The sequence below is a fragment of the Rhinichthys klamathensis genome, unplaced genomic scaffold (assembly GCF_029890125.1).
Source record: "Rhinichthys klamathensis goyatoka isolate OS25496 unplaced genomic scaffold, OSU_Roscu_1.1 h1tg000176l_1, whole genome shotgun sequence".
Taxonomy (NCBI): domain Eukaryota; kingdom Metazoa; phylum Chordata; class Actinopteri; order Cypriniformes; family Leuciscidae; genus Rhinichthys; species Rhinichthys klamathensis.
Window position 1 is genome coordinate 10031012 of NW_026606705.1, and position 263231 is coordinate 10294242.

At 38.9% G+C, this 263231-nt stretch overlaps 6 protein-coding genes across 11 annotated transcripts; 2 read left to right on the top strand and 4 right to left on the bottom strand.

Moving 5' to 3' along the window:
* The first annotated feature begins 268 nt into the window (after positions 1-268).
* On the top strand, positions 269-5891 carry srr (serine racemase). The gene is made up of 7 exons (XM_056260400.1): positions 269-404; positions 3017-3229; positions 3315-3496; positions 3586-3716; positions 5030-5178; positions 5410-5499; positions 5577-5891. Exons 2-7 carry the CDS (start codon positions 3052-3054, stop codon positions 5816-5818), a joined length of 972 nt encoding a protein of 323 aa, XP_056116375.1. The 5' UTR covers positions 269-404; positions 3017-3051; the 3' UTR covers positions 5819-5891.
* A 14898-nt stretch (positions 5892-20789) lies between these two features.
* Positions 20790-22318, bottom strand: tprkb (Tp53rk binding protein). Its single transcript, XM_056260191.1, has 4 exons — positions 22087-22318; positions 21341-21463; positions 21070-21246; positions 20790-20980 (listed from the first exon to the last, which is right to left on the bottom strand). Exons 1-4 carry the CDS (start codon positions 22225-22227, stop codon positions 20894-20896), a joined length of 528 nt encoding a protein of 175 aa, XP_056116166.1. The 5' UTR covers positions 22228-22318; the 3' UTR covers positions 20790-20893.
* Positions 22319-22853: 535 nt separating this feature from the next.
* On the top strand, positions 22854-27693 carry alg10 (ALG10 alpha-1,2-mannosyltransferase). Its single transcript, XM_056260401.1, has 3 exons — positions 22854-23223; positions 23309-23506; positions 26486-27693. Exons 1-3 carry the CDS (start codon positions 23059-23061, stop codon positions 27542-27544), a joined length of 1422 nt encoding a protein of 473 aa, XP_056116376.1. The 5' UTR covers positions 22854-23058; the 3' UTR covers positions 27545-27693.
* Positions 27694-63191: 35498 nt separating this feature from the next.
* On the bottom strand, positions 63192-180644 carry LOC130092518 (copine-8). 2 transcript variants are annotated; one of them, XM_056260403.1, is made up of 21 exons: positions 180346-180427; positions 150291-150331; positions 141143-141207; positions 139920-139966; positions 134672-134775; positions 125427-125466; positions 119175-119251; positions 108059-108122; positions 107073-107176; positions 97649-97753; positions 93275-93316; positions 92112-92187; positions 89734-89787; positions 88953-89014; positions 77461-77507; positions 76609-76790; positions 75709-75836; positions 67763-67865; positions 67365-67422; positions 66001-66074; positions 63192-63938 (listed from the first exon to the last, which is right to left on the bottom strand). In XM_056260403.1, exons 7-21 carry the CDS (start codon positions 119189-119191, stop codon positions 63750-63752), a joined length of 1305 nt encoding a protein of 434 aa, XP_056116378.1. In that variant the 5' UTR covers positions 119192-119251; positions 125427-125466; positions 134672-134775; positions 139920-139966; positions 141143-141207; positions 150291-150331; positions 180346-180427; the 3' UTR covers positions 63192-63749. The 2 variants fall into 2 exon arrangements, with proteins under 2 accessions (XP_056116378.1, XP_056116377.1); XM_056260402.1 differs by lacking the exon at positions 141143-141207 and having other exon boundaries at positions 180346-180644.
* An 8885-nt stretch (positions 180645-189529) lies between these two features.
* Positions 189530-234185, bottom strand: LOC130092519 (kinesin-like protein KIF21A). Of its 5 annotated transcripts, none has more exons than XM_056260405.1 (35): positions 233862-234185; positions 218247-218469; positions 213472-213657; positions 212971-213120; positions 211697-211828; positions 211353-211520; positions 210441-210556; positions 210125-210320; positions 209726-209915; positions 208109-208172; positions 207819-208022; positions 206963-207010; positions 205876-205951; positions 205643-205748; positions 204555-204743; positions 203903-204102; positions 203674-203781; positions 203502-203570; positions 202216-202361; positions 201990-202131; positions 201642-201836; positions 201334-201435; positions 200915-201080; positions 200788-200808; positions 199733-199790; positions 199398-199452; positions 198593-198795; positions 198149-198271; positions 196984-197120; positions 196663-196837; positions 196403-196558; positions 193928-194045; positions 193477-193647; positions 191949-192148; positions 189530-190284 (listed from the first exon to the last, which is right to left on the bottom strand). In XM_056260405.1, the coding sequence occupies exons 1-35, from the start codon at positions 233903-233905 to the stop codon at positions 190227-190229; spliced, it is 4695 nt and encodes a 1564-aa protein (XP_056116380.1). In that variant the 5' UTR covers positions 233906-234185; the 3' UTR covers positions 189530-190226. The 5 variants fall into 5 exon arrangements, with proteins under 5 accessions (XP_056116380.1, XP_056116379.1, XP_056116382.1 ...); XM_056260404.1 differs by having other exon boundaries at positions 201990-202134; XM_056260407.1 differs by lacking the exon at positions 206963-207010 and having other exon boundaries at positions 201990-202134.
* Positions 234186-241562: 7377 nt separating this feature from the next.
* LOC130092521 (ATP-binding cassette sub-family D member 2) lies at positions 241563-252685 on the bottom strand. Its single transcript, XM_056260409.1, has 10 exons — positions 251571-252685; positions 250691-250871; positions 250385-250506; positions 246277-246442; positions 245925-246019; positions 245054-245199; positions 243015-243160; positions 242709-242793; positions 242490-242615; positions 241563-242031 (listed from the first exon to the last, which is right to left on the bottom strand). Exons 1-10 carry the CDS (start codon positions 252519-252521, stop codon positions 241815-241817), a joined length of 2235 nt encoding a protein of 744 aa, XP_056116384.1. The 5' UTR covers positions 252522-252685; the 3' UTR covers positions 241563-241814.
* Positions 252686-263231: the final 10546 nt, after the last annotated feature.

Below are 263231 nucleotides of genomic sequence, written 5' to 3' on the forward strand. Positions count from 1 at the left end.
CCCTAAATTGAGCTGATGACATACAACAATTAAAGAATACTGTAATGTGCCTTTATATGTTAACAGTCAATTTTTGCTGATACATCAGTGTTATTTGCATTTAAAAATAGTGTATTATTCTTTTATTCTGAAAATAGACACAAAAGCAACACAATCAATCCCTTAAAAAACGTGAAACAAGAGAAAAACCGCACGGTCCCTAAGTTAAGAGTGAGCTAACAAACGCGGAAGTTCACGTCTTTTAAGGTGGAACGGATAGCGTCAATAAGAAGCTGCGAATAAGAAGCTGGATTCAGCCTCCTTGCTTTATTTAGTGTACACGGACGGGACCTATGAATATGTTAATTAGCCCCGCCTCCACTCACTCATGCCAGCTCACAGATTCACTCGGCCAACTTACTGAGGTAAGCTCTGCACAATGGTATGTCTTTGCAACGTCGGACAAATGGTAATTAATATGATTAGCCTTTTGCTTGACTATGTTATCAAACAGCTAATAGTGTGTTGCTTAGGCCTATGTTACACAAACCATGTTACCAGTGGTAGTTTGTGACGTCAGAAACACCAGGGATTTCAAGCCGCGTTTTTGAGACTGTCTTTAAATTAAATTAAATTTGCATATTGTATAGCGCTTTTCACAATACAAATCATTTCAAAGCTTTACAGAAAATGCATGAGTCCACATTACAATTTAGGGAGATCTGTTATCTGAGGTAACTGTCTAAGTTGTATTTCAGAGATGTACTTAGGCCTATACAAAATCACAGTCAGCGAAAAAATTATTAATTTAAACAATGTAGTAACTTAATGCAGAAACAATGAGCTCTTTGAAGTAATGAAATGCTCTTTGTCTGTTAACAAATGATTATGACATTTAGAAAAAAAATTAGCACTGCAGTTTTAAAGAGAAAATACTCAGCAATCGGTGTTGACTTATGAATTTGCACATGGTTTGTATAAAAGCATATTAAAAACACCACACAGACATTTAAACAACATTAAAAATTTAATTATCACCACAGGGGGACTTTAAAAGATGCGTAGGCATGCGACCTATTTACATTATTCCAACAACCAAATTAAGCCTTAAAGGACAACTCCGGCGTAAAATGAACCTCGGGTGTAATAACACATTGGTACAGACTAAATCGTTCCCTGAGATTTGTTTTCATGATAATCGAATATAAAGAGTTTTATCTCTAAAAACAGTTAAGCTTATAACGCTAGTATATTGGGCATCGAGTAAGCAAAAAGAGATCGCTAGTTAATACCATTAACAAGGCTCAAATTAGCCCCATAACACGGCAGCATAATGAGTGTCCTTACATGCAAACCGAAGCATTGAGAACTTTGTAAGTGTATAGACAGTTTAATAAGAAGATACTTTACACAGACAGTACAGTTAGCGCATACAGACAGCAGCCATCTTGGAAAGCAGCCTCGATCAATCGAACCACGAAGGTGAGCGAACAGTACGTGTAGATATTGAAGATAAGATAAATTATATTTATTTTTTTATTTTCTCTGTTGCGTTCAGTGCTTCTCTTATGCGCTCAGTGCTTTCTTCCGGAAACAACGGACCATATGAGATTCCAAGTCACAGTTCAGCTCACGTATCACCGTGTTCGTGGTTTGACTGATCGAGGCTGTTTTCCAAGATGGCTGCTGTCTGTATGCGCTAACTGTACTGTCTGTGTAAAGTATCTTCTTATTAAACTGTCTATACACTTACAAAGTTCTCAATGCTTCGGTTTGCATGTAAGGACACTCATTATGCTGCCGTGTTAGTGTGGGGCTAATTTGAGCCTTGTTAATGGTATTAACTAGCGATCTCTTTTTGTTTACTCGATGCCCAATATACTAGCGTTATAAGCTTAACTGTTTTTAGAGATAAAACTCTTTACATTCGATTATCATGAAAACAAATCTCAGGGAACGATTTAGTCTGTACCAATGTGTCATTACACCCGAGGTTCATTTTGCACCGGAGTTGTCCTTTAACTATGCCATGCAGTTTCAGAAAACGGCTTCACAAATAACAGAAGTGCATCAAAGTTTGTATAGCCTATTTTATTGTCATGTGTTGAAAACGCGAATTGGTCAAATCCAATAGGTCATTGCCAAAACGTGGCATTGGACCAATTTGTAGCAGGATTTCTTTAAAGGTGAACTAAGTAACTTTTTTACCTTAACCGAACAGCTTTGGAGTCATTGCAATGTTTATATTACTGATTTCGTGTTGAATGGTGGTCATCTCGCACCCCCCTGGTGCCTGTGACCCGCAAAACCACCCTTGCAACTTTGGGCCGGCGGGCCGCCGGCCTCAGTGTTGGGAAGTATCGTGTGATATCAGGTCTCGCGAGGTAACGAATTGCTTTATGGCAAAAAACAGATCTGATAAAATTCTGATAAAATGAGCATCAAACAGAAATAACCCGGCGCCATATACATGTGGTGTTCGAGGCGCACATACAATACAGACTGCCGACAGTTAAACAGGGCGCGCGCAGCTCTTAAATGGGCCATACCTTATTTCCACTCGTTACAGCGTCCATCCTTCTGAACCGGTACCGGTGTACAGGGGGAGGGGATCCGGCCGTGAGTGCGAGCCATCTCTGTGTGAGTGCTATTTACGACAGTACAAGTGCTCCACAGCGACTCTAGGGGTCGCTGTTTGACAAAAACGGAATTCCTACTTAGTGCTGCTTTAACTTCCTAATACATTTTTATACATTTAACATGGATATAGCAAGTTATTGATAACATTATCGTTATTATACTTAATTTTCTTGAACATATGTACATAGGTCATTTAAATATCTTTCAGTGGTGTATGAGATGGGGGATCCCCAAAATGAGGTGCCCGATCGGATTTGTTAATAAAATACAACAACAATAATCATAAGATATACAATAATTATTTTGAATAATAATAAAGTTTGTATGAATTATACAAAATAAATATAAATAATAAAAATATATATATTAATGATTTTGTACGTTATTTATCCATTAGCAATCTAGGAAGGTTTGACTGATCGCCGAAGAGCTATGGGAGAAGTGTCAGCAGACAGCATTACAGTAGAGATGCTCAGAGAGGCCTGTGGGACGGTGAGATTCAGCCCGCTGGATGTGATCAACACACCAATGATCCCATGGTGCCAAACCACTCTGCCGCTCAAAACATCCGGCGAAATTCACATCAAACTGGAGAACATGCAGAGGACGGGTTGGTTTGTGTCCGTTTGATTTGGTTATGGTAGCATACAGTATAGCATACAAAGTTTTTAAACTTGTCTTTCCTCGTCCCGCAGGTTCTTTTAAAATAAGAGGTGTTGCAAACCAGTTTGCCAGGAGACTCAAAGGGGATAATTTTGTGACCATGTCTGCTGGGAATTATGGGAAGTCTTTTGCGTATGCATGTAAGCATTATGGATCCAAAGGCAAAGTGGTGATGCCAGAAACCGCCCCCATCTCCAGATCTCTGCTGATACAAGTATTCCACTCTTCATTTATACACTTTGCAGATGCACTTCTTTTCTTTATTGAATCTTTAACGAAACAAAACGTGTCAAACATTTGTAGAGTTTGGGAGTTGAGGTTGAAAGAGCGCCAACTACTCGTCTCATGGATGTTGTTAACCGATGTGTTCAAGAGGACGGCATGACTTTCCTACATTCCTATGATGATCCGGACCTTATCGCTGGACATGCCAGGTTGAATACATGTCTGGGATTTAAAGAAATAGGTCGAATCCTGTCTTTATTTACTCACCCTCATGTCGTCCCAAACCTGCATGACTTTCTTTAGTTTTACACAACAGGAGGTATTTTGAGGAATGTTCAATGCTTTTTCCTCTATAGAGAAACTGAATGGTGACTGTGACCAGTGTTGGGGAAAGTTACTTCTAAAAGTAATGAGTTACAAATTACGTTACTCCCTAAAAAGTAACTAATTGTGATACTTTTTATGGTAAGTAATGTGCAATGTTACTTTTGCGTTACTTTTTCCCAGCTTGACTGGGCTTGCCTGTTTGTTTTTTTAATAACAACAGTTGTATTCTTGGCAAATGTAAAGGCACTTTCACACACTAAAAGTCGTTTGAATAAGCCTCAGGCTGAAGTACATGCAAATTCACGGTTGTATGGTAGAGCGCGCAGCTCAAACAAACCTTTCATCTGTGCCGCATTCTGCATTGCAGAAGAATAGGACACAAAAGAAGAAATTTCAGCACTTTTACAACAACAAATGTGGTTTATCTAAAGTCATTTTTGCTTATTGGTAGAGTTGAATTGGATCATCGAAGGTCAGCTGCAAAGACATTGCTTAAGATTAAATACATTTGTGTTATGTATTTATAAGTATATTTGGGTTATTTAACATTTAATTATTTTACTGAATCTGTTTTTGTGCAAGTGTAATGAGTAAATTCATGCTCACATTTAGTCTAGAGAACTACAATAAGCATCATGTTCACACACACACACACACACACACACACACAGCGCCTCTGCCCTTACTCACGATTCTCTCAAGATGGAGACTGGAGAGATGCCAGTCAATAAATGGGAAAACCAAGTAACTTGCGTTACTTATTTGAAAAAGTAATTCAGATATTTTGTAAATTAAAAAAGTAATGTGTTACTTTACTCGTTACTTGAAAAACGTAATCTGATTATGTAACTCATTCTACTTGTAATTCATTATACCCCCAACAGTAATCTGTGACTGCCAAGCTTCAAAAAGAACATTAAAGGTATCATAAATGTAGTCCAAGTTTAATCAGTATTAATGAAACTTGTATGGAAAAGAGCTGTGTGAACCTGTCCACAATCTACTTTTGGGTTGCAAAAACTAGAAAATAATGTCATACAGCTTTGAAAAGTCATCAGAGTTGGTAAATGATGATGGAATTTTAATTTTGCATCAAATAACCCCAAACTCCCCATCATGACGAATTGAACCCATGCATCAATAATGGAATGTATTATAATTGGTTCACTCATGCTAGTGTCTTTTCCAACGATAGCTTAGGTTTTGAGATCCTGGAGGTTGTGCCCTGTCCAGATGTGGTGGTGGTGTGCTGTGGTGGAGGAGGGTTACTTGCTGGTGTGGCAGCTGCCGTCAAACTAACTGGTTGTGAGAACACAAAGATCTATGGAGTGGAACCAGAAGGAGGTAAAAATGCCAATTCGGTTTTTAAAGTGATTTTTGAGAGTCGTGCTCAAGAAATGATGCCATCTAGTGAGGCTGTAGTAGAATTGTAGAGCTCCACAAACAAACAAAACAATGAGCTTATGCTGTGTTCACGCCATGCTGTAATTACCGTAATTACATGATAGCAACCCGTGACCTTCTTATCGGAGTTGTTCCAAGTGCACATTGTTAAACCTTCTTGATTTTCAACAGCGTGTACAATGTACAAGAGCTTCATTGAGAAGAAGCCTATTGGCATGGATGCTAAAAGCATCGCTTCAGGGCTAGCGCCACCATTTGCAGGTATGAAACTTATAATGAAACTTTACGGTAGTGTACTTTCTTATAACTTTACATTATTTAAGATACCTTAACCTCAGGTACCTTGCCGTATGAGCTTTGTCAGAAGCACGTGGAGGACATCGTGCTGGTGACCGACGAGGAGATCAAATCTGCCGTTTCCACGCTTTATAAGGCTGGTCTCGTTGTTGAACCTTCAGGTACTGCGGCGTTCGCTGCCGTCACCAATGACAAAATACCAGACATCAGGGACAAGAGTGTGGTGGTCATTCTCAGCGGAGGAAACATTGGCAAAGACGAGCTTAGCAACTTCCCGGACTAAGCTCAAGTCATTATTTACTCATCATGTCATTTGTGCTAAACTCTTTTTCACAGTGGGCTCCAGAAAATCATTGTATTTTAAAAAAAGCAGTTATACAAAATGTCTCCAGAAAAGTAATAAAATATTTCAGGACATGAGTGAGAAAAATGTGTTGAGTCGATGAATTTTCTTCTAGCCACAATCGCTTGTTTTATGATTAAATACATGAATAATAATTTAAAAGTGCAAAACACTAAAATTGTACAATAACCAATTATTGATATTAATTAGGGCTGCAACAAACGATTATTTTGATAATCGATTAATCTAACGATTATTAGAACGATTAATCGACTAATCGTCGATTATTTCGCAGACTAATCAGTAAGTTTGGAACGATTATTCAGCTTTTCCAATTAGTTAAAACATTGAGTTATACATATTCTAACTATAATATAAAAAAAGAAAATCACTTCAGCTTTTGAAATAGTTGTTTTAATGAACTTTGAGCCAACTAAACAGGTCATTCTCTTTAAGTTTTCAGATTTCGGTCCAACTCAAATCACACACAAATGCTCTCTAAGCATTGTTTAATAGGCCCACTGCTTTTCTTAGAACTGAAACAGAAAAAGGGACATTTACTTCAGGACACAAAGAATGGTAAAATATTAATCTGCAAACAATTATTATAATTATAAAATTACAATCTTTTTTTACATGACAATTGAGCTGACAGAGACGTTCTCATTCCCTTTTAATTTATAGTATGAAAAAGTAACTGCCATGATATTCTTCCTATATCATAGGAAGGATATAACATCTCGTTTTGTAAGTCTTCATGATTATTGAACAAAATACAGGCAAGTGATAAGACTATAATAATACCTAATATACTAATAGTGTTACAATAATAAAAAACAGCCCTGACTCCTAAGCTCGATCAAGCTTTATTCTATACAAAATAAGTCATCACATTACTGTAATTATATTACTATTGATAATATTATTACTATTATTAGTAGTAGTATTGCATTCTCTAATAAAGAGAGATTTACCGCTGGTTAGTAGGCTAAGCTCCAGCTGGAGAACACTAACTTCTCACCGGCTCCTCTTTTGCCGGGATGTTTCCTCTTGCACTCCAACATGCATGTTGTGCTCCCGTGAAAATTGCACACGACAGCATTCTTGATTTGAAGTTTTGTGAAACTTTCCCAAACCTAAACCTTGCTAGTTCGGATTCGTTTGCACTGTCATAATTCGCGCTGTTTTCTCTTCTACCGCAATAGCATTTGTAAGGGCTGCACTACACTCTAGCGCTGCAGCGCCGTAGCGGTCAAATCGCGATATTGCAGGCCCTTACATTAGGTCACGTGAGATCAAACGACTACTCGACAACAAAGATATTTGTCGACAAATTTTTATTGTCGACGTTGTCGACAACATCGACTAATCGTTGCAGCCCTAATATTAATAACTGCAGTGGTCATCATAAAACAAATCTATTATTTTCAAAGCAATAGCATACAATTTTAGGTTTTAAATCACTTCTCCTCTAGTTTCTTTTCTATTTTTAATTATTAGGTTTTTTTTTTTCATTGTAATTTGCTAACTTGCCTAATATGCAAATTGTGTTGTCTAATCTCTTTTTAACATTTGTAACATTATTAATAAACACGACTATGGCATCTTTTTGCATATTTCACATTCTGGAGGTATGAAATAAGTAATGTTTTATCAGAAAACACCTTGATGGAAAGTGAAAATTTGGCTTTTTCATTTAAAGCAAACATGCATATGATATATACATATGCTATTATAAAGGACTCGATTCCTGTTAAATGTACAGTTGATATATCAAGGTATAAATAAAATGTCGTCTCTGTGATGAATTGCTTGTGTAAGTCACTTTAGATAAAAGTATTTGCTAAATACATAAATCATACACTTCCCACTGAGCAAGCGACGTCTGTGGACATACAAAACAGGTTGATATCACGTCCGTCCGTCCAGGCCATAATCTGAACGTCCATTGACATCCAGAATTAGTTGATTAATGACAATGAGAAATTATGTCCAATCTGGCTATAATCTAAACGTCCACTGACAGCCAGAACTAGTTGAGAAAAGACGTTCATACTGGCTATAATCTGGACGTCCGGTGACATCCAGAATTAGTCGATGAATGACTTAAAAAAATATGTCCAATCTGGCCATAATCTAAACGTCCACTGACAGCCAGAACTAGTTGAGAAAAGACGTTCATACTGACTATAATCTGGACGTCCGTTGACATCCAGAAATAGTCCATAAATGACGTGAATAAAGATATCCAATCTGGCCATTATCTTAACGTCCACTGACAGCCAGAACTAGTTGAGAAAAGACGTTCATACTGACTATAATCTGGACGTCCGTTGACATCCAGAAATGGTCCATAAATGACGTGAATAAAGATGTCCAATCTGGCCATTATCTAAACGTCCACTGACAGCCAGAACTAGTTGAGAAAAGACGTTCATACTGACTATAATCTGGACGTCCGTTGACATCCAGAAATGGTCCATAAATGACGTGAATAAAGATGTCCAATCTGGCCATTATCTAAACGTCCACTGACAGCCAGAACTAGTTGAGAAAAGACGTTCATACTGACTATAATCTGGACGTCCGTTGACATCCAGAAATAGTCCATAAATGACGTGAATAAAGATGTCCAATCTGGCCATTATCTAAACGTCCACTGACAGCCAGAACTAGTTGAGAAAAGACGTTCATACTGACTATAATCTGGACGTCCGTTGACATCCAGAAATGGTCCATAAATGACGTGAATAAAGATGTCCAATCTGGCCATTATCTAAACGTCCACTGACAGCCAGAACTAGTTGAGAAAAGACGTTCATACTGACTATAATCTGGACGTCCGTTGACATCCAGAAACAGTCAATAAATTACGTAAATAAAAGATGTCCAATCTGGCCATTATCTAAACGTCCACTGACAGCCAGAACTAGTTCAGAACAGATGTTCATACTGCACTGTAAAAAAAATATCCTAATTTTACAGTAAATAACTTCCTATGTTCATCATTGTGGTTGCGTTCATGTGTGTTCAATTCGTAAATACGATCTTTATGACATGTCTTGAATGCATCAATAGCTCTATTTTAGGGACAATCCTTACAAACAATCATTGCTAAAATACATTACAGACTGTCACAGTGAGAAGATCTTTGTCCTTTATAAATGCTAAAGACCTAACCACTGCAGTCAACACCTTGGAGTATCCATGCTGTTAAATAAAAGTCTGTAGACAAGGGTTAAGGTTAGGGTTAACCCCTTAATTTCTAACCCCCGGTTTCACAGACAGGGTTTAGATATAAAGCCAGGATTAGGCCTTAGTTAAATTTGGGCATTCAATTATAGCTTTTAAAAATGTACCTTAGAAGAAAAAAACATTACTGGTGTGCATCTTGAGACAAAACAATGGCACTGACATAAGATATGTCAGTATAGCCTACAAGTTGCTTTCAGGTAATACAGCTCAAACGTGCATTTTAGTCTGGACTACAGGCTTAAAGGAGAACTCCGGCGCAAAATGAACCTCGGGTGTAATAACACATTGGTACAGACTAAATCGTTCCCTGAGATTTGTTTTCATGATAATCGAATGTAAAGAGTTTTATCTCTAAAAACAGTTTAGCTTATAACGCTAGTATATTGGGCATAGCGTAAGCAAAAAGAGATCGCTAGTTAATACCACCAACAAGGCTCAAATTAGCCCCACACTTACACGGCAGCATAATGAGGGTCCTTACATGCAAACCGAAGCATTGAGAACTTTGTAAGTGTATAGACAGTTTAATAAGAAGATACTTTACACAGACAGTACAGTTAGCGCATACAGACAGGAGCCATCTTGGAAAACAGTCTCGATCAGTCAAACCACGAACACGGTGATACGTGAGCTGAACTGTGACTTGGAATCTCATATGGTCCGTTGTTTCCGGAAGAAAGCACTGAGCGCGTAAGAGAAGCACTTAACGCAACAGAGAAAATAAAAAAATAAATATAATTTATCTTATCTTCAATATCTACACGTACTGTTCGCTCACCCTCGTGGTTCGATTGGTCGAGACTGTTTTCCAAGATGGCTCCTGTCTGTATGCGCTAACTGTACTGTCTGTGTAAAGTATCTTCTTATTAAACTGTCTATACACTTACAAAGTTCTCAATGCTTCAGTTTGCATGTAAGGACCCTCATTATGCTGCCGTGTTAGTGTGGGGCTAATTTGAGCCTTGTTAGTGGTATTAACTAGCGATCTCTTTTTGCTTACTCTATGCCAATATACTAGCGTTATAAGCTAAACTGTTTTTAGAGATAAAACTCTTTATATTCGATTATCATGAAAACAAATCTCAGGGAACGATTTAGTCTGTACCAATGTGTTATTACACCCGACCCGAGGTTCATTTTGCACCGGAGTTCTCCTTTAAGCCTTGCCTGTGAAACCCAGGGTATTATGTTGTAACTTAATTATACCAATGTTAGCAAGTGTTGCGTTGGACAGAGGGATTAACCCTAAACCAACATGTTGTGTAACAGTACCACAAAGCATGTTGACATTTATTAGGCATTAGAGTGTTTCTAAAGGAAAGGTCAAGAATTTGTGAAAGTGCAAAAGGGTCATTATGGGTCACATGAATGTAACTCTAATGTCACCACCATGATACCAATCCATTAGTTTTTCACATACGTCATACAGAATTGTATATGAATGGATATGCAGTGTTTGCTCTGTTTAATTATACTGTTTGCTCTATTAAATTGCTGTTTATCAGAACAGTGATAAATAAATGTTATTATATATGGTATACAAGTTACTGTTTAATCTTTCATTTTTTATCTTTCATTTTTTATCTTTCATTTTTAATCATACACTGCAATGAAAACACATTTAAACAATTGATTAAATATAACAGCCAGCCTACAAATACAACTAAATAGCACGTGTATATTTTTTTCCTATTCTTTCATTTAAAACATTTCATATTGTCCTGTTATTGCAATGTTTTCACACTATTGGCTGTCTCTCCGAGTTGTTTTGAGCATGATTGGTTATTCTGACTGTCATCCAGGAATCTGGCCAATGACAACTATGCGCGCCTTTACCAGTCAAGTTTGAATACGTCAGTTGAAGTGAGTGGGTGTGTGTGCTGCTGCTCGGGACCTACTTCGGTTTTGTGGCTTTTACATTGTTTAAAACATGGATTATTTTACATCGGACTGCTAAATGTTTATTTTGAGCGAGTTGCGGGATGTAAATGAAGAACAAACAAGGAATATGGACAACGAATAATGGACATATTGCAATCTACGGAAGGTAACGTAAATAACTTTTTATTTTATACAAATTCTAATACATCAAAATATAGTGTATTAAATGGAGAATCTAAACGCGATTAGAGAAATATTGATATTAGTACGGTATTCCAATGTATTAGGCTAATTATGTGCTGAGCTAGCATGTGTATTGTCAGCTAACTTAGTTTATGATAAAAAAATAAAATAAAACTCAGCATTGGAGCTTTACAATGAGTGAACTGAGAACATTGTCTCTTTAGACAGAAGAACTCGAACCACACTCCTTTACTCGAGTCTAGAAGAATCTGCAAACTAGGCTTTTAAATTGTTGATCGCGGATTTAACGTTAAAGTTAGGCCTAACGTTATTGTCTTGGAGCTGGTGAGTCAATTTTGCAAGCTTTTGCAAATGTCTCTGTTAGTAGCCTATGTAAAAACAAATAGCTAATATTGCTGTGTGTGTTTCCTTCATGATCCAGGCATTTTGGGAGTAACGTTAAATATTATCCAGCCACACGATCTTCAGATGGTGAGTATTGTCATAAAATACACGTGAAATAGAGGCAGAACATGGACACTCTGCTCAAAGGCACACTGGTTCAAACCCTCCAGACAATGTTTTATCTTCTATCTTCTTGAGTTTATACAGGCCTAGCTGACCCAAAAATAAATGTCTAACTTACTTTTGTGAAACACAAGAATGTTGGGAATAAAACAACTGTATGAGAAAAACAAAAACAAATAAGGCATTTCTCAAGATATCTTAATTATGGTTCTACATAAGAAACTCATACAGTTTCAACATGAGGGTGAGTAGGCTAAATAATGAGAGAACTTTTCTTTTTGTTTGGATGAGCTGTTCTTTTAAGGACATTTGCTAAATTAACCATGGTTTTTATTATAGTAAAGGTGTAGAAACCATGTTTTTTTATGGTGGATTGATTACAATATTTTATTACCATTTGGTTAGTGTCACAAAACATTGTTAATTTTAGTAAGGGTTCTCCAGATTTATATAACACATAACCTGTATAATTTATTTAAGGAACACATTCAAAATGGTCCTATGTCACCCAGATCAATAATCTATTAACGCACTTTTTAACTTTTTTTTTTTTTAGATCAAGCATTGGAACAATGTTTACGGAGCAGAACAGGCACCAACAGAGAAACAAGTCCATCACTAGTAAGTATCCATTGCAGTATCTAAAACCGTAGTCAATTTTAAAGGCACAGTGCACTCCAAAATAAAAAAAATATCTCTTTTTTCCCGTGCCATTCCAGATGTATATGACTTTCTTTCCACAAAGATTTTTTGAAAAATTATCCATTATTGTTAGCCAATATAATGCAAGTGCATGCACCAGAAACTTCATACAGTACAGCCTGCTGTGTTGTTCACACAAGATGTTTTCTGCATTTATCATGTGAGCTTTACAATGCTCTTGGACTTTTTCGACCTTCCGCATTTTGGTGTCTATTCACTTGCAGTATTTAACACAAACACAAGAGATGGATAATTTTTCTAAAAGTCTAGTTTATTTTTTCTAAAATGTGTTCATCTGAAGAAAGAAAATCACATACCCTTTCGGACGGCATAAGGTAGAGAAAATAAAGGGGGTATCAGTTTACTCTCCTTTAGCTACTATTTATAAACCTTACATGTGATTTAATAAATTTACAATTAAAGGGGTGTTCCAAGCAAACAGGTGTGTTTATATTAGGGGTGTACGATTCAGAAAATGTCACGATTCCGATTTTTAGGCTCAAGATTCGATTCAATAGCGATTTTCGATGCAAAAACGATTCTCGATTTAAAAAAACGATTCACAGTATGTAAATGTAGTTACTTTTCCTATGTAGGTATTAGGGATGTGCATCTCCATAACTGAGGCCGATGCGATACGCATGTCGATGCATAGCCAACGATACGATACATTAAAGATAGGCTACATATAAGCAGCTACCGATGCAATGCAATGCGATTCACTATTATTACGATGCGGTGCGATTTGATTTCAACTCAACGCGATGCGATTCAATGTAATACGATGCAATGGAGAAAAATATGATGCTATGCAATTCAATATTCAATTTTTTTTATTTATTTTGTTCATATTTTGTGCCATCTGACTTTTAACGCATGGCTCTTTCACATACAAAAGATTTGGTTTTCAAAACAAAAAAAAACATAGCGTTGCGACGTTCGTCTGTTATAGGACAACTTAGTTTGAATAAACGAGCAGACACTGCTACTTGCTCTACGTTTATTTAGAATTAACAGCCAGACAACTAGCAGTGACTTGAGCTTTCCATTAAATGAATCACACACAGTAAACAAATCCTTAAAGACCCACTCCGATGAAAATAATGTTTTTCTAGGTGTTAACATGTTCTTGTGGCATTTTTCTGATGTTAGAGGACATATCTTGAGAAAAATAAGCTCAAAGTTGTATTTCTGAGTATTTCTACATTCAAATGGCCGTGAATCAGTAGCAGACGCTAAAATGCCGGCTAAAATAGACTGGAGTTGTGACGTAGTAACTCCACTGGGCGTCTCCACACGCGATGTCTTGGAGTGAAATAATGATTGGTGATCGGTGATAACTTTGATTAACTTCGGATAATAATAATTAACGTGTATATAATACTGTTGCCCCACCGGTATTGGGGGTGTAAGCTAGCGGGAGAGACAGAGCTCTCAGCAACGGGCAGGGGGAGGGTCGTCTCCGTGCCAACGGCTCCGCCCACAACGCAGAGGCGAATTGCTAATGAGCTACTGCCGCTCTGCTGAAGCGAAGTCCCAGAATACGGCACAGGTTTTGTGATTTTGGCTAAAAATGGCATAATCATAATTTAAAGACCACTGGGAATGTTTAAAAATAGCTCAAAATATGATCGGAGTGGGACTTTAACAAAAAAAAATCAAACAGGCCTATTCTGGTGGGTGCGGTGATGCGGTGGTGTAACATGTAAGGCTGGTGCTGCCAATAAGCACCTAAAATCTGTCACAAAGAACCGGCAAAAGTAATGATTATGAATATGTAAAATATAGCAATGAGATATTTTAATTGTTTATTAATAAACAAGTGTTTTCTTTGCCAGTGTCGGCTGCAAAGATGAAGTTGACGATGCTGACTCACGATCTTCGCAGTAGTCAACGCGCCAGAGAGAAATACACAATTCATACGGATTATTACATAAGCAGAGAGCAGTCTGTAGTCTGTTTTCTTACGTTTTGAATTGTTCTGTTTAAAAGTAGACCTGTCTGTGAGGCAAGTAGGCTACCTTATATGCTGAGTTTCGGTTCATTTATGAGACGAGCTCCAGTTCACGCGCCGGCGCCTCCGTGTTTATCGTCTGCTATATTTACTTCTTATTTATTAAATCCAGGCAATTGGTTGATGAAACATTGATTAAAATTAAGATACAATTAATACAAAACTAAATGCACTTTAAAGAAAGGTTTTGTGCTTTCTGTTTGGTGTGTCTGTGAAATTTTTAAAGCATCTTTTAGTGCCGCGTTCAGAGCGCTCACGTCTGTAACATTGTTTTTTCCTCATAAATGCAAACACAATTTTTTTTTTTTACTTTTTTTTTTGTTCTGTGGAGTAGAGCCCGACCGATATGGATTTTTGGGGGCCGATGCCGATACCGATATTAGGGAGTAAAAAAAGGCCGATACCGATATATCGGCCGATATTATTTATGTGTATATTATAATACAGTAGCAATATTATTTATGTGTATTATAGTACAGTATACCAGTCAAAAGTTTGGACACTTTCCTATTGGTGTGTACAAACTTTTGATGGGTACTTTACACAGTATAAACAGAATAAATATATTTTATAAACACGTTTTGCAATGATCACTCAAATGTGGTGATCAAACACTTGTGTGACACAGATATGTAATGGATGCAGGGGGAATGATAGAATGAGAATTATACAGCTGAGCTGTAACCAAACTAGTTTGCATTGCATGTTATATTATATTATATTATATTCTAATACTGTTGCATAATCTTCACTAACGACTTTGTCTTTTAATTTAGTCATAACTTGTATCAATAAATATATAAAAAGTGTCACTGACAAAACCTTAATATCTTCTATTTTTACTCTTAATTCCTCTAATCTCTACCAGTGGAGGAAGAACTCAGATCTTTTTACTAAAGTAAAATTAATAATATCATAATGAAAACGTTTTTAATTACATATGTACAGTACTTTTATACTATTTTAAATAATTAGTAAGCAAAATGTACTAAACGTGAAACTAGGCTACTCTTAATGCAAAATGGCCCTATATAAAGTGTTATAATTATATAAATTATTGGAATATTGCTTGATGTTGTAACGTAGCGTTATCAGGCAGAATGAGCTTTAACACTGTCTACACCGGACGCGGCCGTTACTGCTTGCGTCGCAACAGCTGTTTACCCGAGACAAAGCAGAATCAGTTTACTGTCGGAGATCGCTCGCGCCACGCATTTTAATCAATGTTTCATCAACCAATTGCCTTAATAAATAAGAAGTAGGCCTAAATATAGCAGACAATATAATCAGGACTTCTCAGTTGCGCGCTTGCAATAGTCACAAGCTCACACAATACGTGACAGAGGCTGTAGCAGAGAAATCAATTCTGTGAATTACACTGCGCAAATCACAATTAGGCTACTACCCACCGGATGAAGAAGGGTTGGCTCTCAGTCTCCACAGGCTACATAAAATATTCATTTTATTTATTTTTCGTGTTCGCATTAAGGAAAAACAATGTTACAGACGCGACAGTTCAGCACTACGGACGTGAGCGCTCTGAAAGCGGCACTAAAATATGCTTTGAAACTTTTACATAGACATCAAACAGAAAGCACAAAACCTTTCGTTTCAAAGTGAATTTCGTTTTGTATTAATTGTATCTTAATTTTAATCAATGTTTCATCAACCATTTGTCTGGATTTAATTTATAAGAAGTAAATTTAGCAGACGATAGATAATCTCGACACGGAGGCGCCTGCGGGTGAACTGGAGCTCGTCTCATGAACCGAAACTCAGCGTATAGACCTGAGAATTGAAATATATCTATATTGAAATGTCTGCTTTTAAACAGAACAATTCAAAACGAAAGACAGACAGACTTATGTAATCGAATGAAATGTGCATTTCTCTCTGGCACGCGTTCACTAAAGATCGCAAGTCAGCTTCGTCAACTTCATCTTTGGCTGACACTGACTGAAAACACTTGTTTATTAATAAAAAATTAAAATGTCTCCTTGCTATATTTGTTGTATTCATAATCATTACTTTTGCCAGTTCTTGTGACAGCTTTTAGGTGCTTTATTGGCAGCGCCACCCTTACATGAATCACCGCACCCGCATTTTTTAAAATATTCATTTATCGGCCATTATAAATGCCGATACCGATAGTTAGGAAAATGCCTAAAATCGGCCGATAATATCGGCCCGCCGATATATCGGTCGGGCTCTACTGTGGAGATTACAGTTAGGCCTACTCATAATTTGTATTCTGAATACGTAACGCTGGTATATGTATTCCGTTACTCCCCAACACTGATATTAGTATAACCTTATCTGCAATATATTTTAATAACACGGTTTTGGCGGTTATAGAGTTCTAATGACGGTGTTCAACTATAACCATCGGTCTCACGGTTATATAATAACCGTCACACCCCTAGTTTTAACATAAACAATAATAAAAATAAAAAACCTTTCACAAACAGGTCTTTGATAACTGTATTCAAATGTAAATAAATATATATGTTAGGGGTGTGACGGTTCACAAAATTCACGGTTCGGTACGTTTTTGATACAGCAAAAAGAAAGAAAAGCCAGAGAAATTTCCTTGATTTAATTTTTTTAATAATTTTTCATCAAAGTATGATAATTTTTTACTTTGAGCAGTGATGGAGCTACACTTGACTCTTCTTAGGAGCATATAAAACAAAAACAGCTCCTTGCTCCTTGAAAAAAATTAATTGTAATATTGTAGTAGTTATAAACAAAGGTTTATTTTATTTCAGATTAACATTTGAGGGCAGCAATTTTATTCATAATGTCGAAATAAAACCGACGTAACGTTACTTGAACGCATTATAGCCTACTATTCCTGCCAAACTTCCATGGTTACAGTTAGTAGTGTTACTACAGTAAATCCATGGTGAATGTTGCTGATCTGTGGGCACTGGATAGTTCATTCATGGCACAAAGTTTATTCCTGTTTTCCACGTCAGCGCTGTTTGATCCGTTAATAACGAAGAAATGTGAATGTTTCTCACTAGATCTCGCTGCGATATTATTACTTCAGTGGCAAATTCAACTGCTTTCTTTACTGGATCTCTTAGTGCTGTGTAGTAACAGTGTCGCTTGATCAAGACGCTGGATTGGTCCAAACTGATAAACGATCCGTCAACCACACAATAACGAGTAGCGCAGCTGCAGTTTCGTTCCGCTTACATTACGTTTGCTATTTGATGTTGGGCAATGTTGTGGTCGCAGCAGCGTCTCTTACATTATGAGCACGCTTGCCACGCCCCTACATTTTAAATAACGAAATTTTGGTCAGCAGGAAAAATGGTCCAACAAACCGTTCGGTTTGTAATGCACACTGAACCGAAAGCCTCGTACCGAACGGTTCAATACGAATACGAATATATTAGGGATGCACGATGATATCGGGACAACATCGGTATCGGCCGATAAAAGCTTAAAATGACCATCATCGGCATCGGCCGATATGAATATTTCTGCCGATGAGCCTTGCCGATAGGGTGGCGTGTTTCCTATGCGCACGTGACGCGAACGAAGCATGAGCGCCAGCAAAACTTCCAACTAGGGGTGTGCGTCCCACGGTTTTTGATCGTGGACGATTAAAATGTCTCCACGATCTGCTTTTGAAGAAAAATCATAGTATCGTGCATTCTATCAGTTCAATTCTGGCGCCTTCATCTCAACATACTGTACAACGCGACGTACATTCACATCACATCACATGTAAACGCAGAGGTAGAGTTACACTCACGGTCACGGGACACCGCAATTCACAAAAGTTCATTATTTGCATGTGCGTCAAAGTCTTGCTAGGTAAACATATCATTCACGTGCTGATGCGCTGTTCTAACATCCGCTTTTCTGAGCGCGTTACACCCGACGCTCACAGGAACTAAAAGCCTGTCACAGAGTCTGCATACCGGACTAATCTTTCGAGTCTTATTGCGCTGATACTGTCAAATACACACACGGTTTACATAAACAAAGTTGGTTATGTCTAAAGTGAAAGCAAACAGAGAAAATCTGCTTGTCAAATGCGTGTATATTAGACGCGTCGCGTGCAGTTCTTAAAGAGACAGTAATAATATGCTGCCGCTTGTCCTTAAAGAGATACTGCACCCAGAAATAAAAATTCTGTCATTATTTACTCACTCTAATGTTGTTCCAAACCTGTATTCATTTCTTTCTTGTGCTTAAATATACTATGGAAGTCACTGAAGTACAGCAACTGTTTGGTTAGCCACATTCTTCCAAATAACTTTTATAATTTCAACAGAAGAAAGAAACTTGAGAGAGTAAATGATGACAATTTAAATTTTGGGGAGAACTATCTCGTTAATGTTAATAAAACAAAAAAACACAAAGAGGAAATCACTCACTGCTCTTGACTGAGAACTTTAATAGAAGCTTTAATAAGCTTTTTTTGCACTTAAAAAAACACACAAATATATCGGTATCGGCATCGGGCAAAATTAGTCTGAAAATATCGGCATATCGAATATCGGCCAAAATCCTATATCGTGCATCCCTAGAATATATATATGTGTATGTGTGTGTGGAATGCTTTATATCAGGCTTGATGTAATTTTACTTGATTTGTGATTTAATAACTGTTTCATTTCATTGATTCGAGTACTAACATTTTCTATGCATCTCTGCTGCAAGCTAAACCACAACAGTGGCGTTTGTATTTATTTATTTTACATGTGTATTTTTTTGCTTTGATTGTAGCTGCTGTCATGAAATGGGACCCAGCTGCAACAGAGGCCCAAATAAAGTCTGCAGCCGATCATCTGAAACATGCCCCCGGGAGAGTCGGGGCTTGCCGCTATAAATGAAGCTTGTGAAGCTTATAGCAGCCACATTTTGTTAATTGATATGTTATACTGTTTTAACAACATTTTATAGATTATTTAAAGGGAAATTGTGTTAATTTATAACTTTACTGTTCTGGCTTTTAAGTTTTGGTCCAGTAGAACAAAATAGTAATAAAATATATATTTTGAGATTTAAATAGTTGATTTCTTGGAGTGATCAGTTTGGTTTACAGGCAAATGGTAAGCAGTTTATTACAATTATATTGATAAGATATACAAATGCAAGACTCTACACAGTTCCCGTATTCAATTGAGTATTCAATATTATCAAAATTCTTTCAAATCTTATTTAGGTCTATGGTCTGTGTGTCTGCAGTTTCATGACACGACAACCATTAACAATGAGTAACTGGGTTTTTCTCAGTGAGAACTAACTCACTGCCACTGTTTTGAAGTAAAGATTTTTTAAAGTTGGATCCTTGCAAAATGCACAAATGGGATTTCCGTTTCAATATGGGTCTTTAACAGTCTTCTTTGACATTTCTACTACAGAAAACGTGACTAATACAACTTTTATTCTGGCTGCCTTTAGATGTCTAACAATTAACTCTGTAGCATGTCTTTAATTGACGTCTAAACAATGTCCAAAAAAAAATTATAAAAAACGTTCATTCTGGCTCCTGTGAGGACGTCTTCTGGATGTCTAACAATTACGTCTGTAGCACGTCTTTAATTTACGTCTATACAACGTCCAGAAAAGACGTATAAAAAACTTTCATTCTGGCTCCTGTGAGGACGTCTTCTGGATGTCTAACAATTACGTCTGTAGCACGTCTTTAATTTACGTCTATACAATGTCCAGCAAAGACGTATAAAAAAACTTTCATTCTGGCTCCTGTGAGGACGTCTTCTGGATGTCTAACAATTACGTCTGTAGCACGTCTTTAATTTACGTCTATACAACGTCCAGAAAAGACGTATAAAAAACGTTCATTCTGGCTCCTGTGAGGACGTCTTCTGGATGTCTAACAATTACGTCTGTAGCACGTCTTTAATTTACGTCTAAACAACGTCCAGAAAAGACGTATAAAAAACTTTCATTCTGGCTCCTGTGAGGATGTCTTCTGGATGTTTAAAAATTACGTCTGTAGCACGTCTTTAATTGACGTCTAAACAACGTCCTGAAAAGACGTATAAAAAACTTTCATTCTGGCTCCTGTGAGGACGTCTTTTGGATGTCTAACAATTACGTCTTTTAGACGTATTATAGACGACTCTTTGCTCGCTGGGTTTATATGAGCCTGTTTTCTTTTTCTCAAACCACTTTTTAGATAAATCTCACTAGTTAACGTTTTAACAGCTCTCACACACACACATACACACACACTCATATCTGCATTAAAGAAAGTTAACAATATATCACAAGGTGCTGTTTTTTCTATCATTAAGAAGTTCTAATTTTCCGATTTCTTCTGTGTAGAATATCTGAAAAATAGAGATACAGCAAAATAGCCAATGACCTTCAAGATGATTTATTTATTTAAAAATATATACATATAATAAAACCAAGGAATTTCAAATAAATAGGCTTTTGTTTACAGATCAACACCTATATATTCTCTATGCAACATCTTTAGTGGCCATCCTGCAAACAACAGCGTCCAAAAGGCTGCCGCACTTTTCCTCCTGCGGTGCGACTTTGTAAAGCTGTAATGAGAGACATGCATGTACTTTCAATAAACAAGATCCATCTGAAATTGTTCTACATCATCAGTACTGTCAAAAAGAAGACAAACCTTTTTAATTTTTGCAGCATCCATCAAATCGGACACTTGATCAACAGGAATCTGTTGTCCGTCCACCTTTGAGATGATGTCATCGACGTTCAGGTTCTCTTCTTTATCGTGTACTAACACAATGTGAACCGCACTGTCACTGTCTGAGACCCCGAACCTTTTGAACGCTTCGGATATCTGCGAGGTCCAATCAACTTAAATGTTAAAATTGCACCCTGTAAACCAAATACAGTTAGTGTCAGCCGTGTTCCTGTACTGGAACGTCACTTACGTTGTTTGTGGGTGAAAGATTAAAAATTATTTCAGAATAAAGGCTCCGGGTTTTCATTTTCCCAATTTTATGGAGGTGAACTGCTTTATTTGCTGCCACAAGGATCTGGAATGCATCCACGACCTTTACAGAGAACAAGAAATGAGTAAATATACAGCAAATCTCAAACTATGATAACAACAGAACAATAGGAGAAGAAGGTTACATCACTTACCATATCATAGTATAATAGTATCATATGAATGCACCAATGCTACGTTTTTCTAAATGTTATAATCATTTGTTAACAAACAAGTATTCATTATTGTTTTTGCATTAAATTTTTACATCGTTTATATTAATACCTTTTTCGCTAACTGTGATTTTGTATACATTTCTGAAATACATAACTTAGACAGTTAAGTTAACTCTGATAACAGATCACTAATTGTAATGTGGACTCCGCTTTGAAATGTGTATTGTGAAAAGCGCTATACAAATACATGTGAATTTAATTCAATTATAGTATACTATGGTAAATGTTCAAAAAAACTTCGATACAATCCGAAATATGTTGTGTCGTCTATCTATCTTCAACAGTGTTGCCATGATATGATACATCCAAAAAATGGTATCCCCATTGTACTTTTTGAGACATAGTATTTCGACAAGAACTATGGATACCATTGGTGATTTTCTGCAAAGTTTAGAATCATAAAAAAAAGAAGAAAAAAAGTCTGTAACGTTACATAATTGCGTGCTCTTACCATTGATGGATTGATCAAGGCGCCTTTTATTTCTCCATTCACTGCCATTTTCCTCAACTCCGTCGCATTTTTCACATCTTTGAAGAGAAGTTGAGTCACTGTGTATTCAGGAAACAGTTCCAAATCTTGTGTAAGCTGCATTATTAATATGCAAATGCCTTCAGTACATCAACTTTATCTAGACAGCACGCGCTACCCAGTGTCCACGGACGGAATGATAATAATGTGACACCATCCGACTCATTCCGTTGGTGATATTCCATATTCCATATATTTTAAAAAAGGTCTTCGTTAACTAGTCTACGCAAGTCTTAGTTTATAAAAGCATAAGACAGAAAAAAAAAAAAGAAAGAAAAAAAAAACACACACACACTAATTCAGTGCTTGGTATGAAACATTGTAAAATGTGCGGGGACTATCGGCCCGTTTCTAATTGGTCAACGTAAATAATAATAACACTTGTATTTTAACTCTTTATTGTGTATTTTTACAGATGGAATATGCAGTAAGTAGAATCAAATACTTCTACAGTAGAAAGCAGATTTCATGTTTGCAAGGCTTTTATTATTTTTATAAGCACTTGTCAAGATGACTTATTTAGATTTTTAATAAGAAAAGTAATAAGGAACAATACTATAGTATAGGTGATGTACATATTAAAATATATCAACATTAGTACGGACACAATATTTATTATTATTATTTTAATGATCAATGACAAAATCTGTGTGGGAACTAATTATCCACGCTTCCGGTTTCCACACGGACTCTAGTATGTGACGCACCACTAAGCTGTCAAAAACCAAAACTTAAAAATGCGGTTTTTGCATATATTTGCACATTTTTGAAACTCCAGAAGAAGCGCGATTACAAGGAACGAATGCATCGCATGCTATCTTAACCATCCTCACATACCACCCATTTCCATAAGCGTAATAACATCAAATATCGAGTTTGTTTGTTTGAATAAGGATGGAGAGATTTGAGGTTTATATCTTCACGGCTCTGTGCAGCATTAACTTTCTCATATCCTGCCTTCTTTTCTCCAAAATCACACGGGAACAGAGAGATCCGTACATGGATGAGATATTCCATGTCCCTCAAGCGCAGAAGTACTGTGATGGGAAGTTTAATGAGGTATGCTTGTAAATGATGCGTGAATCTCTCAGTATGTGTGTGTGTGTGTGTTTGGTCATTAATGGCCATGTGTGTTCTTCCACAGTGGGATCCGATGATCACCACTCTTCCTGGGCTGTATCTGGCATCAGTGGGTCTGATCAGGCCGGTGGTTTGGCTGGCAGATCTGAAGGGCAGGGTGGTTTGCTCTACTGCCATGCTGAGATTCATCAATCTGCTCTTTAATAGTGGCAATCTCTATATCATCTATCTGATCATCTGCAGGCTGCACATCAAAGACAAGGTGTATGATTTGATCTCATTTTTCCCCCCATATAAGTTTAGTGGTGATTCTTCAATTAGGTGCACGCAAGTTTATTAAATTAAAGTTAAATATTGGTAACACTTTAGAATAAGGTTACATTTGTTTTCATTAGTTAACATGAAATAACAATGAGAAATATTTCTTAAGCATTTATTAATCTTAGTTAATGCTACTTTAAACATTTAATAACACATTTATTAAAATCAAAAGATGTTAATATTTAATGGACCTGAGCTGACATGAACTTGTATTTTATTAGCTAATATTAAGAAAGATTAATGAATACTGTAACAAATGTATTTCTCTGGTTAGTTAACTAATGTAAACTAATCGGAATTGATTGTAAAGTGTTTGCCATATATATATATATATATATATATATATACACTCACCGGCCACTTTATTAGGTACCCCATGCTAGTAACGGGTTGGACCCCCTTTTGCCTTCAGAACTGCCTCAATTCTTCGTGGCATAGATTCAACAAGGTGCTGGAAGCATTCCTCAGGGAGTTTGGTCCATATTGACATGATGGCATCACACAGTTGCCGCAGATTTGTCGGCTGCACATCCATGATGCGAATCTCCCGTTCCACCACATCCCAAAGATGCTCTATTGGGTTGAGATCTGGTGACTGTGGAGGCCATTTTAGTACAGTGAACTCATTGTCATGTTCAAGAAACCAATTTGAAATGATTAGAGCTTTGTGACATGGTGGAAGTAGCCATCAGAGGATGGGTACATGGTGGCCATAAAGGGATGGACATGGTCAGAAACAATGCTCAGGTAGGCCGTGGCATTTAAACGATGCCCAATTGGCACTAAGGGGCCTAAAGTGTGCCAGGAAAACATCCCCCACACCATTACACCACCACCACCAGCCTGCACAGTGGTAACAAGGCATGATGGTTCCATGTTCTCATTCTGTTTAGGCCAAATTCTGACTCTAACATCTGAATGTCTCAACAGAAATCGAGACTCATCAGACCAGGCAACATTTTTCCAGTCTTCAACTGTTCAATTTTGGTGAGCTCTTGCAAATTGTAGCCTCTTTTTCCTATTTGTAGTGGAGATGAGTGGTACCCGGTGGAGTCTTCTGCTGTTGTAGCCCATCCGCCTCAAGGTTGTGCGTGTTGTGGCTTCACAAATGCTTTGCTGCATACCTCGGTTGTAACGAGTGGTTATTTCAGTCACTGTTGCCCTTCTATCAGCTCGAACCAGTCTGGCCATTCTCCTCTGACCTCTGGCATCAACAAGGCATTTCCGCCCACAGAACTGCCGCTCACTGGATGTTTTTTCTTTTTCGGACCATTCTCTGTAAACCCTAGAGATGGTTGTGCGTGAAAATCCCAGTAGATTAGCAGTTTCTGAAATACTCAGACCAGCCCTTCTGGCACCAACAATCATGCCACGTTCAAAGTCACTCAAATCACCTTTCTTCCCCATACTGATGCTCGGTTTGAACTGCAGGAGATTGTCTTGACCATGTCTACATGCCTAAATGCACTGAGTTGCCGCCATGTGATTGGCTGCTTAGAAATTAAGTGTTAACGAGCAGTTGGACAGGTGTACCTAATAAAGTGGCCGGTGAGTGTATATATATTATGGCCTTGCTCAACCTTTTAAAATGATGTGTATTTTTTTATTAGTTATGTTTTTTGTTCACAATTCTGTTATTCATATTTAAAATGCTCTGTGTAAAATAATATATCAGAAACATTATAATATTATTAAAAATATAATAAACTCTCCTGTTTAACCAAACCCATAACCCTAACCAAATATAAATGCTATTGGAAAATTCAGTTGTTTTCTAAAATGCTTGGCATCTTAACAGCAGACAGAAATTTTTTTTTTCCTAATAAAATAAGTATAATTTCCTTGAGTTTAAAACTGTTTATAAATGTATTATTGATTTATTATTGGTTAGGGGGCAAGCAAAAAATTTACTAATGCATTTGACTCTCTTATAAACATATAACATGATATTAAAATTATCTAAAAAAAAAAAAAAAAAAAAAAAAAATTATTTACTCCAAAATCATGCTAGAAGACAGAGGACAAAAGTTTCTATAAATTTAATAATTTATTAAATAGATGTTTCTTCATTATCTGATAAAACTGTGCCCGGCATGCAAAACTCGCAATTGTTGAATATTGCTATGCAGTTGCTAAGGTGCTAAATGTTTTTCAGTTTTTTATTTTCATCATGAAAAGTCTGTTATAAATGATAAAAATGATAAACCATAACCAATAACACTCAGTCTAAAAATCTGGTGCAATGACCGTAATATAGGGAACAGAGAGGCTTTGTTATTAAAAAAGAATAATACAAATTGTACGCATACATTTCATTGAACTGATGCTTTAAAAGTTTGAATAAAAATTATTAGAATATTTATTATTGATGGGGATGCATGGTTTGGAGATGAGCACAAAATAAAGAAATAGTGACAAATTAAATGTTTTGAGACACTTAAACATATTGTAATGTTCCCTCAAAATAATTTTTTGTCATTGTTTTTTTATTTTAAAAATATTTTTTTATCACCATAAGGGGGTGGGGACAGAATATTCAGTACAGGAGACAAGGAGTTTTCAAAAAATATAATAATAATTTCATTAATAGTGAATATAGGGTAACTAAACACATTATCCAAAGAAACTGTGCCTGATACTCGCAGATGCAAAACTCACAATTGAATTGTTGGGTGTTGCTATGCGGTTGCTAAGGTGTGTAGTGTCAGCAGTCTGTTGGTTTGCAGTCTATTTTCAGCCCGTTTCATTGTCAACCAAGCGAAAACAATAAATCCTATCGCTTAGAAAAGTAATAACCTCAACAAAGGCACCAAGGGACCACACAAACCACCTGAGCAACAACATAGCCTACGCCGAATGACGCCTCAAAAACAATTGAAGGTGTAATGCTATCATCATATTTCATTCTCTCTCTCTCTAGTCCCGTTCTGCCTCTCGTAGAATATTCTCTGCCCTGGCTCTGTCCACGTTCCCCGTGCTGTACTTCTTCACGTTCCTGTATTACACCGACGCCGGCTCCACGTTCTTCACCCTCTTCATGTACCTCATGACTCTGTACGGATGCCACAAAGCGGCGGCGTTCCTCGGCGTCTGCGCCGTCCTTTTCCGGCAGACCAACATCATCTGGGTGGCGTTCTGCGCCGGCGCCGTGGTGGCCCAAAAAATGGACGAGACCTGGCGAACCGAACAATCGAAGAAGCGGGAGGAAAAATCCCCCTCTCAAATCCCTCTAACCATCAATGGTGTGATGAGAGTGATGCGTTTCCTGTTGGATTTCCTGAAAACGCCCTCTAATATAAAAGCGGTGTTCTTGTCCACATGGCCGTACATTGCTGTAGCCGTTCTTTTCGTGGTTTTCACGGCGTTGAACGACGGAATCGTGGTCGGAGATCGCAGTAATCACGAAGCATGTCTGAACTTCCCTCAGATTTTCTATTTCCTGTCGTTTGCGCTCGTGTTTTCTCTTCCTACCTCAATGAGTTACCAAAGGGTCGTCCGGTTTCTGCAGTCTTTAAAAAAGCAACCCTTCATTTATGCCGTGCTGATGGCGTCCTCCTTGTTTCTGGTCTGGAAATTCACTTTTGTTCACAAGTATCTGCTCGCGGACAACCGACACTTTCCGTTCTATGTTTGGAAGAGGGTTTTTCAGAGACACGACCTTGTCCGTTTCCTTTTAGTCCCTGGATATGTGTTCGCAGTATGGAACTTTCTAGATACTTTGAGGGCCAAGTCTCTGTTTTGGTGTCTGGCGTTCTGTACGTGTCTCGTGGCGGCGACCGTTCCGCAGAAACTCTTGGAGTTTCGATATTTCATCCTCCCGTATCTGTTATATCGCGTTCACGTCCCTGTGCCGTCTTTACCCAGACTGCTTCTTGAGTTTAGCTTCTATACCGCAGTCAATGCTGCTACGGTGTATATATTCATCTATAAAACATTTCAGTGGCCCGACAGTACGGCTGCGCAAAGATTCATGTGGTGACTCGACCTGAATAATGAATTAAAGCTGAGCGTTTTCACATTTTCTATACGCGAAAGAAATGTTTTCATCATATATCAATAATAAAAATGAATTTTATGTGACATGATGCCATGACATTGCAATGCCGCTTCAAATGCTCCATTTGCGGTTGTTTTCATGTGCTTTTTTTTAAGCCACTGGTGATTGTTAATTTATTTGTACATGTATAATCAATTACTTTTAAAAATGTTGGATGAAACCATCTTATACCAACCCATTCAGAATTCAATTTTTGTTGTAATTTTACCTCACATTAAGCAGTGTTTACACCTGTCATTCATGTTGTGTTTTCAATCCTGTGTGAGTTCATTGAATTAGGATAATCATTTATTGGTGGCTGTTGTTAATTGTGGTCTTATTTTGTATTTCATTGTTAAACCTTTGTTTTTTATGGTAGACTTTAGTTTTCTCTTGTAATTTCAAATGCTAATTTCTCACTCTAATAGGTTGTTGTCTATGTTTTCCAAGTTCTCTTGTTGGTCTTTTATGTGTTTTTCATTGGTCTTTCCTCTCATTCTTTTTTATGGGGGAATTAAATTTGTTTTGATACAGAAACAGAAGTGAACATATTCATTATCTCTGTACCTTCAATTCTTTTACTGTCATGTTCTGAGTAGTTCAGTAAAGTTGAGCAGATGCCTTTGTTTATTCTACTTTACAAGCCTTGTGTTTTCCACAAGGTGGCAGTCTAAAATTTCTTCTGGAAACAAGGGCTAGAAATTTATGCATTTATGCATAATATATTCAGCCTCAGACTGTAGCGTCCATCATAGTAGTGGAGGTGAGCAAATAAAGAAACCCTGCCCTCTGTTTGCACCAGTCACCATAGAGTTCTTTAATTTTTTTATAAATATCACAGGGTTTCTGTGGGTCCTTAAAAGTCTTAATTCTCCCTTACAAAAATATAGGCCTTAAAACACTCCTAAATCAGAGCAAAAAGTTTTTAATTCAGAGTGTCATGAAATTAAATATTGCATCTTCCTCAGTATTTATGTCCTATTTTCTATTACAAATATCTAAACATCTTGTTACGACTGTCTAGGGGTCAGCCGCAACAAGAAAAAGGAAGGGAGTCACACTACCAGAGAGATAACATATGAAGAGCTTTATTAACCATGAAGGGTTTAGCGTCAGGGGTAGACAAGGCCAAAATAACAAACAAAACAATCTATTTAGAAACTAAATAACCTCAAACAAAAGAAAGAAAACAAAAATACAGTTCACTTACCTAACTCCCTTAAACATAAACAAGGGGAAAAAGAGATACAAATAAATTGGTGTCAAACCCCCTACATCCCTTAGTCTGGTAAAAAAAAAGTATATACCAGAATATTCACAGTTATTAATAAAATCTCAGGTCGACAAGTTAGAATTAGAATCCAAGCCGTAGTCAATCAGGCAATAGTCAGATAAAGGAGAATATTAGAAGTAGGATACACTCAACAAACACACACTCAAAGTTTCACTAAACACTAACAATCTCTCTGGCACGACACTCTTACTCAATTAAATAATGACGAAACGAACAAAGGTCACAAAGAGAAGCACAATCAAATAGAGACTACAAATGCGAAGCACAATGGCATAAAGCACAAAGTGTTTTGAGTGTTTGGGGCGGTCCTTATATCCGGGTCAAGTGTATAGCAGGACCAATCACAGTCTTCCACAGGTTAACAGGGTTAACGCCCACCTGAAACACAAACATGTCTACACAGAGATAGAGAGAGACTATATTCAAGGACAGTTGATATGAACAAAATATCTCAGGGTCCTAACAATCTTTAAATCAAGATACATTTACTTGAGATGCAAATATGAGGTCTTAAAATTTTTTAACAAAATTGAGTTTAAACATAAAACAAGAATAAATATCTTTTGTAATGAAAACATTTTCCGGTGGCCATTGGCAGATATTTGTTCTTGCTTTAATCATAAAAACGCTTAATTTAACAAAAAAAAACCTTGGTCTTAAAAATGTTTTTTGAAAAGTCTTACATTTACACCTTCACAAAACTGAAAATTCTACAGCAACAGAACATTCCCACTCAGCACAAGCATATACACCCCCTAGTGGTAAAACTGGAATTGCTAGAATTTTTTTTCTCTCTGGACTAAATACATGTCTGACCATTGGAACGAACCAAAATACTAGAAAATCGCATTCATGACGATTTATGGTGATTTTATTTCCGTTAGACCTTTGCCTACATTGACGCTTATGCATTAAAGAGGAGGGGCTCCCCTGTTCCATGATGGCGGCTCTATTGACACATTCATTCCAATGAACTGCCGTAGCCAAGGCGATTAGGAACACCATACTAATACTGTGTTTGACCCCCTTTCGCCTTCAGAACTGCCTTAATTCTACGTGGCATTGATTCAACAAGGTGCTGAAAGCATTCTTTAGAAATGTTGGCCCATATTGATAGGATAGCATCTTGCAGTTGATGGAGATTTGTGGGATGCACATCCAGAGCACGAAGCTCCCGTTCCACCACATCCCAAAGATGCTCTATTGGGTTGAGATCTGGTGACTGTGGGGGCCATTTTAGTACAGTGAACTCATTGTCATGTTCAAGAAACCAATTTGAAATGATTCGAGCTTTGTGACATGGTGCATTATCCTGCTTGAAGTAGCCATCAGAGGATGGGTACATGGTGGCCATAAAGGGATGGACATGGTCAGAAACAATGCTCAGGTAGGCCGTGGCCCAATTGGTACTAAGGGGCCTAAAGTGTGCCAAGAAAACATCCCCCACACCATTACACCCCCACCAGCCTGCACAGTGGTAACAATGCATGATGGATCCATGTTCTCATTCGGTTTACGCCAAATTCTGACTCTACCATCTGAATGTCTCAACAGAAATCGAGACTCATCAGACCAGGCAACATTTTTCCAGTCTTCAACTGTCCAATTTTGGTGAGCTCTTGCAAATTGTAGCCTCTTTTTCCTATTTGTAGTGGAGATGAGTGGTACCCGGTGGGGTCTTCTGCTGTTGTAGCCCATCTGCCTCAAGGTTGTGTGTGTTGTGGCTTCACAAATGCTTTGCTGCCTACCTCGGTTGTAACGAGTGGTTATTTCAGTCAAAGTTGCTCTTCTATCAGCTTGAATCAGTTGGCCCATTCTCCTCTGACCTCTAGCATCAACAAGGCATTTTCGCCCACAGGACTGCCGCATACTGGATGTTTTTCCCTTTTCACACCATTCTTTGTAAACCCTAGAAATGGTTGTGCGTGAAAATCCCAGTAACTGAGCAGATTGTGAAATACTCAGACCGACCCGTCTGGCACCAACAACCATGCCACGCTCAAAATTGCTTAAATCACCTTTCTTTCCCATTCTGACATTCAGTTTGGAGTTCAGGAGATTGTCTTGACCAGGACCACACCCCTAAATGCATTGAAGCAACTGCCATGTGATTGGTTGATTAGATAATTGCATTAATGAGAAATTGAACAGGTGTTCCTTATAATCCTTTAGGTGAGTGTATCTATGAAAAGCAACAACCAGAGTGACAGTGGCTACATTTACATGCACAACTTTTGTTTCAATCGGACTGAATTAATTCCGATAGATGAATCTGAATGAAGTGTTTACATGAAAGCTAAACGTGATCGGTTGATGTGCGCGTTTATATGTCACAAGCTTCAAATCGGAATAGATTTTTTGACATGCGCACACTGCACAGATATACAGAGTTTCCCGCTGTTTGCGCATAATAACCATTCTCATACATCGGCGATTTATGTTTTAAACAGCACACTTTATATTTATCCATTTCTGGTCGTAATTTGGAGATTATGACATATGAACCGTTGTCCCATGCTTATATTTATCATTCAGTAAATGCCCCTCCCCTAGCCCAAAACCAGTCGTCTGTGGATGAGAATCCGAAACAAGGACTGGTGGGACGTTTTCCTGCGCCACTTCACAGAAGCTGAGTGAAAGGAGAATTTAAGAATGATGGGACACTCATTTATATGACACTTTATTCAACAGGAAGAACAGCTCGATCCGCGCGGCTCGATCCGTCCTTTCAGGTTCGGTTTTCAATCCGAACAAAGTGTTTACATGTCCTCTCGATCGGAGTAGAAAAGGAATAAACCACCCCTTTCGAGCTCAATTGGGTCGATTAACGTGTTTACATGAAGGTTTTTCAGTCCGACTGAGCCGTCAATCCGATTACTAATGGATTATTTGGTTGCGTGTAAACGTTGCCAGTGTGACCTGCCTAATTCCACCCAAGCATTGGTGTTTTTAGCTATTTTCAAGAAACAGCTAAAGACTCTTTGGTGAACACTTGACCCGTTAACACTAGCATATATTACATATTTGAATGCTACCGATCCACGGTCTGATTTCTGATTTGTGATGCAGCTTGAATTATAATCATACCGTGTTCGTTCATTGGCCAGAAGTAGAACTGAGGGATCCGGGGAATGAGGCTGAGCCCAGGACTCCTCACACCAGCTGGGGACCGGAGGCTCCAAGGCGGATGCAGAGCCAAGGGAATGGCTGGCTTTGGTGGAGGGTGCAGAAGAGGAAGACTGGGTGTAGATGAAGGCTCAGTGATGGACAGGGATGGTGGTGACGACGACCTAGGGCTGGACAGGACCAGCGGCGATGAAGGCATCGAAGATTCCGGGCAGTGACGATGAAGACAGAGGTGAGGAACATACACTACCGTTAAAAAGTTTGGGGTCGGTACGATTTTAAATACTTTTAAAAGAATTCTCTTCTGCTAACCATGGCTGCGCTTATTTGATTAAAAATACAACAAAAATCAGTTTTAGTATTAAATATTATTCCAGTGTAAATCAGCTGTTTTCTGTGTGAATATATAGTAAAGTGTAATTTATTCCTGTGATCAAAGCTGAATTTTCAGCATCACCAGTGTCAGTGTCTTCAGTGTCAAATGATCCTTCACAAATCAGTATAATATGAGGATTTGATGCTCAAGAAACATTTATTATTATTATCAATGTTGAAACAGTTGTTGGTCTGTCAGTTTTACATTTTTTTTTACTTTATTTTTAGGATTCTTTGATGAATAGGAAGTTCAAAAGACTTTTGTAACATTATAAATGTCTTTACTGTCACTTTCGATCAAATTAATTATTCCTTGATAAATAAAAGTATTGATTTCTTTCCTCCAAAAAATAAAAATAAAATTCTCACTGACCCCAAACTTTTGAACGGTAGTGTATTTGTCCAGGAAGGGACCAGCGGCAGAGAAGGTTCGTCCCTGGGCAGGCTCAGTCGATCAGGCTGGGTCTCTAGGTCTGCGGTGGGCTCTGGCTCTGTATCCGCGGTGGGTGTGGGCATTGGGTCTGGCTCTGGGGCGGTGATGGATGGTGAATGGGACCGGATGCTGGTTGCATCACCGGCCGGATCTCGTCGTCGAGTCTGATCCAAAACCCCTCCATGAGCGTGATGTTGTTGTGGCAAAAATTCATCTCAAACAAACATCACTGCGTAAGAGACACTCATAGTCAAATTATATAAAATAGAAGTGTTTATTCTTGCAAGAATAGGAGCAGTCTAATACACAGTTGTTACCCTGTGCAGAAGAGTGACACACCCCCAGACAGACTGAACTAGCTTTTATCTTAGTTTCAAGGCCTTCTTCCCCCCAGAGCCTTCCTCCCAGTAGTTTTCCATAGACGTCACTAGTTGGCCCAATAAGCCCCCCTGCACTAAGTGGCCTTCTGACATCTAGGTCAGAGGTCCTTGTTCGTCTGTTCTCTGGAGTGTCTCCCTCTTCTGCCTCCCCAGGTACATAAACAGAATCTTCTCTCACTACAAGTGAGAGACACACATGTGACATTCTTTGAATCATCTATATTTGTCTAAAGATCAATGAATATCATTAAAATTGCCACTACAATGTCATCACAGTTGGCGAGGTGGCTGGCGCCAATGAACCCCTCCACATACTCCTCTCTCTTTGAAATATAAAAATCCCAACCCCAAGCTCCCCATAGGGGGAATGATAATGGAAGCAATTTCCATTTAATCACCTTCTTTGGTCCAGCATTCTGTAACATTGTCAGTCCAATGATGAAGGTGAAAGGCAGAGAAGATCAAATATAAGTTCTTTTCATTAAATAAAGTAAAACAAAGTAATCCGAAGGGTAGCAACAGCCACGAGACAGCGTGTAGCACACAAAAAATAACGGACACTAACGTGAGCACAAAGAGGAACTTAAATACACAGTGATGATGAGACAATGACGAACAGCTGGGATGATTAATGAGTGTCCATGACAACTAAAGATTTGCGAGAAACTCGGCACAAAGAAAACATAGGAAACAGGTGACTGACGAATGCAAACTAAAAGTCCATGAAAATGAAACTAAATACACAGATCGTGACAATTAGGGCATTTAAGTAGCTTTTATAAATGTGTCTTGAAGGATACATAAAACTATCTATCCCAACTTTGCTTGAAAAAAAAAACATCACTGAAACTTTCGGTAGCACACTTAAGCAGCATCCACTAGGGCTGGGCAATATGACCAAAAACATTTTCATAATATGAGAAATTTTATTTCATAAAAACAATATATAATAGTTTTACATTTCAGTTACCATCAAAATTATTCAACCCCCATTGCAAATCAGGTTTATTGGCAAAATGTACAGTCGTACAAAAAATCAAATAAAAGTAATGTAAATAGCTCAACACAACAAATGTTTCAAGTGGTTTCCCCAAATTTAACTTTAAAAAAAAAACAACTTTTAAGGACTTCTGCAGTTGCAAAATTATTCAAAAACAGCACAAATCTGCTAAAAAAAAAGGTGTTGCCTCAAGCACACCTGATGCAACTAATCAAGGGCTTCATTAGTTGCACCAGGTGTGCTTAATCTAGAACACATGAAATATCTGAACTGGCTAGGTTTGTTGAGTGTCAAGTTTGACTGCAAAAGTTAGAAATATGTCTAAATCAAAAGAATGGTCCAAAAAGTTAAGAGAAGATATCATCGCCCTTCACAAACAAGGAACAGGATACAAAAAGACAGTGAAGGCACTAAATGTTCCTAGAGACACAGTTGGAAGCATAGTTTGCCAGTTAATAGTTAACGGAACAGTGGTTACACAACCTGGACGGGGCAGAAAAAGGAGGCTATCAATGGCTGTAACCAGATTTCTGAGAAGGCAGGTTCAGAAAAACACTGAGGTTTCAGCCGCACAGTAAGGTGCGTACTAAAACCAAGCCAGAACTCCAAGATTGCTCAAAATCATATAAATAACTAAGCAACAGAAGTTTCGGGATTCTGTTCTGTGGAGCGATGAAACAAAACTGGAACTTTTCAGCCCTATGGATCAGCGGTATGTCTGAAAGAAGAACAATTAAGCATATGCTAAAATGTACACTCTGTCTACAGTTCAGCATGGTGGGGCTCGGTTATGCTCTGCGGCTGCTTTACATCCTCTAGCATTGGAAACCTGCAGCGTGTGGAAGGCAAGACGGATTTATTGAAGTATCAAGAAAACCTAGGAGAAAACGTCATGCCCTCAGTGAGGAAACTGAAGCTGGGGCGTCATTAGACCTTCCAACAGGACAATCATCCCAAGCATATCTCAAATTCCACCATGGCTTGGTTTCAGAAGAAGTCCTGAAAGATTCTAGTGGCCGATTACAGTCACCTGGCTTGAACCCCATAAAACATCTGGGATTTGAAGAAGGCGGTATATTACAGAACTGAAGGCCATTGCTTTTGAGAAATGGGCTCAGATTCCTCAGACACGCTGCCAGAAGCTGCTGTCTGGTTCCACATCTCATTTGCAGCAGGTCATACCAGCAAAAAGGGTGTTTTACCAAGTACTGAAGATGCTTGCCATTAAGGGGTTGAATAATTTTGAAACTGCAAAAGTAATTAAAAGTTGCATTTTCAGTTGGATTTGGGGAAACCACTTGAAACATTTGTTGTGTTGAGCTATTTAAATTACTTTTGTTGCAAACAGTGGAAAGTCTATAAATTTTGCCAAAAAAAACAAAAAAAACAGATTTGCAATGGGGGTTGAATAATTTCGATTGCAACTGTATACACACATATGTATGTATGTATATACATATACATATATATATATATGTGTGTGTGTGTGTGTATGTCTGTGCCCCGACAGTACGGCTGTGCAGAGATTCATGTGGTGAATAAAATAATCATTAATGTTGTTATTCTCACATTTTTTGAAAGAAAGGGAGTGATTTTTCACCATTAAAATTATAGCCATGTTTCAGCATTTATTTGTGGGTATTATCATGTTAATTTGTTTCTTTAAGCCACTGGGGATATAAAGTTATTTTACACAATGAATTTTGTTTTAGTTTACTTCGTAGACTTTAAATAATGCAGTTACCGTTAAATGAAAGTTTTCCTCTGACCGACCCAATCAGAATAAATTTTTGTTATAATTTTGCCTCATATTAAGTGCAGGCTTCAGTCATTCATGTTCTTTGTGTAATAAATCCTGTTCGAGTCCTTTGAATTAGGATAATTATGAGGGTGGTTGTTCATTGTGTTTTGTTTGTGTCATTTGTATTTCCTTTCCTTTTTTTATTGTCTCATTTTTTTTTGGTAGACATATCAGGTTTCTCATGTAATTTTAAATGTTAATTTCTCATTGTAATTGGTTTATGTCTGTGTTTTTCAAATTATTATTGGTCTTTCCTTTATTCTTTCTTTGGTACAAAAAATGTATAAATATTTTATTTAATAAAAAAAAATAAAAAAATGTTTTTATAAATAAACGTGCCTTCAAGTGTTTAAAGGGTTTCTGCTTTCGGTTTTCCCAGAACTATCAATGTCTAGATCAGTAAAGCCTGCAAATTATTAATTTATTCTACATTACAAGTCTTGTTTTTATCCCAGTCTTTAATTTCTTCTGGAAATGAGGACTATAAAGTATTTTTGCATATTGCACCGTCAAGCCGTATTTTGCCATTGTATGTAAAACATGTTAGAAATGTGTGAGAAACAGCTCCGAGTTGTTGTTTTTTTCTTTTAAAGAAACCCTGTCTTTGCGTCCAGCTACTAAACATAAATAGCTCTCACTTTAGATCAGGTCACGGAAAATTGTAAATTGTCATTAATGAAGTGCTTTGATCCAGCCTTTGTTGGACATTAATTACATTAGTATGTAAACATTTTAATGAACTCTTAATACTAATGCAATTAATGTCCAAATAAAGGTTGCTTTAAAGCACTTAATTAATGACAATTTACGATTTTCTGTGACCTGATCTAAAGTGAGAGCTATTTATGGTCAATAAGTTGGTCATATAATGGTACATGCACTTTTTCAAGTTGATTGTACTGAAATGTGTGTTGGCAGTGTCTGTACACAACCATCATATAATGATAAAAATCCATCCAGTGTTTTTTTTTTTAATCTCCTTATATGTTTTCCCCTGCCTCAAATTGAGCCGTTCGACCGTGTGACGTCACAAGCTCGCACGCCCCTCCCACGATTGTTGATTGACAGCAGCGTTTCAACACAGACCCGCCCTGAGCGAGCGTCATCATAGTCCGTCAATGTTGATACGCTGGAGCAGAATGGCGTCTAAGCGATTGTGGTGTTCTGTTCTTGGGTGTAATAACGAACACAGCAGTCATTTTAATGTTCCTAAATCCGAACCGCTGATGACGCAGTGGCTGAGTTTTGTTTACGAAGGGAATATTCCCCACGAGCAACGTCAATGCTTTCATGTTTGTGCGAATCATTTCTCAGCAGACTGCTTTATAAACGAGGGTCAGTATAAAGCTGGTTTTGCTAAGAAGCTGCTCCTGAAAAAAGGATCTGCTATTCGTGTTCCTGCTGCACCTCCAGAAGAAGTGAGTGTAAAGTTTTATTAACCTTTATATTAATCTTTGCAAATCGCGAAAAAAAGTTTTTCATGCCCATTAGTTGTAACGTCAATCTGTCAAGGAACTAACGTATACATCAGTAAACACATAGCGTTCGTATCTCACTACTCTACCCTGTCAGTGCATACAAAGATAGATCAAAGTGACATTACGTTAACCAACCGTTCAGAAACGTCCTGTTCGAGCCTTAATTGTCGAACTTCTTCGGGGCCGTCATCTTGTTCCGGGTTTGACTCGGTGTTCAAATGTCTAATAGGAGAGAACTGGCACTCTCTGGTTTCTTCCTGTTTCTGGACTGGCTGCAGTAACACGTCTCTGTCTATGCGGGGGCGCTCGCGGGCGAGTGCAGAATGAATGGGAGTCTATGGGGTTTCACCCCCAGAAATCCACTTTTCTCAGGATGTAATTTTTTGTCAAGTAATCTGAAAGTTGCATTCAAAAGGGGGGACTAAGATAATACACTCAGCTGAAAACTGCATTTTTAAGTTCACTTATCTGTTCTAAAAATCCGTTCAAAAATGTGATGACGCAGAATGCTAGCGTGTTCCGGCCAACAACGGCCTAACCTGTAAGAAATCGAAAGGACATAAGTACTCGTTCATTCGACTTTTGGTCTATAATCTATATTGAACTTGTGGAATCAACAATAAAATCTATGTTGATTCAACGACAAGCAGGAGAAAGAGATACATTTAGCCGTTTAGCTCCATAGACTCCCATTCATTCTGCACTCGCCCGCGATCACCTCCAGTGGAATTCTAATGGAACTGCAACCAAGATGATACACAATGGGGCTAATAGGAAGTGCCAAGGCTTTCCGTAGACGGGCTTTGGTTCAAACTGATACGGTTGCACAGATGTGTCCTCAGAGACTCCCGCTGCCATTCTTTCTCCAAAATATCCCCTCAACTGTTGTCAAGGCAACACTCCACGTGTGTTGTGTCAAAACGCCCCACACAACAGAGAGGCGTGTTGAGATAAGCTCATTATCATTTAAACACACATGCACTGAAACGGCGTGCTGAAAACAGAGCTGTTTTTGACCAGATAAAATGAGTGTTTTCTTACAATACTAATGAGAATTTTTAATTAAAGTATATTACAAACTTTTAATTTAGACCCTAAAGAATCAAATCAACTTGGATGAAAATGGCATTATATGACCCCTTTAACAAAGCATTATCTAAATCTTTATGTATTTAAAGGAACACTCCGACTTTTTGGGACTTTAGCCTATTCACCTTATCCCCCAGAGTTAGATAAGTCCATACATACCTTTTTCATCTCCGTGCGTGCTATAAGTCTGTTTGACGCACCCACCGCTAGCCTAGCTTAGCACAAAGACTGGATGTAAATGGTTGCAGCTAGCATACTAATCCAAATAAGTGACAAAATAACGCAAACATTTTCCTATTTACATGTTGTGATTTGTATAGTCACAGAGTGTACAAAAAACAAAGTCACATGAGACACAGACATATTTTAACCGTATAAATACTGGGAACTATATTCTCTGAAGGCGAAGCACTGCTACTTGGGCGGAGTGATAACCGCAGCACCTGAGACGTGCCGTGGTGAGGAGCAGAGAGTTCGTTCAGAGTTTGGGTACGGTACGTCTCAGGTGCTGCGGTTATCACTCCGCCCAAGTAGCAGTGCTTCGCCTTCAGAGAATATAGTTCCCAGTATTTATACGGGACCAAAACCAAAAACTTTTAACCAAAAAGTCGGAGTGTTCCTTTAAGCATTTATATATCTGATTCAATAATAAAATAGTTAATAACAGTGACAATGAATGACAGTAGCGCGGGAAGGGGGGTGCTGCGGTGGCTGCAGCCCCCCTCGTCATAGCCACAGCCCCCTTGGTGGGGGCTGTGGACTAACATAATATTGTACTAAAAAACGTGGGGGAAAATTGAAAATAGACATGCTGTGTTTGAGTGTTCAAGCTACGGAGAAAATGAAATAAAGTTTGAATTTGTCATGCTTAGTTTGTTCCGATCAGAGCATGTGAGCGGAGAGCGCATTTCTGAATCCCTCCGCTCGCTCATTCCGCTCAGGGTCGCGCGCTCAACCCAGAATGGCCTGCTGGTTCGAAAATATGTGGAATAAGGGCTGCCTCCGACTAAAGGTTTCTTCTAGTCGATTAGTAGTTGTTCATTTTAGCCACTGTGGACACATCGCCCCTTTATATTGATTTAATTACTTAAATAGGCTACAGGATGGGCGTTTACGTAGCCTAATATAGCCGCACTCAAGCGCACGCCCGCACTCATAAACCTTGCCACAAAGAACCGGCGAAAGTAATGATTATTAATGTGTCAAAAATAGCAAGGAGACATTTAATTGTTTATTAATAAACAGGTGTTTTCTGTGTCGCTGCAAAGATGAAGTTATGCGGACTCGCCATGAACGCCAGAGAGAAATGCACATTTGATTACATAATCAGAGAGTAGGCCTAGTCTATTTCTTTTCGTTTTGAATAGTTTCGTTTAAAAGAAGACATTTCAAGCTAATAGATATCCTATATTTATAAAATCTGTGAGGCACTAGCTGAGTTTCGGCGCCCTCCAGTTTACGTGCAATGCAAGTGATCGCCGGCGCCTTACATTGTCTGCTATATTTGCTTCTTATTTAGCTATTAAATACAGGCAATTGTTTGATAAAACATATCAAAATTAAGATACAATTTATACTAAACGAAAATATTTTTAAAAGAGTCTTTCTACAACAACAACAATAAAAAAACTTAGTGAAGGTAAAAATCATGTCTTACCCACTCCTCGTGACATGTCTCCAGACATTTTGGGTATTTCATGATCTCATGTATCATGTCTTTCTCACGCTGCGCGCTCACTTATATAATCAACATTGATTAAATAAAAAATAACATTAGCCTATAATATTTAAACATAAATATGAAACTAAATATGTTTTCTTTAATGGCTACAACATATACAGAGAAATGTCATGTCTTGACGTCAGCCATAACACAATGACGTCACATATTTTCCAACCCAGCCCTCAGCCCCCCTCGCATGAAACAGCTTCCAGCGCGCCTGATGAATGAAGAACTCACTGTTTGTAGCCTATATAGTCTATTAATGTATTAACTACAGATTAGAATTATCTATAAACTAATAGTTTGCAAATGATTTGTAAATACTTTATTACTGTATAGTTATTATAATTTGTTACCAGAATGTTTACATGTGAAATGCAATATGTTTCTTGCAGTGTTTGTTTCGGGGTAATTCATCTTAGACACTGAACAACTGAAACAAGTGAACAATACCATCTATGGTTAAAGAACTATGAATGAACTTTCTATAGCATTTAATGACGTGTCAGAGGAGGAGCACCTCTTCTATAAAAAGTCTAGCAGCTTCACCAGTATCATGACAACACACAACAACAAGGATAAAGTAAGCAAAACATTCATTTTTCTTTTTTATACGAGACAGCCATTAATGAAATTATAATTTCCCACTGTGTAATTCTTATACTACACGATATAGAAGCTTTTTGATCATTTATGTATATGTGAAAATGAGATACTTTTTAATACCAGCATATTTCACAGTTAGATTTTGGAGAACTCATAAGCTTAGGTAATCATATACTTTTACAACCTTGAATGTTTAAATAGTTTGTTTAATATAGCAGACTGTGTTTGTTAATAATTAAGTAATTGTTATTTTTATGGAAGTCCTTAAACATACTTTTACTATGTGTGTCATTTGGAAAATCAGGCCCTCCCTGTTACACTATTCATCTACTGATCATTCCAGTTATTTTACTTACATTTCCTCAGACCAAAATGTCTACGTCTGACAACAATTCACACAAAGAGGAGAAAACAGACCCCTCTGCTATGAAGAAACAATCTGAGATGGAGAATGTGGAGGAAGAGAGGGAGTCAGGAAATTCAGGACCTGACCTACCTGATTTGTTAAGAAATCTCAGCATTAAGGTAACAGAAGAACGATTATGTTAGATGCCATTCCCAAATGGGCCTATACTCTTTTTTTCTAGTAAATTACATGAAACAGTTCACCCTTATATGAAAATTCTGGCATTATTCACTCGCTCTTATTTCACTCTAAACCCATATTACGTCAAATAAGGTTAATAAATGAATGAACAATATTTTATTTATATATATATATAAATATGAACATATATTATTAATTCCTGTCAAATGTTTTTAGTTAGTTAGTTTATAAAAACTGGTTCTCTATGACCAGTTCTTGTTTGACATGTTATAAAGTATTTTGCATGTTTGGGTGACAGGTTACAAAAAAATGTACAGGGTGTGGATTAGGAACAAAAAAAAAAAAATCCAAGAAATGAAACAACCAAAATAAATATCCTCATCTAAACGGCACTTTTAATGGCAGTTTAATAGCAGAGAAAAGCATGGTTAGGTAGAAATAAAGATGCAAAAAGAACATGGGACTAAAATACAGTTCCGTTTTTATCAAATAAAAAAAAATACATTTGAATTGAGATGGAAGAAGAGATAGAGTTATGAAAATGGGAAAGTGATTTAAGTTCATCTTTTCATTTAAAAAAAACAATAACATTAGTTAACTAGTTAACATTAATGTAATATTTAACATACAATGAATAATACTTTAACAAAATTAATCTGTGATGTTATTTGTACATATACTGTGCATTGATACTGTTTACATTTCAACTTTTATTAATTAATGAACAATATATATTTAAGCTGTAAAATGCTGTGCATTGTTCATGATACCCACTAATGTTAATTAATTGAACATGTTATTAATATTTAAATGCATCATTTTGATATAAAGCACTTACTGTGTTATGACATAGTACTTATGTTTAAAAATACCTGCACTATTAATTTCTGTAATTACATCTATAATTACTCTAGGCTAACACTTTGGTTTAGGGTTAGTTGCTTGTAATTTACTGTTATTACTGTATAAGTACATGCGAAGTGTAACAAATTCACGGTAAAAACATTTTACTGTGTTTTTACAATACAGCATGAACACATTTTAAGCTTGTTTGACTGGTCACCTTTCACTTTCACTTGAATGGAAGAGAGCAGCTCGTATGACTATGGAGTCCTATCTTGCATCCAGCGCAATTGACTTTGTACACCGACGCATGTATCATTCATATTTTGCACCCGTGCAAATCAGACTTTTCCCTCCACAGACGCACGCCGGCAAACTAGGGAATGAACTTGCGCTCCCTGGGCGGTTCAGCGCAAAAGAGGAGGCGTGTTCCGGCGCAAACAATCCCTGGTGCTATTTTGCAGTTCCAGAAAACAATTGCGCCACTGACCAGAAAAAACCTAGTCTAAAGTCAGTGGCGCGTTGCGCGTACATTCAGATGCTATTTTAAGCGCGCATGCTTGGCCATAATACAGAGTGTGAACAACGTGCATACACTGTAGATGATGCTCTCATCTACACAGATGCATTTTACTTTTTGCAAATGATACATTATTATAAGGAAAAATATTAAAACACGAGGGAAATCATTGTTGTGTCCATGACGATGGGAAAAATAGGCATAAAGCTTACACATTTACCCAAATTATTATATGCATGTTTAACCGAAGTTAATTTGGGTGGGTTTGTCCCATCCCCAATGTCACTTCTCTTTCTTTTACGGCCCTGACGAGAACATCGATCTCCTGGGCTGTGAACCGATTCTGGTAAATACGCCGTTATAATAGTTTTGCGCCATGGAACAAGCGCACCTCGTTCATCATGCTCTTAAAGGGAATGTGAGATGACGCTCTGATTGGTTTGTTTCCCGTTATGCGCAAACCACACCTATGAATAATGAAGCTACTTCAGACCAACCTCTTTTAGATTTGCGCCAGGCGCAAGAGGCATTTATCCCGCCGGGAAAATAGCAACAGCGCCGAGATCCGCCCACAAAGTTACTTGCGCTTTGCGCTTTGACACTTGCGTTTCAGATCGTTAAAATAGGGCCCTATAACTTAGCTACTCTTATCATTCATGCAAAAAGTAACATTTCAGATTGGAATTGTTGAGAATTGATGAATGCAGTTGAATAAAGGTTGTATGAACTGTTGATTTCTCTCTCCATAGGAATCAACAGTGCCACCTGACAGAAAAGATATCAGAGTCAAATTTTTGATCAATGTCCCAATGGGGGTTACACGTAAAATGAGTACAAATGCTGAATCATATTGTCAGAAGTTTCTTGATCTTCTGAAAAGCACAGCTTTCAGGGAAGAGGACAAGATCCATTTTGAGGACATCGCTGTAGTTTTTGGCCTTAATGGACATAAATCATATAGACGTGCTGTAATAACTGAATTTGAGAAGAAGGTCGATTGTGAAGTTGCTTTTGAAAAATTCTGGTTTACATGGCCAGAAACAAATGACATCCCATATCGAAAAATAAGAGAAAAAATTAAAAAACATGATCATACCAAAGAATTAGTAAGACAGTTAAGGACCAAAGACCCTAAAGGTACAATCTATTTCTGCTTTTTTGACGCAGACACAGTTGATTTTAATCACGTGTTGAGCTCTTACAAAGATGTAATCAAAGAGCACAACTACCCAACAGTGATGTCCACTGGTTATGTGTTCCCTGAGAACAGTGACCCCAGAGAAAAGAGCGAACATGATCGACAGGTGCGCATAATAACAGCAGCGCACTTTCCTCTGGGAACTTACTACCCAGAGCCCAATTTATGTGTGCGTCTATCTGATGAATCGGACACTCTTCGTGAGAGTTTTGATTATGCGAGAGTGACTGAAAATAACATGGAATCTCCTATTTTGATTAGACAAGTAAAACTACGTGAGGGTTTCAAAGCTGTGTTTGCAGACAGAAACCCAATTATTATTCCTGTTTCAAAAAAAGAACAGCTTCACACCAATCCAAGAACCTGGGCAATCAGTGCTTATGCACACAAAACGTTAGAAATTACTGAAAAATATAAAATAAAAAAATTTGGAGAAGAATATAAAAAAGACAAGCGTAAAGCAAATTGTGCGCATATCCCTTTGTTAATGGATCTGCTAAAATCTGATAAAAAGGCTCATGAGATTGAGAAAGCAGGACCTTTTACGGGACCTGGTGCAGTTCAAGTATTCAAGGCAGCTAAAGCTGTTCGGGAGTATATCTTGGGAACATAAACCCAGAAGCATGATGCCAGATTGGAAATTGATACACATTTAATACGTGATGATTTTTGTGCGCGCTTTATTATTAAAACAATGACATGAGTCTGTGTTAATCATGTTATTTCTATGAGTCACCTCAATTTTAGAAAGAGAGACACCAAATAAATCTCACCTCCAGACCATCGTAAACGATTTCATTAGCAGCGTAGTAGTAGTAAGAATAGTGAGTATCAGTCCTGGAGAATTTACACTAGCTCTCATTCCTTCTCTTTCCACTGACTTTTTGTTTTGCATATAATTTCGGAACCAGGCACAACTTTGGATTTTAAATATGTGTATTTATCTTTTGTGTAATCATATGTAATCAATGTGTGTGTCATATGTATGTAATGTCTTTATAGACAGTTGATGAAATTAGCATGATAATTAAATAAAGAGAAACTTAGCACTATGTCTTTTTTGTTTTATGATGTGGTGTGCTTGTTTTTGTCATTTATTGTATTTTTTGCACAAGAAAATTAGATAGATAGATAGATAGATAGATAGATAGATAGATAGATAGATAGATAGATAGATAGATAGATAACACATTAGATAGATAGATAGATAGATAGATAGATAGATAGATAGATAGATAGATAGATAGATAGATAGATAGATAGATAGATAGATAGATAGATAGATAGATAGATAGATAATTATATAGCGGTGTCTAAATATAGCTATAAGAATAACTCTTCTTCCACCAGATGGCAGCCTCTGCTTTATTTTTGGTGTACTGTAATGGGTGGTCATTTAATTAAAAAACAATCATATTGTCACATGCTGTAATTTTGACACATTTATTCTTTGTATTTCTTCCCACACAATTGTAATGCAACTACAGTGTAAAAAATGATATCATCAATAAGTTATGACAACTGTTTTTTCTTTTTTTGTACATTGCTTTAACTCATCAAAATGAGATGAGCAGTTCTTACACTTTTATACGTTATACAAGATTCAACTTATTTTTTAAGTCAGTTTAATCAAATTTAAGTTGAAATGACTTAAACATCCAAGTTGATCATACTTAAAATTTAAGTCAGCAATTTTTTTTTTTTTTACAGTGTAGTGTAGAGCCACAAATCTGAATGAATGCAGGCGTGGTGTCTGCACAGAGATACATTGTATTCTAACACAAACCTTTCTGCATTTTTTTTAACATACTAAAATGGTATTTAAATGTCATTTTTCACGATTTTCAACTGTTAGGTTAAATATTTGTTACAGGTGAAACTGCAAAAGTTAATTTATTTCAGTAATTCAACTTAAAACGTGTTACTAATATATTATAGACTCATTACATGCAAAGTAAGATATTTCAAGCCTTTATTTGTTATAATTTTGATGATTATTGCTTACAGCTTATGAAAACCTCAAATTCAAAATTAGAATATTGTGAAAAGGTTTTCATATCTGTAAGCCATAATAATCAAAATTATAACCATAAAGGCTTGAAATATCTCACTTTGCATTTAATGAGTCTATATAATATATTAGTTCCACCCTTTAAGTTGAATTACTGAAATAAATGAACTTTTGCACCATATTCTAATTTTTCGAGTTTCACCTGTATTATCTGACAATTCAAACTACGCAATCTTCTAGAATCTGATGTAGTTCAGGAATCTCATTGACTCATTGGAAACTTGCCCAAGGCCACTCTTTGCCTTACAAACTGCCTTAATTCTTTGTGGCATTGAAACATTTCTCTGAGATTATGGCGCATGTTGACATAGCATCATGATTTGTGGGCTGCGCATTTTATTTGATTGAGATCTGCTGACTGTGGAGACCATTTGTGTACAGTGAACTCATTTTCACGAGCAAAAACCAATTAAATGATGCTTAGTTGGTATAAGAAGCCTAAAGAGTTACACTATTACACCATCACCTGTTGGATGGATCCATGCTTTTACACCAAATTTTGACCCTAAAATCTGAATGCTCAGAAAATGATACTAATCAGACCAGGCAACGACTTTCCGAAACATCTATTGTCCAAATTTGGTGAGAATTGTAGCCTCAGTATGTGCTTTTCTGAAAGTTTGGAATAGGTAAGACTTTTAAAAATGTTTTTTGAAACAAGTCTTTTATGCTCACTGAGGCAAGCTGCATTTATTGGATTAAAAATACAGTTAAAAAGAGTAATAATGTGAAATATTATTACAATTTAAAATAAAACAGAAAGCTTTTTATACGTTTTGTTCGGGTGAAAACGCGAACTGGCGTGAATAATACACCGTTTTTCGTCGTTTTCGCGGATCCGTGTGAACGGGGATCGTTCAGAAAAGTTTCCATTTGTCAAAGAAGAATGCTAAGAAAAAACTTTTCCAATTTTAGTACATCGTTGTCATGTAAACGTACGCACTAAGTTGTTAAACAACCGAGTTGAGTGAATAATTCAAAGACTTACTCATAAAGACAAATCACCGCCTAATAGTTACTAAAAATTCCCAAATCAAAAGAGCAAAGAGAGAAAAGTCCTAGGAATATATGTCAGCAATCTCAGCCAATAAAATTTGAGAACTAACTGCCTAACAGATATATGCCTGATAGATTAATACAGTTCAAATTAATTAGTCTATTGAATGCCTTTCATTATAAACAATACATTAAATTATTGGTACTTTACCACACTGCAGTGATTCTTGTGAATTCTTGGGCCCATAAAGATCTTAGTTAAGCCACTGAATTCTAGGTAACAGCTGAATTCAGTTTCACTTATTTTACACGGAAGATGACAACTCTTACATTTGAATAATTACCCCCTGTCAGTGTTAAAATGGGCGTTCCCCCTTTTTGTTGCTTTTTTTATTTTAGGAAATAATTACAGATATTTGGATGTAAAAGGAAAACTTGATCTACTTGGCGCACAACTGCAGTAAGCGAAGGGCGTGTGACATTTATGACATTTATGACGTTGCACCTCCCAGAAACTTCCCTTGCAAACCAATTAAATACAACCACACGAAATAAAGGCAGTGGGGTGCCTTCGTTTGTTACTTTGTATATTATTCATCCCATGTTGTTGTGGAAGTTTTGCGCAAAGCATGCTGGTACGGCTCTCTTTAACTAATAGAAACGACCGTTGTGTCTTAATCAGAGGCACAATATTTGTATCACACAATAAAGGTATTACAATGAAAAGATAATTACATCTAATGTAATGCAGAGAAATCTCACTGCATAAATGTCTCTTTGTTTTCAAAGAAGATTAGAGGTGTGAAAAGTGTGTTTGCAAATGCGTACCTGTATGAACGTGCACTTGAGGAGGCGAAGAAAGTTCATGTTATAGGTGTCTCTGTATGTGTGTTTTCAGATTGATTATTACCGTGTGATGTAATATTGGCCACATGACCTGTACGATGATGTAATGCATCCTTTCTATTAAAAGGGTGCATTTTCCATTTTAAAAGCATAATTTAACAATATTCTTTTTCGCAAGATTGTAAACATTCTCTTAGATAAAGAATGTTAATGGATAGAGTGCTGAAGGACATTTGGTACCATTCCCTCGAGAGAGAAAAAAGCCAATAGGATTTTGAATTATTGCAGGAATTAAGCCAACAAAACGTCTACGATTCGAATAACACGTTTTGTTCTTCAAGATAATCTTCACAAATTAACACAACTTTTATTGATTTTGAAGCCTATAACATTTGCCATATGAAAAAAAAGCTAAAGTTAGGCTATAAACAATATACAAATGGTTTGAGCTTGTCCACTTTTGACCACTTCCAGAGTTGAAAACGCATTCAATCTGATTGCTTTCGTAGTGTAAACGCTCACGTTGGTCGAAAAGTTGTGTTAATTGTGGTCTCCTGTGTCTGTTCGAACGCTTTCGACCACATGAGCGTTACACTACGAAAGATTGAATGCGTTTTTGACTACCCTCTGGAAGCGGTCAAAAGTGGACAAGCTCAAACCGTTTTAGATCCTGTTTACACCTATATTTCGCATAGTCCACTTGTGATCTGATTGATCAAAACGCATCTTAATAACAGATTTAAACAGGACCTAAGTTAAACCCCATCATATGAATAATGTGCCTTCTTTTCTAGGTAAAAGAATGTAGGAAACAATTCATTGATAATGTTCTAGATGGCTTTACTCTTTTTGAAATAATTAATTCTGGTAGATAAAAAGTCCACCCTGCAGTACAATGACAACGTTTCCAAAGAAAATCATTTCAAAACGTAATGAATATTTGATTTCCCTCCATAGATCATGATCTTTATGTCAGTGGTGGTGTGTGTGACTGCATGGAGCAGTGTGTGGACAGAGCACAGGGGATGTAAATTTAGCCCAGGGTGATATTAATAGATTCAGTGTCGGCCATGCCTGGCTGGTGCACACCTGCACACAGGCAAAATTACACACACACAGCAAACCATGCACAAGTATACACACAAACAGGCATACACACACCTTGCTGGTGACGGGGGATTTTGTGTCCTTGATCGGGGTTTGGACAGGGGGTGCTGGCGTCCTCTTGTCCTTCATTTGGAGGTTGGTCGGGTACAGTGCTTTCCAAATGTAGATAATGTTACATTCACTGCTGGTATTTATCTAGTGATGTGATCTTGACTTTCATCATTATCTGGTCCAACTTAAAAAAAAAACAAAAAAAAAAAAACAGTTTTTATGTTCTGTATCATATGCTTTTATTTTATATAATATGATGTAATGACAATATGGAGGGAAAAAAATAACTTTCATTCAGTTTTATTTCATTTTTACAAATACAAGATGTTATCTATATGGCTAAAGATAAGATTAAAAGTAAGTACCATTATATTCTGATAGCTTAAATGAGACGTTTATAACAGAAAGCACGTTTTTACTTGCTAAAAAAAATCAGATGGCAGAGGCATGTAGAACATCCTATTATTGCATTCGGACCAAATGCAATGATTGGACAAACATTTTTGTTTTGGTCCCGAGACATATTCCAGAGAAGATATATGTGCATGTTTTAATATTTAGACCACTTCTATTATTAAGAACTAAGAAGTGAATTAGAATTTGACTCAATATAACAAAAATAGTGTATATAAAAACATTGTCTACCTTGGAAGTGGAAGAAATAGCTCTTTATTTTACAGTGAATATGTGGTCTTAAATTACAATTAACATATCATTTAATACACAATTTATTACTAAACTCTGTTCTTATAGATTCAAGCGGGCAAATCATTAGTCTGATTCTGATCATTTGAAAATTGTGCATTTTTAGTCTGATTCTGTCACGGGTCTATGAAGGAGAACTCAAATGCAGAACGAGTGTTAACAGGTTTATTGACAAACAGATGACCAGATGTGGTGGGAGAGGTGAACAGTCTAGACAATTGGCAGGGATGAGACACAATGACAGCCGTAGAAACTAGCCGAGCAGCAGTTGTAACTAGCAAGATGACTGGAAGCTGGAGAGTAGAAATGGCAGAGCAGAATGAGCATAGATAGTAAAAGAAATGGACACAGCGACCCCGTTGATTTCAATGGAGAGAGTTGAAGCCCAACATGGGCACTCACTTCCTGATAGCCAAGCGTTCTGCGCAGGCTCAAACTGAGCTTGACGACGTAGTTGTCACATGAGCAACCGTTCTGACCTTCTAGTAGCTGTGCCGGGACAAATCTAAATTGAAATCTGAAACAAATCTGTTGTTGAAATATTTTGTCCCGTTGCTTTTATGAACTCTCTATCTATGGGCTTCTCCCTTGACTTTATGCCTCCATGTCCACCCGATTGCCTCATAGACTGTAAACGATTGCCTACGAGCTTCTCCTCCTGTCTATACGGTAATTTCTCTACTGTGCGACAGAGCGTCCCGTGGTTAAGACGCAATCGTTAGCCTATTTTTACAAGAATGGCTTCTACGGGGCCATAACGGAAGATACAAAGTAATGGAGCCTTTTATACATTGTCGTGTTTCTTTAGAAATAAATAATGGACAAATGGAGTCTTTGGACGCCCCAGATGTAAAGTTATTCGCTGTCAAAGTGACGCCAAAATGAATGGGAGTCAATGGGATGCTAACAGCAGGTGATAGCCAGCTACAATGGCGGCCCCCGGAGGCAGCTTCAACTTCCGGCTGATGGATTACCCCCTTGAGAATGAGACCTGAGAATACTAGCAGTAGCCAGACAGGGACTTCCAAGTAACGTTACTCCAGCAGCAAGGCACTCAGGGATCTCAGGCACAGCACCAGGCTTCCTCCAAAACCAAGAGTGTACGCAGTCAGGGACGCTCAGCTAGCAGGACTGGAACTAGAGACACAGAAGACAAGACAGACAGGACCGATGGCAGAACTAAAGCACAAAACACTTCTACAAATAAAACACTGTAGACTTTAGTAACAAGTAGGGATGGCTGCCGCGAAACAGTCGTTCCGAAGCTTTGCGAGATCCCGGAGCGCAGATGTTTCGAAACACTGATTCGAAGCGTGATTCAAAACACCCATGTCACGTGACTATGGCTAAACGAAGCCTCGAAGTGTTTCACTAAGGGTGTATTCACACCTGCCTTGTTTGGTTCGATTGAATCAAACTCTAGTTCGTTTCCCCCCTTGGTGCGGACCTTTTGGGCAGGTGTGAATACAGCAATCGAACTCGGGTGCGGACCAAACAACCGAACCGAGACCCAGCTGAAGCGGTGTGCTGCGTCCCAATTCGCCTACTTATACTACGCCCTAAAAGAATGTACTCTTTTTGTGAAGAAAAAGTACTTTTGAGTGTGTAGCAAAAGAGTAGGCAAGCTTTGGGACATACTACTTCGTCATCTTTAACGGACAGATCTGTCGCGTGCATCCTGTCACCGTAAACTGCTCTGTCAATCATCTCGTCACAGTTAAAATCCTCCATTCAATCTAATATAACTTCTTACCATTTCGGAGAGAATTGTTGTCGCACATTCATCTGCCAGTCATGGGTCTTTCATGCGGAGACTCTCCTCATGTGTTTGGAATTTGAATATAATAATGCATTTAAAAGTTAATGGCTAAACGTATCTTTGCAAAAGTTCACAATGCTGCTGCAGATGCAATATAATGTGGACAACATTGAATAAATACATTTTCGTCAGGTTAGATACTGATAATTAATCACTCAAACCCCTTTATCTAAACCTCTCTACATAACCGTCGGACTCGCGCGTCCTCCATGTCTGTAGTTTTTGAACACTTTTCATTCGTGTTTGTAGTTCCAACCGAATCCTCCCATAGACAGTAAAAGAAATGGACAGAGCGACCCTATTGATTTCAACGGAGAAGACTTGAAGCCCGATTATTGCACTTCCTGTCTGATGTCTGAGTGACTGCGCAGGCTCAAACTGAGCGTGACGACAGTCTGGCAGTTGAAAATCTTCTAGTAGCTGTGCCAAGCCAAACCTGAATCACCTAATTCCTCAAAACCGTTGTTGATATATTTTGTCCCATTGCTTTTATAGACTCTCTATTTATGGGCTTCTACCTTGACTTTGTGCCTCCATGTCCCCCCGATTGCCTCATAGACAGTTAAAGATTGCCTGCGAGCTTCTCCTCCTGTCTATACGGTAATGTCTCTATTGTGCGACAGAAAGTCCCGTGGTTATGACGCAATCTTTAGCCTATTTAAAAAAAAACGGCTTCTACGGGGGTATAACGTAAGATACAAAGTAATGGAACATTTTATACATTGTCGTGTTTCTTTAGAAATTAATAATGGACAAATGCAGTCTTTGAACGCCTTAGATGTAAAGTTATTCGCTGTCAAAGTGACGCCAAAATGAATGGGAGTCAATGGGATGCTAACAGCAGGTGATGGTCTGCTACAATGGCGGCTCCCGCGAGGCTTCAACTTCCGGCTGATGGATTACCCCCTTGAATCCTCGTCCAAGTAAAGCCAAAACGTCTCGATCGCCCCCCGGTGACCAGTCCTAGTATAGGTCATAAGCCCCGCCTCCCCATGTTATTCAACGGGACGTGAGACCGACTAAATAATTAAATTACACTTCACATATCTTTTTTCTAAAGATAGTTTCTGTCATTTACTGTAGTTTCTATCACGTTGATGTAATTTCAAGTGTTTGTTTTTAAAATAAGTTAGTTTTTAGTTAGTTATTTGATGCTATAAAAACGTTGCTGTGACATCATGATTGACAGCTGTGATTGACAGCTTCTCTGTGCGAAGTAGTCACTGAAGTACTAATGGACTTTTTTTCAAAATGTTGACTATGTGGTAAGTAGTTGTATTTACCTTATTTTAACGAGGTACTGCAATCAGCAGACATCATTGGAGAGGAACGGAGCAGACAAGGCCACTTAAGAAAAGTGCAGGGCGTGTGCTTACGGTTGATTCCGCGAGAGTGAGGGCGGGGCCTTGATTTTGCGGCTTTATTTCCTGCTCACGACTGCGCATGACTGGTCCCGAAAACGCTACTGCGCAGACTCAAGTTCCAATATGTCAGCGCCATATCGGGATACTGGCGGCTTCAGTTCTCTCCAATGGAAAAGAGCGAAGGGGCGTCGTCCATCTTTTTTTACAGTCTATGGTTGTGGGCAATATCAGCCGTTAGAGTGCGCATCGATCTGCACCAAGCTTGCCGCACAAGCCCTCAAAAGTGAAGCCAAAACGTCTCGATCGCCCCCCGGTGACCGGTCCTAGTATAGGTCATAAACCCCGCCTCCCCATGTTATTCAACGGGACGTGAGACCAACTAAATAATTAAATTACACTTCACATATCTTTTTTCTAAAGATAGTTTCTGTCATTTACTGTAGTTTCTATCACGTTGATGTAATTTCAATTTTTTGTTTTTAAAATAAGTTAGTTTTTAGTTAGTTATTTGATGCTATAAAAACGGTGCTGTGACATCATGATTGACAGCTGTGATTGACAGGTTCTCTGTGTGAAGTAGTCACTGAAGGGCACCAACGGACTTTTTTTTCATAATGTTGACTATGTGGTTAGTAGTTGTATTTACCTTATTTTAACGAAGTACTGCAATCAGCAGACATCATTGGAGAGGAACGGAGCAGACAAGGCCACTTAAGAAAAGTGCGGGGCGTGTGCTAGCGATTGATTCCGCGAGAGTGAGGGCGGGGCCTTGATTTCGCGGCTTTACTTCCTGCTCACGACTGCGCATGACTGGTCCCGAAAACGCTACAGCGCAGACTCAAGTTCCAATATGTCAGCGCCATATCGGGACACCGGCGGCTTCAGTTCTCTCCAATGGAAAAGAGCGAAGGGGCGTCGTCCATCTTTTTTTACAGTCTTTGATCTGCACTTCAGATTCTGACCGGATATAGTAGACCATCCGGGTCTCTTTGGGACACTCATTTCAACATACTACGATTTGGGACGTACTAATTCTATTTTCGAATACTATTTAGGACGGATAGTATGCGAATTGGGACGCAGCAGTGGTCTCGGTACGGTTCCAAACGAACTCTGGTACGGTTCGTTTACGGTGTGAACATGAACCGACCCAATTGCAAGAAAGCACTGCGCCTTTGAGATAAAAGGCTTCCGTAGTCGGAGATTTTGGCATAATGGTTTGTGTTATTGTTGTTCAAGTGCGAAAGAGAATTCCATTCCGGCGCGCTGTCTGGCCACACGATACTGTTGCGCGTCTTTTTGCGCGTCGTGTGTGCATCATTGGAATGGAATGAATGAATGAGTGTGTGCATTAGGACATTCACATACAGAGCGTTCTCTTTAGTCTAATCGCGCATAGATGCAAAAAAAAGCTTTTGCAGTTCATATAATGTAACGATAGTTACAATACAAGGATGACGCTGCATTAAACTGGACAAACTTAATCGCAAGCGTTAACATTGACAGCACTTGTTAGCAGTAGCCTATATACAATAAGATTCTCATTATTTGAATGTGTGAACATAGCCCCTCTCTATGAATCAAAACTTTATACCTTATCCGTCTTCTGCGCAGTTTCTTCATATTGCGTTTGTACAGAATAACACAAAATTAGTAAAATAACAAATACGAAATATCTCCATGCTGAGCCTTTTTTGCACTTCCTGATTTCCCTACTTGAGAATCCTTGTCCAATGAATGGACGACCTTAGCACACGTGTGGTTTTGTTGACAAATTTTGGTTCACTTGCAAAAAGAGCAGTGTGAAGCGAACCGTACCAAAAAAAAAAAAAAGATTTGGTCCGGACCAAAGCAAGTGAACTATCGGACTTTCCTGGTGTGAATACACCCTAAGTGTTTCATCAGGTGTGATCCGCCGAATCAGTGTTTGATTGACACGGTCGGGAACAACAGACCACACAATCGCAGATCTGTATAAAAGTGAAATCTGAGAGGAGTTTGATTTTGAGATAGCGGATTTTTGATGATATAGTGACATTTATAGTGCGATTTGTTTAGTTATATTTAGGCTTAAATGTACACAACACATTGACTGATAGGCTAGAGACACAGAGTATAGTGACACATTAATAGATACATAGATATAAATATATATAGACAGCTATAGCTGATAGATAGATAGATAGATAGATAGATAGATAGATAGATAGATAGATAGATAGATAGATAGATAGATAGATAGATAGATAGATAGATAGATAGATAGATAGATAGATAGATAGATAGATAGATACAGATAGCTTAAAGATAGGCTACATAATATAAATACATAGATTATAGATACATTTATAGATCCATATCTAAATACATAGATTATAGATACATATCTAAAAACATAGATTATAGATACTTATCTAAATACATAGATAGATTGTAGATACATATATCTAATTACATAGATAGATTAGAGATAGCTACATATCTAGATAGATTTGGATAGATAGATAAAATGGAGGCTCCCCAGAAGAGATGCTGTACATCTGTGGTGTGGGAGCATTTCCATTTAGAAACCCCAAATAAAGTGAGATGTGTGTATTGTGATCGGCAGCTCGCCTACTGCAACACTACATCATCCAGTAGAAACACAGGACAGTTTATGGGAACTTTTTGATACTCGTATCCATCAAACCCAGATGATACACAATGCTACAGCTGATGCCACAGTGGAAGTGAAAAAATACATCAACGATGCGTATTTGCCCAGAACTCATGATCCACTAACTTACTTGAAAGTGAGAGCAGTAATCTTTCCTCATTTGTATGTATTAGCTAAAAAATATCTTTGCATGCCTTAGCTAAAAAATATCTTTGCATGCCAGCAACAAGTGTCCCTTGTGAGAGGATTTTTTCAAAGGCTGGAGAAATTATCTGTAAAAAAAAGAAGTAGGCTAAGTCCTTCCACAGCAGAGAAATTAATATTTTTGAATACAAATATGTAAAAAAGTGAGACATTGTGGCTTGATTTATTTTAATAATATTTATTTTGCAGGACCAAAATAACATTATGCACAGTGAGGAGCCTATAGGTTGCAAGATTCACATATTAGAAAAGTACAATAATAAAAAAAAAAACATTTTTTAATGGCTCCTCAAGGTTGTTTCAGATCAACACCTGCAAGTGACCACTAGGTGTCACAGTGGAGACGGGTGTCGGATTGATTCGAAGCCTCAAAACAATATGGACCATTTGGTTCAACTGTTTCATTGCTTCAGGAAGCCTCGATCTGCCCATCACTAGTAACAAGAAACAAACTATGTAGCACAGAAGTACAACATCTAACGAACTGGCAACACATGAGGGAAAGAGCACACATATAAAGGGAGCTAAGAACAAGAGGCCATGCTGGAAGACCTTGACTTTGCAGATGACCTTGCCCTTCTATCTTCAACAATGGATCACATTCAGCACAAAACAACCAGATTAGAGGTCAATGCAGCCAAGGTTGGCCTAAAACTGAATGACAAGAAGTGCAAGATAATGAAGGTCAATAGCAAGAGCGACAACAAGCTGAAGGTTGGAGAAAGCGAGGTAGAGGAGGTGGAGAGCTTCACGTATCTGGGTGCAAACGTCACTAAGGATGGTGGAGGCACAGTGGATGTCAAGAAAAGAGTGGCACTGGCAAGCGCGCAGTTCAAAAGGCTATCAAACATATGGCAAGCCAGCGATATCAGCAGGAAGACCAAAACCTCCCTTTTCAAGAGCTTAGTACTTTCGGTTCTGCTTTATGGATGCGAGGCCTGGAAACTAACCAAAGGAGAGGAGAAGAAGCTAGACATATTCCAGACCAAATGCTTACGGAAGCTTTTCAAGATTCGATGGCAGCAACACGTCTCCAACAAGTCCGTTCTAGAGATGGCAGAAACAAAGAAAATCAGTGAGGAGGTGAGGAGACAGAAATGGAACTGGATCGGCCATGTGCTGAGGAAGGACAGAACGGACGACTGTGCTGTGGCCCTCGGGTGGACACCTGAAGGAAGAAGGAAAAGAGGCCGCCCAAAAACAACTTGGCGGAGAATGGTGGAACTGGAACGAAACGGTGCAGGCTGGAACACGTGAACACAGCACGACGTGCAGCTGCAACCCGAACCCAATGGAGGAGTGATGTCCAAGCCTTGTGTGCCTCCGGGCACGGAGAGAATTAAGGTAAGAACAAGAGGAACAGGTGAGCACACTCAGACAAGGAACAGGTGACCACACTCAGGTAAACGAGGACTGAAACAAGGGATCAGAGAACACGAGGAACAGGTGACAACACTCAGACAAACGAGGACTCAACTAGACAAGAGGGTGTGGTACAGGGAAACAAGGAGGCAGGAACAGAGGAGCACATGGCCAACACAAACAAAACCATACGTTCAAGCACAACACAAACATAGAGACATTAAACAAAGACAACACAGACAAAGCTGCCAGAGCAAGACCCTGACAGATTCAACAAAAGAATCTTTTCACAAGAGTCATTCATCCATTATTCAGACTAAACTGGCTGTGCTAACAATTATTTTCCCTGTCTATTTATTGTTGTTGACCTTTTTTTAATTCTCCATAGTATTTGACTGTAAAACTGGTGTTTTAAATAACACGTGATTGGCTTGAAATATAGCTTGAAATATGATTACAAAGGTTTTGTGTGCCTTGATTTATGAGTGGGAGAATTGGGAAATGTCAAGATGGGATTATCTGTAATTTAGAGTTGTGGAAATATTGCATTGTGTTTTGTAAATCAGTTCCATGTGGATATCCCGAGGGCACTGCAAATCCAAAACAACATTCCCCTTTGAGGAACAGGTTGGCACACACTTTCAGGACCAGTTTTTTCTTCTTTTTTTTTCTCAAAATCAAAACCTGAACTGCATTTATCAAGCTTTATGCAACATTTCCTTACAGACTATAACTTATAATAGATATGCACAGAGAATTAAGACACGAATAATTAACAATAGCAGCTTAATTATTCTTGCTTTTGCCTCCTAGTCACACAAATCTGTTTATAGAAAGTAAGAGGCGGCCACATGCGCTATTAAAATATGTATATAATGAGTTTTATGTAGGAGGTGGTGCACATGGCAAAATGTGAGATCTTTAAGTATTTCTAAAGATTTATGAGGAAATAACCATTTAATATGAGAGACGATGATAAATCGAGCAGCACAAATGTAAAAAGTTTTCAGTATCCCAATTTTTTATATAGTTTTATCTAGAGCATCAAACGTAGCATGCTATTTGGTGTAGATGTATGTAAGTATTTCATAAAAAAAAAAAAAACATAATATTGGTTGAAAATGAATGAAAATATTTCTTTGACTTGCCTAGAAAGTCAGTATATAATTCGTACACTGCTAATGTTCACCAGCAAGGTCTTTCCTTGTTGATCCAGAGAAAGTGTAGCTCTTTCGGCAGACGCTAAGTGCAACCAATCTATAAAAAGATGTTTTGTTTTTGCAAGTAGTTAAAAGACCATTATTCTTTTCCAAACATTAAAAGTTCATTTGCTTGCCAGTGACAGTTCTAAAGCCAATTAAATCTGTATAGGCGATACTGGAAAGCTGCCCACACTGTACAAGCAAGTAAGATGAAACTAATTGGCTGTTCTGTCAGAGAATAGAAATAGACTTAAAGGCCACTGCGTTACCCGGGTGTCATGTGAAATAATGCGACGATGGCTGGCTCACACTTTACACCTACATTAAGTGCAAGCTGTAAATATCTGTGTGCGAGGGTATTAGATAGAAAGGTAGATGTGTCGGTGCAAATCAAACATCAGTTGCACACTAAACCATCCACGTTAGGTTAATTATTCCAAGTATGAATTTAGAAGCAGGGACCAGTTCAAGGAATAAAAATAAAAAAATTGGAAATTAACTAGCCTACATTTTAACAGGAACATAAAAACAAAATCAAGTTAAATCGTTCTGAGCATTAGAAAGGTCGGATGTGAGACATATCGCATTATGTTTTTATCAACCTACACGTTATTGTAGCGATGTGAGCACTCAGTTTTTCCTGTCGTTTCATCCCCTTGTGTTATAAACAACCCGATCACACTAAATTCGTCTAGCACGCAGTGTGTTTATCGTGTAATTTATACGCGAAAATGACTTTTTACGTGCGTAGGATACGCATGGGTTGGTTAGGGTAGGTTTGTGGTGTGGGGTGCGTGTACGTTTGGGTAGAATTAGTGGTGTGGGGTGCGTGTGTATTACACGCAAATGAACTGCGTAGCCTATCAAATGCACGCGAAAACTGCGTATCATATGCACGTAAAAACTCATTTTCGCGTATAAATTGCACGATAATACACAATGCGTGCTATAGAGACGCATTTACGTGAGAACAGGCTGGTTATAAAAGATGAAGTGCTGCACGGGCTGTATTGGCTGTGACTACGGCAAATATCAGACTTCATATTCTCCTCAAATAAACATGAGCTTTTACAAACATCGTGTTTTTTGAGTAAAGAAAACGCTGTGCTTATTCAAAGAACCAGTTCTTTATTTACCCTTGCACTGCAAATAAGCGGAGACCTTCCAAAGTGCGTGCAGCTCTTCATTCACGGGGCTGGTGGAGCTATGAGGTTTCTTTTCAGTTTGAGGATCTATCCACTGGAGTTATGATGTTTAGTCGCATGCCATTTTTAGGATGAAGTTATGATATTATTAACTGTCTTTTTTTTTCTTTCTTCAAATCAAACCATTTCCGGAACGGTATGTTACAGCATGAAACGTTAAAATACTGAACCGAAATAATATTTTTTTTGTTTTTAAACCCCGTTTAGAAGGTGACCCTGTATCTTCTACAGGTCCTCATCTGATATAATTGGAGTTTACCAGCCAGATAATGTGCTCCTTCTGCAATTACAGTGTCACACCAATATGGAAAACAGTTATTATTCCTAATGGCTCTCTAGTCAGAGAAAGAATAGGGAATATAGGAACAATATTGGAACTCTGTTCTAAATTTAAACGCTTCCCAAGGGCATAAACTCTACATGCTACACAAATAGCACTCCTCACATTGAGGGCACAGGAGACTTGACTTAGAACTGATTCCAGTTTAATGTTAGCATGTTCCTAAGCTAACAGTGCAGTACCAAATACAGTAGGTCAGTGATTCTTAACCCTGGTCCTGGTCCTGTATCTAAAATGTATAGGAACAGGGTTGAGAACCATCCCAGACAGCAACATAGTGTCGGCCCAGATCTGAATTTGGATTTGGGCCGACACTATGTTGCTGTCTGGGATTGTAGGTGCCAATTAGCCTGGTTAAAACCAGACCATTCTCAGTTGAAACTGAGTTATGGTCTGGCAAAGCGTCATAGACAAATCATTTCCAGAGGGGCGTCACCAACGGACGTCGCGGATAGACCTAAACCCAATCAGAGCGATGAAGGAGATGACGTATGCAGAGCGGAGAAACATCTCTGATTGTTGTTCTTTGCTCGGTTTTTAACAAAAAGGAAACGTTCAAATCGCTTAAAACGGACGCGATAGCTGATTCGAACGAGTGATGTTGGATGGCGGCATCCATCTTTGTAATGTAGGCTACAAAATCTGCTTCAAAATCCCAGCGCTGTGGTCATCGTGTAAAGCCCGCCCCAACGTTTCTGATTGGTGCCTCGATTTCAACGGATTGGAAATGGGCTTGAATGAGCTCTTTGCCAGACTAACTTTCAGAGCAAATCTAAATTTGCCGGAAGTTGTCTGGGTTTTCACAGGCTAGGTGCCAATCCCAATTCACTTCCTTTAGGTGTGGTCACATTTACCGTTTTTTTGGTAATCCAGTCATTTTAAACGCAATCCATGCGATGGAGAAATTTGTATTTTTTTTTTTTTTTTATCTCTACACTGTTCGACAATAGACAATGGACCTTTTTTTGCCAGCGAAATTTTACAGAAATGTGACCTCACCTGCACTTAGTCAGGATTCATCTTACAACCAAAATAATCAGAAAATGCCATTTCAGACTCATAAAGCAATGTGTATATATTAAGAATGTTTATTCCAAAATTAGTACTTGATACAGAAATAATAATTTCATCATATGGACTTACTAGACAATCAGAACTTCAATCATGCTTTCTCTGATTAATCACCGATTCCAAAAATTACAATATAACTTTTTTTTCATACATGAGTTGTGCAAAGAAAATATACACTAGAAAGCAATTGTACACTGACACAAAATATATAACAATTCATCTGAAGGCGTCACACAATTCCAAGAATTCAGTATGAGATTAAGGCCATTTGTACAGTTATTTTCCTGTTTTTTTATTTTTATTTTTTTACTCAAAACACTAACAATAACAAAAGACCTGGTGAATCTCTTGTAAAACTGTACATGCAAACATAGTGCACGCAATATTAAGATATGAATAGCATACAATATAATATTTGGATATCTTCAGTAAACAAATTTCATGTGAGTCGAGTCACACATTTAAAAACACTTCGATGATGCTTGCCAAACTGACATCCACACGCTCTCTCTCACACACACACACACACACACACACACACACACACACACACACACACACACACACACACACACACACACACACACACACACACACACACACACAGGTGCATACGTGCATACTTACAGGTGAATGGGCTTGCCAAAGTGGCAGCTGCCGTGGAACCAGCAATGCAGAGAGGAACTAAACTGAGGGCAAGTAAAGGAATGTTGAGAGCCAACATTCCCAGAAGAGAGATATGATCGTCAACTAAATCCCAAGGTTGAAGTGCTGCTTTTTCACACACACATCATTCTTCAACTGTCACTCATGCATGCTAAAGTCAAGACGAATTTGTTCCTCAACGATCTTAAATCTTTTGATTTGAAGCATTACACTTACATGATGGAAAGTAGGTTTGTAGACAAATATAAATTGAGCCCACTTTCTTTATGAGTGAGTTGAGTTGATAGCGAAGGAAAAGCAGTCTACAAAGTATTTTTATAATAATATCATAAAATGATTGGAACACCAAACTAGCTTCACTTTTTTCAGCCAATTTCGCAATTATGTTTACGGTGATTTGTTACGATTATATTCAGTCAGTAATTGACATACTTTTTGGTTTTATTTTGTGACTTTTGTTTCATAATTTCAAACCTAAAATACATTTCTTTGGCAAATGTTATTTTTTGTAATAACATACATCATCATACATTTGCTCAGTATGTTTGGCACTAGTGTTTTAAAATACTTTTTGCAGCAACTTTATGTGTAATATTTTAATATTGCGTGTGACAAAGCAGCACAACTGGGGGAAAAAATCCTGAATTCCAGAACAGAAGTTAAACAGGGAATGTTCCCCCTCAACATGAGGCTGTCACCCAAAATAGTTCACTAGTGTGTGATGAAAAAATGAGTTGCTACATACTAGAAGATTCACATTTACTACGGTATATGTGAACGTTTTAGAACAAAACAAAAAAAAATGTCGTTTTAGTATTTTGCAATGGTAATAATCAAGAAAAAAAAAGGAACTCTGCTAAATGTTAATGTCAAAAGTTGTTTTTGGAAATAATTATTTTCCTGATACTAGCAGCACGTTTCTAAAATAATGGGATCACAAATATTTCTAGAAAAGACTTTTGTAAATTAGGTGTATAATTCTGCATCAGGTTTCAACACTTTAATATTCACAATGAAATCCAAGAAGGATTTCGTAATTCGCTTTGTGCTTTTTTTGATGCTATCTTTGGGCAAATCTACTAGGTACTTATTAAATATGATGAATGAATCTACATGTTATTGGAAAAAACATTACACAGCATCACCAAATCAACCAAAAAATGACAAAACATCCATACAAAGTTTTAAGACAGAAAATAATAATGGCATCTGTGTTTTTGACCACTGGGCTCTTATTTGAGAGCAGCTGCTCAGATATAAATGTTATGAAGCACGTTGCTATGAGGTTCTTTATGCACAATGAGGTGCCCGTAAAAAAAAAAAAAAAAAAAAAAAAAAGAGAAGAAGAAGAGTGCGAAAGAGAGAGAACAAGAAAAGGCCAAATTACATGAACGTTGCACGACATGCATCGCATGCCTGAGCACACCATTTCCATGCGAGAAATGTGGTTTTCCGCGACGACAACAGCCGCTGCGACCTGACGGGCTTGGCAAAGATAACATGCTGCGAGGATCATGTTGAAGATATACACTTATAAAAGTCAGATCCAACAGTAAGAAAATCATTAACATGTAAACATTGAGTGAGAGCTCAGAGAAGAAAGAAGAGGAAGAGATAAGAAATGACGGAATAAGTCAAATTTATGTACAACAGTCCATTTGAGACTGGTGATTTGTTAGCCTTTTCCCCAGTCTGAGGAAGAGGAAGCTGCTCTGCTGTTCTGAGACGTGGCGCAACATCGTCAGCTCGTTTCTTTAGTCATTCCGTCATACACCTTCATCCTTCTTTTCACGGTGAGCCAGAAACGTGAAGTTCATTCTATAACATGGCTCTCAGAAAACAAGCTAGCCAGGCATTGAGAGACAGAGAGAGAAACTGAGAGACATCCTGACAGAGAATGCCTGTAATGGAAGTAAACCTGTCCTCAGAACCCTGTCGAAGCATGGTGTCCATCTACAGCCCCCATAGTGCAAAGAGAAAGGGACAGAAAAAGCTGAGGAAACTTTCACCTCACTGAGTGATTTGAGAGATAGATGCTGAGATACTGCAAGGCTCGCTCCTGGGCCCATTTCAGATCTGAGTTTGCAGCGGGTGTCCTGGCGGTGTGTACGGAGGGGGAGCGGGAGATGGCTTGATGCCTCTGGTCTTCATATAGGATAGGAACTGGTCCGGGATCTCAGCAAGAACGTCTTTGGCCAGACGGGCCATGCTGAGGATGTGATTCCCAGTGCGATCGATGTAGTCTCTGAATGGAACAAACTGCAAAAGCAAAACAAATGACATTAAAATCGATATCTGATGTTCACAGACTGCGATTTCGAAGAATTTAGAATTATTGCTAAAGAGTTGGTTCCAATATAATATGTTACCATTCTTAATTCAACAATATAGTAGGTTAGCTAATGCTATTTAAAACAAAACAAAGTCACATAACACATTAACATAATTCAACACCCATGTCGAAAAGCGTACATATGATACGTCGCACGTCAGCACGCTAACATATTGTATAATTCAACATGTCTGTTAGCAGTAAACCAACATGCATGATATAATGGCAAAAATAATGGGGAAACCGACCAAATTCGGGGAATGTTTCAAAATACATTTCCACGTAGAGTAGATTTTATGGTATAAACACACTCTTTATGTTGACTTTCATCAGGTGAACATAATCTGAAGCAGATCTCGCATTCATCTGCATTTCTGTGAGAATTTGCAAAGCTGAAAAGAGCGATTAACCTGAAATGAGGGCACAGCCATCAAATGCTCAGCATGCCAATCAACTCAAAACGCCTCTGAGACTGAGAGCCAAATTATCCTAAGAGATACGGCTGTTTCTGAGAGCACTACACAGCCGATTAGTTAAGAAAAAATGGGCTTTTAAGTATGTGTTGGCCGCCGGGAAGCCAGATCCACTGGAATGTGTGTGTATGTGAGGGCGCATCTAATTGGACAAGCCTCCCTAGCCACCTATGATAGTCGATCATGCACACTGCCTGTTAACATATTCCTAACAAGCATGGAGCGACCCAGGAACATAATGATGACTGCCTCGGCTATAAGATGAGAGGGACGAGCACAGAAAGCATTAAGAAATACGATTTTGAGAGAGACTGAGAGAGCTCTGTTCTTAATTGTAAAAAGCCAACGGAGTTCAGTCAGAAGAACACAGAATGGCTAATGTATGTGTGTTTCATGTATGATGGTAATGGGTATAATGAACATAATTTGCATGGTTTTAAAACCTAGAAATTCACAACATATGTTATCCACCATGTAAAAGACAAATTTGAGCATTAGCATTTTAACATTAAATATGCAAAGCGGTGGGGCCCCAGGACCAGGATTTGAAAGGCTCTTTCACACCAAAAACAATAAATATAAAGGTAACACTTTATTTTAAGGTGGCGTAGTTACACATTACTACATGTACTTAACAGTACATTATGCATACTTACAAGTAACTAAACCGAACCCTACCCTGTTACCGATAATTATATTAGCATCCACACAATAAATTTCTGTTACTACATACAGTATACTTACTATAGTAATAACAGTAAATTATGAGTAATTATAAGTAACTAACCCTAAACCTAACCCTAACTCTACAGTAAGTACATATAGTTAATTAATATTACTCAGTATGATGTATCTACGTCACCTTAAAATAAAGTGTTACCGATAATTGTTAGCATCCACACAATAAAGTTCTGTTACTACATGTACTTACTATAGTAATCACGTACATTTTGCATAATTACAAGTAACTAACTCTAAACCAAACCCTAACAGTAACTCTATAATAAGTACATGTAGTTAATTAATAGTACTTAGTACCTATTTGAGTAAGCACAATGTCTCTACGTCACAAAATAAAGGGTAACCGATAATTATATTAGCATCCACACATTAAAGTTCTGTGCTTATTATAATAATCTGAGTAAATAGATGGATGTTGCATTGTTCCAAGAGTAGACAAAGTGCAATACAATTTTCAGTGATAAACCTACTTTTCTCAATAGCTGTTTTATTAATAACCCTCTGTTGATCTGACGGTCCATGCGCGAGAATACAAAATTGCGGAAGTACAATGTGTCATTTTTACTAAAGCCCTGGAGCTGACAAACAAAATGAAGAAAGAGACACGGACAACGAGTAAACGTAATTAATTTACATCTACCGACATAAGAGGGGGGTGGAAAATCTGTGAACTTACACATTAAGTAATATAATAAATAAACAGAAAATTGTAGTTTTTTTGTAATGTCCCTTTATTAATGATGATGGTTTAATGCTTGAAATACTTATACGATACCTGTACGATGTCTCTCTCAGCATATCTGCCCCTCGATGAGATTCTGACTTCATCACCATCCAACTCGATCATGGCTGAGGACACAGACAACAGATAAGAAACACGCATGACCGGAGATGTGGAAACGTGAGTTAGCTGTGTGTTTGAGTGCCCCGTGATTGTTGTGTGTTTTGAGTATGTTAGTCTTGTTTCATTATTACTAAACCCATCTGCATTACTGTCAGCGCACGCAACGAGGGAAACGGCTGTCACATTACGTGCTCCTTTACTCTGCAGTAGTACACAATCCTTTTATCCACTCAAGCTCAAGACCTGAGCATCACTATAAAGCACACAGCACATCTAGAGGGGAAGGGGATGTGTTGTATAGATACAATGAGCTGAATAAAAAAATGAGGATACAAAGAAAATAGGTAACACTTTAGTTTAGGGTCCAATTCTCACTATTAACTAGTTGCTTGATATGATTGATTACTAGGATATTGGCTGTTTATCAGTAGTTATAAAGCACATATTAATGCCTTATTCTGCATAACCATATTCTACATCCCTTAATCCTACCAATACCTAAACTTAACAACTACCTTATTAACTATTAAACAAGGCAAAAGTCATAGTTAATAGTTAGTTAAAGGGATAGTTCACTTTGAAATACATTTTTGATATGTTTTAGCTTACCTCAAGGGCATCCAAGATGTAGGTGTCTTTGTTTCCACAGTAGTTTAAATTTTGATATTTTTAGGTCAAACCGTTCTTGTCTGTCAGTCATATAATGCAGGTCTATGGTCACCACCTCAAAGAGCATGCACAGAGAAGTCCAAATTAAACATGATTTAATGACTCGTAAATGTAAGTACACATTGATGGCCTGAGACACGAAACGAGCGGTTTGTGTGAGAAAACGAACAGTATTTATATCGTTTTTACCTCTAGTAACGCACAGACCGAAGCGCCCGCGCCCTCAGATCACTTGGACGTGGCTGTGTTTACAAGAGGTAAAAACAATATAAATACTGTTCGTTTTCTCATACAAACCGCTCGTTTCGTGTCTTAGGCCATCAATGTGTACTTACATTTACGAGTCATTAAATCATGTTTAATTTGGACTTCTCTGTGCATGCTCTTTGAGGTGGTGACCATAGACCTGCATTATATGACTGACAGACAAGAACGGTTTGACCTAAAAATATCAAAATTGAAACTACTACGGAAACAAAGACACCTACATTTTGGATGCCCTTGAGGTAAGCTAAAACATATACAAAATTTATTTCAAAGTGAACTATCCCTTTAATAATGAGAATTGGACCGTAATCTAAAGTGTGACCAGAAAATATAAGCAAAATTAAATCTAATCTTCTTACCGTCAAACTCGGCTGGTCCAACTCCAACAATAATAATTGACATGGGAAGACATGCAGCCTGGAATGAAGAAGAAGAAGAAGCAAAAGAAAAGCAGATAAAATAAGAATTTACCATGACTAATGTCTTTTTTAATTATTTTAATATTTTAATATTAAAATGTAAATATATTTATTTATTTTTAGAATAAACTTATTTAAAACAGCACAAATACGTGCATTTGTTCTTCATTTTTAACTTCATCAAAATAAATATTCATGGTCCAAATACAATCTTCAAATCCTTTTTAAGTTCAATCAATATAGTAAAAAAGAAAACCCACTGCAGAACATTTATTTTAAGAGTGGGATTTCTAAGTTGATCAAGAGCTAAAGACTTGTGTAGTAGACCGAATACCCACATTAACAATGGACTCTTTTGTCTGGGCCATATCTGATATCACTCCATCCGTGATGATGAGCAGGATGAAGTACTGGGATCCGTCCTTTACTGAGGCAGCGTATCTGCACGAAAGAGCACATTTTTACATTCATTAAACATCTCATTACTGGGGGGATATGCAGCCAAAGCCTCTGGATTGTAATATTATTTCGCCGTATTACTACATTGCAGTCTGGCATCCCAATTATTTCCATCAGCTTATGAGGTAAATAATGTGCTCAGAAGCAATAAAAACGACACACAAGCAAATATATTCTACGCAGTTCATTTGTCTGTGGTTGTAACAAACCTTTTAACTAACTAATCTTTTTTTTTTTTTTTTATGACTTTGGCAGTCCGACTGTATACACGTTACATACATTTACAAACACGTTTAATAAAAAGGTTTTATCAGGGTTTATCAGCTCACTCCCTTTACTAGCATCCTTCAACTCTCTACTACAGACTTTCAGTGTGAGGAGAAAGGATGAAATGGTCTTGGCAAATGTTTACCAGCCCCTGCTTTTCTCAGATCGGCTTCGGTTGGATTAAAGCTTTGAAAAAACGTAATGTCCCATTGAGGATTTCGAATATGATGCACGCAGAAATGCTTAAAACATTTCTTCACCTGTCACTGAAAATGTGTGGCGATTTAAAAAATTCACTGGCATTTCATGAAACACACACATGACTGGAAACTACGAGCTGAATTATGTTTTTTAATCTTAGAAAACTCAAATTTTTGAGTTTACATTTTAAACCCTTGTGAAATGTGATTATTAGAATATTATGATATTAGTATGCATACTTAGAACTTCCAGCTACTATGGATACTAAATGTTCACGCTGCACAAACAAAACGGCAACAACCACCAGTTGTTGGGTCGGCAATTGTCAGTCTTGGAATGTGATGGAACGGAAACATTGACATAATCGGAATAAAACGAGAAATATTAGTTAATCTATTATAAACTATTGATTTACAGTGAACAACTGTGTCTTTATCATTAACATTAATACATGCTTGTTGTTCAGTGTTAGTTCATGATACCTAATGCATTAACTTGGCACAGTGTGAAGATTACAGTTATGAAAGTAATGCGTTACAATAAAGTTACTCCCTACAAAGTAACTAATTGCAATACTTAGTTACTTTTTATGGAAAGTAATGTGTTATGTTACTTTTGTGTTACTTTTTCTTATCTTGGCTGGGCTTGCTTGCTTGTTTGATTTTTCAATGACAACAACAAAAAAAGCTCTATTTTTGGCAAACGTAAAGGCCCTTTCACTCTGAAGTCAGCAGTAATAATAAAACTGAAACACAAATGTGATATTTAACTGAAGTCACTTATTATTATGGTTGAATTGGATCATAGAAGGTCAGCAGCAAAGACATTGGTTAATAAAGTGAGATTAAATACATAAAGTGTATTTGTATTATTTGACATTTGATTACTGCAGGTTTGCTTAATAATCTGAGTTCGCTTTTCATAGTATTTTCCCCATTTTGAGGAACACCGAATGTTTTTGTGCAAGTGCGAAGAGTAAATGCCTGTTCACATTTAGTCTAGAACTACAATAAGCTTCAAGTTCACACAGCGCACACAACACCTCTGCACTTACTCACGATTCTCTCAACATGGAGACAAGAGAGGTGTCAGTCAATAAATGGGAAAACAAAGAATTAAAAGATTAAACAAGTAATCTGATTACGTAACTTGTGTTACTTGTAAATGCGTAAACCCCCAACACTGGTTATGTCTCCCAATACTCTGAACACAACATCAAAATGTTGAATTGTTGGCATTTGTTGCCACAGTTTGAACCAGCCTTAATAAGTGTAAGATTTTGCAACTATTTTTCAATTTCTCCAGTAACAAAAATGAGCACAGTGGAATACCCAGGCAAGCAGCGCAATAGCTTTAAAAGAACAATTTAAAAGCAGTTTATTATTAAACTGCGTGGGCGCGACCTACGGCAAATACACACAGAGAGATTAGAGCGGTGCAGTGTGACAGATCTGTCTTCAGCACAGATGAGTGGACCCCGCAGTGACTATGTGTGTTTGGAACACACGGGTGATAATGACTTGATGGACTGTCCTTTACTTCACATCCTCAGCAAATCCATGGAATGGACATATAATTAGAAACACAGTGTGAGGACGTGTCAGTCCACTGACTGTTTGCTCCCTTTAAATCATTAATTAGTGTGGATTTAACATGGGATTTGTGAGCATAGAGGTCCGAAGTGCAATAACAAAACATAATGAGTTTTAGAAACATGTTCAAGTGTAAAAACAACCGCAAAATGCTGCAATAAATAAGAACCAATTTATTTATATCATAACACCTGTATTAAAGTGTCTCGAGTATGACCGTCTCACAGGGACATACCAGGTAACATGCACACAGCTACCCAGATGCATAAATTAATTCGTTTCAGAAATGATTCAGAAATAATAATTTTGGCCGCACAGCGATTGTTCACTTTTTAAGCAGTTTTAACACTAATTACTTAATTTTTTCACCATTACCATGACTTCGGTTTGTTGGGAGATGTTTTCAGTAAACAAATGAAATTAACAGAGTAAATTAAATACATAGAAAAGTAGTTCACCCCTAAAAAAAAACTTTCTGTTTGTGCTGGAACCACACTTTTTATGATACCTGAACCTGAACATTTCACTGTGATCTCTGTAATAACTAATATTTTGCAGCCAAGCATTTCTTAAAGGAATGAAAATTCTGTCATACCTTACTTACTCATTAGTTATTAATTCCATAATTAGTATTTCCATTACTGCTTGATATCTATATTGATATTCACCGAATATCTTGACATTCATTCTAGAGATGTCCGATTTGTTAACGAAATGCTCTTTTGAGTCAGATTTTCAAAAAAGCGATTGATCCAAAATTACTAAAATGATATAGTGGGGGAAATTGTGCCTCAACAATTTGCATTTCCATACCAAACAAAATAAAAGAGCCAGATAATGACATTCTCTTGACGACAAAGTGTTGATTCTCTGAGGAAAGAGCTAGAAAGAGAATGCCTTGCTCTCTCAATTTATTGTACACTGTAGCAGGCCTTGTTATTATATGGATGCTGACATGAGCTTAGACACTTTGCGCTGCAATTGATGCATAATGAATCCAGTCTTTTATTGCTGCTGATAGAGATGTGGAGGATCGGGTTCTCGCAGCCCCACAAGCTGTTAACAACATCCTTTAGACATTTGATTCTGACCTCTAACAGTGTGAAATACTAAGTAAAGCGTCTTTGGACATAGACATAGAGCTTGGATTTTAGGAACATGATAACATGAACTGGTCAAATTCTGCCCATAACAACTCATTTTTAAAAGGACATGGAGATTTCACAATAATATTTCTAAAATTCTTATTTTTATTCTACTTCTCGGTTCAGCATTTGGACAGTGCACATTTATTGATTTCTGAATACCGGTACACCTTTATGAATACACCTCCGTTAGTTACAATGACCTATATTTTCATATATATATATATATATATATATATACACTCACCGGCCACTTTATTAGGTACACCTGTCCAACTGCTCGTTAACACTTAATTTCTAAGCAGCCAATCACATGGCGGCAACTCAGTGCATTTAGGCATGTAGGCATGGTCAAGACAATCTCCTGCAGTTCAAACCGAGCATCAGTATGGGGAAGAAAGGTGATTTGAGTGACTTTGAACGTGGCATGATTGTTGGTGCCAGAAGGGCTGGTCTGAGTATTTCAGAAACTGCTAATCTACTGGGATTTTCACGCACAACCATCTCTAGGGTTTACAGAGAATGGTCCGAAAAAGAAAAAACATCCAGTGAGCGGCAGTTCTGTGGGCGGAAATGCCTTGTTGATGCCAGAGGTCAGAGGAGAATGGCCAGACTGGTTCGAGCTGATAGAAGGGCAACAGTGACTGAAATAACCACTCGTTACAACCGAGGTATGCAGCAAAGCATTTGTGAAGCCACAACACGCACAACCTTGAGGCGGATGGGCTACAACAGCAGAAGACTCCACCGGGTACCACTCATCTCCACTACAAATAGGAAAAAGAGGCTACAATTTGCAAGAGCTCACCAAAATTGAACAGTTGAAGACTGGAAAAATGTTGCCTGGTCTGATGAGTCTCGATTTCTGTTGAGACATTCAGATGTTAGAGTCAGAATTTGGCGTAAACAGAATGAGAACATGGAACCATCATGCCTTGTTACCACTGTGCAGGCTGGTGGTGGTGGTGTAATGGTGTGGGGGGTGTTTTCCTGGCACACTTTAGGCCCCTTAGTGCCAATTGGGCATCGTTTAAATGCCACGGCCTACCTGAGCATTGTTTCTGACCATGTCCATCCCTTTATGGCCACCATGTACCCATCCTCTGATGGCTACTTCCACCATGTCACAAAGCTCTAATCATTTCAAATTGGTTTCTTGAACATGACAATGAGTTCACTGTACTAAAATGGCCTCCACAGTCACCAGATCTCAACCCAATAGAGCATCTTTGGGATGTGGTGGAACGGGAGATTCGCATCATGGATGTGCAGCCGACAAATCTGCGGCAACTGTGTGATGCCATCATGTCAATATGGACCAAACTCCCTGAGGAATGCTTCCAGCACCTTGTTGAATCTATGCCACGAAGAATTGAGGCAGTTCTGAAGGCAAAAGGGGGTCCAACCCGTTACTAGCATGGGGTACCTAATAAAGTGGCCGGTGAGTGTATATATATTGTACAATTTTCAGTTAAGAAAAAAAAAGCTAAATATTACTGTCATTCAGCTTTTTAAAACCCATTCAGAAATCATGGGGATAATTGTGATTATTTTATATTGAGTTTTATACATACTTTATTCAACTCAATACAAAGTAAAAATTGACCACATAATATTTTCATAATTTATCTTGGTTTTATAACAATGCCAGTATAAAAACTGATTATTTCATTTTGAAAACAGCGTGTTGTTTTTATATTATAATGTTGTTGTTTTTTCACTTACGCAACGTGATTGTAAGGAGCGCACAACAAAGGAGAAATCCAAATCAAAGGGCCAGATTTACTAACAGCTTGCGCCAGGGCAAACCCTCTTTTGGCGTTAAAAAGCTACTGCCAGGATTTACTAAAAACGCGCAGTGAAACAATTGCGCTGAAAAAGAATGGACACAGTTATTTTTGCGGCTGACCTTATTGCACATGCATTTGTAGGAGTTTCCCTTTCAGGCGCAAAATTTATGGGAGGAGAGTATTTAAATAAATCACGCAAAGTGATTTACTAAGGTTTGCGCTCGTCAATGTACTGGTGTTTGCGCCTTTATTAACTGTGACGCAGCCGGCCACGGTGGAGACGCAGACGGAGCCGAGGAGACACCGAGCCAGGGTGACACTGCAGGTCCAGGGGGCTGACGGGGCTCATGGGGCCGAGGAGGAGGCGGGGATCTGGAAGACCGCAGTGGAGCCAGTGCGACGGAGGTCCGCGGTGGAGCCGGAGAGAAGGTGGAGCCCTGTGGAGCCGAAGGGATGGAGGGGAGACGTGTAACCAGCAGACCAGAATTCCACGGTAGAGCCAGGGTTACGTCTGACCAGGGCGGAGACGGTGGGACGAGGGTACCTGGTGGAGCTGGGGGAATTACGGACCATGATGGATCTGAGGGAGCATTGAGCCAAGTCGAAACCAATGGGTCGGAGGACCGAGGTGGCTCTGTGGATGGAGGCGGAGACGGGGGATCATCACACCAAGGAGAAACTGGGGACTGGAAGACCCAAGGCGAATCCGGCACACTGTGGATGAACTGAGGGACTGCCAAGAACCAGAGGAGGAAGAGCTGATGAACAGATTAGACTTGGTAGAGGAGGTGGGAGAGGGAGGCTGAGGAGGTGGGAGAGGGAGGCTGGGGGGGGGGGGGGGGACGGGGGGGATTCAGATTCAGGGCGGTGAGGAACCAGCGGGGTCTGGAGAGACACGGTTATTAAGTCCGGTATATTCCCAGTGGCCATGTTCAGCACATTCACAGCGGTGGGAGTGTGGGCAGGGCTTCCATCCGAGTCCTCAAGCTCCATTAACTCGGCTCAGTTTGGCTTACTGGCTCGTTCTCTGTGGCAGGCACTGGCTCCGTGTCTGCGGTGGAGATCTGCTGTAGGGCGGGGCGGCGAGCGGTTGGGATAGTGCGTTAGGCATGCGAACTCCAAAAAATCCCTGGTGTGCGACTCCAGGGATTCTCACTATGTTAAGCGGCCATAATGTTCTAAATTAAAGAACATTTAGACCGCTTAACGTAGTGATGGCGATCAGGATATGAGGAGACTTTCAACCAGCATAAAAAACAAACTATGTAGAGAGTCCAAGTCCATGCAGGAGAAAAACACATTCATTAAACACCAACGTAACACATAGACGAGATAGGACAAAGAACTGAAAGACACAGGGAGTATATATACTAAAACAAATGAGGGAGGTAAATGACATAATTGATTACGGAACAGACATGAAAACTAGGTCACAGGAACACAAAGCATAATCCTCACAAAATGATTCTTAATACATAATAATATAAATATATCTCCCTTTATATTTTAGGAAAGGTCTCGAATTAGGGGATTATCATATTTGGGTGTTCATGGCATCAAAAAGTTGAAAAACCCAAAATACAATTCGACAAAATGTTAACCCTCCATGTTTTATATTCCTATTGGGTACTTCAAATTCCAGATCTAATTTTCAGGTCATTGTGCCACATTTTTGATAGCCATTTAATGTTTTCCTCTCATCATTTGACTGATGATGCAGACCAGGGATGATCTTATTTGGGACAGCATAATATCCAATCTTGTTGTTTTACCTCTGCAACTCCACGGCTCATTTAAAGTGATTTAAAGGTCATATATCACACCTCCGAGGCCGTTTCAGATTGGATTATCTCTGTGTAAATGTGACACACTTTGTTTGGATGATGCACCTGGGGGTTAATGCACATTTTGAGAATATTTGGCTGTTGTCAATCTCTGAACATGTGCAAAATCTTTTTTTTTTTGTCACAGTCATAGTTGCTTTATTCAAGACGGCTCCAATCAACTTCTGCTGATATGAAAAGATAGATGGCGGAGTAATATGAGAGACATGAAAGTAGAACCAGTATGTCATGAACAATGGTGAAATATTTACTGTAATGGTCAATATACAAAAATAATCCAGTCGTCTTCAGCCGTCTCTTTCAGGATTAGAGCTGAGCAAGTTAGTTCAAAGTTAAAGCAGTTAAAAACTGTCACCATGTTTATTATTTGAAGGTAACCTGCCTACTTAAAGTTGGCACAAATCTGATATTTTGATCAACCATCCAACTTTTCGTTTCGATTGTGAGTAAAATGGCTTATCGAATGAGAACATACAGTATGTAAGGCATGACTGGATTTTGTCCATTGAGAATCGATTGGATCATAGAAAGTGTCAGTTGCAAACTAAGTGTACATTTACACGACAAAGATGTACTAAAAATGGATACGTTTTTCTTTTGAGTTTTTGAGAAGGTTCGCGTACAGACGACAACGTTTTCAAAACGATCCCCGTTCACACGGATCCACAAAAACGACTAAAAATGCTGTAAAGAAACTATACGCGCCTATAGGCACCCAAAACTCAGTTGTCGTGTAAACAAACGGCCAATAAAAAGTTTTCCGATTTTAGTTGAAAACGGTGTCATCTAAAGGCCATTCTTAATGGATGATTGCTGAAAGAAAAGGGATCGAAACTCATCTGGCCATTGGATAACATTGCTTAGTATTGGAATATACGTCATAGACAAGATGTCGCAGCGAGGAGTAGAGGACTCTTACCACCATAGTAATGCAACAATCTATAGATAAAAAGACAAAATTTGGTTCTGAAATGTTCTGAATGTACCTGGCTACATGGTTGATGACAGGCGAGAAGTTGGTAGGACCGAAGAGCTGAACGGACTTTAGACTCTGGTAATACGCTTCCATGACTCCATCAATGCCATTGCAATATGGATTCTGAGGGTTTCCATTCTTTAGGAACATAGAAAATAAAATATTGCAAAATCAAATAAGGGTAGACATGGCCTCGTTCAACATCTGCTGTAGATATGATAACTCACAATGGAAAGTCCACATTTTAGAGACATAAATAGATTCTTTGAAGAAAATGTAAGTGCCACTTGAATTGTTGCCAGGGTGTTATGTGGTTGTTATGAGATCTTCTGAGTGGTTTTTAGTGCATTGCAATTTGATTGGTGGGACGCTATAGGATGTCATAGGCGTTCGCTAAGTGGTTACTTTTTTAAAACTACCTCCTATTCTCTATAATATTCTGGTCTCTAGATATGCCTCAGGTTCATCTTTCAATGTAAGTCTACAGATTTTTTTCCCCCAGTTTCACCATTCATCAATTGTTCTATAACTTTGCTGACTGCACAAAAGCCTTCAGTTCACTCTCTCTAAAACAAAAATAACGAATGGTATCGTGTGACATATAACTCGTGTCATTCCGTGAGAGTTTTGTTTCTAGGATGGAGTAAAAACAAAGTACGGGAGATAAACTGAGATGGTTTGGATTTGCCAGTAGAGGCTTGTATTTACAAGGAGGGATCCGTCAAGTGTATATGTCTAAAACCCTGTTCTGAAATTGAAAGCTTTGTAAAAAACCTCTGTCTGCAGACAACACATAGTGAGAGAACATTCAGAAACATTGATATAAAAAACTTGTGTCTGCATATCAAACCTGCATATCTACAGTGCGTAAAGCTATCGCTGCAGGATAGGTGTTTTAAGAGTTGCTTACCAAGGCAAACTCATGGGATATTCTCCCATCAGGAGGCAGTTTGGCTCCGAACCCCAGTGCAGGGAACATCTTGTCGCTGTCATAGTCCTGTATGATCTCCCCCACAGCTTTAAGTGCCATGGCGTAGGCGTTGAGCTGATACGGACTCATGTAATGAAGGGAAGTGGGCTGGGCTGGGTTGCCTGGGAACCGTGTGAAAGAAAATGTGTACTTTTAGTGCAACTTAAGCATTTGACTGGGAAAGCTTGGCAAAACACATCATATAAAGCATATAATGGTATAAAACAATTCATTTTCAAATTTTTTTTTTTTAATATATAATAACCACGATTAACCACAATGAAAATACATACATATTCATAGCTACATTATTGAAGAGTATAATAAATTATAACCCAAATAATGAATGCATAATACTCTCTAAAAGCATAATTATGTATAGGTACAAATATGATGCCTTTTAACAATGTTTACAGTTATTTAACTAATTATAAGGTTTATTCAAAAACGTAATAAAACCATGAAATGTTTTGACTATTAAATGGTTCTTATATATATATATAAAAGTTGAGAGGCTGATATTATGAATCCAGAGGCAAAAAAAGCTAGTGATGTTTAAAAATAGATTTGCCAAGGATGGCCCTGTAATTCAGATGGTTTTGTGGTATTCCCTTTGAATCCGCAAATGAATTTAAAAGGCAGGCCTCTCTGTATAATCACACAGATCGGAGCTCTTATCGTATTAAACCTCAATCATTATGATAGAGGATGGCTATTACTGGCTCTTTTTCATGCCTCATCTGCATACATTTCAATAATTTCAAACAGCCTTCTGATGGAGACGGCACTCACCGTTAGAAGCTGTGAAATCAATCGCCACTGTGAAATTAATCTGAGTCCTGCACCACAAAGAGACAGAGAAAGGTAATGGTTATTTTAGTCATGCTTCAATCTTGTGAACATTAAGTAAATTAATTAAGAAGTGGATATGGTTATAAATACAGCCTCTTCAGGAGCTTATAAGGAAATGGATTAACTGAGCTGTCATTGAGAGGGTAAAAGATTGTTTAAATATGTTAATGTGAATCATAAAAATAATGTAAAAGGCCATGCTCTGATGTATATGGAAGCTTGTTTCCGCCACTGAATAAAAAAATAACATAAATAATTGCGACTTTTTATCTCACAATTGCGAGATATGAAGTCAGAATTGTGAGAAATAAAGTCGCAATTGCGAGATATAAAGTCGCAATTCTGAGAAATAAAGTCGCAATTGCGAGAAAAAAAGACAGAATTGCGACTTTTTATCTCACAATTCTGACTTTTTTTCTGACAATTGCGAGTTTACATCTGGGGGGGGCCCTTACCGCAGCCGCTAGCCTCAGTCACTAGCGTGCCTCTTGAGGCCAGGGGAGTGAGAGTTATACGCACAGCTCTTACTGGCCTACGTCCGTTACACTCACCCCATAAACCTCACTACAATCCGGGTCACGGCACCAAATGTAACCGGTCCTACTCGACCCGCTGCAAGCGGGATTCGAACCGGCATGGGAGGTGGGCGCGCTAACAAGGACACTAAAGACCGCAGCCACTAGCCAGGGGTGTAAGGTTTACATGCACAACTCTTACTGACCTACGTCCGTTGCACATGTATGTTTTCTCTTATTTGTTCTTTTAACGTTGCATCGGGAGAATAGATATGCAGGATACATTGAGCTGGGATGGGTGTATGTTTGCTGGGACATTGAGACAAGCAAACTAATGGCGTAAGTACAGATCTGTCTCCTCTCATTAGACTACTCTCATTACTGAGGTTACAGCTGCAGACAGACACACACACACCAAACTAGAAATACATTCTTAAAATGTATGTGCAAGAGAGTGTGGATCGTCCTATCCCCCTGATAATTAACCATCCCAGCATGCCTAAAACTAACTACAAACAACATTATTTTCATAAATATCAACAAAAATGGTCAAGTAAACATGAAGTACCCAGGCTGGAACTAGTTTGCCTGTAGAAGCTGTAGTAACATGTTTCTAAGACAGATATAATATGACTTTCATATAACAAAAAAAGTTAAAATCTGTTGGTTGTATGTATTACAGAACCAAATGCCCTTAGCTGAAGAAACACCCCCCTTAAATGTCTCTTGAGATGAACAGGCACATTTAGGAACATTTTTAGCTTATATATATATTTGAACTATTACTTTTAAGCGTTGCTGTCTATCGTGTTTCAAATCAGTCACTCGTGAGGGTACATAACTGGTAAGGATGCTGCCTTAAAAGGTAGCTGCCTAAGAAAGGAATTGGCCAGTGTTACCCAAGTGATTTCACAGATGAGATGAGCATGAGGCAGCTGAGTAAAGATGCCCCACCATTACTCACATTCAGTTGAGACTGAGCCAGTCATACCATCTGTTAGGATAATGCTTACAGCTCTCAGAAAACATGTTTGTGACACAAAACACACCCAGTGTGTCATACAGACATATTAATTGTTGCATAAAATGTTCATATTCATAAATGATTCCTGTTTCTCATGGGATTTTGATTGGTTGGCTACATTAATTCATACATTCATCCTGCCAATAATTTTCAAAGAAGAATCTTCATGTAAAGCCTCAAAAGGCCCCAAACTAGTACAGATGCTAATGGATATTACTAGCCACGACTCAACTTGTGAATGCCGAGAGGAAATAATCTATATTAGATACATAAGATCGAAAGCATCACTACCATCTGCAGGTAAAATTCATAGCTTCATCTATGTTTCCTATGTGGAGATTCTCCAAATATGACACAGAACCCTCTGACTGTATGTATGGAATCAAAGTGGTGTAGATGGGCAAGCCATGCAATGCCAGAATAAAGGCTAATAATGGCTGAATACATATACATATTGTTAATATTTTTATGTTTGAGATTATATATCTCCATATTAATAACAGTCTGAGTAATTCTGAGTGTTCGCTTTCTAAATATATGTTGGTTATTATGTGTCTATTCAGAATGACTTATGAGTAGCAAGCTTTTTATTTTGGGTATGTCATTTATGCCTTACTTGCCAAAAGTGGGGTGCTGGTGAAGGGGTTAACTTCATGGGACAGCATAGCTCATTATTCAGTAAATCAAAACTCACATTCCAGATAACAACAGCAAACAGAACCAGTTGAATAGAAAAAGGGGGGGGGGGGGGGGGGGGGGGGGGGGGGGGGGGGGGGGGGGTTGGCGATGTGACACAATTGAGCTTGAGAGTTCCATTGCAGGCAATAATCTTGATTGATTCTGGCAGAAACTGACAGCTAGTGAGGGCACTTGAGCAGAGGTGATCATGACAGTATTTCCAGAGGTTTTACACAAGCTGAACAGCTACATTCTTGAGGGGACATATGGTTTTAGTTATTAAATTACTAGAACTTAAACAAGGAGCTGAGCACAGTTGGGGTCCAGGAAATGGTCTGATTTTGCTTATGTTATGATGAATGACTTGAACAAGATAGTTTCTGCAATGTTGTCCACAAATGGTCTTCTAGGGTGGCTTCTACAGTTCTACAGGTGGCACGTTGTGGCTGGAAGGAGATACCAATTTTGTCATGACTGAGAATGAGGTGACCTCCTCAAGGTCTATACTGTATGTCAGAGAGGATGCAATGTTCTCTGAGAAAACAGATGTAGACAACAAAGTGTGATAAAATGTACACCTGTGTGTGATCAGCAATACAATAGGAAGAGTGAATTGATAAAAAAAAAAAAAAAGGGACCTAAAACTGAGCTCTGTGGGACACCAGCTCATTCCTGCTTTTGGAGATCTAGCTTCCTGCTGAGTTTAGAACTCTAATCAAACATGCATGAACCAGATAATCAAGGTTTTAGGGTTCATTAAAAAAGTACAGACAGGTGTCAGAGCAGGTTTCTGAAGGAAAATTGTCTGTAGATCTCACAGATCAGGATTGAACACCCCTGGTTAGGTACTTGATAAAGAGGGCGAATCAAATGAAGCCTGTGTGACAGGCTTTTAATGTTTGTTTGATATGTATTTATTGCTGTTTAAACAGTTACAGAATAAGCAGTCTTAATCGTTGTAACAGATTATATTGGGACACCTGACCTGGTCCTGTCAGTCTAGACTATAGATACAGACCAAAAGTTTCCTAATAGGGTGCTCCAAAATCAATCATCAAAACCTACCAAAAATACTTGTCAGAACAGTTCTGCAAATGTTTGTTATCTCTCAAATAGCCAGAGTTGATCAAGCTGCACTAGCCATATCAATGAGGCAGTCATTCACAGAACATATAAAATCATAACACCAGGCTTACTCATTCAAAACCTCATATTTCATTCTGCTGTAACCCCCTGGGATTTCTTGTCCCAATTTGCTTCCCGAAGAGAGCTGGAAACCAATCTGTATCTATGTCAGTGGTACCTGACCACCAATTCATAGTGAAATCAAAAGTCAGAAGAGAGAAAGGGATTCATCAGGAGGTTAAAGGGGCCATGCACTCCCATCCAATAGGGGATGACTTACAGTACGCTGCCACAAAGCTCTTAGTTATTACTAAGAGCTTTGTGGCAGCAGCATACTATTGTGGTACCTGCTATCTTAGTGTGTTTGCAATGGGGGCGGTTACTGTGAATGCAGATGCAAAACTCAGTGTCTGAGAAAATGAGAGTTGGAAGATGAGGGCTGCCAAATCTGGGACTCAGATGTTCAGAGAATATCCACAAGAATATCAGGTTTCATTATTTGACTAAATCCCCAAAACACCTGCTTCTAGGACTGTGGCTAAAGACGCACAGTATGGGTGTGAGTAAAAGTCTTATGGATATCAGCCACTTCATATGCTGCATTATTAAAATGTTTCCCTGATATAAACATAGGGAATCGTCAAAAGTAAAAACAGTACAGTGATATAACAGCTGGATTATTCAGCATTTTCATGTCCCTATGATATCCTCAACATTTAATCTTAATAAATCGGATTAAACAAACTATTGACATGATCTTGCCCTGTCCATGGTGTGCTTGAATTTGAAAAACTGTCCAAGAACCTCATCAATTTATTAAGACATATTCCAGGTGTTCCTTCATTTGGATTATTTGTAATTGGTAATCAGTTTATAGTTTTAATTTGTCTTCAATAAAATTTGTCCTTTATACATTGTTTAAAACATTGAATTGTCTAGTTGTGTGTTCTTGTTGTGATGTCTTAATGACATTATCTCAAAAAGGCATAATTTTGAAGAAACCATTGTAAAAAATTGAAACCTAATAAATTATGTTGCAAAACCTTTTTTTCCTGTGTAGAATTTTTTTGTTTTTTTTTGTTTTTTTTTCTTGTGGTAGGGCCAGAAAAAAAAGGTTAGAGATATGAATTATGAATTACTGGCCTGACCATGCCTGCAAAAAAACATTCTTGTTGTTGAGCCCTGACAAAGATGGATTAAAGTAGACAAAAGCCATCACATTGGGACAGCTTTCTATTGGTCTGATAGAATGATTAATAAAAGTTGAGTTTTCGTTCTTTTTTCAAGGTCTCATAAAAGCTGATGAGGTGCTCTGTATGCATGAGCCGGTGGCTGGAGAAATGTCTTGTGACATAAGCACGGGAGACGACAGATGTTGTTGACTAGAGGTGAGGGGACACTGTCCATCTGGAGACGAGGGACTTTAGGGGATGAAGCAATTTAGTCAATACTGCATTACCTAACTACAATATACATCTGACAAGTCACATATGCTAGATAAGCCCACTTATATGTGTCTGAATTAATTTTCTTTCATACCTTAGAATTAAACAGACTATTTAATACTATACCTTTTATGACTTCTATATGTAAACAACTTCTGGATTTTGAATAGATGTTGATATTTAAATGTGGGTGGTCATATGTTAATGAGCTCATTAGTGTTACATCTTTCTTAACTCTGACCTAAACCAGCTGCTGCAAAGGAATTAGCCAAAAATGTAAAAAAACAAAACAAATTATGAACTCTTGAATGAGATAATTCTCACAGATTCAAGATGTTTTAACCAACTGTTAAAGTCGGCATGAAATCAAAATTGAAAAACTGAAAAGATTCTTTCTTAATACACAAATCTGGCTTAATTGGAAACAAATTATGTTTGGACATTTCTAAAAATATTTGTGTTTGTACTCTTTTTCCATATTATAATACCTTAGTCTACTTATAAAACAATGTTCCTATTCCGCTGATGTCACCTAGGCCCTCGTTCCTTTGTATAGCAGCCATTAACCAATACCAAAATAACTATTTACGCATTGTTTTAGCAAGCTCACATTTGGCTCCATTCTCATAAGGAACGCCCACTTATCATAGATCCAATCAATTCCAAAGGGGCTTTTGCACAGGAGGAAACTTTTCATAGTTTCTAGAACCATTGGCGGAAGTACCCGGATTTTGGCGTGTTCGCACCGCAGGAACTAGGAACGATTTTAGTTCTAGAAACTCCTTTTGGAGGAACTAATTTAGCCCCTACTTCAGAGTCGGGTCTAAACCAGGACTATAGGAACTACCAGTGACGTTAGTGTACGCTGATTGGCCGAACGCACGTGAAACACCAGCACCCGCCATTTTAAAAAAAGCTGTGTAAAAGCACAGATTATAGCCTATATATTTACTCCAGAAACTAACTCTATGAACATGGAAAATCTACAGAGATGATTATGTATTTCTGCTCAGCTAGCAACACTGGACATCAACCACACGGCATACGCTAATGCCTTTTATACTATAATGTCTTTCTATGTATAACAGTTCTATCTAATAACGTATTAGACAGGACTGTTAGACAGATCGTAAACTAATGAACTCGGAGAATGCGAGCACTGTGAGCTCAGGCTATGACTGGCGTTCTCAGCGCCTTCAAAATAAAGGTCCGCCATGCCGTCAAAATAAAAGTCACAACAGCAAGCACGGCTTACGTCACTTCAGAGTTCCTACTGGCGGTGCGAACGCAACCAGGAAAATGTTTGAACCATTAGTTCTTGGGGAAACACCCTGGTGGCCAGTTCCTAGACCTAAGTTCCCGTGCGAAAGCACCTCAAATGAATAAAATCCAAGTCCAACTACATTTTTTTTTCTCACTGAATATCCTGATTCGCTCGCAAATATGAAAGTGAAATGGTTTGACATTCTCTTTGCTCTACATCATATATATTCTGGTTAGGTTAGTCTTATTTTGTAGCATGTGAGAGCTAATTAGTTGTTAAGCTAACAGACGGAATACTGATGACAGTAACATCGAATCCATTCTGCCAGTTGAAATCCCAATACATTAGATTCAAGTAAATAACAGCCAAGTTAACATGCAACAGCGTAAAATAATTAATGAATCGTAAATCCGTCGAGCTTTTCCCTCTGATGTAAAAAGACAGCTGTTAGCGTGGCTCAATCCAGGGAGCAAAATCGTCAACCAAACACACAAACGTAGCTGACAACAGCTGTCCTTTGAGATAACTCCACACACAGAGCTGTAATTTACGACTGCAGATGCTCGCAGAGTTCTTCTCCTTGAGGGCTCCCTAATACCAATTAACTGATTGGATTGTTCTTCATCACAGTGGCTGTCTCTCTAGAGCGCTGTGCTCTTCATCTCCTGCAGCTAATGAGGTGCACTCCAGACTAGTGTCAATCACTGCTCAGGGACGCCACAAACGGACAGATGACAGAGAGATGGCGATGAGAGAGATAAGAGTAGAAAAGAGAGAGAAGATAAGGGAGAAACACTTGGGGCCCTATCATACACCCGGCGGAATGCGGCGCCAGTGTTTTTTGCTAGTTTCAGCCTGACGCAGTTATCATTTTCCTGTCCTGTGCCACGTTGTTTAAATGGCAAATGCATACGTTACGCCCAAAACACACCCATTACTCATTAAGAGAATAGGGACAACCCTTTTAGACCATGCGCCGGGAGCGCCGACCATTTTTCCCGTCGTTAAACTAGCAAAAGTGGATACGGACACGCCCTAAGTGCACTTGCGCCGTGCGCTTTAGACCATGCGCTTATATCGTTAAAATAGGGCTCTAGCTGTTTATCACACTAAAGCATTCAGTAGGCCTAATAACAGGTCAAATAATGGCAATTAAATACAGTGGATATAAAAAGTCTACGTAAATAAATATTTAACTAAGCCATGAGTAACTTGAGTAATTGCATTTAAATGTAAAACTTTTTTTTTTTTTTTTAAAGTAATTTTCATTTTAAATGTAATATCCAATTTAATAAAAAAAGAGCTTCGATGTGGATTATGATTGGTAAAAAAAGACAAAAAGATCCATCCATTCATTCTCCAAACCGCTTTATCCTCAGCAGGGTTGCAGATAAATTTGATACATTTTAAATTTGATTTTGATATGATAAACAATATCACATAAGCAGGTTGTTAGGCATGACACAATGCCAAATAATTATAGCGCATTACTGTTTTTACAGGCAGTTTGCAGTTGCCAAGTAACTTTATTATATAGAATTCAGTTGATATACAGTACGGTCACAGGTGTGCACACTGTATATGAGTGTCTTTACAATGGTTTCAAACGTGTTTCTCACAACTAGATCAGAGAGTAATAAAAATATTTAAATATATAATATAATTCTTATAAAACTTCTCAAACTCCCTTTAAATCTCAACTTGGTATTGAGCAAGCAAGGTAGATGTACCAACTTTTTCAGTAAGTGTGCTCATTTAGTTAGAGTATTTTGCTGTGGGCTACAGCATAAACACTGTCATGCAGAATTACACTAACAGTGTTTCATACTGCAACAGCCAACAGGTGCAGAGAAGCTTTTATCACGGCAGAGGAAAAATGTGCATAAATAGGGGAACCGAAAACGTGGCTGCCATTACGTAATGCGCGAGAGTTCTCGACAAAATCCATTTACAGCCCACATAACTTTCCACTCTAGCCGTTCACACAATGACATGCACCGAAAAACAGCAGCCATTACCGCCAAGAAACACCGCTTTGGGAGTTGTCTTCTGAAAAATAAGATAAAATATCTAAATGCACATACTGTATGTGAGTTCGCATGTGCATGTCTTTCTATTTACTCGCTTAAAGGAATAGTTCAGCCAAAAAATGAATATTCTGCTATAGTTTATTCTTACATGTGGTTGTTCCTGGGAATGAAACACAAAATTTGATATTTTTGAAGAATCTTTACACAGTTGTGACCATGACAGAAAAACTCTAGAAGCACTATTAAAAGAATTATAACAGTTTGTGGCACACCACACTGGTCTCGAGTCCCACGGAAGAGCTCCGGAAGGATAAAAAGAGGGGTGACGACATGAGGCAGGACCAGGCCTGGACTTTATGTCATTGTTTTGTTTTATGGGCTGTTTACACAACAACGTTTTCAACTAAAAATGTAAAACGTTGTATGCGTTTTGTCCGTTTAATTACACGACAACGGCGTTTTTGGGTGAAAGCGCAAACTTTTGAAAATGAGTTTCAAAGTGCACGTTTTTTAAAACGGTCTCTGTGTAAACAATAAAACCGCTAATCTCGGTAGACGATGACGTCATGCACATGCGTATTACGTGTTCAGTCTATAGTGTTTCATCGCCATCTAATGGCCTGGCAGCAGAATACAGCGTTTTTAGTGGTTTTCGCAGATCCGGGTGAATGGGGAACGTTTTGGCAATGGTGTCGTCTGTACGCGGAAAACTTCTCCGTTTTAAGCATATCGTTATCGCGTAGACGTACCCTTAGTTTATGCGGAAGTCATCCGTGAGCTTTACTTTTGCTTTGTTTTTTATGTTTATATTTTTATTAGTGCTGTCAAACGATTAAAATATTTAATCGCGATTAATTGCATTAATGTCATAGTTAACTCGCGATTAATCGCAATTAATCGCACATTTTTATCTATTCTAAATGTCTCTTGATTTCTTTTTGTCCCATTATTTTTTCTAATTTTAATGCTCTTATCAACAGGAAAAAGTGGATCGGCTTGCTTTGTGCAAATGTTTTTTATTGAAAACAACATTGACAATACTGTGTTCAATTTCACACTAAAACATTTTCACTTGGAGCAAATAATCTCTCACACAATGTAACACTGTCCATCAATAAAAAGGTGAAAGAAATACTGACGAGGTCCTGATATTGACGAGGGGGCGGAGAATTCGCATCAGCTGTGTGTGTGTGCTTGGCCATCATCAAGTGTTTTTTCAGACTGGACGTGCTGCGATGATGATAGCTCAGTTCACAACGACAAAACACACAGATCACTTTGCTCTTGTCAATGGAACCATTTGGCAACTTTTTAAAAGTAAACTTTCCATTCAGAATCTTATTGGCATCCATTTCGGCGTCTCGCGCTCGTCATCCACTCAAAACGTAACGTTAACCAACTATTTGGCCGGCTCGCAACAAGTGTGTTTCCGATCTAGCTAGATCCGGTGCTTTCAGAAAGGACGCGGAATGCGCAGCGCTACGCCAGTTTTCAAAACTTTTTGGATGCCAAAACGTTTCTATTGGCCGCGCTGGTAATCGCCACAACGGCAAAAGTTGAACTATTTAGAATTTTGACCGCGGTGTGCACGCTGCTGCTCTTGCGCTTTGGTCGACGAAGCAACAAAACGTCCTCGCGCAGCGCAAGCCATTGAAATGAATGGGTTTCATAGCGCTGCGCATGCCGCGTCCGGTTGCAAAATTATGTGAAAAAAACAACAAAGTTTGCAAGGCCAAAAAGACCGTTAATCGCGCGATAAAAAAATTAATCGCGTTAAAATGGGTTTGCGTTAACGCCGTTAATAACGCGTTTAACTGACAGCCCTAATTTTTATTAAAGTTATGTTGAACTTTTGCCAATTCCTGCCTTGTTGCCTTTAACATCGTTACATAGTTCATTTACGAAGTCTTCTAAAATATATCAGAAAAAAGATCATCACACGAATATAGGCCAAAAAGCTCACCGGATTTTATTGTTGATTGTTTTATTGTTTATTGCTCACAGGATTTTATTTATTATATTATTACTCATCTGTTTGGGACTAGTGTTTGGCGCTACGCCTTTCTATCCCCTCGAGGTCTTCTGAAACCATACTTTGTGTGAAGAACAGATTGAAATGTAGGAGTCGACCGCATGACACTTATTTTTTTCCTATCTATTTATTTATTAAAAATGTAATTCAGACATAGCGTGACTTCAATACATCTCTTCTATGATACACGTTTTTTTAATAGTAATTTGATATTTTGGGGGGACATAAAGTAACAAAATGTCAGGGTGAAAGAACCAATATCAAAATAAAGGGGAAAAATAAGAATGAAATGACTTAAAAGTCAACCTTATTACGCCTTTTGGCATAGTCATTTATTGTTATCTCTTAAAAAAATATAGTTAAACAAAACTGCTCTTTTGCATATTAATATCTGAAAAATGTTTGTCAGACATTTTTCATCAAAACCTCATGGAACCAACACGAATACAAAGAGTACATTTCTAATCACTTGGCAAAAGGGTTTTCCCTCCTTTTAAAAAGTTTGTCTTTTTCTCTGTCATTGACACTGATGTCATTATTCCCTGATTCTCTTCACCTCTAATGAAGCTTGAGTGTGAAGAATAAAAAAAAAAAAAAAAGTGCATTGTGTTCGGTTACTACACCCAACATTTTACCAGCTTATGTCTTAGGAACATCATAATTAGAATTAATAACGCAATTCGATTAATAACACAATTAATAAACACGATCGAGTTTTGATTTCTGCTTTGAAATTGGATGAAATCAATAAATGATGAGCTGGACATTCCAGTACGGTTACAGCAAGTGTGAGAGACACATGCAGAGGAATTCATCTCGAGCGCACCGACCTTTCACCACAACATCTCAGACTAAAAGGAAGGAGTAGCCATTAAAATGGACGTCTGGTGGTGTCGTGTCAGAGCAGAGGTGACCGCAGCCACCATAATGAAAAGAGTCGCTCAGTGTGGGCGTGCGATCTGCCATGCATGGATGAACCCTGCCTACCCCTCGCATTTAATCGCACACACCTGCGCTAAGAATAGCAACCCAACCTCATCTATCATCTACCATGAATGGACCTGATCACTCATGGTGTCCGGCTTGAAGTCTGTCATCTGTATTGCCAGTTTAATTGCCTAGAAGGACTTCAAGAACCTGTCGAGACCTGCTGTTGAGGACGCAGGCTACGTTCTGGGGGGTTCACCACTAGTAATGTGAGAGTTGAAATACACCAAGTCACTTTTTTTTCCACGAGCATTTGTTGTCTGTTGGGGTTTCCACCTCAGAAGCTGATTGTAAAAGAAGAAGTGTTTGCACATGAGCGAAACATCACTTACCCGCCTTTGATGTAGTCCAGGAAGGTGACTTCAATATCAACGAGAAACGAGAGCAGTGTCACCTGGAAACATGAAGTCGGACAATGTGATTCTGTGTGCCGCCATGTCGTCATATCAACGATTGACTGATTCTTTTGAGTGATTCTGATTTAAATAAAGGGACTGCCTCAAGCATACACAACAAAAACTAAAAACTGTTAGGAAAACGTCTTTGAAATTGTAGCTTGTCAAACTAAAAACTAGACAGAATTCAATGTACAGATGTTATATAAAATAGAGTGACAAATGTTGACAGTGTCATCTAAAGTGTCAGTTATATCGTTATTGTGAAATAAATGTAAATATAACTTTTTTGGTAACACTTGACAATAAGGTTCATTAGTTAACATTAATGTATTAACTAACATGAACTAACAATGAGCAATATATTTGCTACTGTATTTATTAATCTTTGCTAATGTTAGTTAATAAAAATACAGCTGTTCATTGTTTCATGTTCATGTTAGTTCACTAATGATCAGAAATACAACCTTTGATTTTAATAATGCATTAGTAAATTAATATTAACTAAGATGAATAAATGCTGTAGAAGTATTGTTCATTCTCAGTTCATGTTAACTAAGGTAACTAATGAACCTTATTATTGTAAAGTGTTACCACATTTGTGTCATATCACCCAGCGGCAATGTTACTTGTAGTTTCTCTCCGACTCAGAAAAAATCAATCATCAAAAACAAAATCATACACTAGCAAGAAAGCAACATGAAAAATGTTTGCTTACTGTTCCAGAGTTGAGATATTTTTTCTTCTTGCCTTTCTTCTTAAGGTTTATGACCTGTGGAGAAAAAATGAATTGCTTAAGGGATAATGGGATTTGTATAAGACTATAAACGCTACATAATTTAGATGTATGGACTGTATTTATACGACAGCCCTTCTACACACAGTCCAAGTTAAATTAAAACTATATGTACACTGTAAAAAAAAAAAAACGAAAAAAAAAAGTTGCTGCCTTAAATTAAGTACAATCAACTTGGATGTTTAAGTCATTTAAACTTAAATTACATTAAACTGAATTAAAAATGATTTGAATCTTGTGTAACATAAAAAAGTTAACTTATTTTGATGAGTTAAAGCAATGTAAATGTTCCAATTGTTCCAATTCCAAATGTTGTCATAACTTATTTTGGTCATATAATTTTTTACAGTGTAGAAATTCATATATTCATTTGTCATTTGTAAAGTGATTTACATTTTTAGTTTTAAATGAATAAATTAATAATTGATTCCTTTATTTCCTTTACTTTGTTTTTCACCTTAAAACCTTTATCTTGTTATAAAGTGGAATTGGAACCAGAATTGTTAAATGCATTGTTTCATTCCAATCCTTACTGGTATATATATATATATATATATATATATATATATATATATATATATATATAAGTAAGTGTCACCATGAACATATTTGTGCATGCAAGAAAAGGAGAAAGGGAAAAATAAAGTAAAACAAGAGGCTAGAGAAATATGCGAGACCAACCAAACACAACAAAAGACTGAGATTATAGTGACAATTATGCACATATGGAAAAGCCTGAGCCACATATATAAAAATATAAAATAAAGTATCTCTTCCTCCCATGCTAAATGAGTTATGAACAAATGCAGTGCCTGTGGAATGAGAACATCTGCTAACATCTCAAGATCTGTGACTAAATTCTCACGTTGCTGAGTGTTTCTCTTAAATGACAATGTGAAATTACTCACTCTAATTGAGAAAACATTGATTTTTTTTATATCATCCCTTTATCAAACGACGGAATTTCTCTCAGATTTGTCATTTTGTTATTTAGATTTGATAGGAGCAGCAGTCTCAGGGAAAGATGCTTGACCAAATATTTCACTACTTTTCAGTACTTATTATTTTCAGTACTCATTTTTTGAATGGTGCATTTACTTTTAACTTAAACAATGACAACATTTATAAGTAATATGAATTATGACCCCAAAATCCTCATATCTGAAATTCACACATTTTCCTCATCATTTCAGATTTAAAAAGTCTTATGAAAACGTACTAAATTTTCAGAACTCAAAACTTCCTTCCCGGTCCAAAAGTATAATTTAATAAAAGCTGGTCCAAAATTCTGCTCTAAATAACAGTAAATTCACTTCAAATATACCAAATATCGTTATTGCGTGCATTGTTATTATTATTAAATGTCATTGTGCCCATAAAGAAGGTGGAAAATTATCATGACAAGCTCCTTCGCTAACATTATAAATGAACTGTGCTAAAATGATAAACAACACCTATAGTAAAAAATATCTATCTTTAGTTTGGGTTTGATGTTCTCGAGCCAAATGTCTTTCATATGCAAGTCTACTGTACATCTACTTAAGTGGAAAAATATGTTTCATGTCAAAATTGATTGTGTTGAAGGAACCAGCTACACTTCATGTAGTCATGTGTTTCTTTAAGATAGGTTTTCATTATGCATAAATATCTTAAAGTTATTTTCTGGTACCCACACACTGAGAACTGTAATGCGTGGAAGATTTGCAGAGAAAACAAATTACTTTCGCAAGTTGTCTGGAAGTTGTGATTTTCTCACTTATTCAGAAGTTGCAGCCTAAGTCGAATACTGTAAGTTATGTGGAAGAAATGTAATATCGGTATGTTATGTATTTTTCAGTAATTATAATAAGATAATTTGCAGGAGGATTGCATGTGGAGTCACGTGCTTCTCTGCTGATTTGATAGAACAAAGAACAGTTATTGATCTTATGAATGAATGGATGTATATGACCATTGTATACATGGCTGGAAATGTGTGACTATTATATGACTGTGACAGAACGGCCTATACGCTCAAGGGTATAATATGATGAACAAGTCTAGAAATGTCCCACGCATGGTTGAAAATATTTTCATTAGCCTAGAAAGATAACGTTCCGGGAGTCAAGACTATAACGGAGGAAGGATGCCCTCCCTTCACTGTCACTTTCTGCCCTTTCCTTGCAAGGGATTGGGACACGTGTGTCTCTTATTCAGTGATAGAATTTTGTTTGCCACCACAGATATATTTGTTATACTGTGAAGTTATGAAAAATACCGTGTTAATGAGCTTTGCAAATTATTAAAATGTATAAGATTACCTCATACACGTTAAATTGTGACTGGCCTCTTGACAGTTCTCTATAGCTTGTGCTGAATTCTCCAATGAAGTCATGGCTGTAAAACACACACATACACACACAGATTGGTCAGAGACATTGTTGGAGGACATTACATTCGTTTCATAATGAGCTTTACATTTTAAAAAATGTAGCTCTGATAAGTTACTGAAATTTCACAGTACCCAGCCTTTTATCATGCTATGAATGAAAAGATTCATTATTTTAGATCAAAGCACTTGATACAAAAAAAAAAACCCTATCAAATATGATCATATATATGAATGTATGTGATGGACCAACCCGATCTCACAGCACTTCGTACGTATTTTACAAGGTGGCTAATTCGTACGGAATCATACGTTTTTATTTATTTTTTGCTAAATCGTACATATTTTACGAGTTGCCCAATTCGTATGAATTCATACGAATGACCAACCCCTGACCCCGCCCCTAAACATACCCATCACTGGGGTTTAGACAAATCGTACGAATTCGTACGACTGAGGTCGTTCGAATTCGTACGAATTAGCCACCTCGTACTCACTCGTACGAATCGGTCGTGAGATAGCGTTGGACGGACTGATCAGGTTTTATTTGGGTTCCGAAAAAAGTACAAAAACATACAAACGTGCTTACAAATCCCAGCCAATAATGTATCTAAATAAGAGTCTAATATGTATATTTACAGTATATGCAGTTATGGTTTATGTACTGAAAAATACATAATCAGAATACTTTGGAGCCCCTAAGGGGAAATGGTTATGGAAAAATTAGGAGGAACAAGTATATTTCAAAGCTTTTGTGCTTGTTTGCACATACTGGTGTTTCCTTCATGAATTGAGTTCTGAAACATTTTAAACACAAAAGTGTGTGTTTTGGGCTTATGCATATCTATAGGACATCTTTTTGCGCATATTTTGACCATGAATTTTTTTTTTAATTAAGTATTTGACTTTTTTAGTTTAAAAACACTAATGTACTCAAAAAAAAAATGTACTGTTCAATTTGATCATTTGTTTCATGCTCAATTCCTGTATCCCACCGAGAAGACTTTAGCTATCTGTACCCTATAATTAATGGATGTATGCAGTGAGTGTCAGATGAGTATTTTAAGCTTCATGTGACAGTTTACAGTTCATTACCTGCCATCACGATCCCAGTCATACACCTCAACCTTGATCGCTCTGTGAAAGAGACAGAGAGAGAGAGAGAATTGGTCCATATTAAACATAAACTGTAGTGTTGAGATTTATGAAATATGATTCCATCCATGATTAGAGACTTAAATTATTCCATGCCACAATAATTCACATAATCAAATATATGTATATAGCATGTGTGTGCATGATGGAAAGGTCTACTGATATATGATATAGTTTTGATTGAGCTTGTAAACAATAAGTCATGTTATTTGCTGTTCAGGCTTATTGACTTTTTTTTTTTACTGCTTGTTTGAACACATTTTTGTTGTTGTTGTTCGTTTACATTTTATTGTCTGCCAGATTAAATTGGAATACTGTATTATGTATCATTCGTTTAATAAATTCCAAAGCACAAATGCTGCATCCAAAAGTGTAACCCTATAGTAATAGTGATCCTTGCATTGGAAAGCCTTTTTAATCAACTATTCTAAAGTAATATTGTTCATTAGCCTAAAGTTGTGTTGATGTCATGTTGGAATTATCATAGATGACAACTCTGAGATTCTACAGAGTTGTTCATGTCGTTGGACTCAGAAATGATTTGTTTCCATGGTAATTCTTATGATAACCACACAAAAAAAAAATGTGTAGAGCTTTATTGTTGACGACAGATAAATACTTTATTCACTGCGCTAATTAACCTCTTTATTCTTTTTCAAAAACTTGAAGAACAAAGTAAGAACATCAGGTATCATTGACTATAATAAAACCACAAGAACTTCCTTCAAATGTTCAATTTGAATCATTTAAAAAATGCAATTTCCTTGAAGAAACTAATAATTAGCGTGAATTTTATCATTCCGATATGACTAAAATCAGACATACTGTGCTGTCTGTGAAGGCTGTTTTTGAAGTGGTTATATAGAATTATATATACATTTAGAAAATGTTTTAAACATGGCCCATCCAATCAGATTTTAGAGCCAGAACTATCCATTTTATAATTGGACTTATTACTAAAATATCTCTAAAAATCAGCTTACTCTTCCTTCCATGGCACTTTCTTTTCGCATAACAGGGTTAGAGGGTCGGATTAGTGAGTTTTGACAGAAAAATAATTACGACTTCTGCTGTCCGTGGCGTGACAGGCGAGTGATGAGTTTGCACAGTTCAAACAGAACAGCTCTGTCAATTACACAGAGCTTTAACGCAACACATGCTAACAACAACCCAATCCCCACAGCATCCCTTAGCACCCATTCTCAGTGTTATCATCAGCGAGACACTCCGTGCTTCTTTATTAGAGCGTCTGCACAGGCTTATCTCGTGTCCCAGACTCCTACGGATGCCCAGTGCTCTTCCTCTATGTCTGTCCGTCTCTCTCTTTCGTTTCCCACATGTTCAATCGGAGATAAAGCCGAGGCATTGTGTGGGAGAGTGCGTTAAGGTACAGATTGATACTCATCAGTGAGTGCCGCTGCCGTGAGGAAGCTTCCCGTTTTATCGCCACACAGCAAGAGCCCCGTTTGAGCTGCTCATGATGGAGGCTTCCAGGATACAGTGTTGTATCTTTCTCTGTTGGGTCTGTCTGACTATCTTATGTCTCTTAAAGTCCCCCTGTAGTCAATCATTGTATCCCTTAAAACTCATCTTTGATGACCAAAATGACATATTTGAACCTTTTTCCTTGAAAAAGAAAATGTCCTCATGCCTTAAAATACACCATATTGCCAAAAATATTGGGACACCCCTCCAAATCATTGAATTCAGGTGTTCCAATCACTTCCATGGCCACGGTTGTATAAAATCAAGCCCCTAGGCACACAGACTGCTTCTACAAACATTTGTGAAAGAATGGGTCGCTCTCAGGAGCTCAGTGAATTCAAGCGTGGTACAAAGCGCCGGATGCAGTGGTGTAAAGCACGCCGCCACTCTAGAGCAATGGAGACGTGTTCTCTAATGTGACGAATCACGCTTCACTGTCTGGCAATCCGATGGACGAGTCTGAGTTTGGCGGTTGCCAGGAGAACGGTACTTGCCTGACTGCATTGTGCCAAGTGTAAAGTTTGGTGGAGGGGGGATCATGGTTGGGGGTTGTTTTTCAGGGGTTGGGCTTGGCCCCTTAGTTCCAGTGGAAGGAACTCTTAATGCTTCAGTATACCAAGACATTTTGGACAGTTTCAGGCTCCCAACTTTGTGGGAAGAGTTTGGGGTGTTCCCTTCCTGTTCCAACATGACTGCGCACCAGTGCACAAATCAAGGTCCATAAAGACATGGATGAGCGAGTTTGGTGTGGAGGAACTTGACTGTCCTGCACAGAGTCCTGACCTCAACCCGATAGAACGGCGAGCCAGGCCTTCTTGTCCAACATCAGTGCCTGACCTCACAAATGCTCTTCTAGAAGAATGGTCAAAAATTCCCATAAACACACTCCTAAATCTCATGGAAAGCCTTCCCAGAAGAGTTGAAGCTGTTATAGCCAGTAGCACCTCATTGCAGTACACGAGATCCAGGGGGCGGAGTTGGACCCAGATCTAAGGGGGTGGAGATGGGTAGGATTAGGGGTGGGGTCAGGGATCAGGGGGTGGAGATGGGTAGGATTAGGGGTGGTGTTAGGGATAAGGGGGTGGAGATGGGTAGGATTAGGGGTGGGGTTAGGGATCAGAGGGTGGAGATGGGTAGGTTTAGGGGTCGGGTTAGGGATCAGGGGGTGGAGATGGGTAGAATTAGGGGTGAGGTTAGGGATCAGGGGGTGGAGATGGGTAGGTTTAGGGGTGGGGTTAGGGATCAGGGGGTGTAGATGGGTAGGTTTAGGGGTGGGGTTAGGGATCAGGGGGTGGAGATGGGTAGGATTAGGGGTGGGGTTAGGGATCAGGGGGTGGAGATGGGTAGGTTTAGGGGTGGGGTTAGAAATCAGGGGGTGTAGATGGGTAGGATTAGGGGTGGGGTTAGGGATCAGGGGGTGGAGATGGGTAGGATTAGGGGTGGGGTTAGGGATCAGGGGGTGGAGATGGGTAGGTTTAGGGGTGGGGTTAGGGATCAGGGGGCGGAGATGGGTAGGTTTAGGGCTGGGGTTAGGGATCAGGGGGCAGAGATGGGTAGGTTTAGGTATATGTAAGGTGGGAGGAGTTGGATCTGGATCTAACTCCTCGCCCTGGATTTCGTGTTCTGCAGTGAGGGCCATCTCGTTGTAGCTGCAAAGGGTGGGCCAACTCCATATTAAACCCTACAGATTAAGAATAGGATGTCATTAAAGTTTATGTGCATGTAAAGGTAGACGTCCCAAAACGTCTGGCAATATAGTGTAGCTTGAATGTAACTCTACACATATCAATGCATTAGACTGATATTGAAATAAATAAATGATATTAACTCAGTAATCCAATACTCAGTAAACACCATACTAATAATGCATACTATGTACAGAAACTGAGTTTGATAATATCATTTATTTCTTTTAATATCAGTCTAATGCATTAAGCTATGTTAGCGTTTCAGAACATCTCAGAGTTTGACACTAGTATTGTTTCATGTCTAATGTATTAATAATGCCATCAGAATGCAACCAAGGCATTGCATATCAATACGATGGCTATACGTAATTGTAAATAATTCAAAATAAATGCCATGATCACTAGATTTTATACAGGTGTTACTATAATGATTTTGTAAATGGTGATCAGCAACCAAATATTAATAATAATGTGAAAGTTACTGCCTTTTGCCTTGGTGTGACTTCTCACTTTTTGTAGCCAATACAAAGGCAGAGTACAGTAAAATAGGCGTTAAAAGTCAAGTTTGAGCTCAAGAATTTTTTATGTAGATAATTTTCATTACTAAAACTTCTTATTGCCAGATTCCCAGTGTCCTACCTATAATACATTTATTTATAGACAACTAAAAATCTTTAAAGTCATTTTTCTCAGTTCCACACTAGCATTTTGCCTTTGTAGGGCAGAGTAGACCTATTACAACAGACTGGTCCATCTGACCCAATCAAAGCAGAGTAGGCTCTCGGAAAGGCAGAGTTTAGAGAGACCGAATAATTTATCGAACTGTTTAGACACTGTGAGAAAAGAGGTGATATTGCAATGTGTTTGTTTGACTTTGGATGATGGGCTGCATTTAAAACTATTGTAGGATGCCTCCAAAAACTACATTTAAAGGGGCATAAAAGGGGCATTTTTTAAATTGGTGACAACAACATTTGGTCCAGCTGTATGCTGTTTACAGGTATCAAATAAATATAATATGAATATGGATTTTAGAATTGAATTGATGCATGATGAGTTGATCAGTTGTATTTTAAATGTTGTTCAAATGTGAGGAGATCAAACCTAAAAATACCTTAACGCAGTACAAAACACTCCATACCTGTCAAAATCGCCATTGCACAGGGCTCTGACGGGGATTTTAAAGGCTTGCCACACAGGGTTCAGCGTGTTCTTCACCACCTCTGTCTTATGACAAATAGTAAATCTGTAAGATAAAAGAAAATATTACAGTAATGCAACTGTCATCAACTTAATGATTGAGTTTGGAGTCAAAAGTTAACGCATATGAGTAACTTAATCTGTTGATTGTGACCAAATTATGTTCTAAAATGTTTCAATTAACTGTCTACTCTTGTTTGAAGACATAATGTATCTCAAATGCACGTTTAACACTGCAGAATATCATGTTTGACTAAGCTGAAATCACACTTTATTTGGCAGACCTCACTGTGAAGCTGTCTGTGCAAACATATTGAAAACTGTCCAAAAAAGTGATTATTGTTGAGAATTTGTATTGGTTTTATTGCTAAGCATCAACAGGGCTGTTTCAGAAACTGAACAAATATTGGACATATTCGGTTTGACTTTCTGAGACTGGCCCTTGAGCTACACCTCCCTCAAAACCACAGGACTTGCTTTAAAAAACAGACTCTGTTCTCTGAAGGACAGAGACATGAATGGATTGCTCAGTTATGGGCTGAGTACACAGCTCAATACTGGCCTTCCCTTTCGTTGTCACTCCGAGTTCCGTCGGATGACGACGAATGGGGGTTTCGCTTAGAAGCCAATCAACTTCAAGAACTTCAAAACGAGCCAATGGCCAAGAAATGCCATGGGTCTGCGGAATTTGCATAGCGTAACTCCGCCTCACCTCGTGAGTATATAAGGAGAACGCTGGCAGCAAACCGGCATGTTTTCGCTTTGGAGCCAAGTTAATCCTTCGTTCCACAGCCATCTCTGTACTGTCAGTTCTTCAGACGAGCGAGATTCTCTGGTGTTGGTGTGACGGCGATCTCCGGCGAGGACGCGCTTCCTGCTTTTCTGTCCGTGATTCGACAGCGAGTGTGTTTCTCCCCGGGCGCTTCAACACAGTCAGAGTTTCTTTTCTCACAAAAGAGCTTGCACGCGGCACGTCTTTTTAAAGATGCCTCGCCCGTGCACTTCTGGTTGCGGTAGACTCGTTGATGACTCTGATGGGCACGAGTGGTGCATAGTGTGTTTGGGCATTAATCACGCTAGAGCAGCACTCGTGGATGACTCATGTTCTCTCTGTGGGAACATGACCATCGCAGCATTACGATCAAGACTCGGTGATCTCGCAAGAGTGAGGGTCCCCTCATCCACACCCCGATCTACTGACTCTAGAAATAGAGCTAGTACTTCGGCTGGTGGCCAGGGTGATCTGAGGATGACGGTTTGGAACAAAGCGCCGACTATCAGTCCGTGCCCAGCCGCATCCTCTCCAGTGCTGCAACCCGTGAGTGTTCGGGGGATTCCGGCGGGATCATCTTCGGGTGTCCCGCAGGTTTCCTTTGACGCTCCAGAGGATGACGCGATGTCTATCGCAGTATCACAAGGTGGGTCTGAGTCTTCTGGAAGTGAAGACTCATCACAGCTGCCACCTTCGGGTGTGAATACAGTTGTGCTAGAGTCTGATCCAGAGATGACGGCCATGCTGTCTCGAGCCGCCGCGAGCATCGGGTTAGAGTGGAACCCTCCGCCCTGCCCCGAGCGCTCGCGGCTGGATGACTGGTATTTGGGTCAGGCTGCGGACCCCCGTCCGCGTCAGGCCCCGATACCTTTCTTCCCGGACGTGCATGATGAGATCTCGAAGTCCTGGAAGACTCCCATGTCTTCCCGTGACCGCTCGCTGATTTCATCCGCCTTTCCTCCCCTCGATGAGGCCGCTGCCCGTGGGTACACTGGGCTCCCCCCGGTTGAACGCTCTGTTGCGATGCAACTGTGTCCTCAGAGCGCTTCTTCTCGTGGTGAGCCTAAGCACCCATCCAAAGCCTGTATGTACTCGTCTGCGTTAGTGGCGAAGTCCTACAGAGCTGCGGGGCAGGCAGCCGCCTCTTTGCATGCCATGGCCATTCTGCAGGTCTACCAGGCCCAGATGCTCAGGGACATGCACGAGGGCAGGACAGACCCGGGGCTCTTCAATGAGCTGCGCGCCGCCACCGACCTTGCTCTCCGAGCGACGAAGGTGACCGCACGCTCCCTGGGTCTGGTGATGTCCACAGCCGTGGTCCAGGAGAGACACCTCTGGCTTAATCTTGCTGATGTGGAGGATGCCGAGCGGTCCCGGCTGCTCGACACCCCCATATCGCAAGATGGCCTTTTCGGCGGTGCAGTCGAGGATTTTGCCCAACAGTTCTCGACTGCCCAGAAACAGACTGAGGCTATTAAGCACATTCTGCCCCGACGGCCCGCTGCTGCCTCCACTCAGCCGACCGGGCAGAATACTCAGTCTGTTTCCCGCCGAGGGCGCCCTCCTACGGCTCCCACCCCTCCCGCCCGGCCCAAGCAGCAGCCTTCACCCGGGCCCGGTCGCGGAGGAGGCCGTAGGAAGGCGCCCCAGCCCTCTCCAGTCCCGCCCCCCGCTAAATGCCGGGTCAAGCGGCGCTCCTGAGACGGGCTGCTCAGGGATGATGTACACTTCTCAGGAGGTGGTAGCAGGACCACTCCTTCCCCCGGTGGAGGGCCGGGGGAGAATCTTGAGAGAAGTGACACATTCATCTCTGAGCACACAGAGTTCTCGGACGACACGGTGCGCCGCCCCCGGGCCGTGCACCCCTCGTCCTCCTCTGTCCCAGAGCCGGATGACAGTGCGCGCCGTCCACGGACCGTACCACTCTCATCCTCCTCTGTCGCCAGACCCCTGGCAGAGCAGACCCCCGTGGAACGTTCGTCCTTCCCTGGTCTGCTCTGTCAGGACGCGGTCTATGACTGTACCCCCACACCGGGCCGCTATGCCGTCCACGTCTGGGTCAGTCATACCGCCTCGCTGCCCCACCGACGGGAAGTCTGTGGTTCGCATGACCCCGCTGGTTCAGTCCTTGGGAGCTTGGCTAGAGCTTCCCAACCTGTCCCGCTGGGTCGCACGAACGATCAGGCTCGGCTACGCGATTCAGTTCGCGCGGTCTCCTCCCCGCTTCAGGGGAGTCCGCTCCACTATGGTCGGTGGCAATGCCCCTATCATGAGAGCGGAGGTTGCTACCCTGCTGGCGAAGGGTGCGATCGAGACTGTCCCTCCAGCCGAAATGAGGTCCGGGTTTTACAGCCCCTACTTCATTGTCCCGAAGAAAACCGGTGGGTTACGGCCAATCCTGGACCTGCGCGTATTGAACCGCTCCCTTCACAGGCTGCCGTTCAAGATGCTCACCGCCAAACGCGTTTTCGAATGTGTGCGGCACCAGGATTGGTTTGCAGCGATCGACCTGAAGGACGCCTACTTTCATGTCTCCATTCTCCCTCGACACAGACCGTTCCTACGGTTTGCTTTCGAGGGACAGGCATATCAGTACGCAGTTCTCCCATTCGGGCTAGCCCTGTCTCCTCGCGTCTTCACGAAGGTCGTCGAGGCAGCCCTTGTTCCCCTCCGGGAACACGGGGTTCGCATTCTGAACTATCTCGACGACTGGCTGATTCTAGCTCACTCTCGAGATCAGCTTTGCGAACACAGGGATTTGGTACTCCGCCATGTAGCCCGTTTGGGCCTTCGGGTCAACTGGGAGAAGAGCAAACTTTGCCCCGCGCAGAGGATCTCTTTTCTCGGTATGGAGATCGACTCGGTCGCCATGTCCGCGCAGCTTACGAGCGAGCGCGCGCAGTCACTGCTGACTTGCCTGAGACAGTTCGAGGGCAAGAGTGCGGTTCCACTGAAACTTTTTCAGAGGCTCCTGGGGCATATGGCATCTGCAGCCGCGGCAACGCCGCTCGGATTGCTTCATATGAGACCGCTTCAGCTTTGGCTTCGCGACCGAGTCCCGAGGTGGGCATGGCAACACGGCACGCTCCGAGTACCAGTTACTCCGACCTGCCGTCAGACCTTCACCCCGTGGGGGAACCTCAGCTTTCTACGGGCAGGAGTGCCTCTGGAACGAGCTTCTCGGCATGTTGTCGTAACGACAGATGCCTCCACCACGGGCTGGGGTGCCATGTGCAATGGATGTGCTGCCGCGGGCTCCTGGATAGGACCCCACCGCTTATGGCACATCAATTGCCTCGAGTTGCTGGCTGTACAGCTCGCCCTGCGCCGCTTCCGAGCCGTGCTCTCGAGCCAGCATGTACTAGTCCGATCAGACAATACCGCGACTGTAGCGTACATCAACCGTCAAGGTGGTCTGCGCTCTCGCCGTATGTCGCAACTCGCCCGCCACCTCCTATTTTGGAGTCAGAAGCATCTGAGGTCGCTTCGTGCCATCTATATTCCAGGAGCTCTGAACTGTGCAGCCGACGAGCTCTCACGGTTTCAGCCCCTCCCGGGAGATTGGCGACTCCATCCCCAGTCGGTTCAGCTGATTTGGGACCAGTTCGGGGACGCACAGATAGATCTGTTTGCCTCTCACGACTCGACCCATTGCGCCCAGTATTATTCCCTGACCGAGGGCACGCTCGGCACGGATGCTCTGGCGCACAGCTGGCCGCGGGGCCGCAAATATGCGTTTCCCCCAGTGAGCCTTCTTGCGCAACTCCTGCGCAAGGTCAGGGAGGACGAGGAGCAGGTCACTCTGGTCGCGCCGTACTGGCCCACCCGGACCTGGTTCTCCGAACTTGTACTCCTCGCGATGGCACCCTCGTCCCGATCTTTGGAACCTCCACGTATGGCTCCTGGACGGGACGAGGCAGGTTTGAGTACCCTGCCACCAGCGGTGGCGGCTACCATCACTTCCGCTAGAGCGTCGTCCACGAGACACCTCTATGCGTTGAAGTGGAACCTCTTCGTCAACTGGTGCTCTTCTCACCGAGAAGACCCCCGGAGATGTTCGATCAACGTCGTGCTTTCCTTCCTTCAAGAGGGGTTGGAGCGAAGGCTGTCTCCCTCCACCCTCAAGGTCTATGTCGCCGCTATTGCCGCACAGCATGATCTTATAGAAGGTAAGTCGGTGGGGAAGCATGACCTGATCGTCAGGTTCCTGAGAGGAGCGAGGAGACTGAATCCTCCTCGCCCTCCTCTCGTTCCCTCTTGGGACCTCGCAGTGGTCTTATCCGCCCTGCGTAGTGCTCCCTTTGAGCCTTTACAGTCAGTCGAGCTTAACTTCCTGTCAATGAAGACGGCGCTTCTGACTGCATTGGCCTCCATCAAGAGGGTAGGGGACCTGCACGCATTCTCCGTTGACGAAGCGTGCCTGGAATTCGGGCCGGCTTACTCTCACGTGATCCTGAGACCCCGGCCTGGATATGTGCCCAAGGTTCCTACCACTCCCTTCCGGGACCAGGTGGTGAACCTGCAAGCGCTGCCCCCGGAGGAGGCAGACCCAGCCTTGGCACTGCTCTGTCCAGTACGTGCTCTCCGCATCTATGTAGACAGAACGCAGTGTTTCAGGACCTCAGACCAGCTCTTTGTCTGCTATGGTGGGAAGCTGAAGGGAAAGGCTCTCTCCAAGCAAAGGTTGTCTCACTGGATAGTGGACGCCATTGCTTTGGCATACCAGCAGCAAGGTCGACCGTGCCCCCTTGGTGTGACTGCCCACTCCACCCGGAGTGTGGCATCCTCTTGGGCTCTAGCGCATGGCGCCTCGCTAACAGACATCTGCAGAGCTGCAGGCTGGGCGACACCTAACACATTCGCCAGATTCTACAATCTCCGAGTGGAGCCAGTGTCCTCTCATGTACTCGCTTCAACCAGCTAGTACCGGACCCGCTCAGGTGTCTTCGCTTGCTCGCCACTCCACTCCACGGACTGGATACGTGCGATATTCTCCTCAGGTGAGCTTCTCCGAAAGCCCTGAGTTCCTCCAGCACTCCTGACGTCGGCGCCAGTGTCTCTTGCCTGCGCGTCGGCTAGGTGCCTCCCGTGTGCATGGTACCTCCCGGAGCTACCCCCACATGTGTATTCCCACTGTAAGCCTCTCTGAGCATGTGTCTTTCCCTTGGCAAGCCACCTTGCCACCCCTGGGGTTGAAATATTCCACCTGCGGCTGGATACCCCAGTGATTCCCCATATGCATCCCTCGGGTCATATGTGTATTTCTAAGTCCCCCCCTCTGGGTTGGCAGTAATTGCATACTTCCCTAAGACCTGGGATATGCTCCCCAGTGTACCTTGGTATTCCTGTGTTAAATAGGAGTCCTTCGTCCGTGCTAGTCTCACGACAGGGATCTCAGATTTACGCAGGGCACTGGAAGACAGCCGAGAAGTGGCGTGATTAGACTGGTATCCCCATTCGTCGTCATCCGACGGAACTCGGAGTGACAACGAAAGGGAACGTCTCGGTTACGGATGTAACCCTCGTTCCCTGAGTAGGGAACGGAGACGTTCCGTCTTCCTGCCACTTCCGCTGTACCGCGGGGATCGCCTGAACTCAGGTTGGCTCCTCAGCGAAGAAACATGCCGGTTTGCTGCCAGCGTTCTCCTTATATACTCACGAGGTGAGGCGGAGTTACGCTATGCAAATTCCGCAGACCCATGGCATTTCTTGGCCATTGGCTCGTTTTGAAGTTCTTGAAGTTGATTGGCTTCTAAGCGAAACCCCCATTCGTCGTCATCCGACGGAACGTCTCCGTTCCCTACTCAGGGAACGAGGGTTACATCCGTAACCGAGACGTTTTTCCTATACACACATTTATTTTTCCTTTATTACACACACACACACACACACACACACACACACACACACACACACAGTTTACCCCTTGTTCTCATGCTTCAGGAGGTAAAAGGCTCTTTTTGAAGTGTGTTGAAGAGTTTTAGAGGCCGTTTACACGACACCGTTTTCAACTAAAAACTGAAAACTTTTTAATGTATTGTGGCAGTTCATTTACACGACAACAGTGTTGTCGGGGTCTGGAAATGCAAACTTTTGAAAACGGGTTTCAAAGTGCAGGTCTCCATATAAACTATACAAAATGTGAATTTGTGAAAACGGTAATGTCATGCACATGCCTATTACGCATTCAGCCTACATGCGCGTAGTGTTTCTTTACAAAGTGGCATCGCCAACTACTGGCATGGCATGAATAATTTTTTCCTGTGGTCTCAGGCTGGTACCGAGAAGTAATGATCCATCATTACAAAGAACCGCAGCTTTTTGTAAATTAATATGTAACTCTAAAATCTATAGGCACATACACACACAAAATGGTTGTGTTACTCCTCGTCTTGTCAGAGTTTGATAATTTACGGTAGTAAAAACCACATTGTACTCAGACTAAAGTCATCATTAGCCATTAGACAACATTAGCTTTTAGCGAACCGCCTTCCTGTCTACTGTCTGCCAAATGTAACTGTAATTGAACCTCAGTAACTGATCTGAAACATTCACTCACTCATGTTAAACTGTTTTGGTTACCACTAATCTCCATTGTATGGACATTTCATATAATATCTTCTTATATGTCCAACAGAAGGGTGAACAATCCTTTTTTAAGTGCATGAGAGACTTTACTCGATTACAATAGAATTGGATGTTAGCATGTTGCTAAGCTAACAACATGAGTGAGAAGATAAAGAATCCCTTAAGAACTTAGTTAGCTCAGTAAATTTATATATTACTATGTGTGAACCAAACTGAAAAGTAGCTTCAAAACACAGCAGTAAAAAATATTGTAGCTGATCTACACAAACAAAAGCACAGGTATTCTGAAATTTAACAGAAAAGCTGAATGACCCCTTTGTCTCTGAGTGAAGGAATCTATTCAAGTACAGAATCAGCCAGATAAGAAGTGATTGTTCCATTCAGAGGTGGGTAGTAACGAAGTACATTTACTTCGTTACATTTACTTGAGTATTTTTTTGGAAATTTTTTACTTTTAAGAGTAGATTTAATTGTGGGTACTTTTACTTTAACTCGAGTACATTTCTAATGAAAAAACGGTACTTTTACTTCGTTACGTTGGGCGACGTTCCTCTCGTTACTTTATTTTAATGCAATGTTGTTAAAAGCGTAGTTTATTCTAAGCGCGCGCTCTCTCTTTTTTCTGGGCATGAGCGATGCTCAATTCACAAATGAATCACTCTTTTGAGTCGATTCTGTTCAAAGACTTCATCAAACAAGTTGGGCAGATCTGTCTAAATCGGTTCGCGAATCAGTTTGAATGATCTGTTCAGTTTCCTGCACGCACTGAATCATCTCGGAGTCGTAACAGGAAGATTACATCAACATCAAGATTACATCAAGAACGTATGAAGTGGCGGTAGTCTACAGTACAGTCTAGAAAGTAAATCTGCAAATGCATCATATTTTTTTGCCAGCGATGAAGATCTTTATTAGTTGAACATCTTCGTATGTTACTTCGTAAGCTGTCTGTGAATGAATTATTCCACACGACGATACATTCGATTTCATTTCATTCAGGTAATACATTTTACAACCAAACAGATTATTACGCCATATAGCACTACTACAAAGTATGACATTACCCTTTTCTTGGACATATACATTAATTTATACATTAAATAAGCTATCGTCCAGTTTATGAATGTGTGTACACACACAATGTGTGTATTGCGCAGTGACGTGCGAACTCGACTTGAAAACGAATGCCTTTGCCTGCCTTATTAGACACAGTTAACCAGTTTAAAGATGCTTTCACAAATATAGCCTACATTTAAATACATTTTGGAGAACAGACAGAAGAAGATCCGTGCATTTGATCGTTGGTTGTGTTTGGCATGACATGACTGCGGGCACATGTGGAGAGTTTTAACACTTTCTAATCTGTGTCAATGGTCCCCCCCCCTTTACATATGAATGCAAAACTCCATAGAGTCACTTTATTCCGACATTGTCTAATAATCCAAATGTAGTTGTATAAGTTATTATACTATTATACAAACCAAAGGACAGGCAATGGTTTTCGGGCTATAGATATAATATACAGATATACAGAAATAATGTTTGTCTCTTCTGTTTTTGTTGCAAAGATAGCTCATCTAATTATGATAATTTTAGTCATTAAAATAAAAAAAATATCTAAATAATGTCATGTTATATATATATATATATATAGGCTTATGTGATCCAAAGTAACTAGTAACTAACTACTTGAGTAGTTTTTTCATTGGATACTTTTTTACTCTTACTCAAGTAACTTTTAAGATTATTACTTTTACTTTTACTTTGAGTAAATATTTCTATAAGTACTTGTACTTTTACTTGAGTACAGTTTTTGGATACTCTACCCACCTCTGGTTCCATTTCAGGAGAACCCCTGCTGATCCAGGTGCAAAGGACTATGGGTATGAACCTAAAGGAATTCAATAGAAAGCCATTTCCCCAACACAGAGCCTGGAGATGAGATTAACGTTGTGGGCAGTGTGTGTAGCTGACAAGAATCCACTCATGTGTCTGTGTTACTCACGTTCCATCCTCATTGCTGCGGTAAAACACTAAGAAGGGGTCCGATTTGCCAAAGAAGTCCTTTTTGTCCAGCTTGTTGCCACAAAATTGCATCATCACAGACTCCTGCAGGGAGAAAAGCAGGTTATGAGGGCAATGGGAGTGTACATGTGGATTTAGAGCACTTAGCAGACCTAGGACAACAATATCAGTATAGATGATCTGAGTATGTGGCCATTTGTGGTTTCTAGACAGCTAGCATTACACAAATGCTAAATAGCTTGGCATGTTATATTTGCTTGACTACAATGCCCAGATGGCAAGGCTAAAAGGCCTAATCAGAAATCCATTTGACAAGCGTATCACATTCACTGTGTGAGATGCAATGCTCCAGCAGGGAATGGGATAAGGTCTATTGGTCCCTGTTGTGAAAGACAAATTCCGCTAGCATTGCGGAGGCCTTTATGTATTTATGTATGTGTGTGTGTGTTAGCACAGCTGGAGTTCTTGGCACATCATGTGCACTATTACTGAATCCTGTGTATTACAACTAAGATAAATACTTTGAATAGACTAAAACAGACATGCAGAGAAGATTTTGACATTAGTATGATGCATTAGCAAAAATGTAAACCATAAAATCAGCAATATTGCAAGAGACTTGGATCATAATTGATTTCGGTAGCCTACAGTTTGACATCAGCATGTTGCCAAGCTAGCAAGCAACGTGATGCTCTTCACACAATTTCATTATGAAAAATCAGGAGACTTGGATACTACTTGATTTCAACAGAGTTTAATGTTAGCATGTTGCTAAGCTAAAAACGTATCGCTCTACACATAAAATTTCATTCGAAAATCAACTATTTTTTTAATGCTTGTTTATACTTCTGTATTAAATGACAAATGAGTATATACTGGATGTTTTAGGTAGGCAACTACCAACTGGCAGTGAGTGATTTAGTGAGAGATTAGACCTGAATTCAAATGATCAATATTAGCTCTTACCCTGCAGTTGTTAAGCTCCTCAGCCTTCACAATAATTTTCCCACATTTCTTCCCTGGAATCCCCCTGCGCGTGACAAAACGAGAGTATTCAGGTCATAAATGTGTTGTAATACATCATTAAGCCAATTTTCAATTGATCATGTATCATTGTTATGCATCATATATACTAAGGTATTAAAATAGTACTCCTTGGTACATCATGGTATTACCTATACTATAAATGGTAAACGCATAGTAATAATAACAATAACACAATATTACCATGGAACCAAAAACATAACACAAATCAAAATAAAACCTTTAATTAGGTTACAAATAACCAAGCTTCATATTAATGTTCCATTCATTGTGAAAATATGGCAAAGAAAATCCCTCCCTCCTTAGAGTCACAATGTTTTCTCTGATGGATTCTTCTGCTGTTGGTAATATAATGAATTGACTCTTGCACAGACAACTCGGTGGATCAAGTTTTGATTAAGGTTTATTAACACTCTTATGTGTGCAGAGTTTAAGTGAGTGTAATTGGACTGTGGCTGTGCCATTGTGCTCTGGGCAAAACCAAGCTGTCATTTAGCAAAGTGGGTATTGCCTGAGTACTTTAGAACTATTAGTATTAGAACTGGACTTGATCTATGAGACTGTCAAGCCCCATAATTAACAAAAACATTATATTATATTATTACTTAAACCGTATGATAGATAGTATACAGTATTTAAAGTTGTTCAACTAAAACCTCTCCCTTCTGCTGTTTGAATATTGATTCACACAAAATTTCATTTAAATCTATAGTATAATAACAAGGAGAGAATTTTTATATTTAATGCGAACTTAACCCAGAAAACGAAAACTCTGTCATTTAAAACTCGTGTGACTTTCTTTGCAAAACGTGACTTTAAAGAATATCCTGGCTGCTCTTTTTCATCTAATTAAGTGACTTAGGATTGGGGCTGTCAAGCTTCTGAATGACCAAAAAGCACCATAAACCATCATATAAGTGGTCCAGCTTTGTGTCATAAACAGACCAACACTTAAGTCATTAATAACTTGAAAAAGCTCTAAAAAAATAAATAAAGTGTCATTCATGTAAATGGTCCTTGGTCACGGAATATGCAAGAATTAGAGGCGCCACTGGCCCCAAATGAGACTGATACAACATTTTTGTGGTACATACCTAGTCAAATTCTGTTTTCCAAACATTTCCAAGGGGACATTTTTAATGAATAATCATTAACTATCACACAAAGCTTTTGTATAGCTTCAGAAGATTGGAATATATTGGATATTCTTTGGTGCATTTATTGCACAGCTTTAGTCTCATTTCATTTACTCGCCTTACAGAATTGTAATTTTTAGGTAGGGTGAATTCAGGGTAAATTGGAACACATGCATTTTGACATTGAGATGACTGAGAGAAAAAAAATGCCCCAATTATCCTGAACATGTGAAGGAGATTTCTAGATAGCTGCCATCCTGACCCACTGTTAAGAGTTTTTAACACTTGAAATGGCATCTTTAATTCACCCATTGGACTACACATATAATCTGATTTACGTAAAGTAATTACAGACTTTCATATTTACCTTTACTGGTTATTTGTTACATTTAATGGTTTCCAATCTTTGGATAATATCTAGTATTAGATAAAGGGAACCCAAGATATTTTTGTATTATGAATATATTGATTAATAGTTCTTGTTAAATCTTTGTGCTGTTAACTTGATTAAATGTCAAACTTGAGAGTAAATGTCAACATTTCTAGTGCCAGTTAATCAAAAGTAACACAAGAAAAGACTTTAAAATTGTTACAAAAATGTTAACAATCTAAATGCCTTTTTAAAAACGTTCTATTCATCAAAGAATACACTCAAAAAAGCAGCTGAATCATATCTTCACTTATATCTAACTAACACTTCAACTTTAAGAGTGAGAATCGGCCCAAAATAACTACATTGCAGTTCATGAATTAGTTTAAGTTTAATTAGTTTATTAGTTATAGCTCAGTTGCAGGGTAACAAAAAAACTTTTTGAGTGATGAGAACATTTTAAAGAGGCAATCATCATGATGCAGCAAAACCGAACCATGCTTTGTATGCCATGAGGTGTAGAACAGCTGATAGACTGAAATACAGGCTTTTGCTCTACAGAACTGGAAAACATTACAGTGTGCATACGTTGGCCCGAATGGGAGACATGATGTGTGAGAAACCCTTTCTTCACCATGACAACCCCAACCTGTGTAACAGAGGGACCCAGCAGAGATATCTAATAAATATGACTAAGATGTCATCTCATACATATTTCATATTCAATTTAGATTTTTTTTTAGTGGAACATTATATTGAAATTGGTCATTGTTGAACAAAAAGATTTAAAAGCTAAGAATCTTGTACAGACTATGAATCATAACTGAAGATTTACTGATGCAGTTCAATTATATATTTCTACAAATCTATAATGCCTAAGTTTAGTATGCAAGGTTATTTCAATGGGGACCTTTTTGCTGTTTTGCTTTGTCAAAACAGAAATTTTAAAGAGTAAAATAAGCACATGGACATAAACACAAGATAAAGCATCTAAATAATAATGAATTAAAATGTTATTATAAATTTTATTATTATTCATACAGTATATGTTTTTTTTGTAATTGAGTACATTTTTGAAAGTTGAATCATCACATTTCAGCACTATTAATGATAATGCTAAATGATGTCCAGTGTAAACCAGAAAACATTTATAGTTTTGTACCTGGAAAGGCCTATAATGGAGCTGTGAGGGTATATAAGACAGGAAAAAGTGGGAAAACACTGAACTGTAAAAAAAATTATATGATCAATAAGTTGTGACAACATATGTTTTTAAATTGCTTTAACTCATCAAAATAGGTTTTTGGGGGAAAAAAGCTTTTTTTATGTTACACAAGATTCAACAAATTTTTAAGTCAGTTTAATATAATTTAAGTTGAAATTACTTAAATCCAAGCTGATTGAACTTAATTTAAGGCAGCAACTTTTTTTTACAGTGTGCTTTCCAACAAATCCTCTCTTCTATAAAACAAAAATAAATATTACATTAAAATGTAAGCATTTGTCCAAGGTTCTTCTTCAATATCTTGGTCTCTTTGTGATGAAATATGACAAGCAACATTGTTCTAATATTACGTTTTCGAACCTCGCTTTCTTGAATCAAACAGACAGAGAAATGCTTTCATACCTTGTTATTATTATATATATATATATATATATATATTTTTTTTTTTTACATTTAGTCCCTCCTGTAAGTCCCAATCAAGAGGCATGCATTTGCAATCAGCGTCTCGAGTTAGCAAGGTAATTAAGTACTGGCGACACAGCAGTGCAATGCCTGTTTTTTCTGTCTGTGCATGCGTGTGTAATTATCTCCCCTCGGTCGACAGAGACCTGAATGAAATAACAAGTATCATTCAAATCAAACCGTAAAGTGCTTCTTTTTTCTTACGGTTTAATTTTTATATATATAGAAATGCATTTAAGAAATGACTCTTGATTTATATTCTCAGAAAGGAAAGGGAGAGATAGTCAAACGGTCATTATTTGCAGTGCTTAAGTAATTAAGTAAAAGTAATTATTAAGTAAATAAACTTCATGCCTAATTGAAAAAATTAAGTTATGTGGAATTGTCGAGTTCAAATAACTTATTTTTTTCAATTACGCATGAAGTTTACTTAATAATTTTAAGCCAACGGGTTTCCTCACTTTTATTAAGTTAAGCAAACTTCATGCGTAATTGAAAAAAACAAGTTATTTGAACTCGACAATTCCACATAACTTAATTTTTTCAATTAGGCACAAAGTTTATTTACTTAATAATTTGAAGGCAACGGGTTTCCTCACTTTTTTAAGTTAAAGGGATAATTCACCCAAAAATGAAAATTAGCCCATGATTTACTCCCCCTCAAGTCATCCTAGGTGTATATGACATTCTTCTTTCAGACAAATACAATCAGAGTTATATTAAAAAAATTCCTGGATCTTCCAAGCTTTATAATGCCAGTGAATGGTTGTTTCTGTTTTGAAGTCCATAAAAGTGCATCTATCCATCATAAAAGTGCATCTATCCATCATAAAAGTGCTTCTATCCATCATAAAAGTGCATTTATCCATCATAACAGTGCATCTATCCATCATAAAAGTGCATTTATCCATCATAACAGTGCATCTATCCATCATAAAACTGCATCTATCCATCATAAAAGTGCTTCTATCCATCATAAAAGTGCATTTATCCATCATAAAAGTGCATCTATCCATCATAAAAGTGCTTCTATCCATCATAAAAGTGCATTTATCATCATAAAAGTGCATCTATCCATCATAAAAGTGCATCTATCCATCATAAAAGTGCATTTATCCATCATAACAGTGCATCTATCCATCATAAAAGTGCATCTATCCATCATAAAAGTGCTTCTATCCATCATAAAAATGCATTTATCCATCATAAAAGTGCATCTATCCATCATAAAAGTGCTTCTATCCATCATAAAAGTGCATTTATCCATCATAAAAGTGCATTTATCCATCATAAAAGTGCATCTATCCATCATAAAAGTGCATTTATCCATCATAAAAGTGCATCTATCCATCATAAAAGTGCTTCTATCCATCATAAAAGTGCATTTATCCATCATAACAGTGCATCTATCCATCATAAAAGTGCATTTATCCATCATAACAGTGCATCTATCCATCATAAAAGTGCATTTATCCATCATAACAGTGCATCTATCCATCATAAAAGTGCATCTATCCATCATGAAAGTGCATCTATCCATCATAAAAGTGCATCTATCCATCATAACAGTGCATCTATCCATCATGAAAGTGCATCTATCCATCATAAAAGTGCATCTATCCATTATAACAGTGCATCTATCCATCATAAAAGTGCATCTATCCATCATAAAAGTGCTTCTATCCATCATAAAAATGCATTTATCCATCATAAAAGTGCATCTATCCATCATAAAAGTGCTTCTATCCATCATAAAAGTGCATTTATCCATCATAAAAGTGCATTTATCCATCATAAAAGTGCATCTATCCATCATAAAAGTGCATCTATCCATCATAAAAGTGCTTCTATCCATCATAAAAGTCCATCTATCCATCATAAAAGTGCATCTATCCATCATAAAAGTGCATTTATCCATCATAAAAGTGCATCTATCCATCATAAAAGTGCATTTATCCATCATAACAGTGCATCTATCCATCATAAAAGTGCATTTATCCATCATAACAGTGCATCTATCCATCATAAAAGTGCATTTATCCATCATAACAGTGCATCTATCCATCATAAAAGTGCATCTATCCATCATGAAAGTGCATCTATCCATCATAAAAGTGCATCTATCCATCATAACAGTGCATCTATCCATCATGAAAGTGCATCTATCCATCATAAAAGTGCATCTATCCATTATAAAAGTGCATTTATCCATCATAAAAGTGCATCTATCCATCATAAAAGTGCTTCTATCCATCATAAAAGTGCATTTATCCATCATAAAAGTGCATCTATCCATCATAAAAGTGCTTCTATCCATCATAAAAGTGCATTTATCCATCATAAAAGTGCATCTATCCATCATAAAAGTGCTTCTATCCATCATAAAAGTGCATTTATCCATCATAAAAGTGCATCTATCCATCATAAAAGTGCATCTATCCATCATAAAAGTGCATTTATCCATCATAACAGTGCATCTATCCATCATAAAAGTGCATCTATCCATCATAAAAGTGCTTCTATCCATCATAAAAGTGCATTTATCCATCATAAAAGTGCATCTATCCATCATAAAAGTGCTTCTATCCATCATAAAAGTGCATTTATCCATCATAAAAGTGCATCTATCCATCATAAAAGTGCTTCTATCCATCATAAAAGTGCATCTATCCATCATAAAAGTGCATCTATCCATCATAAAAGTGCTTCTATCCATCATAAAAGTGCATTTATCCATCATAAAAGTGCATCTATCCATCATAAAAGTGCTTCTATCCATCATAAAAGTGCATTTATCATCATAAAAGTGCATCTATCCATCATAAAAGTGCTTCTATCCATCATAAAAGTGCATTTATCCATCATAAAAGTGCATCTATCCATCATAAAAGTGCATCTATCCATCATAAAAGTGCTTCTATCCATCATAAAAGTGCATTTATCCATCATAACAGTGCATCTATCCATCATAAAAGTGCATTTATCCATCATAACAGTGCATCTATCTATCCATCATAAAAGTGCATTTATCCATCATAACAGTGCATCTATCCATCATAAAAGTGCATCTATCCACCATGAAAGTGCATCTATCCATCATAAAAGTGCATCTATCCATCATAACAGTGCATCTATCCATCATGAAAGTGCATCTATCCATCATGAAAGTGCATCTATCCATCATAAAAGTGCATCTATCCATTATAAAAGTGCATCTATCCATCATACAAGTGCATCCATCCATCATGAAAGTGCATCTATCCATCATAAAAGTGCATCTATCCATAATAAAAATACACATCTATCCATCATGAAAGTGCACCTATCCATCATAAAAGTGCATCTATCCATCATAAAAGTGCTTCTATCCATCATAAAAGTGCATTTATCATCATAAAAGTGCATCTATCCATCATAAAAGTGCTTCTATCCATCATAAAAGTGCATTTATCCATCATAAAAGTGCATCTATCCATCATAAAAGTGCATCTATCCATCATAAAAGTGCTTCTATCCATCATAAAAGTGCATTTATCCATCATAACAGTGCATCTATCCATCATAAAAGTGCATTTATCCATCATAACAGTGCATCTATCTATCCATCATAAAAGTGCATTTATCCATCATAACAGTGCATCTATCCATCATAAAAGTGCATCTATCCACCATGAAAGTGCATCTATCCATCATAAAAGTGCATCTATCCATCATAACAGTGCATCTATCCATCATGAAAGTGCATCTATCCATCATGAAAGTGCATCTATCCATCATAAAAGTGCATCTATCCATTATAAAAGTGCATCTATCCATCATACAAGTGCATCCATCCATCATGAAAGTGCATCTATCCATCATAAAAGTGCATCTATCCATAATAAAAATACACATCTATCCATCATGAAAGTGCACCTATCCATCATAAAAGTGCATCTATCCATCATAAAAGTGCTTCTATCCATCATAAAAGTCCATCTATCCATCATAAAAGTGCATCTATCCATCATAAAAGTGCATCTATCCATCATAACAGTGCATCTATCCATCATGAAAGTGCATCTATCCATCATAAAAGTGCATCTATCCATTATAAAAGTGTTTCTATCCATCATAAAAGTGCATCTATCCATCATGAAAGTGCATCTATCCATCATAAAAGTGCATCTATCCATCATAACAGTGCATCTAGGCTATCCATCATGAAAGTGCATCTATCCATCATAAAAGTGCATCTATCCATTATAAAAGTGCATCTATCCATCATAAAAGTGCATCTATCCATCATAAAAGTGCATCTATCCATCATAAAAGTGCATCTATCCATCATAAAAGTGCTCCACACAGCTCTGAGGGGTTACTAAAGGCCTTCTGGAGCGAAGCAATGTGTTTGTGTAAGAAAAATATTTAAAACTTTATAAAGTAAAAAAACTAGCTTCCGGCCAAACGAACATACGGATTCCACTTAAGTCTAAAGCAAAACGCATGAAGGAATCATAAAAGGACAAAGGTAAAAGACTAAACTACTCATTCAGAGGGAATAAACTACTCATTCAACGAAGCACTCACATGAAAACAATATCAAACTATTTCCAATAAATTTCTATTAATTATAAGAATATTTCAAATATAATATATAATGTAGAATGTATATGTAGTTTGAAAAGATTAAGTCATTCCATAATACTTCATGGTTGTTGCTGAGCTCATTTACCACAATTTACATTTCTATACAGTTCTCTGATTGGATCTCTCTTCAGAATTATAGGTAGTGGAGATCTTCACCACAAATTAGTCTATTAAACATGATTTTTTTAAAAAAATGTATTTAAGCTGAAATTATACTGATAGTATACTGACTTGCGACTATTTGCTTTTCAGGATATTCAGGACAATCTGTTTTTCTAAATTTTCAAGCAAGTTTTTCTAAATTTTCTAAATTTAAGCACTGGACAAGCTCAAGCCAGCACAATCAATCTATCAAGCCACCATAAAAACCCAGATGACACTATGCGTCCCACCTTCTTTAAGGTCTTCATTATGAATGAATTAGTTGAATTAGTTATATTTAATTATATCACTCATATCGCTTAAATCACAACACTTGCCAGTTTGCACTGTCAGACATGAATGTATTGCTCTCAGCAAACACTTGCCTCTCACACACATAATTGTATAAGTGCAAATGTGTTGCGCTCATTTAGATTGACGTTCAGACTAACTCAGAAGTCAATCGACAGATTATTCAAACACACATTAGAAACAGAATAACGCATCTCCCAAGCTCTCCACGAATAGTGCTCGAAATAGCAACGTTTTTTTTCCTTTCACGAACGCGTTTGGCGGGGTGATTGAACTGTGTAATTAGCTGTAATTAACAGTCATTAGGGTTGTTAAAGGTCCCCCCGTCAGGCCTCGGGCACAGGTGTGGGATTTCGCCATGTTTTAACGCTTCCGAAACAACTTTTGTAACCCATTTCATTATAGTACAGCTACATCCAACAATAATTCAAGTTTGCTGAGGTATATAGCTCTTTTAGGGACACTCATCCTCATCGCCAAGCTACAGTATAGACGTCCCGGGATACTGCCACGTCTACATGTTAACACTGTTTTGCTTTTAAAGTGTCTTAATCGTCTGTATATCACTCAAGCTGATGGTTCTATGAGGGGTTAATGCTATAAAGCTCTGTATGTCATTAATTATGGAGCAAGAACCCCCAAAAGGAACCATACCGCCAAAGATAACTGTTTTAATAAACTCAAATTAACTTGCCAAAGTGGTCCTGTCTGAACAGCACTTTAAATATATTACTACCATTCAATGATTCTACAAACGTGTTTGTGGTTTGTAAGGGTGAATTTTTTTGAGGATACACAACGCCAGATATGTAAACTATATTATCAACCAGCTTTAAACTGCTAAATGTGGACAAACAGGCATTGATGCATTAGAAACATTAGCACTATGAATTCATAATGAATCTGTGAAAAGCGCCATACAAGTAAAATTGAAAACTTTGAGTTAAAGGGATACTCCACTTTTTTTTTGGAAATAGGCTCATTTTACAACTCCCCCAGAGTTAAACTGTTGAGTTTTACCGTTTTTGAATCCATTCAGCCGATCTCCGGTTCTGGCGGTACCACTTTTAGCATAGCTTAGCATACATCATTGAAGTGGACAAGACCATTAGCATTTCAAAAAAAAAAAATGACCAAAGAGTTTCGATATTTTTCCACTAAGACCGATGGAAAATGTAAAGTTGCGATTTTCTAGGCTGATATGGCTAGGAACTATACTCTCATTCCTGCGTAATAATCAAGAAACTTCACTGCCGTACCATGAGAGCAGCAGGCGTAATGATATGACACAGCGCCTGAAAATAGTTCCGTTGTGTTGACGGAAGGTGGCCTATTTTCAGGCGCTGCGTCATATCATTACGCCTGCTGCTCTCATGGTACGGCAGTAAAGTTTCTTGATTATTACGCAGGAATGGGAGTATAGTTCCTAGCCATATCAGCCTAGAAAATCGCAACTTTACATTTTCCGTCGGTCTTAGTGCACGATGTAACTACAGAAGAGTCAAGTTTTAAATAGGAAAAATATCGAAACTCTTTGGTCATTTTTTTTTTTAAATGCTAATGGTCTTGTCCACTTCAATGATGTATGCTAAGCTATGCTAAAAGTGGTACCGCCAGAACCGGAGATCGGCTGAATGGATTCAAAAACGGTAAAACTCAACAGTTTAACTCTGGGGGAGTTGTAAAATGAGCCTATTTCCAAAAAAAGTGGAGTATCCCTTTAACACACTGTGGGTGGCCCATGGGCGAGATATCTGAGGATAAGACTACAGTAATGGTTTACAAAGGGCAGTTTTTTTGTGTGATTTTCTGTCCCTTTTTCCCCCTCAGGTTTCTACACCTGTCTGGCTTCAACAGGTGGGCCTTTGTGTTTTATTAGTTGCAAATACATCCAAAGCTACAAGTGCTCCAGACAGCAGGGATGCACAAAACCTCAAAACACCTTGTTCTTCATTTTCTTGATCAACAGCAGTGGTCTGTCTTTATCTGGATGTAATGAGAATGTTGACATGAGGCTCTGCTTAGCTAATGGCGCAACGGTGACAGGGACACCCAGAACGCAGCGAGACGCTGAGCTCCCACTGACAATCTAATGAGCCTGCTTTGATAACCGAGGCACAAAAGAAAATGTATGCAAGGCAGGTCTTTACCACCCTTCATGAGAAAGAGTTGAGTTACTCAGATCAGAACCTAAATGGACTTCCAAGTCAGGAAGAAAAATGCTAGCTCAGGTGCTGAGTGACAATATGACCTCGGTGTGAAGGATATACAGGAAGCTCAAAGGTTCGTTTGTGCAGATGAGGTGGACTAAAGACTTTAATGAGCAGAGTCAGAATAAAGAGCACCAATAGCGAACAGCAGCTCATTAGTCGATATGAACTTTATACCCTCAACTAAACACGCAAACTTTGCTTAGTCACAGTTTGCTTAGTTACAATCCACTGATGGTTTCCCAGCATTTCTTTCATCGTATACATTCAGCACGGCAACATTTGAACTGTATTTCTATGTAAACACCACATTGTCATTGTTTTGGAGCCATGAATTTTACACTTAAGCTCTTGGCTCATGCCAAGAACGACATGAGACCTGTTGCATGAAGTTAGATGAACAAACTCTTGAGTTTCAGAGTAGATTTAGAGTTAAAACAACCATACAAATCCAACATGGTTTAGAGAAGTAAGGTTCAGTGGGCTCATAACACTCGCTATAAGCGTTCTCTGTCAACTCAGGAGTAAACAAAACAAACAGAGCGGTTCTTACCCAAGATCTTTCTCCATACGACTGCCCTGCGAACCCACCACCTCTCCCAACGAACACAAGGCCTGTCCAAGGAAATCCTGCAAACAGAGAGAACATAAAAGGAGGCTGGGAGGTATTTTTTAACATAGACAATTTGAAATACTGACCTTTCATATTGCTATTTATAATATGTCTGAGGTTTCTTCGGCTTTATCTATAAATCACTGGGTCAGAGCAAAGATAAGATTCATCATTTTGATCATTTTGAACATAACTATAGTACAATATGTCCATGTAAACACTGTTAAGTTTCAGGAGTGACAACCGCATTTAAATACGGAGTGAATCCCCTAAATTATCATCATGTTCGTACAGGACATGATTCACTCCCGAAAATTCAATGATTGACACATCGCCATGTTTGGTTTAGCATGTTTGGTATCCACTATTTTTCACCAAATTAATATTACAGCAACCAAAGACTTATGTTCTACAGTTTTTAACTAAGCCGCCATTGAAAGAGGTGTTGTGTTTCATTCATGTTTGTAAAGCTGCTTCACAGAGCGCACTCTTGCAGTGTTAACTTGTCCACTTATTATAAGTGTTTTGGGGCTTGAATGGGCTTGGCTCATAAAGCATTCAACTTTATAGAGTTATAAAGTGGGAAGGTGCGGGTCTTATTTTCAACAAAGCATTTCTATCATGACAACTCTCTGAGAGATTGGCATGGTAATGAGATTGGCATGGTAATGGATATGGCAATGTTAATGTATTTGGTCTTGGCAGAATAGATCTGCTATACGCTGCTGCTGCAGAGCAAGTACTGAGACTTGCTACTGCCAATACATTCACAGACATTGCTGTGAGCATGCTGCTGCTGCACATATAACATACATGAAAAAAAACCCGTAGCAGATCTATACAGGTGGAGCTGGGGAAGTAGGAGGGTTTCTGAAAGACTTCTACCAGCAAACCAACCAAATTTAACTGCAGGGTGTACGTGGCCTATAGTGCCAAATGTATGTGTACACCAAAACACCACAGCCCTGTGTGCTTGTTAAGCATTTCATTTCAAAATCATAGGCATTTATAGAGAGTTGGCCCTCCCTAACAGCTTTCTCCCTTCTGGGAAGCCTTTCCACTCAATGTTGGAACGGGACTGTGGGGATTTGCTACCATTCAAACACAAAAGCACTGTTGTTGGGTGATGGAGTCTGGCTCTCATCCCTAAGGTGTTCAGTAGAGTTAAGGCTTGGAATTGCAGTATGCCAGTTTAAGTTCACAGTAAATCTTTTGTTTTTATGGACCTAACTTTCCCTAGAGGGGCATTGCCATGCTAGAGCAAAAAAACAACAACAACAAAAAAGCCCTCCCAGACTGCTGCCATAAAGTTTAAAGCACTTAATTCTCTAGAATGTTACTGTAAGGTGTGGCATTAAGATTGATCTTAAATAGAATTAAGTGGCTTTCCCAAACCCCAGTGGAAAAATATACTGGATACACTTTTTAATGTATGAAAAGGGAATGATGACTATAGGCTGTCAAGCTTCAAATAAGCTTAGCCAAAGGAGAATTGCCCCACCAACTGAGCCTGGTTTCTCCCAAGGTTTTTTTCTCCATTCTGGCACCTGATGGAGTTTTGGTTCCTTGCCAAGGTCGCCTCTGGCTTTTGGCTTGCTTAGTTGGGGACACTTAACAATATCATTGATCTTCCTGCATTGACACCATTATATGAGAACTGAACTGAGCTGGACGATGACATCACTGTTTTCTCCAGAGCGGCTGTATAGATAAATGAACTAAATTAATAATTTACCACAGAAATGAACCCTCACTGAACTTACTTAAAGGTGAACTAAGTAACTTTTTTACCTTAACCGAACAGCTTTGGAGTCATTGTAATGTTTATATTACTGATTTCGTGTTGAATGGTGGTCATCTCGCACCCCCCTGGTGCCTGTGAGCCGCAAAACCACCCTTGCAACTTTTGGCCGGCGGGCCGCCGGCCTCAGTGTTAGGAAGTATCGTGTGATATCAGGGCTCGCGAGGTAACGAATTGCTTTACGGCAAAAAACAGATCTGATAAAATTCTGATAAAATGAGCATCAAACAGAAATAACCTGGCGCCGATGTGGTGTTCATACAATACAGACTGCCACATACAATACAATACAGCACATACAATACAGACTGCCGACAGTTAAACAGGGCGCGCGCAGCTCTTAAAGGGGCCATACCTTATTTCCACTTGTTACAGCGTCCATCCTACTGAACAGGTACCGGTGTACAGGGGGAGGGGATCCGGCCGTGAATGCGAGCCATCTCTGCGTGAGTGCTATTCACGACAGTACAAGTACTCCACAGCGACTCTAGGGGTCGCTGTTTGACAAAAAACGGAATTCCTACTAGTGCTGCTTTAAGCTGGACTATGACACTATTTTCTTCTAGGCAGAGATGGGCACTCGGGTTAGAGACTCGGACTTGAGTCGCACTCGAGTCATTTTTTTCGAGTTCGAGTTCAGACTTGACTTGGACTCAACCTGAAATGACTTCACTTAGCGTTTGTATTGAAAATAACAACTTGTCTTGTTGCCAGGACGATTGTTTTATACATTGTTCTGGATTATAAAGTAACAAACTCCAGACTTGACTCGGACTACAGATGAAAGACTTGTGAACATCTCTGCTTCTAGGTCTGCTGCTATATAAATAAAGGTGACTTGCCTTGAAAAAAGACCATGAAAGCAATAATATAATCAAAAACAACATTATTTCAAGGGCTGAAGCTGTTCACACATCATGTTGAAATGTTGTCACCCATTTGATAAATGATCTGAAGTGAAGCACAACATATGGCTTAAAAAAGCCATTAGAATTCAAATGATTTTCTTGGCAGAGCTGTGAAGTTTTTGCCCCACTGACCTTCGCAACAGCAGTTTAATAAAGGGCAGGTGATACTTGTGCATATGCTGTGCGTATGCTGAACATAAAAGATTTTCATTTACTATATTTTGTATCAATAAAAATGTGCATCAATGGAAAGTGCAGTGATGGAGAGAGAATGATAAAATGGCCCAGGAGAAAACTAAAATAAGACATCCAGAGAATAAGAATGAATGAGACTAACTGCTTCGCCTTAGCAAGTATGTTTTTATTTATATTTAAAGACATCATTTTATTGTAATACTAACTAGTGGCTGACGGATAGGGGACTTTTCTTTTTCAGAAAAAAAAAAAACAGCAGAGAAACACAGAAAAACTGAGGGACATACTGTACAGTTCTACACATGCATATGCATCTTAAATTAAACTTTGAAATGCTTATGCATTTTAAATTAAATTAAGTTAGATTTTGCATGTCAAATATCCGTTGTTAAACTGATTGAAAAAGTTGTGTATATCGAGAAGAGAATAGGGCCAATCACTAAACCCTGAGGCACCCCAGAGATTATTTAATGTAATTCTGAGTCTTTGAAGCACCTGCCCATGACTCAATCTAGAGAAGTGCATCATTTTAAAGACAACAGGTTTAGAAAGTAAATTTTTTAGTTTACTTTAAAAAAATAATTAGACACAATTAACTGATTATTGGTTAATCAATGGTGTGAGCATGTTCTGTGTCATGTTTGACATTAATAGCCACGTTTCCACTGCCGGGCCAGGGCCGAGTTGTGCTAGTGCGTGCCAGAGCCAGTCGCGTTTCCACTGTCACTTCCGGGGCTTGATCGGGGCTTACTCGGGGCCAACAGCCAGGATTTCTGGCCCGTCGAATACCTTGGGCCAAAGCGGGTCAGCTCGGGCTAGAGGCGTGGTCAAGGTAAAAGGCGGATTTTTTCGGTGTTATGGAACGTTATGATCTGAAGCAAGATGCACATTTCACTTTTTTATATCGCGCAAAATAATCGCTGCTCGAAAAATGGTGAATCGCCTGTACTGGTCTGTCGAAGATACCAAAGCTCTTCTGAGCATTTGGGCAGAAGAAAGGGTACAACGTAAATTTGACGGCTTGTGAAGAAACGAAGACGTTATAAAATACATCGATGCTGAACTTTCTAAGCTAAGCATTCAGCGAGCAACGCTTCAAGTTCAGGGAAAAAAAAGTTGCGGCCGCAGTATTGTAGCCTACAAGGCGATTCAAACGCACAATGGACAAAACGGAGCTCAGAGAAGGAACTTTCCAAATTTCACGGTTCGACTTGATGGACGGTGTGCTGGGTCACCGTCCCTCTGTTAGTGGCGACTCGCGAGACAATCTGGACACTATTGCAGGCTGCAGCCACGGCCGGTGAGTTAATATACATGCAATCTTCCTAACTTAAAAAAATAAATAAATTCATAATACCCGCTGAAATGGGTTGGGTTGTATGACGTTTGATCCAGAAAGGCGTGTTAGGGGCGGGGTTTAGGGCAGTGCTGCGGGGCTACTGGCCCGGCAGTGGAAACGCAAGCCTGGTGTTTGAGGCCCGAGGCCACTGGCTCAGCTCGGCTCGCTGTTAGCCCTGGCCCGGCCCTGGCCCGGCAGTGGAAACGCGGCTATTGATAGCATTAGTTCTTATTTGCACTGTATGCAGATTGTTGTGTTCCCTGGGAGAAAACAATTCATATGGGTTTGGAATAACTAGAGTGAGTAAAATATAACGGTTTTATTTTATTTTTTTCGGGGGGGAACTTTTATTTTTATTTTCAACTGTTACTAATTTATCTTTTCTCTTTGAGTTCATCCTCAGTTATTTAAGAAACACTGCATTTTCCTACTGCTACGCTGCTCCTACGCTACGAGTCCTACTGCTTCTCTAATTACTGCCGGCGACTCAACTTGCAATTTGTATTCTTGAAAATGAACACGAATAATCTATCTTTATTGTCTATAAACTTTACCAAGACGACCTCATCTTCCTCTTTCCCTCTTCATCTATCTCTCACTGTATCTTTCCCTGCATGTGTGTTTTTTTTTCCCCTGCTGCAGTTTCCCTTAATTTTCACCTGACGATGGAGCGTAGTCACTCTTCGCATGTAAACACATCCTGTAATGGTTTTATGCAGTACCAAATTCCCTTTGGGAGTGGACAAGCTGTGTTTGTCTTTCCAAGTCAGGGGGGAAAGAGGGCGATATTGATTTCTGGGTGACCGAGGGAGGGAGTTAAGCACCAGGAAGAACTGTCTGATTTGGGAGATAATTTGGAGGTGGTAATTTTCAGGGATGAAACCTGTGTGCACACTGGAGTCACTGAGGGTGTTTTCAATTACTCTTGTGCATGATGTGTGGAGAGATCAGTTTATCCGTCTCTTTCTCCCAGTGTGTCCACATGATCACGGCAGGAAACAATAGCAGTACAGATGCTGGGGAGCTCTGCCTGGGATACGGAAGGTTTCCAGAGAAATGTGTGGCTGGTTTAGATCAATGATGTTGTTGAGCGTCTGGATAAGTAAATGTCGTGATGTGTTTCATTAAGCAGTTCCACTTTGCAACACAGTCTCATGCACTACGAATGCTGAATTAACCAGCAATACATGACCCCTACTATTGTTAGTTTGCCTTGTAATTACCATGGAATTAACAGACTAAAAATAAAGGTTCCAATAAGAACCAAAATGGTTTTGCAGCCTGATATCATAGGTGAAACTTTGAAAGTCCCATAAAGAAAATCCAATTATTTAGATTTGTAGAAAACCACCAATATAATGGAACTTAGCAAAAGTTCCCCCATGTATTGATTGATTGATTGATTGGTTGGCTGGTTTATTGACAACTGATGCTTGATGGATGGTTGGATGTATGCCCTGACTAATTGCTTAATTGACAGTTCATGGGTGGGAGTTTTAGCTGATTGATTTATTTATTGATGCCAGATGGAGTGTGGGTGGATGTTGGAGATTTTGGGTTGATTGATTGGAAGATTGATTGAAGCTTGAAAGAAATAAAGGACTAGCACAGATGGGACCACTGCAGTGAATTTGCATCTTTTACTCCAAACCATCATCACCGTGTGAGATGACACCTCAGGGACCCGCGTGAGCACCAACACACTGCTTCAATCACGCCACTCTCTCTGTGAGAGCGTTTCTAATCACACGCCTCTATTAACCCACATTTGGCTCTTTATTCTCATTTAAACAGACCTGCTGATTACAAGCACTATGAGATTTTTTTTACTACGGGGTGAGTGTGTATGATGGCATGCTAAACTTCATAATGGCCATGAGGAGATCATGAGCCATGAGCAAGTGTGTATGGAGTCTGAGAGGAAACACAGAGCAGTTTCTGAGACTTACATGTTTTGAGAGGTTGGGGCTCTTGGAGTCGACATCATACCTGAAAAACAAGAGAAGGACATATTGAGAATGGACACACATCAATTCTGTATTTATTGCTTGTGTAATATCAAATGACCTGTTGACCCTGTAGTTCTTTGAACCAACTCATTCCACACAATCAAAGCATATAACCAGCATATCTTTCGACTTCGACCACCATTTTGGATGAATCTTTACACTAACCTAACCACAATGCATTCTGGGACTGCTGCCAACCTTTTGAAAATGATGTCTGTGTATAGGAAGCTCTCACAAAGGTATATGGTAATCATACTTTTTAAAAATAGTTTAATGCAAAGGACTGCAGTGTCACATGACAACAGCTTTGAAATGATTTGGTCTGATATTCATACATGATTTACCATTTCTTTAAAAATGAGAGTTTTAATCTCTTTGTCATAACTGGGGCAGCCAAATCGGATATAAACTCAGCTGTGTGCTAAGCATAATAATTGACGTTCCCTTTCATTTTCAACAAATTTCAAAACCATTCTTCATATTCTCCTCCATTTAACTTTCACTGGAGTATACTGTATGTGTCCGAGTGTTTTAAATGTATGAATGAGGTGGATATGTTACATAAGAAGTCCCAAAAGGGACTGATTTTCTATTCAGCTATACGTCTTCACATTCATAAATACTGCATGACCCTAGAATGGGAATATAACCATACATTGACACAGGCTTAACCCTTAACACACACACACACACAGATACACAAACAACTAGCCTGCTTTCAAACTCAAATACACACAACCAGACCTGAGTAAATTGAGATTTGCTCTTTATCTAGGGAACTAGTCTACGCCCTCAAGGGAGCATCTGGAAGGTGGTAAACTCATCATGGAAGAAAAGGTCTCGTCAGAGGTGTAAGTTGACTTTTTCTTTTGCCTACAGAGTATATTAACCATTCTTTTCTGTAATTTAATTGCTTTACATAACTGCACAGGTTTTTTTTTAACTAAAATGTAGCAACTTTCTTTTCTGAAATTATTTTTGGCTGACATAATCAAGGCCATATGGATGAGAAAAAATAGCCAAAAATATCATTATTACACAGCTCTGTGAAATACTTGATTCTGATTGGTCAATCGCACCATCCAGCGGTATGTTACCCCCCTATCACAACCAGTAAAAACTCCTAACACAGGCTCATCCGGGTAACTGAAGTCAGCGCTTTACGCTTGCTAGGAACATTTTTTCCTCGTGGAAGTTTTGCGTTTGGTGGGCTAATAAAATATTAAAACTCAAATCAACATTTTGTGTACAGTTATTTAAAGGGGTGGTTGATTATGATTTCACTTTTCTAACTTTAGTTGGTGTGTAATGTTGCTGTTTGAGCATAAACAACATCTGAAAAGTTACAACGCTCAAAGTTCAAAGCAAAGAAAGATATTTGCTTTTAAAGAAATCGTTTTTTAAGGACGACAACAAACGGCTGGTAGGGACTACCCGACATTCCTCCCGGGTTAGTGACATCACCAACCCTAAAATTTACATAAACCCCGCCCCCGGGAACACGCAGTCCATGTTGAGAAGAGGAAGAGTTGTTGTAGGAGAGCACATTTGTGAGTTTGCTCAAGCTGTCGCATCCATCTTTTCACATGCCATACAGTACGTAACACAAATGCAATAGCATGTCACTCTTTCGGCATCTTACAACAGTTCCCATACGACCATGACAGAATATGCTAATCAAAGACATGAAGATCGCTAACTCTACATCAGCAACATAAATTCATCAACTAACCATTCAAAAACGTCCTGTTACATTCTACATGTTGTGACTTCTTCTTGAGTCTCTCCATCATTGTCTGACTCCAGTTTAAACATAAAAGGCAGAACAGTTTCTGACATTTTAGTGCTTGTCTTCGTGAGGTAATTGGAGCTGCTAACACACACACACACACAGGAGCTGTTGAAGCTCCGCCCTCTGTGCCAGGAGCACCAGATCATTTGCATTTAAAGGGACACACACGAAACAACATTTTTACTGACCTTCAAAAAGGGACAACTTTAACATGCTGTAAAAAAATATCTATGGGGTATTTTGAGCTAAAACTTCACATACACACTCTGGGGACAACAGAGACTTCTTTTACATATTGTAAAAAGGGGCATTATACCACCCCTTTAATAATGTCAGCTGTGTATCACAGACTCGCTCTCTCTTGTTTCATACAAACGCAGCTGCTGCCATTTTGCGACGATTGTTTTGTACACTGTTGGATTATAAAATAACAAACAGGTGTGATTTTAAAACAATTTAATTTCAAATCAATAACTCTTATCCCCATAATTGTTTATGTGGTGATATACAGTGTAATCCGCTTTGCTGTCTTTAATATATGACAGGTCCTGATCACCCTGGCGGGGTTTATTCTGCGATAACAACCGGCTGGATGTACATGATCCCTTACATAACATCCATGATCCTGCACTTTTCCCGCTTAAATATTCTGTTTCAGTCAGAAATTGTTCACATTATGGAAGTTAATTCATTGCAATTACTGCTTCACATATTTAACACTTTGTAGAACCCTCTTTTGGTAACCGTTCTTGACAGTGAGCAATAATCTTTCTTGGCAAATCTGTTCAGGCTCAAGTTGGGCTTTAAGTGAAGCACTCTAGGACATCTACATTTGTGGCTTTAAGCCATTATAGTGGTTCTTTTAGCATGTTCCAGTATGTTTGGGGTAATTGTCCTGCAGGCGGATGTACTGAACTCTCTGTCCTCTTGCATACATGCAGCAGGTCTTTGCCTCAGGAGATTCCCTTACTTAGCACCATGCATTTTTTTCTATCCTGGAGTTTTCCAAGACCCTGCCGCAGAGGAACATCCCCAAAGCATGAATCTGCCACCACCCTTGTCCACTCTAGCGTGATGTTCTTCTCAGTTTGATGTGCTACTTTAAGAATATGCCAAACTGAGGCTCTTCAAAAAATAAATATACTCTTAACTCAGAATCTTCTCCTTAACTGAGGCTCTCGTAAACCAATGTGAATTGCCTAAAGTATGTTAAGCACTAGCAGTGGATGTTAAGGTGCCAAAATTGGAAACTACTGTCCACTTCCTTGTTTTTGTCCCAAAGTCTTGTTTTCAATTTGCATTTGCAAATGGTCTATACCTTGTAATGATTCTACATCCTACGCATGACGTTTTTTGGTAGGACGTTCAGTTTTGTATGGCCAGTTCTTCCTTGATTTTTCATCTTTTCAAAAATAAACCTCTCTGTATACCTTGAGGTAGATTTAAGCCTTGGAAATGTTCTCACATTCTTGTCATTATTCATGATCTAATTTCTACTCAGAATGATCTTCAGAATTCCAGCTCCTAGACCTTCATGGTCTATTGTATTGCTGGAAATGCACAGGAACTCTCCCTGACACAGATCCATGCATTCATATAAATGGAATCAAGCCAAGCAGTTACAGTGCGTGACTTGGAGAAGAATGTTTAGTTAAAACCCAATAATCAAAAGTTATAATAAAGAGATGAATGCTTGAAAAAATATTTATTATCTTCTGGTCTTTTCTAGCCTGGTTAAAACCAGACCATTCTCAGTTGTAACTGAGTTATGGTCTGGCAAAGCGTCATAGACAAATCATTTCCAGAGGGGCGTCACCAACGGACGTCGCGGATAGACCTAAACCCAATCAGAGCGATGAAGGAGATGACGTATGCAGAGCGGCGGAGAAACATCTCCGAGTGTTGTTCTTTGCTCGGTTTTTAACAAAAAGGAAACGTTCAAATCGCTTAAAACAGACGCGATAGCTGATTCGAACGAGTGATGTTCGACGGCGGCATCCATCTTTGTAATGTAGGCTACAAAATCTGCTTCAAAATCCCAGCGCTGTCTTCATCGTGTAAAGCCCGCCCCAACGTTTCTGATTGGTGCCTCGATTTCGACGGATTGGAAATGGGCTTGAATGAGCTCTTTGCCAGACTAACTTTCAGAGCAAATCTAAATTTGCCAGAAGTTGTCTGGGTTTTCCCAGGCTAGGTCTTTTCTCAAATTAGTGCACAATTTTTTATTATTAGTGATGTTATTTTATTTTATTTTCTCTCATCATTTAATTACTCATCAACAGTGCCTGGAAATTTCCATCTCAGACTGTCCAAATTGACATTGAAAGGATCCTTGTTCCCAGAAGTCAAAAGCAAAGCATCATTCATTAAACAAATAAACAAAATGTGTTACCTGACACTAAGTTCACACCTCTAGAGTCAATTCCAAGGCTATTAATACAAAACTCTTTCCAGAGTTCTTCTAAAAATCACACCACTCAAGGCAAACATGAGTTGTAATGTAATATGAGATGCAGTGTTCCCAGAATATATATATATATATATATATATATACATACATACAGTATATACATATACACATATATACATACATATATATATATATATATATATATATATATCGCTATCAGGATTCGCAGAAAGCTGCTTGGTTTAAAAGTGACTCATACATTGCTACACTATATACAATAGACAATGGACCTTTTACCTCAAATTTTCGCAAACATGATTGCACCATTAAGCAAAAGCCTCTAATAGCTCCCCTTTTATTCTACTTCTTCATTCTCCCATTTAGTAGAAACAATTGATATATTAATTAAAGAGATCTTAAAAAAAAAAAAAATCCTATTGACCAGTCCTATTTCACACTCATTAGATCCAAGACCACTAATGAATTCCACTATAAAGACATGAAAATGACAAAATACAAAAAGCCACTCTTGTTCCCCTCCACTGAGAAACAAGACTCTGAAAAATAAATGATGTGTGCATACGTAGAGACGCTCAGCATAGCCATTACAGCCGATTGTAGCGTAGTGTGCTGTCTGCCCTCACACACACACACAACAGACCCTGAAGGGAACGACACAAACAGCTTCCCATTTACACACTCTGACTAAGCCGCATTATGCTTCTCTCTCCGAGCACTATTTATAGCTCCACATGCCCTGATGGGAATCTGTCAGTCTAACGTACACAAACATGCACGTAGGATTCAAACAGTCAGCACTGAAACATGACACATTTATCACAAACTGCATTGCTAATGCTAGAATTTGCTCAGATGAAGTAAAATCAAAATTTATACAGAGCAACAGGTTGGTTGCATTGTCGGATCTTCTATAGATTATTATTATTGAAGAAATTGTTGCCACCAGTACAACACTTGATGTTGTGATGCTAAGGTTGTGCGGGTGTAAGGCGTTGCTATGTTGATACTAGGTTGTTCTGAATTATTTTTAACTAAGTTACTACAGTGTTCTAGATGGTTGTGTATTGTCAGTTAGCTACGCAGTTTCTGGTGAGTGCTAAGTGGTTTCTAAGAGCGTTGTGTTCTTGGTAGTTGCTAAGGTGTTGCTATGTAGTTTCTAGGGAGTGCAGGGTTTTTGGTACAGCATTGTGTTCTGGGTGGCTGCTAAGGAGTTCTGGGTGGTTGCTAAGGTGTTGCCATGCAGTTGCTAGTAAGTGCTGGGTGGTTGCTCGAGCATTGTGTTCTGGGTGGTTGCTAAGGTGTTGCTATGTAGTTTCTAGGGAGTGCAGGGTTTTTGGTACAGCATTGTGTTCTGGGTGGCTGCTAAGGAGTTCTGGGTGGTTGCTAAGGTGTTGCCATGCAGTTGCTAGTAAGTGCTGGGTGGTTGCTCGAGCATTGTGTTCTGGGTGGTTGCTAAGGTGTTGCTATGTAGTTTCTAGGGAGTGCAGGGTTTTTGGTACAGCATTGTGTTCTGGGTGGCTGCTAAGGAGTTCTGGGTGGTTGCTAAGGTGTTGCCATGCAGTTGCTAGTAAGTGCTGGGTGGTTGCTCGAGCATTGTGTTCTGGGTGGTTGCTAAGGTGTTGCTATGTAGTTTCTAGGGAGTGCAGGGTTTTTGGTACAGCATTGTGTTCTGGGTGGCTGCTAAGGAGTTCTGGGTGGTTGCTAAGGTGTTGCCATGCAGTTGCTAGTAAGTGCTGGGTGGTTGCTCGAGCATTGTGTTCTGGGTGGTTGCTAAGGTGTTGCTATGTAGTTTCTAGGGAGTGCAGGGTTTTTGGTACAGCACTGTGTTCTGGGTGGCTGCTAAGGAGTTCTGGGTGGTTGCTAAGGTTTTGCCATGCAGTTGCTAGTAAGTGCTGGGTGGTTGCTTTAACATTGTGTTCTGGGTGGTTGCTAAGGTGTTGCTAGTGAGTGATGGGTCAATGCTAGGGCGTTGTGTTCTGGGTGACTGCTAGGGAGTTCCTGGTGGTTGCAAAGGTGTTGCTAGTGAGTGCTAGGTCAATGCTAGAGCATTGTGTTCTGTGCAATTCTATGCAACTACTAGTACTAAGTGGTTTCTAAAGTGTTGCTAGGTGGTTGCTATAGTGTAACGGATGGTTGCTAGGGTATTTATAGATGGTTAATTGTGCATTCTGGCTGGCTGCTAGGGAGTTCTAAAGGTTGCTAATGCATTGCTATGCATTTGATAGAGAGCTCTGGGTGGTTGATAGAGTGTTGCTAGGTGGTTGCTATGGTGTAAGGGGTGGTTGGTAGGTTGTTTCTAGATGGTTGATCATATGTTTTGGGTGGCTGTTAGGAAGTTTGGAGTGATTGCTAAGGAGTTACTATGCAGTTGCTACTGAGCATTGGACGTTTTCTAGAGTGCTGCTAGGTTGTTACTGTGCTTATGCACAGAAATGTAATAGCACACTCTTCCTCAACAAGCAGCATGATTTCCTACACAATTTTAAATATTATACATGTAGCCAAAAAGCTGTGGGGCGAATGATGTGCCAGAGAGTAACACACATTGTCAGGAGTTTGTATAAATCTACCCTAAATATTCCCAGTAGTAATAGTGATGCTTGCTCAAGAAGGAATACAGAGGTTGGTTCCAAAATCAATGGTGAGAGACTTTGAGCTGGGCTTTAATTAGATTACGGTCTTATGAGGGGAGTTCACGCGTGCCTGTTTCTCATTACAGAGGAAGAACAGCATCATTAAAGCACAGACATCATGAATCATTCTCTTCTGCCCTGTCACAGCGCAATGGAGAGATAAAGACATAAAGAGAGAAAGAAAAAAGAGAGAGGACAAGACAAGCAACAAATATTGAAGGATCTCTGAATCGTAAAATATCTCTAGGGTTACATATAGCTCGACCTCACATATATCTATTTATCGTCTGCCTCTTCTATTCGTTTGTGGGGCTCAACCCCCCTTGTTGTCATGGTGACGTGCCATATAATCCTCATCATTGGTGCTTTGGTTTCGCTATCGTCTCGGAGGCACTGCCCACGCGACCTCGTGACCCCCTCTCATGTCTGCTGCAGATTTACAGACCCAGTATGACAGGCCGTCGAGCGGGGACACCGATCCACAGCGACAAAACACACACACTCTGCCTACAGACATACACACTCATGCTGAAGTTTAAAGACACACAAACAAATTCCTCAGACACACTTGGGCCAACGGATACAGAATGACTCATATCTGTTCTAAAATACACCCATAAATGCCTAAATACACACATACAAACACATTTAAACGGGCACAAAACTATAACAAATATTAGCGCATACACACAGACACATGTGAAATTTACACTACAACACCTTTTGGAAAGATCCAAGATTTAGACGACGTATATCCAAAATTATTTATTGTAATTACGGAGGCAATGATGCTGATTTAAAACAAAATTTAAGATAAAAAAATGTTAATTGAAATAAAGCTGAAATAAAAATAAAATATATATTTTAAAAACATTAAAAAAAAATCTGCCTTGGCAACTACTAACTGAAATAAAATAAGTTTAATAAAATAATCTGAAATAAGAATTAAATAAAGCTAAATATAAAAAAAACTAATAAAAATGAAAAGAACGTAACAAAATTACTAAAAACTTAAATAAAAATGAAAATAAATACTAATTTAAAATATTAATAAATAATAGTATATAAATAATACGAAAATATCACTGATGTTGATAAATATTTTTCATGTTATGGCCGATTATCATATAATTATAAAATAACTTTTTCCCCCCTAATTTTTAAATATTTATATATACATATACATTTTAAACTCAGCAAGTGAATTTATGCATCACAAAACTATAATGTACAGTATGAAAACTAGGTATTCATTTTAGGATTGGGTAAATATTACATTCAACAAGTGTTTTTAAACACAGAATTATTAATGTTTTTAAGATTGCCTTTTCTGTCAAATAACGCTCACTTTTCATAAATGTAAAAAAGGGAACCGAGCGTGCACAATTAAATATCCAGCATTGAATGAATAGAAAAACAAGTCAACCAGCACAGTCGTACATCACACCCTATCATCATGGAAAGTGACCCTTACAGCAAATCAGCAAATGTGTTAGTGAGCTATAATTCTTATTTCCACAGTTCTGTAATGTTGGTTTCTTCTGTTAAGGTCGCAGGCTGCTCTCTTGACTGTACAGAATGTGTGACTCATGAGAAGGGGTTTTAGTTGTGACATCTGCTTATAGAAGTGCACAAAACATACACTGACAGTTCTCTTATGGTTGGGTTTACAGTAGCTGACACATCTGTCGTTAAAGTGGGACTCCAGTGTTTGATGTACTGAGATGTCATGCCTAATAATAGTGTGAATTTTAAATTTTACAATTAAAGTTCTTGTCCAAGTTGAAGTTTAATATATTCACCAATAAGACAGGTTTAATAAATGTTTATGTACCCTACTTATTAATTTGCACCAAACCTTCTTGTTCAGAACTAATTAGTGACTGAAGATATGGGCTGGTGAAAAATCTGAATTAGTTGACATTTTAAATACATTTTTTTTAAAAAAAGGAGAACAAGAAAGGGTGTCCTCCAGTTTTTTCCAACTCAACCATGAAACACACAGTGGAAAAGTAACATATGTTTCTTGGGATATCAAGAAAACAAATAAATAAAATCTGCCATGAGAGGCAATTCCACATTCTTTACCATATTTGTAAAGCTTTGTACTGTCAGCTAAGTTTGGTGAATTGGCTAATACATACAATTTGGCACAACTAAATCAATTGCAAGAATTGCACAACTATGCAAAATGCAAACAAAATCTTTAACACAATTTCAATAATACTTGAATAAATGGTGAATATGTCAAATTTTTCTAGGCCAGACATCACTTTTGGCCACTACTGTAAATGCAGCCAAAGCTAAAGGAATATCTATTGATACTTACAGATCAAACCTTATGTTCTGTCTTTCTTCAAAGAAGTAGTCCAATAAGAATTTGCGCACAAAATCTGGGTTCAAAGTGTTATCGATAACTTCCGTCCGCCCAAACTGAAAAACAAAGGAAGGTCAATTGAAATGATTTACATGAACATATTTTTATTTTTATTCACCCTCTTTTTTTCTTTTTTTTTTGAAAGCCAAGGTTCTCACAAGCTTGAGGTAACCTTCAGTTTAATAGTGTGATTTCTAGACCTGGAAATGTCATGTAAATTAATAAAAACTTTGAACGCCATGGGCATTAGTTACGCTGTCACAGTCACTCAGTCACAAAGTCACTCCACGGACGCGGGTATTTTTATAACCGTGACTTTTTTTACGCGGTTCGGCCGTTCGTCCACACGAAAACGCACTGAAACCGAACATTTTTGAAAACCCCTGCCAGGGTGAGGATTTTCAGAAACGCCGGTTACAGTGTTGTCGTGTAGACAGTGAAACCGGGGTTTTTGCCTTGCGACGTCAGAGTGTGCGCCGTTATCCGCTGTGTTTGACGTCAGATTTGCGCTTCTGATTGGCCAGCGTGGCTTTACCGTTAAGGTTTATATCGCCGCCTGCTGGCGTGGCATGCTCTTGACCGCGCTTGATAGCGTTTTCATGTAGACGGAGACCGAGCATGTGTGGACGGGATTTTTTTTTTAAACGCTGTAGGAAAAACTCCGGTTATAAAAATACCCGTGTCCGTGTGGACAAGGCCTCAGTTTGGACTAAGTTTTCATTTGCACCATTTTTCCCTGCCTTGTTTGTTGTCATGATTTCTGATTTGTGTCTTCACAAAGTCCTTTTAGGCAAGTCATGCCACTCGGCCGCCATCTTGGCAACGCCTCCGGGCAGCTATTTCGGACTAACAAGACCAGGCTCCTATCTAAATGAATGGGCAGAGAGTCAGAACTGCAGTTTCACTGGTCACCGGGACATAAAAACTGCATGTATAGAACAGCAGTAAATTATGATAAAAATCGCTGAAAAAGTTTGATGACTTTGCCCCAAAATAAGGTTTAAAAGGCCTTTTTCCCCACAGGTTATACTTTTACTACGCATGTGCAAGGGTTCTCTCCCTCGGTTGTGCGTGCGCTACACAGTTTGAAGCACAGTATGTGCGAGCTCCTGCTCGCTCGCTCTAGATCCCGGGAGATTTGAACTAATTTGCGGGCATCAGGGAGCCGCTATCAATCTGCGGGAGACTTCTGATGTCTGATATTACACAACTCACACATACACTGGATATCAAATCTGCCGCCTTTTCAAACAGTAACATATTTTGCGCTGTCGCAAACCTCAACTGTGCGCATGCGTCGGTGGAACCAGACGATAGGCTTAAATGTTTCCCGGCTTGACTGTTAAAAGAAGACGATTGGCTTTCCAGCGGGAGGGGCGGGACATGTGCATACAACCGCCATCTTTGGCGTTACGGGTTTTCCCTATATAGTTGTATTAAGGATTGATGAAGTGGCATGTCTCTATAGAAATAGTCTCTGGTCTTCATTACTGTCGGCTGTGTGTCGTTAATCACATTCATTTGCACCTGTATTTAAGTTCCCTTGTTTCTGTTCATTGTTGTCGGGTCTTGTCTATGTTGGATGTGTGTTTTGCTACTCTTACTCTGTGGATTTATTAAAGACTGCCTAATCATCTTCATCTTCGTGTGTATTATACCAGCACAATCCGTGACAGAAGACCCAACACAGATGTGATTACGCCACGCATTACATTGAGTGTTTCTCATGTGTGCGTTTCCCCCCCCCGGTTTTTGTGATTTTCTTTTCCATCATGGACAATGCTGCTTTTTTGTTGATTAGCCTTGAGTAGGGATGGGCAAATGAAGCCTCATGAAGCACTGATTGTTTCGGGAATAGATTCAAAGCTTCGAGAGTGTCGAAAACAGCGCCATCTGGTGTTTAGCAAAAAATAAAGCAGCCAAAACCCTGTGAAAAAAGCTTTTGTCGGATGAAGCAGCCACCACGCATTCCTTAGCCTAGATAGTTTCATGTTATGTGCACAAATAAAGGCCTAACAGTGTGTGTGAGTGTGTGTTGAATTTCTCTCTGTGATAAATACATTAAGCTGTGGCATTTAATGGCAGTATGAATATCAATATGATGTAATAGAATAATGTACACATATATAAATTGCATGGCAAATATGTTATTTTCTTGAATTCATTTGTATTCTTCATATTAACTGTATGACTGGGTATTTAAAAATGTAATTGAATAAGTCTGAATGAAAACTTACTCGTAAAGTAAGATATGGAAAATGAATCGCGCACGTAATTGAACAGAAAGCGAGGCTTCGTTTGTCACGGGTCACGGGATTTCTACGTTAACAACACAAGCCTCGAATCGCGGCTTCATCTGGCACGCCCATTTATGCTCAACACGAGCTCCGACGCCTCGGTTCAAATGTCACATCACTGGCCTTGAGCAGATAACTCGCTCCGTCGAGGAACATGTGGAGGATTTCCTGTTCCTAGCCCATCTCACCAACTACCCAGAAAACTCCAAGAAAGCAGTTTTCTGGGGACGTCCCTCGGGGGAGCTTCGCTGATTACGTGGAGTGGGTGCTGGTATCCAGTGGATCAGCGCTAACCACCGGACCAGTGGATGATGATACCAGCCCCACTCCTCACCCAGTGCCCAGCCAGAGACCATCCAACTGCGAGAATTGACAGCATGAGCCCACCGCAGACCAAGAGCCTGTCTCCGCCACAATGTTTGGGCCCATGCCTAGAGTAGCGATCGAGCAGGACATCACCCCGAAGCCTGAGCTAGCCGAGTCTGACCAGGTGTGAGAGCCGGCTGCCAATCATCGCCGTGGGAGTCCTCGTGCAGTACGAGGGGATGGAATTGAGTTCCGTCTGGATTTAATGGACTGTTTTTTGTTTGGAAAGTTGGATCCCCTTCTTCCTTTAATCCCGCCTGAACTTGAATCATCATCATCTGACCGGCTGCCCCCACCCTACCTCCCTCTCCCACCACCTCTACAAATCAGTATTAATGACTTTGTTTTCTCAGTCTTTGTTTGTCTCTACAAGCCCTTCTCCAGTCCCCAGCCATTCTTGCCACCCAGTTATCTCTGGCTTCCATCAGCCCCTCAGCAACAACTATGGCCCTGTCCCAAATGGCGCACTTCATGCTGACTTTCGGTCTCGTGGACTTAAATTGCGCATGCTCGCCGAGTCTACGAGTCCATAGGCCGTCCCGTTTAGCATTTTAACGCTCTGAAGTGTGCTCAGCAGCGCCCCATTTGTACCCTTGAAGCGGTCTTCCGCGAAGCCCGCATAGATGCAGGCTCCACGCACTTTAACTACCCAGGAATCCTTGCGAAAGGCCAATCAGACAACGGATGGGAGGAGATTTCGCTCACGGACAATTGTTAACATGGCTGAGAAGAAAATTTTTAAGTGTCATTACGGTTTTTATGACAAGTTTATACAAATATTATGATCATCGACCAGTGGTTGATGTCTCAAACATAGGCTTATAATAGCGAGCTGAATAATACGATCGCATTATGATTCATTAAATAAATAGAACAGAATGTCAGGGCTTTACTGAGTCATATGTAAACACAACAACAATAGGCAGCATATTTCCCCGAACCTGTAGCTCCTGTCCATAACAACAATCAGACCGTCTTCCTGTTTCCGGCGAGTCTGTCCCGAAAATACCTCTCAACGCGCCCTCGCGGACTCGTGCTAAGGGCCCTATAGGTCTGCACTACATGACGTCACCGAAGTGTGGACTCTGAGGAAGTCCACAAGTCCGGAGTGTCCCATTTGGGACAGGGCCTATGCCTCTTCAGTGGCGTGGTTATACATCCTGCCTGCTGTGAGCCACCTCCTTCTGGAGTCTGTGGCTCCGCCTTCGGCCTCAGAACACTCCGGTCCACCTCGACCCGTATCCTGGCTCCTGCGCTCGTTCCTCCCTCGACTCCAGCAAGGACCATCGGGCATTCGGCCTCGCCAGGCTCCCTCGGACCATCCGCTCCAGCTTCACCTCTGCCCTCCAGCCCCCCGCTTCCATCTCGGGGGGTCGTCGCTGCAGCTTCATTGCGGCAGCCAAGGTCTTCAGTCTCCCTACTCTTCAATTGGCTCTTCGGCTGCGCGGTGGGCTCCACCTCCTACGCCGTCGTTGCCTCCGGTCATCCCCACGATAGAGTCTGGACTCTATTCTCCATGGTTCCTCCCTCCAGCTTTAATCACCTTCATTTGCACCTGTATTTAATTTCCCTTGTTTCTGTTCATTGCTGTCAAATCTCGTCTATGTTAGATGTGTTTCACTACTCTTACTCTGTGGATTACCCTGTGGATTTATTAAAGACTGCCTAATTATCTTCATCTTCGTGTCCGTGTGTATTATACCAGTCCCCCAGCACAATCCATGATATGTGTCAAGCCCTAAAATATTTTATCAAATTTTTGTGCCAAACGCGTATGTTATCAAATCAAAACATATGGAGTGGCTGATTCAGTACATATTTTAAACTAGTTATAAAGGTCTACAGTCACATTTATTGCTGTTTTGCAAATTTTTACAGGTGAAATCCAGTCATTTCAATAGGATTCCACATGATCAGGATCTTCCCAAGAAAGTGACTTCTTTGTGAAGTGTGCTTCATGCATCTCTACACTAATATCTACACAATGAACCTTTTTTGCCCTTGAAATTTAGCTAATTTGACCACACCTTCATTAATTTTCATTAACCAAGTGTATATTAAAATTTCGTAAAGTGTTTCGAATCCTTTTTTTTTTTATTTCTAAGCGCAAATACAAGTTTTCAATGTTCACTACATACACCTCCCACTTTCTTGCTACCTTCAACACCTTTCATATGGAGGTCAAAGAGGTACATGTCAGCGTTGAGAGGTGCGTTAAAGCCTTGACATGAATCATGTAAAAGGGACTTAACGTTTTAATTAGCCGACTTGAAAAGTGCGCTGGAGTTGTCTTGATATAAGCGTGGGCGAGAATGTTATTACATCTCCTGAGTGGCTTATCATATTTCACCAGCTAGTGATTGAAGTTAATAAATACACAGTCCTCTTAATGGGGCTTTAGAAAGCCAGATATTTCCAGAGATTATTATTTTGAGAATATTCCAACCCCACATTTACATGTATGAATATTTATGCGACCAAGGGTCTGCCAGGCCCTTCAAGGGGTCGACACGACTAAGCCAGATTGTTTCACTCACCTCTCTCCACTCTTTGTTGCCAATGGCTTGGGTGTATAGCACACAGACTGTGGAGAGAAAAAGAGATTGGGTTACACAAAGGCAGAGAATTTTTTCAAATACCAGAAGATCTTTGACATTCTTAACTCAGATCTGTAAGTGTGTAATCTTGCAGTCTACTGTATTTGAAGAGAAACGGCTTAGAACCAGAGTGGTGGAATGCGATGAGCTAAAAATCTCACTGGATGAGCTACAAAGCTGCCATTTTCAACTCACCCGCATGTCGTTCTAAACCTGTATTACTTTCTTTAAAAAAAAAGATATTTTGAAGAATGTTGGTAATCAAGCAGTTTTAGTGCCCACTAACTTCCATTGTATGAAAAAAGCCATTTTTCAAAATATCTTTTTGTTTTTCACAGAAGAATTAAATTCATAGACTTTTTGAATGTAACGAGGGTGAGTAAATTATGAGAAAATCAACCCTTTTAATACGACAGTAATATTAACATAATATTAACCATTAAAGGGATAGTTCATCATAAAAATTAAAAATAAATAGCAGAGGTGTCTATTTACATCAAGTGCCAATAGGTCGCCTTGAGGCTTTTGAGACTAACTTCGCCTATAATTGTCTGATTGAGCCAGACAAAATTATAAACGGAGTAAGGCGGGTAGTGTTAGTGTTTGACACGACCGACCCAAGTTTCTGAAACTCATTCTTCTCACTTTTCCCATATCAGCTCAGAGAGGTGTTTATTTTAAATGCAATGAAGTGGAAATAAAGTATTTAATTGGCCTATTATTGGAATTGGATGTGGTGTCCTCATAAAAAAACATTTGCACCAGATTTCATGTGCAAATTCATGCATACAGTTAGTGAATGAGACCCAATGTCCTAGAGCTGTGGGTAGAGAAAAATGGCTACAGAATGTGCATGTGTGTGTTTTTGCAATACAGAAACCTAAAGCCTAAGGCACGACTACTGAAAAATGCATTTTTCATTTTGTATAACTGAGTGTGTACACATTTTTCTATGTGTGTCATGGTTAATGGTAACACTAAGAGACTCGGCCAACAGTACTCAGCATAGTTAAGATGGGGGCTCAGCACAAGTGCCCACTTGCATGAATACAATGACCCTGTCAGCGGGCCAGGAAGACCTGACATCTATTCAGTCCAGCTAATCATGAACAGAACCAGTAAGAAAACAAATGGCAATAACATGAAAATAAAAAGACACTTACAAAAGGTCAAGCATAGCTACAGCAATGCATGAAAGCGAAACAGGTGGAATAGTGGACAAACAAATCTGAAAGAAAAGAGAAGCAGGCAAGAAAAAAATGAAGCAGGACAGTAAGACAAGTACAAGCATTAGAAGTATGGAAATCAATACATATAATGAAAATAATAGCAGGGTGACTGACTGCTCACTGTTCCTGTTTCCTGTTCACACATACACATGGTGCAAAAGGAAACATTAAAGACGTTCAGCACTCATGGTTCTTGTTATTGTTCTCCCCACTGTTTGCCAGTAAACAAACTTGATCAATAAATACAGAGAGTTTTCAAAGATTTGATATCAGATTTGAGTGAATATAGTAATAAAGTATATAGGAATGTAGCAAATGAATGGGTAAATTATGGCTGTGACAAAAACGGTTTTAGTTTCACTGAAAGGCCAAAAACACTCCCCCCTTCGGGTCACATACAGGCTGTCAGTGACAGTATTCCCCACGGCCACTGCCCAAGCTATAAGCCTCAAAGAGGCCTCCGATACAATGAAGGCCTACTAAGGCTGCTCAAGGCTTTGGAACCAACAACTTCCATGGAAGGGGTTCCTTTAAAGCAGGGGTCTCAAACTCAACTTAACTGGGGGCCGCTGGAGGTGGAGTCTGGGTCAGGCTGGGCCGCATCAAGTATTCCACAAAAAATAGTATTCAAGTATTCCAAAAAAGGAGCACAACTGAACTGATCCAATCTTCATGAGCTGTCCTTCTGACAGTTGAAGTTCATTTTCCTTATACACAAAATCTTTGTGTTACTTCATTTTACAAACATTCTTTTTCTTTTCCTTATAACACATATTTGCGATACTTATATTTGCTTATGTCCTTTTTATTTTCTTTATACAACACATTAATGATATTGAATGTTTTTTTTGGAAGGCACATATCCTTTTATTATACTTAGAAAAACGATTATTGCTTTTGAAATACAAATATTTGCAGTCATGTCTGCCCGTCTTAGGGCCTGTTCACATATCGCGTCTTTTGCGCGCTCAAGTTGTCACGGCACGAAAGAACAGTCGTGGATTCAATCGCGAGTGAATACAGGTGTTTATTAAACACAAGGTAGTGGCAAACAGTGCAGTGGATGACAGACAGGCGACCGAACCCAGGCTCGGTAACACAGGACTCCGTGGGCAGACGGCAAGGCAGGAACAGTAGAATCCTCTCAGAAACGGGCAGATACCACAGAACAGGAACAGTCTCTGGAAGCGGCTGCAGCTTCCCAGAACGAGGCGGAGACACCAGATCAGGCACGGACTGGATACGGCTGACGCTCCTCAGAACAGGGCAGAGTCCAAATAACAGGAGAAACAGACACTGGGCAAGGAGAAAGGACGGTGAGTAATCCGTGAACCTCAACAACCATCTGACAGAGACCAGACAACATGACAAACAATATATAGGACATTCTCATTCAAAACAGCTGGCGCTGATCAGCTCATCAGCGGAGATAACGAGCCGTGCTGATGAGCCGCGCCCATTCACACAACACGCACACACCTAGCGAGGGCGAGTCAATGAATCCATGAACCGTGACAGTACCCCCCCTCCTAGGAATGCCGCCTGGCATTCCCAGACACCCTTACCTGTCGATTGTAATCATCGATAAGGGAGTGGTCCAGGATGTCCCTGGCAGGAACCCAACTTCTCTCCTCCGGACCGTAACCCTCCCAGTCCACCAAATACTGGAATCCGCGTCCCCTCCGTCTCGAATCCAGTATACGATTAACCGAATACGTTGGTTCCCCATCTACGAGTCGCGGCGGGGGGGGAACCGGGGCAGGCGGATTAATGTGTGAATGAAACACAGGTTTAATCTTAGATACATGGAAAACGGGATGAATCCTTCTGTACGCTGGAGGAAGGTTGAGGCGGACTGCCACCGGACTAATGATCTTGGTGACAGTAAATGGGCCAATGAATTTGGGAGCAAGTTTATTAGAAACGGAGCGGAGCGGAATGTTCCTGGTTGAAAGCCACACTTTTTGACCAACGACGTATACGGGAGGTTTAGACCGGTGGCGATCGGCCTTAGCCTTGGTGCGTGCACCCACCTGGAGCAGAGTCTCACGGGCTCTGATCCACGTGCGTTGACACCTCTGGATAAAGGCGTGGGCGGAGGGAACCGCGACTTCGGATTCCAGACTGGGAAAAATTGGTGGCTGGTAACCTACACTACACTCAAACGGAGATAGGCCCGTTGACGACACCGGTAACGTATTGTGCGCGTACTCCACCATAGAGAGTTGCTGACTCCAGGAAGAAGGATTCTTGGAGACCAAACATCGTAACGCCCTTTCCAAATCTTGGTTGGCTCTCTCGGTTTGGCCATTGCTCTGGGGATGAAACCCTGAGGACAGACTGACAGTCGCTCCCAGCAATCTACAAAATTCTCGCCAAAATTTGGACACAAACTGGGGTCCCCTGTCGGAGACCACGTCCACCGGGAGGCCATGTAAGCGGAAGACGTGGTCTACGACTGTCAACGCCGTCTCCTTGGCTGAAGGTAATTTGGGCAAGGGGATGAAATGAGCCGCCTTAGAGAACCGGTCCACCACGGTTAAAACGACCGTGTTACCTTGGGAGGGTGGGAGGGCGGTAATAAAATCTAGCGCTATGTGGGACCAGGGTCTCGAAGGGACAGGCAGCGGTTGAAGTAACCCATCTGGAGGTCGATTGGAAGTCTTACCAATGGCACAAATCGAGCAAGCCAAAACAAAACTGTGGATGTCACGAGCCATAAGTGGCCACCAGAATCGTTGCTTGACTAAATAACTAGTTCGGTTAACTCCTGGATGACAAGCCACGTTGGAACAATGCCCCCACTGGATAACGTCGGACCGTAATCCCTCCGGCACAAACAAACGATTCGGTGGGCAACCGGGCGGAGGCGTTACCCCTTCTAAGGCCGACTTGACCTTCGACTCGACCTCCCATGTGAGTGTGGAGACAAATAGGGTCTCGGGTAAAATGCACTCGGGAGTAGACGGGCGTTCGGAACGGTCAAAAATACGAGATAAAGAGTCGGGTTTGATGTTCTTGGAACCCGGGCGATACGAGAGAACAAAATCAAAACGACCGAAAAAAAGTGCCCACCGAGCCTGCCTGGAGTTCAATCTTTTGGCAGTTCTGATATATTCCAAGTTCTTGTGATCGGTCCAGACGATAAAAGGTACCCCCGACCCCTCTAGCCAGTGACGCCATTCCTCCAACGCTAACTTGACTGCCAACAACTCTCTGTTACCGATGTCGTAGTTACGTTCGGCAGGCGATAAACGGCGGGAAAAAAACGCGCAGGGATGCATCTTGTCGTCTGTGGGAGAACGCTGGGACAGCACTGCTCCTACCCCCACCTCTGACGCATCGACCTCCACCACGAACTGACGTGATGAATCAGGGGCTATAAGGATGGGGGCTGAAACGAAGCGGCCTTTAAGTTTAGCAAACACAGCCTCAGCTGTGTCTGACCACCTGAACACCGTTCTGGGGGAGGTCAAGGCAGTCAGAGGCGCGGCTAGTTGGCTGAAGTTGCGAATAAAACGCCGGTAGAAGTTGGCGAACCCCAGAAACCTCTGTAGGGCCTTACGGGAATCTGGACTTGGCCACTCCACCACAGCCTTAACCTTCTCAGGATCCATTCGTATTCCCTCAGACGAGATGATGTACCCTAGAAAAGGAACAGACTGTGCATGAAACGCGCATTTCTCCGCCTTGACAAAAAGCCCATTCTCTAGCAACCTCTGAAGCACTCGTCTGACGTGTTGAACGTGCTCCTGGAGAGACGAAGAAAAAATCAATATGTCATCCAGGTAAACATATATGAACTGATCTACCATGTCTCTCAACACATCATTGACGAGTGCCTGGAAGACCGCTGGGGAGTTGGAAAGCCCAAACGGCATAACCAAATATTCAAAATGCCCCCTGGGGGTGTTAAACGCGGTCTTCCACTCATCCCCCTTCCTGATGCGAACCAAATGATATGCATTACGTAAATCCAATTTTGTGAAAATCGATGCTCCCTGCAACCTCTCGAAAGCTGAAGACATCAACGGCAAAGGATAAGTATTCTTTACCGTGATGTTGTTCAACCCCCGGTAGTCAATACAAGGTCGCAGAGAACCATCCTTCTTCCCTACAAAAAAGAATCCCGCCCCCGCTGGAGAAGAGGAGGGGCGAATGAACTTAGTTGCTAGAGAATCAGAAATATATTTCTCCATAGCCTCCCTTTCTGGAACAGAAAGTGAATATAACTTGCCCTTAGGCGGAGACGTACCTGGCAGTAAATCTATAGCACAGTCGTAAGGACGATGCGGAGGAAGAGAAGCAGCCCGGGACTTACTGAACACTTCCTTCAGGTCTAGATACTCCGGTGGCACGTTAGACAGGTTCACTGGCTCCTCCTGCAACACAGAACGAGAAACAGACGGAACAGCAGACAAAAGACATGAGGCATAACATTTCTCACTCCAACTGGACACAGAGTTCTGTCCCCACTCTATCCGGGGTCCGTGTCTCACCAGCCACGGATGACCCAGGACAAGGGGAGCGTGAGGTGACTGAGTGAGATAGAGTGAAATCCTCTCGGTGTGGTTACCCGAAGTGATGAGTGTGACGAGCCCAGTAACGTGAGTGATGCCCGGGAGTTCCTGTCCATTTAGTGCGTGGATGGTGATAGGGTGGTCCAAGGCAGTGATGGGGAGGTGAAGCTTGTGGGCCAACGACGAGTCCATCAGGTTTCCCTCCGCTCCTGAATCCACCAGCGCCTGGCCGTTGAAGGAATGGTCTGCCCACTGGAGTCTCACCGGGAGGAGGGTGGCGTTCGAGGGTCTGGTCAAGGAAAGTCCGCCCGACAGTAGCCTCCGTCCTACCGCCGGGCTTGGCCTTTTAAAGGACAGGTGGAAACGAAGTGGCCGGCCTCCCCGCAGTAAAGACACAGACCCCTCGAGCGGCGGTGTTCTCTCTCCTCCCGGGAGAGTCGAGCTCGACCTACCTGCATGGGCTCCGGATCGTTCGAGGAACTGACCGTGTTCGTTACTCTGAAACCGGGAAACTCCGCGACCTCCACCCTCGGAGTCTGGAACTGTCGATTCCCTCTCTGTTGTAGGCGTGCATCGACTCGGATTGCCAGTTCAATCAGTCCATCAAGAGTCTTGGGTAATTCCAGTGTGTAAATTTCCTTCTGAACACGGTCAGCCAGCCCATGCAGGAAAAAGTCCCACTGCGCCTCCTCGTTCCATTTGCACTCGGCGGCCAATGTCCGAAACTGGATGGAATAGTCGGAAACAGAGCTGTTATTCTGACGGAGATCGACCAGATGGCGGGCCGCCTCCCGTCCGGCAACCGCGCGGTCGAACACGCGCCTCATCTCTTGCTCGAGTGCTTGGAACGAGGAGCAGCAAGGGTGTCTATTCTGCCACACCGCTGTTCCCCACTGAGCCGCGCGTCCAGACAGCAGCGTCATAACGAGTGCCACCCTACTCTCCTCAGAGGAAAACGTCACAGGCTGGAGAGAGAAAAAAATAGAACATTTTGTTAAAAACGCTCTGCACAGGTCTGGTTCCCCAGAATACCTCTCCGGGGTGGGGATGCGCGGCTCTGGTCGGTTGACGTTCGGAGACTCCGGGGGAACAGGCGGGGGCGGGGCTGGCGCAGCGGGACCTCTCAGACGTTGTATTTGAGAGGTGAGCTCAGACACCTGTGTTACCAGAGCCTGTATCGCCCGACCCGAGGATCCGATCTGTTCATCTTGTCGATCCATGCGGGCGTGGTTCTCGGCGACCATCTTCCCGACCTCGGCTGCACTCGCTGAATCCATGTAGGTGGTCAGATGGTTCTGTCACGGCACGAAAGAACAGTCGTGGATTCAATCGCGAGTGAATACAGGTGTTTATTAAACACAAGGTAGTGGCAAACAGTGCAGTGGATGACAGACAGGCGACCGAACCCAGGCTCGGTAACACAGGACTCCGTGGGCAGACGGCAAGGCAGGAACAGTAGAATCCTCTCAGAAACGGGCAGATACCACAGAACAGGAACAGTCTCTGGAAGCGGCTGCAGCTTCCCAGAACGAGGCGGAGACACCAGATCAGGCACGGACTGGATACGGCTGACGCTCCTCAGAACAGGGCAGAGTCCAAATAACAGGAGAAACAGACACTGGGCAAGGAGAAAGGACGGTGAGTAATCCGTGAACCTCAACAACCATCTGACAGAGACCAGACAACATGACAAACAATATATAGGACATTCTCATTCAAAACAGCTGGCGCTGATCAGCTCATCAGCGGAGATAACGAGCCGTGCTGATGAGCCGCGCCCATTCACACAACACGCACACACCTAGCGAGGGCGAGTCAATGAATCCATGAACCGTGACACAAGTTCGTTATTTCAAATGTAGGTGCGCTCGTTTTTTCCAAGCGCGTGCGCGCCGCATCGAGATAAAATCATCTCAACTTTTCAGAATGCCGCAAGCGCACCGTAGCTTAGCAACGACAGACGCCTACGGAGCGCAACCGCGCTAGCGCTTTGGAAAAAGGAGAACGCGGCGCGCCTAGCGTTTTCTACGCGTTTTTGGGCGCTAAATGTGAATTCAGCCTTATTTAATTATTTCTGCACATGTATAGTGTCTCAGGCAAATTACTGACTTTGCAGAAATCAAAGCAAACCTTCTTATCAACCTGCTGGACATATATTACAAGCTCAAAATGATTATTCTCACATTGTTTTAGAGCAGGGGTCTCCAACACGTCGCTCGCGAGCTACCAGTAGCTCGTGGCATGTTCACATATCGTGCTCACATATTTTGCTTGCTCAAGTTCGTTATTTCAAATGTAGGCGCGCGGCAAGCGCGCTCATAAGCGACGCGCTCATTTTTTACAGGCGCAGTAAGTTTGTACTTCGCGGTTGTCTATGACAACTATTGACAACAAACCCACCGTAAGCTGTAATGAGACTATGGTAGCCCAAAAGGGATAAAAAAATATATATATATTTTTAAAACGCGGCACACGCAACGACGGGCCGCACTAACATTAAACTTTAATGTCAAGTAGGGGGCCACAAAATATCACCCCGCGGGCCGCGAGTTTGAGACCACTGCTTTAAAGGGATAGTTCACTTTAAAATAAATTTTTGGTATGTTTTAGCTTACCTCAAGGGCATCCAAGATGTAGGTGTCTTTTTTTCCGCAGTAGTTTCACTTTTGATATTTTTAGGTCAAACCGTTCTTGTCTGTCAGTCATATAATGCAGGTCTATGGTCACTTCCTCAAAGAGCATGCACAGAGAAGTCCAAATTAAACATGATTTAATGACTTGTAAATGTAAGTACACATTGATGGCCTAAGACACGAAACGAGCGGTTTGTGTGAGAAAACGAACCGTATTTATATCGTTTTTACCTCTTGTAAACACAGCCACATCCAAGTGATCTGAGGGCGCCGGCGCTTCGGTCTTTTCCGGAAAGCGCCGGAAGTGATCTCTCGCGCGTGTACGTCACTCATACAATTGTTTTATTTATTTATTTTTTTATTGTTTTCTTTTACGACAGTTTAAACATTCCAGATAAGCGCAAACTAGTACCATTTTAATTAGCCATCTTACCTACAATTTCTGTTCTGTGTAAACAATGAGTGACGTACACACGCGAGAGATCACTTCCGGCGCTTTCCGGAAAAGACCGAAGCGCCGGCGAATAATTTCAAAGTGAACTATCCCTTTAAGGGAATATGGCCAGGGGGTCCAAAGGAGTCCCGTCCAGTCACTTTCTGAGGGGGACATGAAGTCAACCCCACATGCCACCAGGGAGGCTGACCTGGTCTAATTTATGACCTAGTCTTGCCAACAACCTGTCTGTTTCCTAAACAGAGGCTCTAACATATTTTGCCTCACTTGTGGAGGCATCCGATAGGGAGGACTGCAGATAGTGGCAGTGATCGCTCACAGACCGGATCATAGAGACGGGCATCCTGGAGAGTAGAACTCAGCATTGCGCTTTCTAACCCTTGCGAACGAGGGGAGTAACTCTACCCAATCCTGGATCTACGCAGTGCTTTAAAGCCATGTGGAGGATGGGCACTCTGAAAGGGACCCTAATAGGGGAGCGCCTCCAGCTCTAGGGCTGATCTAACAGGGAGGCCTCGTGAGAGTCCTTCGACCTTCCGACCAGACTTAGGGAGCTGAGTATTCATACAGAACGATCCTCGGATAGATTCTGAAACACTATACTCAAAACCTGATAAGTATTGACCAGGCTCTGGGCTAGGTTTTGCCTTTGCAATGCTAAGCATCCAACTCGTTGAGTGAGTACGAATGAAATGTTGGCCAAGCAAGTGAATGAATGATCAGTACGTCAGTGAGTGATTATAAAGAATTTGGAATTCTAAATGAAAGTTCTGGAGGACTGAGTGAAAGAGAAATTAAGTGAATGAGTGGTATGAGGATCTGTAATTAGAGAAAATACATTGATAAGGTTGTGGTGAAACCTCAATGCTGTTGGAATATGGATATGATGAACCTTCATATGAAGTTGTCCATGTGGTTTTGACTAAATGTGTTCATAAAATTCTAATTATGAGAAGTATTTGAGAGTAGGCCATTAAAATAATAAAGATCATTCAAAATAACAGGAAAAAATTATTATGGAATCTTTTAAAACACCCAAAGTATAGGTTAACAACATTAAACATCATCCTTTAGACGGCTCTCTTCGCCTGTACTTCTGAATTTGGATTACTCTTATATTGTGGCATTTAGATTTTCTCTTCAGGAGGTCTTTGTGGAGTTGAAGGCAAATGTTACAATAATCAGGCGCGCCCACGGTGTGTCTATATCTGAGGCCCGTGTCAAATTCAGATCTGAAACTTCACACAATCAGTGCGAGAGAACGCAAACAGAAAGCAGTGAGTCATGCGATTGTGTAAGCTTTCAGACTGTGTATAGAAAGTCCCCTCTTAACAAGGCTGAGAGCAGTTGGTCGTACTGCCGTACACCAGGTCATAGTAAATCATGGCAGAATCTTTAAGTTGGATTGGCATATTTCACAGTACAGCATGGATTTGAGCAACAATTATACAAAGGGACAAGAAAGACATTCTTACTTGGATCTGATTTGGAAAACGTGTCTCTGTCGAGAAGGTTTCTGTAAAAGGAAATACACATGAACAATTATATTTATGCAGGAAGGAAGACAAACTGTGTGTGTTTGGTATGAAAACACATTCCTGTGTGTGTTTGGTATGTGTGTGAAGCATTCAAGAGTAAACAGTATAGTATTGTGTAGGAAAGGACAGATGTAAATTGTAACTTCTTTTTTTTTTACATTCATAACTCACAGACTACTACACATCTACCTGCTACTTCTTCGTAAGAAATATTTGAATTTGGAAAAAGTGTTCTATTAATAGATTTAAAATGAGAAAGACTAATTGAACATACTTTGTAATACAAAATTATTATACACAAAAAAAGTGTATCTAATTGCACATGTATGTCACGTACAGTCTAGAAGATGATGAAAGAGTTCAAACAGGTTTAAATAAAGAAAAGATTTATTAATAAATCAAACGCAAATAATCCGCAAGTTCAAAAGCTAAGAAACGGCATGTAGACACGACACACGAACAACACCAGACAATGAATTGAATGAAATGAGGAACTTAAATACACATGGTGATTGAACTCAATGACGAACAGGTGTCAACTAATTAATCAAAAACCATGGTAACAAGCAAAGAGCGGGAAACTGGAACAAAGGAAAACAGGTAACTGAGGAAAAAACGAACTACGGGTACGTTCACACGACAACGATATGCTTAACCCGGATAAGTTTTTCCTTTGAGTCTTCCGCGTACAGACGACACCATTGTCAAAACGACACATTCACACGGATCCGCGAAAATGACAAAAAACGCTGTATTCTGCTGCCAGGCCATTGGATAAACTCAACAAGGCTTTATTTAATCAAAAATACAATAAATAGTATTAAAGTTTAAAAATAGATGTTTTTCTATTTTTCCAATGCTATTTAAATGTATTTTCAGCAGCCATTAGTGTCAGTGTCAATACTTTTATACTTCAAATCTTCTTTACTGAGCATATACTGAACAAGTGTCATCATCACAACAGCTTGTTCATGATTGAAGAATCAAATAAATTAGAGCATAATAATTTCCGTTCTGTTACACCTGACCCCAGTCTCTCTTCCAGAGTCACTTACACGCAAATATAATGTGTGTCTCGACCCTCACAAGCTAATTACGAAGTACTAACGAAAAGTGACAACCATAGACCACCAGGTTACCTGCAGAAAGATCCACCACAAAATTCACAATAAGACCAAGCCCATATATAATGACATCACAGCCATGACCTCATTAACATGTGACCACCCCTATTTACTTATCCAGTATTCATGAGCTTGGCCTAGGGTGAAATAACATTTGCAGTATTTAGTCAAACATTAAAAAGGTAATTTACATATAGAAGTCTTAAAGGTACAGTATCATGTTTAGAGAGGCTAGAAAAAATCTTGACTAGCATTATAAGTGGACACACATATATAAACGGTGCAGAATATGGGTATTTTAAGGTAGACGTCCAAGGTAAACGTGGCAGGTGCAGCAGGGAAGAGTTGAAGTTCCGCATCTGGGCTTTAGTAACTGTGCATTAGTGCAGGTTTTGAGGTAAATGATTGTGTCAGTGGTGGGTTCTGAAAGTCTGCCCTGTCCTCTTTGATAAAATCTTGAGTTTTTCTGTTCCAAGTGGATAAAGGGATTGTGCTGAGGGGACTGGAAATAAAGTCTCTCCGATCTAGAGCTTACACACAGCCGTTCCATTATGAGGACATGCTTAGTATATCCCTTGACAGCCAAATCCCTGGGAGTCAGGGGACTTCCATTTAGTGTTTTATGTACTTGCCCTTTCACCTGTTCTCTACCCTCAAGGAAAATGACAGATTATTTTCATGCATATGGATATCATCGGTGGTGTTTATGAACACACAGAAAATATATTTACAGTAAATATACTTTTAACGGAATTTTAGCAGCCAAGCAGGCTAATAAACCCGCATGCGATAGTGTGATATAATCGCTTACCAATACTGTTTGTGTAACTATCTTTGTCAATCTTGTCAACGCCAGGTAAAAAGTAAACCTGGTTACTTTAAAACGAAAGGGACGTCACATCAAGACTTACTCTTCCTCTCTTATTTGGGTATAATAACAGGGGAAATTACATAAGTCTCATCTATCTCCTGGTATTTTTATGATTTATCTAACTATCTATCTATTCATCTCCTGGTCTATTTATGTTTTACTTTTGGAACTGTGAGGTTGGTTATTTTAGTTGTTTATTTATTTATTATTGTATGGATGACACATTTTCAGGTCAATTGTGCATGTTGTATAGGCATTAAACTGAGGAACCCAATAAAATAAATAAAATAAAATTAGTAAGTCACATACTATGCGTAAAGCACTGGCATTCTGGCTTCAGAAAATCATACTACCATATTGATTCTTGTATTAAATCAAATCAAATAAAATGGTATAACTGAAGTAATCAATATGAACAAAAATATGAATTTCACACTACACCTTTAAATCCGGCTAGGGTTCCATTGTAAGTGTAACACTGTTTTAACACTTTTTCCTGCTCAGTAAATATATACATTAAATCGACAAGAACCCAGAATTCTCCTTTTAATTAATCTGTGATTCCGGGCAGCTGCACACTTGGGGTTACATCACGATGGTTGCAGGGGTCAGGGCGCGCTCGATAAGGGCTTCCACCTGACATGCTAATAAAATTGACACACGCTTCAAGGAGTTTTCAGTGGAAAGGATGATAAACGCATAAAAACAGCTCTTTCTCTCAGCTGTAATTTCCAGTGGGTGGGTGAATGTTCCTGGCAAGCTGACGAAGGGGAAAGACCTCAAGGACAAGAAGGCGAGAGAGAGAGAGACAGATGGGCAAAGAGAATGAGAGAGGGAGACAAGAAGACATTGAAGGAGAGTAAACGGACATACACGGAGGAGGAATTTACTAATAATGTATCTGATAACAGCTCTGTTTATTTGCAAACACTGTCACTAAATGCAATTTGTGCTGCGTAATTCCCAAACTTGCATTATAGCATAGCTTTCCATCATTTGATCATTATTTAAAATGTGTTAATGATTTATTGTGCACTGACACTTAGTTGAGCTGGATGAAGATATTGATGACTATTGAATATGTTACTTGCCAATTAGTTGTAATTATATGTGAAATTTACTTGTGAAAATTGTGTCTACATATATTTTTTTTTTCAGTGTAGAATGATAACAATAATCAAAACGTTATAGTTAACGTTATAGTTACCATCCTTGGTGTTGATGGACCCTAATATGTTTACAATTTCAAGTTGCATAAATTAACATAAGTTAAAGTATTATTAAAGACCAAGAATTAACAATACACATAGAGTGTATTTATAATTGATCAGTGACATGGATAAATAAAGACTATAAATATTTGTAGTCCAGTGCTTGTTTATTAAATAATGGCAATTAATTCAACTTTATTGTACAGTTTTATCAATCAAATGTATGTGTGTGCGTGTGTGAATTTGGTAGAAAATTAGCATGAGAACATTTTCAGTGTTGGGGGTAACGCATTACAAGGAACACAAGTTATGTAATCCGATTACTTTTATCAAGTAACTAGTAAAGTTACCTTTTAAAAAAAGTAACACAAGTTAATTTGTTTCCCATTTTTTGATTCTACACTGTGTGAAGATGATGCTTATTGTAGTTTAGACTAAATGTGAGCATTTACTCATCGAACTTGCACAAAATCAGATTCAGTATTCCTCAAAATGAATAAAAACAGTGAAATGCAAACTCAGAAAGAATATTACGCAAACCTGCAATTATTAAAGATGTTAAATAATACAAATATATGCATTTAATCTCACTTTATTAACCAATGTCTTTGCTGCTGACCTTCGATGATCCAATTCAACCATACGAATAAGCAAAAATTACATTAGTCAAACCACATTTGTGTTTCTTTTTGTTTATTTCATAATAGTAAGGCCCTGTGTCCACCAAATTATTTTTTCACACGGCTGGCGTACAATGGTTGCGTTTTTAAACCGGCAGGAGCGTAACGAGGCGCTGAGCGTCTTTTTCACGCTAAAGTGCTGAGCGCTTGCCGTTTTTTAACGGTCGCCGATTTGAAGAATGTTCAACTTTGGGTAAAACGCAGCGGTTATCACTGTCATTTTTTACCCAGCCGTCCAATCACAGTGGAGGAGGGGTGGGACAAATACCACACTGACCAACCGTCACATTCTACTTGTACAACGTCAGCAGATGACAACATCAGGCATAATAACGGAAGTAAAAATAATTTAAAACAAGAGCCAGAGCAAAATCTTTTACAATGTATCGACATTTTTATATATAAACAACACAGAAATAGAACTATCTGTTAAATGAGACTAATGAGACTGAGTGAAACCTAACACTTCCGCGGATAATATCATAGCAAGCAAAGCATCTCAACCGTTTTTTTTTTTTTTGGAGTAACACAATGGGCCCTATTTTAAGGATCTAAGCACATGGTCTAAAGCGCACGGCGCAATTGCACTTAGGTCGTGTCCGAATCCACTTTTGCTAGTTTAACGACGGGAAAAAGGGTCGTTTTCAGAAACAGCACACCCATGGGCGCAAATGCTTTTGCTATTTAAACAACATACAGCAGGACGTAAAAATGATAAATGCGTCGGGCTGAAACTAGCAAAAAATACTTGTCGTGCCTGGCGCTGCATTGCGCCGGGTGTATGATAGGGCCCAATATAATCAATTACAATTTTACTTTTCAAAGTAACTTCAAACACTGGTTGTTAATGAATGAGACTTACTCATATGGTAGCATTAGCTTCTAGTTAAACCAGATTGCAGATGGTTTTGTGTTGAAATACTCCATACGAAACAGTCACAACCATTTATTGAATTCACCCTAGAGGTACGTGTCTTAACCAAATAATCTGCCAATAGATTGAGCGACACTGCAAAAGGTTTCTAACCCGGGTGGCATCAAAAGTGCAACGTGTACTCCAGTCAAAGTGTAAATAACAGGGCAAGAGGGAGTAGGAGGATAATAGAGCTCTCTGTGCAAGCGTCATCTATTTGATCTGCTGACAGGATACAGACAGATGCAGCCCCTCGGAGCTAGAGCGAGGGGTGCCAGGGTGAGAGACATCAAAAGCTGGAAGTGAAAGCGCGAGTGAGATGTAACTTGTCACATGTTAGGAATCCCTGTGCAAAAAAAAAAAAGCACAGAGGAAAAACGTGACATTCCCGGCAGTTCACACCCACCCACTCTCGCTCTCTCCCAGAAAAACATCCAGACTGTCTCCCTTAATAACCGCCAGTGTTCAGACTGTGCAGTCCGTATGTCTTCAACTAGATCAGAGGGTTCAAGCCAACACTGTACATCATAACGGCCAGAAATAAACACATCATTCTCCCTGCGCCTTCTTTTTTCCTGTGTCAGACCTCTGACCAACTGGCTATAGACTCATATATCAGCCTCTGTATCTGCAAATACACAAATTTGGATTTTCTGTTAAAAATATCCCAGCAAGCAATTTTGCGCTTAAAAGACGTCTAATAGCCGTCCAAAAACAGCTCTGACGTCTAGGCTAAACCAAGGCAAAATTTGGGCTGTCAGTGAAAATTGAATAGGTGTCGAAAACATATCCCAAGAATAGACTAGACATCAATTAGATAACAAAGAAATGAAAAGAGTGAAGAAATGAAAATCACGGTTTACTTTGCTTACAAGATGGAAGCAAGTTATTTTGGCAAAAACACCGTAACCAAATTCAAGGTCATTTTGGCTAGAAGTGGGTTACTCATAGCCGGACTATATCGGGTCTATAGTTAACCAAGACCAAGGTGAAATGACGGCTATTGCTTGCTGGGATATATCAGAAATTTTTTTTTTTTTTTGATTTTCTGTTAAATATGTAATATTTAATATGCTTTTTGTAAAGCAAAAGAAAAAGCTCTGAGAAAAAAAGTTTCACCTGTATTTAAGTCAAGTCACCTTCATTTATATAGTGCTTTTAACTATAGGTTGTTTCAAAGCAGTTTTACAGTGATGATAGGAAATTAAAGTAAAAGAGATTGTTTTGGCTTTGCAGCAGCTCTAGAATAAAGTTATTGTCCAGCTAAAGTTAGCTTTGATTGATTCACTTCCGTTGCGAAGATCATTAGTTATTAACTTAGGGGCCGCTAACACGACACCGTTCTAAAACCCTTAATGCAATCCGGCCGCTCATTTGCACAAAACAGTGCCTGGTGGCTCGAGAACACAAACTTTGAAATAGGTTCCAAGGTGCAATGTTTCGGAAAAAAAGGTTATCTCTGCGCAAACTTCAAAGACGCAAACCTTTGAAAACGCTGACAGCGTCCACATGCGTATTACGTGTAGACACAAATGGTTCATGATTGCCATAAAAAGGGTAAAGTCCTTAGTGAACATCTTAGTTTTAGTTTACAATAATGCCTTTAAGGTGTCTTAAACAACATTCTTTTCATTTCCCGGCTGTTTCAGCAATTACAGTAAGGTTAAGGTGTGGAACATGACTACTAAGAGTTTCTTTGAAAGGAATATTGTTCCAAGAAAAACAAAAGATGCTGATCCAAGAACATGTTTTTCGTTTTCGCTTTTGTTTCAGCCAGACGTGACTATCCTTTCCTTGGGCTTATGTTGATGTAAATATAATTTGTCGGATTTAGTGTTGGTCATCTGGGACGGCCATCGTGCTTTAATCACACTCGCTGAGAGTGGCGAGGGAATGGATTCGTCAGAGGCGCAGCTGTTTGAATACCCAGAGAGAAGCAGGGGCTTTTAATTAAAGAACAGTCACACTACAGTGGACCTGCTACGCTTTCCTGCCGTGTCATTTTACAGGGGGGAAGAGAGCGGTGCGACAGGGGAACTAAGGAAGCCTGATAAAGGATTATATGATTAGGTAGAGCAATAAAACAAGAGCAAAAAGGGGCAAGGGAAGTGGGATGTGTAAATATGACACCAATTTTTAAAGAAATAGCTTTTCTAAATATATTAACACAGAAAACAACAGCTCAGAGAGGTAAAGGCCTTGGGGGCGGAGGGCTATCAAGTGGAAATATAGTTGTGTCTAACTGTAAATAGCAGCTAAAACGACTGGAAACTTGGTGAAAAGAACAACGCTCGGCACCGATTGCTTGATTGGTTTTTACCAGACAGAATTCTTAGATTAACCAGCTCTACCTGGAAGCAACCATCCTGTAATTATTTTGTAATTAATTATACAAACTCAATAACAAAATAAACATGCACTAATCATCAACCCACACAGGATGTAAAAAAAACCACCCCCAAATTAATTAAATAAATACCCAGATATGATAACGAATAAAAAAACAAAAAAAAACAGAAAAGGACAGAAAAAAGACACAAGACAAAAGTGAAGTGTTCAAACTTGCTGTCTAGTGCATGTTTAAATAGAAAAACAATGGAAAAGTAGCGCAGTAAGTGTTCTGTTTGATAGGGCCCCTAATACCATTGTTTTCGCTGAGAAAACAACCCAGCATTCCAACACTGCCTGAAACTTGAACCAGGTTCATCATATATCCTGAGTGTAGATGAGCATTATAAGCTCAGACAAGTTATGTTCTCATTGGTATTTTTGCAGCTTCAATACATGCATTTCTATCACTATAGCTGAACTGTGATCATCTTTATTTTCATCACAGTACCATTATCCCTGACCTTATATGGTGCACAACTCCTAGTTATAGAAAACGATTGGTTTCAAGGTTGTAAGATAAAGCAACTTAGTTTTTCACACTTGTAGTTTCGTTCGCTTAGTTCGTCTGGTCTTTTTACATATATTTCGTGACGGAACTTAACGAACATCCAAAACAATGCTGTGTGCTGGGCTAAATGCGCTTGTTGTACACTGAACAAAATTATAAACGCTTCACTTTTGTTTTTGCCCCCATTTTTCATGAGCTGAACTCAAAGATCTAAGACTTTTTCTATGTAAGGCCTTATTGTTCACAAATCTGTCTAAATCTGTGTTAGTGAGCGCTTCTCCTTTGCCGAGATAATCCATCCACCTCACAGGTGTGGCATATCAAGATGCTGATTAGACAGTATGATTATTGCACAGGTGTGCCTTAGGCTGGCCACAATAAAAGGTCACTCTAAAATGTGTATAGAAAAAGTCTTGGATCTTTGAGTTCAGCTCATGAAAAATGGGGGCAAAAACAAAAGTGTTGCGTTTATAATTTTGTTCAGTGCACACTGAGTCCGATGCATATTAATTAATCCATTGTGAAAAAATTTGCAAAACAAGCCAAAATGGAGTCTTCAAGCAGTGAGGATGATTTTGTTGTCAGTGAAAAAGAAAAAGGAAATATTGGGTCCATCATCCAATCCTGAGATTGCGTAGAGAGTTCCACCTCCTTATCAAGGAGCTGCGGGATTATCCTGAGCGATTCAAAGTTTACTTCAGGATTTCAGTGGCTCAGTTTGATGCTTCGCTAGCGATACTGAAGCCACAAATTAAAAAGAAGACAACAAATATCCGTGAACCAAGTGATCCTGAACAGTTCTGGATTTTGGTCTTCGCTTGTACGGTGGCTCTGAATTTCCAAAACACCTCTCAAATCGCTACGGATGCGAAAAACGCAAAAAATCGAACCTGATGCAAATATTTTTTTAATGGACGAAAATTTCGGAGGCAGTGTGTAAACGTGATTGACACAAAGTGATGTCGTATTTATTTTTTAACGTGCGATAATTTCGGACGAGAATTTCTGACTCCGTGTGCAAGGAACTTAAGTTTGGAAGCGGACTGAGAGTCCACGTATTTGGTGCGCACCATGGTTAGAATGGCAGCGTTCACACTTATGAACCGCATTAACAGAGAAATCGCACCAGGGTTCGTTTTAATCCAAAAAAAACATTCCAAGTGTAAACACACCCTTACATTCAGTTTGAGCAGTTCAGGAATAGCAATCAAAGATTACAGTACGAGTTAGTAAATTTATGTTATTTAATGTCTGTGGTGCAGCCGGTAATTTACTGTAACTTTACAGGAAATCATGCATTGCATGTAAATGTATTAGTATTGTATTGTAACTCTATTTCATATCTCTACGACAGGAGGAGAAGGAACTGAGACCTCTGGTCCATGTTTTCTTAAAAACACCCATACCAAGAGTAGTGTGATCTTAATATGGTACTTTGATAAAATATAAATATGATTTGCTTCTCGAACTTCCTGGCTAGTGTTATGGCCAGAAGAATGGCTAAGTCTTGCCTATAGCTTCACACAAGCTCTGCTATGACTTTTTTTACTAACAAAAATCTAAAAATGTCTGAAGCAACCTTTTGTTAATCAACATGTTTGTCATTTTGAAGGCTACAGCTAAGCTTCATTAGACAGCTGTCTACCTAAAGACATTAATAGCCACAAAACCGCTTCCAATTTCACAGAATGTATCTCAACCTACATGCCATTAATGATGATAAGTTCTGCTAACTGGAGGAGGAAAAACTCAACGTGTCAAATTGCCAACACAGAGTCTGACATACCAATTAAAATATCTCTCATTACTAAAATCAATGTTAATTAAAACAGTTAGACAGTTAAAAAAAAAGCAGGTGCCAAAAAATATTATGCATTTTACCTAAACATTCTCCTCATTACAACCACTGTTAAGGATTTGTATATCGCATACATAGTGCTAAGAAATAACCAAAGATTTCCTTGATTATTGTAGTTTTTTTGGTCTTCTGCTATTCTGTACTTTAAAAAAAAAAATTGGTTGTACAATGCAATTACAATGGTAAGAACATTGCAAAATCAAGACTTCAGTGAGGGGAAATCAAGAAAAGGGCTGAAAATCAGGGGGGAACATGTAGATTTCAGGCAACTAATGAATAGCACAAAAAGTAATCTAATTAATGGCCTCATTTAAATGCTGTTCAGAAAAAAATGTAGGGATGGTAAAGTGAGAGAGACAGACGGATACGGAGCACATCAGGTCTTCAGCACAGTCACAAATCGCTGTGGGACCCCGGTGATTCTGGAGGCAGTTACCCTGACAACTAACTGCTGCCTTGACTGACACCTGCACGATCTCTCTGAGTAACATATAGAGATCTCAAACAGGAACATACAGAGATCTCCCTTCTCGTTTTCATTTCTCCATGTTCCGATTAGATATCTTTCATCATTTTAACAAGAGCAGCGAACCTGCTCTTTTGATTGGCCCAATGACAGCGTTGCCTTGGTGACATGCTGGGCTCTGACGGCCCCTGGGGACCTCACCTAGCTGACGTCAGGTCCAGGCTGAGAAATAAATTGGATCTGTGTGAGAAGAGAGCTAGACGACTCCTACAGAACAGTTAGTCATACGGCAACTAATTACACGAAAAAGCCTTAACCAATTTATCATCGGTTTTTCTGTTCTACAGGTGTCAGCAGCTGCAGCCAAAAGATGGAGAGGAGAGGAGAGGACGAATGAGAGAAAAGTAGAAAACAGGATGAGAGGAGAGAATGAGAATTGGGGAGTAAGGTAGAGAATACCTTAGGAAAGAAAAAGACCAGACGAATAGACAAAAAGGTGAGGAGCGATGGAAATGAGAGGCCTGGGAAAAGTGAAAAGAAAGAAGGTGAGGAAATGACAGGAAGAGAAGAGGATCTGACACAGTGAGGGAGGTGTAAAGATCATTTGTCTCAGCACAGCGCACAGGGAGGATGGAAAGAGAGTCACAAAGACGTGACCCAGGGTCTGAGACACAGCAAAACAAATAAGGGAGTGAACATCTCTTTCTGCTCCTCGTCTCTCTCCCTCTATCCGCTGGGTTGTCCTCAGACCTCTGCGAAATCCCAGGCCATTCTTTTTGGCTTTGGCTTTTCCTGTAGTGACCTGGATAACGGCTCCTCGGAGAATACGGCATCTCACTGAACTAGATTCAAAGCGCTCAGAGAGAGAGAGAGAGAGAGAGAGAGAGGTGGCTTCACACTCACAACACAAGCACTTCATTCCAGCAGCTCGGCACCTGACTCGAGTGCCTCCAATGGGAAAGACTCCTCAAATATTGATGTAAGACTTCGAAAAATGTCACAAACGCGGAAAGCTTCCAGGGATGAATTGCAGAATATGCAAATCCAAACACAACGTTTGAACTGTTTAGTTCGCATTATACTTTGAGAAGAAATTCAGAGCTCTGTGGCCTGGTAAACATGACAAGCGCTCAGATATTTCATGATTAGTGTGTGGTACAGGTGGTACATATTCACACACACACACACACACACACACACACACACACACACACACACACACACACACACACACACACACACACACACACACACACACACACACACACACGTGTGACCATCTGCAGTGCTATTGCTTGAATATTCTCAGTGCCTTTTTCAAGAAACTTGCCCTAATTTCATCCGACACGGGCTGTGAGAGCCTGGAACCTGTTTGCATACATGCTCTCTTTTGTGGACTACACCAAGAGACCAACACACACACACACACACAGTGTAAAAAATATACACAAGAATTCAGAAACTGCACAAAATCTCTAATTTGTTACAATAATATGCTGAATATCAAATATCATCAATTGAAATGAAATATTTATACAAATAAGATGCATTGAGGGGACACTAAAGTAAATAATTCGGCTATGATTGATAATAGTGTAAATAGTTATGTTTTGTTGCTCGTTAATGTTTCCTTTGGCTGAGAACGTATAGGGTTAACGGCACCATAAACTTACAGCAACATCGAGACGAAACGAGGCTCTTTATTAAAAAAATACATATTTTCCAAAGCTACGAAAACACCTCAAATGTTATGTGGAATCAGGCTAAGGCACACCCAGAAGATAATGATTTGATATCTGTCTCAGTCTAAAAAATAAAGTGCTTAGTAAAATGAACAGCACCCTAATATCTATTTAAAAATGTTTAATGTGAATGAATGATAAATGCTAGATGTAACAACACAAAAAAAGTCAAATGAGGAAATATTGCACAGATAATTAGAACATTATAAATATGATAAATACAGATCAACATAAACGGCGGTTTAAAACACATCAATTAGTTCAATCTATTTCTTTTGAGAGCAGATTCATTTTCAAATTAACTTATTTATCTCTGATTTGCTTTAAATTAATTATGGAAGCTACAGAAGACATTTGGTTGCTGTGTTACTCTTAATAATGTACTTAATAAGTCCCAGTTCTGGCTTCTGATTGGTCATGCTAAAAACCATGCATACAATCATACTGTCAGCGTATGTACTGCATTTGATAAATAACTTATGAATGATCTTATGCACCAGCCATATTTTGGGTCAGCCTATGGTGTGAGTTTAGGGGCGGGGCTATTGATTTTTCTGACCAATGGAAGATAGTGAATGGGACGTAATGAACAGAAGGAGTGTAAAGCTGTTTGGAAGAAATCATTATTTTTCCAATTCTGATTGGTGCTGCTAGTTGCCCTAAAAAAAAAAAAATGAATGGATGTCAATGGAGGAGAGGCTTCACTACGCTGAATTAACCACTCTTGCGAGAAAATAGCTTATCATTTAACAAATTGACAGCCCATCGACTAATCTTCAACATGTTTCCTCTGAAACATTCGTTTTGGATTGATCTATTTTTAAAGTTTACACCGAAAAAAGTGTGGTTTAATAAAAGAAGTCACGGAAAATTGCACGACGACAGGTACAGTATGATTCAGTTTACTATGTGTGGAAGCTTGTTTCCGCCACAGAATAAAAAAATAAAGGTAATTGCGACTTTTTATCTCACAGTTAATTGCGAGTTTACGTCTCGCAATTCTGACTTTTTATTCAGAATTGCGTGATATAAAGTCGCAATTGTGTGTTATAGTCAGAATTTCCTGATATAAAGTCGCAATTGCGAGAAATAAACTCGCAATTCTGACTTTTTTTCTCTCAGAATTGTATGTTTATATCTCGCAATTCTGAATTTATAACATGCAATTGAGAGATATAATGTCAGAATTGGGAGATATAAACGCAATTCTGAGAAAAAAAAGTCAGGTCTTTTTTTTCCTTAGAATTGGACATTATAACTTGCAGTTGGAAGTTTATATCTCATAATTCTGAGAAAAGATGTCAGAATTGCGATATATAAACTCGCATTTGCGAGAAAAAAAGTCAGAATTGCAAGTTTACTTCTCGCAATTGTGAGTTTATATTTCGCAATTCTGACTTTATAACACACAACTTTCACTTACAACTCGCAAACCTGATTTAACACTCAATTGTGATTTTATATCACGCAATTCTGACTTTATAACACGCAATTCTGACCTTATAACTCACAAATCTGACTTAACAGTCAGTTGCGATTTTATATCACGCAATTCTGACTTTATATCTCGCAATTAAAAAATAAATTATGAGAAATAAAGTCATAATTGCGAGATGTAAACTTGCAATTGTGAGATAAAAAGTCACAATTATCTTTTAAAATGTTTTATTCCGTGGCGGAAACAAGCTTCCATAGTTTACGGCATGCAGTTGTCGTCCAACTCTGAACGAAATGAAATGGTGTCAAGGCTGTAATGCGATTGGTTATCAAAGCACATGTGATCCAAGTTAGCCGTTACGCTTTCTCCAATGGTAGACCCACAAACCCTCGTATCTCCCAAAAACAAGACCATCTCTGTTTCTAGTAACCCAGAAGATTTTGATTATCTGGTTCAGGTGTTTAATAAGGGTTGGAGCAAAACCCTGCAGGACAAGTGGCTCTCCATTCCACTCGTGCGTATATGTTGAAGAATGTCTCATTCCATTCCTGTAACGTGAGAAATCTATTTAGTGTAATAAGCAAAGCTTCAGAACAACAGTGTCTCTGCTAAATGGAATGCTCGAGGTAATTACACACTGTTTGTTCCAACGCACATTAGCAAATGCACTGTTCAATATTCATGAGGAGAGATGGAGTCTTAAATGGATTTGTAGTGTGCACTCCACTCGCTTCTAATCACTGGCAGTGATTCAGAGAGAAACAACAGAACGTTTTATCTCGTGTGTGCTTATTCAGTACATATTTAGCTTATTTAACCTTCAATCCAACTAAATATGTTTTATAGAAAAGAACGAACATGTTATAAAAATCATGAGGGTTATTCATGAAGAATATAAAGAAAATATTTACTTTACAAATATTTAAAAAAGACCAGAATTCCAGGATTTTGCTCTGATTAAGTGCAAAGATTTACTGTACACTTTACTATAGTAAATTGATAATAAACCAAATGGCTGGAAAACTAAGTTCGCCGTTACTCAGTGAGATATTTAAGTAATGCAGCCACTTTGTTTCCAAAATGTATAAAAATGCATCAACTTGATATTAAACATTACATATAAATAGTTTAGTGTTGGTTGCCTGTAGTAGATAGTCTCAAGTAGAAGTTTGATTGTATACATTTATATGCAAGGAAACATTCATCTAAAATGAAAGATTGGACTAAAAAAATTAAGAGCGAAAGGTTTGCTGCTGAATGAGGTCTTGCTTATGAACACATACAAACCTAAACTGAAATAAAAACATCACATGGAACAGACATCATGCTGTACTTTACCAGACAGTCGTACACACACACAGATAGAGGGAAGAAATAAGAGGCTCACGCCCCTCCACTTTGCCAGCTTTCCTACATGCCAATCACGGGAAGTTTGTGGCAGCGTGGGAGAGAAGCCCAAGGGAAGGGGCTGAAAACAAGTCGGGAGATTCCCGTATTCTGGAACGTCGTGAGCATGCTCATGCAAATACTGAGGACTGCAGATATGTTGACTTCATCAGACCCTGGTCCTCCCTCGCCAATTCTGACTGTTTTCCCTCCACTTATGTTTACTCTGATGGCATATGGAAAGGCTGCTGGAGAAATAGCGCCAGTTACTGTTACTAAGAGACAGATTTTTACTTCTACACTTTCATCATAGAAGAGGTGTATATTAATTAGGGATGCATAAACATGAAAATTTTGGCCGATACCGATAACCGATAATTCTTTATATTTGAAAGCCGATAACCGATATATTGGCCAAAATAGCGCCAGTTACTGTTACTAAGAGACAGATTTTTACTTCTACACTTTTATCATAGAAGAGGTGTATATTAATTAGGGATGCATCGACATGAAAATTTTGGCCGATACCGATAACCGATAATTCTTTATATTAAAGCCGATAACCGATATATTGGCCGAAAAATCTAAATCCAAATTTTTAGATAATTTTTGAGAGCCTGATTACAAAAACAAAAGTCTCACTATTAAATCCATGTCCCAAACACACCATTATAATGATGTTCTCATTATAACTTTATGTAGCCTACATAACAGACTTCATATCATATGAATCATAATCATATTTCAAGCAATTCAAAACCATCATGGCAAAAAGTGCGCATCTGAAGAGTCTCAGCTGAAGGAAATAATTCATTATTTATCGGTTTGAATATATTATACAAATTTTCTTATTGGGCCGATAACAATAACATTAAAACTGAACATGTATCCGCCGATACCGATATGGTGGGGAATATATCGAGCATCCCTAACATTAATAAATGAATAAGTATCATTGACTCAATATTAGATGGAAATACTATAGTACTCCATGAAACTCAATGATTAGTAAATTAATGTTATAATGTCCAAAAACCACAGTAAAGCTTTTTTTTCAAAGTGCTTAAAGTGACATCACCATGGCGCATCACCTCCATCACCAAAACCAAAGAGACTGATTTGATGAAGACAATCATGCGATAAATCTTGCATGTGGCAGAAAAACGCCTTGTCACGTGGTCGTATTCTATTTATAGTGACATTTTAATTTCGCCTACTTGCAAATGTCAGAATCACACACTAAACGGCGACTTCACAATCATTTGAGAGAGATCTTGTCACTGAGAAAGACCACCGAAGATGAAATCGATCCTGTAGTTGCTCTTTGCGAACAGGGCGAGAGCTCTTTGTAGTAAGTGCAGCTGACGCGGGCAGATGAAGAGACTGTAATTAGCTTTATGACAGCGTTCAGGGACTCTAGAAGCATTCGCTGTTGTGTTCCTTTGCTAGCGTGCTAAAGGAGGCCTTTTGATTTGATGCCCCTTAAACGCAGATTTAAAACACAGCTTCCCTCAATATTCTTAGAAAAGGTCAACTACTTTTGCTGTTACGGCAGGGGTTTATGCCAGCACAACATCTGTGCTTCCCCTGAGGGCAACTCGTTCACCTTCAAGGTTAAAGTGAGTGTTATTGAAAACCAATTAGAGGTTTTAAGTGCGATGCTCTGCTTTCAATAGAGGGCTTGACATCCTAATAGACTACACAATGGGTAGGATTGTATGGTATGCCAGCAGAAATAAAGGTACCGATGTACTACAATATCAAAAGGGTGTGAAACCATCATTTTTGATCATTTTGATTCCAGACAATAATGTGCTTCTATTTAGCACAGTTCTGCAGTTAAGGATAACCACTAAATTAATGTTTAGGTGTAAAAAAATGACCTAAAATATCATTTGAGGCATCAATTACTGGATTTTTAGTAAGTGATTATTATTACTATATAATATAATGTGAAATAAATTGTAATGCTCAAAAATGGCTTTAGTATTTAGTAAGATAAAACAATGTGAAAAAAAAAACATTTTACACTGTATGCACAGTATGCAAACAGAATACCAAAATGTACAGTACTGCATGCATACTTCCATTGTGCAATGCAATTAACTTTCCATTTTGTTTGCAATCATAATATATGTTCTGTTTATATTATGCAATTGGAAATGAAGATACATTTGGAAAATATGCAGACATGGAACTAATTTGCTAATAAGTAGAATACGCCATAACTGCCTATAAAAGACATGATTTCTGTGGGATGTTTGAGTCATGTGTGCCATGTGTGTGTCATAATTGGTTTCTGTGGTCATTGATTTTTTCTTCTGAGGACATTGTTTGCTTGCTCATAACACTGCCAGAGAATTTCTAGTGACTGGAAACAACAGGAAGCTTCCAGAAGGTGTCGGACTTTCACATCAAGGGGCAGAAACGTGTGATCAAGCACAGCTACGGCATGTAGTTTTTCTAGTTTTTTTAATAGTTCATTCTCTGACATTGTTGCCAAAGCTCTCAGCATTATATCTTCTCTGCAATCTTTGGACAAGTAAAAGACGTGTTATGAGAAAGCAAAGCACTCAGTGGAAATATCTTGCTTTTAAAATGTAAGCTTATTTGTCTTCACCATAAAGGTTACATTTTTCTAAACGCTGTATGAAATACATTCATAGAGTAACTTAGCAAAACTGTCTAGACAGCAATACATATAATTCTTGAGATTCCCTATTCTTAAGGCCTGTTCACATCAACGACATTAACTGTAATGATAACTATAACTAAATCTAAGTTTTAATAATCATTCTAATTCTATGAGAATGGCTATAACGATAATGACACAGAGAAACCATTTTTATAGCTGATGAAGGATAAAAAAACATTGACAATCAGATTCCACCCAACTTTTTCAAGAGCTTGAGCATTTAAAGCAGGGGTCTCAAACTCGCGGCCCGCGGGGTGATATTTTGTGGCCCCCTACTTGACATTAAAGTGTAATGTTAGTGCGGCCCGTCGTTGCGTGTGCCGCGTTTTAAATGGGCTACCTTACGGTGGGTTTGTTGTCAATAGTTGCCATAGACAACCGCGAAGTACAAACATACTGCGCGCCTGGAAAAAATGAGCGCGTCGCTTCAATTATGAGCGCGCTTGCCGCGCACGCGCACCTACATTTGAAATAACGAACTTGAGCGCGCAAAATATGTGAGCGCGATATGCGAACGGCCCCTTGTCGAGCTACCACCAATCAGGCCGCGAGCTACTGGTAGCTCGCGAGCGACGTGTTGGAGAGAGACCCTGCTCTAAAACAATGTGAGAGTAATCATTTTGAGCTTGCAATTTGTGTCCAACAGGTTGATAAGAAGGTTTGCTTTGATTTGTGCAGTCAGTAATTTGCCTGAGACACTATACATGTGTAGAAAGAATTCAATAAGACGGGCAGACATGACTGCAAATATTTGTATTTCAAAAGCAATAATTGTTTTTCTAAGTATATAATAAAAGGAAATGTGCCTTCCAAAAAAAACATTCAATATCATTAATGTGTTGTATAAAGAAAATAAAAAGGACATAAGCAAATATAAATATTACAAATATGTGTTATAGACAAAGAAAGTTTGTAAAATGATCTTCAACTGTCAGAAGGACAGCTCATGAAGAACCAATCATGTACAGAAAGGAATGTTCAAATTCAGAGGAACAGTTCAGAAGAAACGTTAATAATAAAGATTGAGAAGATTGGATCAGTTGTGCTCCTTTTTTGGAATACTTGAATACTATTTTTGTGGAATACTTGATGCGGCCCAGCCTGACCCCGACTCTACCTCCAGCGGCCCCCAGTTAAGTTGAGTTTGAGACCCCTGATTTAAAGCATTAATTCCTCATGTGTAATAAGCACAAGGTCATTATGAATTTATGTAGCAATGCTTGATCATTAAAATTGCTGTTCTTAAAGGATATGTTAATCAATAATGTCTCCAATATGCACTGTGTTTTTAAAAGTTGCACAATAAAGTTTTTTTTTTTTTTTTGGCTTTAAAGACGCAAGTCTCGCTGTACAAGTAAACTGTAGGTTGCTTTCCAAAAGCTCTTTGCCCATAGCCAATGAGGAAAATGTACATTGATTAAATACTGTCAGTCGTTGGGACTGCAGAGTGTGTTCTCTGCTGTACAGCCTGCCTGAGTCTTCCTTATACAGCGTATTGAGCTCTAGCTCAGCGGGTTTCTTGTCACTGCTCAATACACTCAGACACACTTTTCATTTTCCTCAATACAACCCATTATGTGATCTTTATGGCCTTAAAGGTCAATGGAGCGGCTTCCTGCTGTCGTGACAGATCGTGGTGCCAAAAATATCACCGTTAGATCAGTTCAGAGCAGCCTGGTCCATACGCAATTCAGACGCCATTGTTTCACACTCAAAAACATTTTAGCGTTACAGCAAAAGACAAGGGAGCGTTTTAAACGTTTTCACTGACGGAATGAGCACATACCCTTTACTATTTCATTTTAAAGCACTTTTTACTTGAACAAACTCCACCAAAAGGAATTACGGTAAAGTTTCTTGAAAAAATTGTTTGTTCGCAGCAAGCACATACCCTTTACTATTTCCTGTTAAACCACTTTTTACCGGAACAAACTCCACCAACAGGAATTACGGTAAAGTTTCTTGAAAAACGTAGGGATTACGGTAAAGTTTCTTGAAAAAATTGTTTGTTCGCAGCAAGCACATACCCTTTACTATTTCCTGTTAAACCACTTTTTACCGGAACAAACTCCACCAACAGGAATTACGGTAAAGTTTCTTGAAAAACGTAGGGATTACGGTAAAGTTTCTTGAAAAACTTGTTTGTTCACAGCAAGCACATACCCTTTACTATTTCCTGTTAAACCACTTTTTACTGGAACAAACTCCACCAACAGGAATTACGGTAAAGTTTCTTGAAAAACGTAGGGATTACGGTAAAGTTTCTTGAAAAATTTGTAGACATTTAGCAACAGACAATTTGCCACTATCAGTAAATAGTAGTTTGACTAATAAATTGGAAATAAATAATTTGAAAATGAATTAAAAAATAAATCTCTAAATTAAACAGACTTGCATCTAGATGTTTTTTTATTTCATCATCTCACGCAAATAGCAGTGCATGTCTAACCAATAAAACCAAGACTTATCCGTTCTGTTATACTCTGTTCTGCTCCATCCAACTGTATTTTAAACACCCTTGGAATACAATAGATTGATTAAACCATTATCTTGGTGAATTTGCACATTTCTGCTCTGATTTCAGTACTTTTCTTGTGTTAGCAGCCCTTAACAAATATGTCTGAATGCTGTACGGTGGATCCAAAAACAAAATTATTTTATTGGGTTTCCATAAAAACACCTAGTTAGCCGATTTTAAAAAATGTACATTTGACTTCCACCTACGAAAGTAGTCACATCTTGCCCTATAGACTTTCACTGTAAGTGTTTTACTGTAAATGCTATTTTTACCATTTAAGTTGCCAATTTAAGATCTTAAAGTGGTATTTAACCCACAATATTCTTTTAAAGGGGTCCTTGATTATGATTTCAGTTTTTTAACTTAAGTTAGTGTATAATGTTGCTGTTTGAGCATAAACAACATCTGCAAAGTTACAAACGCTCTAAGTTCAATGCAAAGGAAGTTTTTTTTTTGTTTTTCATAAATAGCTTTTTAAGGACTACATCAAACAGCTGGTAGGGACGACGATGAGCTTCTTCCTCGGTTGGTGACATCACAAACCCTAAAATTTACATAAACCCTGCCCCCGGGAACACGCAACAAAGGGGGTGAGGCTATGTTGGGCTGCTTCAGGGAAGAGGAAAAGTTGCTGTCGCTTTTATTTACAACCCGGAAAAAGTTTGTCCTAAGGCTGACGAACTTAAAAAGGTTAACATTTATTTTTAACACTGTTCCTAAACATTATTACATCAAAGTTTGTCTGTGCGCTGCTCAATTTATGGAGAACAGCTTCCAGAAGAGAGTACAATGCAAGCTATATGCACAAAAGCTTCTCCTGAAAGACGTAGCCATTTCCATTTTGTTGGGACAATCTGTTGTTTATGGATCACAACTTGTAAGTATGTCTTATTATTTGTAGTTATGTTTTCTCTTAACAGTTCCAATTAAAAGCTTTATGTAGTTGCAAAGCTTTTCTAGCCTGCTAACTAACAATACAGTATTGATGTAGTGTTTACTTTAGCTTTTGTAAGCTCTTGCTTTTGTTAGACTCTTGATTTTGCGATCGATTACTTTTTGTATTAGTTTTCCCGACAAATATGATTAAATGGGGGATAACATAGTAAATTTTAACTGAAACGTCCTGCGAAATCCGTGCTTGCTAAGTCCGTGCTTGAAATCCGTTCAGCACAATACTCTTGTTCGTTAAAATTGTCAGGGTCTGAATCAGACTTGAAATGGTTTGAAATTGACGCCATCGTGCGTGACATTTCCCAAACACGCGCTAAGCACTGCCAATCACAACACACTGGGCCGGCTAACCAATCACAGCACATTTCGTATTTCGGAAGGAGGGGCTTCATCGAAAACAATGCTTTCAACCAGACTGGGGAGAGAGGATCTGTAATAATGTAAAATATGTGAAAAATAAAGTGTATTTTGAACAATCAAGCGTGAAAACATATTCTAGTACACCCCGAAAACAAAATCAAGACTTTGTAAAAGGGCATAATAGTACTCCTTTAAATTTATCAAAAAAAGGTTTGCCTTTTTCATTTAAAGGGTGACCTCCGGTTGGAAGCTGGCGGCTTGCAAGGAAGAGCAAAGCAGTGTGTCATCCAGTGCAGTATAAATCTCCCATCAAGCCTGGGGAGCAGTACACCAACAGAGGTTCACCAACGCAATGAGTCACATAGCAACCAGAATTTACCGCTTCGACAGACTGCTGGAAACCCAGTGAGCGTTTGAGAAGGGGCCAATCACATAGTCCGCCTGGGCAGGTCATCATCAGCCGCTTCAGAGAAAACAATGTTTGTTCTACAGAACAAATAAACAGCTCTAATCCCTTATTGCAGATATACAGACAAAAATCACACACAGACACCCAAATACACACGCACAGGGAGAGGGGAAAGCATGGAAATTTGCAGACATTAGTTCCAACATTACAGCAGTACCTGGATCTACTTCCAGACTGCCCTCAAGCAACTTTTTCAGTTCTAGTCTCATTTCATTCTGCATGCTTTAATGCATTCTGCTACTGATAAGTCCAGCAGCCACTTCTGGACCGAAAGCAAGCCTACTTCCGGTTCTGACCTCTGTGTGAGACCTTGCTTCTATAAACAGAAAGCAAATTATTTTCCATACAGTTCCAAGAATTTCTCTCATCATTGTCTGGGGACAAATATCGGGTGATGTCATGGCGAATCGACTAAAGCACCCATAAAAAGTTCAAGAAACTCTTTGCTTAAAGGGATACTGTGGTTTAACCACATTTTTTTTTAATTCTGTCAGTAATACTCAACGTCATGTCACTCCAAACACTTTTAACATTCTTTTTTCTGTTGTCTCCTGGACATTTTTCTCCCCAATATAATCAGAAGTGAATAGGAACTGAGCTTGTCAAACTTAAATCAGTTGTGTGTTTACACTCACAGCTCTTACTGGCCGATGTTATATATGGGGAATGAAAGATATAGAACATACTGTGAGATAGCTTGCTTATTTTTTCGAGAGAGATATTTAATCCTGTAAGTCATCTTAAAGTCCCCATGAATTCAAAATTGACCATACTTACTTTGTTTGCCTAAATTGATCGTTTTGTGGTGAACAATTCATCCATGCAAGTCAATCCACACAAAAAATTTTTTGGGCTTCGTAATATTTAATCAAAATCTGAAATTTCCCCTCCCCTCTGCGTTGGAGGACCTTGCCTGATGACGTAGGTTTCACGGTTTGGGCGTCTTCTTAACATCCGTAACCACGCCCCTCCAACTGACAGTAGACAGGCTGAATGAAAACACCTACTTTTCTAGATCCAATCAGGTGCTAGTTGGGGAAAAAGCCACGCCCACCATTTTGCCTCATTTAGTATTCCGTTTCTCTCGGAAATATGTCACAACACTGGAGAAAAGTCGTTTGCAACTTCCGGTTCACGGGGACTTTAACAAGAAACTTTACCATGGTCGAGAGCTGTAGTTCCGACCACACACTTTTACGATGATGTTTGTGAATGTTCATTGGAACTGTGGTTACGAGAAACGCAGATACATTGAACTATGCAGGTAATGACAAAACTCACAAGCAAAGTCCCCCTGTAGTCAATAATTGTATCCCTTAAAACTCATCTTTGATCACCAAATTTACATATTTAAACATTTTTTCCAAAAAAAAAAAACTTCATGCCTTAAAATAGCTTGAATGTAACTCTACACCCTTGCCTCATTTAGTATACGCGGTTCTATGAATATGCAAATTAGCCCCGCCTCCACTCACTCACACCAGCTCAGAGATCCACTCGATTTTGAGACTGTCTTTGGTTCACTGCAGTTTTAAAGAGAAAATACTCAGCAATGGTGTCGACTTATGAATTTGCACACGGTTTGTCTTAAAGCATATTAAAAACACCACATAGACATATAAACAACATCAAAAGCTTGATTTTCACCACAGGGGGACTTTCAGAAAATGCTCCCCTGAATGATTCATGATTAGTTTGTCACAAAAAAAAGCTATTGTGTGGTTTCAGAAGACATAAAGTACAGAGCCATATATGGACTTCGTTTAAACATCCTTTTTGAAGTTTAAAAGCTCCAGGCCTCGTTCATTGTATAGTTGCATGCCAAATGAGATACATACATTATTCAAAATGTCTTTTTTTATTTACCACAGAAGTCAAATGTTTGGAACAACATGTGGGTGAGAAAACAAATTATTCCATTAATGCCACTGTACACCACTCAAGCTCCCAGGTTCAAACAAATACAAACACGTGAATAAATATGTAAAGCTGCAAAGCAAAATTAGGACGGACTGGATAAAATCAATTCATCTCAGAAGATCAAACACATCTACTGGCCGGAAACCGTGTAAATGCGCGCACACACACACACACACACACACACACACAATTCCGAACCACCTGCAGTCTGTGCTGTTATGATTATCTGAAGGATTTGCTCAACCAAATATTAAAATGATGTCATAATTTACTCATTCTTATATCATTCCAAACCCTTATTGTTTTTGGGTTTTTTTGTTGCAAGATTAGATGTTTTTAAGAATATCCAAATGAGCTTGAGCGTGTCATTCTCATTCATTTGAAACAAATAACAAAAAGCCCAAGCGAACCCACCATGGTCTCTCTGATGTGAGGTTATTCCCTGAATAAATTTAGCATAAAATTAAGGATGCGTTTTTAATCAAGGTGATCTAAGGATACTGGGGTTGCGGAGCAGAAACGTTGAGAAATCCATCTCGAGAGAGACTAGACTCAGCTGGGTCTGCAACTGCTCTCTTGACCTTCAGATCCGTTACAGAGTAAATGAGACCTTCAGCACCTCCACCTGAGCAAGAGCTTATTAAACACGTCACTGACGGACATCATCTAATGAAGTTGGACGTGAGAATCATAATACTGTAAGGCTGGATCTCAGTGGATCATCTCAGTGACTTGAGACTTAATGAGTAGAAGATGATTCTGTAAGAACGGTCCTGGCTCAATAAATGGCACAGTCCTCCCTAAATGGGAAACTATTCAAAAGAGAAACTCAGAAAGTGCTCCTAAAGGAATACTCCAGGTTCAGTACATGTTAAGCTTTTACCACAGAAATTCACTGTGTAAAAACAAACAGACTGCATTGGGATATTAATAGTGCAGTATCAAAAGTACTTTAATGCTTTGTTTAAATTTAAATTTAAGTTTAAATACAGAACAGTCTTTGTATTTGTCTATTTGTGTGTGAACTCTGTGAAAAGCATCAAAGGTTTCTCTTTGCAATGTGTTTTTTTGAAGTGTTGTGTATTGCAGCCAATCACAGACATTTCTGTTGTGCATGTGAGTGCAATGGCCAATCAGAGGTGTTTAAGTGAATCAGAATCCACTCAAAACGCCAGAGATCCGTGATGCTAATGTTTTAATGTGTTATTTACTTATAATTCTAATTAGCATGAATTAATTTGTATTTTTACAACAGTTAAATCGTTAGTTATAAAAGTAACACTTTGCATGTTCGATTTGTTAAAATTTACTGGACTAAATTAGTTAAACTAAAAATGAAAAAATGCTTCAAAAGCATTTATTAGTCTAAGTTCATCTCAGTTTCAACATTTAATAATACATTATTAAAATCAAAAAGTGTATCTGTTAATATTTTGTAATAACCTGAGGTAATATAAACTTTTTTTTTTTTTTTTTTTTTTTTTGTTTACTAATGAGACCTTAAATAATTCCAATAGTTTTTTTGCTATGGTACCAAAGTTGGTATAGAGAATTGTGACATTTTACTGGTATTGGTATCAACTATACTTTAACAGTTATAGTTTAGCCATTGTATTAACTGTAAAACAATATGACATAAATTAATGATTGCATAACATCCTCATTCAGCAAAGTGTAACTTGCATTAAAAAGATGTAAGCTGAATATATGAAGACATATGTACTTCCATTTTTAAAAAATATGCCTTTGATACAATGTAACTACAATGTAATAACATAGTATCTGATGTACTATATAAAACATCTAATATAAAAAAAATAGTGTATGATCAAAAAGAATAATTAACTTTTTTGGTCCTGAGTAGAAAATTAGTATTGCTGCTTGTGCAATTTACTTAATTTAAATGAGCTAAAGCACAATTGCTGAACATTTGTCAATACCTAATGTTTTTTATTTAAGTTTTAAACAGGGCAGTGACATTTTAGTTATCAACATGCTTTGCATAAGGCTGGATCAAAAGAGTAAATGCTGAAATGAAGGGTTATTTTATTAATTTTATGAGGGAAAGACCTGCTAGTGTTTAATGTTCAGTTACGTTTGACATTTAAAAGAGTTTCTGTCATGTTGAAGTTGAAGTAATTACTTCTATAAGATATCAGATTTACACATTTTTTTTCTTGCCACAAGCCATATCTACAAATCAGTATATAAAGACTTGGGGGGTGGACTTTTTATTTATTTTTTAAACACCCTAGCAACCACCTAGAGTAGCATAGCAACTGCATAACAATGAAGTAAACATCTGTCAATCATCCAAAACATGCAGACAAACAAAATGTTTCTATAGCATTACTGTTACTCTACAATCATAATATTCATTTACACTTTATTTTAAAGTGTCAGTATTACAGTGTAATCACATCTAAGTACTGATTAATAATAATTAACTACATGTACTTATAATAGGGTTAGAATGAGGGTTTGATTTAGGGTTAATTGCATGTAATTATGCATAATTTATAGTTATTACTACAGTAATTACATGTAATGTGTAACAATGACACTGAAAAATAAAGTGTTACCTAATATTCTTCTGCATCAAATAACACACATTAAGAATAAAAAAAATTCATTTATAGCTCAAATATTGAAACTGAAAGTTCTGTGAATCAAACAGGAAAAAATGAACACATAAACAGTGTCAAGCAAAGCTGTTTACCAATCATTGGAATCAGAGTCCAAATGGGATTCTTATCTATCGAAGACCGCCCACTCCAGCTAATAGAGCCATAAACAAGGAAATGCAGGGATATGTGTTCTGGAGCGGAACATTTCAATTGAATTATATTGCGTTACTGATTATTCAATACGAGACGAAAGAGCTTGAAACACTGACTCAGGATGAGTTTCCTAAAGCACTAAGTAGAATATTAGTCATAGTCACACATAATACTTAATCTCTAAGGCATGTTTGCCAAAAGCATAATTCTCTGTCCGTAAAAATGTTTGAACTTTCCACTCGCTTTTATGGTTTATCAGAATATTTATGGACCAGGGGTCTTTAACAGGGGGTCCGTGGCAGTACTGCAGGGGCTCCACCAATTATCGTCTGATCTCAAACTAATATGGTTTTAAAAAGTTCAGAATAGTAAAATAACTAACAACTATAACTAACAAGTTTACACAATATGTAACTGAGAGTCCCTGCTGCACCTCTGAAGAACTTGTAGACCTACAACGTTTGTGAGACCATGCGCTAAATGAGCATATAACCTTAACTTCCGTCATATATATGAAACTCTTTTCAACCACACAGCATCGTTATTTCTTACAATAATTCGAAATATCACAGAAGGACTGGGATAAAAGTTTACAGCTCGGATATCAACACTGACGTCTACGGTAGAGATCAAAATACAGTAAATCACATTTTGAAAGTGACTCTGTTACACCAGTAGGTGGCGACAAGTGACTGTTAAAAGTGTATTTGTCATTGAATCACTCACTCGAGAGATTCGTTCAAAAACGTTGATTCATCGTGTAATGAAACAAGTTAAGTCTTTATGAGGGAGTCATTGAATCATTCACTCAAGAGATTCATTCAAAAACTTGATTCATCGTGTAATGAAACAAGTTAAGTCTTTATGAGGGAGTCATTGAATCATTCACTCAACAGATTCGTTCAAAAACGTTGATTTATTGTGTAATGAAACAAGTTAAGTCTTTATGAGTGAGTCATTGAATCATTCACTCAAGAGATTCGTTCAAAAACGTTGATTTATCGTGTAATGAGACAAGTGCAATCTTTATGAGGGAGTCATTGAATCATTCACTCAAGAGATTCGTTCAAAAACGTTGATTTATCGTGTAATGAGACAAGTGCAATCTTTATGAGGGAGTCATTGAATCATTCACTCAAAATACTTTTTTTAAAATATTCATTCAAATCAGTTAAACATTTTGAAAGAGACTGCAGCGATTAACATTTTGTGAGAACCTCTATTATTTTGTTTAGTCATCTATCAGAATCTTGAGAAAATCATAATCTCTATTTAAAAAAAAAAAAAAAAAAAAATGTGATTCTCAATTTATCCAGAATCGTGCATAGTCATAATATACACTCATAAATATTTCAACCTAAAATACATGTCTGTTATCTGTTACCCACATGTATCCTGTATTCACTTCTTACCTTTTGAAAAAAAAAACCTGTAATTAAATCATCTCTATAAAGCCCTTTAAAACAGACTATATTTAACTAGCAGTAAGGTTGGATATTCTCAAGCCATTCTCCAATTTGTATGTGATTATACAGTGACCTAACACCCTCATGCGCTTCAAGTTCAGATAATTACACAGTCAAGAAACAGCTCACATTGAAAATTGAACTCCGGTCACTCTGAAACATAATTAACAGCTAAAAAAAACAAACAAAAAAAAACAAGCTAACTTGCTCAACGTGCAAACTTAACGACACCCGTGGACCTCGAAATTTCCATAACACTAGACACTAAATGTAATATGCATCTAATTTAGCATTTTATTTCACATGTTTGACTGTGATCTTATGAATACAGACATTCTCCTCTATCTGCTCATCTCCCATGATAACCATGGTGACAGTGGTAAAGTGGCCCTACAGTACAGGAATGTACCTGATCGTAACCATGGCACCGCTACCGTTCCCTTCCCAAGAGAGCTTCTAGATTGTGCGCACCTATGTGTGCGTGTGTGTTCCCCTGTTGCACATGCCTGCCCAAGGGGACACGGAGCATAGTAATTCACCGTCAACATCTCCTCACAACGGCTGAGCGGACAGCTCCTGCCCGCTCGCATTTGTTTACGCGAGGGGAGCCCGGATGCATCACAAACGTATAGGCCCTACACGTGAATTATTCATCTGAACAATCTCTAAATGCACAACAATCAATAACTTTCCCAAATATGTTTTTTTTTTCTGCTTTATTAAAGCCATAATTTTCCAGCTAAACCCAGGCTGTTGAGAAATATGAAATAATCATTATCCAAAATGACTCGCTTCTGGTGGGAGAGTGAGTTCAAAAGGTAAATCGCCAGCAATTATGATGATATATTGATAAGAAATATGGGTTGCACTTTAAGTATATGTACTTGCGTGTACTTACCTAAGAAAGTACTGAGTAATATAAGATAACTTACTGGGTTACGGTTAGGTTCAGGTTTAGTAGCCTACCTAGTTATTATTGTAATTACGGTAACACTTAAAAATAAGGTTAATTAGTTAACATTAGTTAACTACCTTAGTTAACATGAACTAAGAATGAACAATACTTCAGCATTTATTAATTTTAGTTAATATTAATTTTAACATTTACTAACAAGTTATTAAAATCAAAGGTTGTATTTGTTAACTTTAATTAATGCACTGTGAACTAACATGAACAAACAATGAACAGCTGTATTTCTATTAACTAACATTAACAAAGATGAATAAATATGGTTACAAATGTATTGCTCATTGTTAGTTCATTAACTAATGTTAACTAATTAAACTTATTGTAAAGTGTTACCGTAATTACTATAATACGTACATAGTATGTACATGGAAGCAGGACTGTAAAATAAAGTGCTACCAAAATATGAATCATAACAGTATTTTAAAAGATGTCAAGTGTGTTTAGGATAAGGAATGTTTAAGGAAGTGTTAAATATTTGAGTTATAATGTGATATCTCATAAACTACTCTTGAACAACTTGAACATTATCAAGGAGACATGTTTGATTCAAACGTACGTGTGGTTTTGCAGTCGTTTATGCTTGAAAGTAAGAAAGAACTCAACCGGAAGACCATATTCGTAATACAACAAGTGTGAGGGGGGTTTTCTTACATTGTGGAGACCAAATTATTAAAGGATAGTCAAACCTGAATGAGAGTTCAATAAACATAATAAACCAAATTATGACTTGTGGTTAAATGAAATAAATATCAATAGTGCAGTATAAAACAATAGAAGTCGATAGATAGTAATCATCATGACCAAAACAAACGTGCGACTGTGTGTTTTCGGTTTCGGTTACCCAAAATCAAATCATAATCATTACAAAGTCCACCTTTAATTCAATTTCACTTCAGAAGTAATAGCCCATTTCGGAAAAAAAACACCATAGTTATACCAAAACAAAACTTATGTTAGGCATTTGACTAACAGCTGGTGAAAGAAGCGGCGTGGATAGTGTTTGTTATGGTGCGAAAGAAAGTAACATTCCGAAAAACTCCAAGAGTAAAAGTACAGTGGAAATATATTTCTTCTATTATGATATTCACATATCCTACACCACGTTTACACACTTACGCATGACATTTTGGAGATAGACGAGGTTATAACCTGGTTTTGTGCCAAAATGTCATGCGTAATTGTGTCGTCTCCAAATGTTTTATTAAAACATCAGGCGGATTGTCAATAAAAGGCAGTTGTACGTAAAGGTGCGAGCGGTACGTAAACGTTCCTCACCTGCACGAGACCGTAATCTCAACTTTTGTGGCAGGAATAGTGGCGTTGAGCGGGTCAAAATCTCCTGTCGTCGCCATATTCAGGAAGCCGCAACTGCTCATACTGTTCATGCTGAGATTTCCTTTATTTAACCCCTTTAGACGGAAGAGTGTGGAGACTCACGCCTCTTTACGCGAGTGAATTCATGTGTTTTTAAAGAATGCGAGGAGGAAAGCAGAGCTTCCGTCAGTCCGTAACAGAGACGGCGTCCCTTCTGCTCGCCATGAGAGAGAGAGAGAGAGAGAGAGAGAGAGAGAGAGAGAGAGAGAGAGAGAGAGAGAGAGAGAGAGAGAGAGAGAGAGAGAGAGAGAGAGAGAGAGAGAGAGAGAGAGAGAGAGAGAGAGAGAGAGAGAGAGAGAGAGAGAGAGAGAGAGAGAGAGAGAGAGAGTGTGCTGCTGCATGGGCGAAGGAATGGTGCCACACTTGGAGAATTCTTCGCTGTGTGTGAATTCATGTGAGACTCAAAACAGATTAAACACTGACAATGCCGTGACAGAGACAACAACAGTTCCATTATTCTACTTCTTGTTCTTCTTCATTTTATTATTACCACGTAAGTGTTATAATAATGATAATAATAATACTGTTATAGAACATAATCATAAACATAGACATTGTTAAATAATGTAGTATTTATTCAAATAAATGTTGTTGTAACTTGTATCATTTAAGTATTATATTAGGCTATGTGACATATAGTATAATATACCATATTAAAATAATAGTAATAATACTGTTATAGAACACAATCAAATACACAAATCATAAATATAGACATGGTTAAATAATGCAGTATTTATTCAAATAATTTTTTGGTATAATTTCAGCATTATGTGTACATAGTGCTGTATAGCATCATATACATACCCTAATATATATATAACATTAATTTTAGTAATTACTATTATGTTAATATTGATTATGTTATAATAATTTTTAAATGCAGCATTTTATTGTGGACTGAGCGACAGTAATAACACAATACATGTTTATGTGTATAGCAATGGCTGTTACTGTTCTAATTTCTAATGTCTATGATTACATTTATTAAGCTATGGGAATACAAATGTAATGTTCACCTTATGATCAGCTGATTCTCTTTCTTTGCATTGTCTTTGCTTTCTGAAACTAAAGTGGTGCTCATTGTATTAGGCATTGAGGAAGTAGTTCCAACTGAATTTTACAACTCCAGCAGCAGCTGGAACAATAAGCTGGTATAATTCTTCTGAAACAATACAAACACTTCGAAATTTCAAGAAACAAAAAAAATATTATGTATAGACTACTAAAACTACTTGCATCCATACCTTTGAGACTCAGCGCATGAACACAGATGAGTTCATTATGTTGCATTGTTCTCAGATGAGGCATGTTGAATTGACTCTCTTTACAGTTGCTTTGAATATAACCAGATACACATAGTCATGACGAGTCTCATGTTGAATTTATGAGGATATGGCAATGCTGGGGACTGGTGGAAAAACTCACATTTCAGGGATCAACAACAGTGATTATTGACTTTTGCCATCGGGTCTGGATTAGCAGTACATTCATGCTAACTGGCAAACAACTGGACTTCAATGCAACGATTAGCCAACATTTATTCAGGGACAGCTTTAGATGACTCGACGGATATCTAATGAATCCATATGAAATGATTTTTTTTTTTAAATCATAGTGAATGTTACTGTTGCTGCTGTTAGAGACTTTGAAAATTGAATTGAATTGGCAGAATTGAATGGATAACAGAAGTCGCTCTTTTGTTGAAATACAAACAAGGCATTAAATATGAAAGATGGAATCACAGATGAAAAAAAGATCTTTTGTACAAGGTCTCATACTGTAAAACATGCGTTATGTGCCACGGTTAATTATAGAAGTGTGACTAATAGCAATTCTTTTAAGAAACCTATTAGGCACCATATATGAGGACACAAATTTACATCATGACATGTATTACAACACAAACGTGGTTTATGGGGATATTTATTTAGTTACGAGTACTCGTAACTAAAATGGCTTAAAAACATACTAAACAATGTTTTATTAAAAATGTAAAATGCAGGAAATGAAAAAACCCGGAGTGGAGCTGGGAATCCTGGATACTTATTAATCTTCCCTGCGTCTCAATGTCCATACTATCCATCCTAAACAGTATGTGAGATTGAAATAAGTGTGTCCCAAAGCGTAGTATGTTGAAAAGAATATGCCAGAAGTCCACGGATGGTCGACTATTTCCAGTTGATTTTCGAAGTGTGGATCCGTGCACACTATAAAGGCTAATATTGCCCACAGCCCACTGCGCTTTGGAGGAGGAACTACGAACACGAGTAAAAAGTGTTAAAAAAAAACTACAAAACATGGCAGATATGCGCGACCGACGGTGAGAGGTTTAGATAAAGGTTTGAGTGACTAATCAAAGTTTAACCTGATCATTTTTATTTTATTTATTGATATCCTTGTTATATTTCATCTACAATAACAATGTGGACTTTTATAAAGATCCATTTGGCCATTAACTTTTAAAGGCATCATTATGCATTAATATGAGGAGAGTTCTCTGCATGTGTCACGAACTGCTCCCAGACAGGAAGGTTGAGGATCCAAGTCATCCAACGCTTCAGGGGCAGAGGCGGTTGCTTGTCTGAAGATACAGGCATAGAGGCTGCCATCTTGTCCGAAGCCACAGGCGTGGCGGCGGGCATGATGTCCACAGGCGTGGCGGCCATCATGGGACGAGACTCTGGAAGGGCGGCCATCACGGGACGAGACTCTTGAAGGGCGGCCATCATGGGACGAGACTCTGGAAGGGCGGCCATCACGGGACGAGACTCTGGAAGGGCGGCCATCACGGCACGAGACTGTGGAAGGGCGGCCATGACGGGACGAGACTCTGGAAGGGCGGCCATGACGGGACGAGACTCTGGAAGGGAGGCCATGACGGGACGAGACTCTGGAAGGACGGCGGCCATCACGGGACGAGACTCTGGAAGGGCGGCCATCACGGGACGAGACTCTGGAAGGGCGGCCATCACGGGACGAGACTCTGGAAGGGCGGCCATCACGGGACGAGACTCTGGAAGGGAGGCCATGACGGGACGAGACTCTGGAAGGACGGCGGCCATCACGGGACGAGACTCTGGAAGGGCGGCCATCACGGGACGAGACTCTGGAAGGGCGGCCATCACGGGACGAGACTCTGGAAGGGTGGCCATCACGGGACGAGACTCTGGAAGGACGGCCATCACGGGACGAGACTCTGGAAGGGCGGCCATCACGGGACGAGACTCTGGAAGGGCGGCCATCACGGGACGAGACTCTGGAAGGGCGGCCATCACGGGACGAGACTCTGGAAGGGCGGCCATGACGGGACGAGACTCTGGAAGGGCGGCCATGACGGGACGAGACTCTGGAAGGACGGCGGCCATCACGGGACGAGACTCTGGAAGGACGGCGGCCATCACGGGACGAGACTCTGGAAGGGCGGCCATGACGGGACGAGACTCTGGAAGGGCGGCCATCACGGGACGAGACTCTGGAAGGGTGGCCATCACGGGACGAGACTCTGGAAGGACGGCCATCACGGGACGAGACTCTGGAAGGGCGGCCATGACGGGACGAGACTCTGGAAGGACGGCGGCCATCACGGGACGAGACTCTGGAAGGACGGCGGCCATCACGGGACGAGACTCTGGAAGGACGGCGGCCATCACGGGACGAGACTCTGGAAGGGCGGCCATCACGGGACGAGACTCTGGAAGGGCGGCCATCACGGGACGAGACTCTGGAAGGGTGGCCATCACGGGACGAGACTCTGGAAGGACGGCCATCACGGGACGAGACTCTGGAAGGGCGGGCATCACGGGACGAGACTCTGGAAGGGCGGCCATGACGGGACGAGACCCTGGAAGGACGGCGGCCATCACGGGATGAGACTCTGGAAGGGCGGCCATCACGGGACGAGACTCTGGAAGGGCGGCCATCACGGGACGAGACTCTGGAAGGGCAGCCATGACGGGACGAGACTCTGGAAGGACGGCGCCCATCACGGGACGAGACTCTGGAAGGGCGGCCATCACGGGACGAGACTCTGGAAGGGTGGCCATCACGGGACGAGACTCTTGTAGGACGCCGGCCATCTTGGCCAAGGATTCACGAGCTGGAGCCGACGTGGGTACTGCCCACACACTCAAAATCGCAGTGGCGACTATGATGAGTGCTGTCTTTTCCAGAACTGACTCAGGCTCGGCAGGCATGACGTGAAGAGGCAGACCTGGGCATGCTGGTGACTGTGGTGGGCCAAGCTCAATGGCCACTGGATCTTGGAGTGTGATGCCCCTCCCCAAAAAAACGTTTAAGGGACATGTTCTCCTCAACCTCCCCAACAGTGAAGGAGGAACCAAACAAAAGCAGGGCATAATCCAAAAAGTCACTGAACGACCCTCGAGGAGCATCGTGGATAAACTTGTCCTTAAGCGGATGGTTAAGCCCGTTAAAGAAAAAGTCAATGAGAGCACAATCTGGCAGTTCAGAAACATTTGCAATGTCCAGGAAAATATGAATGTGCTCTTCAAGGGTATGCTTACCTCGGCGCATGCGGACTAACTCAACTGCTGGATCCATATTGGCGAAGTCTTCTGTCACAAACTGCTCCGAGACAGGAAGGTTGAGGATCCAAATGCAGTATTTATTGAACAGGCTAATCCAAAGATGTAATCCAAAGTACAGGCAAGGTCAAACACAGGCAAACAAACAAACATAACAAGGCAGAGAACACGGGCAAAAGAGTAATCCACGCAACAGGCAAGAAATCCAAAACCAAGAGACATAAAACCAGGAAGAATGCTCGGAATTGCAGTGTAACACTAAACAAGACTTCGCAGATAATTCTTCTTCTTCTTCTTTCAATTTTATGGCGGTTGGCAACTAACTTTAATGGTGCATTACCGCCACCTGCTGGACTGGGGTGTGGTACTGGAGTCTACTTCACAGATAATGAATGAGAAAACCATAGATATCCATAATAAAGGCTAGATGTCTCGTTCGCGCTGCTGGCCAATGGAGGTCGACGTCCGCACCTGGCGGCCATCTTGTCACAGGCAGCTCGCTTACTCGTAACATTGTGTTTTAATGGTGCATGTACTTTTTAAATAACCATAACTTGCTCAATTTTCTACCGATTTTCAAACGGTTTGGTTTGTTATAAACGTCAGAGATGTAGTTATGACACTGCATACTTATGAATAATAAGTGTATAAATAAATAATCATCCAGAATTATAGCCACGTTAATAACGTTTGTAAGAAACCAAACCGTTTGTAAATCCGTCAAGATTTCAAGAGATAAGAGTATTTGTGTTCGTGCTGATCACTCATATTACATCAGGCACCACAGAGCCCGCCAGAAAGCTTGCCTGTGACAAGATGGCCGCCGGTGATGAGGATAGAGACTCCGCCGTAAGACATCTAGCCTTTATTATGGATATCTATGGAGAAAACCATGGGGTGAGCTAAACAAGATAATGAGACACAGGTGAATGTAATGGATGAAGAGTCCGGGCAGTGAGTTATGGGAGATGTAGTTTGTGAGGGAGTGACAATAGTATGATGTGGAGTGCCCTCTGGTGGCTCTCAAGGGCACTCCAGCTGGTGACTGATACAACATGAAAGACCCGCGACTGCAGATCAACGTGCTTCTGCATTTCTCTCCGTTACGGTAGGAAATGAAATGAAATTAAATGAAATGTGGAGGATTTTAACTGTGACAACATGATTGACAGCCCAATTTACAGTGTCAGGATGCGACAGAGAGTAACCGTAAAGACACAATTGTATTACGTGATAGTATGTCCCAAAGCATGTCTACTCTTCTGCTACACAGTACACACTCAAAAGTATCTACTTTTTCTTCACAAAAAGAGTACATACTTTTAGGGCACAGTATAAGGCCCTGTCCACACGGACACGGGTATTTTTATAACCGTGACTTTTTTTACGCGGTTCGGCTGTTCGTCCACACGAAAACGCACTGAAACCGAACATTTTTGAAAACCCCTGCCAGGGTGAGGATTTTCAGAAACGCCGGTTACAGTGTTGTCGTGTAGACAGTGAAACCGGGGTATTTGCCTTGCGACGTCAGAGTGTGCGCCGTTATCCGCTGTGTTTGACGTCAGATTTGCGCTTCTGATTGGCCAACGTGGCTTTACCGTTAAGGTTTATATCGCCGCCTGCTGGCGTGGCATGCTCTTGACCGCGCTTGATACGTGTTTTTGCGTTTTCATGTAGACGGAGACCGAGCATGTGTGGACGGGATTTTTTTTAAAAAACGCTGTAGGAAAACCTCCGGTTATAAAAATACCCGTGTCCGTGTGGACAAGGCCTAAGTAGGAAAATTGAGACGCAACATATGTCATTTTCATGGACTTTTAGTTTCCTCAGCATTGTTTCCTTTGTCCATTTTCCCGCCACTTGTTTGTTACTATGGTTACTGATTAATCTGATCACACCTGTTAGTATTTTGTTCATTATCTGTGTAGATTTAAGTTCCTCTGAGTTCTCAGTTCACTGTCGATTATTGTTTGTGTCAGCGTTTGTGTTTAGAGAAACGCTGTCTCGTGGACTTAGACTATCTGAGTGTATTTTCTTATTAAATTCGTCTGTTTTTGGAATCTCTTTGACTCATATTCATCTTTTAGTATCGTGACACTGGAGCGCTCACAGAAGTAGGAAAAACATTTGCTTTCTCCACTCACATACTCTGTCTGTTCCATTCTGTGTGTTTAGTGAGTATATGCTTGGGAAGACTCATGGGATATTGATATAATGCCTGATTTATATCATTTTAAATACTAATTTATTAAGCAAATAATTAAGGATCTTCTTCATGCAAAAAATATAGTTTCTAACATGTAACATCATACTGTATAGTCATTCAATAATGACAGTGATTTCGGACCAGTGCATTTTGGCCATGTCAAAAATCGTATTGGCCAATCAGCCATCTTTTTTTTCTTTATCTTAATGTCACTTGTTTACAAAAAAAAAACATGATGAAATATTAGACCTCATCATCATCTCAGCGGGTGATTTTCATTATCTCTCCATATCGCTTCATCAGGAATAGCCTTTAAATCAATCAGCATGTCTCACCAGGAAGAACAAAGACCTTTGATTTATTAGACACACTCTCATCAAGGTATTTATTTCGAGACTGTATGGTTTTAATATTTGATTTTTTTTTATATTCGCACAGGTCTGCCTTGTTCAAACTGAATCCTGTATCCTTTCGTCATGTTTCCAGTAAGGAGCAGATGATGACTGACGGACATTACAGCAGAGTACGGTAGGATGACGTGATGGTGTGTGTGTGTGTGTGTGCTTGAGCTGAGAGATTCCTTACAGCTGAGTGAATTCCCTCTTATTCTAAATTTAGATGAGTGCCTTGCGAGATGGAGACAGCTGCTGTAAGAGAAGGACTTGCTCCATGTCCGTTTAACAGGACGGTTACGGCATTATAACGGTTAGTTCCCGTACTACTCCCCAAAACGCAGAAATTAGTTGGCGTCTTTGCACTTCCGGTTCCATTGCTCCAAAGTCAATGGGCTTTTTTTTAAAAAAAATTATTTTTTTGTCAATACTCCTTAGATTTAAATTTGTTTTTGAGCAACAGGCCACAGGCGATGCAGAAGTGTAACTAGGACAAATAAAATATAGAATACAGTGTTTCCCCTGTGTGCCATTATATCTGTGTGTCAATTGAAACAAACTCAATACTCACTTACATAAGGTTTTATTAGTTCACAAACAGAACGAGTGCTTCTTCATGTCAGGTTATTTCAAACTTCATCATGAAACTAATGAGAGCATATTTGTAGGGATAATTATTTCAGAGTGATGGATCTGTGGTTTTATATTTTTAATCAGAGCCATACTTGCATCTAATTTGTCAAAGCTTCTTTTAATCACTTGATTTAACCCCCTCATATAATATAGATTTACATTAAACATGAATTGGTAACGACTATTAAAAATAAAATGTGCATGGGTGGCCCCTCAGGCTTTTGGTCAAAGGTCATTTTAAAGGTACATTAGGGGGCCTGGCTCAAATGCATAATACACACATTTTTTTTGTTTTTGTTTAATAAGTGTACATTTATTTTGTGCATTGATCAATATTTTAAATGGTAGATTCTTTCATTATGTCACCAATGATGATTTCAAAGGGGAAAAAATGTTAAGCAATCATTATAGTTTTGAAGGGTAGATTATAATAAGTAGGCTAATCAATTGTATCACTAATTACATTTTCCTAATTTTTATGAGTGTTAAAATGGTACATTTTGCCAGATTTTCAGTATTTTGGGACTTTTTGTTTTACTTCCTCTCTACAATAAATTCATGAAAGCTGTTATTGTACTTCGCACTTTTCAAAGAAGTAATAATAATAATGTTAATAATAAAAATCTTTATAATAATCTCTATAATTAGTTTTAACCATTTGCATTTGAGCACAATTTTTGATTTGATTTTTATACCAACTGCTGCTTCCAATATTACGATTGCCATCACACCAAGCACATGTATATAAATGCAAATGATTAAATAAATCAAAAAGATAATAGAAATAGAAATAACTGAAACATTTTTATTATATATTATTTGTTTTAACTTTTTTTATGAGCTGAGAATTTTAAAGTAAGAGATGTTAATTCAGAACCCCCCTCCTGAATGTAAGGGCCATCGATGCATACACTGTACAGATAATGCCAGTTCACGGTCCATTGTGTGTGCACTGCCCCCTAGTGATAGTACTATGAAATTGCAGTTTCACTGCTTTACTTTACACAGTACATACATTCGTTAAAGCTTTCACCTTATTCACAGCAGCGCTGTGTTTTTGACTGTTCTGCTGACCAAACACTGCAAAAAAACTTATTTCCAATACATTTCAGTAGACAAAAAAACTCCAGAAAACATAAGCTGTGGAGAATTATAAGTGATCTAGGAGCTTTATACAGTGGATGCCATTGAAAACACGACGGTAAGTCTATGATATCCTCACAGCAGGTTTCAAACCTGTCATGGCGCTGCTCTGAATAAGGTCTGACCATAGTCTTTGGTCTGACTGAAAAAACTTCAGACACCTGTGGGATTTTGACAGATGTAGTTTATTTTCACTTGCCATCTGACATTGATAATAACTACAGTACATCAGAGGAAATATTTTTGTACAGCGTACTAAAAGGTTTCAACCAGAAAATTGAAAAAGAAACAGTCCAGGCTTTATAGAAAAAGATAAAACACAAAGTAGACAAGAGATAGCGGTGCAAATATCATTGCACCATTCCAGTGCAGTTAAGACTACTGTATGATTGCATTGAGACGGGTGACGTGTTGAAGATGGAAAGATTCGCACAAAAGAGTCTAACTTTGGTCAACAAACATTGGAAAGAGCTGACATCAATATTAATGAATAATTTAAAAGAATATCGGTTAAGTCCAGTCAACATGACGTTCACAAACACATGTGCTTCTTAAACGCACTGCTCGTATGGCAGCCTGTGATGCCCAAAGCCCAGCTTTAGGAATGTGCCACATGAACAAACACTTATTGACCTACATTATCCCCCATTATGGTCAACAACAGCTAAACAGGGCACTTCAACACTGTAGATGAGGAAATATACAGCAGTCACAACAGGACGCTCTCCACCGAGTCACTGCCAAACGGGAATGGAAGCAGAGTTTCAGGAAAGAAGTGTCACGTTGGTAAAGGAAATTCCTGCGGGAAAGCCAAAACTTTCACAGTAACCTTCTGTTCTCATCAGAGGTGCTTTTACTGAGTCAGTAAAGGCCGTCCTCTAAAGATCCTTTCACTTGCCAGATCTTCACTGTCCGGTCACTGTAAAAAACAAACAAATGCCAGGATTAAGAATAACAATCTGATTAACAACAATGCAGTTTAGCAACTATTTTTCTATTTTTCATGAAAAAAATGCGTGTGCTAACTACCCAAAAGCTACCACAATGCTAGATTGTTGTGAATGGTTGCTGGGGTGTTGCTTTACGGTTGCAAAGGTGTTCTAAGTGCTTGCCAAGGTTTTGCTATGCATTTGCGTGGGTGTTCTGGTGGTTTTTAGCACATTATGTATTTACCTTGGCGGTTACCGAGGTGATGCTATGCGGATGCAAAAGAGATCAGAAGTGGTTGCCAAGGTGTTGCTACGCAGTTGTTAGGGTGATCTGGTGTTTTTTTTTTTATCACACTGTTATATATTTTGCCAGGGCAGTTACCAAGGTGTTGCTAAGAGGCTGCAAAAGAGTTCAGAGTGGTTGCCAAGGTGTACAGTTGCTAGGGTGATGATGTGTTTTTTAAAGCACACTGTTATGTATTTATTTGCCAGGTCAGTAACTACGGTGTTGCTAAAAGGCTGCAAAAGAGTTCAGAGTGGTTGCCAAGGTGTTGTTATGCATTTGCTAGGGTGTTCTGGTAGTTTTTTAAAGCACACTGTTATGTATTTATTTGCCAGGTCAGTAACTACGGTGTTGCTAAGAGGCTGCAAAAGAGTTCAGAGTGGTTGCCAAGGTGTTGTTATGCATTTGCTAGGGTGTTCTGGTAGTTTTTAGCACATTATGTATTTGCCTGGGTGGTTACCAAAGTGTTATGCGGTTGCAAAAGAGTTCAGAGAGGTTGCCAAGTTGTTGCTATGCTTTTTCCTGTGAGTTCTGGCGGTTTTTAGCACATTATGTATTTACCTGGGCATTTACTAAGGTGTTGCTAAGCAGATGCAAAATAGTTCAGAGTGGTTGGCAAGGTGTTGCTACGCAGTTGCTAGGGTGTTCTGGTAGTTTTTAGCGCATTGTTATGTATTTGCCTGGGTGGTTACTAAAGTGTTGCTATGCGATTGCAAAAGAGTTCAAAAAGGTTGCCAAGGTGTTGCTATGCAGTTCCTAAGGTGATCTGTTGGTTTTTAAGCACACTGTTATGTATTTGCCAGGGTAGTTACCAAGGTGTTTCTAAGAGGCTGCAAAAGAGTTCAGTGGTTGCCACGGTGTTGTTATGGTGTTCTAGTAGTTTCTAGTACATTATGTATTTGCCTGGCTGGTTACCGAAGTGTTGCTATGCGGTTGCAAAGGGGTTGCTATGCAGTTGCTGGGGTGTTCTAGTAATTTTTAGCACATTACTCAGCTAACACACAATGTACCAGTTATGTAATTGGTACTTTTTAGTAATTTCATGAGTTCCTAGTTGATAATGATAACAACACTGCAAGCTCCAAGTTTCATTACCATCAAATTGCCACCTCGTCATCAGTAAGGTTATAAGAAAACCAAGAATGTTCTGATTATGTACAATAATTTTAATACTTTGGAAATTGTATGACTTGTTAACTATTGCATGTCCGGACATAGAATAAAAAAATACCAACTGATTACCTGTTAACGTAACAAGTCACGTATTCTGATTAACCAAGGTTGTTATGTGGCTTCCAGTGTATTATAGGTGCTATGGTTTTATCTGCGTTTTTCTATGTGTGTGTCGGTGTTTAAATGCCTGTCACTCACTCTGAGGCGGTAAAGAGCTGATTGCTGTTTGTGCAGATGTCATTGATAGAGCTGTCATGACCCCTTATTTCTCCCAGAGCTCTGAGCGTGTCTGTGTGCCAGAATTTGAGCAGTCCGCCCTTGCAGCCGCTCACAACAGCACTGGAGCCAGGAACCACCGCCAGAGAGCTCAGCAGATCCGAATGAGCCCGTTCTACCTGCTACAAGAACACATGCAGACAAATTAATTATAGCAGGATGACTGAAAGTCGGTTGTGAGGGTTTTACTTCAGTCAGTGTCTTTATGCGTGATAGTTAAGAGTCGTATATAGATTATATTTAGGTATAAACAAAAGTCAACTCTGTTCCAGATCCTAGTGAGCTGACTCTCTGAAACCTGCTACTGAGATGAATTGAAATGCTAACGAATAGCTTTCTCCAAATATTATAGACTTTCTTGATTCAAATAGAGTTTAGCATTATCATCAGGGCTTGACATTAACTTTTTTTGCTCACCAGCCACTGTGGCTAGTGGTTTTCCAAAGTTACGAGCCACTCAGCATTTTCACAATTTTGAAATCGATACCATGGGGAAAAACTGCCAAATAGATATTTTTTTATATTATCTCATAATTTGGCAGCAGGTATATTATGCTGCTGTCACTTTAAGACTGGTGCACGGATCCATTATACTGTTACACGTGTTTTCTTTCTCAACTATTAACGTTCACTTAAACCATAACTGACTTTGTTTACATGAATACTCCCCAAGACCGGCATTTTGACATTATTTTTGGATATTTGACTGTTTGACCGCAAGAAGCAGCAAAAAAGAACTCAATTTAGTACTGAGAGGCGGCATTATGCACGCGCACTTTAGGTGTGAGCACAAAATCTGCGGGAATGAGTCAAATTATGCACAATCCCACGCCGAAATTCAAGCCCTGTAACACCAACAATATTTATCCAGAGCAAATGAAGCGAATGAGTGAGAGGAGGCGAATGAGTATTGGAATCGTTTCAGATATTTCAGTATCGATATGTATCGAAAATCTATATTTTTGACAACACTTCATTGCAATTAGTTTTTTATTTCAGATGTCTTTTTAAAAGACTACAATTGTAAAATGTATATATTAGATATATAAATTCAGCCCGCCAAAGTGGGAAGTAGGAGTGACTGCGTTACACGCCACTGCTGAAATCCACCTGCATTTGCCGGGTTGGTGGGTGTTAATGTCAAGCCCTGATTATCATATCGCTTATCTACCGACTTTTTGTATATTTGCAATACATTTTATCTCGATTCCATCATCTTGAATGGCATTTTTCACTCAGCAGAAAGATTGACTTATACACACAATGCAGCCGGGACAAGAACTTTTAAGACGGCACCACAATTTTGCTGCATTATAGATGGAACCGCTTTAGCTTTGGGAATGATGCCTAAAAATGCTGCTTAGGTAGGCAGCATCACAGGATTCTGGAACACATCCAGAGCGTTTACCGCCACTCAGCAAATCTGCCTTTTCTTGCATCAGGTACTTACCCCTTGTATGTGTTTGCTGGCTAGGTCCCATTTTTTTATGCAGGAGTCTCTGGCAGCAGTAAAAAGTGAATCCCCATGCATGGCCAAAGCCTCCAGCCCATCCTTATGGGCAGGGTCGAAATGATGTGCGGCGCTGATACTGCCCTGAGTGCCTTCCACCACTTCAAACATCTGCAACACAAGAAAATGAAAGCCTTAGGGATACAGAACAAGTCCAAAAAGCATATCTATCGGAGTCCAAAAGCATCTTCCTTGATTTGTTTCTGGTTGCACTCGGGGGCTACAGTGTATTAATGCTTTAAACTAATGTTTTGTTTAAGCAACCATAAATTAGCTGCAACAGCTTGAGTAATTGTGCATGAGCTGTGAGCAAAAGGTGAAAATTATCATATGTACCCATAGGGGCTCTTATGTTAGTTCACGGAGAGAATGTTAGAATGTCTGAACGTACCTTAACGGTGTGATCTTTTGAGCCTGTTATGACCACATCTTGACCCTTCCCCATCTGGTCTACCGCAAGACAAATTACCGGCCCCAGATGTCCCGTCAGTTTCCCAGTAGATACAAACCTGCAGAAGACAACACAATAATGTGTAAATGGAGACTTAGGGCTGGAACACAATATACGACCTTTAAAATCTGAACACTTTTTGTAAATGTTACAGAGGAAAAACTGGGCATTGGACCCATTGGAAAAACTGGTATCGGACACACTACTAAACTTTCAAATGTTTCAAACACAACAAACCCATGCAGAAACATGTGCCTTGTTACTACGAGACGCTTGACAAATGAAAACAATCAGCTCAAAATATCAAAAATGTTTGAATTCCTCCAACTCGAAGGAATGTAGTCTGAAGGTAAAACAAAATGGCAATGACACCTCAAGCCTTGGGATATATTCGACAGCAAGTGAGCAGTCGTTTCTTGAATTTCATGTGTTGGAAGCAGAAAAAATGGTCAAGCGAGAAGATCAGAGTGAATTGGACAAGGGCCAGAGCTAGACGACTGGGTAAGAGCATATCCAAAACGGCAAGGTCAACTCAAGTAGTATTATACAGTTTCAAGAGCATGTTTCTGTTACTTAGTTAGCATGTTAGATGGTTAGCAGGTTAGTTAGTTATTAGGGGTGCAGGGGTACAACAACATAACTGTGATACATCACTGGAAAAATTAGCAGCTAGATATGACTAACTCCCAAATTATCTGTTGTTCCAAATATCAAACTGACGTCAATTACATCACACAGTTGGTGGAGTAATAAAATAATGAACATTGCATCTGAGGACTGCATCACTATTTTTGTTCTGGACGGTTTTGCTTTATTTACAGGTGTTTGAATCAACCGCAGATTCTCTGCCCCCACTGGATTGTGTTGACACAATCACAGTTGTGTTGTTTTTATGATTCCAAACCATAGTACATTTGCAACAAAGCATCCGCTGTTTCTCCCTGGTTGCTAGGTAATGCTTTTGTCTTGTTAACCTTTAGTATTGTTTCCAAACCGTCAACACATAACGGCCTGTGTGTCTATCTGAGCTAAATGCTCTGCAAATGTTCTAAAGAACGTCCATTTCTGCTGAAGACAAGCAAAAAATGAGATATGCATTCTCTCAGCTTGCACTGCATTAGTCCCGCTTGTCAGTGAGCGAGAAGAACACACACAAACACAGTTTTACTGAATCATACTTCATCATCAGTGGTTCACTTTCGAGGGTGCACACGAGAGTTTGGAAAACAGTGCTCAAATCATCCAAACAAAACGAACCAAGGTGTGAACCAAAAGTGCTAGTATGAAAGCACCCTAAGTCTGTATGTCATACTAGCAAGAAACTATGCTCCAACCACACACAATTGCAAAACACACTGTGCGTTGAATGTTCACTGGAACAATGATTTCCAGAAACACAGTATCAAATGTTGGTAACGGAAGTCCATGGTTGATTAACAATGCTTTTGGGAAACACACCCCAGGTTACCCGTCTTCTACGATCCATTTTCTCTTTAAGGTCAACTGTGGTAGCCTGACTTCGTCATACTCATATTCTAGTCAGAATGTGAGTCTGATACTGCTTCATAGGGCTTTGATTATGAGGCGTGTCTTAACCGAACCAGGAAAAAAAAAAACTCTGCACTCAATTGGATAGACCTACAACCAATGAGAGCAACGCAGTAAGTCAACTACTTTGCATAGCACAGTTGTCAACTACAGAACTCAAATGCACGCACGCTGGAAGAAGTAAAATAACGAGTGTTGCTTCTTTTACTTGGCCCTCTATGAGTGCGACCAAAGGAGAAACTACAACGACCACAGGGTTTTCATTGCGTCCCATCTTCTTAGTTACCATCGGACCCAGCTGATAAATTAAACTTTTGCCGAATCCCGTAGGAAGGACGGCAAACACATCTTTCCGATCGACAAATGCCTTGATTGCAGTTCTCTGTTCGTCTTTTAAAATGAATGCGCTGTCGATTTCTTTTACAACAGACGCGATAGCGGAATCTATACATATCAATTCTCCAGCGGCAGTCATCTCTGAGGGAAACCAGTTCAACCCAAGCGCTCTTTGATAACGTGAGGATTACGTCCCTGCAGATCATCTGTCCATCATCATATAAAGCCCGCCCTGGCAATTTGATTGGCCCGACGATTTCTGAACCGATCATAATTACTCCTCAATGGAGCGAGTCCAGACCGAACTTCCCGATCAAAAAATGTTGTGGGCGGGGTTCGGGCTGGCATCCAGGCTACAACTGTGGTGGAGTTTGAAGAGAATCTAGTTAGTTAAAGCTTATACTACATGAGTACCATCAAATACAGTTTAATTTGTATATTTGAAGATGACTCTACCCACGGGCATTTCTTATTAGTCCCTTTTTAGCACTGAGAAGAACTTCTAGACACTCAAGGTAAAATCGGTCATACCTTCTCAAGTCCCACATCCTGACCGTGTTGCCTGAAGCAGCATAAAGGAATGTGCCGGAAGGATTGAGGGCGATCTGATTGATCTGATTTTCTCCTGGTGGAATGGCAACAGAACTACTCCCACACGTGTCACCTTGGGACACTTGTCCAGAAGAACTAAAGGAGACAGAGGGCTAAAAATGAGCAACCATAGGTAAAATATTTAGAAGCTTTAGAGAACAGTGGTTTTTAATATATGAAACAGTACCAGAATGACTCACGTGAGGGTGCGAATGCATTTGGCAGAGTCACGGATGTCCCATACTTTGACATAAGCAGTGGAGACGGTGAAGACCAGGCTGGAACAGTATCGGACCGACACTACACTGCTGGGATGATCTCCAAGAGACATGATTTCCTGACCCGTTACCAGGTTCCACACCTTACATGTGCGATCTGAGACGAGGAATGGGTGCGGATAGAACACAATGTTTATTTGGAATTCTTGTAGGGGGTATATACTGGCAATGCATTATGGGTAACAACTTGAAATTCCTTGCATCTATGGCTGGTTAAAAAAAAAATTAAGATCAGTGTCTGACCCTTTGAGCCGGTGAAGAGCAGATCATCAGTTGAGTCCACACACAGCAAGGGTTTGGTATGACCCTCGGCCACGTGCACACACTGCAGTCTGGATGCTCGGCTGGAGCGGGACGCTTGAACTGGGCTTACCGCACCTCTGGACCAAAAAACACACAGTAATAATGCATGAAACGCTCAATCAAACCAAACAAAATACACTGGCTCTGTTTAGGCATCATAGGTTGTTCTAGAGGTGTGGCCACAATTACCATTGTTCTTTTTTTTCACGGCAAAATCCATTCATTTCAATTGGAATCCACGGGACTGGAAATTTCGTGTGAGGGCGAAAGATGTTCAACTGTACGAAGCACAGCTCACATAGAGGTTACTTTCAAAGCAAACAGCTTTCTGTTGGTCAACGCAGAGAATTCACTTGCCCAACTTCAACAATTCTTGAAATCTCTGTAGGTGAAATCTTTCATCCTCACGCAAATTGTTTGGATTTCTATTGAAATAACTGGATTTCGCCAGCAAAAATCCAAATTTTCATGGGTGAAATCCAGTCTTCTCAATAGCAATCCACATAATCGTACAATAGACAATGGACCATTTTAGCCCATAAGATTTAGCTAAAGTGACCGCACCTTAAAAGGTTGGTTGCAACATTTTAAATGCAACATTAAGCATTTTAAGATACCTACTTATGTTATGACCAAATTCTATGGCAATAATATTAATAGTATTTATGACATGTATAAAACATGTTTTGAAATGGAGTGATAGACGCTATTAAAAAACCCCAGCTATCTTTGGGTTTTAATACAACCTCGGTCCCAGAACTTAATTTTTTAGTCAAAACTTGCTAAAGTGGTTTTGTAATGCTAAGTGCTTTATAACGTTGCTATGTTGTTGTTCTAGGTGGTTGCTAAAGTGGTTTTTAGCATTTTGCTATGTGCTTTTTTGGTTGTTTGGATGGTTGCCAGAGTCCTGCTACATGGGACAGCTAATGCTAATTATTAGTATTAGTAGCCTATGCTATTGATGCTCGCCTTAGTAAACTTTGTTCTTGTTCACTGAACGACAGTATGGACGTTCACTTTAGCAATGCAAGAGATTTAGAACATCTGTAAACAAATTTAGCAAAGATGTTTGGAAGGAGGAATTTATGTAAAGCTAGTTTCTTACGGTTTGTCCAGGGTTCTGGTTTTGTCTGCAGGGTTCTGGCTCCTGTCCTGAACTCTTCTGCGGGTGAGAGGCGAGCGGTCCACAAGCTTCTTTTCTGTAGCCGTGGGAGATCTGGCACTGGAGCTACACAGTAGACAAAAGCCAGCGCGACTTAAAAACTTCACATCAGACGTGACTGTAATGCTAGAGGAGATGTTATGGTGAAGGCATTTGCCACGCTTTATTTAGCTGTAGTGATCATATGAACATGTCCCCAATAAAATGTGTTTTATAACTGTTAGTTTTGACTAGAAAAAACTAATTTCATTAGCCTTGTTCATAGGCATTGTGAAATACACTTCATGTCCTTTATCCCATACAGTATAAGTATCAGTAATAATAGTGAAAATACATTTTTCTTTCTTTCTTTGAACCAAAATATATATCTTTTCACCAATCACTTACACAGCATTTGTCTTTAATGCTAAGCTAGAGGATAAGGCCATTGAGTCTCTGTCCCCTAAGTGGGGAACAGGGGCCGGTTCTTTATTTCCCTCAGGATTCTCCACTACAGGAAGTAGAGCGGCAGAGAAATCCTCTGGAGGGGCATCAGGGTCACCAGTGTTGGCGTACAACAGCTCCATTTGGGTGGTAGTTCTTCTGCGAGCCTAAATTCATCGTATATGAAAACAAAGAGTACAAATACTTTAGTTATAGTATGTTAAATTAGAAGTGAGGAAAATGTCTCATGATTTCAATTTATGTCCTCAACATAACTTTTTTCCCTCAATGAATATAATGAGGGCTGCTGTTATTGGGTTTTTTTTTATAAACTGTTATTCTATGTTTATAGTTGAAGCATAATTATGTGAGCAACGTAGTAGGAAGTAAATAATATAAAACCAAACAGGCTAATTTAAAAGATCAATGTGTTTTAGTGTGTGTGTGAGTATATATATATATATATATATTATTTACACATTATTTACACACACAAAGCTTTTTCAGCTTTGCCATTATAGATATAAATTAAATTTTTGAACATATCAAAATAGATAACTTATTTTGAATTATAATATTTCACAATATTACTGTTTTTTTTCTTTCAGTATTTTTGCTCAATTAAATACAGCCAAGTTGAGCATTACAGATCTCTTTCAAAACCATTAAAACCTTATTGACCCAAATCTTTTAATGGCATAGCATCTTTTTTTATATATACTATACATGTGTGTATGTGTGCGTGTATAATTTCTTTAGTTTGTTCTACCTTATTTCTGACTTTTGTGTCTCCGCAAAGTTTCATGAGATCTGAAGCCAAACAACTGCAAGAGACAAATATTCTAATGTCAGACAAAAATGTTAAAGTTGAAAATGAAATTACAAATTTCTGAAAGACACTGACAATGATTGAAATGAGGCTGAATAACTTATTGCTGATAATAAAAAGCACACAACAAGCAATTTCAAAAGGTAGCTTAAAGTATTATTCACCAAAGACTCCGTTAGATCAATAACAGAATCAGTTGACTGTGTTTTATAGACACCAAGACAGATTTACAATTCAGTTTATAGAGCTTTATAGGCCTGACTGTAGTGCCTTACCTTTTCTCTGTGGCAGGACTCTGTGCTGATTCATCACTGCTGCTTTCATCACCGTTTTCTGAGCAAACACACACACACACCCACACACACTTCAACATTAGAAACACCAGTGCTCTCTCATTTTAGCTTGTCAGTGTATGTCAGTAAACATTATTATTCAAGCGACATGCATCATAGTGTTGTTATCACAACCCTGAATTCAACAGAACTAGAAAAGAGGAAGTGTGTTCAGTCTACAGCCAGGACACCAGCATTAGGGATGCAAACACATTTCTGAAGGATGTATGGTCACTATGGCAGACGTAGAAAAAGGAAACTAGTGGGTAAATATGTAGTTCGGCTGCATTTGTACCATGTTCATCATATAAAGCCATCATCCATTTTTTACTAAGTAGATTTAAAATGTGACAAAAATGCTTAAAGCAAGAAGTAATGATAATAATAATAATAAAACAATTGAGGCACGTTTTACACCTGTCTTTTTTTTTTCTAAATAAACACACAGAAGAATGACAGTATTTAACTTTTCATTTATATGCACCACTAAACATCATACGCACTGTTTAAACATTATTAAACATGTTTTTACATCGATAAAATATATAATTTTTACACAAATTAATCACTGGCTGAAGTTTAAATATTTGAAATGTGCAAATGATAACCATTCTTATTAATGTGCTATTAAAATATCATTACATAAGGAGTGCTATGTAAACACAAACTTTTATTTTGGATGCGATTAATCGCGATTAGTTTGCCCAGCACTAAATATTGTGTTATTGTTAATTAAAATGTTAATTATTATTATTATTATACAGTATAATACTGGATTTAGAGCTGAATTTAACACTATTACAAACTAATAACAGCTGAACTAGTCTACGTCCTCCATGGGTCTTTATTAGAAGCTCTTTTACAGTTGAAAGGCATGTTCTTCACAGAGTAAAGTCCACAGGGGGTTTAGGCAAGACCCATGCAGCTCTACTGTTACTGGCTGTTAGTCTGAGGGAGACACATGCACTGGTGGGCCAGCTCTAGATGCCTCTACTTACCCGATGGCACGTTACCTAGTTCTGTTTGAATTCAGGCAACAAAAAGACAAAAGCAAATCAAAATCAAACTTAAAAGGAAGAAAACACCAAGCAGCTGTACATGAGCGTGTGTTTGCGCATGTCAGACCTTGAAGAGCGTTCCCGAGCAGGGCGTCCAGCTCAGGGTTGAGCTCGGCTTTCTCCTTGAGCATGTGGAAGAGCAGCTGGTTCTGTGTGGCGCTGTTTATCTCCGTCTGTTTCAAACGGCCCTCCATCACTTTGATCTGAGACTCCTTCTGTGCGGCTTGAAAGCCCTAAGCCATAAGTCAAAACATAAAATGTACACTATCCAGTAGTATCCAAACTGTACATTATATTATGTTATGTAATGGTATATTATATTATTAAAAATGTAATCAAAATAAGAATTATGTGTAAATATTTTTTTTCTTGAAACCAAATGACGATAATTTATTCAAATTATGTTAAAGTACTAATATTGACCAGTGATTATTAATATATTAAGCATCTCTAATTTCAAAATGAAAATCTACTGAGCTCCCGTACCTTATTGATGGCCATTGACAGGAAGTGGTCGAGCAGGACACGGGCCTCTGATAGCGTGCACGAGCTGATCACAGCAGAGACGTCCACTGTATCTCCCTCCTCCTAAAGTGAAGCGATTTTGAGCCAATGAATCAAACATTTCTGACCCGCAATACATTTTTTCTCATCATAAACAGGGTCTGCTGCTAGATTATTATCATTTTACTGTATGTACTCTCAGGGTGTGACATCATTAGGCTGCATAAATTAGGTCAGCGCTATATAAATAAATGTGACTTGACTTGACATTTCCTGTTTCTCACACGTACCTTGGCCTCTTCCATCTGCATGATGTTGGCCTGGCAGTCGGCGATGCTGTCGTTGATGTAGTCGATGTTGGCGGTCAGCGACTCCATCTCTTCATTAAGAGAGACGACGGTCCTGTCGGCGTCCGTGTCCTCGCTGGCGATCTTGTCCCTCTTTTTCGTCACCTTCTCTCTGCGTTTGGTCAGCTCCTCACGTTGCTGTACAGAATTAAGCGAATGATTTGTCAATTAACCCAATCTCGAATTCGCTTAAAATGAAAAAGTTTACAGTTTTTCATCTGATTAGCATTATCCATTTGTCCTAAGTTTTCATAATAAAATAATAATATAATAATAAAAGTTCTGAGTCACCTTAAGTAGGCGGATCATTTCGGTCTCCATGTTGGAGATGGTCATCCTCTGCATGATTATGTCACTAATGTGACGCTCTAGCGACTGCCATTTGGCCCGTGCTGTTCTGGTAAAGTACACTCCTCCTGTTCTCATCTGGTACCTTCTTCAATACAAATATCATAACCACATCAGTCACTCAAACACTCATGAGCCAACCCATCTGAAATGAAACCTCACACGTTACCTCGTCCCGTTATAAGTCATGGCCCCGGTGGTTTGTGGTCGGATGGGAGTCGCACGGGGTGAAGACTCCTGCAAAGGCTCTGGTAAACTGATCTTGCGGTTAACCTTGCCTGATGCTGGTCGCACTTGGCGTCTCAGGGCAGATATCTGATTCAAAGAAGCAGGAAAAAACTTTTACAAATCAAAAATCTTAATATTTTTTCTCTAGGTGTTATACTGTGAATGATTAAAGGGGTTAGTGCACCCCAAAATTAAAATACTATCATCATTTACTAATGCTAATCTCAGTCCAAACTCATAAGACTATGTTAAAACTATCTCTGAGAAGTTGAGTCTCTAAGGCTGTGTGTTCACCAAAGCATTTTAAGCCAGCTGAAAACACCTGCGATTTGAGACGCTATATGTGCTATGATACGGAACTGTTACTAGTATCCGATTTCGCAAATAGTTTGTTTCTGAATATAAAAATGTCAACATAATGTAACAATTCCACTCGTTTTGGATGAAGAGATGTGCTTGTTGCTGTCGTTTGCAATTGTTGTACAAGCAGAATGTGACGATGTGGTATTTGTCCCGCCCCTCCTCCACTGTGATTGGACGGCTGGGAAACCAGTGACAGTAGCCGCAATTCCATTACCCTTCAAATTGCGCAAATTGAAATTGCAAATTGAAAATACGCTTAATGGAAACACGTAAATTTTGCGAATACTCCCATATACCGCAAAAAAGTTTTTACGCTCGCATGAGGTGGTTTTTCAGGTAATTCGAAAAAGGAATATTTTGCAAAACTGCAATGGAAACAGTTTCTTTTTCCGTATTTACAGGTCGCCTGGCGTACGTAAAAGTCGATCATTTTTTAAAGAAGGCGCAGTGTGTTTGGACAGAAGACTTTACTCGTCTTATTAAACGAATTACGGGAATACTGGATTCTAATAACACCGATTAATAGAAATGCCGTCATTTCGCAATAGTTTTTATCGACATTTTGAAAATATCGCAAAAGTTTTGCGCAAATCTATAATGAAAATGTAGCTAGTGATGAGCGATGTGTTTTACCCAAAGTTAAACATTCTTCAACTCTCGGCGACCGGTAAGAAAACGACCAATGCCTCGTTGCTGACGTTTTAAAAATATGACGCTTCCGTTAAAAATAATTGGAAGAATACGCTAGACTCGAGAAAAGAAAAAAACCCGCTTTGGTGGAACTCCCTTCAACCAGCTACAGCCATCAAACCAGCGCTTTTGTAACAAAACATTGTAATTCCCAAATAATCCAGGTTCTGTCACCTCCTCTGCCCTCCTGCGTAAAACAAGCTCCTGCTGCCTCTTTTGAGCCTCAAGCTGCCTCAGTTGGTGCTAAACGAGACAAGAAAGACAAAACAAAAGGAGAGAATGAGCAGGGATTGTATCTGAGAATATCCCATAATTCTCTGGGGCTGTTCAGGGTACAGTGTGTCACCTCCTGTTTGCGCTGGTCCTTCTTAAGTGTGGCGATCTCTCGGTTGCGGCGGGTCTCTGTGACTCGGTTCCTCTCCTGTTGCTCCTTCATCTGTTTCATCAGACCAACCTGAACGCAACAGAGTCACCATCATAACAAACGATTAGACACAGTACAGTGATGGTTCCCCGGATCAGCTTGAACTACCCTTTAGTATGAGCAACAGTAAAAATCCACAAACATACGGTACCTTGGTTTTCTTCATCTCAGTCACTTCCTGCTGTAGTTTCCTTAGCTGTTTCTCGTACTGTGATTGGTTCTTCAGCAGGCGTGCGTGCTCCTTCTGTGCCGACTGCAGTTTCTGCAACTCCTTATTCATGGAGTTTAGCTTCTTCTCGTATTCCGATTTAATCTTCTTTGCTTTCTCCTCCGTACATGTCTCCACTGAGCCTGTATAGAAATGTGAAATCTCAACTTCAAACAGAAACGTCACGCTTCTACAGTTACGCGGCAGTGCCACTTACGCTGTGCTAACAGTTTGCTTTAAGAGTGCAGTGTGAAAAAGGCCTCTAACGTTTTTTAATAATTATTATTATTTGTGCATTTGCATTTTCATTCAAGCTGTTTCCAAAACAAACCAGAAGAGGGCAGTACAGATGTACTAAAAGACTGAGGTTGCAGGTGCATAATTTCATTTACACTATACCAGTCAAAAGTTGATGATTTTTACTGTATTTTTGATCAAATAAATGCAGCCTTGGTGAGCATAAGAGGCTTATTTCAAAACATTAAAACATTCCAAACGTTTGATAGATAGTCATGTTTTTGAAGTGCTTATACTCGCATATTAGTATAAATTGCTTAATTATGCTTGCGTATGTGTGTATGATTGTGTTTTGTACCCATGTTATGCAGTACGCGGTCTCTCTCCAGCTGTGTGTCCCTGATTTTGCTCTGCAACATCATGAGTTTCTGCTCATACTGTTGTTTGAGCGTGTGCAGACGTCTCTGACTGTTCTCCAGTTCATCGATCAGCCGCTGTTTGATGGCGATCTCACATGTAATGTTGGCCAGATCTGCCTGGAAGTCCTCTGTCAACACACAAAATACACAGAAATGTTGTTTTTTATTCAACAAGAACAAGAGTTGATCAAATTAAATAATTAAAATGCAATTTAAAAATTGTGTTTAAAATTAATAGTTTAATAAATTATATTTCATTATGTGTATAGCAATCTAGATTGACAGAACATATTATCATAGCTTTAAATATACTGTATATTATGTCCTAGTGAAAAATAAATATACCAACATGTATTTGAAATGCATTTATTTTATGATAAGTATACTATAAAATTTAAATACATTTATATATGTATTCCCTTAATTTAAAATATTAATATTGATATTAAATGTGTATTGTGCAATAAAGAAGTACTCCAAATAAAGTTGAATTTTAATATGTATATCAGGAAGTGTCAAGTGATTTGTCAAGGATTTTTACTGTACTAGGTTTTTTTCCACTAGGGTGTCCATTATATTATTTTTATTCTTACATTAAGAGTTTAAAAAAAAAATCAAATGCAATTTTCTGCAAGACTTATTATGGAAGCTTGTTTTTGCCACATAATAAAGCAATTTAAAATATAATTATCTTTTTATCTCACAATTCTGACTTTTTTTCTTGCAGTTGCGAGTTTACATCTCGCATTTATGACTTTCTCAGAATTGCAAGATATAAACTCACAGTTCAGAGAAATAAAGTCGCAATTCTGAGAAAATAAGTCAAAATTGCGAGATATAAACTCGCAATCGCTTAAAAAACACTCAGTATTGAAATATTTAAACTCGCAGTTGTGAGAAAAAAAATTGGAATTGTGGAAAACCAAATCTTTACATTTTTTTATATATTTCGTTGCGGAAACAAGCTTCCATAACTTAAATTAAAAAAAAAGACCTGGCCAATACAAATTAAAAGCATGAATTTTACCTTTTTCCTCCAGCTCAGAGTCAGACTCATCAGAGCTATCCACTTCCATCTCATCCTCCTCTTCCTCACCCTCGGCTTCCTCACCTTCATCATGATCACTCCCATCCTACAGAAGTATTGGGATTATTAGAAACAATGTTTTGCCTTGTAGAATCCCAGGGACAGTAAAAAAAAAAAGAACAAATTTAAATCAGCATATCTTTTGAACACACAAGGGTGAGTTTTTAACTGACCATTTCTGGCTCTTCATTGGCTCTCTCGGAGGCCTCTTTATCCTGCTCGTTATCTGGCCCCTCCTCCTTTATGACACTGTAACATCAGAAAAATGTCATGAAATGTCAAATTTATTGCCGCAATCTACTAAAAGACCTCATGGAATTGTTGACAATCACATTTACTTTGCAGTGTTAATGTACTGTATATTGAAGGGGAGTCCAAAACTTCAAATTTCATGGGGTCTTTAAATCACTAGATTCCAAGATCTGTTAATAACTGATTAAATCAGTCAGTGTTAGTGAATCAGTTGCGCTTTATTATTGGCTACTGTTAAACTCTGAAGCGACATCACATATTGATCAAACGTGTCGTGAATATGAGTTGATTACACACCTTAAAGGGCTCTAGAATAAAACCCAACAGAGAATGAAAGAGCTTTGTTCCAAATCTTAGTGAGCTACATATCTAGACAGCATTTTAAGGCAACATAGATGTGCTCCCAACAGAGTAGGTAGCATAACTATGCTGCATAACTATACTTCAAAGGCAGCATCACTTCAAGGATAAGGCAATTCCAGATCCCACACTGTAATTTCTTTTCAGACAAGACATCTATTTGTGTGTGCTATGTAGTTTTATGCTTTGTTCATTAGCCTAGCAACATGCTAACATTAATCTGAGAGAAAATCTTATCTTTAATACTTAGAAGTCACTCAAAGTTGACAAGAATCAATAAGAATAGCTCAATCTGATTACAAATGGACTTCTATTCTACTTTTGTACTTACCATTGTTGTTTTCTTAGTAACACATTGTTAGCTTAGCAACACGCTAACACCAAACTCTCGAGGAGTGCTATTTGGAGTTGCTGCATGTTTAAGGTCATTTACTTATAGGGCTCTCTTTCAACTAAGGTAGCTGACTACGTAGACAACAGACAGCAAGGCAGCTCACTAGGTTTTGAAACAGATTCTAAACCTTTAAACCATTGACGTTTATCATGTTATATTAGAGAAAAGAAGAGGGAAGAGCAATGGGTCAAGTTTTCCAGGGTGCGGTGACTATACGGTTAGTGGAACAACAGCATTTTATGACATTCTCCAACCTGGCGTTCTCAAGATCTTCATGAGCACCTTCATCCATCTGCTGAAGTCTTCAAGAGTGAGGGGGTGAGAGGTGAGAGTAAGAGGAACCGCAGTGCCAAAGATGATGCAGAGAAGAACACGTGAGGAACAGGAATACTTCCAAATTCATATACTTTGAAGCTTTTTCTTTTGTTTTCTGAATAAAAGGATCTGATGTAAACAAACCTCCCCAGTATAGAGTGGGGAGTGACATAATGGGTTCTATTCTAATTTAAACTTCCAGGGAATATGTTTTTTTTTTTAATTATTATTTTTAACTAAAGACAGAAATGGTTGGCCGAAGGAAGCTAAGTGAAAGTGACAGAGCATGGTTTATAGCCCGCTTTTAGCTTTTTTCTTCTGGCTTCAAAATTCAAGCTGTATTAATTTGTGAAAATTATCATGACTAACAAAACTTTTGTTGGTCACAAAGCTTATTTTCTGCAATAATCCAAAGGCCAAAAGAAAAATCCTACTGGATTTTTGCCATGTGATCCAGGGTGATGCTAACTTCCGTGTTGGCCTACAAAAATACTTCATCAGCGCACTCAGAATTACTGGTGAAGTACTACATTACCCACAATTCTATAGTGAGATCCACCAATCAGAGAAGCTGTTGTTACCAAAGCAATAGAAAAGACAAAAATGAGAGGATTTTTCAAACGTTTGCTATCGAGAGCAACTCATCAACAATGAAGATGCAGTGAGGAAGCATAGAAATTGTACACCATATATTGGAGGCATACAGCAGATCAAAACAATCCCTGACACACCCTCCTTTGTCCAAGGAGAAAAAGGAAATCCGAGTTTCATGTTCCATCAATGTCAGTAGCTTACCTCTTCTTTTTCTTCTTCTCCTTTTTCTTCAGTTTCTGCAGGTCTTTCTTTGCGATTTCTATGATGTCTGCGGCATCTTTTTCAGGTGCAAGGTGGCCGGGGGTAATGGAAGTCGGGCCGGCGTAAAATGAGGAGCGGGTGGAGGCGCGGGACAGGTTCTTCCGCAGGTTTTCATTCACAGCTTCACTCTCCAATAGCTTTGCCCTAAAGAGCACACAACACACAAACATTACACATACAGATGTTTAAAAACTTCTAAGATATGGGCGTACTGTGTTTGCATACATTACCTGAGCTCCTCAATCTCTTTGATATAATTGTGGATCATGTTTCCGATCTCTTCACTTCCTTCACCTGTAAAAAAAGTTTGGGTAATTCAATTGTTTTAGCCAAGTAATTAATTTTTTTGTTGGTTATGTAAAACCAGCGCAAGGAAATAATCCACATTGTGTAGGTGATTCACATTTGATCAAAAAGGTCAGTAAAAGGAAGTGCTTAATCTCCATAACAAAAGTTATCCACTTCAGAATATCAAACTAAATATTATATGAAGTTTTATGTTTTTGAGTATTCAAGCCTGATACTAACCCGGTTTACAAATTACAACCCTGTTACCACAATAAGTCTGATAACAATTAAAACCAAATTATATGTATTTGTCATTTTCTGGTGGTAAACATTAAACATACAGAATAATTAAATTATTGAATTTTAAGAAAACAAAACAACAGAATGGGTAACGGATATGCTGTTTGGAACTACCCGCTGAATTATAGTTATTGATACACTTATATTTCTCAATATTAAAAATATACATTTGATAATTTTTCTTAAAACAATTTGGATACCACTGCAGTGTTTAAACATGACAAATAGTCAGTATTGTGAAAAAAAGCAATATTATTAACTTCCCACCATGCTCCAGAAAGAGTCCAAATAAAGTTGCACTGGTAAAAAATTACAATAAGGTTTCAAATGAAACATTAGTTTACAATACTAATAATACAACAATACTTCTAATGCATTTATTAAATTTAACTAATGTTAATCTTAGCATTACTAATACATTTTTAAGACCAAAATATGTACTGTATCTGTTAGCATTAGTTAATGCAGTGTGAACTATAACATGAAATTTAATTAACTAACATTAAGAAAGGTTAATAAATCCATTACAAACATTGTTAGTTCATGTTAACAAACAAAACCTTATTGTAAAGTGTTTCATACTGAGTTGAGGGGACATTTGATGTGTCTTGCTATGTATTATTAATGCTAAGCATTATCTAAAAGATCTGATATTTAATTTATGTCATTGTGGCCCTGTTTACACCTGGTATTAAGATGCGTTTTAGTCAATCGGATCACAAGTGGACGACGCTAAATACAGGTGTAAACGGGTAGACGCTCACGTGGTCGAATGTGTTTAAACAGCCACAAAAGACCAACTACTCTCAGCCAACTGACCTGATGTGTAAACATTAAGGGAAGCGCGCTAGCCAGATGTGGGATTTAAACTTTGTCGGCTGAAAACCCAAGTTTGGTTTGAGGTTGAAAAACATACCAAACACAATGTTCTCTCACCATTCCAGATTTCTAACACGCACATGCGGTGTTCGGTGTGGTCTTGCGGCTATCAGTGCAGAAACGAAAGAATGTTCTCTGTGTTTTTTCCTCTGACCGCGTTCATATGTACATTGCGAGAGCTTATTTCATCCATTAGATTGAAAGGTCTGAAAAAACACATGCATTACCCGCCCATAGACCCTCCCCTCGAAGAAATCAGGACAGAAGTGGTTGAAAGTGGACAAAAGCGGATTAAAACTCCATCTGTAAACGGCTATCCGTCTCCCTCGTCTACTTGTGATCCGATCTTAATAGCAGGTGTAAACAGGGCCTGTGGGTACCTGCTCTGGCGAGGGTCTGGTTGGCCTGGTCGCTCAGTAGCTGGGTGAGTCTGGCTCTCTGGGCGTCGATGGTTTCCTGCATTGCCTTCACTCGTACACGCAGGTTATTGTTTTCTGTCTGCAGCATGGAGTTCTCATGCACCATGTCATTGATGCTTTCCAGTCCATCCTCGCCAACCATACGCTTGCCCTGTTTCAAAAATACATACAATTTAACATATTATTGTCATTTTAAATTTGTTTAATTAAAATTATTACAAATAATAATTCTACTCATTTAAATTAGGAAAACTAAGTTCCAATATAATAATATAATATTTACATAACATATTATACACATTAAAGTGAAATTCGGATACAAACTTGAAAAAAATCTGGACTAAACATCGCAGCACAAACCGTCTTGTACTCCATGAGCTCGATTTGCAGACGGGCGATCTCTGTTCTCAGAGCGCTGATCTGTTGACTGGCCCGGTCCTGGTTCACCATCACTTTGTTCTTGATGTTGCGAGCGCGGTTGGCATATTTCAGCGTGTTCAGGGTCTCCATGAAGTCTCTGTCTGACGGACTGATGCAGGCGATCATCGTCGTCTGACTGGAGGTCACAAGGGAGAAGCAACATTTGAAAAAAAACAACAACTAAAAACGGCAGAAATACCTGGATTAGGGCCTAATAAAATGTCTAAAAAAAAAAAAAGAAATGGGGAAAATGTACCTGTTTCCTCCCAGGGAATCTTGAAGCAGGCGAGTGAGTTTGGAGTCTCGGTAAGGCACATGTGAGGAGCGTTTGCTCCTGTCACCCAGAGCGCTGATCACATTGCCCAGAGCTAACTTTACCACCACAAAACAAAGCCAAAATTATTAGTTATCAGAGGCGATAGCAGCAAAATGACTCACATTAAAAGAATCATTCAATCAGAAATAAATATAGTAATTTTACTCGCGATCATATTGTTTCAAACCTGCATGCTGTTATCATTTTGTTTTATGGAAACAAAGATACATGGCACATCAAGCTCCAGAATACATAAATGTTTCAAAAATACACTATAAATTCTGATTTATAGAATAGGAGCTTGATAAACTTTCGGCAAGACCTGCATGAAGATTCTTATACATTTGTGTTTCACAGCAAAAAAAAAAAACAGCCTTCAGTTTAAATACAGATTTTTTACTTTACAGTACAATATTACAAAAGTAAAATAATTAAAAATGATAAAAAAATGTAATGGCGTGTTTGTTCTCCGAAAGCCACCAGGTGGCAGTCGCACTTGCAGAAGGTGCATTTGAATGGATGTAATGTGGAATATCAAACTTCCCAGGTGTCTTTATTGCCAGATTTTAGCTCTCTTCATTTTACTAATACTGTATATCAGTCCAGTTCCCAGAGATCCTGTAAACATGCTTAAATAATTATACTTTATAATAATTCAATACCCAATATTACTTCATTCTATCCTTTAATATTGTTTTGTAGCAAAACTGGATATGACTAAACACAGAAAAGGTTATTAAGCGACTTATCATACTGAAATCATGTTAACGACACAGGTCTTGTAGCAATACTGTGAGAAACTGTGAGTATTTTATTGTTCATGCCACTTTCCACTTTAACTTCTGTTCTTACCAGTCCACAGTTGATAGAGATGCCCTCTTTGGCCCGGTCCCCTGTGGCCCCTGTTCTCTTCAGTCGCTCAGAGCCGGCTAAATCCACAAAGTGAAACTTAGCCGTTAGCGTCTCAAACTCATTCATCTCTGTGGAGCCATTCACCAGTCTGTTATCGCTCTCGGTGTCCTGGAAAAGCGACATAAAATGAAAAACTGAAGGATGTTCTCTGCAGTTAGATTATATTATTACAGCTTTTAACAGTTTGACTAGGTTGTCATCATTGAAATGAATATGACTAAGTGAAATAACTGAATAGCACAAGAAACACAAGTTTTCCAGCTGTGGGAGATTTGACAACCTACATTGTCTGAGGCACAGACGCGAACTTGGCACAGGTGGATGGTGAAGATGGCATGGGAGCGTGAGCTCTGGACATTCATCTGAGTGCTGGCGGTGGTGCGGGACAGAGCGCCCAATTTGAGACACTGCAGCATCTGAAAGAGACAGAGAAGAGAATTCGGTGATCGGCACTGAGATAACTTAGCGATTGATAGTGATGTAGAAACAATGTAGCATAACATTCATTGATGAACCAATAAACTAAAAAAAAAACCCTGATAAACGTTTTTAAATTATTTATAGAAATATTAATATAAGTTACTAGACTACTATATAAATAATATAAATGTTTTTATATTTGAATTACTTTATTTGAAAAACTTTATTTTATATTAATGAAAAAAATCATAACCAGGGATTTCTAATAGTTATTTTTTTCTAACAATAATTTTTTATAAAATGACAAAAATTGTATTTTTATCAAATGTTAAAAAAAAAAAAAAAAAAAAACGATTTAATTACCTTAAAGAGGATTTTGTATTAACAAATCTAAACAAAATATGACTAATAAACATAACACACATTTATTTTTATAAACAAAACTGAAAAACTTTTTTTAAATGCTAAAATTAACGTATAAATAAAAATGAAGTATATCTAAAATGAAGTATATCTAGAAAGTAAAGTTGGTTGGGACAAACTTTTATGCTGGCTAGCCAAAGCCTTGTCTGAAAGTTTGATAAGCTTCCTAACATGATTTATCGTGTTGTTTGCATGTCTTAGCATGTGTCTAGCATTATTTTACATTTTGCTAACATGTTTGTAGCAGGTTTTAATACATTGCCAGCATGAATTAGCATGTTACTAGCATGTCTTACCAAAACACTAACATGTTGTTAAATGCTAGTGTGTCTTAACACATAGCTAGTATGTTTAAGCATGTTGCTAGCATGATTTAACAAATTGCTAGCATCTCCTAAGCTAGTTGCTAGACTTTGCTAGTGATAGATACTTGATGGATAAAGCTTAACTCAATTAGAGTTATTGTATGAAAGTTTTGACCCCTTCAAATGAAAGTCTGTGGGACTTTTCATAGTTTTGATCGTCAGTTTAAGGTACGTTTAAAATAGTAAGTTGGATCATTTATAAAATAAAGATAGCGGTTTATTTTTCGAGGGGGGGGGGATCCCTGAAAACACATGTGAGCTTCATTTGAATAAAAACACATTTTAAAAATCAATTTGAGCAAGTGCAGAGAGGCTCAAGACATGTCTGCAAACCCTAGTAGAAAGCCAACCTCTGCTTCTGAGCTAACGGTTCGTGTTGTGACTCCCACTGTGTAAATTCCTCCATTGGCATCTTCATGGATCTTAATGTGGGATTTCTGCTTGCGGGCCTCAGCATCTCGAGTCGAATCGAACAGGTCCAGCACCTCCTCATTGTACAACTATGAAACAAAACACTGCACCTTAGACAGTTATAGACATGCAGGAGTGGTTGGGTAATTAATTAGCCAAGTTCAGACATGCATGCTAAAATCTCTAACGCCTGCCAATGGTACGACAGGCGTGTTATTTGTGGCGCTCTGTCAACACCACCCTTTGCATGCCGACATGATGGCAGCTCCGCTAACCCAATCAGAGGATGAATTTAAACCTCAGTGCTGATATGGAGAGATAACTCAACATCTTCACCTTCATTAACACCAGAAATAACACGTCTGTCAGTCGTAAGATTGCTATTTTCCAGAGCTTAGATGAAACTAGACCACAAGAGAACAGTGGAGGTTGTTATTCACCTCTAAGAACTGGGCGTTGATCTTAAACTCGGGTACGGGTCGCCCTTGTTCTGTGGCGGCCTGTCTGCGCTCCTCGATACCCCTGAAGAGGTGGGCGATCGCCCGTGGTATAATTCCCAACTCCTCATCCGTCACGATGTTCACGTCAAAGCCCGTGCCCATGGTGTACGTCTTTCCCGAACCAGTCTGAAAAGATTCAGGAGGAGGTTAGATAAAACAAGACCAATCAAACAGAAGATATTATCAACTTTTGGTGTTTTGAAGTTTCTACTTGTGCATTGAGAAATATTTCAGATCATTTTCCACTAAAACCATGGAGCATCAACTGCGATATACATGCAATGACCATATACATGCTTTCAACTACCCCCAAAAAATAATAAAATAAATGGAGTTCCCTCAATTTATTTTATAAATAAAAATTTATAAATAAATGTATTTATAAATAAATATATATTTTTATTTATAAATAAATATATATTTTTATTTATAAATAAAAATATATATTTTATAAAAAAATATAAAAATACAAATCAACAAGAAAAAAAGCTTGTATTGTTGTATGAAGTTTGTATTTAAAAATAAAATTACAAGAGTTGACTTAAATATATATATATACTACAAAAGTAATTGACTCAGTAATTCCTCAGTTTGTCGAAACCTAAAAAAACCAAACATTTTACAGTAATGCAGTTACAATGGAAGCCAATGGGGCAAGACTTCTGGAGGGTTTAAACAGAAAAATGTGAAGCTTGTATTTTTTTATTTACATTTATTGACTAAAATCTATATCACAAAAACATTTTTTGACTTGTTTCTCAGTTTGTACAAACATAACAAAAATACATAAATAAAGTGGCAAGAGTTACAATGGGTTTAAACAAAAAAGCCCCCCACCCCCATGAATTGAGTAAAGAGAAATGTGGGATTGATAGTAGAGTGAAACAAGTTAGAGCATCAACATGTTGAGACATGTTCAACTTTATGCAAATGAGAGTTGAAAAACATTCATTACATCTGTCATATTTCAAAATCTGCCAATAGTGCTAGCATAGAGCTTCTGCTGGAATTACAGATTAAATCACATTGTTATTGTTACATTTTATCCAGCCCAATATGGCAATATTGGCTCAACCAATGGCATGAGTTGGGGGTGGTACTATCTGTTTGACCAACCAATGGCAGATTGTGATGCTGTTTTCTGTAATTCATATATGGTACGTGATACACCAATCACAACAGACTGGGACATCTGACTAATCAGAGCTGAGTAGACCAATCACAACAGACTGGGACATCTGACTAATCAGAGCTGAGTAGACCAATCACAACAGACTGGGACATCTGACCAATCAGAGCAGAGTAGACCAATCATAACAGACTGGGCCATCTGACCAATCCGAGCAGTGTAGACCAATCACAACAGACTGGGACATCTGACCAATCAGAGCTGAGTAGACCAATCACAACAGACTGGGACATCTGACTAATCAGAGCTGAGTAGACCAATCACAACAGACTGGGACATCTGACCAATCAGAGCAGAGTAGACCAATCACAACAGACTGGGACATCTGACCAATCCGGGCAGAGTAGACCAATCACAACAGACTTGGACATCTGACCAATCCGGGCAGAGTAGACCAATCACAACAGACTGGGACATCTGACCAATCCGGGCAGAGTAGACCAATCACAACAGACTTGGACATCTGACCAATCCGGGCAGAGTAGACCAATCACAACAGACTTGGACATCTGACCAATCCGGGCAGAGTAGACCAATCACAACAGACTAGGACATCTGACCAATCCGAGCAGAGTAGACCAATCACAACAGCCTGGGCCATCTGACCAATCCGAGCAGAGTAGACCAATCACAACAGACTGGGACATCTGACCAATCCGAGCAGAGTAGACCAATCACAACAGACTGGGACATCTGACCATTCAGAGCTGAGTAGACCAATCACAACAGACTGGGACATCTGACCAATCCGAGCAGAGTAGACCAATCACAACAGACTGGGACATCTGACCATTCAGAGCTGAGTAGACCAATCACAACAGACTGGGACATCTGACCAATCCGAGCTGAGTAGACCAATCACAACAGACTGGGACATCTGACCAATCCGAGCAGAGTAGACCAATCACAACAGACTGGGACATCTGACCATTCAGAGCTGAGTAGACCAATCACAACAGACTGGGACATCTGACCAATCCGAGCAGAGTAGGTTTGTGGAAAGGAGGGGTTTAGAGAGACTGAATCTTCGAAGGAACCGTTTTCAGCTTTGAAAAATTAGGTGAGGTGCAATGTATATTATGAAAAAATTAAAGGGTATTGCATGAGAGCCTGAGGAATCTTAGTCTTAGGAACCTTTTAATAATAGGTGCACTTTAAAAAGAAGGCACAGGGAAAAAAAAACGTTGGACAACATGGTCTTGTGGAAAACCTGCATGTGCTACATCACTGGGACCCATCATACAGGCACATGGTTTCTCTTACCATTGCTATGCTGATGACACCCAGCTCTACCTCTCATTTCAACCAGATGATCCCACAGTAGCTGTACGGATCTCAAGCTGTCTGGCGGACATCTCGGCATGGATGAAGGAACATCACCTGCAGCTCAACCTGGCAAAGACTGAGCTTCTCGTCCTCCCTGCCAATCCGTCTCTTCAGCACGACCTCACTATCCAGGTAGATTCATCCTCAATCACCCCATCAAGGTCGGTCAGAAATCTTGGAGTAATCTTTGATGATCAGCTGACCTTCACAGACCACATTACAAAGACAGCTCGATCATGCAGGTTTGCTATGCACAACATCAGGAAGATCAGGCCTTTCCTAACTGAGCATGCAACACAACTTCTCGTCCAGGCCTTGGTCATTTCTAGGCTTGATTACTGCAATGCTCTTCTGGCTGGACTTCCATCATGTGCAACTAAACCTCTACAAATGATCCAGAATGCTGCAGCTCGTCTGGTCTTCAACGAGCCCAAAAGGGCCCACGTCACTCCTCTGCTCATCTCTCTGCACTGGCTACCACTCGCTGCTCGCATCAAGTTCAAGGCTTTGACGCTTGCTTACAGATTGACCACAGGTTCAGCTCCCTCCTACTTCCACTCACTACTACAAGTCTACATCCCTACCAGAAGCCTACGATCGGTCAATGAGCGACGGCTCGTGGTACCATCACAGCGGGGCACAAAATCACTCTCCAGAACATTCTCATTCACGGTTCCATGCTGGTGGAATGATCTCCCCACCCTCATCCGGAATGCAGAATCCCTGACAACATTCAAAAGACAACTGAAAACTCATCTCTTCCGGGAGCACTTAACTTAAAAAAAAAAAAAAAAAAAAAAAAAGACTTTCCTCTAAATCCTCACTTGCCTGCCTTATGCTACTCCGAGCTATGGCTGAACTTTGTATTTTGAGCACTTCTTGCGTTGCTTTTGCCTCTTCTCGATGACTCGCTTGGTTTAGTCCTCAGTTGTAAGTCGCTTTGGATAAAAGCGTCTGCTAAATGACTAAAATGTAAATGTAATGCTGTTGATATGTGTGGTAAATGTGAAGCAGAGACATTTTCTTTTAGCAGGGGCAACAGAGGAGGGAGACAGCCCAGACAAAAGAAGTTTGGGGTCTCTGTTGCCATAGACACATAGAGGAATGACACACACAGGGCCTGTGCCTCATCACCCACTGAAAGAGACGCTGACAGAAAGACAAGACCCTCGAACGACAGAGGGAGAATTAACTAAGCCAAAGAAAGACTGACGAAGAGTTAGGGACTCTCACTAGGGAGAGTTAAAAAAAAAAAAAAATTTGTCATGATTGAATGTAAGAACTTGAGATGTAATACACTTACAAATGCATTTGTGTTGAAGGAATTAGATCTTTTTAGTAATCTATTAGTGTGAAAAAAGAGAAAAGATAGCAGTGTTCTTGTCAGAACATGTCTGTGGTTCAGGTTCTGACAGAAGTTTCAGGGTTTTTTGCTTTGCTTGATGTGTAGCATTTCCGAGTTAGCACTTCCACCGTCCCGAATCAAATTTTTTTTTTTTATGGGCTTTTTGTTAAATGCATGAAATAATGTCTGTGGTGAACACAAGATCAACATATTTTCACTTTTATTTCTACAACATAAAATACACCCTCTTGTGATTTTTAAAGCTTTTAATGTCTTTTAAAAAGTCAGTTGCTAACAAGTGGCTAAATGGGACTATGAGGGACATTAATCATCATCACGACGAAAAGTTAAACTCATCTCTAACAAGCCTTGTGCTTACTTATAATCATGCTCTTCTAACTTAAACTATTCTAACTTAAACTTTCAGTGAAAATGTTTTTTTTATTTAAAATAAAGAGTTGTTTGTCGGAAGTGTGTGGTTCGTTTATAGCCTAGCTTAGCTTTTTACCTCTGGCCACTGATTTACACTTTAAAATACTTAAAATTAGTATTCATTTGTGAAGATTATCAGGATGAACAAAACATGTAAGAACCATAAATGCTTGTTTTGTACTCATGGAAAAATCGAAATGTTCCCCTATAAAACAAGAATACGTAACAAGCCGTGAATCAGTGAATTGTTTTTTGGACTCGTTCTATTAAACAGTTCAACTGGGCCAATTCACTAAAATGAACCGGACTTCCCAATGGTACTTAAGATGGAGTACTCCTGCAAACCTAAGGATTTTCAGTGTGGACTGACTAACTGCACTACATCAATGGAATATTCAGTTTCTTGTCATTTTACAGTCTTACCTGTCCATAGGCGAAGATAGTGGCATTATATCCTTCAAAACAGCCTTCGATGAGTTTCTCGGTGCAGTTGCTGTAGACACTCTCCTGCTGCGAGTCCATGTCAAAAACATAGTCAAACGTAAAGGCCTTGTCTTTTCCTAGGACGACCTGGGGCTCCCCAGGGGTCACGAATGTGCAGATGTGACATCCCTCTATCTTTTCCTTTGCCAACTGTGGACGAATCCTGAAAAATAGAGAGTGTTTGAGTTAAGTCATTTATCAGAATAAATTAGTTTATATTGAAAGATTTTTGGTCATTAATATGATCTAATGACTTATATATACTGTATATACTACTGCTTTAGAAAAAGTCTTCAACTGTATTCGTGGAAAGTGGAAACACTCCTAAGTCGGTTTATGAACATAGACGCTCTCTCTGTTAGTGGAGAGCGAGAGCGGAAGCTCTGGCAACACGATAGGTAAACAGTCACACCCTGGGATTCATTTACTCACGTTTTCTGTTTTCATTATTCAGACCTTTCCTCTAACACAACCTGCTGCTCTGCCTTTAACCTTATAGCCCTTATTGCATTCACTTTTGAAGGGGTTGTATCATGTAAAAACAGATTTTTCTTGCTTTTTTTTATTTTATTTTTTATTCCGAGGTCCCGGGACAAGGGTGTGGGGGTAGGTGAGTAACGGATCCGGCAAGTTAGTGGGGTTTTGCAATTCGTCCCCTCAGTTTGTAACCCGTACTCACAGGTTTTTAAATGGTTCCCTCTGTTTTACAAATCACGCCCATGGATTACTAATCCGTACCCACGAATTTTCAATCCGTACCCAAAAATTCACAATCCATTCCCACAGTTTTGCATACTGTACTCATGGATTTGTGGCCTGTCCCTCATTTTGAAAATCTGTGTCGACTGATTCAACTATGGCTCACCTATCGGTACTACTGACTTATCATTTCATATTTTTGAATGGATAAAAACTAAACAATGCTAAGTAAGAAAAGCCTGTTTTGCAGTGTTTTCATTCAGTGGACGAGTGTCTGGGGGAAGTGTTACTCTCCAGTAAAGCTGAGAGTTCTTTAGTGCTGTGATTTACATTTGTCTGTTCAGTGGCTCATTGTTCAGGCTTTGAAAGCCTGTTAATCCAACCCTGGAGATTCTTTGGCCCTGTTTACACCTGGTATTAAGATTAGTTTTGGTCGATCGGATCTCAAGTAGACGAGGGAGACGGATACCCGTTTACACCTAGTGTTTTAATCTCTAGTTGTCTCTTTTGTCCACTTTCAACAACTTCTGTCCTGAATTCTTCGAGGGGAGAGCTTTTTCAGATATTTCGATCTAAACGACAAAGTAAGCAACGTGTTTTAATCTCTAGTTGTCTCTTTTGTCCATTTTCAACAACTTCTGTCCTGAATTCGTCGAGGGGAGAGTTTTTTCAGATATTTTGATCTAAACGACAAAGTAAGCTCACGCAAATTTACATATAAACGCGCACATAAAAGGCGATGGAAAAACATACGGAGTGCATCAGACCACATCGAAAGCTGTGAGTGTGTGTTAGAAATCAGAAACGGCAAGAGAACATTTTGCTTAGTACGTTTTTCGTCTTCAAACCAAACTTGGGTCAGCATCAGGTCAGTAGGAGGAGAGTCTTTTGTGGCTGTTGCAACGCTTTCGACCACATGAGCGTTTACACTACGAAAGCAATCCGGTCGAATGTGTTTTCGACTACCTCTGGAAGTAGTCGAAAGTGTGACAAGCTCAAAACATTTTAGACCCCGTTTACACCTGTATTTAGCGTCGTCCACTTGTGATCCGATCGACCAAATCTTAATTCCAGGTGTAAACAGGGCCTTTATGTAAAGTTGTAAACCCTAATACATCACACAAATCAAACACACACACACACACAACTTAATCTGAGTTAACATGGAAATACAGTATTACTTAATTTACATTTATTTCTTACGTACGTCAACTTATTCTACCAACCCTAAACCTAACTTAACGCTCTGCTAATACCCTAAGAGTTACATGTAGTTGCAAAGTTAGTAGAATGTCTAAAGTGGAAATAAACTTAAAGCATAACCAAAACACTTCCATAAGCTTTTTTTCACACAACCTTTGCTTTACAACCTTTCGTGTGATTTTTGTGTAAATATGGTTTCATGTGTTCCTACATTTTTACATTTCAAATATATATTTGTACAAAAGGTCATGATTTGTTCATGAAACTGTTCATACGCCGATTTCGCGAACAAATTTGAGTGTGTATGGCTACTGAATGACACCCAGTGTCCTAATAATTTGCATAATGCTGTACTACTCTGTTCTTAACCTCTGTTTGTAACATGATTTTCCAGCTGCAAGCTTCTCTCTCTCTCTCTCTCTCTCTCTCTCTCTCTCTCTCTCTCTCTCTCTCTCTCTCTCTCTCTCTCTCTCTCTCTCTCTCTCTCTCTCTCTCTCTCTCTCTCTCTCTCTCTCTCTCTCTCTCTCTCTCTCTGTTGTGTTGTCACTTTTAAGACAGTAATACTAGTCAAACACCCTTGTGTGTGGCCAGTCTTTTCTTGTGACATCTATAATGTCTCCAAACTCTAGAATACTGAATACAGACACTTAAGGGTTAACAATTTCCCTTGGTTTCAGAGCTACTCATGCGTGCCAGTGCATTCTATGCAGCTTAGAGGGGATACATGAACACATAACTCAAAAATAAGCCATATTACAATGACGACCACTGACCACCATAAATCTTTAAACTCTTGAGGATATATAAAATTGGTCTAGTAAAACCCAAATGCACTCCTAACCACAAATGATGTCAATGTGAGACCATACTACGCCTCTGCGTAATTATACATACTGTAAAAGATATTGTGAGACATTTATGAGAGTGAAATACATTTCACATTTCAACAGCTTCCACAAAACACTCTAGGGAGTCATCTGACAGATTTGAGAATTAGGTTCCTTTGAACACCCAGTGCTTTTTTTGAAACATGCTTGTTTAGTGATTCTATTTGGACTTTAGATGCAACATTTTTACCGGGAATGAGTAACTATTGCTCATACTATTGCACCGTGCACCTAAAATACACATTAAAATACTGTTGGATTAAATTTATGCCACCTTTAAAACATCTGTGAAAAATCTCTAAAAAGTCTTTTTTGGAAAGTTTGGAAAATTGTATCAAATTTAGTATATTTATGTCATACATTGAATCATGCATTATTGAATCATACATTAAACCAAATCGTTCAAAAACACAAAATCATTAAGGAAGGAATTTTAATCGAAAGGAAGTTTGTTGTTCAGATACACACAGCGGTTAATTCTTCTGGCATGTACAGAGCAAAAATAGGCAAGGTAACTGGCGATACTGAGTCTAAAATGTAAATGATGTATTAATCCGCTCTATAAAAGCAATATTACACATGCAGAGCTGTTTCCTTCAATACGGTATATATCTATTGACATCTGAAATTATCATTTGGCAAACAAAATTTTCCAAATGTCTTCCTCAAAAGCAATTCAAAGAACCATTAATATAATTGAAAAGTGCATTTGAGCTTCTGTTTACCATCATTTATAAGCTCTATGTGTGTTGATCAATGTTTCCATGTGAATAAAATCCTAAATTAAATCAGTTCATCATATAAAACAATCATGCCTCTTTAGAAGACTTGATTTAAACTGCTAAAAGCTGTTATATCATAATAATTAAGCAGTCTGGGTCACACAATGTTCAAAAGGCATAATATAAAGCTCAGCTTCTGACTGAAAGCATTAACCTCAACCCACAGGCCTCATTACTGCGATTACAGTGACAAAGAAATCTGCACAGCTTTCTCTTTTCCAGAGAAAAGATCAGTAGCTTAACTGGATTGAACCGTGTTCTACAGGTCTAACAGTTATCTAGTCATTACCCTGTAGGATAGAAAGTATCATTTGAGTATCATTTGAACTCTAAAACTTCTCAGGTGAGCACACAATGACTTCAAACGGTGAACTAAGCACAACGGGCAACTTAAACAACATAACATGGGAAATATATATTGCAATACCAATAAAGCAGATGCGGAAAGATGAATAAGTGCTGATGTATCCTGCCCTGGAAAACATGACCCTGTTAGACATGTATTATGGGTATATTTTGTATGTCCTAGTCTCATTTGACAGTTGATTTATCGTTCACTTCTGAGATGAGAGCAGACGTTAAATTGTCTATCAGAAAATCTCATCACCTCTCTTCAACAAAACACACAATTTGAGCCATCATTTACATCCACAAACTGTGGCCAAAAAAAAAAAAAAAAAAACCTCATTAGTGCTGGGTTTTAAAAGCATAAAATAGTAAAAATGTAAACCATAGTGTCAACACACCACAAGCACAGATGAACCAAGAAAACACACTTTGCATTGATTCTGGATAGTCTGACTGGTAAACAGACTGATCGGTTTGGATTCCTTTGATAATACTAGAAATGAGTAATAGACATCAGGTAACAACAGATTACACGTTTGTGATATCGACATCAACCCACATTTAAAAATAAATAAGAAAAGATTTCATGACAATTGTAGTCGTTATAATAATTAGATAATAACTTTCATCTATCCAACCTGTATGGTCTTGAGAAACTCGTCTCAAGCTCAAACGGCACACCCACAAACCCGCCTGATGCATACTACACAAAAAAATGATAAGAACTGGCAAAAAATTGACAGCTACAATCTGATTGGGTGGCTTTACGTAATTTCTAGATGTCAAGGTGCAAAGGTTTTTAATCAGTCTGCCCACAAACAGTAGAAAGTGTGCCATGTCAAATTGGTGGCTAACTTGTTCGACTTCAATCTTATTCATACGATCTGCTTGCTTATGCCCCAATTAGGGCTGCCCACTTTAAGTCGGCTAACCGTTAGTCGACTAGAAGAGGCTTGGTCGACCAAAATTGTATTAGTCGGTTTATCGCAAGAAAAAAAAAAACTCCACAGGCTTTGACGGAAATCCAAACATTCGCCTAATATTCATCGACCTCAAATTCTACTAAGTACGATGCATCATGGGAGAAATGAACTAACTAGTCCCAAAACCGTATGCATATTGTCGCACATTTCTTTTGAACCACATTGGTTCAACAATACAGAACTGTCGTTAATGACGTCATCATGCAGATTATAGGGTAATAAGTTATTAATATGCTAACAACTGGTTCAGATTTGAAATGATTTCAAATTATTACCGTAAATAACAAACATGGCATCTAAGGACTACTTCACTATTTTGTTCTGGTCCTCGGTTTTGTTTTTATTTTTAAATGTTTGATTCACAGGTTCCCTGTTAGGTCATATTTCGGGGTTATATGTCATATTGATCTCAAGCACACTGAAAAAGAAAAGAACCAAGGTATTGCAATGGCCCAGTCAAAATCCAGACTTCAACCCAATTGAAATGCTATGGTATAGGACCTTAAGAGAGCTGCATAAACAAATGCCCACAAACCCCAATGAACTGAAGCAGCGTTGTAAAGAACTGCGGGCCAAAATTCATCCACAACGAAGTGAGAGACTGATAATTATTCAGAAAACAGTTTTAGTTATACAGAAAACGATTACTTTAAGCTATTGCTGCTAAAAGTGGCTCTACAAGCTATTGAATCATGGAGTGTACTTAGTTTTTCACACATGGTTTCTCCATTTTGGCCTTATTTCTGGTAAATAAATAATGGCATGGTGTAATACGTCATGTGTTGTTGTTCATCTGAGGTTGTATTTACCTAACTTTTAGACCAGCTAACAACCAGATAATTTTTTATTATGTCCTGATATGTAAAATCTTATAATTCAAAGAGGGTGTACTTGAGGGAGCAGGCTGATGAGATTGCTTGCTCAACATTTAAACAGTCTGGTTCAGTGTTGGCTGTAAGCTAGTCCTGCATCAGTTCCTCTGAACCCCTCCACCTCCCCCAGCTCCACCTGCCTAGATCTGATATGGGGTTTGAGTATGTCTATGCAGCAACAGCTTATCTTACATGCTCACAGCAGTGTGTCTGTGAGTCTATTAGCAGTAGCAACTCCATACTTGCAGCAGCAGCAATAATCATAATCATTAATAATCAACAGAAGCAGCAGCGTAGCACATCTAGTCTGCCAAGACCAAATACATCAACATTGCCATATTCATCAACATGCTAAAACTATTTCAAGAATTGTCACTCCCAGAATGTTTCAGAATTAAATTTATATTACAAGGAAACGGCATATTGCATTCTCACAATTGCCACAGAGGGCGCTATAGCAGACAAAACTGTGTGTTTATAGCTAGCCAACTGAATAATAACACTGGTTTAATGGCATATAGACATTTTAAGTTATCTATTGGGCTTGCAATGCAATGGCCAAGTATTTACATCTGTGTTTGCATATTTGGATAGAGTACATTTCTGGCCTAAGCTAAAAAGTGGCCAAGACTTGCCGAGTTAAATTCTGGTTAAGACAGACAACACTCTTACCTTTGCACATTTGTTTGTTTGTTTGTGTGTGTGTGTGTGTGTGTGTGTGTGTGTGTGTGTGTGTGTGTGTGTGTGTGTGTGTGTGTGTGTGTGTGTGTGTGTGTGTGTGTGTGTGTGTGTACGTTCACTCTTCAGTCTTCAAACATTACAAAAGTGAAACCCGATCACTAAACCGTACTCGGAACTGCTGTAAAATATGTCTTGTTAGGGAACATCGTCTTATTCAATGAAAGGTCATCTAAGGTTGTGTAATCTAAGCAGGAACAGAATATTCCTGGGTAAATGAGTGGCCAGAAATGGGATGTGAGGATTTCCCCACCTGTTGAACAGTCAACAAAACTATCACATTATCTGTTTGTATTGTCCTGATTAAAACTGTTGGCTTTGCACAGATTAGTTTTGTATTTAAGGGCCTCTACTGTTTTACGAAGGATTTCATTTCTTGCTAAACAATGGAAGAACAGGTACAAACAAGCATGTTTAATTACACACTATGACACAGGTAGCAGACACACTCTGACATCAAATTTCCACATTGTTCTAAAAAGCTAACACTATTTTTCAATAGCCTACAATCCCACAAAAAGGGCACAAATTGGCTCCCTGATTTTTTTTAAAGAATTGGAGGACTATCTTGTATTGTATTTAAATAACTAGGTCAACTATTATCTATGGAAGCTTATAGAATAAAATACAGAATAAAATATTTTAAAAGATAATAGTGACTTTTCTCACAATACAGAGTTTTCATCTCACATCTCACATTCTTTTTTTCTCAGAATTGCGAGATATAAACTCACAATTATGAGTTATAATGTCAGAATTGCGCGACAGTCGCAATTGCGAGTTATAAAGTCAGAATTGCAAGATATAAAGTCGCAATTGCGTGCTATGTCAGAATTGCGTGATATAAAGTCGCTATTGCGTGTTATAAAGTCAGAATTGCGTGACAAAGTAGCAATTGCGAGTTATAAAGTCCGAATTGTGAGATATAAAGTCGCAATTGCGAGTTATAAAGTCAGAATTGTGAGATATAAAGTCGCAATTGCATGCTATAATGTCAGAATTGCGTGATATATAAAGTCACTATTGCGTGTTATAAAGTCAAAATTGCGAGATATAAACGCAATTGCGAAAAGTAAAGTCAAAATTGCAAGAAATAAACTCGCAATTCTGACTTTTTTTAATTTTGTCAAGTCAATTCTGACTTTTTTGAGGTATAAAGTCCAATTCTGAGAAAAAAAAGACTGACTTTAAGTCAAAATTGCAAAAACTCGCAAGAAGTAAGAACAATTTTAATAAAATAAAAAAATCGCAATTACCTTTTTTATTTTTTATTCTGTGGCGGAAACAAGCTTCCATAATTATCTTATGTGAAATTAACCTAGCATGACACATATCTACTTTAAAAATCCCACAACTGCAAAAGAATGTGCTCAAGATATCAAATTTACACCAAATCAATGTATTCAATATATTTACAGTATTTTTTTTAATTACCAAATTTTTAAAATGCTATATTCATGTGTCAGCCCTATACTGTAAAGTTTTCCTCATTACAAAAGGAACAAAAATACATCTGAAAAATGTATCTAAAAACTATTTGCACACTTTCTACAGCATGATGTAATGAATAATATCATTAATTGATGCAATAATGTCTTTCCATTTTTGTTCCCATCTTTCTTTGCATAAATTGTAGTCAAGTTCCACATATATAAATCAGGGTTTAATGTCTAATCCAGGCTTCTATAAATGCATTACTGTAAACATGACTTATTCTTGTTTTTACAAATTGAATTTGAAATACTTTTCTGTGGTAATCTTCAGTGGTAAATTGTTTTTTAACATCCTGTCAGGATGAGCATGTCTCTTGAGTATTTTAAACAAGAAGGAACATTTTTTGCAGCATCAGCTGTGTTCTATCACTCAGGAAAGTGCAAATTAAGTTGGCTTGACACATACAGGAAGTACCCACACTGATCGACTGCCTGCTTACAGGTCTCACTGCACACATGTGAGGTTACGGACACTGTAATGCTTGTCCGTCAGTCGCCCCAAGCAGGAGCAAAAGAGGTGACAACTGATGAAAACAAAGACCCAAAAAACATCCACCCACATCTGCTCCCATGAGCTCATCAGCACAAAACATCAACAATAATAAATGGAAAGAATCGGTTGCTTTTGGAACAAAAATATTTAAAGGGAAAGTGTGGAAAACACAATCCAGGACGTCTCTATGGAGTATAGTGCCTATATAAAGAGAAATTAGAAAGGGAAGCACAACATAAGAGACAGAGTGACATGAGAAAGACATACTGTACATATTTTTGGCTTTTCAGAATAGTTGTGGTGGAAATTGTTGTCTCACGCTTAGCATGCACAGATGCCTCCCATGCTTGGGTAAACATTAAAGCATTCGTCTAAATCCTTGCACTAATGTCATCGTCGTTGTGTACACAACCAGCCAATCCTGTGTGCACGTGAGTCATTAATACACGTGACAGATGGTTGGCTCTATTCAACTGGCTCATGAATAATCATGAGCAGACCTAAAAAAATCCATTTGGGTTGCATTAGAAGGTGCGGCTCTGGATCTAGTATGCCCATTTTTTCTAAAAAACCTGTAATGGCCAAGAATACTCATAAGGACGCGAGGGTGCATATTGAAAAATCACTCTACATTTATGAAGCGCGAAATGAAATTGGGTAAATGACAACCTAAAAAGCCTCGTATCCATCTAAAAATCTCTATGAACGAGAGCATATTAAAACGCGGAAAAATCAACTCACAGTGTGTAAGTCTCCTCGGCTTTCATTGTCAATTGCGCTCGTTCCTGTTGCGTGTCGTGACACCCGCATGAGTGTCGAGTCTGAGCAGGAACACGCAAATATTTCCAATATTACGACGTGACGTTTTTCTTTATCAACAATTCCTTGCATATGTTTGGCAACAGTTTCAATCTTAATTGATGGAGTGTGTAGCTTTTAATTTCTCAAACAACCATGTAGTAAAACACAACATGGCCATATTCCAGGATGACAATGTCAGGATTCATCAGGCTCAAATTGTGAAAGAATGGTTGTGAGAATGGCATGAAGAATCATTTTCACACATGAAAAGGCACTGGCGGTCCAGATCTGATAATCATTGAAAGTCTTTGGGATGTGCTGGAGGAGACTTTACAGAGTGCTGGACTCTTGCATTGCCAATACAAGATCTTGACCAAAAATTGATGCACCTCTTTTACTCGCGGACGTCTGACGTCGACGGACTGAACAAAAGAAACTATCCAGAGAAGATTTCCACATTAAAGAAGGTGGAACCTAATCGCAAACCTACCTACTATGTAATCGTCACGGACCAAAGGTAGTTCGAAGGCGTTTACCAGCCAGCGTCACGCCAGTTTGTTCTTCGATTTCACTTAAAGGTGCTCTATGTAACTTTTAGCGGCCTCTAGTGGTGATGTTTCAGATTGCAACCAAATTTTACAAGAGCGCTCGTGCTCGAACTCATAGACAATACCGTCTATTACGCAAATATCTCGGCGAATACTAGACGGATTCGGCGAGCACCGAGCTCGTTGGGACCATCTAGTCGAGCTGAAAAGAACCATATAAGTTCCATAGTTTTTGGTGGTGTTTTCGCGGAGATATTAGCAGAAAACCATCGGGCGCGCTGCAAAATTGTGGACGCCGGTGACGTCACGATCTCAGAAGAAAATCGCTCGTATCTCTGGAACGCAAAGACCCAAGAGCTCAAATTCGGGGGAGGAGGTCCCAGGGGAACCCTCGGGGATGCCCCCTACCGGATCGCCGTTCACTGGGACCCCCGATTTCGAACGGCTATAACTCGGGGAGCCGGGCGAGTTGGACCTCGGGGGTGGGCTCGTTCGAAAGGCCCCGTCCAGCACTACGAACGATTAGAGTCTTGGGAATATTGATCAAAGTTTGACTGAGATATAAGCCGAAAAACGTGCGCCTTTAACCGGACGTAACTCCCTGACCGTCTACAATAGACTGTATATAAGGAGAGAGGTTTGGGAGCGCGCATGCACGTCACATCCGTTGGATTTCGCGGTAAATCCGACCCGGAGACTTCACATAGAAATAGGAATACTGGCCTTCAGAGGTAATAGCAAAACTCGACAAGTGGATCATTTTAATGTGTGATTACAACTCCTTCACACACAGGCAATAAAAAAAGGATTCATTTTAGTAGAAAAGTTACATAGAGCACCTTTAAAGTATATCAGGGCCTTAATGCTGTTATATACAGTACACATACATAATATTTTAACAATACTGCTTTACTGCTTATTGACCCACTTACGACCTTGCGCAGCAGTCAGCTTACCAGGCTGTTTTTCATCTCATAACTATGGTGACATTTTAACCAAAGGAAAGGGTGTACATCTGAGATTTTGATTCAGCTTCTCAATAAGAGATCTTTGCCAGACTGATAAGTCTAATAAGTGATAAACTACATATTTGCCATAACCAAACAGTGATACATTGATCCGCAACATAAACCTCAGACCAATGCGACAGACTCAGAGAGTAATTTGATAAAGCACCCTATTGTTAAGACCAGCGGCTTCAAATATTAATGCTGTGACCGGTGGTATTGAATATACCAGTGGTGGATTCTTGCAGGCTATAAGAGAACTGCTCAGCAACTACACATGTAAAGTCATTAGAAACATGCTGTCAAATGCAAGTCATAACATCACATGTAAAGCTTTTTGAGCATGGTGTCATTGTAGGACTCAGATCCAATCCTATTCCTATAGTGTAAATCATAAATTTTCTCATAATATTAGGATGGATTTTTTTAAGTGCTTTATTAACACTATAAAAAGTCTTTAATCTCCTAATTTTCTGGCTTCATTCTAAATACAACTTTAAATGTCGTAATGTTATAACTTTATTCTTAGTTTTTAGGCTTTCTGAACGTGCTTCCTGTTCCACACATGTCATTCGCAAAACTCTGAAAAACACTGATGTGCCATTTAGTAAGTAAATGGAAAGTGCACTGACCTGACAAGTACACAAACAGCTAACTGAGTTTTTCAAATGGCCAGGCTTGGGCCATTAATAGGTTCTGGTTTGAATAGCCTTCAACTCGAAATTGAACATACACCAGCTGTGTCTGATTAAAGATGTTCCCAAAGAGCAGCATCCGAGCATCGCAAATCTATTTAAAGTCAAATTAGCAGAACAACAGATGAATGAATCCAAGAGTCTTTGAACGCAAGATGAATGAAGTGCTTTAGAAGGCAACAGTGTAACAGGTAGAGACTGGATACTGTACCAACAACTAAAAAATACAGAAATGTTACTGAATCTCGTCTCTTTCGAGCCAGTAAAAACACACGCCTTTGGGCCTCATCAGACGTGGTTTTACAAACAACAGATACTGTCAGCGACCTAATGCTAATTAAACAGTTGCCATGACTTTAGCAACACAAACAAAGAAGAATGATGGATTGTCTTTCATTAATGTTGCAGATTGAAGGTCTAAATCTAAGAGCCTTTGACTGTTACTTCATTTTAAAAGGACATAAAGACTGCTACTGTCTTTATGATGCTGAGCCAGGCACCAACACACTGATGTCATTCCCCGTGGAGAGAAAATCTATACGGATACACAGTCTAAAGACATTCCACAAAGCGATTCTGAGGTATAGCACAAGCTTGAACAAACATTGTGACATCTTCGGACTGAACCTTTGGGCTTTTGCATTGAGTTTTTAAGTAACTTCTTAAGGCCTGAAACATACTCAAATGAACACTTCTAAATATGTTTCCACACATCATTGCGATTTAAAATGTGCAAGGTAATTTATAACGCAACATGTGTGTGTTGCATTCTCAGCATTAACACAAGGGGTGCTAATTAGCTAATCTATAGTATTAGCTACTTCTACTAAATTAGCTAAATGACACATGACTAAAACTGCACAATAAACTAAAGCCTAACATTAAATAACAGTATCTAGTAAATTTGCTAAATTATCTTACTTATCATTAACAAACCGTTTCAAATACATTAGCTAAATGACTAAACATGAGCTAAACTATTAACAAAACTGCTACTAGATTAGCTAAATTAGTTAAAACACTAAACATTATCTGAACTACAACATTTGTTTAACCTATACTAAATTAGCTTAATGAGCTAAACTATAACATTAGCAACACATCTATTAAATTAGCTTAGTTAGCTAAAAGAGTAAACGTTAGCTGAACTAGACCTTTGCCTTGTCCAAATACCCACACTTGCAGTCTTTGCACTTGACCACTTGTCTACTTATATGACGTATTTCCGGTATTTGGCCCAAGTGTTCAAGTAGGCGTGAAGACTGCAAGTGTGTGTAGAACTTTCGAGTACCCGATGGGACACACATAAAGTCCTGCAAAAAAAAAAATGCAAATGTGGATTCGTTGGAAAACAATGTCGCGGAACAAGTTACCAAGGTAAAGTTAGCTAAATGTTAACATGTTAATCTCTGATATCTGAATGAAACTGAAGGAAAGCCGTTGTGACTAAACACAAATACAAGACGACATGCTTTGCAATACATCAGCCAAGGTACATGACCATGGTACATGTCCAAAAAACCATGTCTTCATGTGACCTGCTTGCTTAAACTAAGTCTGACAGATTAACATACTCATGTGATCTGGATTGGATCGCTTAAACGCCTACCAAGCAATAGCATAGTCACGTACATTTCTTGTAAATATGCACATATGCACATTTTCAGATTGTCCAGGTGCTAAATAAACTCATTTCCATGTGGTCACAATGCATCCAGCACCTGTTTTAACTTTCTCAGTCTGACAGGCTTTCATAGCCAAACGATGTCTTCATAGAAATGTGCAAAAATGGTGGAGTGAATGACATTAGGCCTAAGTCCAAATGTTGAGCAAACTGAGCTGCAGGTCAAAGTCTGTCAGCTCCAGTAACCAGAGCTCCTGAGGCATGTACAATGTAACCTGAGTCTATAGATGGCCTTTGTTTTTCACCAGAGCCTTTTCCGAACACAAAAAGAAGCATTCTGTGTGTCCTTTCAATTTGGTGCACAAAAGGATGTGTTTAGGGAAGATTATATCATTTCCAAGATATCATCATCACACATAGACTTTAACTTAGACTACTTAAAGGGATAGTTCACCCATTCTGTCATCATTTATGTTGTTCACACTGTCAGCCCAAATCCGATTATTTGTGCATCCGACTGGAATCTGATCTAAATTATTGACTGTCTGTGTATCACAACTGTTTAGATCTGATTTGTGTGTCCCATGCCACTCTTTAGTTTTCCAGAATATCTGCATGACTTTCTTTCTTCTGTAGAAAGTGTTGTTACTGTTAACTGAAAAAATATATATATATTAAAAATATTTCCTTTAACTGACATAAAGCTGAAATAAAATTAAAATTCAGTATTAGACTTTGGTAACTAACTGAAGAACTAAAATTAGTAAAACAAAAATTTATATAAAATCAAATCAAATAAATTAAAGCTAAACAGGAATATTAAAGAAAAGAAAACTAGTAAAAAAAATATGGGAAAAGCACATAAAACTACTAAAACTTAAAACTAAGATTAAATTGAGAATAATTAAATAATTAAAAATTAAATTCAAAATATGATTACATTTTATAATAGTAAATCAATAATACTTTAATAACACTGTCAAACACACAAAAACTGTTTGTGTCCATATACAATGAAAGTCAATGGTGTCCAAAACCACATTCAACTTTCACTGTAATGGTCAAACACATTATTTAAAATCCTTTAGTAATTTTTTTTTTACAAGTTTCATATAATGATAATAGAATTGAAATTTTTGGGTAAACTATCCCTTTTAAATCGACATGAAACAGACGTTGTGATAGTCTTTTCTTCCCTATTGTGACGTAAATTTAGGGCGGGACTTGATTTTGACCATTGGGAATTGTTATCCTTAAATCCTTAAATTTAGGGCGGGACTTGATTTTGACCATTGGGAATTGTTATCCTTAAATCCTTAAATTTAGGGCGGGACTTAATTTTGACCATTGGGAATTGTTATCCTGTCATCTAGTAGAACCACTTCAACTCAACAGACCTCAATAGAATAATTTACCAAGACAAAATATTAAATTTGCATAAAAACTATCTATAAAACATTAAAAGTTCAATATAACCACAATAAGGCCTTACAACTTTACAGTAACATAAGATACAGTAATACACTTTTCTGGCTTTCGTCAATAGAAACTTAGAAATGAACACACAGAAAAGAAATTACAGAAAATATACCTGCATATAATGTTGAAATTACATATCTAAACGATTAGGAGTCCATGTAAATAATGCCACAACTACACCATAAAAATGAAAGTAAAATTAAGTCAAATTTAAATAAAATGTATGCATGCATGCATGTCATCTTACACAACATGTCCACAAGAAACAAATAAATATATTGGATAACAATAAAGCATTTGAGCGTCTGTGTGTATGTTTTAAATACAACCTAAAACCTATAGTATATTATGTCTATAATGATCGGATCCTGTTCAATAACAATCAGTAGAGTAATAAAATGCCATATATTGTGTTGTATATGTATATACAACACAATGAGGCCTTAGCCACACTGTAACATAAAATATACAGTAGTAGTTTTCAGCCAATCAACAGAAAAGAACATGCGGTAGGAAAAAAAATCTATATTTAAAAATCTCAATGTAATCATATAATCTTGCATTACTGTAAAACAGTAGCTAATTAACATTATCTTGATTAACACTTTCTATTCTACATCAAGGATACATGTTTAGCAACACAATAAGGCCTTGAGTCTGACCTCAGAATTAAAATACAGGGCAAACATTAAAAAAACATGTATAATGCAAGCATATAATCGTATATTTATTAAACATTAGGCGTTTACGTAAACACAATGAGCTCGTGCGGAACATAAAGCCCTGATGACGGTGTGACATTGTAGCAGGTACATAAGAGGCGGGCCCATATGGAGCATCAGTGAGACTTTATAGGCTCTTCTGAAGACTATATCATATCTATATGAATGTATAGAATTATACCTGACAGCCACGCGCACTGAGCTCTCATCCTGTCCCGAAGACATGTTCCCGGTCAGGACACAGAGGATAAATATAGCTGATTTTCCTTTTCTTTATCGGCTTATGCAGCAGACAGACACACACACAGAGCGTCCCTCCCGGCGTCTATTCTGCCATTATAAAGCTGAAATGATCCAAACGGGCGCTCTTTTGACGGAAAAATAATACAAATATGAAGTAAAACATCTCGTGTTCTGCGCAGCACGTTACATGTTTAATGAGCTGAACGGTGAGAGTGAGTGACTGCGCTCACACACACAATCATCTGTCCTGAAGAGCGACTCGCTCCTGGAGTATGACATCACCAGGCCACGCCTTCATCGTGCACGTCACACCACGCCCTAATCTCCACACCAAAATGACAGGTTACGTGGGACATGGAAAATATCCATTGCAATATATATGCAAAATTTCCAGTAGAGTGAACATCTCTAGTCTAATATACACGTTTTGCTCCATTTATAGTCATTTGTTTATTAAAATATTTATTCATTTCCTTTTGATTGAATTAAATAAATCCTTAAAATTTAAGGATCAAAACAAAAGCCTTTCGAATTCTTTGTAAATGGTGTTTGGCTGCAAAGACAGAACGGATAAATCTTACAGCGCCTCCTTTTGGACACATGCAATACTGGACTTAGCAATGAGAGATTTCCATTACCCAGATGCATTTATACTATTCATTGGTTAAAGTAAAGAAACCAAAATATTTAAGAATAAAAATGGCAACAACAACAACAAAAAACACTATAAAAAGCAAAAAAAAAAAAAAAAAAAAAAAAAAAACTAAGAAAAGTAACAAAAAAAAAAAAAAAAAAACAATAAACACTGCAAAAAGCAAAGAAAAAACTAAACAAAAAAGTAAAACAAAAGAACAAAAAAAGCAAAAACAAAAGTGAACAAAAAAAGTAAAACAAAACACTAAATAATAAAAAGATTAAACAAAAGGGAACTGTTTCTACAATACATTTTTTCATTTAACTTCAGTATCAAATTCTGTTAAATCAAATCTAATGTTAAAGCCATTGTTAAAATATTGTTTGAAGAGCAGGCCTACAGAAATATTGACCAATACACTGCAAAAACTAAAAATCTTGCCAAGTATATTTTTCTAATTTCTAGTCAAAATATCTCATCACACTTAATATAAGACAAAATCACCTAAATACCAAGATTTAAGTGAGATAAAGGAGCTTGTTTTTAGACAGTGCATCTTGAATATCTTGTTAAGTGAAACTGTCTTAAAAATATCTTGTTTTGAGTCATATCTCAGATGAAACAAGCTTTTTTGACATGTCATAAGGTTTTTAAGCTGCTGTGTTATTTGTAAAAGATGAATCGTCTTGTTTCAAGAAACAGACTTGACTTGAATTGAGACAACAAATCTGCTTTATTGAAAACTGCAGGTCAACATGCCCAACTCACAACAACTCACAATGACATATATTGACGGCAAAAAAACGTAATTTATTTACGTATAAACAACTTTACCGACGTACAAATTTGTATGTATTCCTATTTAACTTATGCATATTAAAATCGTGGTTTTGACTCTATTGCATTCAATTGTCTTATCAATTAAATTTTCAGTCGCATTTATTAATAGTTTAATGTTACACCCCATATGGAAAAGGTTTGCTAAAAACTCCTGTGATTCTTATATGTTCCAACAGAATATTGTAAGGGACATATATGCTGCAAAAACCACATATGTTTTAAACATTTAAACTACACACACAAGCACACATTTTAATTACAAAAATATTTTATTAGAATGTGTTCTACAATATACAGTTGCATATTTCACATATCAATAGTTTTCATTTTAAATCCTGCATCACCAGATTTCATTTTCATTTGTGACAATTTCTCTAAACTTTATCACAGTACTACTAGGTATACAACAGTTCTATTCTTAACCTACAAACATAAAACTTTCCTAAATGTTGAAGTGATTCTTATGCGTATCACTCTAAAAAATAATTCAGTGGCTTAGTAAATATCACAGTAATAATTAACTTTATTACCTAAAATCTCTGAATATCACTTGATAGTTTGAGTTGAACATAGCCTACCGAAATAATTGACTAAAACTCCAACAATAAATTTTGTCTGAAATTTACAGTTATATTTAAGTTTGAAGTTTTTCACTAAAATAATTTAGTATTTGACTAACCAATTATTTATTTAAAATACACTGAGCTAAATTTGTGAAATTTCCATCACAATATTTGAGAATGGATAATTAAACTAATCTGTTTCAAGAACCACAAATATTACTTAAATAAAATCAATATTATTAATATTTAACAAGCATAAGAAATTGTATTTTACTGTCTATGATTACAACAACGCACCCCTCCCCCACCCTCTGACGTGACGACAACTCGACGGTTGAGTGAGCGCGCGCTGTTTGAACTCCAGTGCAGAACAGTTCTCCTCTCCTCAGCCTCGCAGAATTGGTGCATTTCCTCTGTGAAATTCAGGTGTGTATGTTTTATTTTATCCGTATAATCATTAATGTGCTTTAAATAATTTTATTTAATGTGAAGGAACATACAGAGACGCAATGTTACTCGCCTTAAACGAGTGTCGACTCGCGCCTGCCTTTTCGCGTGATTGTAAGGCCTCGCATATAAAACACACGACTATATTCTTAAAGATAATGAATTATAACTAATTTGGATGATAAAATGTCCTCAGAACTGTGCACTGTTTGTTTATTGGCAGGTTATGGAGTCAGTCGCGTCGCAGCATCTTTCGGCTGTGAGTGACGCAGGACGGCGGTGTAAAGTTAGAGGTTCCCCCGCAGAGGCGAGTCCATCTCCGGCACGCGAAACAGCGCTGATCCGGTGGATACTGGATAACAGACCGGTTGATTACACTTGAATTACTTTATTGTTTAGGCCTAAATGTTTAATTTTTACTTCGAAAATGTTTCTTACATGAGTTTAGGTGTAGGCAATATTGCATACGTGTTAAAAATAGTATAAAATATATGCTGTTTTGCTGTAATGTTAGGCTACTAATCGACAATAAAGGCCAATGTCATGTAGTTATACCGGTGGTTGTATGGAATATTTTTTACAAAGGTTTAGAGGAAATAAAAAAGTTAATATTACTGCCATATAAACACAGTTTATATTACTCATAAATATTTGTTTTTAAATGTTTCCCCCTAATTATTTCTACTCAAGTTTATTTGTTAATGTACCAAATGCAGTTACTCGGATCTATTTAATTTGTTTTACTAACATTTACTCAGTTAATACAGTGTAAGTAATTGCTTTCACTGCTTAAAAATCTAATCAATATTCTAAGTTTAAAAATGTTTCACCAAAAAAATTGAGTAAATCATATTAAATGTTTTTAGAGTGCATCACCACCAGAGTTCATGTCACATACAAAAACATATTCCAGCCAATTTTAATCACTGTTCTAGAAACATATTTGACTCAGCTTTGTTCATTTGCAATAATATGTTATGATTTTGTTCACAAACAACAGGCCCAGACAGTTAACAATTAATACACAATCTTACAATATCATTTCTTTTCAACTGCTCTTTCAAATCCTGTAGTAAAATTAACAGTCTTCATAAAGATCAGTGATATTCTGACAGTAATCCTCTAACCGGCATCTGCACTGTACAATTTAAAGGGATACTCCACTTTAAAATGAAAATTTTCATCATATACTCCCCCTCATGTTGTTTTAATCCTTAATGAATTTCTTTCTTCTGCTGAACAGAAAGGAAGATATTTAGAAGAATATCAGTAACCAGACAGTTTCTGGTCTCATTGACTTACATAGTATAAAAGTCAATGAGACCAGAAACTGTCTGGTTACTGATATTCTTCTAAATATCTTCCTTTCTGTTCAGCAGAAGAAAGAAATTCATAAAGGATTAAAACAACATGAGGGTGAGTATATGATGAAAGAATTTTCTTTTTAAAGTGGAGTATCCCTTTAAGAATCTGCCAACTGCATATAAGTGAATCAGATGTTGGTCATCAAAACATGAAATCTGTACGAAACACATAAACAAATGACACAAAATGTGTATAAATTCTATATGACTTTAATTTGACTAGCATATAATTAAATATAAGAACTTTAAATTATTATATATGAATTTTATATATTTCGAGTAATACCATACACATTTGCATACTTTTGTCATGTAAAACTCATACAAGTCTTTTAACAGTATTCATATATAACGCAAAAATCCCCTACAAGTTGTATGTGTGTTATTTAGTATGAAATGGGCCATAATCGGTCTGATTTTGTATAGGACATGTATTGGCCTTATATGAAACACAGAAGGTAATTCTGGCCGATTTAAGTAAGGAAGATAATATATGGTTGCTGTATATGAACCATGCAGGTTTTTTTCATATGGGTTAAAAATACCTTCTTTAATTGTTTAACCATTTTGTAATATTTGGTTTATTTATTGTGAAACACAAAAGGCATTTTCTCCTATAGACCCATAATACACTAAAACATAAATTCACAAAAGACATCAATTTTATTAGCTTGGTGTAATCCAAATCTTTAGAATCCATGCGTTGTTTGCAAAAAACAGATCCAAATTCAGCTCTTCATCCAGTGATCTTCATAATTTCTCTCAGCAGAGACCGTAAACGCCAAATCCTGGCATCCCGCGCTCGTGGTGAATTCAAATTCAAAAATTGCGCCCGAAGCGTTACGACATGTTTTACAGCAGTGATATCAGACGCTCATTGGCTCTCGCATGCTTCGTCACAGATTGCGACATGCCATGTTTAATTGGTGTACTACATTTGAAATGGAGAATCGCGCGCGCCTTCAAAGAGCGAACCGAAACCGGATTAGCGTTTTCATGGATTAATAACTTAAATTCTGCTCTATAACGTTACCTCATACAAATATATTATATAGCCTACTGCCAGAGAGGACTGCGACACATCGTCCTGTGAACGACTTTTGGTACCGGTTTTGACATTTTCTCACTAAATAAAATTATTGCGATTAAACGTGTAACGTTATGTCTGTGTTTTTCTTTATAATTGTAACATTAGTTACATAGTTTTAAGAAATGGTTAGGTGTAGGGGTAGGATTAGCCTAGTGGCTCAAACTATATTTTAATGCTTTATTGTTAATAAAACTGCCATTTCCCTACACATTATGTTCATTACGTTTGATCCTTTTAATATTGTCTATAAAATGGGTATGTTTAGGTGTGGGAGTAGGGTAAAGGGATCTTACATTTATAATCTATAAAATGTTCTACTATGTTTTCATATTGCAGTTCCATAAATACTGTGAGCCAAAATGTTGAGAAAAATGAAGCTGTTTCCCTTTTATGCAGTCCTCTGGGACTTTTTGCTGTTTAAAAAAAAAAGGTTGTGTATTTTTCACTTTTTCTGTCTAGTAAACAGTAGTTAATGTCTTGAATCTAGTAGGTAAAATGTCTTGAATCTAGAACAGTATTACTTTTGTTGAGCTTACAATAAGGTAGCCTAAATACACTTGAGATGATGACAGGATGGTAAATTATGGCTTATTATGGCAAAAGAGCACTGCCTAATATGAGTCAGGAATGCTAACTTCAAGGCATTTTGTCTCAAAATGCCCGTTTCCAATCTTATTTCAAGTTGGTGGTGACTTAAATCTAGAACAGTGTAACAATTATAGAACTAAAAATTAGTTAAATACACTTGAAACAAACAGGATGACAAAAGAAAATGCTACTTTTGAGCATGACTAGCTTATTATGAGACACAAAACATCACAATACTAGTAAAATATAGCTAAAAATGAGTTTTCCCAGCTAATTTCAAGATCACTCATATCTTTTAAGGCTTAAATATAATGTCTTATTTCAAGAAATCTTACCAAGAGAATTTTCACTTGTTCCATTGGCAGATTTTTTTGCTTATTACAAGCAAAAATATCTTGTATTCATTTTTTTTTGCTTATTTTTGGAGGGGCCTTTTTTCCAGTGTAGACAGACAGATGGATATTCAGACACAGACATATATATATGGATGGATGGATGGATGGATAGATAGATAGATAGATAGATAGATAGATAGATAGATAGAAAAAAGAAAGAAAGAACATAATGTCTACATTTTTGGTAGTATTTATTTTATTCACAGGTAGATTTTTTGTTTGTTGATTGTTGACATACTTGACAGAGTCAAGTCTCATTCACATATAATTCAACTGTATGTTTACAAAAACAAAAACAAAAAATCCCATATGTGTAAAAACATTACATAGCATACAGGCAAGGAGATATACAAACAAGTAAAAGTTCATTGTTTTTGTTCTCCAATAGTTTCATAAAATGCAGGCATTTTGTAGTCTGCACCTCATTACAAGTATATCCAGAGGCCTCTTTGTGTTTTTCCTAACCTAGTGATTTTATCCCCCCACGATCCTGTTCTTCAGCCTAGGTCAGCATAGGTAATAATGTCATAGGCGATATTGGAATAACAAAAAAAGTATTACACTTTTGGGATGATTAAATCAAAACTATCAACTATCAAAACACTATTCAAATTCATGTTCTTTAAAAAAGTAGTGGTGGTTGTGCACAACAAAGATGTTTGAGATTAGCGAAGCAAAGAAAACGTACCTTGTATTCAATTAAATCTTTCAACCAACTAGGGTTTCGAACAAAACAATAATAAAACATACAAAACAAATGCAGTTCTTTAGTATTTGAATAAAAACGTTTTAAAATGTCTATGTTGTCTTTGATATTAAAATAAACACAAAAATAAACATCACAGCTGTTAGACAAACTTCACAGTATATCAGTCTAAATGAAGAGAGACATATGAGCAAAACATTTCATAACTAAATAATACGACTTGACAGTGGAACTGAGAAACAATGAATAGAACATGATGTCGAGCATATATCGTTCAGTCTGGTGACCAAGAATCACACGTTCTCTAGCTGTTTGTCAGCTAGACACAACATAGCCACATCCTGAGTCCTGTGCCCTCAGTGTGTGTATCCAGCATATTGTATTTGTTCAGAAAACCAGAACCTTCATTCTTAAACCCAGAGCTCCCCAGCTGACTCAGACAATGACCTATAGATAGTCATGCTTCATTTTCTCTTTCGAGCTCCTTCAATGGTTGATTGCGTAAAAGCTGTTTTTGTAAATTACCTACATGATTTTACATATAGTTTTTAACTTAAGCTTTAACTACAAGAAAAAAGGTTTGACCACTATTTACCTATTTATCCTGTTACCACAGGACACGTTTTTGTTTTCATATATGGAGGGAAGTTGTTTAGCTTAAAATATCAATAAAAAAGGAGCAATATAGCCTTAGAATTGTTTTACCTAAATAATAACTAGCTGAAAGAAAGAAAGGAAAGAAAACATACATCTTTTGAGACTTACTGTTTGCCAACATAATTTATACAGCTGAATTATTGGGCAATTGGTTCAATAAAGTGCTGAAAAGGTATAACCAAAAAAAACCCCCAAAAAACTAAAGAAAACAAAACAAACCTACAAAACGCAAAACAAAAAAGTAAAACAAAAGAACAAAAACACACAAACAAAAAACAAACAAAGCAAAAACAAAAGTGAACATCAAAACAAAAAAGAACAAAGTAAAACAAAAGAACAAAAACATACAAACAAAAAACAAAGCAAAAACAAAAGTGAACATCAAAACAAAAAAATAAAACGAAAAAAAAAAAGAACAAAGTAAAACAAAAAAGCAAAACAAAACAAAATAATAAATAAAGGGAACAGTTTCTACAATTCCTATTAAACTTCCATTTCAGGATCGAATTGTCATGTATACACATAAAATGTTAAAACCATTACAAAAAAAACGTTAAAAATACCAAACCAGGAGTTTTCCTGAACGTCCAGCATCTCCACCTTTCTTTTACTCCTCGTTCTTGTTTTCCGCCGTCTTTAGGACCGAATCTTCGCCCAAGATCTTACACAGTTCGTTCAGTCTGAGCTGCATCTTAGGAATGCCTGCGAGCTGAGACTCTAAGCGCTGTTTTTCCTCCGTCAGCGAGAGCCGTGTGGCTGTGTCTAACTGTTCGAACCGCCAGCCGCCCTCCCCGTCAAACTGCAGCAGGTGTGTGTGGTATTTCCTGTGGATGGAAATTTGAAGAAATCCAATATATAGTTTAGTATGTACAATGCATCCCATGCACTTTTTCTCTATAGTAACTAGTAAAATATTCCCTCGAGGACAACGATTGCAAATTAATTCCCTACTAATTAATGTTTCTTCAATAAATACTACTGTGCTTGTGCTTTCAGATAAAGATGTCACTTTGCATTCATTAAGTACATTAAAAATCATGTTGAATTATACTGACTCCTAAAGACATTTTTGGCTACGTTCACACTCTCCATTTTTGGGATTGACAGTTATTTGCTTTCAGGTGTGAGTCTCGAAATGTCCAGTTCAAACTGAAAATGTACTGGTTATTGAATGTGGTGTCACTCCCGTGTGTAAACGTAACCATATTAAGGATCACATACATGACTGACAGTCGTATTCTGCTGCTGTGTGAAGAGCTTTTCCTGTTTTCATGTTTCTTACCATAGAGAGGGCCTGTGAGTGATGGACAGCAAGGAGATACCAGCATCCTTTGCAGCCTGAAATATTTTACCCTCTACATCAATGCTGACAGCACTGGTGCATTCATCCAGTAGAGCATACTTGGGCCTGAAAAGCAGGTATTAATTATATTGAAGAAAAAAAAATCAACAAAATTACAAATATATGTGTATGAAAATAATATGTGCAATGACATCTTACTTGTGGTAAAACATGCGTGCCATTCCCATCCGCTGCTTCTCGCCTCCAGAAAGAACATCTTTCCAGTCCATCTCTGCATCCCATCCTGCAACCAGACACAAGAGTAAACTACCTCCAAAACATACTTTCTATTAGACTAGAATTGATTTTTGTTGGCCTTTCAAAATAACTATGATGAAATTTTTTTTTTTTTTTTTACTGTTGGAAAGCTTATTATACAGCTCACAATAATTCTTTCTTGGATAAAAAGGAGATTGTAATGGCGAAACACTGAAGTCATGCGAGGTGGGAATTACATGTACGAACCTCCTTCGCGGGTAACTATGTGGTTTAAATTGACGATGTCCAGAATGACTTCCAGGTCCTTGTCTCTGTAACCCTTGTCATGCATGTCATCCAGAGAGTCGGGGTAGATGACCTGGTCTAGTAATGTCCCGACGGACATGTATGGTCTGGAGAGATGGATAAAACATGTTTACTGATATTATGTAGATATTATGTAGGTAGACTGAAGTTTTTAAGGTTGTGTGGTATTACATGTGAGGCAGATAGATTGATTGATTGATTGATTGAATATTTACAAAATTTACATATATAGATAAATAGCTAGATTACTAGATAGATAGACAGACAGACAGACAGACGAACAGATAGATAGACAGACATATAGATAAATAGATAGATAGATAGCTAGCTAACTAGTTAGATAGACAGAGAGACAGACAGAGACAGACACATAGATAGAAAGATAGATAGATAGATAGATAGATAGATAGATAGATAGATAGATAGATAGATAGATGACTGATTGATTATAGATACATAGCTAGATTACTAGATAGATAGACAGACGGACAGATAGATAGATAGATAGATAGATAGATAGATAGATAGATAGATAGATAGATAGATAGATAGATAGATAGATAGATAGATAGATTATCCATCTGGATACATATAAAGTTATATAGGTAGCTAGGTACAGACAGACAGACAGAGACAGACAGATAGATATATAGATAGACAGACAGACACACACAGACAGACAGACAGACAGACAGATAGATAGATAGATAGATAGATAGATAGATAGATAGATAGATAGATAGATAGATAGATAGATAGATAGATAGATAGATGACTGATTGATTATAGATAAATAGCTAGATTACTAGATAGATAGACAGACAGACGGACAGATAGATAGATAGATAGATAGATAGATAGATAGATAGATAGATAGATGACTGATTGATTATAGATAAATAGCTAGATTGATAGACAGACAGACAGACAGACAGACAGACAGACAGACAGATAGATAGATAGATAGATAGATAGATAGATAGATAGATAGATAGATGACTGATTGATTATAGATAAATAGCTAGATTACTAGATAGATAGACAGACAGACGGACAGATAGATAGATAGATAGATAGATAGATAGATAGATAGATAGATAGATAGATAGATAGATAGATAGATAGATAGATAGATATATTATCCATCTGGATACATATAAAGTTATATAGGTAGCTAGGTACAGACAGACAGACAGACAGACAGAGACAGACAGATAGATATATAGATAGACAGACAGACACACACACAGACAAACAGACAGACAGAAAGACAGACAGACAGATAGATAGACAGACAGATAGATAGATAGATAGATAGATAGATAGATAGATAGATAGATAGATAGATAGATAGATAGATAGATAGATAGATAGATAGATAGATAGATAGATAGATAGATAGATATATGTATATAAAATATTAACCGCTGCGCTTGAACATGCAGGCCTCGGTAAATATTTCACTACTGAGGACTCTGGTTTCTATCACTCAGCAGTTCACAAAGCTTTAGTTACGCTGACTCTGACTCTGGTTACAGCAGTCAAATCCTTACGGTGCAACGTCTGCAAGATGGAACAGAGATGGAACAGAGATGAAGGACAGTAGCTCTGTTCTGAAACTACAGTAAGTGAGCTTTTTACTTTAATGTGCCTTAGGTGCCGATGGGAGTGGAATGCTAGTAAATCACTTTGCATGATTCATTTCAATACTCTCCTCCCATTAATTTTGCGTCTGAAAGGGAAACTCCTACAAATGCATATGCAATATAATCAATATGTAACTGTGTCTTTAGTAAATCCCGGCAGTAGTTTTTTAACGCCAAAAGAGGGTTTGCGGTGGCGCAAGCTGTTAGTAAACCTGGCCCTAGGTTTTATAACAGTGCTTGTACGTGCTATGTGAATGCGGTGTGTAACACTGCTGATTCTGAAGAGGTGTGTGTGTGTGTGTGTGTGATACTGTGGGTAAGTGTTGTTCGTACCTCTGTGGGATGTAGAACATGTGCTCAGGAGAGGGTTTATGCAGTAGTCCGCCGTACACGGGCCACAGGCCACTGAGGATCCGGAACAAAGAACTCTTCCCACATCCGTTTGGCCCCGTGATCAGCAAATGCATCCCTTCCTCTACCTGCACACAATATCCAGTTACAGGAAACAGAGTACAGTTCACATGGTTAAGTAAGACGTATATAACTTAGAGCAAGCTACTTAGATAGCTAGCTAAACAGACCCAAAATAAATCATTTTAGTTTGAGCTCATGTGTGAACTCAATCCGTACAATTGTAACTAAAGCATTTCAAAAAGAAAGTGTGGTCGGGTAAATCATATATATATATATATATATATAACAATATGAGTCATTTTATATATCTTTTAATATATATATAATACTTAACATTGATTTGATTAATTGTCTGTTTGGGTTTTTGGAACTTGATGGACGCATACCCAAAGATATAGTTATCCATATCAAATTAATTAAGTTGCCATCAATGTAAACACAGCTTCAAATTAATAAAAGACTAAAAAATAGCAAAATACTATAAAAATGGATATTTATGACATCAGTTTAATTCTGTATTAATTCTGTATTGTCACCTTGCTTAGCAACCACAATCAACTAAACTTCACTTTGCACAACGCCAAACATTCCCATAACCTTGCCTTGACTTGTTCAAGACACTTCATGTTTCTGAGTTGCATGTGCAAATATGAAACTATGATCTCTTGCCCACTGATTAAACCAGAAACACATCTACGGTATCATTGTACTGTGTAAAGTTGATAGTAAATGGTATATTTGTGCCCAGATGTGTAGTATTAAAAGTAATTGATACAGATGTTTATCTTACCTTGAAGTTCAAGCAGGACACGACCACATCTCCATTAGGAGTGATTATAGGCACATTTTCACAGACTATACCTTTATCCACATCAATCACTTTGCCTGTAAAAACAGTAGAAAATATAATAAGACAACGTTTTAGAATATAATCAAACTTCAGAGGAATAAAAACTTCTGTGGGACACAAAAGAAGATACTTTGAAGAATGCTTGAAGAACCATTGACTCTCATTGTATGAAAAAACAACAACAAAAAAACACTGAGACATTTCTCAAACCATCTTTTATGTTCCACAGAAGAAAGAGTTTAAACATAAGGGTGAGTAAATGATGAGGAGAGCTGCTCTTTATTCACTAGACCTTTGATTTCCAGAGGCCCGTCGATGTGCATCTCAGGTCGGTTCCCGCTTATTATCTCCCCTGCAGTGGAGGTGGCAGATGAACGTTTGTATATTCCCCTCTGGACTTCATCAAATACCAAAAACATGTTGTGCACACGTGCCGTGTAGCCTGCTAACTCTGTGACCTAAAGCACACAGAACAAATGTATATGATTAGAGTGATAGTGAGACATTTAGAGGTCGGGGTGACTCAACATCAGATAACATTGCTCAACTGCTGTTTGTCAGATCCAAAGTAGGTGACCAGGTATTTAGGCCACTTATGTAAAAAAAAAAAAGCGCACTGAAATTTCTGCATCTTATCATCAATAATGCTAATCAGCTTTCATTAAACCCATTGTGTGAAGTTTAAGATCAATCCTTTGCACAGTATTGGCCTGAATGCTTAATCTGATCCAAAGCATGTGTTAGTAAGTGTTTAGCAAGTGTTTTTCCTTGTTTAGGCAGACACACTACATCCCAAGAGCCTAGGCAAGAAGCATTGTGCTTTCCTTTGGGAACTCAATGGAGTCAACAAGAAAGATTTTCTCCTGAGAGTTGTTAACTGACCTTTTAAAGGGTTTAGGAATCTAGAAGTGATTTTCCATTGCTAGCTTGATGTGCTCTGCTATACGAAAATTACCAGTGTTTGCTAATCCAAACATTACTATTTCTCATACTATGTTGTGATGTAGTGACAGATCTTTTCTTCCGTATTGAGACATACATTCGAATGAAAAAGATTTTTGAGAGACAAAAAAGTAGGGTGGACTTGGTTCTATTCATCTGTTGTTGATTGGATGGAAGCAGATCTTAATGCAAATGTGAAGACAATTGTAAGTAAGGGGCAGGTTGAAGTGGACAAAATGATTGGAGAATTCCTGCATGTGTCACCATAGGGAAGACTGTCATTTCACCGGGAGATCGGAATGATAGCAATTCTAACAACTGTAACGTGTATGTTCTGTTTTGAATAAAAACTGGACCATCATTGGATTAATTTTGTGCAGCGTTTTTCTTTCTTCCCCCTCAAGATGGACCTACTCGTTGTCTACCTGGAGCAGAAGGACCATACAAGGGACTTTGTAGATCTGCCGTGCCTAACTCACTACCCAGTCCAAGGCACGGTCCCAGAGAGGATTTCGCCACTTTGTGGAGTGGGTGCTGGAGACTAATACATCGGCTTTTACCATGTGCCCAGCTGAGGACATCACCAGACCCACTTCGGACCCATAACCCAGTCAGCAGAGAGCTTAAGTCTGCCGTGATGCATGAGCGAGTAAAGAGGACTGAGCATACCAACGCCCCGAAGCCCGAGCTCCACAGTGAGTCTGACCAGGTGTGTGAGCCGTCAACACAGTGCATCGCCGTGGGACTGCTCGTGGAGTACAAGGGCATGGAGGAAAGCCCTGGCCACACTCCTGCCGCTGAGAGTGAGGTGCAGCTGGATATTTAGAGGATTTGCAAGAGTATATTTCCCTGATTCTCCCATCCCCACTGGTCCCGCCCAGCTACAAGTCTCCTGTGTCTCCAGAGATCTCACCCAGCCTCCCTCTCCCACCTTCTCTTCCAAAGCCAGCCAGTATGTAAACCCCACCTCTGCTGGTTTCCGTCAGCTCATCCAAGGTTTACTCCTCTCTGCTCTGCAGATCCGACTCTGGTCTTCCGGTCACCAGCTCCGCCTAGTCAAGAGGATCCCGTGTCCATCGCTCGATCTCGGCTTGTCGACCTGTCGGCTTTACTTTGGCTCCTCCCTCCCCTGGGCTCCCTCGTCCCTCCGGCAAGGCCTTAGTCAGACGTCGCTCTGCTTGCGCCACGGACTTGCGGACTTTCAGCTGCGCTTCGTCCTTCTACCCTTTTGGCTTCGTTGGGCTCCACCTTCCCTCCGGTTCCAACTTGGTCCTCAGTCCCACCGGCTCGGACGCTCATTGCTGCGGCTCCACCTCGGTCTCCAGAGCCATTGATGTAGCGTGGACTCATCGGCTCTTTAGCTCAACCTTGGTCTCGACCTCCATCAGCTTCGTCTCCGTAAGTCGTCCCCCTGGTGACATCAGCCAAACTTCCACCTTTGCTCCCCCCTCCCTCGAATCCGCAGTGGGACATCATCCTGACTGCGCTTTGGGTCCTTGCTTGGCCCCTCCTGCTCCTGGCTCCTCCCACCGTCATCACCGCCCTGGCCTCTCAAGCCACCCGCGCCTCTCTGTTCCTGCCGTTTGTCTGCTCCACGTCCTCTCTAGAGCCCCCATCCTTCCTCCTCAGTTAGACCGTTTGGTTGACCGTACGCACCTTCCCGGAGGGGGGCGTACTGTAACGTCTATGTTCTGTTTTATTATCATGCTGTTTTGGTTTCCCTGTTTGTCTGCCTGCTAGGGCTGTCAACGAATATTCTAAATTCGAATATATATTCGAATAGTTTTAAAAAACAGAAATTCGAAGGTGAAAATTAATATTCGAATGTGGAAAAACACGCCCGCGGTAGCAGAGGCGCGGCTGTCTGATTTGCGAGTGGCAAAATTCTGAAGCTTAAAATGTAAAACGCATTTTCCAGCAGCAAAGATAACACAGTGAGTGTCTGGCTCACTCATTGGCTGTGCTGCGGCAACTGCACATCCAATGGCGCGGGCGCCTCCAACGTGTGCGCCAATGAGCTAGCATTACATCATACACATCAGAGCCCGCCAAGGGGGCGTGGCCAGATGCCCCCGAAATAGCCATTATAGCAGCAGTTTACCACAGCACAGCTCGCTCGGAGCGTACTCTATATACTGTAAAACTTCAATTAATGTTAATAATATTTGTTTCAATCACTGAATGAAGCCTGCTATATTTAGGACAAGAGTCACGACCTTAAATTGCTTTCACAAAACTCTTGATCAGCACTCAACATTTGTTTATTGTTGTTCATTTAAACCGTTATGCGCAGAGAGCGTGAGGGCGAGAGAGAGGGAGAGAAAGAGAGAGAGTGCCTGCGATTGCGAGCGAGAGTAAGGTCTGCAGTCTTGGCCATTAGTTGATTTACTTGTTTTTGTGTAAGTTAATACGTTGTCAAATATGTTTAAACTTAAATAAACTACCTATACAAGTAGTTATGTCTCTTTGTATTAATTTGTCCTGTTATTGACGTAATGAGCGTCATTGACAAAATGCGCAGCCAGATATTCGAATAGTTCGAATATATGTGTTTTTTTAGAGGGAATATTCGAACGTCATTTTTGAGCAATTTTGACAGCCCTACTTCCTGCCTGTGTTTCCTAGTTAGTTTCCCTGGTTATTCATTTAGTTCCTGCACCTGTTCTGTTTTACACCAATTACACATGTATTTAGGCCAATGTTTCCTTAGTTCCTTTGTCCAGTATCATCTTAGTTTTATGTGGTTCTCCTGCGTGTTTCCTCGTGAAGATTATCATTAAAGACTCTCTATTTTGTACTCCTTGTCTTAGTGCACTCATTACAGCCACCGACCGGGACAGCAATAGTATAGCAATGGCCTAAAAGCATAGCAATATGATAAAAACCACATACTGTAGGTACGACCTGACAACATGACTGGTTTTACACTAGCAAGCACTGCTCACATTTACATTTCTTAAGAAAATGTCAAAATGTTAATTATTAACAAATCACATGTAGGGCTAGCTGACACTTATAATTAGAACACAACTTGTTATTTAAAAGGTCTGAAATAGCAGCATCTGTGAAGTGGGTCTGACTGATGCTCTCTGTTCAACAGATGGTGGATTAAGTTGCCCAGCAGGCTTAGTCAACAGAGTGGCAGCTGATACCAACACTGATCACTAGCCTATAGCAAAGATTCCCAGCTTTCACTGCTGCGTGACATCACATCCTTTGTGGTTTCAGTTCCTAGAGGCCCTTGCTGTTGCACTGCTATACAATAAAAGAATAAATAAAACAAAAAGTGTGTGTGTGTGTAAAATAATAATTTCTTATTTCTTTCTTTTGATTTTGTGATGAAATATGACTCGACATGCTCCTTTGTGTTAATATCAAGAACATCCATATTGTTTATTATGATTAATGACTGTACAAATAAATGCAAGTAAACAAAAGGAACATGTTTCATTTTTTACCTCTTTATAAGAAGACATGATCCTTTCAATGGCATCGGCCCCTGAGGCCAGTAGATTGCGTGCTGTTGTGAAGGCCTCTGTTCTTTCACTCACCAACACTTGCGTCTGACCATCCGCCAGCTCTTCAGGAAACAAATGGATTTGAAAAATGACATCTTTAAGCAAATACGATGTGCTACAGTAATGCAATATATATCTATATAATAAAATAAATAAATACAAACATATACAGTATATATTACTGTAATTGCAATGAGATTGCATACTATATACTGTAGAACTGCATAAACTGGACTTCCACTTTACCGTTGTCAGCAAAGCCAGTGGCAGTGATGATGGGCACTGCGACCATAACCAGACCACATCCACTCCAGACGTACTTCATGAGGAACTGCTCAATCATGATGTACCACAGACGTTTCGATAGGATGAGGTTCATCTGCTCCGCCAGGGCACTGTAACACTTCTGCAGCTGCCTCATCTCCACCTGCCACATCATAACACCCAATGTCTTGACAAACATATATACAGTTATATGCATTTCTGAATTTGTCAATTAACTTTAATTTTACTTGACTGTAAAAAGTGATCAGTTGACTTAAGTTAAAAAAGTGAGGAAACCCGTTGCCTTAAAATTAAGTAAATAAACCCAATGCGTAATTAAAAAAATTAAGTTGAGTGGAATTGTCAAGTTCCTATAACTTCATTTTTTTCAATTACGCATGGCGTTTATTTACTTAATTTTAAGGCAATGGATTTAAAAAAATAATAATTTTAAGTTAAGTCAATTGATCACTTTTTACAGTGTTCCTAATCCGAGTACCTCAATTTTGAATTTAAACTCAGGAAATGAATTGGAATTTAAAATGAATCCAGCTCATCTCCAGCACTTCAAAACATGTTTTAGTAAATCACAATTATGAAATAAAACTCATTACATAAAAAGCTGAAGTAAAACCTAAGTTGACCTAAAAAGTAAACTACACATGAATGATGCACTTCCTCATCTTATGTATTCAGACACATGTGTGCAGTGTTACTGACACGACCCCTATAAAAGTACCCTATAATAACTTAATAGGTAAATCACATTTGCACTATATATGATTGATGCATTTCCTCGCCCAATGCCCTTCCAAAAGAGCAATTATATGTTATTTTAATATGCATTTATGTATTTCCTCACCGTGTGTCCCCTATAGAAGGCGATCTCCTCTGCATTGGCTATGATTCTGGAGTGCACATATCTTAGGTATCCCTTCCTGTGCGCCTCCTCCGCCACCAGTTTACCGAACTTTGGCGAGCAGGCGCGCAGAACCTTGGCCGTGACGAACACCACCAGACCCGCTAACAGAGTCGGTCCGGTTGCGTTCGCACCCCGAGATCGCGCGGTCTGTATCAACGTATATGAAGTCAGTATCACGTCCAGAATGGGTTTGGTGAGGTTTGAATACAAATGCGCAATGGACTGCGAGAACATCATCACATCCTCGGTCAGAGACTGGTCCGGGTTCGCCAGCCTCCCGTCCATGTTACTGACCTTATAATAGGTTTGATTGGTGAAATATGTTTTATATGCATGATCTACCAAGCGCGTGCGGAACGCGAGCGCGAGCTTGCACTCCAGATAACGGATCGCGCTGTTGACGAATGTGGCCGGGATGGCGATCAGAAGCCATTTCATCAGTTTGATCATGAAGCTCCGCGGCTCCTTCTCTACGATCGTTTTCACTATTTTACCATCCAAACCTGCCACGTAAATAGACAGAAACGTCCGTGAAACGAGAGCTACTGAATGTAAACATAGTAAACCCAGTTCTTTGGTTACAAACCTCGGGAATACGATTTTAACCAGATCAAGAACCTGCTTGAAGAATTCCGCATTGACACCGGGTGATTTACTAAGACCAGACACAGTCTCTGGTGTAACGTTCGCTTTATGAATAGGTATCAATCCATTCTCGTGTCCTGGTGCAGATGTGCTGTTCCTGGTTGTTTTCCGTTGATTTATTTGTTTGCAGATGATGGGGTAAAGCGTTTTCGCCCCGTATACGGCGGCCGCCAGGAACACCGCTCTTTTCGCCGCAGTGCTCTGATTCCATTTCACTTTTGATGCCGCATGTAGGATGTTGCTCATTTTTTATCCTGCTTTTACAAAAATAAGTAGTTTGCAATCTTCTATTTGTTCCGAGTTACATCCATATGGTCATTCAATGCCTTAAATATAGAATATATACATACAATTCATGGCACAGTAGGCTAAAACAGCACCGCTAGGTAGATGCTTCCGTCATTTGGGTTTTCCTCATTGGTCACGCCCCCACTCTACGCTGATTGGCTGCCGCACTTGACGTATGTAAATATAACGGAATGGTCTGATCTATCCAATAACAATTATTTGCTAAAAAGTTAGTCATTTGTAATAAAAGTAAATATTGGAAATTATGAATTTATTTATGAGGTTATTTTTGTAAACCCTGTATTAGTGTGGTGTTTTTTTTGGATGTCTTGTTACAGCTATCTAAAGTTTTTATGTTGTGATTTAAGCATTCAAAAAATAATCTTTACAAAAGTATAATAGTTTTTAAATGCCTCCATTTTTGTTTTGAATGTTTTTATTATTGTCATCCAGTTTTTATTACTGTCATACAACACTGCAGTGTTGTATGATTTCCTTGTTATTGTCAGTTTATTTTTAGAGAGAGGTATCTCAATAATATTATTAGTAATACAAAAAGATCTCAATCTCAAACGACATTTTCACGCCACACACGAACCAATCTTGCTGCATTGTTTTCTTGTCCAACTGCATTCTTCATTGGTGGAGATTTAATAAATTCAATAATACAATCAATTTCTAAAGAGAGACTTAAACAAAGAAGATCGCTGATATGACCGTTGAGACGTCACACAAGTCACACATTCAGCTTTTGTGAAGTTCTCGCGCGCATAGAGTGAGTGCAATCGCGCCGTTATCGCTTCATGTTCAAATTAAGATTATATCTTATCGGTTACTGTTCTTGACATATGCCTAATACAAACATAAACTGAAAAGTTAACATTTTACGGTGTCAGTGTTTAGTTATCTGTAGAGAACGAGAGACAGAGGGATACTTTCTAGCAGCTAACCACGACTGACAGCAACATGAACTGGGTCGGAGGATCCCGGTCAGTGCTACTGCTAACCTGCTAACGTTACCTTAATTAAACTCACTTTATATCATTCTTACCTTAAAATTTCTAAGAGTTCAAAGCAAAGATGTTATCAAAATGACTTGGTATTAAGTAATTACGTTTACTATTCATCTAATGACATCTAACAGTTACTCTTAACTAACCAGGAGCAGGTTTATGAAAAACAGAGAAGACACAATAAAACAAAGAGTGAGTACATTTAATCTCTTTAAACCACATATTGATGACGTTTCAAACTTTAAAGTGACTAAACATTTATAGTAGTACATTTGAACTATAACTTCTTTGTAAATAGGCCTACAAAAATGTACTACATATATGGCCGGTTTCACAGACAAGGCTTAAGCCTAATCCCAGACTAAAATGCATGTTTGAGCTATTTTAACTTAAAGCAATTTGCACTGGCATATCTTAAAGCTGCAGTCCGGAACTTTTCCTCTTTGTCGCCATCTCTCTGTTCGAAATCTGTAACTGCAGTGATTCGCGGAATTATTATCTTTACGTGGGTTGTAAATCGGCATGAAACAGCTCGGATGAACACAGTGCTTTGAGGCGAGTGCTGCTGTCAGTCACCGCGCTGTGTGGATACTGTCATACAGAATCACAGATTCACTTTTTGAAAGTTTGACCAACATAAGAATTTTAATAAGAAAATGTCTTCTGAACAAGTAAGTAAAATCCATTTTTGTTCTGACCAACTAAGGGGGAAAAAGCATTCGACATGATAAGCTTCGTTAGATTTAATCAACGCGATTTACAGCAACCGTGCAAATTATAGCCTACTTTGTTCTCAAATTGTTCATGTTAACAACATCAGCGTTGCGTGACTAATGTTAAATTTAATGTGTTTTATGGTTACCTGTGTAGTTCAGAATTCATATTCTCCATAATAGCAAAACGAGAAAGGCACAACAAAGGAAACTCCATAACTGTGTGAATTAAGAAAACGTACTGTTACACGATTGAACTATTGAAATGTCTTACTTGTTCAGCAGAAAAAAGCCGTCTCTTCTTCCGTTTTGAACCCCTTCAAAACACGGAGTTCACGCACTTTTCAAAAGCCCCGCCGATGTTTAAATCCTTGTGTTCGCATGAGACGGTTTCTTTCTCTTTCTCTAGCCACCTTAAATCCGAAGTACGAAGTCTTTTGGGTTTTATAACTGCTGAATCTCCAGTTGACACTGATGATTGTTGTTTGGATCTTTCTGGATGCCATAAGTTTAATTATGTAAAGTGCTGCGAGAAAAGCCTATACATCTAAACATCTCGTCACGCGCAGTATAGCCGGCTAGCCGAAACTCCTTCTTTATGTGTACGGGTGTGACGTCATGACGCAAAGACATGCTCGAATATCCCGCGGAAACCCACCAGTACCACTGGAATTAAAATCATTATTACAAGCTAACCGTTTTGAATCTAGCTATGGCAAGCAGATAGTTTTGACCACTGGCAGAATATGTTTTTTTTAATATAATTGTTTTGGATTATTTTTAACTTAAAAAAGTTACGGACAGCAGCTTTAAAATATGTCAGTGGCATTGTTTTGTCTCAAGGTGCACATCAGTAATATTTTTTTTTTCTAAGACGCGTTTAAAAAAGCGACTTAAATGTCCAATTTTAACTAAGGCCTTATCCTGGCTTAATCTAAGCCCTATCTGTGAAACCGGGCCTTGGTTGGGATTATCTTTTTTTATTTCTTTTTTTTTACATTTGGCAGAAGCTTTTATCCAAAGTGACTTACATTGCATGTCAAGGTACACATTTACATTCTTATCAGTGCTTGCTTTCCATGGGAATTGAATGACCTTGGCATTGCAAGTGCCAATGCTCTTCTGTTTGAGCTACAGGAAAGCCTATATGTTTAGAGGATTAAACTAGGGTTACAGGTAAATTCCCTTCAGAAAAAAAGACAGCTAAAACCAGCCTAAACTGGTTGGCTAGTCTTAGGTGGTCTTCCAGCCTGGTCATAGCTGGTTTAGCAGGATTGTTTTTACCAATTCTTTAGATGGTCAGGCTTGGAGACTAGCTGACCAACCAAGTAAAAACCAGTTTAACACCAGCTTGGCCAGGCTGAGAGACAGTTAGTTGTGTAGTGTTTTTTTATTTTTATTTTATCTGAAATCAATTCTCTGGTAATTTTCTGTTCCACCTCAAGGCGTTTTTTCAAAAGCAAAGGATGAAGATAAAGTCAAATATTATGGACTCAACCAAAGGACAAAACTCTGGCAACATGGATCTGCTGACATTATTCATAGTCAACCAGATTGCGTCAAAGAAAGAGAAAACCGGTACAGTCATAGTGCACTTACAAATGAACACATAGCAAACATCTTTTTATATCCTTTTAATAAAGACATGTAAAATCATGATATGTTTTGTTTTGCAGCCAAACCAAAAATAAACCCTTTGATTGGTGGAAAAAGAACCAAAAAAGCTTTGAACGAACCCTTAGAGTTACCAATGAGCCCTTGCTCTCCTTCAAAACTGAACCTAGTCACCAGTCAGCCACAGTACAGGTACATTTTCAATAGGTTTGTTATTCAATCGATATTTCCAAATAATTTCATCTACAGCTATTGGGTATTTGTTTCAACAGTGTAGACACACCTGTTTTCAAAATCAGAAAACATCGCCTTGCTGAAAAATTCAAGTTCAAGCAGGTAAGGACGACTAAGGTGGTCACTACCACTAAATAATTCGCCTATATTCCATTAACCAGCCATTGACCTTATTATTAACTTGTCATTATCAATATTTATTGTATTTTGTATATATAAAATTCATTATCAAGGATTATATAAAGGCTTGTTCTCCCATAGCTGTCTCCTGTGCTTGAATCTAACCTGTCCGATGCCAGTCGCTCAGAAAATCAACCATCCTCAACTTATGGCCCCTCAGATCCAGTCCAACCCAAACCCACACCACATGTACCCTCCTCCCTGCCATCCAGGGAAAATCCTGACAATAAAACTCCTCAGGTCTATTGATATCAAGTCAACAGTTTGGGCAACACAACCAAATAACACACATTTTTACAATGTATGTCTCTTTTCAGTATGTGTCATTCTCTCAACCAACAAAGCTGAATAATCCATGGACCGTTGCATCTAATGAAGCTCCTGAGCAAGATCTGCCTCACAACAGTCCAGTGGTTGGAATTCAGTTTGAGAGCACATTACCAAAGTGGGTACTGTTATTACTATATTCCCAACACAGAATGCCAGTAAGAGAATAGGTATGAGAAAGTGCATATAACATGGATTATCATAATCTGTTGCAGCCCAGAGATGGAAGAGGATTCAGTGACCTCAGGTTTGTATCCACTGAGCAGTGAACAACCGGAGGAGCCACTGTTCCTTGATTTCAAGGATATAGATTGTAAAGGTAATATAGTTTCTAGCATATGTAGTTACAGGGAGATACTAGAATAAAAACTTTTAGTATATATATATATATATATATATATATATATATATATGCAATATGCACTTATTTGTTCAATGGTTTTCAGTGTTAGAAGAGTTCCGATTAATGTTTCATAGTATTACGGTAATTGCTTCATTCAATTCAATTCAATTCAAATTTATTTGTATAGCGCTTTTCACAATACATATTGTTTCAAAGCAGCTTTACAGAAAGTGCATTTCAGAAATGTACATAGAAGAATATAGTTAGTTAATCATCATGTATTAATTTAGGGCATAACATATCGCCGGGGTTGAGTCGTCTCTTCACAGGCGTCGAGTCGTCTCATCGCAGGTGTTGGGGCATCTGAAGTCTCCATGAGAGGCTGGATACAAACTGGAGCTGACGAACGCTATTTACCTCGGGACTAGCGTCCCGAGATAACAGCAGAAATGCAGATGGGAAATAATTAGCGTAGCTGCTGTTCATAATATTAATGCATTCGATCTGATTCAACAGTAGTATAAAAGGTAAGCATTATGTGAATGCTTGGCTGAAGAGATGCGTCTTTAATCTAGTTTTGAACTGGGACAGCGAGTCTGAGCCACGAACAATATCAGGAAGGCTATTCCAGAGTTTAGGAGCTAAATGTGAGAACGCCCTCCCTCCTTTAGTGGACTTAGATATCCTAGGAATGACCAGGAGCCTTGAATTTAGTGATCTTAAAGAACGCGATGGATTGTAGGGCGATAGAAGGTCCATTAAATACACAGGAGCTAAACCATTTAGGGCTTTATAGGTCAGTAGTAATACTTTGTAATTGATACGGAACTTAATAGGTAACCAGTGCAGAGATGATAGAATCGGTGTTATATGATCATATTTTCTTGACCTAGTAAGAACTCTAGCGGCTGCATTTTGCACTAACTGTAGCTTGTTTATTGAAGATGCAGGACAACCAGCTAATAAAGCATTACAGTAATCTAGTCTCGAGGTCATGAATGCATGAACTAACTTTTCTGCATCAGAAACAGATAGCATGTTACGTAATTTAGCAATGTTTCTAAGGTGGAAAAAGGCTGTTCTTGTAACATATGAAATATGATTTTCGAAAGACAAGTTGCGGTCTAGTATAACACCCAGGTCTTTTACTGTAGTCGATAAGGTAACAGGACATCCTTCTAAATTAAAGTTGTATTGTAAGAGATTTTGTGGGTAGTTTTTTGGACCAATAAGTAATACCTCCGTTTTATCTGGATTTAATAGCAGGAAATTACACGTCATCCAGCATTTTATATCTTTAAGACATTCTGTCAATTTAGATAAGTATAGATCAGGATACTATTCATAAAATAGATCAGGTGAGCAATTTGTACTTAGACACTGGTGATCATATAATATAGAAATGTTTTTGTCTTTACACTGTTTGGGTAAACATATACGTTTATATATATATATATATATTTATTTCTAGCTATAAAATATCTCATGCGTCAAAATCAAAAAAGCCTCAAAGCCCACACAAAATGTTCTTCAAGAAAGTATTTTTTATAATATTTATTCAGAGGCCATAAAAATGACAATAGTACTCAGTGTTTACCCAAACAGTGCAAAGACAAAAACATGTCTAAATTTATGATCACCAGTGTCTAAGTACAAATTGCTCACCTGATATATTTTATGAAGCAATTACCGTAATACTATGAAACATTAACCTTAACTCTTCTAACACTGAAAACCATCGAACAAATAAGTGCATATTGCATATATAAAGCAAATATATCAGCAACATTACCAGAGACAAATATAAAAAAATAAACATAATTCCTAATGAAAATAATTCTCAAACTATTGAGTTTATCCATGTGGAATATTAGTGATATATATATTGTCACGTTACACTAAATAGAACCCAAGTGCAGACAGAAACTTTTACAAAACACGGTTTATTTATAACCGGAAAACAAAGACCCACGATGGGGCAAACAAACAGTAACTAAGACAATAACTCGATTTGACAATAGAATGGAACTGGAACATTCACAAACAGATCACATTACTCACAGAACCGAATGTTAACAAGACGAACCAGCACTGAGGAACAAACACTGAAAGCTTACATAGAACACAAATCACAAAGGTACAGGTGACACTGATGAACATCAATACTAACGAGGGAACAAGGGACGTGGTAAGGACACGTGATCACAATCACAGGTGACACTGATACAACATAAACTAACAAGGAAACGAGGTAAAACAAGACAATGCAAACACATAGCCCAAAACAACCGGCCATGTGCTTGCACATAAAACAAGAGACAAATACATGACATATATATATTTATATATAAACACCGCAGACAGTGATTTAATGTAATTTAATATGCAATATTATACATTATTACATTTATTTTTTAAGGTTAATACAGATGCTGAGTATTTATAGCTTTTTAGTGTAAATAATTGTTTGTGAGTTTTTGAGAATACAGAAACAATGTTACATTTAACTGACCTACTACATTAATAATATTTCCAATCCTCCATGAGCTGTCCAGAGTACAGTCAGTATTTTGATTCATTGTATATGATGTTCTTTATTATTCGCGTTTCTTATAGTGCTTGCCTCAATGAGTTCAAGTGACAGATCACAAAACATGTACAACGATGAGCAGTTTTCAACACAGGTATGAAAAAACAAGCTTTTACAAGTTTCGAAAAGAAAAGAAAAAATGTGTTTATGGATATGTTCTATCTTTTACATAATTTTCAGCATATGGTTACTTCATTAATACATAATTTTGATTTGTTAATTTAGAAATAGAGTAAGGGAAAGGGTGACAAACTGACAATTGCATTAGTCCTATCAATTGTAGGTAAATACTGCCTTCTTGTGGTTGAAAGCAACATAGACATACAGTAAGTTAAGTTTTTTTTTCTTTCAGGAATTTGAATGTACTGACTGCAACACATGTAAGTTTTCTGGTTTATTGGTATAGATGAATCGTTTTAGTGCTCAGAACAATATGTTTTATTGTGTTTCAGCAGGTGCTGATGGTAGAAATGTCTTTGTGCACGGTTGTGAATCTCCAAGAGGAGTTTATCTCGGCCTAGATGACGTAAGACAAAAACTGTGGTGAAACTGTGAAATTCACCCATTCAATTATTTCTTTATGACCATGAAATTCTCTCTCGATGGACAGGAAGAAGAAATTGACCTGCCCGACGCTGAAGATTCTCCCATAGCAAAGCACTGTTGCTTATCTGTGAACAATTTAACAGCGGCAAAATTTTGCGATTGTCAAAGTGAGGTAAAATCCAGAGTTTCATACATGAGACAACAAGTAAACTGGACAAAAACGCAATGATAATCAGTTTGTTCCTTCTCATCTGCAGACTAAAGCACAAAGGCGTGATGGGGATCCTCCATTAACCTTGAATAAGGGGACACAAACAGAAGCTTTATCTAACTGTGATGTCTCAGTTCAGTGTTCACCTATTCATCACAGCAAATCTGTGTCTTTCCCCACCGCTGATCAGAAAACCAATGTCCTTACCACGAGGCAGCAGTCTTTTCATTTTAATCAGATACTCAATCCAACTACACTTAGTTCTCCGGAAGATGGCCACAAAAGAACAGGAAATAGTCCCTCAGAGGCATCAGCAGCAAACCAGCAGGCACAGAGACATCCGAAATCACAAGCAGACTTCTCCCTCCGCAAACTTCGTAGTCGGACGAGTACGGAAAGAGATGCGACGTCAATTTTGAAACAACCTTTCCGCAGAGCCTCAGGTATAACTAATCCACTGTGAAACCTCACAACATTTTTTTGTGAAATGTTCCAGATGTTTCTGATCATCATGGATGATTTTAAATGTATAGTTCACCTAAAAATGAACATTCTGTCATTATTTTCACATCTTTATGTCTTTTCCAAAATGTTCACGCTGTTCTTTTCAATACAAACAAGACAACAAAGCTTGAAAAAAAATTAGTGAATATATGACTCTTGCATCATATTGCAAGTCTTCTGAAGATGGATTAAAATGTATATATTACTTATATTTATCTTTTTTGATAGTAATGAATACTTTTATTCAGCAAGGATGCATTAAATTGATCAAAAGTAAAGACATTTAGGGTCCTATTTTAATGATCTAAGCACATGGTCTAAAGCACACGGCGCAAGTGCAGTTAGGGCGTGTCCGAATCCACTTTTTGGGGTTGTCCCTAGGCGATCTCCCTATTCTCTTTATGAGTAATAGGTGTGTTTTGGGTGTAACTTGCAATAAACTAATTAGAGTGTAATTTCCCATTCCCTTTAAAAGCCAGTTGCGCTCGTGCCATGGCGGATTCGCTATTTACATGGCGGAATTTGCAATCGGAAAAACTGAACGCTTCTCTAGCGAGGGAACAGATCTGATCGTGCGCGAGGTTAAAGCGTGCGAGCAGACCATCTACGGGACAAGCCGGATTCCACCATATCTTTATGTACACAATATGTTGCCTCAAAATGTAATGCGCCAACAATGCACCTGAACACACACCTCGTTTTCAGACCAGCACGCACATGGGCACATAAATGGGCACAAATGCATTTGCCATTTAAACAACGTGGCGCAGGATGTGAAAATGATAATTGCGTCGGGATGATAGGGCCCTTATAATGTAACAATAAATGTTGTTCTTTTGATTGACTCAATGATTTCTGAAGGGTCATGTGAAAATTCAGCTTTTGATCACAGGAATTGTAAAGTATACCAAATCGAAATATTAAAATAATAACATTAAGAATAAAAAGTTACAGTTTTAATTTGAAAAAAAGTAATACTTACTAGTAATACTACTAGTATTTTTGATCAATAAATGCAGCCATTAGAAACTGACCCCAGCAGTATTGTATATTAGGACATTAGAATGTAATTTACCCAGAATTAACTATTTCCATTTCATATTATGATTTTGAAGGTCGAATAGTACATTTTTTAAATGTCTTTTGTTTACTCCAGAACAGAAAAAAGAGGAGTTGTGGAAAGCTAGAGTGAAATTAGCGAGGTGTGACAGCCCTCGTTTGGAAAGTGTGACGCCAAACCCTGTCAAGGATGTCAAGCATGCAGGAGAACCTGTGAAAGAGAAGAAAAAATTCACGGCAGAGAAAGGTGCGAACTGGGTCTCTGAAGAGACAAAGAAACAAGAAGCTGCTGACATTCTGCTGACGTTAAAGCACAGGAAGGATTAGACAGTAAGCAAAAGTACATTTTGAAAAATCGATTGTTCAAATTTGATGCATGTAGGATTGAAAACCCAAATCCTAACAACCATATTGTATGTTATGTCTTTATTATTATCTCCAAGTACATATTCAAGTTTTCAAAGTTCATATATTTAGTTTTATATAATATAAATCTAGCAACAGTATACAGCAACAGTAATCAAATACTGTACAACACAACATTTGTCCTGACTAGTTTCCATTAATGGTAGAAACGCTGCATTTTGTTTTTCACATACAAAAACAAAACAAAAATACATCCATACACTTAAAACAGATGTGTTCATTGGTAACACAAAGGGCTGTCCGTGATGGAGAACCTCCCAAGTACAATCTAAAATTCAAATACATCTGGTACACATGAAACTGCTCGATAAATCTCTAAATTACATCATACATATAGACTGAAACTTTTCTAATCTCTCTTGGACTCAAATAGAAGCAATATGTTTTATGTTAGAGTTTTTATTGGTTTGGAATAGTACACCCAAAAATGTCTTTTGTCCTTTTTGGAGATAGGCCTCCCTTGGTCACTATATGCGTTCAGTGTCCGGAAAAGAGCAGCTTTAACATTCTTTAGAATGTGTCCTTTTATGTTCCACAGAATAAACAAGTTATGTTCCACCACAGAATAAAACAAGTTTTGAAACGATGTGAGGGCGAGCAATTGATGATTGAGGGTGCATTTGTGGGTGAACTTTTCCTGTAAAATCTAATGTCAAACATTGTGCCAATTTAATTTGTGCTTCACTCAACCAAATTAAGTTTTATCCAATGGAAAATGTCAAATTACACATGATCATGTACAGTATCTGAACAAAACACATTACACGAGGCCTGATGTGCACAATTATGTTACACTGAGCACAGTGAAACCTTTAAACAGGAACTTGAGCAAGTTATCGGTTGCTTTTATGAGAGCCATCAGCTTGGTTTTGATAAAGCTACAACCACAACATAGAGATGTTCAGGCC

Bases quoted from the DNA above. Each gene is read 5' to 3' on its own strand.
- srr (XM_056260400.1), top strand. From the start codon at position 3,052: ATGGGAGAAGTGTCAGCAGACAGCATTACAGTAGAGATGCTCAGAGAG. The intron at 3,230-3,314 runs GTTGGTTTGTGT...CTCGTCCCGCAG, and splicing joins GGAGAACATGCAGAGGACGG to GTTCTTTTAAAATAAGAGGT. The intron at 3,497-3,585 runs GTATTCCACTCT...AAACATTTGTAG, and splicing joins CCAGATCTCTGCTGATACAA to AGTTTGGGAGTTGAGGTTGA.
- tprkb (XM_056260191.1), bottom strand. From the start codon at position 22,227: ATGCAGCTTACACAAGATTTGGAACTGTTTCCTGAATACACAGTGACT. The intron at 21,464-22,086 runs GTAAGAGCACGC...TTCTCTGTAAAG, and splicing joins CCTTGATCAATCCATCAATG to GTCGTGGATGCATTCCAGAT. The intron at 20,981-21,069 runs GTTTGTCTTCTT...CTCTCATTACAG, and splicing joins ATGCTGCAAAAATTAAAAAG to CTTTACAAAGTCGCACCGCA.
- alg10 (XM_056260401.1), top strand. From the start codon at position 23,059: ATGGAGAGATTTGAGGTTTATATCTTCACGGCTCTGTGCAGCATTAAC. The intron at 23,224-23,308 runs GTATGCTTGTAA...GTTCTTCCACAG, and splicing joins GTGATGGGAAGTTTAATGAG to TGGGATCCGATGATCACCAC. The intron at 23,507-26,485 runs GTGTATGATTTG...CTCTCTCTCTAG, and splicing joins GGCTGCACATCAAAGACAAG to TCCCGTTCTGCCTCTCGTAG.
- LOC130092518 (XM_056260402.1), bottom strand. From the start codon at position 180,455: ATGAACAGTATGAGCAGTTGCGGCTTCCTGAATATGGCGACGACAGGA. The intron at 125,467-134,671 runs GTAAGTATCAAT...CTTGTTTTTCAG, and splicing joins CAGAACATAAGGTTTGATCT to GTATGATGTCGACTCCAAGA. The intron at 75,837-76,608 runs GTAAGCAACTCT...ATGTTCCTAAAG, and splicing joins TATCCCATGAGTTTGCCTTG to AATGGAAACCCTCAGAATCC.
- LOC130092519 (XM_056260404.1), bottom strand. From the start codon at position 233,905: ATGTCTTCGGGACAGGATGAGAGCTCAGTGCGCGTGGCTGTCAG. The intron at 203,571-203,673 runs GTGACACACTGT...TGTCTCGTTTAG, and splicing joins AGGACCAGCGCAAACAGGAG to CACCAACTGAGGCAGCTTGA. The intron at 190,285-191,948 runs GTGAGTGACAGG...TGTTTTTTACAG, and splicing joins CAGCTCTTTACCGCCTCAGA to TGACCGGACAGTGAAGATCT.
- LOC130092521 (XM_056260409.1), bottom strand. From the start codon at position 252,521: ATGAGCAACATCCTACATGCGGCATCAAAAGTGAAATGGAATCAGAGC. The intron at 250,507-250,690 runs GTAAAGTGGAAG...TGTTTCCTGAAG, and splicing joins CACTGGCTTTGCTGACAACG to AGCTGGCGGATGGTCAGACG. The intron at 242,032-242,489 runs GTAAGAAACATG...TTCCATCCACAG, and splicing joins ACTCACAGGCCCTCTCTATG to GAAATACCACACACACCTGC.